The 265,080-nt window shown below is 38.9% G+C and overlaps 1 protein-coding gene, 1 non-coding gene and 2 pseudogenes across 3 annotated transcripts; 1 reads left to right on the top strand and 3 right to left on the bottom strand.

Moving 5' to 3' along the window:
* Positions 1 to 21,582: 21,582 nt before the first annotated feature.
* On the bottom strand, positions 21,583 to 189,888 carry P3H2 (prolyl 3-hydroxylase 2). Of its 2 annotated transcripts, none has more exons than XM_005545415.3 (15): positions 189,252 to 189,888; positions 60,741 to 60,893; positions 59,237 to 59,426; positions 54,221 to 54,352; positions 52,838 to 52,980; positions 52,392 to 52,481; positions 50,479 to 50,519; positions 49,142 to 49,236; positions 40,260 to 40,387; positions 39,616 to 39,711; positions 38,932 to 39,082; positions 37,622 to 37,739; positions 36,533 to 36,608; positions 29,028 to 29,168; positions 21,583 to 22,744 (listed from the first exon to the last, which is right to left on the bottom strand). In XM_005545415.3, the coding sequence occupies exons 1-15, from the start codon at positions 189,720 to 189,722 to the stop codon at positions 22,652 to 22,654; spliced, it is 2,118 nt and encodes a 705-aa protein (XP_005545472.3). In that variant the 5' UTR covers positions 189,723 to 189,888; the 3' UTR covers positions 21,583 to 22,651. The 2 variants fall into 2 exon arrangements, with proteins under 2 accessions (XP_005545472.3, XP_045243116.2); XM_045387181.2 differs by lacking the exon at positions 189,252 to 189,888 and adding an exon at positions 79,583 to 79,599.
* On the bottom strand, positions 34,769 to 35,744 carry LOC102136661 (S-methyl-5'-thioadenosine phosphorylase-like; annotated as a pseudogene).
* A 37,771-nt stretch (positions 189,889 to 227,659) lies between the features above and the next one.
* On the bottom strand, positions 227,660 to 227,766 carry LOC123571994 (U6 spliceosomal RNA). Its single transcript, XR_006696348.1, has one exon. It is a non-coding gene; the product is annotated as a U6 spliceosomal RNA (small nuclear RNA).
* A 1,247-nt stretch (positions 227,767 to 229,013) lies between these two features.
* Positions 229,014 to 236,735, top strand: LOC102136936 (nicotinamide/nicotinic acid mononucleotide adenylyltransferase 1-like; annotated as a pseudogene).
* Positions 236,736 to 265,080: the final 28,345 nt, after the last annotated feature.

The raw sequence follows: 265,080 nt of genomic DNA, 5'->3' as shown, positions 1-265,080 counted from the left end.
TCTCAAGTTGCTTTTGTACTCACAAGGGAAAAATTTAATGGTACTGAGAGAGAGAAGTTGCTAGAACTCAAATGAGAAACACAGATAAAATGTTACTAGCATTCTATTGAAAAGTGGAATGGTTACAGTGGATCGGGGAGAGCCAAGGAATGTCATCCATACATTACAGCCCCATTTTATTTTGTTTTCTGTTCTTTTATGGAAATTCAGAAGAAATGCAGTGCAAACAGGAAGGGACAGATGAGTCAGTCTCCAGTGAGCAGGTGCGTGTGCATGTGTCCTGGATCCTCAGGCACTACATTGAATCTATATGCACTGGACATGTGGCTGGGGCTACTAACACATAAAGTTGGAGAGTTAGATGAATGCCTACAAACTTTAAGTTGCATGGCTCTATAGCATGCAGAGGGAACCTAATGAAGATTTTTAAAGAGAAGGATGATGTTATTTGAGTGATGTTTCCAGAAGGATGGATGTGGTAGTGTCATGAGAACTAAAGAAAGGAATTGCAGGCAAAGGCATATTTATGTTAATTTAAAATAGTAAAATAGTGTGTGTGTGGATCTGTTCTAGTCTAAGGACAGAAGCTGAAGTTTGTCCCCATGGACTATGCATCAAAGTCTGTGCTCCTGAAGAAAGGCACCAAAATACTAGAGAAGAATGCCCTGCGAAGGCATTGCTGGTCTTTCCATGTCTACCTTGACATTTATAAATCTCCTGAGGAGATTCTACTTTCTCTATGGAATGATATTACATAATCATTAGTCTGACTTCAAGGCCCACACAATCTATCTATTGCATCATATATGACACAAGATCCGGGCTCAGAACAATGTGTTAAGATGATGACTCTACCAGTGTGCTCACATTTGCCTCCAGGGAAAAGAAGGGCACTCTTGTCTCCAAAATATCTAACTCCTTTTCGTCTCTGCCATCGTGGCTGCACCTTATTTGCTTGTCATGTTAAGCTGAAAAAATAAGAGCAAAGCAAAGGGAATGAGGCGAAGATATCACAGCTTTGTTTGGAGTGGTTAGTCTCAAGAGGGGAGAGAAATGGTGAAAATTACTGGGGCCAAAGCAACACTGACAAGGTAGGGAGAGACACATAACTGTCTCCCAAAGAGGCCAAACAGGAACACACCCAAGGCTAGGGGAAGTTGGGAAATAAGAAAAATAAAAACAAAAGATAAAACATGAGGAATAACAACCTTAAAAGATACAAATACACACAGATGGCTATTGGGCGGTTCCCAGCCATCCTAGTGAAAAAGTGTATCAAATAATTAAGTTGGCAGATGGAGTGGAAGAACCGCCCAGAGCCAGCTTGGGCAGGGCCTCTGACTGCTTCTAAGAAAAGCATCCTGGGGCCTTGGGAGAAAAGACGCGGGCGCCTTTTATTTTGTTCTGTTTTTTGTTGTTTTGTTGTTTTGCTCTGTTTTTTGTTTTGTTTTGTTGTTTTGTTTTGTGTTGTTCTGTTAAGGAGGCCTTAGATTGTTCAACTCCTACTTTTTTCCCATTCTCCCTCTCGTAATGTGCTGTACTACTTTGGAAATAACAATTTTACTGTGAACAGAGATAAAATTTTTATTACAATTTTCGAGAATGACATGGCTGAGATCTATGGAATGTTTAGAGCACGAAACGAGTTTCAAACACTTGGATTGTTTACTCTATCTTTTCCGTTCCTATTTACTTACTACATACATGTATCCCCTTAGCTGTAATGCTTTTCACTGCCTGGCAAACTCCTTTTCATTTTTCTACATTTAACAATTGATTTAATTCTCATGTGAACCGTCACTTTCCCTCTCAAGCTAAGCTACACCTGGCTTTGTCATTCCATGTTATTTCATTCCATGTGTATGCCTTCATTCACAGCAATTACAAGGTGTTTAATATTTTAAGGTTTATCTTTCCCTCTAAGTAGACCTGAGGGCCAGGGCTATCTGATTCATCTTTGTTTTCCCCATGCAAATAATGCAATCCTTGGTACATGAGGAGTGAACAATATATTTAGGGACAGACAATAGGTACTAATAAAATAAACAAAAGGGCAAATGAGTTGGTTGACCTCTTCCCTTCTCTTCTTGACACTATGGGTGTAATTAGTGCTTTCTAGGGCACTGTGAGGACCTGCCTCTCCCATGCCCTATCCCTGTGACTGGGCCCATGGGAATTTGCCTGGCTTTTGCCGTATAGGTCACCCTCTCTTTTGGTTACAGAATTATCAGGCCTGGGTGTTGGAAGTCAGATACACCACTGAGTCACAGTGCCTCAAGGCACTGTGGTTCCACTCCATGTGTGAAAGGTCTCTCTGCAGCATTCTTATAAGATGAGTTTTCTAATTAGCTTTCCCTTATAAGGTGCCAGAGGGGACGGTTGGTCAGCATTAGAGCCTACAGATGGGAAAACAGTGGCCAAGAGACTTTGCCTAAGGCTACTGGGTGGGCTGAAGCCTTCCAGTTAGCATCTGGTGAGAATTTAATGACTCAGTGCTCTATTCCCCACCCAAGGTTCTTTCACCCGCCAGTTCCTTTCATTTGCTGGGCCTTGACCTCCAGAGCATGAAATTGAGTGTGATGTGATTCTACAACTGTGCTACTGGCTACGTCTTGCTTTGGTGACAGGAAAGCATGGGCTGAGGTAACTTGTCTTTCAATGGCTAGAAGAGGGCAGACTGCATCTCTGAGTACACTTGAACCTAACACCTTCGTTTAGGGTTGCTCTCCAGAAAAAGCATGAGACAAAGCCTAAGAGTTTGCAGAGTCGTCAAGAGATTGAATAATAACTGAGTAGCAATAATACTCAGATAGGTTATGTCTTTTGACTAGTTAAAGGACTTTTGTATACCACTGCGTGCAGCCTTATGAAATAAAGTGTGTAGACACACACACACACACACACACACACACACACACACACACACACACAGATATCTAGGATAAAATTAGTAAATGGTTCAGTGTTGAAGATTGGAAAATATGGGAGGACAAACAAAAAATTGACATGTAATGCCATCATCTAAATATAACTAGTGTTCATATTTTTGTGTTTCTCTTTTCTATTTTTATTAAATTACATAGTTCCTAATATAGTAAAAAACTGATAACTAAAAGTTTTATTTATGGAGGAGGATCTGAGATAGCAAGATGGCTGGAACAGTAGTTCAGGAATGGAGAGAAAGAATCAGTAGTTCTGATGACTTAATGTGTAATCTTGAGTAGATCTTAAAATTTCTCTTAGTCCATAATTTTTGCCCCTACAGAAGGGTAGGAAATTTGAAGCCAATGTCAATACAAGCTCAATGCCCTAAGTTGAAGGTTAAACCTTAATTACCAAGAATTAATGTGATGAGAAGTTAGTCTACATCATGCAGTAGACAAAGACACCAAAACACACCCTTTAACTTCAGTGCCACTGCCAAGATTTCTATATATCAAGGGACTGTCTTACAAATTAATTCTTTTTTTTTTTTTTAGATGAAGTTTCACTCTTGTTGTTAGACTGTAGTGCAATGGCACAATCTCGGCTCACCACAACCTCTGTCTCCCGGGTTCAAGTGATTCTGCTGCCCCAGCCTCCCAAGTAGCTGGGATTATAGGCATGTGCCACCACCCCTGGCTAATTTTCTATTTTTAGTAGAGATGGGGTTTCTCCATGTTTGTCACTCTGGTCTCGAACTCCCAACCTCAGGTGATTCACCCACCTCGGCCTCCCAAAGTGCTAGGATTACAGGTGTGAGCCACTGCACCCAGCCGCAGGAATTAATTATTTACCTGATCCACACCCTTTTTTTTTTATGCCTGTATTTTCAGGTTGTCAAGGTCTAAGAAAGGAAAGCAATGAGATAGATTAAATGACTGTAAGATGAGCAACTCTTCTATCACTTAAATCCAAAAACCTAGGCAACAAGGGAATCATCACATGAACCATCCTACACTAGTAGTTAGCTGTAGTATGAAAGGTAGTTGGTCGGGCATGGTGGCTCACACCTTTAATCCCAGCATTTTGGGAGGCCAAGGCATGTGGATCACCTGAGGTCAGGAGTTCAAGACAAGCCTGGTCAACATCGTGAAACCCTGTCTGTGCTAAAACTACAAAGTTAGCCGGGCATGGGGGTACGTGCCTGTAATTCCAGCTACTTGGGAGGCAGAGACAAGAGAACTGCTTGAACCCAGAAGGCGGAGGTTGCAGTGAGCCAAGATCATGCGTCTGCACTCCAGCCTGTGCGACAGAGTGAGACTCCGTCTCAAAAAAAAAGAAAAAAAAAAGAGATGGTTTTCTGCATTCAAATTATCTCCCATTTAATGATTTGAACACACCTGTTCTGTAGGCCCCATACCCTCTCCTCTGATGCCATCATCGCAACAAGAGAACTCTACCTAGAACAGGCAAAGACTGGAGGAGATGAAAACATGTCCACCCGGGGGCGAAGGAATGGCTTCAGCTTTAGGCCATACCTCTCCAGACCGGGAAAGCTAGTTGGGGAAGAACAAGAATAAAGGACATCTGGGTTTTCATGTTTGCCTTGCTAGCCTGTGGTTTCTTGAGATTTTCTTTCATAAATTGCCCGCTATTTAGGAGAGAATTTTGATTCTGTGGGTTCAGAGAGACCAGGTAGGCTGTGGAAGAAAAAGACGAGGGCTAGCGGCATTCACTTACTCCTGGACTCTGAGCTCTGGGCTCTCTCTGGGAGAGAGAGGATCCTTCTATATATTTCTTAGCATGTGAGCCAGTCTAAGGTAGAAAAGAAGAAGCTCTCAGGGCAAATGTTCTATCCAGGACATTGGCTGCAGCATTCTTTGTCTTGTATCATATTGTGGATTGGCAGCAAAAGGCATAGAACAATTCAGGGATATAATTTGCAGAAATATCCAAACATTGTTGTCTGAACAAAACTCTGTTGAGTAAATGGTGATGGTGCTGATGGGATGATCGTAATTATTGCTATTGGTGTGTTCTGTATGCTGCTTTACATGCATTATTCTTTCTACCACCCAGTAAAAATAGGTATTATTTCTTCCATTGCACAGAGGAGGAAGATAATGCTCAGAACACAAAAAAACCCACCCCAAATCCCACAGCTAGTTATTAACCAGGACAGAATTGAGGTTTCCATAGCCTGTGAAATGTCTTTCACTATTTGCTGTTCCTAGTTTTGTGTTAGAGTCTTGGGTTTGGTCTATTACAGAGAATGCAGGATGCAAATTCTGGAGACTCCTGCACCTAACATGTCTGGGCTACTGATCGGAGAGACCCTCACAGGTAGATCTAACTTAACTGGGTACAGCTACATGGCATTTTGTAGCAAAGGCTATGAGCCTGAAGGCTGGGGATGGGGAGTGGTTCAGCCTTCATGAATTGCAAATAATGTTTCAAGGTATCTTCTTAGGGAAGAAAGAGAGTTGGGGTCTCAGGATGGTGGGGAGAAGTAGCTGCAATGGGGCCCAGTGTAGAAATAGGAGGCCTACAGCTATTCTCTGCCTGTGTTAGGGCAGATCACAGCTCACTTATTTTCCTTCAGCTTCAAACATTTTTTTTTTTTTTAAGAAAAGAGAGAGATTAGCTTTAAACAAAAGTGGCACCAATATCCTGCCATCCTGATTAAAAGCAGGATGAACATAAAATGATTTCTCTATCCCTCATGGGCTACAAAGCCAACACCTCCCAGGGAAATGGCCTTCTCCCAGAGGCAGGCCAGCTCTTCACCTTTGAAGCCGCCTCTAAACCTGTTTGCTTTTGGAGCTCCAATAAGATTTGTGCTTGCTGCCACAGGCTGGCCCAGATAGGCTGCTCATGCTGAGACTGTGGCTGGCTTCCCGGGTGAAGAACAATGACAGTTAATTACATCAACCCAATTAGCAGCAGCACCCACTTTTTGCAAGCAAGGCCCACCTGTAGTCTTACCTATGTCTGGCAAAGAGCCCCCGGGCCTTAGTGAGGAAGCTGGTGAATTGGGAGGCTAGATGTTTAGCAGTGGCCTCCTGTCAGAACCCTCTTTTCTTGGAGATAAGTGAGGGAACTGGAAAAAGACCAACGCCTTACACCATAGTCTGCTAAACAGCCTGCAGATCATAATGGTTTTCAGATTATTCTGCTGGGTAGGAACAGAGTCTTCCCTCAGCACTTAGTGGATGATCAGAGGTGGAACTTTATCAGATTTTGCCTTTGGTAATGAGACCGTGTTTGCCGTGCCTCTAATAGAACACTGAGAACAAAGCCCTCTCTATGAAAGGTGGGAGGTAGACAGGAGAATGTGACAGCTGTTTTCCTTGGCTCCACACTCATGTTTTCCAACCTTTACAGGGAATCAGAAGTGCTGGGTTCAAAGGCTAACTCTAATCACCTATTAGCTGCTTACCTTGGGCAAGTTACTTAAACTTTCTGAGCCTTGCTTTTTTATTTGCTAAAAATGTGTCTAGACAAACCGAAGGGGGCGGAGAGCAAACCAGTGATTGCCTGGGAATGAGTTGGGAGGGAACGATACGAAGGGCAGCAGAGTGGGCAGGAGGAGAAACGTTCTGTGTCGTGATTGCAGTGCTGGTCTCACAGCTCCAGGCATTTTTCAAAACCCAAAGAAGTGAACCTGAAAAGAATGAATTGTACTGTATACACATTTTCAAAGCAAATAAATTGTAAAGAGTGATTAAAATACGGGTGAGGATAATAATAAAAGATTTGAAAACACCTAGGACAATAAATGGCTCACATGTGTACTAAATACATATCCATTGCTTTCTTTTCTGAGTCTGTTTCCTCATTCATAAAATGAAAATTAAATATTACTTATAATCATAAAACATGTTATCTTTGTCATAAGTACGGTACGATTATAAGATTTTGAATGTAAACACTTTATTGGTAGTCAAGATGTAGCAATTCATTCATTCATTCATTCATGTTTTTTGAATGCCCTTATTGGGTTAGGCCCTGTGGTGGGCCCTGCTGTTAAAATTTTAACAGAACCAATCCCTCCCATCCAAATGTAGCTCATAGTCTAGGGAAAGAGAGAGTGATGAAAACATGATTGTAATAAATGCTACATGTGTGAAGTTCCAACAGCTATAGATGTGTATCTAAGAGGCTTGCAATGCAGACTTCGAGGATGAGAGAAAACTGCTTGAAAAAAAAATATTATCTAAAAAGAGACATGGAAGGCAAGTAGAAGACAGGCCCCAAAAAAGCACAGAAAGAGGAAGGGTTTGCAGGCAGACAAGACTACATAGAGAAAGATCTAGAAGGGAGGAAGAACAAGGCTCATTCAGGAACAAAGCATCTTTCAGTCTGGCTGGGGCTGGGGATGGTGGTTCATCCTGAAAATTCAAACCTTAGACAGGGTGTTGGACGAAGTGACCACTAGAGAGATTTCCACTCCCATGGGCACGTAATTTCATAATGACTCGTGGCTCCCTCCTTGTATTCATTTGTAGGCATCGGGGGGTGTCAGCCCTTTGCTTTTCCTCCGGTATTTGGATTAGAACTTAGGAGAAAGTCTCTCTTTTGAGCAGTTTGACCTTCTAGGTTCCCTGTGTCTGCTTTTGCGTAATCACCCAGGTTCCAGCCTGCGGTCTTCACCACCAGATAGAAGGTGACGGGAGTCATGGAAAGGATTCAAATCCTCTAAGGCTACTAGATGATGTCAACCCAATTACCAGAGACAGCACTATCTGAACAACAATGCCCCTCAGGTATCTGCACCTGTGTGGATCTGGGTGGAATTCTTTAATGTGACATTTGACTGGCAGAAGATCTGCTCCTCCCTGCCTCTTTTGTCCCCTTCTGAAAAGGAAGCAGCATCAGCAGTAGGGCAAAACTTCAGACAATTCATAAATAGCCACTTTCCCCAGCCCCTGCCCCTGAGCCACAGCAACCTCTGCCTCTAGCCTCCTCAGTTCCTCCTTTACAACCTTGAGACCTCCTCACAATCCAGGTTGTGGGCCTGGCCCCCGCCCCATGCTTTATTTGTTCTGGTTGTTGAGAATGTAGTGCTTATTATATATTTCAAATATCACCTCTTTGGAGGACAGAGGACAACTGACTGGATGACTGCCACTGGAAAATCATTTTTTTTTCTGGGTTTCTCACACTCAGTGAAAATAAAAAAGGATTATCATATAGGTAAAATGTAGAGTTACCAGCTTTATTATTTTCTAAGGTCTCTTCCACTCTTAACAGTCTATGATTCTGTAAATTGTGAATAAATTCAGATTCCCATATCAGAGGTCTGAATACTGAGTGTTCAACCAAAGAAAGGAGTAAATAATCTGCATCCGGATATGAGTAGGAACTTCTGCAAATCTTAGATTAATAGAACTTTAGAGCTGGGAGTGAAATCGAGTTCACCCAGCAAGCCTTTTCAGATGTTCCACAGAGCTCTAGGGAGACCATGGGGAAAGATGAGAAGGGGTTAGCGGAGAGAGCTCCAAATTGCTGACTTTTGCTTCAGCCCAAGAAGCTCAGAATTTTCCTGCTTTCTGCAGTGGTAGTCTGCCTACGATTTTATTTGACGAAATATTTCTGTGTCTGGCAAACAAATCCTAAAATCCTTATATCCTGACTTGACAACTTGCTCTCAGTAGAGTCTTGAATATTTACCTCTCAACTTCTCTGAGCCTCAGTTTTCTTGTCTATAAATGGAACTAATCATTCTGACTCTCAAGGTTTTAGAGCAGCACAAAGCGTCCAAGAAAACGACTAGCATGAAGTAGGAGTTTGATATCTGTTAGCTGGATCTTAGTCCCATTTATGATTACTTCCTTAAGGTGGAAACCAGGTTCCCAGAGCTGCTCTGTGAAGATTGAGGAGCTTGGTAAACACATAGAGATACACATGAGCACACACACACACACACACCAGGAACTGCCAAGAGGATATTTTCACCGGGACAATTACATCTGCAACACTTGTCATGGTTGCATTACCAAACAAGGTGACAACAGCAAAATCCTATTCGACCACAGCGGCAGAAGCAGATTGCTCTGATCATCACTGCAACGCCATGGGTTTGGTTACTGCAGAATAACTCTCTGACCTTACTGGGCACCGTTTCCATACAGTAGCTCTACAGGGGAAGTTGAATAACCGGTCTTGTTCCTCGCACTCTGGGTGTGGCAGCCGTAGTGCTTACAGTGTCTGTTTCAAATTTACTAATCCAGTCCCTTCCACCCACCCCATGTACCCCAAAATGGTGGCCAACGTGTTGCCCTCACCGGAGACAGCGTTGCAGTAGGCAGAAGGTTGTGCGCATGGTGAAACTACTTTCCGTTTCTGGAGACGTGATACTTTTCTAAGTGCAACAGCCTAGAAGTTAGATGTGTCTTCTCTTAGGCCTTCTGTTCTCATATGACTAATTGGAGAATCCACCCACTCTGGGGGCCATTAGGCGGGTACCAGGCAAGATTTCCAGGCAGTGTGCTCGTCACAAATTGTATCAGTGCAGGGCTTTGTAATCAGATGGGGACTGACTCTCTCTTCCAGGCTGCCAGGGCAACATATCCCTGGGCTGAGGTTGAATCCTAGCCCTGTATCAATTGACTGTGTCAGCTTGCCCCAGTCACCTGCCTTTTATGTGTTTCCTCACGTATGGAATTCTCATGTATCTTGTATATATTTTTTTCTCAGTTGGAATTTGCACAGTGCTTCTCTTTCCCTTGTTATTGTTTCTTGCTTTTGGACCCTGTTTAGCAACAAATTTGGATTCTAGTTTATACTTATCATTGGCTCCTAGATTTGGAGAGTACCATTACTTATTCTCAAAGAGTATGGAGACTCATGCCTTCATTTTTTAGTTGGAGAAAATAAGAATTTGAGTTAGAGAGTGATTTTCTCAATCTCCCTAATCCTGAGTGATTAAGCTAAAATTTGTGACTTTCAGTCAATTGTCCTTTCCAATGTGTTTGTTCACTCTTTCATTTAATTGTGTGTACATTAATTAATGACTCATTTAATTAATACTTATACATTTCTTCTCTATGTCATGTAATATTTTAAACTGGGGAAATATAGCAATGAATGGAGTTCTTGTCTTAGAAACTTTATTCTGGGCAGAAGGAGGCAGTCAATAAATCAAATAAGTTAGGTTACACATAAGTAGGAAGTTATGATATTAAGGGTTATGAAAAAATAAGCAGAAGGCTGAGGTGGGCGGATCAACTGAGGTTGGGAGTTTGAGACCAGACTGACTAACATGGAGAAACCCCATCTCTACTAAAAATACAAAATTAGCAGGGCATGGTGGTGCATGCCTGTAATCCCAGCTACTCAGGAGGCTGAGGCAGGAGAATCGCTTGAACCTAGGAGGTGGAGGTTGTGGTAAGCCAAGATTGCATCATTGCACTCCAGCCTCGGCAACAAGAGAGAAACTCCATCTCAAAAAAATAATAATAAAATAAAATAAAGAAAGAAAAGAAAAAAAGTAAGCAGAGAGAGTGGGTGAGAATGCTGACTGCAGGAGTTCAGTTGTAGAGAGAGGTCATGGCGGACCTCCCCAAGAAGGTGATCTTTGATCTCAACTTGATAGACATGGGGAATGAGCCATGTAGACACCTGGGGGAAGAATGGCTCAAGCATAAACAACAGTAAATGCAAAGCCCTGAGGCTGGAGCATGCTAGGCAACAGGCATGTTCTCGGAAGAGTAAGGAGGCCAGTGCCACCGCAGCCAACTAAGCAAGGGGAGAGTATATAGGAGATAAGAACAGAGAGGTAGTGGCCTCAGGTCTTGTTGGCTGTTCTAATGACTTAGCCAATGAGATGGAAAACCAATGAAAGATGTTTGAGCAGAGGAATGACATAAGCTAATTTATGTTTAAAAGGATCCCTCTGGCTTTTTGGTTGAGAATACACCAAAAGAGGACAAGAGTGGAAGCAAAAAGAAAAGTTAGGAGGATACTGCAGTAATTCAGCAGATAGATAGATGATGGTGGCTTAGACCAAGATGGTGACAGTGGTGATGGCACAAAGTCCACTACCATGGACAGCAGAAGAGATGACCATAAACTCAATAATTAGGGGTGTGAGAAGGGTAAGGAAGGGCGGGTCTGGACTACTCTGCAGAGAGACTGAACTTAGCCTAGGAGTCCATGGCATCAGAGAAGGCTTCCTAGAGGAAGAAATATTCTAGACCTAAGCCACAACATGATGTGGAGTGACCAACTGTCCAAGTTTGGTTTTAAGACCCCCTCAGTCCCAGGGAAAGCAGAATGGGTAGCCACCCACTGTCGGAGTTTCCTGGTGAAACCAGAGTAGTGGTGGGAGAACAGTGTTTTCCGCAGGGAGAACTGAATGTAAACATCTGAGAGACGAGAAAGGGCCATGCTACAGGGTACAGAGTAAGGAGGAAAGCGGCAGCACGCAGGATGGAGGAGGTAGGCAAGGGCACCAGTGTACAGCGAGGAAGCCAGAAGATCGCTGGGATTTGTTTCTACATCATTGGAAGGGTTTTAAGCAAGGAGTGTTAGCATGAACAACTCAGTGGTACACGTCACCTCAGTTAATTTACGTGTAGAAGAGCTATTAAAAGGAATTTACAAGTTTTCAGGTAAAGAAAAAGATGATAAGCAAGAACTCAACAAACAGAGTAGGAAATACATTTATATGAAAACATTCCAGCTAAGTGTTCAGTTGCTACTTGGAAGTCCTGTGTAATAAGGCCAAATTCCCTATGAAACTACTTGATGTTTTCCCTTGTTTCCCTACTTGCATTACTGACGTCATTATTTTCTTAGGCTCAACATCTCAGACACATACATGATTTTTATCTTTTCTTCTTGGTGACTCTGACAGCCTCCAAGTTCTGATTTGTTTTTCCTTCAGAATGTCTCTGCTTAGTCCTTTACTGGCAAGTTCCACGGCTGCCGGCCTGCCTCAGGCTTCCTCATATGTGCCTTGGCAGTGGTGGGCTAAGGTAGGCGCTCAGTAGGATTGGCTACCCCTGGGTGCAGGCAATGACGAGGTGTTGTCTTTAGAGGTCTAAAACCAATATAAAATCAATTTGAAATTAGTCTGCCTTGTATTATTTCTATGTGCCAGCAACTACAGACAATGACAAAGATAAAATCTCCTTCCCACTGGGGCAGACTACTCCCAAATTCCCTCCCACCCAAGCCTTGATTAGTGTAACACTTGCTTTATTGGTATCCCTGACAATTAACCTTTTTTCCTCCAATCCTTCTCATGCTGACTTTGCTAATCCAACAACTACAAACTATAACCACCTGTGTTGAGCTCCCCGAAACTTCAGAATCCTCCCTGAAGTTTACAGGATCAAGCCCCAATAACTCAGTTTAGCTTTCAATCAAGCCCTCGGTAACCTGTAGGTAGCCTAACAGCTGTGACTTTTCCTTTTTATTCCGCATCCCACCTCTTTTCCAGGGGAGTCTGTGTTACAAAATTTATGGTTTCCTGCTGCACTAGCAGGGAGGAAAACCAGTTTTGGATCCCAGCAGTGACTGTGTGAACTTAAGCAAGTCACTTTCCCTCTAAGAGCCTTGATTTTCTCACTAGTAAAATTAGGATAATAATACCTATAGAGCTGAAGTCACAGGATTACAGTAAGGGCAAAATGACATCATGGTTGTGAAAGCCGCTACCCATGTGAGCCACAGGGACTATTATAAGCAGTAGAGGTAACACTTGTCAGAGTAGTGGTGGCTGTCAACAATTAGTGTTGATGTTCGTGGCAAGGCATGACTTACTGATTTTTTTAATGCTGTCTATTTTATCTTTTATATATTTTATCTTTACCACTCCATATCATACTCGTCATTTAAAAAACAGCTCTAGACTAACTTCTTCCCAAATACTTCCTGGGTCACACTAGCCTACTCAACTGAACTGTGCTGTCCTCAAAAACCTCCAAAACATATATCCTTTGCATTCAGGCATGTACCACATGTACCATTTTAGATCATGTTCCCACCTGGACTCTAAATGCAACATGTCATGTTTGTTTGGCGTTTCTCTAAATGCTGAGAACATAGTAGATGTTAAATCAAGACTTGCTAAAATGAACGAATTAATGAATGCGTAGAGGCATCTCTCTCTTTTTTATTTTTAACCCCTCATGGCAAAATATGCTAATAGTGCCCTCTGCTGCTGACTAACAATTCTGTGTTTTTTTACACGGTTGAAAAGCAAGTGACAGAAAGCTCAGTAAAAGGAAAAAGGTAAAGATTGTGTCTTTCAAGGTGCTTGGCACAAACAAAGCAGCTGTAATGTCACAGTGCAGACAGAAAGCTGGGATGTCAGAAGGACCAAATGAGGTGGCCGCAGAAAAGACAAGCCTCTCTTTTCTGAACCCGGACAACCAGCCTCACTTTTGTAATTTTGTAACAAGTTTCTCTTCTCCTGTGCCCCTGCGCTAGCAATAAGTGTGTTATTCATGATCAGAGACTATTTCTAAATGTAACTGTATGAAAATTAACTTTGAAGGTTCTGAGGTTGATCAAGGGATAATGCGTTGAAAAAAAAGTCATGAGAGCAGATAAAATATTGCCAGATAATTCACAGTCCTATTCATTTTCCTTCATTTTAGGTGTTCTGATACGGTCACAGGGCATTGTCTTTAAATAATTACCTGCTATGTGTTTGGCTCTTTCCTTTCATAATCTCAATTAATCTTTCTTCCTTTTCTTTTTTCTTTCTTTCTTTCTTTCTCTTGTTTCTCTTTAGCTTTCTTTCTTTGTTTCTCTTTCTTTCTCTCTCTCCCTTCCTTCCTTCCTTCCTTCCTTCCTTCCCTCCCTCTTTCCTTCCCCCTCCCCTGCCCTCCCCTCCTCTTCCCTTCCTTTCCTTTCACAATGATATCTCCATATGTTGCCAAGCCTGGTCTCAAACTCCTGGCCTCAAGTGATCCTCCAGCCTTGGCCTCCTAAAGTCCTCAGATTACAGGCATGAGTCATCAAGCCTGGCCAATTAAATCTCTAGATAATTTATGAAATAGGTATTACCAGCCTTTTCTTTACAGATGAAGACACTGAAAATACGTGCATTAAAGGCCAGTAAAAGGCGGCCGGGCGTGGTGGCTCAGGCCTGTAATCCCAGCACTTTGGGAGACCGAGGCGGGTGGATCACAAGGTCAGGAGATTGAGACCATCCTGGCTAACTCGGTGAAACCCCGTTTCTACTAAAAATACCAAAAAAAATTAGCCAGGCATGGTGGCGGGTGCCTGTAGTCCCAGCTACTTGGGAGGCTGAGGCAGGAGAATAGCATGAACCCAGGAGGCAGAGCTTGCAGTGATCCGAGATCACGCCACTGCACTCCAGCCTGGGCAACAGAGCGAGACTCCATCAAAATAAATAAATAAATAAATAAATAAATAAATGGCTAGTAAAAGGCAGAAAGGGCTGCAAGTCCATGTAACACAAAGTCTGCGCTCTTCTCTGCAATTCCGTTCCCAGGTGGTCTTCTGCTCTAGGAGACAGAGGACCTGGTTTTGAGTCCATATTTCTACTACTAACATTTCAGTAAAGTTGAGTAACGCACATCCCTCTCTGAGCCTCCATTTCTCCAACTCTAAAATAAAGAGCATACGCTCAGGTGCTTTCTAAGGTCCCTTCCAACTTGGAGTCAGTTATTTGCAGTGTCCTTCATTTGCAAAGCTATAAATACAAAGCACAGTTGTGGCTATGATTCTTCCTTGGGGTCCCTACCACGGACTTGATCTTCCCTGTTTAGCCTGCTCTGATGAGTTAAACGCTGACCTCAGATGAATAATGAAAAGCCCTCTGTGCTGAGTTTGATGTCATTCAAATATCATTCTATTTAATTTGTAAATCCTTCTACATACAAACGACGTGTTTTGACCACAGAGTTCAAGGCATGATAGTATATTCTATGCTGATTCTGAAGGCAGGGCAGTTTTAAGTTTTGGCATGCCAATTTGTCACATTTGACATTTTTGACAATCAGCCTTTAGCTGGTAAGTGGCTTGGTGGGCAATGTGTCCCTGGTTGATAGGCACACCCAATAGCTCACAGAATCCAGGGACAGCCATCTCCGCAGGGTGCCTAGCCTTTGAAGCGGCTCACTCATTCTTCAAAGCAAACTTCCTGGTACAGGGAGCAACATCTTCTGTACTTTTATTACCCTTAGAGACAAAAAAAACACATCACTCAGAAGCCAAACATCTGCAAGGAAAAATCTGTACCCTGTGCTTAGCCCTGCGGCCTGGAAGTTCAGTGAAGGCTGAAAGTGCTCCCTGTGAAGAAACCAGGGCGTGTTTAGACAGAGCTTTAATCATGTCTGACCAACTCAGAGCAGTGGTGGCAGCCATCTTGCTGAAGATGTCGCCTCCTTCTGGATTTCCGCTGGAGTGAGGAGGAGTGGGTGAGATCTAGTGTCAGATAAGCTCAAATAATTCCTCCTGCTTCCTAGTTATTCAACACATCAAAACTGCAAAATATCCTTAGAGAGTTCAGCAACTTTTTTTTACTTGAGGAACTGACATCTACTGACTTTGACTTCTGTCAAATTATTTATCTATTCTGGTGTTTTTTATCCCCTATATAAGAATAATAATCACATCTATTGGGATGTCACGAAAAACTTAGTGAACCCGATGCTAAATGATGAAGTGGACGACTTTCCCAGAAATCTTTACTCTGTCTAGACAAGGGAGCTTCAGCAATACTGCCCATGCCTGTTCTTTACTTAATACTAAGTAGCTAAAGTTAGAATAAAGTGCAGATTAAGACCACTGAGAATCCAGCTGTCCTAAAAGATGTTAACACCTTTATCTTGGATGCTGAAGGGGTGAAAACCTCCAAATAGTCTTTATTTAATTAACCAATGTTAACTTCAAAGAAATATAATTCTGGTTCATATTACCTTGTGAAAAAAAAAAAAGTCCTGAAATTCTGAACTTGAAATATAATAAAAATTCTAGCATCGATTCAGTAAATGCTGCTAAACACTGGACTATCATGATAGACCAGAATATCACTCCAGCGACCAGAAGCCTTGAAGTCAGCGTCTGAGCCTCAGGGACTCTATAATTTATTCTAAATCTAAGTAGTCTGGTTGCCTAAGACCTTCAAAGGCATTTGCAAAGTTTAACACACCAAAAAACAGGTACAGAGAACAAAATAAGGGTGATTGGATACTTGTTGCTTTATGTCTATTTGACCCTTTGGTTTTAAATGAGGTAAATTGCCCCAATTAACACCTGTTGGAGATGATTTTCTTTCAATGATTCCTTCTGTTCCTCGTTTGACACTGGAAAAGATGTCATTAGTAAAGCATTACATGGCTTTCTGGTTTTATTGAAAGACTGACTGAGTTCACCAATTGCTAGGCTTTTCAGACAACGTACCCGTGTGCTGCAATATTGTCATTATTCCCATTTCTGATATGAAAGTGTAATAATTTGAGTGAAGTAGATTGGCTCCAGGTCATGTAAGGTGGAAAGTGTCATGGACTCATGGGCAGAGGAATATGCTGCTGGTAGAGCCCACTGACTTTAGTCTGAATGATGAATTCAGATGAATTCACTTCGTCTAGTTCTGATAGTAGCTACTCCTCTGCTTTTCAGAAGGAGGCTCAGTCATTCAGGGCTTCACACTACCCACTTGAATAATACCTCCCTTGCAAGGGAATACAATAAAACTTACTCTTTAACTGGTACTGATTAAGATTTTCACAGCATTCATTAAACTGCTTTCCCAAGGCTATCTCATTCCACTCCACCCCAAAACACCAACTTTCTGAACTCTCATTTTCTCTGAAGGCTCAATCCTTTAGAACCCAAGAAATCATTCAATTCAAATGCAACACTTTTCAGCTGAGGACTGATGCAATGAGAGGTCAAGTGGCTCATTCCCACTTATTGGTGGCAGATCAGGCATGCCAGATCCAGCTTACATGTCACCTTTTCTCCAACTTTTCCCTACCACCAACCACTCCTTTCCCACTTGCATGACCTTTCCTCCTACCCCTTTCACAATCCTCTGCCGTAACATTCACCTTACTTTAAGTTGATCATTTGTTTACATCTATTTTTTTTCTACTTCGAGGTCCTTAAAAGAAGGGATAAAATTTTATTCATCTTTAAATGCCTCCCTATGCCTCCAACCGCATGGCCACTCAAAAACTCTCTGCGAAATGAATTCATACATGACCAGGGCTTTACGACATCACCTTCTCTGTGCCTGTTTGTTTTTTCCCATTTACACAATGAAGATGGCATTGATGCATCTCTCAAGATAATTAGGTAGTTACATATGATTGCTACATGCTTCAAGACCATAAAAAAGCTTTATAAAGTCAACCACGATTACAACCTTTGAAACAATGGAATATACGATTAACAAGTGGAAAGAGATGAGGCATACCTGGTTATACTTATTGTCCATTCCCTATTTCTACCTCCACCCACCACCACGTAGTAACTCAGAGGTAAAGACATAAACTTGGAATAAGAGAGGAGGGTTTACCTCGGGTCTGGATAAGATTATTAGGACCAATGTCATCACACTGCCATCATGCAGAAAGGCACCTAAGTCTGATGAGAGAGGCCCAGGGCAAGACTCCCATATATACAGGTAACACCCAATTCACTGTTGAAATGAGGCTCAAATCAAGAAGGCACTTGGCCTTATCTATTCAAAATTGATTTACCCTTCAAAAGCAGAAGATATCAGATGATTAGAAGAGGGACTGTTAAGGTAGAAAGACTGTCGAACTCTAGGCTACCCTGGCTCTCCTCTGTGGCCATTCTACCAAAAAAATAAAGAGAGGGTAGAGCATGTCTTCTTCACCTTTTGTTCTCCCTTCTCCTAAATGTACCATATAAAATGACTAGAAAACATGTATCATATGTTGACTAAATGAAGCATTCATTTAGATTTTCCTCCCCAGCAATGTGTCAGGAAAAAAAAAAAAAATGATAGGAACATCTTGTTTGGTTATTTTTATTGCAGGGCCTTAACAAGATTTTTGAAGCCAGAGGTGACTCATTAACCCAACTTTTCACAGCTGATGCCATCCATTGTAGAGCAAAACAGAATCAATAGTCAGATTGTTCCCAACTTGGCTGTGCCCGGCCGCAGAGGTCAGCAGTGGGCACGGAAAACTCTGTGAATTATAAGGAGGAGGAGGTAAAGGGGAAGCTCTGACAGAATGAGTGTGTAGCTCCAACCCAGCAGTGAACTCAACGAGTGGTTGAGCTCAACCAGTAATCATTTTGATGTGTTTGAAGAAATCAACCAGGTTCAAAAAAAAAAAAAACCGCCTATATGTCTCCTGTTGGAAACATCAAATTATCTGGGAGTAGAGGATTTGTGGGTGGGCAATTGGAACTATGTGAGACATCATTTCACATCACAGGTCTCTTGGCAGGAGGCAGAGAGGGCTTGGAACACGGACTTGTGGTCTGGAGCTTTTGCCAGTGGCTCCTGTTTCCCTAAAGAGCTCTGGATGTGGGAACAGGTCCACATTTTCCCACTTCTCAGCCATACCACTGTCAGTCAGCTCGGAATGTTTAATGCTTTGGCATAAAGAATGGGTGAGGTGGCCCCCATTACCTCCTTTCTTGACGTCAGTGAGGAGTCATTCCCTGTGGCTGCCTCTCTTATGTGAAATAATTCAGCATTTGTACTTCAATTAAAATTCACAGGTATATATTATTAAATAGCACTGACTCATTCCATGGCTTCTCCTCAGCTGAGGAAGTGCCAAAAATGTTATGATGTTGATGATGAAGAGTGCATTAAAAGTCTTAAGAGTGCATTAAAACTGAGATTTCCTTGTCAAACAATGTACACTCCGGGCTGTGAAGAAAGGCCTTCACACATTCACAGTATCACTCTGCCCTGTGTCAGGTTTTTCTAAAGAAGCAATTTAAGTTCAAGATTACTTTTGCCTTTGAGAGAGAGAAAAATGATACTGGACTAGAATCTTCTTCCCTTTTGTGAGGTCATAAAAGCAGCTCAAGGCTCAGGGTATGTCTTTTAAAACAGGGCTGAATCGAATTGAATAATCCAACTTAGATTGAATATATCACAGAGGAGAGAAGAGGAAGTACGCCAACACGCGTCCCTCAGCAGGAAAATAAAAGAGGAGAAAACGTTTTCTTGATTTTGTAAAATCAGACTTTTTATTCACATTTATTATTTTATATTTAGTATGCCTGGAAGCATGGCTGGGGAGCAACAACCCTGGTGAAGCCCAAAAGACTGTGCTTCTAGCTCAGACCTGGACACTCTGAGCCGAGTGACCCCAGGTAATCACCCCACTCCACTGCTCTCCATGTCTTCATCTGCAAAATGGACATCACAATCCACGCCCAGAATACCTCCTGGGGTTCCCAGTGTGTGAACACGCTCTGTGTTATAAGCATTCAAAACAATAATATAGGTGAAAATAAAAGCTTTGTGAGCTTCAGGCTTTTCACACAAGGGAAGGATCATCACCAAGACCAATGGTAATTCCTCAGATAACGCAGATGAGATGTACTATTCATGCACATTGGACTAGTTAGCCTAGGCTGACTCAAGCACATTCAGCATTTTGTGAGGATTAGAAAAGACACCCTTTCTGGAAGGATATAGCCCTGCAGCTCCATAGATTGGTAAGAAGTACCATCTCTGGGCAAATAGAATAAGACATCCCTCCCACCAGCTGGACAAAGCCCTGTGCCAGGGTTCCAGCCCCCGTGTACACTCCTGCAGGCATTCTTGCATAACCGAGTTCAATAGTCCTGGCTTTAGCTCTGGCTCTGTTGCTCAAATTCTATACCCATGGGATCATCTTTACCACCTCTAAGCCTCACTTTCTTCCCAAAAAGAAAGATGAAATTGAATTGGGATTTCTATGCCTTCCTTCAGCTGTAAAAGCAACAAGAGTCCTAATGGGCTTTTCCATCCTTCTGCACAAGCGATTATGTACCATACGAACTGCAATTTCTAAGCTTGACTTTTTTTTTAAGGCGTCTGATGACACTCCCTAAATATTTGAATGAAATTATGTGTGGTTTGATGTGGAGCAGATTAAGGAGTAAATGCTTTAGTATATACATGATGTTTCAGGTGTAAAGCAACATGGTTAACCGGCAAAACAAGAATAGCTACCCTGTGTTGGCAGCAAACGGCACAAGATGTGGCTCGAACACAACGACATCTATTCAGCCTTCACCCACGTTCTGTGGGACTGAATGTAAGCATCAGTGTAGTCCCTGCCCCTCCCCTGGTGCCCACTGCACCCAGGAAGGGGGATCTTTAAGATGCCAAACAAGACCATTTCTATGTTGATGCCTCTTGCTGCCAGAAAACAGAAATCAGATCCTCACCCAGATCGTCCAATCAGCAAATCTGAGTGCCAACAAGCTCTCCACAGTGGCGGGACAAAGAGCAATCTACCTTTGCAAAGCTCAAGAACTTGTAGGCCTAAATTTCAGTTTAAGGTTTTAAAAATCAGGTTCACACATAAAAAACCCATTCACGGCCGGGCGCGGTAGCTCACACCCGTAATCCCAGCACTTTGGGAGGCTGAGGCGAGTGGATCACCTGAGGTTGGGAGTTCAATACCAGCCTGGCCAACAGAGTGAAACCCCCATCTCTACTAAAAATACAAAAATTAGCTGGGCATGGTGGTGTGCACCTGTAATCCCAGCTACTCAGGAGGCGGAGGCAGGAGAATCGCTTGAACCTGGGAGGTGGTGGAGTCTGCAGTGAGCCGAGATCGCACCTCTGCTTGCTTTCCAGCCTGGGCGACAGCGAGACTCCGTCTCAAAAAAAAGGAAAAAAAAAAAAACCATTCACGACTCTCTAAATGTTAGCAGAAATAAATTTGGTTGTACTTGTGACTATTTCTAAAATTGGTTTTGGTTTCTTTTTTTTTTTTTTTGCTTTTTGCTTTTTGCTTTGTTTGTATTTTCAGTAGGAGGGAGGGCCTAGTTACAATCAATTATGTCATTTTCAGAGAAGGGAACTAAAGTCTGGAAAGGGAAAGAGAGTAACTCCATGTCATGCAGCAGGGCAGATTTGATAGGGCTGGAAGTATAATCCAATGCTCTTTCCACTTCCCCATGATTAAAATACAACCAGAAGGTTCAGTAAAAAACAGATGGCTCATACATCACTAACTCAAATTTTCAATTTCAATGGATGAATGTTATTAACCATTCACCAAGATTGTAAATGGCAGAAAGTAAATCTTCCCTCCAGCACCGCCAAGGCAGGTGATCTCCCAGAGGCGAATGACAAAGGCTCCCCCAGGTTAGAAGAACCCCAGCCCCCCATGAACTATGCCTTGGTAGTGTCTTCCTTAGAAGTGGGACCCGGAACCAAGCATGCTCTGGATCAATACCCAGGTTGGTGGCCCTCTCTGTTCTTCAAGAACGGTGTCCCCACCTTTCCTGAGGCCACTGCACCAGCTACACTAGTCATGTCCCAATGTTGCCCCTAGGTGGTCCCAAAAGCTCCTATGTAATTACAGAACCATTCTGTGATGATAAACCAAACATTTGGAAGAACAAAAATAAATGCTAGATATTAAAATGAGGCTCCCTTTATTAAACAAGGCACAAGCACAAATCTGTGTGCTGGATAGCAGCAATGAGGAGGGGCCCCAAAATATAAGCAGATGACGGTTAAAATCAATCAGAAATTTATTTTTCTTATGTAAGTACAAAAAACCTCTTTTCATCAGTGGACCCCACTCGTAGGCAACCTGGCCATGGTGCCCGGATGCAGGCAGTATTCAAGATTTTCTTCCAAAGTCATCAGGGTGAAAAGTCATTCTACTACAAAATCTACATGACCTTTTAAAGTGTACAACTTATAGGACAGTCCTTTTTGGAGTACTGTGGAGGGTGAATCGAAGCTTCCAGTGTAAGTTTATTGTCTGGTGAAAACACCAGAGCCAAAAATTCCACCAAGGCCCTGGAAAGCCTGGAGGCCCCTCTGTCTCATACAGTAATCATCCATGAGATCTCCCGGAGCCTGGGTGAGCATTACGCCCATGATACCTGAGGCAGCGCGGACTCTGCCAGGGGGTCCTCAGACCCAAAGTGGAGCTCACTTTGGAAAGTCAGAGCTCATGGCCGTTAGCACCTAAGAGGACGTGGCCGAAAGGCACACACCAAGAAAGGGTTTCAGAGACCAGGCACATGTTAATTTTAAAACTGGAGCACACATGAGAGTTATAGTTTCACCACCAACAAGCTTATTCTCTCTGAGCTTTTGGATTTGCAACAAATTAATTGTGTGTGTGTGTGTGTGTGTGTGTGTGTAAGGAGGTGAACTGGGCTTTGATAGATACATGAAATGATGAAAAACCAGGAAAGAGAGCTGGGCGTGGTGGCACGTGCCTGTGGTCCCAGCTCCTTGGGAGGCTTGAAGGATCGCTTGAGCCTAAGAGTTTGAGGCTCCAGTGTGCTATGATCACATCACTGCCCTCTATCCTAGATAACATGGTATAGACCATGTCTTTGAGAAGAGAGAGAGGAGAGAGAGAGAGAGAGAGAGTGAGAGAGAGAGAGAACCCAAAACAAGAAAGATAGATTAAGCAAGGCAACACAAGCATCCTTAGGAACAGAAGGGAGATCTGATGACTGACATTAACCTGTTAATTTATACCATGGCTCTGTACAAAAATAAAAAGATTCTCATAAGATTAACAATTTAAATAAATATTTGATAGAACATTCTTTCTCATTTTTATAGCTCATCTTTAGGGTTGATATTCAGTTCATGCTTCCCTTGCTGTTCTTGATCCAGGATTGCAATCACTTCATCAGCCTGTATTCGCTCCTGCAAAAAAGACAATTTACACATTTCTGTTACAAGCATAATAATCAGTCTCATCAGCAGACGCTTCCCAAACACTTCCTGGCATCCATCTGTACATGGGTTGATGCTAAATCCAGTTAAGCATTGAACACCTCCTCTTCATCCCCAGACGGATGCCTTCTCCTAACATTCCTAGGTCCTAAGCAATTACTTTCTAAGATTTCTCTCCTGCAAGAACTATTGTATGTTCAATTGCTTCCTACCCTTTCTACTTCATGGCCCCATAGCCATCTCCAACTCAGTTCAGTGGTCAAGCTGAATTTACCATTTTCTCCCCCAAGAACCTGCTCTGTTCTTCACATAGGCTCTCTCTCAGTAAAGACCAGCATTACTCACCTATTTGCCTTAAAAGCCTGACCATGGTTTCTTGCATCTGATAAGTTACCTGAGCTGAGTTCTACTACTGTGTTCTGTCTGCTGTCTCTGCCCCTTTCTCCTCAATGCACTATTGTTGCCGTAGTTTAGGTCAGGGTTTCTCAATTTTGGCCTGATGGACACTTTTAGACCAGATAATTATTTGTTGAGGGGTGGGAGGGTGGTGCTGCCCTGTGTGCTGCAGGAGGCTCAGTGATACCCTGTCCTCTCTACCTACTACAGGTAGTCAGTAATAACCTCCCCCAGCAACCCCCAGATATTGCCAAATGTCCACTAGAGGTCACAATTGCTCCTTTTTTCTTCTTTTTTTTCTTTGAGATGGAATTTTGCTCTTGTTGCCCAGGCTGGAGTGCAGTGACACGATCTTGGCTCACTGCAACCTCTGCCTCCTGGGTTCAAGCGATTACCCTGCCTCAGCCTCCCAAGTAGCTGGGATTACAGGCGCCCACCACCATGCCCGGCTGATTTTTTATATTTTTAGGAGAGATGGGTTTTCACCATGTTGGTCAGGCTGGTCTCAAACTCCCGACCTCAGGTGATCCACCCTCCTCGACCTCCCAAAGTGCTGGGATTACAGGAGTCAGCCACCGCGCCCGGCCAATCGCTCCCTCTTGAGAACCACTGTTGTAAGCCCTCATCATCTCTTAATTACTGCCGCAGCCTCCAAATTGCTCTCCCTGTTTCACTACTCACCCTCACATGCTTCTAATGAATCCTACTGGCTTAAATCTGATTATATCTCTTTTCCTGCCCACAGTTCTTCAATGGGTCTCTATTGCTTGCAGTTCCAGGTCTACTTTTCTTGGTGTGCTTAAAAGAAGTCGCCTTATGCCTGTCTCTTATTCATACCTTGCTCTCTTCTTTAGCTTTATTTTGTCTTCTTTCTCCTCACCTTATATTCCAACTTCTTAACTTACCTCAAGCTCCCTGAATGTGATACTTTCAAAAGAATTCCCTAATCTGATTCATGAATTAAGTGTTTCTCTGGATGTTCCCATTATATTCTACACTTCCTTTTATTCCTCACATTAATCCATCAGCAGGTCCAGTTGGTCTACCTCCAAATTGTATCTCAAACCTTCCATCTCTTTTTACTTTCTTTATTACTACTCCGGTCTAAGCCCATATATTAGCTAAAGTAATCTTCTGTATCCTGTAACTCTCGAGGACTGGAGGAGATGTGTGTGTGTGCTGGGGTTGGGGGACTACAATGACTTTCCACTACTTAGAATAAAGTTCACATTTCCTAATACGTCTGTGGAATCTGGCTCCTGCCTCCTCCATGTCCTCTATTCATGCCACTCTCCCTCTTGTCTGCCATATTCCAGATGCTCTGACTTTCTTCGTTTCTTGGCGACTCCAAACATCTTATTGTCTCTGTGCCTTTGCAGCTTGTCCTCTGCCTGGGATACTCTCCTCCAGACATTTATCTTAGTGGACGTCTCCTGTCTTAGGTTTTGGTTCACATGCCACTTGTTTGGCGAGGGCTCACAATTTGCTGCTCCGACCCTTTCACTCCAAAATTAGTTGTCTTGTTCCATTTTCCACACATCATTGGTCACTATCTGAAAATCTCTCGATTATTTATTTATTTATTTATTTATTTATTTATTTATTTATTTTACTTTTTGGGGATCTGTTTCCTTCCACTAGAATGTAGGCTCGAGAAGAGCAGGGCATCTTATCTTCTTGGTCACTGCTGTATTTTCAGTGCTCGGAAAAGCCACTGACGTTTGGCAAGATTTCTATTTTCTTTGACGAGTAATTGTATAAATGGATGAAGCCTTTCTCTGTCTAAAATGCCTCTCCCTAAAGAAATTGATCTTTTAAAGCTTTTGTTCAAATGTCATCTCCTCAAAGAAGTCTTTTTGGATTGCTTTTTTTATATCTCTCAAACCATGCATTTGCTGCTAAGGATTCTTACCAAACCTTGCCTTGTGATTTAATTAGTTGGGTCCTTGTATTATTTCTCCAATTTGACTTCAAGCTCCTTGAAAATAGGATTTATAGGCCGGACGCGGTGGCTCAGCTTGTAATCCCAGCACTTTGGGAGGCTGAGGTGGGCGGATCACGAGGTCAAGAGATCGAGACCATCCTGGCTAACACGGTGAAACCCCATGTCTACTAAAAATACAGAAAAGTAGCCAGGCGTGGTGGCAGTGCCTGTAGTCCCAGCCACTGGGGAGGCTGAGGCAGGAGAATGGTGTGAACCCGGGAGGCGAAGCTTGCAGTGAGCCGAGATCGCGCCACTGCACTCCAGCCTGGGCGACAGAGCAAGATTCCGCCTCAGAAAAAAAAAAAAAAAAAAGAAAATAGGAATGATATCCTACTAGTGTGCATTCCCTATAGGCAGTCTTTAACACAGTGCCTGGGCACAGTAAGTTAAATAAATAACTATTTTATGAGTTGAAAACAAAAACCCTTTCATGCAAGAGCTTGTAATAAAAAACATTGACAAAAAGGCAACTAAAAGGACCAAATATACTAAATAACAGAAAACTAAATTGCTGCCATATCTAAGTAAAAAGCCTGAGTACTACTTTACAAATATAAGGAAAACAATCTTTTTTTCTTTTCTTTTTTTGAGACAGAGTCTCACTCTGTTGCCCAGGTTGGAGTGCAGTGGTGCGATCTTGGCTCACAGCAACCTCCACCTCCTGGGTTCAAGCGATTCTCCTGCCTCAGCCTCCCCAGTAGCTGGGATTACAGGCATGTGCCACCACGCCTGGCTAATTTTTGTAATTTTAGTAGAGAGGACGGGGTTTCGCCATGTTGGCCAGGCTGGTTTCGAACCCCTGACCTCAGGTGATCTGCCCGCCTCAGCCTCCCCCAAGTGCTAGGATTACAGGAGTGAGCCACCGTGCCCGGCCGAGGAAAATAATCCTGATGCTTAACAAATGGACACACACATAAAGCTTTCACATCTGTTGACCACAAAAAATTATTGTAATCCTGTCTCTCATTAAGGGAAAGAAATTCAAGAGCTGGAACCAATATATATGAAGCTTCGAACATCCTTGCATCCTTAAAAGGATGTTGCTAAATACTCCTTGAGAACTGAGAGGCTTTAAAGTAATTCATACTAAGCATGAGAATCGGCCAGCTCTAATGACTTCTTCATAGGTAGGCATTTTTTTTTTTTTTTCTCTCAGAGATTCAATCTAAAAAAAGACGTCTAGGCCAGGAACTCCCAAACTCTGCTGCTGCACGTTCGAATCACCTGGGGAGCTTTTAAAACTCCTGAAACACGGATGTTAGTTCGTGAAGCTCAATAGATGCTTTCCACGTGTAGCAAACAATCCTTCACAGCCTGGGATAATTTAGCTGCGGAAAAAGGTCTGCTCATTTCCCACCGTGGCCACTAGATGCCGCTACGGCCTGAAGACTGGAGAGGTTTTCTAGTATTTTTCCACCAGAGGAAGGGACATTGGCACTGATGTTTCCTGATCACAAAGGAGCAAAGAGAACTTACTTTGGGTTAGCTTATTTTGAGAGAACAATACCTTGGAAGAGAGAGTTTGGATAGTGAATGATGAAATAGATTAAATGTCTGCTGAATTGAATACTAAAATAGTGAGGTAATTTTTCAATAATTTTATCTTCACTGTCTACCCATTTACGTAGGTTCCTTAGTTTAAAAAAAAAAAAAAAAAAGATGCTTTGATGGAATGCTGGCATTTTGGAGATGGAAAATACCAGGATATAAAGTAATGATAGGGGAAGGCAATTGTTTGCTGCCCCTTGAGATTTTCAGGACTCTGTGCTCTGGTCCTTTTGTTAGGGCCATTCTTTCTTTCTTTTTTTTTTCTTTTTTTTTTTTTGAGACGGAGTCTCGCTCTTGTCATCCAGGCTGGAGTGCAGTGGAGTGATCTCGGTTCACTGCAACCGCAGCCTCCACCTCCTGGGTTCAAGCAATTCTCCTGCCTCAGCCTCCCAAGTAGCTGGGATTACAACCGTGCGCCACCCAGTCCGGCGAATTTTTGTATTTTTTGTAGAGACGAGGTTTCACCATGTGGCCAGGCTGGTCTCCAACTCCTGACCTCAGGTGATCCACCCACCTTGGCCTCCAAAAGTGCTGGCATTACAGGCGTGAGCCGCCGCGCCCAGCCAGGGCCATTTTTTCTGTGCCTGGTTATCCTCTTCGCTTCTAGGTCTGAGTTTCTAGAAGTCTTCCTTGATTCCCTGCTACAAAGCGTATACTGCTGTCTTCTTACAGCCTATTCACTAGCTGATCTGTCCAAGCTCCTCGTAGTCCAGGACCTTGTTCTGTTCACCCCTCTACCCCTACAGCCTACCTAGCAGAGTTTCCCAGGCAGATAATAATAGCTCTTCCGTACAATCAAAGGTCATAATAGGTCTTTTGTAAAATATATGAAAGAATGGCTTAGGGAATGTGGGCAAACACTTTGTGAGCTAGATTTGATGGTGAAAAGTATATGAGAAAAAGGCATTGTTTTTAAATAGTTTCTGGTGACATTGGATTCAATTCAGAAAACTAAGAAGGAAAACTGGATAGAACGCCAGTTTTAAGAATAGAATTTCATAGCTTCATCAATACTTGGGGCTGGAGAAGATTTGGAGGTCATCCATTTAAGCCTCTGCTACGATGTTTTAGATTCCATTTCAGCGTTCCATGCCAAGCAGTTGCCGGGGCTTTGATTGGAGCCATCCAATCAGTGCTTCCAAAGCAGACAATTCTGCCAAACTGTGGTGACTATTTGAAAGTGATTCCTTGGATTTAGCCCAAATTTTCCCTCCAGGGCTTCTATCCATTGGTCTTAATTCTTGCCTCTGCAGCTCCACAAGTAACGACTATGACATCTGCCCATGGGCTTCCAAAACGATGAGATCATGGTCTCCTCCTAGCTAAGTGTCCTCAGCTACTTTGCAATAATAATATTTAAATATTTAATGTAATAATAGTGATAAGTAATAATAATCTTTTAGGTTTCCTTGCCCTCTTTCAAATACATTTCATCAATGATTCAATACTATTTCTTATGATTTGCGAGAAAACAAATCAGTCTTCTGGGTGCCCAATAAAAAGCGATTCCTCCCTGATGCCACAGGGTTTTTGTTTTTGTTTTGAGACAGAGTCTTGCCCTGTTGCCCAGGCTGAAGTGCAGTGGTGTGATCTCGGCTCACTGCAATTTACGCCTCCCAGGTTCAAGTGATTCTCCTGCCTCAGCTTCCCGAGTAACTGGAACTACAGGCACCTGCCACCACATCCAGCTAATTTTGTATTTTTAGTAGAGATGGGGTTTCAGCATGTTGATCAGGCTGGTCTCCAACTCCTGACCTCAGTGATCCACCTGCCTTGGCCTCCCAAAGTTCTGGGATTACAGGAGTGAGTCATGGCTGCCAGCCTTACAATTTGTTAATAAGCTGAAGACAGATTAGTGACTATCAAATATCATTGACATAGCTATTTCTACAAACACCTTCACTTATTAAAACATATCTGATTAAGAACTGGCCGGGCGCGGTGGCTCAAGCCTGTAATCCCAGCACTTTGGGAGGCCGAGGTGGGTGGATCATGAGGTCAGGAGATCGAGACCATCCTGGCTAACACGGTGAAACCCCGTCTCTACTAAAAACACAAAAAATCAGCCAGGCATGGTGGCGGGCACCTGTAGTCCCAGCTACTGGGGAGGCTAAGGCAGGAGAATGGCGTGAACCCGGGAGGCGGAGGTTGCAGTGAACCGAGACTGCACCACTGCACTCCAGCCTGGGTGACAGAGCAAGACTCTGTCTCAAAAAAAAAAAAAAGAACTACCTTTACCCTCTTCTCTTCCTCAGATGGAGCAATTTAAAGGACTTTGCAGATGAAGCAAGCCTAATTGGCTTTCTGGGTAGGTGAGAAACTCACCAATTCTCTATAAAGTGGGTCCAAGGTGAACCACAGAGCCACAGCACACCTCTTTCCCTTGGTGACTGCCTTCACCCCATGAGGGTTCTCTCCTCCAGATGAGAAGCTGATCATGCGCCCACATTTTGGTTTTATAGAAGCCTGAGAAAGAAAGCAAAAATTAGACCTTCAACTGCTGTATCATAAACATTTCCACAACTCCTGCCTCTCTGGTCTATGAGATTATTTGAGTTAAGGACTGAAGCGAAGAATAAAGGAATCCTGCCATTGAAGATGATGTAAATTATCTCAGTTTTCTCACCTGTAAAACAAAGGTAAGCTCAAAATAATATATACCTCAGAAAATTAAAAAAAAATTTCAAGTAAAATGTGTAGCAAAGTCCACATACATAGTAATCATTCAATACATGCTATATGATAGCCTGCAAATTCAAAGAAAGCAAAGTTTTTCTCTCATAATTCATTTCTGTAGCTTTTGCACTAGCAAAGCATCTGGATACAAGGTAGGTGTCCACTCCATACTTGTGGAATTAACAAACAAACAAACAGAACATCTGCAGTGCTGCCAAAGTTCTGTTATCGATCTAGGTAGGGGTTACATGAGTATATCTGCTTTCTAATTTTTTAATTGTACATTCATGGTTTATGTGCTTTTCATAATATAAACATTTTTAAAAGTCAAAAGTCATAATTCTGTATGATATTTCCTTTACACTATTGTTTCCCAGTGATCTTTTAGGCACTGTTTGAACATCTCCAGAGGTGAGAACCCGACACCCCTTGGTGTGGCCTATTCGCCATCGCCTTTAAGTGTTTTAAGATTGACACAGTCCTTCACAGCTTATACACTGCTCAGGTGGAGCTGTCTACAGCGTTTAGGTAGAAGAGCGTAGTGAGAGAAAAAGAAATACTGCTGGGGTCACTGAGCCAGGGTAGAACATCAAACAAGCTGCCTCTTCAAGTTGAGTGAGCTTAAGCAACTGTATATTACAGGCCTTGCTTCTGTGTTTAAAGAAGTGTCTCAGGTGAGTCGGGTCCATTTTGTCTTTCTTGGGAAATACAGAAAGTTTATTCATTCCTCTGTATAGCTCAGAAAAATCAAGTAAAACCAAAAAGGCGGCGCTAGCCATTTTACTAGGTGAGAACATGGACTGGTTCTAACTGGCCATTTTCTGAATTGACTTGAGTTGACACATGCCCATAAATCTTTGGTTTCCTTCTGCATAAAATCAGCTGGCCGGTTTCTCACTGCTAGCTTCAGGAAGAACATTAGAAACATTGCCTAAAGTCCTTGATCGCTACATAACATAGGTACTCCCGGACTGCGTGACTCCATATGGAAGGTCAGAGGTAGGTGGAGGAGTCAGAAAGCCAGAGGGACAGGTGGGCGCATATGTGTTTATGTGTGCACGTATGTGTGTTTGTGTCTGAGTCTGCATGTGTGTGTCTATGTGACTTGTGTGTGAGTGTTAAAGGGAAGAGCAGAAAAAAAGCAGTTTCTCGTTACTCTCATATTCACAATAACTGAAGATTTGTCTTTGCTGGAATTGCTTTTCCTAAACAGCTTTATCAAGGCAACTTTTCTGATGTAAATCTAAAGAGTTCACAAGTTAGTGGTATCCTCAGTATCAATCTGATTCTGTTTTTCTGGAGAAGGAATTTGTACATTTCCACAAGAAACAGCAAAATAAGCGAAATGTAAAACATATGAAGTAAGATAGAAAAGCCACCTGAGTAAGTGGCCTTGGGATGTTTGAATTTCAGGTTTTCTGGGCTGCCCACTCCCTAGTGCTGGTCAGGACTCCCTCAAACACGCGTTTGCCAATGCTTCTATGTGATTACTAAGTCTTGGTAACATCTTTTAAGGTTAAAGAAAGGGTGTGGGGACAAATTAGTATTTTCTCTCTTCTGGAATTGAAAGTACTTTTAAACATGAATAACTTTGGGAAAGTTTAGGAAAAGAAGCTGTGAACTGCATGAGGCAGCTGGAATTGATTACAGATGTAGATTCACAAGGATCTCTAAGACCCATCTCATCACACAGCATACATCAACTGTTACATGTCAGGTATTTGGAGGAATAAACAAGTTTTAGTGAACCTGCTTCCATGTATGACATTGTTTCTACAGCAAAAATATGTTACGAAGTTTAAATGATTATAAACATACTTTTGTAACACAGTCCCGTTTATACTGAATTTAATTTTTCATGAAACAAATGGAACTCATTAAATTTTATCTTCTTTGAACCTGCACAGAGAAACCAACATCCTTGAATTCCCAGGTCTCATAAACAAATGCTGCTATTGAAAAGAACCCATGTATCTTCCAAGTATACTAAGCATAATTTAAAATAATCCTTTTGCTTTCCGTCTAACTGATGATTGATTTAGAAAAGCATTTGTGCTGTAATAGTCTTTAATAAAAGTAAAATTTCAGCCACCTTTCAGATAATTATACAACTTCCAGATGTTTCCAAAGTAAAGGACTCAAAAGACTTTGCTTCCTTGTGTGGCCTCAAGTTATGCCATTTCTCTGCTCCATTTGTCCCTCCACAGTTAAAGGGAAACTAAAACAGAAAAATACCCATTTCTTGTTGTTGTTGTTGTTGTTGTTGTTGTTACTGGTACTAGAATAAACTTCCTATGGGGAACGAATAAGAACTGGCTTGCATAAGAATTTTAGTTATCTACATTATTCCCTAAAATGGCATTGTATGCATTAATATGATGTATAACTCATTTGAGGAAATAAATGTTCTCAAACAGGAACTTTTGGATTAAAATTTTTTTAAATCAGTTTTACCTATTTTAGGGGAGGCTAGATTCAGGGTTTTAAAAAATAGCTATAGATTTTAGTTAAAATTGTAGCACTCTAAAAGGAGAATATTATCTGCTTCCACATCTTTAAAAAGCAGAATTCCAGTTAACTTGACATTCAACAGTTAATGAAACAGGCATCCCCTGCTTTAAGCATTAAGCATTTCCAAATATGGCCACTAGATGGAGGAGAAGCGAAGAAATCTTTTCAACCACCTGTCTGACTTTCTTTGAAACTGCGAAATGCCAGGAGTTTTGTACCTCAGTTTCAGTGTTAGCAGAGACTAGAAATAAAATGCTTCCTACACACAAGCTTTCCCAGAAGTGAAAAAAAAACTTCTGGATTTTAAACTCCAACACAGATTGTCAGTCCTGATTTAATTTATCAGATTATGGAGCATTAAATTACTCCCATATTAACATTTAAGCTTTTTACGCAAAAAGTGAGGCATCATGACTTTTTAAGATACATTACTGTATGAAGTTACATGAAATATTTTTTCTTAGTTATTACAATGTTTCTAGACAATTTTAACCAGAATCCTTATAGGAATCACCTTTAAACCCAGTAATACATACTTTTTGATATTATCTGCTTATACCACAGTACTGTCATGAATGACATATGTGTGTCATGAATGATACATGTTTCACTAATGAGAAAAGCATGTAAGCTAAGAGGGACAAGCATAAAATTCAAGAAAAGTTTAGAAATAGCTTCTATAATGCCAAAATTTTGAAGTTTATGACATATATGTCCTAACTACTTAGATTTTGTATGGTGGTAAAAGATACCTGGTTATTTATAATCTGCTTACTTCCTCAATTGGACATTTTTTTTAATTATACTTTTAAGTTCTGGGGTACCTGTGCAGAATGTGCGGGTTTGTTACATAGGTATACAGGTGCCATGGTGGTTTGCTGCACCCATCAACCCATCATCTACATTAGGTATTTCTCCTAATGCTATCCCCCTGACAGGCCCTGGTGTGTGATGTTCCCCTCCGTGTGCCCACATGGTCTCATTGTTCGACTCCCACTTATGGGTGAGAACATGTGGTGTTTGGTTTTCTGTTCCTGTGTTTGTTTGCTGAGAATGATGGTTTCCAGCTTCATCCATGTCCCTGAAAAGGACATGGACTCTGTTGCAGGAAGTCAGAGACCCCGAAAGGAGGGACCGGCGTCAAAATCGAGAGAATGAACAAGCCTTCATCGCCATGGTACATTTAAATAAAAAGAAAGGGAGAGATGTTGCGGGAAGTCAGGGACCCCAAACGGGGAGGGACCAGCTGAAGCCGTGGCAGAAGAACAAAAATTGTGAAGATTTCATGGACATTTATTAGTTCCCCAAATTAATACTTTTATAATTTCTTATGCCTATCTTTACTGTAATCTCAGAACATAAACTGTGAAGATTTCATGGACACTTATCACTTCCCCAGTCGATACCCTTGTGTTTTCCTATGCCTGTCTTTACTTTAATCTCTTAATCCTGTCATCTTCTTCATAAACTGAGGAGGATGAATGTAGCCTCAGGACTGTGTAATTGTGTCAACTGCACAAATTGTTTGTAGAGCATGTGTGTTTGAACAATATGAAATCTGGGCATCTTAAAAAAAAGAACAGGATAACAGTGATGTTCAGGAAACAAGAGAGGTAACTTTGAACTGGCCGACGGTGAGCCGGATGGAACAGAGCTATATTCCTCCTCTTTCAAAAGCAAATAGGAGAAATATCACTGAATTCCTTTTCTCAGCAAGGAACATCCCTGAGAAAGAGAATGCGCCCTGAGGGTAGGCCTATAAATGGCCCCTTTAGAAGGCGTGCCGTCTTTTATGGTCGAAGCCAAAGGAATGAAATAAGCCCCGGTCTCCGGTAGCATTCCCAGGCTTATTAGGACGAGGAAAATTCCCGCCTAATAAATTGTGGTCAGACAGGTTGTCTGCTCTCAAACCCTGTTTTCTGATACGATGTTATCAATGACAATGCGTGCCCGAAACTTCATTAGAAATTTTAATTTCACCTCATCCGGTGGTCCTGTGATCTCGCCCTGCCTCCATTTGCTTTGTGATATTTTATTACCTTGTGAAGTATGTGATCTCTGTGACCCACACCCTATTCGTGCACTCCCTCCCCTTTTGAAAATCACTTAGAAAAACTTGCTGGTTTTACGGCTTGGGGAACATCATGGATCCTGCCGACATATGATGTCTCCCCCGGATACCCAGCTTTAAATTTCTCTCTCTTGTGCTCTTTCCCTTTATTTCTCAACCCAGCCAAGACACTTAGGAAATAGTAAAGAACCCACGTTAAACATCGGGAGTGGGTTCTCCTGATAGAACTCATCCTTTTTTATGGCTGCATAGTATTCCATGGTGTACATGTGCCACATTTTCTTTATCCAGTCTATCATTGATGAGCATTTGGGTTGGTTCCAAGTCTTTGCTATTGTGAACAGTGCTGCAATAAACATCCATGTGCATGTGTCTTTATAGTAGAATGATTTATAACCCTTTGGGTATATACCCAGTAATGGGATTGCTGGGTCAAATGGTATTTCTGGTTCTAGATCCTTGAGGAATCGCCACACTGTCTTCCACAACGTCCACAATGGTTGAACTAATTTACACTTCCACCAACAGTGGAAAAGAATTCCTATTTCTCCACATCCTCTCCAGCATCTGTTGTTTCCTGCCTTTTAATGATCACAATTCTAAACTGGCATGAGATGGTATCTCATTGTGGTTTTGATTTGCATTTCTCTAATGACCAGCGATGATGAGCTTTTTTTCATATGTTTGTTTGTTGGCCACATAAATGTCTTCTTTTGAGAAGTGTCTGTTCATATCCTTCTCCCACTCTTTGATGGGGTTGTTTGCTTTCTTCTTGTAAATTTGTTAAAGTTCTTTGTAGATTCTGGATATTAGCCCTTTGTCAGATGGATAGATTGCAAAAATTTTAAAACAGAAAACTGGGCTATATTCTTCAGGCTCTAGAGGGTTTTTGACCATTCCATGGACCCTACTGAGGTATGGTAGTGAGCAGTAAACTTTTGGCTTTACTAGCATTTTCTTTCAGGGTCTTTAAGTCCTGGTCCACCAGAACTACTTCCTTGTACTCCTTCCACCAGTCATAATCTGTCACCATGGCAATATTCGCATACCAAATTCCAGCCTCCCTAGCAAGGGCTGCCTCTGGAACTGTAGGCATGTTGATAGCATCCACCCCCAGGTGCAGAACACGAAGCTTTCTGCCCAAGAGCTAAAACAAAGTCCCTCAGTTGTGACCATTGTCCCCTTTGAATGGCACCAGAGTCCTAGCTTCTTAGCCATCTCTATAAGAACCTCTCTCATTTGGGGGCAAAATGGCTTGGCTATTGGAATATGGCACAGTCCTCTGGCACAAGAATGACTTCCATCATAGAAGGACTGAGGTCTCAAAGAGGTCCTGTCAATGAACTGATCAATTATGACAATATCGCCAGGTTGAATCTCCTCCCTCAAGAAGCCACAAGCTGTGGTCCCTATGACATGAGTACAGCCCTCTTCCTTCAAAGCCCAGATGTTCGCCTGGTAGCTGACCTTGGAAGGCATGATGGTGTGCTGCCTCCCATGCCTTGCAAGGAGGACACAATCAACACTTTTTTATCTTCCCCAAAATTAAGGCATCAGATAGCTTGCCAAATGAAGTATCCACATATTTTTCAGTTCTTCCTTCTAAAATTTCTGGATCATCCAGACCTGTTCCACCAATTATTACAATCTTCATGGCGGTGGTGGTGGTGCTTGAGGCCATGTCTGCACGGGAAAGGAAGCTGCAGTGGGTGAGCACTCGGCACTAAGGGAACGAAGTGGGCCAGAGAGCGGCAGCTGTTGAAAATATGTTTTTCTACCATTGTGTATGCTCTTTGGCTTACAGACCAAAGGATGCTAACTATATGGTCTTTAAGTAGGCTTCTTTCCAAAGGCATGGGTTTGCTTAGGAAGATGGTGGTTAAATTGAACTTTTGATTTACTCTTTATTTACATATTTTTTTGTGTGTGTGTGTGTACACCAATTTTCAGGTATAGGTTTATTACATACAGTCACAATCATATATCTATGCATATATATATGCATGTGTGTGTGTGTGTGTGTGTGTGTATGGCCATGTCTGCATGGGAAAGGAAGCTAAAGTGGGCATATATATACACACATACACCTATAGGTATATATACACACGCATACATACACACATATATGATAATTTTTGTAACTAGATATTTGAAGGCCAATGTTCAGTCCAAGTATGTAGAACACCGGGTTACTTGAAAGACACCTTGTAGAATCATTTGACTTATTCTAGACTTGGGTGACTTAGGAACCGATGTTCTTATGTTTCCATCAGATTACTTGACAAATAATTAGAAGATCTAGGTTTTGGTTCCAAGTCTAACACTAACTGGCTATACAATCATGATAAAATGCTTAATATCTCAATTCTTTAACTTACTCATCTTTACAATGTACTAGATTTTTATGGCTACTTCTAACAGTTTATGATCTATACATTTGCTGAGACTCTCTTAACCTCTTGAAATCTTGAGCTCAGAAGTATTTGAAATCCAATGGTCTGTAAGTCCTTAGAAAAATGGCAATACTGAGCTAAAAAATACTAAATAAGTATGCAAGAATAGGTTTACTTACAGTCACAGTCTTAGCATCCATCTCGGTGAATATGAATTCTCCTCCTTCAAAGTCATCATTCATGTATAGGAGAGCACTAGAAGAATGAAGAGAAAACCATTTATCTTATTATATGCTTATGATAACATGGTCATAGAATACTGAAGACTGGTGATGTACTGTCCAGCCTCCATTAGTAAGTTTCCTTTGAACTAGACATTGATATAATTGGCCCTCCAAACTCTTAAAGAGAAGATCAGATAGAATTTGGGTTATACCTCTGAAGAGGTTACTTATTCCACCTTTATTAAAATTGTAATCATATTTCAAAGCTTGTCTCATATTTCACTTCCTCCACAGAAAACCTAACTAGTTTTAATTTAATCTAGCCCTCTGAACCTGCCCACCTATTTACAACTCTTCCTCCCTTATATAACTCTAAAGGGTGTTTTTTTTGTTTGTTTGTTTTGTTGTTGTTGTTGTTGTTGTTGTTTTTCTCCTTCACTTGCTGGAGAGTTCCTTGTGGCCCAGCCACGCCTTGCAGATAGCGGGCACTTAATAAATGTTTTGGAATAGAGTACAGTGTAGTAACGATGAACACATGGTGATTATAACTCCTGATTCCTTACACACTGAAATATCTCTCAGTAGGTTAGGACATTCTTTTCTCCTGAGTTTCTAGTGTCTTATTTATAAAATGCAGACATTGTTCTTCTTGGGTGTGAATAGATACGTGATGTGATAAAGTCCTTATGCAGGCCAAGACTCCATGCCCTTGTATTCTGACTGAAATACACATACCACAAGGAATATGTTCCAGGGAGAACAGGAATTTAAAAACAAACAAACAAACAAACATAAAATTTACTTTTCATATTAAAACAAAATGGACATTTTGTGAAATGGGATGCAAAATGTGCACAATTTTTAAGATAAAAGTCAGATGATAATGCCACTTATTGGTTATGGCAGCTGCTTCAGAAGATTATTTGAGAATTTCTGCCTCGGAGAAATGAACACGACATCAAGCAAAACAGAGCACCTTTCCAGTTTTCATTGTTTGAAAACTGTTAGGTAAAAGCTTTGTTTTGAAGCAGGTTCTAGCTATACCTATAGTCTCGAAATGTGTAAGCAGGAGGCTCTTTCCAGCATTCATTGGCCTCTGGATCCAACAAACAGTTGTCAGCGTGGATGGGATGACTGAGGTCATTTCTTCTATCCTGCTGACCTGCCAGAAAAGGGAATAGGGAAGAACAAGAAATGAAGTACAGCAACTTCCACCAAAGTGACTGACAATCTCTCTTCTCCCAGTGCTGATGATCTTTGCAAATGGGGGGAGGCGGACAACAGGAAAGAACAGATAAAAGAACAGTGGACCAGTAGTTGAGTCTCTGGTTTGGTTCTGGTGTGAGGTGGATGTGAAACCTTGAGCATGTCACACCTGTCTTTTCAGCTATAAAAGTTATTTCTGATATAAACATACATGAACAAATGCCATGCATTTCATGGGTTGTACTTCATGTAGGGCAGCAAAACAATGGGGAGCAAGTGAAAAATTAAAAAAAAAAAAAAAAAAAAGATTTAATTCAGCTATAACTTCCCAAGTGTAAAAGTCTACTCCTGTGACATCATTCTCCTCCTGCCGCCCAATTCAGGGGGGCATAAGACATAGAGGAGAAATAATGATGAGCAGGGACTGAGGAGGTCTCTGTCTTTTTAAGATTATTTCTTTTTTTTTTTTTTTTTTTTTTTTGAGGCGGAGTCTCGCTCTGTCGCCCAGGCTGGAGTGCAGTGGCGCGATCTCGGCTCACTGCAAGCTCCGCCTCCCGGGTTCCCGCCATTCTCCTGCCTCAGCCTCCCGAGTAGCTGGGACTACAGGCGCCGCCACCACGCCCGGCTAATTTTTTTGTATTTTTAGTGGAGACGGGGTTTCACTGTGTTAGCCAGGATGGTCTCGATCTCCTGACCTCGTGATCCGCCCGTCTCGGCCTCCCAAAGTGCTGGGATTACAGGCTTGAGCCACCGCGCCCGGCCAAGATTATTTCTTTCAATCATCCCTTCATCTTCTATGCTTCCACTTAATGCTGGTAGACATCATGGTGACTGTGATTTCCATGTTCCTGATTCCTCAAAATGGCAAACCTACAGCAGAAGAGCATTTTTTTTTTTTCAAGACTTCAGCAATTGAGGAAAATCGATTTGGAAGGGAAAATGTTCAGAATGAGGGTATTCTGGAACTTCAGAAAACCAAAATGAAGAAAAAGAGAGAAGCAGAATGAGAGTTCATAAGCTACTTTTGTTTTAGAAATCTAGAATTCATCTAAAATATTAATCTACCATGCTGTAGAGCTTTGTTTCACCTTGTTTCATTTCCCAATGTATTATGGGTAAAAGGGAACCATTTCAGACTGGAATCTCACCAGACAGGGCTGTTCGGCAGACCATGTGTGTATAGGAAAAATACAGAGTTGAGTTCAGCATAAAATAAGATTCTACAATCCTTCGAGCCTTTTCGCTGATGTCATAAAACAGACGAGCACTCTTCAGTGGGACTCGACCTTCATAACCAGACTAAAAAAACAAAGAATATGAGAAACAAATGGGTTCATTGGAGGATGTAAGAAAAACAGGCACTACATTGCATTGAGCCAACACAGAATTATCATGTCTGCATTGACTAATGGGAAGACTACTACATGTTTGTGGATTTCGGTTAGGACATTGTGCCATTGGAATAAACTTCCCAATAGCAGATGGAAAGCTAAAAGCTACTTGGTTCCTCTTCTCTTCTAATATGTTCTACTATCCTCTCTAACAACCCTTCCTGCAGTAGAGAATAATTACTTGTTTGAATATGTTTTCACTATTAGATCGTGATCTTACAAAGAAGGCTTGTATATTTTTTGTCAGGAAATCTAAAGTTTGATAAGTTGATGGCTGAATGGAGGAATGATTAAATACAATGAAGGTTCCATTTCACACTTGCTTTCTTCACTGTTCTGATAGGTACATATTTGAAACTTTTTTCTTTCCTATATCTGCCATTTACAGAAGCCTTAGGCTGACACTAAGGAATTCAAACCCAAAAGAAGTTAAGACTTTACTTTGAGTGCTTTCAGGACAGTTGCACCTTCAAACTTTTCATTGGGTGTATGGGGTGAAGTTTTTCCTCTGTATCCATCACCAACAAGCATGATTCCCTGGAAGCAAATACAAGAAGATACTTCATCAATGATAACTATGAATTCATTGGGTCATTTTCTGCTTTGGTTGCCAGAAAGCTGAGAACTCTAGTCAACGCTAAGAACCATCTCCATTTTATTCCGAGATGCTGGTAACTATTTCTTTTAATTAAAAGAGACATCTTTATTTAATCTTCATTCTACATTTTTATTATCAAATACTATCACCTTTTATGGAAATAAAAAGAATGTAAATTACTGATATATTGGCTAATTCTTAATTAAAATAAAAGGATTTATCCAGCAACTTTATATGATGGGCAAGGACCTTGCTAGATGGCTGTTGGCCTAGGAAATATGCCAGTAGCTATTCCAGATCCCACCTGGGAGAACTAAAATAATCCCAACCCGAAGGCTATAAAAGTTCCTCAAAATTTATGTCTTTCTCCGAAAGAAAGCAATATCTCAGGGCTTTTTCCTCGGCTCCAGATGAGACCAGGACCAAAGCAGTTCCAGCTTCTTGGCAGACCAGTGCAGTGAGCTCCCCTCCTTCTCCCGGTCCTCACAGTGGCCACACTGTGGAGCTCCCGGCACTGTTCTTCCGACAGGACATTATCCAGGAGAACCCGCTGAGTCCCATTCAGCTGCTCTGAGTTGTAGACGAATGTGATGTTTTCATAGAGCAGAGGACCACCTAAAGGAACAGAGCACATTGTCTTCCCTGTTACCTCTGTCCCCAGAAAGGAAGCACAGAATACCAAATAGCTTTCAATGTGCAATTCGAGTGAGTTCGTTTCCTCATGAATATTTAGAAATGCAAAGACAAATTGTGAATTAGGGAGCTTGATAAACACAATATAGATTCAGGAGAGAGGCAGATGTCTGACTATCAGGTTTCCTCATAATGTCATAATAATATTACATGTGTACATTATTTGGGGAGAGAGAGAACTATTTTTGCGTTTGTTTCTAATGCTGATCCCAAAAAGTCAACTGGGCATCTCATGGGACTCTCTTCTGAGAAAGCCCACCCTTGTTCACAGTCCCTCATTCATACCTCTGTCACAACACCATAGATTGCATGTTTGGGTCCCCAGGTATAACATGCACACCTCAGTTTCACTGGTGTCTAGAGCAACACCTTCACCAGGTAATTCAGGTAGTCACACCCAAGTCAGGAGTCACTTGACGACTCCTCAGTCTTCTTCCCACCACATAACTGACCCTAGGTTGTCTTGCTTTTGGAGTGTTTTTCTCTGTTCTCTAGGCAAAATCTTCACGTTTCTATTTCCGCACAGGAGGGTTTCCTTTAGGCACCTACTGTCTTCCCAGAGAGAGACCACAAGTTTATAACATTAGCTCCAGATAGGCTCTTCAGAGGGTGATGCTTTTGGATCACATTTTAGGTTGTGAAATTACAAAATCCAGACCTGACAAAGTCCTTCTCTCATAGAGTAGGACTGAAGGACAAAGCCTGTGATAGAGAGGAAATCTCCTGATGTAGCATAGTGCAGACATTTTGAACCAGAAAATCGAACAGAAAAGAAAACACTGCTTCTAACCATTTAGCATACTCCCAAGGGGCCTGATGCGTGCTTGTCCATAGCAACAGCTCAAGATAAGGACAGCAGGGGTAGGGAAGGCACAACTCCCTGCCACCCCAGGTCTAGCAAAGGTCACCAACACGTTGGCCTAAAACACTTCTGTTGGAGGAAGAAGAGACAATTGAAATTGATGTCTACATTATCTCTATAAAATAGATTAGTCAGCCTAGGGAAGAGCACTAGCTAAATGTTTATTAGTCTAGCTAGGATAAAAGACTCACTACAGCCCATGATTAATGGAATATTAAAAGAATGAGGCAGTGTTTCTCAATCTGGAGTAACGTTCATTTCTCTGTTAAAGCAAAAGTTCCCTAAGGAGCTCCAGTGCTGACAAATTATTTTTACTCTAATTTTACTTCTATATATGCAATCATAAAACTATGTACGCATTATTTATTTTAGTAGTTTCATACAGTACCCAAACCAACTTACAAGACTAAATAAAAGCAAGACCATAAAATGAACTAAATTCCAATCAACAAATGAAATGGTGAATGTTATTTCTCTGAAAATAAAAAGCTACTTTCCACATGAATATTCTACTCACTGATCTGGTCTGGGTTCTTTTGAGCCAGGATTCCTTATAGTACTGTTTGTGTGTAATTACTATTCTACCACTACGTTTCTCTAGTTAAACTACTACACAATTTTAATGTACCATGATTAATTTTGGCCTTTGTATCAGTCCATTTTCTTGCTGCTGATAAAGACACACCCGAGAGTGGGTAATTATAAAGCAAAAGAGGTTTAATGGACTCACAGTTCCACATCTGGGGAGACCTCACAATCATGGCGGAAGGCAAAGAAGGAGAAAGTCATGTCTCACATGGTGGCAGGCAAGAGAGCTTGTGCAGGGAAACTCCCATTTATAAAACTATCAGATCTAGTGAGACTTATTCACTACCAGGAGAACAAACCACCCCCATGATTCAATTATCCCCACCTGGCCCTGCACTTGACCTGTGGGGATTATTACAATTCAAGGTGAGATTTGGGTGGGGACACAGCAAAACCATATCAGCTTTCACCTGAGCCTAATACATTATTTATAAGTTCATCGTATTTCATTTATTTCTAGTCTTTAATCACTGAAGTGTTATTAATTGGTATCAATATGACCATAACTGTGCCCACTGAACTATGGAATCCCATGATACCACCTGGCTAGAAGTTGATCCCTTATGTAACCCCTAATTGCTTCTCTTAATTTTTGAAAATTGTCATCAAAATTTATAAATATGGAATTTTTGGAACCCAAGAATATATCCATAAGCCCCCTGTTTCAGTATCACATCTTTTAGTTGAATAGAAAAATATGCTTTGCTACAATTCACTATTTCTCAAATTTTGTTTCATTGAAAGTTCTGGGAAAGTACTGGGTTAAATAAAATATAAGAGGATGTCTCAGAACTTTTAATATGTGAACAGCCTTATTAATGCTCTAAACAGTGATATAATATGCAGCAGTTTTTAGCCTTAATTGAATACAACGCTCTCCCTCCCTGACTCCCCCAACTTCCTTCCTGTAGCAGAGACTTTACGATGGACTGCAATGATCATTGCCTGCCGACATTCATACAGCTGTGCAATTTGCTTCCCACAAGTGCAAGTAGAACCTGGAACTTACTTCTAAGCAGCAGAATATGACAAAAGTGATTAGGTGTCATTTCTGTGACTACGTTACATAAGATTGCAACTTCTATCTTGCTAATAGACTCAGTCTCTTGCCTTCTCCACTGGCAGGCTGTGAAGCGAGTGGTCATACTGGAGAGGATCACATGTCAAGAAATAGAGGGCATCCTCCAGCCAACAACCAACTAGAAACTAACAGGCCATAGTCCAACAACTTTTTAGGAACTGCATTCTGTTATCTAACTTGGAAGAAGATCCTCCCCAGTCAAGCCTCAGAAGAGACCTCAGCCCTGGTCAACAGCTTGACTGAAAGCGGTGAGAGAGCCTGCAGCCAAGGACACAGTTACATTCTCTGCAGACTCTTACCCCACAGAAACTATGAGATAATAAATGGATATTTTCATAAGCTGCTATATTTTTGTTATTTTTTTCACAACAATAAAATAGTAGTCTTTAAAAAATTTATTTGACAAGGTCTCACTGTCACTCAGGCTGGAGTGCAGTGGCACCATCATCATGGCTCACTGCAGCCTTGACCTCCTGTCCTCAAGTGATCCTCCCACCTCAGACTCCCAAGTAGCTGGAACTGCAGGCACATGCCACCATGCCTAGTTTTTTGTGTTTTTTTGTTTGTTTGTTTTTGTTTTGTTTTGTTTTCAGGGTCTTGTTATGTTGCCCAAGCTGGTCTCCAACTCCTGGACTCAAGCCATCCTCCCTCCTCAGCCTCCCAAAGTGCTGGGATTAGAGGCATGAGCCACCACGCCCAGCCAAGTAGTCTTTTAAAAATCCCCCCAAAACATCTTAGCATGGAAGGCAATTTGGAAAAGGCTGCTCTAATCTATGTAGCTGATTAAGATTTGTAGTCAAATTGAGATAGGCCTTCCCTCGAATATTTGGAAAAGTGAACTGTATATTCCATTCCAATTTAGAAATATAAAAAGAAATGTTCCTTCAACAAGAAAGATGAGATACTTGTAGATTCACTGAAAAGCATTTGCTAATATAAAACTAAAATATAAATGAAAGACAGATGAGAGATCTAGTGAATTAAGTTGGTTTATACTTTGCCAAGTTTTTCTCTTTTTCTACATTGAAGGTGTATTATTTTAAACATAATTAGCTTATTTTCAAAATATGATTTTGAAAGTTAGCAAAACTAAAATATTTAGGAAAATGTCTATCAGTCTTAAGCTCCATTATAAGTATATATTATCATTACTATCATTATTGTTGAATTAACAAGCTACACTTGGAATACTGTAATAAGTTCTGACTGAGACACCTTAATAAGCATAGAGCCTTAAGAGAAGGCTACTGGGAAATAGACAATTCTCCTAGCATTTCATAAGTAACATGCAAAGATCAAGTGAAGGAAGAATTTCCACATGGAGTCTTAAATATCTGAATTTTGGGTTCCAGGAGAATCTGCATTAGAAATCTGCCTTTCATGTAGCTAACGTAATCATTAATATTAGTAAGTATAGAATTTTACACAGATATTTCCCACACGTACATTTAACAAAAATGACCCCCTACCCATCCAGTAACCAAAAGGAAAAAAAAAGATAAATGAAACCCTATCATTCAACAGACAAGTCAACCAGCCTACATACGACTAGTAGCACACCAGACAGAGGAAAACATGAAAATAAAAATTAAAATGTAGTCCAGTAAATTGTGGTTTCTGGGGCCTGATTTGATGGCTTCAGCCAATTCTTAACCACAGTCCAAGAAGATTGAGTCAAACAACTTAATTCTTCTCTCATTCATAAAGTATGTGCCTGGCTCTGACTCTCTGGTTGCAACAAAAAGGGATCATCTAAGAAAGTACTCCCTTGTACTCCCTGTCTGGCTCATGGCAAGAAGAATCACATTATCAGAAATTCGATAGTGTCATACAAAGCATGATGGGGTAGGCAGGCTAACAAGCCCTTATATGAATTCAGCCTTTCACAGTTTAAGAAAAAAAAAAAAAAAAAGGCCAGACATGGTGGTTCACACCTGTAATCCTAGCACTTTGAGAGGCTGAGGCGGGCAGATTGCCTGAGCTCAGGAGTTCGAGACCAGCCTGTGCAACACAGTGAAACCCTATCTCTACTAAAATACAAAAAAAATTTGCCAGGCATGGTGGTACGTGCCTATAATCCCAGCTACTCAGGAGGCTGAGGCAGGAGAATCACTTTGACCCGGGATGCGGAGGTTGCAGTGAGCCAAGATCACCCCCACTGCACTCCAGCTTGGGCAACAGAGCGAGGCTCTGACTCTTAAAAAAATAAATAAATAAATAAATGAACTTTTTATGTTCACCATCTTAAAACAGTTACTATCCTTCTTTCATAGATAAAAATCATGGGGCCCGGAGAAATAGAGTCACTAGATCTTCATCACCATGGAGCATATCAGACTAAGATAATCCCAGAAACTAAGCTTCCCGATTCCAGGTTTATTCAACATTGTTTCTAGTATCCCTCTACTGACTTTGGAATCATATCCATCACAACCTTTAAAAATCTGGTGGGTGGGCTGAGCATGGTGGCTCAGGTCTGTAATCCCAGCATTTTGAAAGCCCGAGCCAGGTGGATCAGCTGAGGTCGGGAGTTCGAGACCAGCCTGATCAAGATGGTGAAACCCCGTCTCTACTTAAAAAATAAAAATAAAAAAATTAGCCGGGCATGGTGGCATGCACCTGTAATCCCAGCTACTCGGGAGGCTGAGGCAGGAGAATCACTTGAACCCAGGAGGCAGAGGTTGCAGTGAGCTGAGATCACGTCACTGTACTCCAGTCTGAGTGACAGAGTGAGACTCTGTCTCAGAAACATAAAATAAAATAAAATAAAATAAAATAAAATAAAATAAATCTGGTGAGTGAAAGGAGAATGGACAAGTGACAGCAATGTTTTTTAGTGACTTACCATATCACGCATGTTTCATGGACTGAAGCCACTGTGGGATGTAAATAGCCCTGAGTCACCCCATCGTAATGCTTAGGAGCTGTCCAGTAGGAATAATACTAAATACTAAACACTATTAGGCATCCAGAGTAGATGACGATCTCTTTGGGGAAGATGAGAAAAGCTGAAGTATACTTTATTCTGCAACACATGCCTCCCTGACATCCCATTTTAGTGAAATTAAGATATGAGGCCGGGCGCGGTGGCTCAAGCCTGTAATCCCAGCACTTTGGGAGGCCGAGACGGGCGGATCACAAGGTCAGCAGATCGAGACCATCCTGGCTAACATGGTGAAACCCCGTCTCTACTAAAAATATAAAAAAAACTAGCCGGGCGAGGTGGCGGGTGCCTGTAGTCCCAGCTACTCGGGAGGCTGAGGCAGGAGAATGGCACAAACCCGGGAGGCGGAGCTTGCAGTGAGCTGAGATCCGGCCACTGCACTCCAGCCTGGGCGACACAGCGAGACTCCGTCTCAAAAAAAAAAAAAAAAAAAAGATATGAAAATGTTGCTGAGCGCAGTGGCTCATGCCTGTAATCCCAGCACTTCGGGAGGCTGAGGCGGGAGGATCATGAGGTCATGAGTTCGAGACCAGCCTGGCCAATATGGTGAAACCTTGTCTCTACTAAAAACACAAAAATTAGTCTGGTGTGGTGGCCCACGCTTGTAGTCCCAGCTACTCAGGAGGCTGAGGCAGAAGAATTGCTTCAACCCTGGAGGCAGACATTGCACTGAGCCAAGATCATGCCACTGTACTCCAGCCTGGGGGACAGAGCAAGACTCCATCTCAAAAAAAAAAAAGATATGAAAGTGTTTTCTGGTTGGAAACTTTGTCTCTATCTGCAATTGTTCTTAATTTAGATCCTAATTAGGTATCCGATGACTGGACAACAGGCTTTTTAGTGGTGATATAATAAGAAATATGCTGGTCTTTATCACTTGTTTCTGGCACAGAACTCCTAAATCCCTTGGAATTTCCCAAGGGATAAGAGTGTCCATTTTTACTCATAATGAGATCCTTTTAATCACACTTAAGCTTATGCCGATGAGGTGAATTAGGGTAGGGACCCTGAAAAGACTCAGAATGGGGCTGGTCACCAGAAAGACCAAGTGATTAGGAAAGTGAAACCTTTAGCCCCACCCACAGGCCTCTGGGAAAGGAGTTTGGGGCCTGCAGATCAAGCTCTATAAAAACTCTTGAACGACAAGATTTGATGAGCTTCTAGGTTGCTGAGCACGCGGAGATGCTGGGAGGGTGGTTTGCCCACGGAGGGCATGGAAGCTCCTCCTCCCATCCCCCCATACCTTGCCCTATGTACCTCTTCATCTAGCTGTTCATCTGCATCCTTTGTGATAAACCAGTAAACACAGGAGTTCCCCTGAGTTCTGTGAGATGCTCTAGCAAATTAACCTAACCCAAAGTCAGGATCACGGGAACACTGGTTTGTAGCTGGTCAACAAGAGGTTGGTCAGAAGTACAGGTAACAACTTATACTTGCAATAGGCATCTGAAATGGGAGTAGTCTTGTGGGCTAAGCCCTTAACCTGTGGGATCTGACACTATTTCCAGAGAGTGTCAGAACTGAATTGGATTATCTCACACTGAGTTGCTATCCACTGGAGAATTACTGGTGCGTGTGGGTGAAACCTCACACATACCTGGCCACAGAAGTATTTTGTATTGAATATGAGAGTGTGGTAGGCAAAAAAGTTTGTTTTTCCTTCAGACCAGTAGTTTCCCAGAAAACATTCCATCCTACAATCCATTAGCCACTTCGATCTAGACAATTCTGTAGAAGTGGTAGATTTGGGTAGCCCAATTAATCATGATCCTTCTCCATCACATGTAGTCTTCTGTCCTGCTCTTCTATTAACCTTCCAGCCAGTTGCTGGACACCAGATTCCCTGGTAGCCAGGGGGGAAAAAAATGCTTTGAAATCTGGCAACTGTCCTGGAGTTTCCCAAACATTTACAGCAATGTGTTGGCTTATTGGCATGAACTTCCTGGGTGATTTCTCAGCCTAAAAGGCAACATGAACTCTGGCTGACCATGAACTCTCTGGCATTTGTAAAACAGCCTGGGCTTTGTGGCTGCAAACTGAGGTCCAGGTCAGATTAAATGAGCATATTATCCTGTTTACTGCTTCAAACTGACTTGGAAGCTAAGGAAGGAAAGGGATGGGAAATGTGAGAGTTGTAGGGAGCCAAAAGTTTTCAAATCAGAGGAATGTGCTGACAAGGTCTCCTGGGGAAAGAAGTACTGTACTTCTTCCCAATGCAGCATTTTGAAAGCCTCTTGTTGTCTTGCAATTATTTAATCAATAGGTGATACATTTTTGTTACTACACAATTCTGTTTCATGCAGGAGGTAAAGAAGAGAAAATGGGGTTTTGGGTCAAAGGTCTGGGTTCAAGTGCCTGTTCTGAGCTTCTGAGACTTTCGAGAAGTCACTAACTCTTCCTACATGAGATGCTGTTTAATATTAAAACAGTGTGCAAATAAATAAATTGTGTGCAAATTTGCTGGGAAATCATAAAACGTATAGAAATAATAATTGTTAAGAATTACTACTGCTGTTAGCATTACTATTGCTAATAGTTTTTATTAATCTAACAATGCTTGGCTCTACTTAAAAACTGTTTTCGGCAACATTCCACCTGTGTCCCCACTAATTTTCATCTTACATAAGTAGGCACATAATGTTCCCTTGCTTCATCTCTGTGCCTTTGCTCAGTTTCTTTTAACCACTAGACTGGTTCCCTCTACATCCATGCATCCTACTACATTCTGCTTTCTCTGAAGGCCCTGCTCAGATCTACGTGTTTCAAGCATCTAAGGTTAACTAATCTAATATCCCATGTGGCTGGTCTCCTCTCCAAGTTCCTCTGATATACAGTCTGTCCCACACTACCTAGCTCTTACTGACTGTGTAACAGAAGTAAGCCATAGGAAATTGCTAAGCCTCCGGTATTCTGAGAATGGTGATGACCATGCAAGATTCCTTGGGAAACAGACCAGGGAGTGAATTTGGAGGCTTTTTTTCTTTCTTTCTTTCTTTTGGAAACCTACGATAATAATACACAAATCTAAGACATTCTTTTTCTTTTTGTAATCTTGCTTTCAGACTACTAGGGAGTGTAGTAGTTTAGTCCTATTCTTTATTTTCTAGAGAAAGTGGGTTCTTCCTTGATCTGGAAAAGAACTGGTCAAGCCCCATCTTCCCCTTCCCCTCCTTTATAGAGTAAAAGCCCACAGCTACTTACCTTCTCTTAGGTCTCGATCTATCTTGGGTGATAACTTTTTTCCCATTGACAATCCGTGAACTTCTGCTCCCTCTACATTGACCCCTGAAGGGACCCTGCGCATTCAAAAAATTTAAAATGGCAATTTGTCATTGAAAAACGATGCTCAAAGGCAAAGAATACTTTACCCAGGTAGTCTATGACTCTATATTGTGTATTTTGTTGTACACAAGTTCACCCATCTTTTAAAGTCAAAATAATGTCACTGCCTCTATGAAGTTCTCTATTTCCTCAGTGAGTTTGCCTTATTTCACTCCTCTAAATCTTCTTAGCAACCTTTATTACAATTAATTGTATTCATAATGTAACCCTTTTCAGATTAGTCGCTAATCTCAAGTAGGAAAAATTTATCATGCGCATCTTTATAATGCTCAGAGTGTCCAATGGGGCCTGGAACATGGAGTGCATCATTGAACAATTGTTGGATTGAAATCAATTATGTCATAATGTAGTAGTTCTTGACTATTGTGAGAAAGAAGACTCAGGTTTGTCATTTGCAAATGCACAAATGATAGCAGGCTGTCCTTTATATATGTAAAAATCAAACAAATCCAAATGTGTATATACATTCTTGGATCTCTTGAGGTTATCTTATGCCACCGAAGGATTGAGTTTTTGAAGCCTAGTGAAAGACCTCAAGATTCTAAGAAGCAGATCTGGATCTGTCCTTCCTTTGTGATGAGACTCTAAGCAGGTTGCTTGCTTTGTCAGGACCTCAGTTTCCCAATTTGAAAATCAATAAGCTGGACCATGTGATCTCAAGCAGGTGTTTCTAACCTTCTGAGTTTCAGTTCTTTAAAAGATGTAAATTGACTTTTGTCACCTTAAATAATGAGCTTTCTTGATTTCTGATTCAGTTAGTGACACCTAATATTTTAGCTTGCAGTGTAACTTTCTGAACTTCATTATTTCAAGTAAATACGGTAAGGGAATTCACCATCAAAAAACCCATTTCATAGTTTTTTCTGTTAATAAATCAAAAACAATATCCAATCTTCTCAGATTTGGAATCATGGAATGTTAGCACATAGAGATTGCCAGATTTAACTCTTTTTTTTCTGGAAGGAAGAAAAAAAAAAAAAAACATGAGACCCAGAAAGCAGAGGATATATTACCTAAGGTTACAAAAATGTGGCAGGAAGAGCTGGGACCCGGCTGCAGAACTCCTAACTCACAGCTTACAATTATTTTACTATATCCCCTTGCCTATTTCATAGAGCTACATTTCTCTATGATAGGTTATGATACTAAGTATTTCTCTTCATAAAAAAAACAGTTTGTATTCTGAATGGACTTACCGATTCTCATCCTGTCGTCCTCCATACCTGATCCAATAATTCTGTTTTGAATCAATTAAAAAAAAATGCAGGAATTTTGTCACTAAAACATCACTTACAGAATTAAGGTAAAATAAAATATGCACAAAACATTCAAAAGATCTATAATTTAGGAATTTTGTATATTGTGTAAAGATACAATATATTTATATTTTATAGATTAATGCAAAAGAAGGCTAAAGTTAGTGGAGATTTGGCAAGGACAAAATGAAATACAAATCAATGTTTTAAATAGTATGGAATTAGCCTGGATATCCATCCTTTTGTCCAAGAAAGTGACTTGGAATTTGGTGGCAGAAAAACATTTCAAAGAGTATTCAGTTCAACTTCTTTATGTTTTCTGAATAAAACAAACAAACAAAATCCAGCCTGAATAATCATCTGCATATATCATGAAATTAGTAAACAACATATTCTAAGGTCTCTTGGATAACACAATTTTTAAAGAATAATAAGTAAGACCAGATATAAATATTAATATATTAGAAGGTGTTGTATTGGAAATAGTACATTAAAATTAACCCATTTTAAAAAGTGTGCCTATAAAAACATGACATAAGAAATGAAAAAAGGTTGTAAATGGACATATTATAAATAATTTTATAAATGTATTAACTTGTATATCATTTGAAGAACTTACATAGTAATCAATGGATAAATGAACAAACCCATGGCCAAATAATTAAAAGAAGAGGAAAAATAGTTAATACGTGAAAAGGTTTATTCTTGCTGGTCATCAAAAAATTATAAGTTAAAATGATGTATTATTTCATATATAATATATAAATAATAAAAGTGATTTTAAAATGTTATTTCTTACTGCTGATAAATTTGTGGTAAAATGGTACTTTTGTGCATTACTAGGATTCAAACGCCTGTTCAATCTGTTGTGAGGTATGAGACTTTAGAGGAGTCACTAAATCTTCCCACATGAGATAGTGTTAGTATTAAAATAGCGTGAAAATAAATAATTCCAAGAGAATTATTTATTCTCTTAGTAATCATATATGAGTATATATATAATTGTAAATTAATAATAAATAATTTCTAAGAGAATTCTCTTAGAAAAGCAATTTAGTTTCAAGAAATTTAAAACCTTATATCCTTTGATGACAGAATAATTCCACTCTTAGGAATTTATTTTAAGGACATAGTTCAATAGAGAAAAATGCTTAATGCATTTCGTATAATTCAAAAATCAGAAATAATTCAAATGTTCAGCAGAAGAGTTCATTTATTTATTGTACATCAATTCTACCTATCTAAAATTCTAAATTCTACCTACTTTTTAGATACTAAAATGTATCTAAAAATACCTTTTAAAGTTATACAAATGTAGAAATTTCTTATGATATCTTCTTAAATAAAAATCAGAATACAGATCTCTTTATACCATAGCATATGTTTCTGCAAAAGATAAGTCTTCATATAGACGATGATTAGAAGACAACATGAAAAAATGGGGTGAAGTCAGCGTGATGGGTGGTAGGATTGTGACTGACAGTATTTTGAATTCTCTTTAATGTTTAGGTAATATACAAGCATTAAAAGAAAAACTAAAACACCACATCTGGAATTTAGGAAAATGAAACATTCCCGGGGCAAATGAGTTATACACAAAACACTTTTACCCAGTAGATTTGCTTTTGACTTTGGACCTCATTAACATGGAATGACAGATGTGGAAATCCATTAGTCTTTTAAAGTTCATCAGATATATTGAGTAAATATCTCCCACCCCTATTTTTACCTCAAGGAGGGCATTAAAATCTTAGCTTTTTGAAGTAAATGGCAAAAATGGAGGCAGGTAATAAAAACATAAAAAGAATTCCACTGAGTCATTATTTTAATAAACATTTCTTCTTTCCTCTTACCGGTTCAGTGTATGAAAACCCCAGACCTTCTGCAGCTGATTTGATCAGCTCAGATTCTAGCTTATGACGTTTCACAAACATTGTTAAATCCTAGAGAAAAATAAGTAAAGAAAGACAGGTAACATATAAATAAAGACAGGTAACATATCTGTTAAATAACAGGTAACAGATATGATAAATGTTCAGGTGGCAATATTTTCATTAGATAGTCACAAGTGAGCTAACAAATATTCAGAGTTGCAAGACATGGCCCCATCTCAACATACTTTCACTCGCTAGCATGTGTGAATAAAAATGTGCCTCCGGCGTAAATAAAATTGGAAAGAACTGAGTTCTAGAACCTTTGCTAAATTGTTAGGTATCTTTAAGACCAGGATTATATTTTTGTCACCTCTTCCCAGAACACATGCAGAATCAAGAATTTCTTTTCAAAACATTGGTCTCACCTCTCTGGCCTCAATGGATGCTGGGTCAATGCTATCATCCAGCAGACTCTCATAGTAATCCACATTGTCTAGGACATCCTCGTCATCTGGGTGGCACAGAAGATAGGCTTTGGCACATTCCAGGGCTTTCACATACTCACCAACTGAAAGACAAAGGAGTTGCAGCATTAGAGTCAGCTTAGGTCTGTCCAAAGGATTTTAAAGGGAGGCCATCAACATGTCTACAGAAGTCAACGTTAAACATGGATAAGAGGGAAGATAAATTGAGGCTCAGCAGAAGAAGCAGAAACAGTCACAGATAAAAGGAAAGACATTATTTCAGGTATTCAAAAGTTATTACCTTTGGTCTGCTTTGGTGCTAGTTGTTTTGCACAAATTATCGAGTTTTTATCTGAAGATGTTTGCTGATAACTTTTATTCTTTAACACAGATAAACAGAATTGTATGAGTTAATTCTGGTTTTTGTACTGAATTTGGGTTAAGTAAACATCCAGAAGATGACCTTTGCAACAGTAATGTACCATTTTGTACATAATGTATGAGTAATATAAGTGCTTTTAAAATGTTATTTTTCACGGCTGCAGTTTGTGATAAACTGGTACTTTAATGTAAAGTCCTTCATAGAGTCCCAGATGTTCTGCAGGAAGCCCCTCAATTCCCTCACTATACAATTAGAGCAAATCCAACAGTAGCAAACTACTAAAAGGAACTAACAAGGATGTTTCCAATATAAACTTTTCATTACAGAAATATTTAGCTATTACAAGGGAAATTGTAAATGTATGCTTTGTTTTGAAAAAGGTCACAACATTGGATTTCTTTTAATGGAAATTTACAATATATGTATGTGTGTGTATATATATATACACGTATGTATTTATATGTATGTATGTATTTATACACACATACACGCGCGTGCACACACACATATATATACTCTGAGATGACCCTGATTTTTAAAAAGATTAATAAAAATTAAGCAACTCTCTCAACTTTGATTCACTGTTTATGACTTCAGCACATGATTCATTGTGTGCCATCAACACCAGGATAATAAATAATGTTTTGTTTTGGGGAAGGAAGAGGATTTTGCAAAGTTCTTTTTAAATTGAGTTAAGAAATATTAAGTCTAAAAAATCATGCAAAATGTCAATCTAGTATAATTTTCAGTAAATTATCACAGCATTACATTTTGTACTTTGCCCATTGGTGATTTCCCCTTCTGCTCTTCTTGTCCTGCAGCTCAGAAGAGAAGAAATGCATACATTCCTATTGCTTTGATAATAAACTGAAGAAGTCTGGACGCTAAATTACAAAAATGTGATGTCTGTAGTGACGAACCAAAACCCCCCAAGAAGTCTTCACGGATGGTCCACGCTTTACCTCGATAGTAGGCAAACTGTAGGTAATCATAGTGCAGAGGAAGAAAATTCTCAATGGGTGAGAGGCGGCCAGGGCGGGTGGCAAGTTCCCTCACACATTCATGCTGACAAACAAGCACCTGCATGTAGTGATCTGGAAGACAAGAGCCAATACATGTGTTCCTCCAGGCTGCTGAGTCCCCAGACGTCAACGTCACAGTCACAGTGACACAAGGCATTCCTCACCTCACCACACTCGGAGAGCAAAATTACTCTAATCCTCACTTCCGGACTGCAAAACCTTTTTACAAAGAAAGTAGTTGACTTGCCAAGGTCTCCTGATCAGTGATCACTAGAACGACAGCAGATTCCAAATCCTCTAGCTCACAGTCTGTTCTCTGTACCTCACTCTTCCCTTCCCATGCACACTCTTTATACCCCACAGTCCACTTTCCCCCACCTACACCCAGCTGAATGTCAGTTTTCATATTTAACAACTTTGGGGCCCCTCTTTGGATATCTTAGATGGTTCGAAGGGCCCTGGAAGTGGAAATGGAAGTTCAGATGCTAGTAAATGTTAAGGAACGGTTCGGAAAAAGAAACAACCATGGATGTGGGAAATCCAGGCTGAGAAGTGAAGCAAAAATGCTCTTTTTCTTTGTTAACATTTTCAAGCCAATTTGTCCTAAAGGAGAAATAAAAACTCTTTGTTTTTTTAGGCCTATTGGTCAGAAACCTATTCTACACAGTTATAAATTAGTCTATCGCCTAGACATTGTATATTCGAATATTAGGGATATTGTATATTGTTTACCAGAGACTGGTAAACTAGGGAGAAGGATGAAAGGAATTTAAATGAGCATTTTATTTCCTATTTCTCTTCACTCCCCTTTCTATCGCTCCCATTCTTCTTGCTGGACGGTGAAGTGTTGGGGTTTGCATGCCCCCTTTGGCCCTGGACTCTATCTTATCAAAGCCTGAGATGAGGAAACACAAGTGGTGAATGTCCCAGAGAAGAAAATGCCTCCTACGTTTCATCTTGACTGATTTTTACAATGAAGATGGATGTATTTTCCAGAAAGAATAGTTCCTTCATGCCTGTGCTGAGTGTGTTCTTTTAAGGATGATGATAAAATCATTTGATCTCATAGCTGTGCAATTTAATTTACCACAACTGCCTTTTTTTCAAAAGGTTCCCTGTTTAGTCTGAGTTTGGCTTGGATCTTGATGATTTTGCAGAGGGACCCCAAAACACAACAGGAAGGAAATGTGCATTTTCTGGTGTGGGGCAATATGCCAGTTGTGCATAACTTGGCCAACTGAATGATTTATAGCACAGCTAATAGAATCCCTAAAGCCCACTGGTTATTAACCCCAGTCCAGGGGATGTGAAGGAAGAATGAGTTCTATTTATTTGATTAGCATGTTAGAAATAAATAACCAGCTGTTTTATTTCTTAAGAAAACAAAAACAAACAACCTTCAACTGTTTTCTCCTCCTCAACTTACCATTTGCATTTCTATTTACTTTCTAATACACATTCCTTTTAATTCCAAGTGACAAGCAAAAGGTAAAGGTGAAAGATACCCACCAAGAACTCAAAATCTGAATGGGAATATTTTTTCAAAGCGGATATAAATAGCAGCAAAACAGGAGTGACAGAAACATATCCTTTAGGGTTTCACAGCAGGGCTGGTAATAAATAACCGCATTCAGGAGCCATTTGTATTTTTCCCCAACTGTTAATGTCAAACTCTAAAATTCAAATATTCTGATTTTCTAATACATTTGCTATTTAAAAAGCCAGTTTCATTCCTAATTTAGGACAATTTTGAACCAGACAAGAATTTATATAGTGAGAACTGTCATATTACTTTTATTAGGTATATCCCTTGCCTTCTTTATATCTTAAATGACACTGTGCAATTAATATGTTTTTAATAAGTTTGAGTCTTAAAAATTAAAGAACCTGAGTTATGAGATCTCTATTCTTTTCCAGTTACCAACATGCTGTGGTGACCTTGAGCAAATCACTAAATGCTCATCTGTGGGAAATCGTCGGTCAATCTTCCTAAACCAGATCTAGGACATTGGCCAAAACTGTTCAGTGGCCATTGGTAGAAGCAGCTGTAGAGGCCAATGTGGGAGTAAACGCAGGATGCATATCCCACCACAACCACAACATAGTTAACTATAATAAAGGAAGAATCTGCCGTTTCCAAATACAAGATCAAGTGTAGAGAAATAGCAATTAAAAGGTGAACCACACATAAAACTGACATTCCAAAAATTTAGGCAACTGGATCTTGCAGAGATCCAAAAGAAAACAAAACTTTTGGGAAAATATCCTCAATAATTGAGATCGTTGTATTGAATTTAGGTGAACTGAGTTGATTTTGAGTAACTGGGTGTGACACAAATTGGTCATTTGACATATTAATTTTCAGTCTACTTCCTAGTCTAATTTTTGATAGCTATAACCTAATTGTCTCTATAAGAAACCTTAACAGTAATTCTTAACAATAATTCTAAACCTACATTCTCATAAACATGGAGTATTTAACCATTTTAATCCCTGCTATGCGATTGATGGCTATGTCATCTCCTTCCTTCCTTCATTCATTAATCAACCCATTCATTTAACCAGTATTTACTAAGTACCTACTACAGTCACTCTTCTTAGGCACTGAAGATTGAGCACTAAACAGGACAAGCCTTTAGCCAAGAGATAGAGGAAAACAACACTTTGAAGATCTGTAAGTGGAAATAAGCATAGCATATTTAAGGAATCAAAAAGCAAGAGGGAGTGTGAGAGGGAGAGAGAATGAATGAAAACATACACACGTGCCCAATCATGAAAGTTCTTATTAAAGAATTGGATTTTAGTAGAGATGGGGTTTCACCATGTTGGCCAGGCTGGTCTCAAACTCCTGACCTCAGGTGATCCACCTGCCTCGGAATCCCAAAGTGCTAGGATTACAGGCGTGAGCCACTGCTTCCAGATGAGTAGTGCTTTTTAGGAAGATTGGAAGCATTGGAAGTTGGGGAGAGTAAACTGATTGTATTCACTGGCATTTTAGTACATAAATGAAGTTGAACATTGCTTTTCATATATGGAAAACTCAGAAAAAAATGTGTCTTCAAAAATATTTGTGAAAAATTTATTAATAAATTATCCTTTGCCTGCTTTTCAATTCCGTAGACCTTAAAAGTATAGATTCTAGATTCAGAAAAGTCCAAATATGAGTTCCAGCTTCACTCTAATCACATCACTTAATCTTTTTCAGATAAAAATTCCTCATTTACAAAAGGGAGAGGAGAGTAAGTAATAATAGTATCTATAAGAGTTGCTTAAAGCATTAAATAGATAAAAATACGTTAAGTGCTTTGTACGTCACAATTGCTACATACGTGTTTGTTATTATTATTATTATTGTTTGTTTTTTCTTTCTTTGAGATGGAGTCTCGCTCTGTCGCCCAGGCTGGAGTGCAGTGGCGCGATCTCAGCTCACTACAAGCTCTGCCTCCCAGGTTCACGCCATTCTCCTGCCTCAGTCTCCCGAGTAGCTGGGACTACAGGAGCCCACCACCACACCTGGCTAATTTTTTTTTTTATGTATATTTTTAGTAGAAACAGGGTTTCACTGTGTTAGCCAGGATGGTCTCGATCTCCTGACCTCATGATCCGCCCGCCTCAGCCTCCCAGAGTGCTGGGATTACAGGTGTGAGCCACCTCACCCGGCCCGCATTGGTTATTATTACTACTGATAATTAAGAAGTAAATTACTATGAACAATAATAATTTACAGGCTCTCTTTGAATATGAAAGATATTAACACTTTGCCTACAAAATATTTTGCAATACTTTCTATTTGTGTTTGTAGATCAGCTTGGTTTATTGTATAAATCTGTACTTATAAATCTTAGGTAAAGTTTTTAACTTGTTTTTTATTTTTCTTGTCTTTTGTCATGTTTAGAAGAGCTTTTCTGCTGGGCATGCTGGCTCACGCCTATAATCCCAGTACTTTGGGAGGCCGAGGTGGGCGGATCACCTGAGGTCAGGAGTTCGAGACCAGCCTGGCCAACATGGAGAAACTCCATCTCCACAAAAAATACAAAATTAGTCAGGTGTAGTGGTGCATGCCTGTAATCCCAGCTACTCCGGAGGCTGAGGCAGAAGAATTGCTTGAATCCAGCAGGCGGAGATTGCGGTGAGCCGAGATCGCACCTTTGTACTCTAGCCTGGACAACAAGAGCGAAACTCCGTCTCAGAAAAAGAAAAGAAGAGCGTTTCTTCTCCTAATATTATACAAATATTTTCCCTCATTTTCTTCTAACAGTTCTATATTTTACACTTATATTGTTATTACAAATATAACTTATTTTTGTGTAAGGTATACAGGAGAGAACCCACTTTCCCCTCATAAGTGGTTAACTAGCCAATCTCCCAAATTATTCTATAATGTGCATTACCTACTATTTTAAATGCTGCTTTGTAATATATTAAATTCTTATTAAATAACAAAACATTTTAAGTAGTTGAAGACTATACCAAAGTGTTCGCTACTACATTGTTTATAATAATGAACAATTTCAACCTCTTAAATACTCATCAGTAAAGGACTAGTCAATTAAATTCCGATGTGTTTATATAACAGAGCATTACCCAGCCATTAAATACAATAAAACGACTCTATGTACTTACATGAGAAGAAGTCCACAATATATTGTTAAGCATAAAATAAAACAACAAAAGTTGAAAAACAATATATATAGTATTGTCCTATTTTATAAGAAATGAAATAATAACTATAAATAAATACACAAATATTTTACATAAGGACCTGAAAAAGCTTGGGAAGACAGTCACCAAAATTTTAACTACATAAATTTCTCTACAGGAGATAGGCTGGGATAGACACATGAGAGTGTTTTATTTTTACAATATATTCTTCTATTTTGCTGGAATAGTTTTTTATAAATCGCAAGTAGTATTTTTATAATCAAGAAACAAACAAAATGAAAAACTAAGCTTTACCTGCAATAGCTTCATACAGACCAGTCTTATACCCTAAATACTCATATTCTTCAAATCTCTGAGGCCCCTCACATAGGGTTCGGCATTCTATATCTTCAACGAAATATTCTCTTAGGGCTTGTTCGAAGTGCCTGATAGCCAACTCAAAGTCATCAGCCTCATAATGTTTAACTCCTGCATTGTAACTCTCCTGCAATGAAACAGACAAAACAAAACAAAACAAAAAACAAAACAAACAAACAACCTCTTAGTTTCAAAGAGAATAGTTTATGCTGACTGAGGATCATTTCGGTAGGTGGGGTACTGACTGCTTGTGCTGAGGAGGGATGAAGAAGGGTCGCACTGGGAGATAAAGAACAGCATTCCTGGCTTCAAATACTTACAAGTGAGGGGGGTCTTACTGAGCAAATAGGCTGCTATGTGATCAGTCAATTTTGGTTTTTTCCCTTAGCACATGCAAGACTGTATTTTTGAAATCATTTGCCTATAGATAGGGCCATGTAACAAGTGCAGGACAACAGATGTCGGTGGAAGTGACATCCACTTTTAGGCCTTGCCTGTGTTTTTTTAAAAAAATATTTCCTAAAGTCTTCCCTTATCCTTTTCTGCAGTAATTTTGGAGGCTACATGTTGAGAATGGTGATGTCAAAAATTTTTTAAAAAGGCCAGGCGCGGTGGCTCACGCCTGTAATCCCAGCACTTTGGGAGGCTGAGGCAGGCAGATCACGAGGTCAGGAGATCGAGACCATCCTGGCTAACACAGTGAAACCCCGTCTCTACTAAAGAATACAAAAAATTAGCCGGGCGTAGTGGTGAGCGCCTATAGTCCCAGCTATTCGGGAGGCTGAGGCAGGAGAATGGTGTGAACCCAGGAGGTGGAGGTTGCAGTGAGCCGAGATTGTGCCACTGCACCCCCGCCTGGGTGACAGACCAAGACTCCGTCTCAAAAACAAAAACAAAAATTAAAAAAAAAAAAAAAGGGCTTTCAACATGTGATTTCAAGTAATGTTTAGTGTATACAAAGAATTACACCACTTTTTAAAACCTCAGTTTGAAATGTATAGGTACAATGGGCAAACCACTGGACTGGGAGCTGGAAAATCACAGTATAATCCTGAACAATTTACACTGGCCTCACCTCCTAGGTATAAAATAAAAGTATTGGAAAAGTTCAGAGAAGATTATAGATAATTATATGATGTTCTAGTTTTTATCATATTTTATCAAATTTCTAAGTTAATTTTTATTTTCTCTTAATTTTAAAATTTTTAATTTTTTAGTTTTTTTATTTCAACTTTTAAAATTTTAATTAAAATTTTAAAATATCATCTCAATTTTTTCAGGCCTGATCATTATATTCTGAGAACTCTGAAAGTCTAAAAATGTTACTAAAATTTGAGAATAAATTTTATGAGATATGCATTCATAGAAATTTGCTTCGACTCAAATGAAACTTAGGAGCACTTAGCTCCCTGTGGTGAGGGCAGGGGTCCACAGAGTTTACCAAGTGCGGTTTGGCTTCTCTGTCTACCAGTTGCAATGCTTCAACACCAGCTGTTGCTCTGTAATTCTCAATGTTCTGCTGCATTTCCATGTGCTCAGGGTTTGCCACGAAAAATGTGTGAGCTGCTTCCACTGCTTTTTCGAGCTGGTTAAGCTAAAGAGAAAACAAAAAAAGACCAAATGAAGGCAAATATTTCTAAATCACACTCAGAGAAATACAAAGATCAATCCAAAATCTCACAGTTTAAGAACGAAACTAGGAGCCTAAGATTTTTTTTTTTTTATCAGACAGGCAATAAAAGTAAAATAGACAAATGAGATTACATCAAAGTAAAAAACTTCTGCACAGCAAAGAAAGCAATCAACAGGTGAAGATACAACCTACAAAATGCAAGAAAATACTTGTAAACTATATATCCATATCCAAAAGGGGTTAATACCTAGGATATATAAGATATATAAAAAGCTCAAAAAACTCAATAGCAGGAAAAAAAAGGTTAAAAAATGGGTAAAAGATCTGAAATGACATGTCTCAGAAGAAGATATACAATTGGCCGACAGGTGTGTGAAAAAATGCTCCACGTCACTAATCACCAGGGAAATGCAAGTCAAACCCACAATGAAATACAACTTCATTACACTTAGAATGGTTATTAACAAAAAGATAAAAGATAACAAGCGTTGACAAGGAAGTGAAGAAACGGGCACCCTTATACATTGTTGGTAGAAATGTAAATTAGTAAGACCATTATGGAAAACAGTATGGAGTTTCCTCAAAAAATTAAAAATAGAACTACCATATGATCCAGCAATCTCACTGCTGGGTATATATTTCCAAAGGAAATGAAGTCAGTATGTTGAAGCTATATCTGTACTCCCATGTTTACTGTAGCACTATTCACAATAGCCAGGACATGAAATCAACCTAAGTGCCCATCAGCAGATGAATGGATAAAGAAGATGTGGTACATATACACAATGAAATATTATTCAGCCATAAAAAATAATGAAACCCCATCATTTGCAACAACATGGATCAACCTGGAGGATATTATGTTAAGTGAAATAAGCCAGACACAGAAGGACAAATACCACATGATCTCACTCTTACATGGAATCAGAAACAGTTGATCTCATAGAAGTAGAGAGTAGAATGGTGACTGCCAGAGAGAAACATAGGAAGAGGTTGGTCAAAGAGTACAAAGTTACAGTGAAACAAGAAGAAAAATTTCTGGTGTTCTATTGCACAGTAGGATAACAAGAGTTAACAATTTTGTATTATATATTTCAGAATAGCCAGAAGAAAGCATTTTTAATGATGTCACCAAAATAAATGGTAAATGTTTTAGGCAACAGTTTTGTTGATTACCCAGATTTAATCATCATATAATGAATACACATATGGAAACAACACCTGTACACATAATTATGTATACTTATGTGTCAATTAAAATAAGACAAAACTTTCTAAAAAATCAAAAGGATAAATTATTCCAACGCATAAAGATGCTAAGAACAGCACATGATGCTCTACCACACAGCTTTGAGATATTTTATTCCAAACTTACAACTTTGATTCTCATTAATATCTGATTCTCATTAATAAAAAATAATTTTGAACAACCACTACACAGACACTGCCAACTGTCTCCTAAACCACTTAATACAGTGATCTCCATGTAACAAGCAATGATCCATTTTTTTAAATGGAATTAATTTACCCATTTTAACACATTTTTAAAAATTATTTTTAAGACAGAGTCTCTCTCTGTTGCCAGGCTGGAGTGCAATGGCGCGATCTCGGCTCACTGCAATCTCTGCCTCCAGGGTTCAAGCGATTCTCCTGCCTCAGCCTCCTGAGTAGCTGGGACTACAGGCGCACACCACCGTGCCCAGCTAATTTTTGTATTTTTAGTAGAGACGAGGTTTCACCGTGTTGGCCAGGATGGTCTCTTATCTCCTGACCTCGTGATCCACCCACTTCACATGTTTACATATGCTTTAGCCATGGAGAATTTCAATAGACAGATACATTTACCTCACATCAGAAAAATAAAAATTCACATTAGTTATCTTTTTCATGGTGGAATCTAAACTATGTTCAATCCATTTTAAAGTGTGAAGAAATGAAAACTAATTGTTATTGAGCAATATAAAATTACAGAATGGCATGTAAGATTCAGCTGCATCTGCTTTTGACAATTTTGCCCTCAATTATTAAAAAATAGAAGTAGTAGACTCACAAGTGCCCAGTCCCTGCAGTCTTGTGAAATATAAAGACTCTTAACACAAAAACATAAACTGCCCTGTTTTAAGACCTGACATCCTTACCTTCATCCCATAATAGTAAAGCCTTCCCTTTTTAAATGTGATTTGCATATTCTTAGCTACTGACTTTCCTTCCATTAAATCTTGCCTGAAATGAGCTCTTCCCGCCACTTTTACTTTTGTCCTCAATTCTGTGCACCCAGAATTAATTTGACTGTCAAAATCACTAATTTCGGACTTCATCTTTCTCAACTTGAATTTTCTCAATCTCTTACATATCAATACAGATAAATATGAATTGCATGCATCTACATAGTAATAACTATATAGGTATAAAGAATGGGTTCAAAAATGTGGCCATTTAGTGGCCAAGTGAACCTGGAAAAAGTTGTTTAAACATTGGTGCTTTAATTTTCCCTAAAGAAAAAATGCTCAAAAGAACTACATACCGTCACTTACTATGGAGAATTTTGGAAGGATTCAATTGTGAAATATGTACGAATGTGTTCAGCAGTCACTAGAGCACTAGAAAAAAATAAATAATAGCATACAATATATAAATGATCTGTTTCAAGGATGTGAATATGTTCCTATTAACAAAGAGTAGAGTTTATAGCTCCCATGAACACATCATTTAAGAGGATAGAGTAGGTGCTTTTGGTGAAAACTTTCTCTGGGTAACAGCCAATCTACAAGTTATGAGTAAAACAGGTTAGATTCTACAGCACTAGACGTTAAAGTTAATGGAACACAAATAAATATTTATGTTCTTAATTTTCCTACTTTTATGCTTTGACTCAGGATATTCCACTGACTTAGAGAACCTTTGTCCCTCTGTCTTTTCTTACTGAAATACGTCATGTCCTATAAGGCCAAGCTTAAATCCTACCTTCTCTAAGAGACCCTTTCCCATCCCTGTAGCCACAGTTAGGCACCACATGCAATCTCAACCCTGTTCCTCTATTGGTGCTTACCATTCTGTACTGTATATATTTGTCAGTATATTTGCTTCTCCCATTAGAGCTTTCTGTGGATATGGATCATATGGTATATTAATCTTTTTATTTTCTACCTACTTTACATGTAGAGTATATCTACGATATGTCTTAGAAAAGAGAAAAAACTGGTAAGAAGTAAATCTTGTATACATAAGTTAAAAGGTATATTACATGTGAGTATGCTTCATAAATTATGAGGCAGTGGTCCCCAACATTTTTGGCACCAGGGTCCAGTTTCATGGAAGACAATTTTTCCATGGATGGGGTGCGGGGATAGTTTCAAGATTAAACTGTTCCACCTAAGATCATCACGCAAGATTCTCACAAGGAGCACACAACCTAGATCCCTCACATGCACACTTCACAATAGGGCTGGCGCCTCTGTGAGAACCTAAGACCTCCACTGTTCTGACAGGAAGCAGAGCTCGGGTGGTAAGGTTCGTGTTCTGCTGTGCAGCCCCGTTCCTAATAGGACTGGCACTGATCCAGGGCACAGGGGTTGGGGACCTCTGCTATGAGATACTAAAAGTTTGTACATTTAATAAAAACCTCTGTGAAATCATCACTCATATTGACAGCTTCCAATGTGGTTATCACAATGAATGTGATTCAGTAGCTCTTGAAAACAGTCAATGTCAACAAACTGGGTCCTTTTCTCAAATTTGACGTTTTGCTTATTTGGTGCTTTCCTCCTTTATAATCCAGAATTGAAGATACTACAATCTATAAAAAAGATTCCATGACTGAAGGCTGAACCATAAAACTTCATGAACTGGCCCTGGCTTTTAAACTATTGTGAATCAGTTTAGGAAACTAGAATTTGCTGCCAGGGTCTATAAAATAAACCACTGTTTTAACTGGAAGCTTGATATCTCTGTCTTCCATTTTATAAATTAAATACACACATCCAAAGTGGTAAGAAAAATCCACATAAACATGTGCATGCTACATATAATGTCATATGATTGGATGGAGGTTATTACAAGGCTTTGTCAGTGCTAGGTTTCAGCTAAGGAAGGACCTACCCACTCCTCCAATGAAACAAACCAACAGCACACTACATTTAAAGGCTTCAGACTGGACTTCCTTTAAGACCTAATTAAAACAAACCACAGGAGCGAGTAACTCTGATATGGGGGTAACTCTATGCATTAGAAAAATAAATTGTGACATAAAGAACAATGGAGGAAAGGGGAATAATCTGACATGAAGATGGTATTGACTTTTAGAGGAGGCCACTGAGATGTCAGAAATACTGGTAAAAATGCCTGCAAGAAGGCTCGGGCCATTTCCTCTCAAGCTGTGAAGAACGAAGGCAAGCATTTTCTCTTGCCAGCCCAGAAGCATGACTACGCGGTAGTCACGCTGCGTGGAAAAAGAAATGAACATTGACTAAATCAACAGCCTGCTGACATTCAGAAGTTATACTGCTCTTGAACCTGTGTGTAAATGAGGCTCCTCTGACACAGAAAGAGTTTTCCATAGCTAGTAATAAAGGAGGGATTGCTAAAGCACGCATTGACTATGCAAAAATCACCAGTAGCCATCCATTGACCAGAAAAGAGGTTTCAGACACTCCACCCCACGACATTCAAGAACTCTGGGATTTGGCTCTGATTTTCCTAGCATCACTTCTTCCTCTCTGCCATTATACCAACTCTTTCCAGAGAAACTGAACTTCTGTAAGTTTTATAACTTACCACCTGTCTATTCAAGAACACACACATAGGTCCAATTCTCCAGTCATGCCCCAATTCATTAGTTCACCCATTTACTTATTCAGCAAATATTTATTTTGCACCAACTCCGTATCAGACACTAAAGAGAATACCTACATGGTCAAGACAGACAAAGGCCCTGCTTTCTATAAGAAATGTTGACATTCTCATAGAAGGGGATACATCCCAAGTCAATACATAAGTAACGAAAGTAACTTCAGATTGTATTAAGTGCTATGAAGAAACAATGAACAAAGTTGTGAGCACTGGCTGGGACTGGGCTGGAAGGAGAACACCTTTAGATTCATTCATCAAAGAAGATCTCTCTGCAATGTAATTTCTGAGCTGAGACCTCAAAGTTGAGGAGCCAGGCATGAACTGAAGCGGAGGAAAGGCATTCCAGGCCCAAGAAATGTGAAAGGTGAAAGGTGCCTGAAGTGGAAAAAGCCTTGGTGTGCTTTCAAAGCAGAGCAGAGATGAAGGAGGGAAATGTTAGAAGTTAGAGAAGGACAGATCATTTGTGCAGGCTATGGTAGAGTTGAAATGTCATTCTAAGTGCACAAGGAAACAGTATTTTAAGGAGGGCTATAATCAGCTCTGATACACATTTGAAAACGATAATTCAAACTTCTTTGTGGAAAATAGATCTTCCTCGCGGGCAGAAGAGCACTGCAGTAATCAGGTCAGAGATGATGCTTTTACTTTGCAAAATAATGCAGCATAGCATAAGTCAGTTGTCTGTTTTACTTTCCTTCCGTTCCCTGCATCCATTCCTTTCTCTTGGTCTCCATTTTGCCCATCCTTGCTATAATAATGTTTCTTAATTCAGAAGGCAAACACATAACACAAAAGGAAACACTTCTAAAATTCCCAAACATTTTGCATGGAAAATGTACAAGTTCCCTATTTTCTGAATTACGATATGTAGCTCAAATAGTTTGAATATGAAATTAAGAACAGCTTGTCAGGCATGTGCAACAAAGAAAAGGAGGTAATAATTCTAAAGCACATTAAAACTTCTAAAATAGAATATTTGGCAGCACTTTTTACTCTTTTGAAGGTTTTTTGTACAATCAGAGTAAAACATCAAGCCTAAAATAAGTAATTTCCATTATTCTCAAACATCAACATTTTCAATAAATGAATGAATTCTTTTTCTACTTTTGTTACCCTAACTTTGGGAATTTATCCATTACATTTTAATGAAGTGTTATAGTTTTTGCCTTGGCTTTTTAACTTAGATTTCACAATATAGTAACTTTAGAGATTTTTAACTCCCAAGTGACAAGCATGTAAGCTGACACTGAAGACATCCTGTTTCTAAGCCACAGTATAAGTTTTAAGCTCTGGCTAGCAGCATAAGCACAACAGCTAGAGAGAAAGGAAGTCATCAAATTACAGCACGTATATCATACTAAACAAGAAAATTCATCATTTGATGAACCTGTAAGATGAGTGTGTGTATATACTCGTATGCATATATATGTCACAAGGCACGTTTGTAGACATTTTCATTACTTGCTAAAGTCTCCAAATTTACTCGAATTTTTGCCAACTTGGGTTCATTTTTCTTCACAGAACCAAATAAATAAATACATTTCTTACAACATGAACAATATATTAAAAGAATATTCTTAAAATTTACAAAACATTAAATTTTGAAAGAAAATTTGGAAGCAGTTTGTTTAACCTACTGAATTAAACTAAATCCTGTAAATTACAGTCTTTAAATGTAAAGAACGGGCTGTTGAATGAGAATTCAATCTTATTTTAGGAAATTCCTAAACAGTTCTAAATAACAGTCAGATTTTTGCAGTAAAATAATAGCCATATAGCAAATAACTTTGCATTTTATTTCACAATTACTGAGGATGTTAATACATTAATATAACTTGTAAAAAGATCCATATTTGAAATTCTTTTCATAATTCAGTTATAAGAAATAATCGTTTGTTTCTCTTGGCGAATTTATAAAATTAATTTTTACATCCATTGACAGCTACCTAATATATTGTGTTTCCCCTTTTGCCTTGACTACTGGGAAGCTCAGGACTACATTCACTGTCATTTACAGTAACTATATTATGTTGGGTTTCTAATGTGTCAAACTAAAGTTGGCATATTTCACTTTTTTATTTGAGTGTTTTCGTTTCCATTTCAAAAATCTAACTATACAAATAGTTGCCTTAGCAAGGAAACTCAGGGACATAGAAAAGATACAACCTATTTAAAATATATACTCCCATGGTAAGGGAAATTTTTATACAGTATATTCCTTTTCTACCTCTCAAGGCAGAACATTTGAAACTTTCTAGCTTTGAAGACATGTTAATTCATGAGTTAGGTGGCTATGCTAATGTAGAAAATGAACTTATCTTTGCATTTATGGAATGTTACTGTAAAATATAGTCATAAGTAAATACTTATAGTTTTCAAAATGCAATTTGATAAGGATTAAATGGAAAATGACATTTCTAAAGAGTACCGTTTCCTCCGTGGAGTATATTGGAAAGGAAGAATCTGCTTTCTTAAAGTGCTTTCTTTTGCCAAACTGCTTCTGCTCTTTACCTCAATTACTTATGGTCCCAATTCTGATTAATAGATTCCTGCTCTTTCTAAACACTCTAGTGAAGTTTTAATCTGATGTTTACATTTTTTTTTTTTTTTTTTTTTTTTTGAGACGGAGTCTCACTCTGTTGCCCAGGCTGGAGTGCAGTGGCCAGATCTCAGCTCACTGCAAGCTCCGCTTCCCGGGTTCACGCCATTCTCCTGCCTCAGCCTCCCGAGTAGCTGGGACTACAGGCGCCCGCCGCCTCGCCCGGCTAGTTTTTTGTATTTTTTAGTAGAGACAGGGTTTCACCGTGTTGGCCAGGATGGTCTCGATCTCCTGACCTCGTGATCCACCCGTCTCGGCCTCCCAAAGTGCTGGGATTACAGGCTTGAGCCACCGCGCCCGGCCTGATGTTTACATTTTAATGTTAAGCACTGATGGTGAATAGCCACAGCCAAATGAGGATACTCTTAGGAGCTCAGTGAAACAACAGATTCCATCAGCTTTCTAGAAAATTTCTTATCTAAATAGAAACCATCTTTCTGGGTAAGGAAAACATTAAAGTGAAGAAACAGAACTTTTAAACATACTATTTCTGAGTAGAGATTATTTAAAATGAAATGCCCTTTATGTTAAAAACAAACAAACAAGCAAACAAAAAACCAACTATCAAGTACTAGCCAAAAATAAGAGTGTGCTTTTAATTGGACAGAGTCGCACAACTCATCTGTGTATTGTCTAACTTCCTACCAAGGCAACAGCCAACACTTGAATGGCTGCTGGGTAAGAAGGAGAGCACATTATCTTAGTGATGGAATGTAGACAAGTCATCTCTGCCTCGGGTCGAAGTTACTGTGCATGGATTATTGGTACGTTGCTGTTGTTTTTGGTTCTAAATGCTAGGACACGGTAAGACTGAATAACTGGGCAGGGATCTTAACCTCTGCAGTGTTTGTCCAACACTCTCCCTTGAGGTGTCAGATGATGACTAATGGTTACCGAAAAGCAGTGTGGGCCAAGACCTTGCTGACATTTGCTTCCTGCTACTGTTTTTGGAATCAGCTTTAATCCTTTTCAAAGTTTATTCTGAAGGTAGTCATCATTAATTTCATACTCTAGTTTTGCCAGCATCCCATGACTATTGTAGTAGTCATTACCTTAACATCCAAAGAATCTAGTTCATGTCAGATTTTGAAAAATAAATAAATAGAAATCCAATGTCTCTCTATGTGAGCGCAGAACTCTACTCCTCTTACACATGACCCAGCCAGTGTCTCTCTATGTGTGAACACAGAACTCTACTCCTCCTACACACGACCCTGCCAGTGTCTCTCTATGTGTGAACACAGAACTCTACTCCTCTTACACACGACCCTGCCAGTGTCTCTATGTGTGAACACAGAACTCTACTCCTCTTACACACGACCCTGCCAGTGTCTCTATGTGTGAACACAGAACTCTACTCCTCTTACACACGACCCTGCCAGTGTCTCTCTATGTGTGAACACAGAACTCTACTCCTCTTACACACGACCCAGCCAGTGTCTCTCTATGTGTGAACACAGAACTCTACTCCTCTTACACACGACCCTGCCAGTGTCTCTATGTGTGAACACAGAACTCTACTCCTCTTACACACGACCCTGCCAGTGTCTCTATGTGTGAACACAGAACTCTACTCCTCTTACACACGACCCTGCCAGTGTCTCTCTATGTGTGAACACAGAACTCTACTCCTCTTACACACGACCCAGCCAGTGTCTCTCTATGTGTGAACACAGAACTCTATTCCTCTTACACACGACTCTGCCAGTGTCTATGTGGACACAGAACTCTACTCCTCTTACACACGACTCTGCCAGTGTCTATGTGGACACAGAACTCTACTCCTCTTACACACGACCCTGCCAGTGTCTCTCTATGTGTGAACACAGAACTCTACTCCTCTTACACACGACCCTGCCAGTGTCTATGTGGACACAGAACTCTACTCCTCTTACACACGACCCTGCCAGTGTCTATGCGGACACAGAACTCTACTCCTCTTACACACGACCCTGCCAGTGTCTCTCTATGTGTGAACACAGAACTCTATTCCTCTTACACACGACCCTGCCAGTGTCTATGTGAACACAGAACTCTACTCCTCTTACACACGACCCAGCCAGTGTCTCTCTACGTGTGAACACAGAACTCTACTCCTCTTACACACGACCCAGCCAGTGTCTCTCTATGTGTGAACACAGAACTCTACTCCTCTTACACACGACCCTGCCAGTGTCTATGTGTGAACACAGAACTCTACTCCTCTTACACACGACCCTGCCAGTGTCTCTCTATGTGTGAACACAGAACTCTACTCTTCTTACACACGACCCTGCCAGTGTCTCTCTATGTGTGAACACAGAACTCTACTCCTCTAACACACGACCCTGCCAGTGTCTCTCTACGTGTGAACACAGAACTCTACTCCTCTAACACACGACCCTGCCAGTGTCTCTCTACGTGTGAACACAGAACTCTACTCCTCTTACACACGACCCTGCCAGTGTCTCTCTACGTGTGAACACAGAACTCTACTCCTCTTACACACGACCCTGCCAGTGACTCTCTATGTGTGAACACAGAACTCTACTCCTCTTACACACGACCCTGCCAGTGTCTCTATGTGTGAACACAGAACTCTACTCCTCTTACACACGACCCTGCCAGTGTCTATGTGTGAACACAGAACTCTACTCCTCTTACACACGACCCTGCCAGTGTCTCTCTATGTGTGGACACAGAACTCTACTCCTCTTACACACGACCCTGCCAGTGTCTCTCTATGTGTGAACACAGAACTCTACTCCTCTTACTCACGACCCTGCCAGTGTCTATGTGTGAACACAGAACTCTACTCCTCTTACACACGACCCTGCCAGTGTCTATGCGGACACAGAACTCTACTCCTCTTACACACGACCCTGCCAGTGTCTCTCTATGTGTGAACACAGAACTCTATTCCTCTTACACACGACCCTGCCAGTGTCTATGTGAACACAGAACTCTACTCCTCTTACACACGACCCAGCCAGTGTCTCTCTACGTGTGAACACAGAACTCTACTCCTCTTACACACGACCCAGCCAGTGTCTCTCTATGTGTGAACACAGAACTCTACTCCTCTTACACACGACCCTGCCAGTGTCTATGTGTGAACACAGAACTCTACTCCTCTTACACACGACCCTGCCAGTGTCTCTCTATGTGTGAACACAGAACTCTACTCTTCTTACACACGACCCTGCCAGTGTCTCTCTATGTGTGAACACAGAACTCTACTCCTCTAACACACGACCCTGCCAGTGTCTCTCTACGTGTGAACACAGAACTCTACTCCTCTAACACACGACCCTGCCAGTGTCTCTCTACGTGTGAACACAGAACTCTACTCCTCTTACACACGACCCTGCCAGTGTCTCTCTACGTGTGAACACAGAACTCTACTCCTCTTACACACGACCCTGCCAGTGACTCTCTATGTGTGAACACAGAACTCTACTCCTCTTACACACGACCCTGCCAGTGTCTCTATGTGTGAACACAGAACTCTACTCCTCTTACACACGACCCTGCCAGTGTCTATGTGTGAACACAGAACTCTACTCCTCTTACACACGACCCTGCCAGTGTCTCTCTATGTGTGGACACAGAACTCTACTCCTCTTACACACGACCCTGCCAGTGTCTCTCTATGTGTGAACACAGAACTCTACTCCTCTTACTCACGACCCTGCCAGTGTCTATGTGTGAACACAGAACTCTACTCCTCTTACACACGACACTGCCAGTGTCTCTCTATGTGTGAACACAGAACTCTACTCCTCTTACACACGACCCTGCCAGTGTCTCTCTATGTGTGAACACAGAACTCTACTCCTCTTACACACGACCCTGCCAGTGTCTCTCTATGTGTGAACACAGAACTCTACTCCTCTTACACACGACCCTGCCAGTGTCTCTCTATGTGGACACAGAACTCTACTCCTCTTACACACGACCCTGCCAGTGTCTCTCTATGTGTGAACACAGAACTCTACTCCTCTTACACACGACCCTGCCAGTGTCTCTCTATGTGTGAACACAGAACTCTACTCCTCTTACACACGACCCTGCCAGTGTCTCTCTATGTGTGAACACAGAACTCTACTCCTCTTACACACGACCCTGCCAGTGTCTCTCTATGTGAACACAGAACTCTACTCTTCTTACACACGACCCTGCCAGTGTCTCTCTATGTGTGAACACAGAACTCTACTCCTCTTACACACGACCCTGCCAGTGTCTCTCTATGTGAACACAGAACTCTACTCCTCTTACACACGACCCTGCCAGTGTCTCTCTATGTGTGAACACAGAACTCTACTCCTCTTACACACGACCCTGCCAGTGTCTCTCTATGTGAACACAGAACTCTACTCCTCTTACACACGACCCTGCCAGTGTCTATGTGTGAACACAGAACTCTACTCCTCTTACACACGACCCTGCCAGTGTCTCTCTATGTGGGAACACAGAACTCTATTCCTCTTACACACGACCCTGCCAGTGTCTATGTGGACACAGAACTCTACTCCTCTTACACACGACCCTGCCAGTGTCTCTCTATGTGAACACAGAACTCTACTCCTCTTACACACGACCCTGCCAGTGTCTCTCTATGTGTGAACACAGAACTCTACTCCTCTTACACAGGACCCCTGTACTGCTGAGCACAATCTAACTTGTGAGGTTGCCGATAATTAAAATTGCATTTGTCATACAGTTTGTATGTTTTATACAGTTCGCAAAGCATTTACAATATTAGTAATAAAAATAAGAGAAATAAAACTGGCCATTTATTGAGTGTCTGCCCAAGAGAACCGTTTCCAAAAGCTAGAGGAGCCGTTACCTCCACTTCAGGACCAGTGCAGAAAGTGGCTGATAATTATTGACAAGTGTATATTACGATACAAACAATAATTTATAGCATCAAGTCAAAACTTGTCCAGGGACAGAGTTCGCCTTAAAGAACTTTAGGGTACAAAAACAAATTTTGTTGTGATAACACCTGACTCATATTTTTCCTGGTTTTCATTATAATAAAGGGAGAAAAATATTGTCTTTCCTTAGTGACTCAATTAAAAAAAAAAAAAGTTTTAGCGGGCCATCAAGTTACTAGAGCCAAAAGCCAGCTTCCTAATTGTTCACTATCAGTTATGTCTCTGCAACCATTAACAGCCAGATCACATTTTTTCCTCAAACTATATGTCACAATCTTTTGAATTTGTCAATTACGATAGCAAAATGGCAATTAACTATGGGTTTCTGTTTCTAAGATACCTTCTTGAAAATCAGCAGTGAAATAGCTTAATGCAGGCCGGGGAATGATTTTTCTGGTCTTGAGAATATGAAAAAAAATTTCAAAAGTTTGTGGGTTTGTCTGCAACATGGTTTTGTGAAACGGCAAAGCATCAGACATAAAATGCTTGTCATAAGCAACTGTGAATCAAAGTATGGGTTTATTTAGTGCTTCTCCTGTAAGTCCACATGTTTCCTGAGTAGATTGCATGGGGGGCATATAGATCAGGGAGAAGAAGTAATCATTTGGGCCCTGGCCTGTTGAAAATTGTAACTAGGGTAACACTGAAAATAGCTTGGCAATTTTGATGATTTAAGGAGGGTTTTCGGGTTTAGTGAATGTACAGATAAATTCTGTCATTACAATTTCCAACACGCTTGGTCTCCCTTCCATTTTGTGTTTATGAAACAAACTTAACATTCCACTCAAATCACTTTACTGTGAGCAATGCAAGAAAAGCAAACAAGCAAATCAAAAGCCTTTCCACTTGTACCTTTTTGGTATAAACATGCCACGTTCTTCTGTGAAATCTAAACTCTTGCTTATAGGAGTGGGAAGATTTACTTCAAAAATTATTTCCAAACACTCATTTCAGCTTATGCAAAGGAATGCATCGTGGCTGCAAGCCAAGGGGAATTTTATTCCACAGACCCCTCCTGGAGGAATCTTTAAGAAGAGACTAAGGTCTCTGCAGGTATGTAACCCACCAAGCTCACTAATGGGTACTCCTAACCTGACAGGCCACATGCTCTTACTAAAGAGGTGGTTTTGATGATAGAGTTCTTTCATTTCAATGTTTCATAAATTCCTCTGGCATCACACCTGCACTTTTATAAGTATCCAGCCACAGCAATAACCTTCAGGCTGTACAGTATATGAAATATCCTTGCCATATATACGGGTTAAACATAAACTCAAACATTTTCTTTGTACCTCAGCCAAGAGACTATATTACAAAGAAAGTTCTAGTCCATGTAAATTCTAGAGAAAGCTGAAATTTGGGAGAGATCTACTTACTGACTAAACATATCTGGTTGCATCAGTTCTGTTATTTTTGTGGCTCTTGCATTGATCTTATAAATATTAACTGCAATTAACTATAGAAGACTAGGGCTGGATAGACTATCTACATCATATAGTCCCACCGCTTCATTTTACAGGTGGATAAAGAACCTGCCTATAATATTAGCAGGAAAAGTATAATTAGAAGCTACCTCTTTGATTAAAATAAACATTCACAAATATACACTTGGGATTTTAGTCACCACGATTTCCAAGTAGAGGTGAATTTTGCATGTCTTGTTTATGGAACAGGTTTGCTGGTCACTTCAGGCATAGAAAGAACTGTGATAGATGACAAGTGTCTGAGGATACAAAATAAATGCGACAGGATCCTAATCTTTTATTAAATATAGCCCAGTTAGGACAAGAAGACATACACGGACTATTAATATCAAGATCTGGGAATTGGCCGGGCGTGGTGGCTTATGCCTGTAATCCCAGCACTTTGGGAGGCCAACGCGGGTGGATCATGAGGTCAGGAGTTCAAGACCAGCCTGGCCAACATGGTGAAACCCCATCTCTACTAAAAATACAAAAATTAGCCAGGTGTGGGGGCGCATGCCTGTAATCCCAGCTACTTGTGAGGCTGAGGCAGGACAATCGCGTGAACCCGGGAGGCAGAGGTTACAGTGAGCCGAGACCATGCCACTGCACTCCAGCCTGGCAACAGAGTGAGACTCCGTCTCAAAAAAAAAAAAAAAAAAAAAAAAAAAAAAAAAAAAAAGAACTGGGAATTTACAAGCTTTTAGGGCAGAATGGGTGGGTGGCAGGCAACACAATGCTGTCAAAATTGGGAGACATGTGAAATACAGTAATCTGGAAGGTTCATGAAAGGCCTCACTGAGAAAGTAGGACTGAGGGTCTTAACAAACAGAAAACATGTGGATGTCCCAGCTGCAGAATAGCATCACAATGGTACAGTAGAAATGTCTCAGATGTATTTATAAGATAGTGTTTTGGATAACCTGGCTCATGTGGAAGGTTTCGATTCCAGAGTAATGGGAAACAAGGTAGAACAGGACTGGATTATGGGGATCTTTGATTCTAAGCTGAGTTGTTTTGATTTTTATTCCTGGAAAAGGGGAAACAGATAGATATATCTATGTATTATCTATATGTGAATGTTTGTGAATGTAGTCATGAAAATATATCTCTCTCATTCCAAAAAGGACTGTGAAAAATAAAAGCTAACATATGTGAAGTAAAACTTCACTTACTGGCAGGAAGAACTTCCTCATTGGCAGGGAGAAGAGTGTAAGACTGGAGGCCTACGATAAACCTGATTATATCATTTTAGTTGTGGAAACATTAGCCTAGTTGTTGTAGGACAAACTGAGAGTAAAGGGATACTGAAGAAGAGGCAACATTTTGGGGAAACCATTGTATTTCTCTTTCTCACATAACAGAGAAGAAGTAAGTTGGTCAAACGGAAATGCAAAGTTAAAGGCATACTTAAAATTTCAAAACTAGTTAACTTGGAATATGGTGGTAATAGCAATGGAAACAGTATTCTTTAGGTGGCTGCAAATTTTGGTTGTGGGTTGGAGAAATTTTTCTTTTCACTTTGAGCTAGTTTGTGTTTGATATAATGAAAAGGCGTCCAAATAAGTACATCTTCTTAGCAGTCAAGAACCTTGACAAGAGATCTGATATCAAGCAAAGTCTTCACTTGAGAAAAGCTTGAGGTCTTTTCCCAGAGAGAAAGCCAGAGAAGAGTTTCCTAAATGAAGGAGCAATCCGTTATTATAAATAAGTTAGAGCAACCAAGAAGGACAGAAAAAAAAAAAAAAAGTTTATTTTGATGTTTAGTCAGCCCTTATCTTGCCAAGAAATGTATTGCCCTAGATGTTCATAAGACTTATAAAAATGCTTTTATAATTAACAAAGTGTAAGAGGAACTGTAGTAAGAGTTAAACATATTTCTTTAGGATACAGCGTTCAGATTTTTTTTTTTTAATGTACTACTGTAACAGTTAATCTCTGTAAATGGGACATTGTATTTCACACTTTTCAATGTATTTCACATTTTTCAAACTCTTTCAACCAAAACCCTTCCAGTCGGTTTCAGAGTGGCTCAAAAAACCAATCAGCCGTCTGCTATTTGTTGACACATATATATATATATATGTGTGTGTATATATATAGTAAACTTCAGTAACGTTGATGAAAGAATGACTTTATTATAAAACAATGACCCAAGTGATCCCAGAATCCCGAATGCAGATATTGAAATAGCTCTTCACCTGCTGTGACATCTGCTTCCCTAATATACTTACATGAATAAGATAAGTATAGCGTGAAAAGTGGTCTTCTCAGGGTCACGTGGGTTCTGACAGATGAGCTGAAACCTGGTCTTCTAATTCCAAAGTTAATAATGTTTTTAGTGTAGCCCACTGTGCCTGAGACTAAGTGGACAATCTTCCTTCTTCAGCAGGAAAATTAAGAGTCTACCATTTTTAATAAGTGCATATAAAAAAGTCAGACCCAAAATGCACCTCTCCAAAAGTCGGTGGCAGACATCACTTCCTCCATGCCACCCAGAATAACGCAAATCAAAGTTGCAAAGCGACTGCTCATAAGTATAGAAGAGTACTATAGGATTGGGTTTAAATGAAGAGACTGGCTTGAATTGAACCACAGCCTAGAAAAATCATATCAAATAGACTGTGAAATTATATTCGGTGGTTAAAAAAACTGAGGGTTTCTGATTTCGATTTTGTGTATATGTGGGTTTACACTGGCTCCCTTCCCCCTTGAAATGTTATAGTGTGGCAGAGTGTAGCAGCTGCATGTTTGGTCTGTGCTAAGGAAAGACTCCTGCTGTGCACTTCCACACATGGAGTCCTGCTGTGTCTGCAGAGAGGACGACAAGCTTTCTATTCCTAGAGGTTCTGAAGCTCAGGCTGCTGTACTTCATCTTCCCATTCCACCCGAGCAACATTTAATGAGGGGCCTGTGCTGGGCATTGGGTAGGCGGAAACCGTGGGGAGAAATCCGAGATAATTCCTGCGTTTCAGTCGTGAATCTGGGGGATGGGGTGGGAAATCAGGCATATACCTATAATTCGGGGTTAAGCAAGGGCCCTTAAGGGAAGTAAAAAGAAATTCTGTACGTATTCAAAGTAGGAGAAAGAACTTCTGAATAGATGGATCTGGAAAGTCTTCATGGGGATCTTACTACAGATATGGCATCTGTAACAGACCCTGATGGACAGATGAGATTTCAACAGGCAGAGGTGCTGGGAAGGGCATTTCACCACGAGTAAGACACAGAGGAAAAGCGTCATCTATAGTTGAGAGTTAGTTTATTGGGAGTACTGGTTTTGGGAGTGGGGTTTGAAAGAGCAGAGAATACTAACATGGTAGTCTGATGCCAAAGTGGGGAGGGGTTTGAAAGTTAAGCACGTATTCGGTTTTATTTTGGGGAGCACATGAAAATTGTAAAGCAATTGAGTGATTTGTAGCTCTTAAAATTTCCTTCCAGAAACATCTCCATCTGAGAGAGGAGAAAGTCTAGGTTGCTAGTTTGTTCCAGTAGCATAGGATGGTCTATGAGAGAGCTGGATCAGATCAATCTTACTGAGCAATACGTGCCAGTATACTGTACTCCTTCCAACCGGATCTCCACCTGGCCCTGAATGCTGAGTGTTATGGAATCAACCTGCATACTCACACTCTAACAATTCAGTTGGTAGGGCATCCCAATAAGGTACTACACTTCCACATTTCACATTTCTGGAAGACTCACTTTCTGTTCATTTAAAACGTTTCCTATTTTGAAGACTCCATAGCAAGCCCAATTTTAAGCCAGAGAGAAATTTTAGCCAAGTCATGAAAATGAATATAGCCTTCCATCTGAGAGTTGCCATTTCTACTCTTTCTACCCAGAAAAACATGTGGTTTTATTATGAAATAATATAAGCAGTTTTTGTTCTTTTTTATTTGGAAACACTCCCATGAGGCACTAGAGGAAATCTCATTTGCCTCTACTTGGAGACAGTGAGGCAGAGAGATTCTGTTCCACTTTCACTAATCTTTGCTCCTTGCCCCATGTGAGCAAAGGAAGCACTGTGGGAAAGGCTTGAAACTTACTAAATGTGTGTGTCTAGGAGCTGAGGATGCGGAGACCCTATAAAAATAAAAGGAAGATGACTAGGAGCCTAAGTCCCACCCTTCCAACTTCCAGCTTTAACGTAAAAAGAAGCTAATAGCAAATGCCTGGATGCAGTTTGCATATTCTCAAAGAGAAGATGGTGAGAATATGTGTATATGCCTAAAATGCCTGGACGCAATTTGCATATTCCCAAAGAGAAGATGGTGAGTGTATGCGTGTACGCCTAAAATGCACAAGAGTATTCTACCATTTAATTTAAAAAGAATGTTAATATAAATAATCAAGTCATCATCATGTGTAGACTGGGCAGATATTAATATCCCAATTTTGCAAATGAGAAGAATGAAGTTCAGAGAGGTCAAGTAATAATAGTTGCTACTATTATTAAACAGGTAATACGCCAGAGACCTGAAATAAATGTATTACATATTACCATGTGTTTTGCACTAAATGGTGTCTCCCAAAATTCTTACGTACTAACAACCAGTATTTTAGAATATGACTGTATTTGGAGATGAAACCTCTAAAGAAGAAACTGAGTTAAAATGAGGCCATAAGGCTGGGCCCTAATCCAATCTGTCTGGTGGTTTTTTGGTTTGTTGGTTGTTTGTTTGTTTTTGAGAAGAGGAGATTAGGACACAGAGAGAGACACCAGGGGAACGAGTACACACAGAGGAAACACTGCATAAACACATAGTAAGAGGGCAGCAATCTGCAAGCCACGGAGAGAGGCTGCAGGAAAAAACAAACCTGACTCCTTGACTTTGGGCTTCTGGCCTCCAGAACAGTCGAAGATCAATGTCTGCTGTTTAACTTACCCAGTCTGTAGTTTTGTGATGGCTGTCCTGGCAAACTAATATACGCTGAAAATAATGAGTTTAGCATCAATAACTTCATTTACAACTAAGAAATTTAAAAATAATAAGTAATGTAATGTGACTTTAAACTCATTTCTGTCTTTTTTTTTTTTTTTGAGACCGAGTCTCGCTCTGCCGCCCAGGCTGGAGTGCAGTGGCCGGATCTCGGCTCACTGCAAGCTCCGCCTCCCGGGTTCAGGCCATTCTCCTGCCTCAGCCTCCCAAATAGCTGGGACTATAGGCGCCCGCCACCAAGCCCGGCTAGTTTTTTGTATTTTTTTAGTAGAGACGGGGTTTCACCGTGTTAGCCAGGATGGTCTCGATCTCCTGACCTCGTGATCCACCCACCTCGGCCTCCCAAAGTGCTGGGATTACAGGCTTGAGCCACCGCACCCGGCCTCATTTCTGTCTTACACCAGAAATCAGACCGCTAAGCTCTATGACATCCTCCCAGCATGATCAATGACAATGCTAGCAACTAAAGTATCCTAACTTTTAATGCAGTGTTCTTTCTACAAAAGTATCAGAAAGTGACCTTGTTAGACTCATTATGACATTAAAACAGAATGGGAAACAAAGTTAAGAAAAAAATATAGTTCCTTGGGAGGCCGAAGCAGGAGGATCACGAGGTCAAGAGATCGAGACCATCCTGGCCAACATGGTGAAACCCCGTCTCTACTAAAAATACAAAAAATTAGCCGGGCATGGTGGCATGAGCCAGTAGTCCCAGCTACTCAGGAGGCTGAGAGGAGAATTGCTTGAACCTGGGAGGCGGAGGTTGCAGTGAGCCGAGATTGCACCACTGCACTCCAGCCTAGCGACAGAGCGAGACTCCGTCTCAAAAAAAAAAAAAAAAAAAAAAAAAAAAAAAAAAAAAAGAGTTCCATCAAAAATGAAAATGTCTGATTTTTCTTTATACTTTCTCGGAATAAGACTAAAAAATTCAAGGTAAATTATTTTTGTAGTCATTCTGGAGTGATACAGTCGTTTTTATTTATGGTCCTTAAACCTTCCATTTTAGTTTATCCTAAAAAATAACTTTGATCAAGACCCTCTTCCTTTAGGCATCTCCATTTATTTTATTTTAAGTAAACAGTTTTCCTAATGCAGAAAGCTTCCCAAAGGGAAGATACTTTTCTGATATTATTTTGATTAGCTGGTAAAGTTACTGAAAAGTGCTGGAAACCCCAAATACCACAGCATCCAACACAAAGAGCTGCCTGGAGAATGTCATCTTAATTTTGTGAAGCAGATTTTTTAAGACTCCAGATAAACGATGGTCTGATTAAATTAAAAGCAAAATTTCTAACAGGCATAGATTAACTTACAACACAATCATATGGTAGAATATTATATGCCCACTGAGAATAATTAGAATGCAAACATGCTCATGATATTCTCTCGAATGAAAAAAGCAGATTGTATGACAGTCTGTATAATGATTCTACTCATGTAATATGAATTCATTAGAAAAATTTTATACACCAAATGTTAATAGTCATAGTATCCACGTGGAGAAATGAGACTTAATAATTGACTACTTTTAATTTTTTTCTTGTTCTCTAATTTTAAAAACAAGCATATGTATGGTATATGAAGAAACAGGAATGGAAGTAGAATGAGAAAGTAAGCAAAAGTAGAGCTTAACCATGATTTCCTAAATAAATAAATATTTCAAGCATGAAAGGGCTTCATCTTGAAATTGGGTCAAATTAGGCCACCAGTCAATTTAATTTATATAAGACAAGTGAAATTCTGAAAAGGTGTGTGCTTGTGTGTAGGTAGAGGTGTATGGGGGGGCGGGGGAAGGGAGGGGACATATTTAAATGTACAAAGGAAAACAGCTGTAGGAAATTTTCTTGTGAACTCCTGCTCTCCTTAATCTATTTACCACACTGCAGCCAGAGTGATCTTTCTAAAATGCAAATCTGATCTTATCCCTCTCTGATTTAAAACTTCCAAAGCCTCCCCACTGGTCTAAGGATAAAGTTCAAATTCCTAAACATGACTCACAAGCTCTTGCCTGACTGCTCGTGGTTTACCTGCCCAGACTTAAATCTCATTACTCTCTGCTGTTTTCTAAAATATGGTCCTGATGAATTTTGTCTCAGTTCCACTCAGCCTCCCCTCTGGGTTTGTAGTGTCCCTCTTCTTGGAAAATTCTCCTTCCAAATCTTTGACTGATTATTTCTCACTCATCTGTAGTGGCTAGCTTAAACATCATTTCCTCTGCTATGTCTTCCGTGAACAACTAAATCCCACAAGATCCCATCCACCTCTGGGCTTCCCCTCATGGTACCTCTTTCGTAGTATTGTAATCATCCACTGTTATGTCTGTATTCCCCCCAGTGGCTCTCTGGGGGCAGAGTTCTGAAGACACTGTTTACCAGTGTATAGAAGATTAAGAGATTTTGTAAGTCAAAATAAAAACTCATTTGTATGAAAAACAGAACTAGTTTCTCTCTTTAAACTTGAAAGTCTGCTTAGCTCATAACAAGCTGTGTCTCTGTGTGTCTCTGATTGATTGTTGTATTCCCAGTGACTAACTCTGCTTGGCACACTTTGGGCTCTCAGTAAGGGCTGTAAGAAAAGCTGTCCACATGGTTGTTCACTCATCAAACACTGATTGAGAGCCCTGGATGGGCTACTGTGGGCTAGTTACCAACTATGCATGATAGGCACACAGGGCATGGGTGTGCTCTTCAATATATATCAATAGTAATATAATAAGAGATTATAGCATTGGGAGGGCTATAGCAGTAAATGAACATGACAATTACCAGGTAGTGAGTCAAGTGCAAAGGAGAATGATGTGAGAACACATAGAAAGGACACCTAACTCAATTTATTTTACCACCAAGTTTTTTAAATTATGGCAGCTGGTTACAAACTGTAGCAGTCTCCTGATAGCTGTTTTTCAAAAGCAGTTTAGTTAAACTGGAACTAGTAAGTTACTCTTAAGAATTCGTTAAAAGTAGAAATAAACAAATGACACTTGAAGATCTGTTAACAAACTTTGATAAACTGAAAGGCATTTACTAAAAAAGGTGTAGAATTCAGTCAGCTACTGGATGATGGATCCTTCTGTGGAAGGACAAGTGGGTCTGTCTTCCTGCCACATAGGACAGGGCAAGGGTGAGACATGTAAGAAGAGAAAAATAGACAAATAAAAATCTGTAAATTCCAAAGAGAAAACAGATTTTCCTTGTAAATATTTTCCCTTAGGACTTTTAACATCCTTTAGGGAAATGGCGATTTTAACAACCCTGGCTTTGCCTGCTGCTCAGTTTTCAAATATCTTTTCCAGGTCCAGAGAGTAAGCGGAATGGTCCTGGCTGCCAAATGCTAATAGCCTTGAAAATCCTCCACGAGAGAAGAAAACCAATTAAGATGTAATTAAATCATCACTTCATCATTTCCGCATATGAAATATTACACTGAGATCAAGAATTTGGTGTGAGTAGAGGATTGGTAAATCTTAACTTTGATCTTATTTTTTTTAAATAGGAAAAAAGTAGGTGTTATGTTTTCTTGGTATTTTTCCTGAAGAAAATTACTGTCTGGGCATTTGCTGTCTACTAGGGAGAAAAAGAAAAACTTTTGGTGGCAAAATATGGACAATAAATAGTTGATTTATGAGAAGTATTTATTGCTTACAGGTGAGGAATTAGGGAATGATTCATGAAGAATGTAACATTTGTGCTGATCGTGGAGGAAAAGATGAGGTTTGAATATGAGAAGCAGGGCTCGGCCCAGGCTTGTTAAACTAAAAGATTGAATGAAGGAATGAATAACTATTTCAAGTCTTTGTAAAGTTACGGGATTTCTTGTCATCAAAGTTTCTGTCTCCTGTTTTTATGCAAATAATGTCACCCCTTCTGAGAGAAAAGTAGACAGGTGATCCACAGGTATGGCTATGTGAGAAGCATATCATTCAGGAGAGAGAAGTAAAGCTCCACATAAAAGAGCAGACGCTTAGGATCAACCTTGACAGATGGATAGGGTTTGGCAGCTTCAGGTGAAAAGATTATCTTCTAGGTAAACAATCGTAACTGACGAAAGCAGGCTGCTCAAAAAGTGCAGGCTATGTACTGGGAAAGAAGCTCAGTTGGCTGCATCTGAGACTGATGACTGGGGAGAAATGGGACATTAGGAAAGAGGAGAGATTTCATTCACATCGTGGTTGTATTTGAGTGAACACAGACACCAATCTTGAGCCCACATCTTCTGTGGCTTGAGTCATAATGAAAAGCTGTCTTCTTTGCCGCTCTTCGTGGCCTCGTGGCTTCTCTAATTCCTTAGCCTTAGCATGGAAGCCTCTTTATCATTCTGCTCTGTGTGATTCTTTCCATACTCCCTGGCTGGTGTCTTCAGAGTCACAGAAACTTCCTTACTAGACGTGAGGAAGGAGGGAGGCTTGGTAAAAGGGGATGTGTAAGACCGGAAGTCAGCAGAGAGGAATCCTAATTTTGGCTCTGCTGGCAACCTGCCGAGTGACCTTAAGCAAACCATTCAATATCTCTGAATCTGTTACTTCATCTGTAAAATGAAGGGTTGGGCCAGATGATTTTATTTTATTTTATTTTAATGTTTAGAGACAGTCTCACTTTGCCACCGAAGGTGGAGTGCAGTGGCTGATCATAGCTCACTGCAACCTGCAACTCCTGGGCTCAAGTGATCTCAGCTGAGACTCCTGAGTAGCTGGGACTACAGGTGTGCACCATCATGCTTGGCTAATTTTTAAAAATTATTTGCTGACACGAAACCTCACTATGTTGCCTAATTTCCTGAGATTACAGGCATGAGCCACTGTATCCAGCCCAGGACACATGATTTTTAAGACGACTTCCAGTTTCCTATGTTTATCTATTTAGTTTCTATAAATTCTAAGAATTAAAGGCTTAAATAGTAAAATCTGCTTAATCCACTTTAGAAACTAAATTGCGAAAAATGTAAAGCATGCTTCAGTGTGTAACAAGCCTTACTCAGAGCCCCTTTGGCTCTGTTTACTCACTGCAGAATAACTGATTCCAACCCAGGGTTTTCCCTTCATGCCAACACGAGAGTTCTATGGTAGAAATAGCACTGACCCAGGAGTCTGGCATGAACATTTTTGTCTCCCTCAATCATCTTCTTTCGACCAACCTTGAACTACTCCTCAAGATAAAATGCCTCCCCAAGAGTGGGTCCAGCATTTCTGATTTTCCCAAGCTGATATTGGTAGGATATGATTTATCTCAGCATCATTGCACTCAGCCTGGAACTGTTGTACAGAGGGCAGAGATTACTTCAATCTTTTGGTTATTCCCTGACCAAGCTAAGGCTGAACCAGTGCCCTTGGAGAGCTGCTTGAGACAAGATCATAATTGCTACACTCTGCCTGGACTGAAGCTCTGCCCAAGGATAGGACTGGAGGTAAGTGGTCCACTGGAAGTACGCAGTTACGGGACATTTGGGTGGAGAAATGTGTGTGCGTGTGCGTGTGCGTGTGTCTGCGTTGGAGGGTGGGGGTGCTTGCATTCTACTTCTTGACTATTTCCCATAAAGTTCAGGCATGAGGGTAGACCTCTATTAAATGTCCTTACTCTTTAGCTTGCTGTTTTGCCTCTTTATTATCTGCGGTATCCTGGAAGGAGAAAAAATCCACAACATGTATCATTGATGGGATTTTCTATTCTTGTTTTGGTATGTGATAAATCCTAATTTGTTTTACCTTAATTGCCTCATGTGTATAATGGGAATATTAATACCAAATCCTAATTTTTATTTTATTTTATTTTTATTTATTTATTTATTTTTGAGATGGAGTTTCACTCTTGTTGCCCAGGCTGGAGTGCAATGGCATGATCTTGGCTCACTGCAACCTCTGCCTCCCGGGTTCAAGCGATTCTTCTGCCTCAACCTGCCAAGTAGCGGGATTACAGGCACCCACCACCACGCCCGGCTAATTTTTTGTAATTTTATTAGAGATAGGGTTTCACCATGTTGGCCAGGCTGGTCTTGAACTACTGACCTTAGGTGATCCACACGCCTTGGCCTCCCAAAGTGCTGGGATTACAGGCATGAGCCACCGCACCCGGTCTGCTTATTTAATTTTTTAATCTGTCATGTGATTTGTGAAATGAATGCCAACTGTGATCTAAACTGGTTAGAAAAAATAATAATAATGCCAAGTTTGCAAATTAAAACTCCAACATATGTTTAATGTAGTCTCATTGCTTTTTTCCATTGAATCTGAGACTGAAAAGTTCTTAAGACTCATCTGGCCAAACCCCACTCTCTCTTCTGGTACGTGGATCTTCTGCAAAGTTCTGTCAATTGTCCCGTGACCCACTTCTTGCATGCATTCAACAACAGGAGATTCACTACCTTCCAAAACAGCCCATTCCAGCTTTGGGCAGCTTTGGCCATTCCAAAGTCCTATACTTTGTCTTCTTAGAATATCTACCAAATTTCCCTTTATCTATTGGTCACAGCCATTCCAGATAGATCTAAGGTAGCCATTCAAGTGTGAGTACACTGAATCAATGTGGTTAATTCAATAGAAAATGTTGTTCTTCTAAGAATGTTTTTATCATGAGTTGCCAATATCTTAACGTACCTTCAGATAGGTACATGCATATCTCTATTATGGGAGCTGCTGCATCTTCTCTGTGTTTCCTTGCATTTGTTCCTTAGTCCCTTTCCAGCTGTCCTGTCAGTTAGGAGAGGTCTCTCTATATCCTGAAGATTTTTGTCCAGAGAACCAGAGATACATGATACATACAGCAATGTCATTTCTTTTGTTCTTCATAAATTAGCCATTACTGGGGCCGTGAAATTCTATCTAGTAATATAAATTTAAGCCACCTCAGCTGCTCTCTCAGGGGAAAAAAATAATACTGTTGCTTTCCCAGTTACAAAAGTTTGGGAATCATCCCAAAACATTTTTCAGAAAGAGGTATTATCTCCAGAGGCTAACGAGCATACACACGGATGCAAATGAACTGTTGACTATATGGAACCAGTAACAGCATGGTAAATATATTTGACTCCTGACAATAACAAAAACAAGTCTTGAAGACAGCTTGTATAATGGGAAATGGATTTTAACAGAAATTCTCCTCTGGATTTCTCTTTAGCACATTCACCACCGGCAGTACAGTTATGTGTTTGCCATTGAGCCACACCCCTAAGCCACAATGTATTATGCAAGTGCTGAGTTGCTGAGTATGGCTGATGCTGCAGCCCTTGTTAGTTAGTCTTGGAGAAGGAGGAAACACTTTGTTTGTGGATTCACAAGAAAATCTCTATAATCTATTTCCTGAAAGGTTTTTCTCTTTGACTTGAATGATCCTGACTTTCTGATTAAAGCCAAATTACTCAGGACATTGGAATGGTGAAAACTGGCCCCAAGAGGGCAGAAAAGTGCTTCAGTGGCAGAGAGAACTTGCTAATGCCATAGACACATATGTCTCTGTATATACACAGAAATACTAGCCCAACTACAACAGATCTGAGCACGTCAATGGATAAAGGTGTTTAAATTACCCTTTTCACGAAATGTCAGGTGGCTGAAGTCACAGTGACTGATTCTGTAGTTCCTTATGAATTCATCCTCTTATTATGAAAGGTTTCACAAGCAGTTGATCAAGAATTATATGAAACTTTGTAAGGAAGTATTGTTCTACTTGGCAAAGATCGTTTCTATTTTAACATCGATTTTAATTTATTTCACCCATCATTGTGGTCTACCTTGATGAACTAATCACTCACATTTGCCACTAATTCAATCTCCCTTGCATCTAGATGCCCATTTCTACAAAATCATAATAATAACAAAATTGTGGTTATCATGTATTGTGCCACCTTGCTAAGCACTTAAAATGCATGTATTGTATTTAATCCTTTTAACATCATTATAAAGCAGGCGTTAATATCCCATTTTTACAAATGAGAAAATCAAGGCTTAGGTAAGTAGGCCAGGTGTAGTAGTTCCTTCTTGTAATCCCAATACTGTGGGAGGCTGAGGCGGGAGGATCGCTTGAGGCCAGCAGTTTGAGACCAGCTTGGGCAACATAGCAAGACCACTGGCTCTATAAAAGATTTAAAAATTAGCTGGGCATGGTGGCAAGCACCTGTAATCTTAGCTACTTGGGAGGCTGAGGATAGAAGATTCCTTGAGTCCAGGAATTTGAGGTTGCAATGAGCTATGATTGTGCCACTGTACTTCAGCCTGGGCAACACAGCAAGACCCTGACTCAAAAAAGGAAAAAAAAAAAAAAAGATAAGTGCCTTTCTAACTCCACTACTTAATGCTGCAGTTTAAGTTAGATAGAGGCATAAAAGGGAATGAACCTAAGTGGTTGTTGATATATTTATGCACACATCACTTAAGACTGTTGTACTCCTTTCGTTCTTTGTTTTTTTTGTTTTGTTTTGTTTTGTTTTGTTTAGATGGAGTCTCGCTCTGTTGCCTAGGCTGGAGGGCAGTGGCATGGTTTCGGCTCAATGCAAACTCTGCCTCCCAAGTTCATGCCATTCTCCTGCCTTGGCCTCCTGGGTAGCTGGGACTACCAGTGCTTGCCACCACACCCGACTAATTTTTTGTATTTTTAGGAGAGACGGATTTTCACCATGTTAGCCAGGATAGTCTCAATCTCCTGACCTTGTGATCTGCCTGCCTCAGCCTCCCAAAGTGCTGGGATTACAGGCGTGAGCCACTGCGCCCGGCTCTTGTACTCCTTTCTAAATTATTCACTATTTTAGGTCAGAACAAATATTTCTATCTTTCCTTAGAATACAGCCATCGGCAAACTTCATACACAGTAATGGCCCAGGCTATTATGGAGGTACATACAGAAATCTTAGTGTCACTTGGCAGACACAGGAAGAAACTACTGGATCCTATACCACTCATCCTTCTCCAAAACACGTATGAACATGCTTTGACCAAAGCCTCCCTTGAGAAAGCCAGGAAATCTGCCATTCATTTCAATAGCTGGGAAGATTCAGTGCAGTCACTTTTTTGACTTGGCATTTAAGGAAGGGCTAGTCAGACAAACAGAAGCGAGGGAAGCCAAAGAAGACTGGCCCTCCCCACGTCTGGGAACAACACTCCTCTCAGGCAATGGAGGTTAATGATGCTGATGTTATTTTTAACCACATTTCCCCTGGAGTGCATGCCACTTCTTATGCCAAAAAAGAAGTTCTTTCTTTCCATTCCAAAACTCCACTATGAAAATTTCATATTCAGAACACCTGAGAGAGCTTAAACTTAGTTTTCAGAACCGAAAAATTGTCAAAATATTCAATAGCACGTGTTCAGTGACATGTATTTATTGTTACATGAGACTGTCCCTTTATCCCTATATCCACAGAGTTCTGGATGCTCATTCTCATTTCTATTACCATTAATTTTGCACATTTTAATAGTAAGAAGACAGATGACCTGGGTCTGCCTTTCATTTTTGAAACTTCAGCAAGCCACTCCATTGGTCGCCTCCTTTCAAAAGCCTCATTCATCATAATAGCAATGATGATCCTAGCTTGAGTTGCCTCAAGAAGTTGCTGTGAGGAAGAAAAGGAAAAAATCCAACTGACATTACCTAGAAATTAAAAAAAATATATATATATATATATATATACTCACAAACCCACAATCGATGCTTCCGTATTTATTTCTATTTAAGTATGTCTTGTCTCCATCCTGATGACAAGAACTTGCCATATGTTTCATGTTATCTCAAGTGCTTAAGAAGAGTAGGCATTCAGTGGATATCAATGATAATGATGAGAATGAAATTTAACATACCTTGCCACATGAATACAATTCTGCCAGTAGTCATGATCATTGCCAGCAGGCGGGGGCACAAGCCTGAAGACTTTAATTAGAAAGGTTCATAGTTGGTCTACTGCCGAAATATGGTGAAAAGCTATCAAATTAGTTCAAGGTTTCTTCCATTATCTGTGGTGGCTGCCACCTTCAGAAAGGCTACGCATTCAACAGCAGGTTTCTGGCGAAACAGAGACTGTGTTTCAGGAAACCTACATCAGGTATCTGAACAGCACTGGATATGAAATCAGGAATGAGTCTTAGCACACAAATGTGTGATCTTGCTAATGTAAAAGTCAAAGGATTTAGAAAAAAAGTAAAATGAATTAGAAATTTTCTTTTGCAAAAGAGTGGAAGAATTATCTCAATAGCCAAGATTGCCTTCTCTTTTCCATCTTAATCCAAACATGTTTTTCTTCTTTTTTAAAAACTAAAGCAACTTACTGGATTCCCAAATGTAGTATTAATATCAGTGGTAGCTTCAAAGAAACCACGATGAGTTCTTTAGGGGCTTTCCCTCCTAGCATCTTTTTCATGGTCAATACGCCCGACCTCCAGGTCTCATCTTAAAAGTCAGAGCTTTCCCCTTTCGTGAAAGCCTCCTATGTCTCATCAGTGCCAGACACACAGCAAAGTTAAATAGGGTCACAGTTTAGTGTGGGTCTCTAGGGTGAAGCCCATCCAGGGTGTGGCGATTTTTCCTATGCATGCTCTGGCTGGGCGGCTGCTACACACACGTTGATTACTTTAAGCCTGCTGAAGTGCTTGAAGCCTAACTGGCCTTTTAGAAAGGCTTCCTAAGGAGTCCTTTTCCAAGGAGGAGTGGACTCTGTCAAAAATGTCAAACAAAAGAAAGCAATGTCTACAAAATCCCTGTTAAAATATTGGGGTAAAAGCTGGATGGCTATGGAACTGCAAGGAACTTTTAAGCATACTTTAGTCTAAATCCTTCAGTTTTACAAAAAGAGAAACTGAGACTCAAAAAGGCAAAATACTGTTTTCAAAGTCACTGGAAAAATCTCAGACCACAGGACCCTAAGTAACCATCTTGCCTTACGCCAGGCTACAGTCCCCCAGATGTTTATTCTAAATAATGCCCAACTACAGCCGTCTGGAAACCAATATTGACACAATAGCCACCATGAACTGTTTCCAATAATCAGAAATTCGGTTTGAAAAATTAATATAATGACAAAGAGTACTTGAGAGGTTCCAGAGATTTCACACCCTTTATGCAGATGTTTTACTCTGGTGGAGAAATAAGCACAATCAGGAAGAACAAATGTGGTTCCCTTTCTTACGCATCAATGTGGCTCATTAAAACAATAATTTGCCTTTGTCTCTGTTTATTTTTTGCCATCTCCTTAAGACTGAAAAAGTAAAATTCAATTATTAAACTATTTCAGTTTGTTTTTAAAGTCTTCCTTTTTTCAATTTTTTGTTCTGTAACAAATAGATTTTCAATAATGTTATAATGCGTAAATTCTAGCCAAATATATTTTTTCTTTTATAATTTCCTTTTTTAAAAAAGTAACTTTCTCTTCTCTCCAAATATTTCATCCCTAAATTATGTAAACTATTTCTCATTCGGTTTTAAAAAATAAAATCCATACTTCTGGCTTAAATTGCACACATTTGTAATATTCATACCAACAGATGCCTATCCAGCTAGTTGTACATCTGCCTACCCACCCATTCATTCATCCATCCTTCCATCCATCTTCTCAGTTATTCATTTTTTCAATAAATCTTTAATGAGTGTCTTTCATGTGCCAGGCACAGTGCTAGGTACTGGTGACCTAAGTGTGTAAAAACTAAGCATCTCTGACCTTGAGGATCTACTCCAGTGGTACTAAATTTGTAAATCCTGGATTTTGTTAGACAACTACATACAGTATTATGTGATAGTGTGTTCCTGTAATGTAACTCACATTACAGGACAGTTCTGTTTTTTTTTTTTTTTCTTTTGAGATGGAGTCTGGCTCTGTTGCCCAGGCTGGAGTGCAGTGGCACAACCTTGGCTCACCGCAAGTTCCGCCTCCCAGGTTCACGCCATTCTCCTGCCTCAGTCTCCCGAGTAGCTGGGACTACAGGCACCCGCCACCACGCCCAGCTAATTTTTTGTATTTTTAATAGAGACGGGGTTTCACCGTGTTAGCCAGGATGGTCTCGATCTCCTGACCTCATGATCCACCTGCCTCGGCCTCCCAAAGTGCTGGGATTACAGGCTTGAGACACTACGGCCCAGCAGGACAGTTCTTAAAAGCTGTCAATGATACTTTATTGCCTATTCATTCAACAAATATGTAATGAATATATATCATGTGCCAATCGCTATTTTAGGGATACATTGATAAAAATAATGTTCTTCTAGGAAAGTGTAATGACATTAGCCTCTAAAGGATATTGAGAGTATCTTGGTTACTAATTACTATCTAACCAGACTTCTCCCAATAACTGAGAAACAAATTTTACCATAGATTTACTTTTCTCATAATAAACATTAAATAGCATCTCACAAATAATATTCCATATAATAAACAGTAAATTCTTAAAATTTACATATATAACATTTGTGACTTTAGCTCTCTGGAAATCACCAAAGGCTTTTAAGAAGTAGTAGATTTGTAGTTTAAGTAAGGTACAAATGAGCCCCTCAGGGGTTGGGTGCACATTCGAGAAAATAGATCCAGCCAGGGGACCAAAATGTTCAGCTCAAAGTGGCTTTACTTTTCTAAACTCATGGTAACTAATGCAGTAACTCTCACGATTCCGTAAGACCATTGTTTCTTTATGAAATATAAATAATGAAGTGAAAGTCTCCTTCAGGTATTTTATACAGAATAAACTTGTATATACTCTTTTCTTTAACATATTATCTTCAAAGAAACATTATTTGTTAGTTAAATGCACATACACAAATTTCTCTGTTTGCAAAGTTGTCAATTTAGAGGGTTTCTAAATAGATCAAAACCCCAACTGCCTTTAGAGGCCAGGCAGATAATATCAATAACCAAGTGGGTACTTTATAAAACCATTAGGCAGTGGTTATCAAATTTGTTATGCCTCAGAATCACCTAAGGGTCATAATAAAACAGATTGCTGGTCCCCTCCTCCAAAGTTTCTGATTAAGTAAGTCCAATATGGAGCAAAAAAAAAAAAAAAAAAAATTATATATATATATAGTTCTAACAAGTTCCCAGGTGAAGCTGGTGCTGCTGATCCAAGGACTACACTAGAAGTCTGCTATAAGAAATGGTGAAACTCATGACAAATTAAACAGCCTTACTCAATTGCCGTTTTGGGAATGGAGGTCAAGTACTGTCAGGTGATTCGATTGTTATAGAGATGATGAGTGTATGACTCTATTTTCATATTGCTCTAAAGAACTGCCCAAGACTGGGTAATTTAGAAAAGAAAGAGGTTGAATTGACTCAGAGTTTACATGGCTGCAGAAGCCTCAGGAAACTTACAGTCATGGAGGATGGCAAAGGAGAAGCAATGAACCTTCTTTACGAGGCGGCAGGAAGGAGAACTGCCGAGTGAAGGGGGAAGAGCCCCTTATAAAACCACGAGGTCTTGTGAGAACTCACTCACTATCAGGAGAACAGCATGGGGAAAACTATCCCCATGACTCAATTATCTCCACCTGGTCGCTCCCTTGACACGTGGGGATTATGGAGATTAGAATTCAAGAGGAGTTTTGGGTGGGGACACAAAGGCTAACCATGTCAATGAGAATCTATTTATCTATGTAAAATTTGTTGGCACTATTTAAAAGTATTGTGCAAGTCTACACTTGGAAGCCCAAAATATTAAGTCCATAGTTTGGATTTGCTATGAAGGCCAAATATTTGTATATTTTGTTCAACTGTATTTAATTATGTTAGGTTTAATGTACTAATGTTTTTATATAGTATTACAAAGGCAACATGATGTCCAGAAAGCTCTGTTATCAATATCACTTATTTTTATGCATCCACTACACATTGCTGGTGAGATATAAAGTGAATTACTTAACTGTTACGGTCCCATTTCATCATCTATAAAATATAAACATATGTGCTTTAGAGGATAGACTATAATATTAAATATAACAAGGAAATGGTGCATGGTACCCCTGCAGTTTTTTTAATGCAGGGGCCCTGCTTGGTATGAAATAAGTTAAGTGTATAAATAATTGTTCCTGAATTTTAAAATATCTATCATAGTACACATGGTGCACATAGTACACAGCCAATATATAAATGTTAGCAAATAGTGTAACACGTAAATCTTACTCTTTAAGACAGATGGATTGGCCAGGCACAGTGGCTCACACCTGTAACCCCAGCACTTTGGGAGATCGAGGCAGGTGGTTCCCGAGGTCAGGAGTTCGAGACCAGTGTGTCCAACACGGTGAAACCCTGTCTTTACTATTAGTAAAAATACAAAAATTAGCCGGGGCGTGGTGGTGCATGCCTGTAATTCCAGCTACTCATGTGGTTGAGACTGGAGAATCGCTTGAACTAGGGAGGCAAAGGTTGCAGTGAGCCAAGATATTGCTACTGGGCAACGGAGTGACTCTGTGTCTCAATAAAAAAGAAAAAAGAAAAATGAAAGAAAAAAATTTTTAATAGATGGATTCCAACAGTCTGAATTTCCTTTCCTTTTTCATATGCATTGATGGAGCTCTTGGTAAATGTGTCTGATGCCTTCTTTCTGCATTGGGTATCTCTACAGGTTGTCATACCTGCCATGATGTGAACTTGTAATGCTAGCAGAAGAAAACTCTAGTGTCCCAAATATAAAAGAAAGACTGAGAAGATAAAAAGAGGATTTCAAGCAAATAATGTGAGAGAAAACACACTGAATTACATTTTTCTTAAAGACAACGTTAATATTGGAGTCATTTCAATTTACCTACAAGTGGTCATAAGTGGAAAACTTTCTCCACCCTAACACTACCATAAATGTGGTAAGTACTTTTGTCCTTGATACCCAGAGGAAAATCCAGTCCAAAAACAGACTGACTTACCAAAAGACAAAAAAAAAACCTTTTAAAAAGACTCTTAAAGGAACTATAAAGTTGGCACTCTGTCAAGTCCTTGATATATGCTGTCATATTTAGCTCTTAAAATAGATCTATAAATATGTAAAGCCTACAAAATGCAGGCTTCCTGCTTAATGATTCATTTCCTCATCTGAATTTTTTAACCGCAGTCACTAGTAGAACTTTTTTTTTTTCTCTTTGCCTCTAACATAATGTTTCTCCAGGAATAATTTCCCTCAGAGACCATACCTTTTCATCCTTTGTAAGCCAAAAGTCCATAAAATTATTATCTTTTATTTTTCTCTTTCGCAGGCTAAAAAACCAAACTGCTTTATCCCTCAATTACTTTTGTAATTCTTAATATTTTAATCATTAATAAGTAGCATGGTGAGTTAGTCAAGACTGTATACTCGAAAACTAAACTGGCTGGATTTTAATTTTAACTTAGTAATTTACTAGCTTTGTTTTCTTGGATCACTAATTAACCTCTCTGTGCCTCATTTTCCCCAAGTCAAAAGACGACATAATAATAGTATTCACCTGTGAGAGTTATGATGAGGATGATGTAAATTGGTATTTGTTAAGAACTTAGAATTCTCCTTTGCATATAAGTGTTTGATAAAACAATTATCATTATGTCTCATTTATATCTTCTTCTCTTTATATTGCAGCCCCCAAATAGATAAAAGTCAAATAGAAGTATGAATGAAAGAAAATAAAATGAATTCAAGAGATATTTTTGGAAACTGATTCATTTACAAATGAACTAACACATAATAAACCTCAGTTGGGAATCTTAGCAGATTCAATGCTTCCAACAAGAATCAAAATTATCTGTAAATCAAGAGTGGAATCCTGACCATGTATGTAAAAAAATTTTTTTTGAAAAGCTAATTTTAGAAATGTACTACTGAATTTACAGTACACTTTTGAAGACCAAAATAATAGGTATTTGTCTTTAGTAAGGGAAAGTACCTTTTAGAGTTGCTAACTTTATTTTGATTTGATTTTTTGTTTTTATTAACCATTATTTCTCAGGCTCCTGAAAACATTTTTCTTTCATCTGGGGAGGCTCTGTTAGTCTGTTTATAAAACTTGCAGCATTTCATTTTTTTAAATGAAATTTAACAGAATTTTGTCTCAGTTTTTACATGATAGGTGTGAACTTGAATAAATTCATCCCTTTCTTTTAGCCTGTTTACTTAAAAGTCAAATTGTGGGGAATTCCTGTAATCTCTTTCTCATAGTATTGTTGTGTCAGAGACGTTTGAACCACAGCAACTCCATCTTGAGTAATGGCTAGGTAAAATGAGCCTGAGGCGTACTGGGCTGCATTCCCAGATGGTTAGGCATTCTAAGTCACAGGATGAGACAAAATCAGCACAAGATACAGGTCATAAAGATCTTGCTGATAAAACAGCTTGCAGTAAAAAAGTCAGCTAAAACCCACCAAAACCAAGATGGCACTGAGAGTGACCTCTGGTCGTCCTCACTGCTACACTCCCACCAGCGCCAGGACAGTTTACATATGCCGTGACAACGTCAGGAAGTTACCCTATATGGTCTAAAAAGGGGAGGCATGAATAATCCACCTCTCGTTTAGCATATCATCAAGAAATAACCATAAAATGGACAACCAGCAGCCCTTTGGCTACTCTGTCCATGGAGTAACCATTCTTTTATTTCTTTACTTTCCTAATAAACTTGCTTTCACTTTGCTCCATGCACTCACCCTGAATTCTTTCTTGCAGGAGATCCGAGAACCCTCTCTTGGGGTCTGGATTCAGACCCCTTTCTGGTAACATAAAGATTAAACTAAAATAAGAAGTGCTTCATACACTGAACATATCATACAGGTATTAGTTGTTCTAATATCCAGGTCTGGTTTCTTAATCCGTGAAATGTGTAGTATTTATCAAAACTCAATGAATATTTGCTGGGTGTATGAAGCTATAAAATGAAAAGGGATAAGCTAGGAGAAAATATTTACATTTTATTTAAAACATAGCTGCCATCTATAATACAAGCCAAGCACCGTTTTAGGTGATTTCACTCATTTAATACACATAACAATTTAAAACATTCACTCATTTAATACACCTAACAATTTTATAAGGTAGGTACTACTATCATTCTCATTTACATATGACAAAACTGAGGCACTGAGAAGTACAACTAACATCACCAAACAAATGCGTTGGAAATAACAGAAAATGTAATGCAAACACAGGCAGTTTGGCTCTGAGGCCTGTAATTTTAAACTATGATACCTAACTAAATCTCCACCACTTAGCTCGTGAGAGAGAAAGCACCCAACAGATAATACTATACTATGAAGCAAAGACGATGTAAACACATCTTGTGGCATTTTACCTCTGTGTTCTATCCATAAGGGCAAGAAAAGGGTTTCACAGCCAGCTAATTCCACCACTGTGGAAAATACAGTAACCCATTCTTAACCCATGTGAGGGACAGTGGTTGGGTCCCTGAAAAGTACTGGAATAAAATAATTAACTCTGAGGAATTATGACCTTATAAAAGAAACATGAAGTTATAGAGAAAGAGGGATTCATTGAACTATAAAAGTGCTGGTACATATTTGTTGTATTTTCACTAAAATTAAGTACATATTTAGATACAGGTTGGTGCAAAAGTAATTGTGGTTTTTACCATTTTTTTTTAAGCAATGGTAAAAAGCGCAATTACTTTTGCACCAACCTATAGCTACTGTTAACATTTAGTGTTTAGTGACTCTTAAGTGGGTAATGCATTCATAAAATATTATTTTCTATCATCATTCACTGCTCAGGATTTCCCTCTGCTGCTCTTCCCACCCAGTGCTGGTGCATGTATTTTGTGCATAAGAGGTCCTTTGTGTTGGGTCTGGGCATTTGCCTCCTCTCTGGCTTCACAGAATACATTGTAAGACCGGGCACTTGAACCCGGAAGATGGAGATTGCAGTGAGCGCGCCACTGCACTTCAGCCTGGGTGACAGAGCAAGACTCCACCTCAAAAAAAAAAAAAGTCAGGCTTCCACTGCCTCCTCTGCTCATATGGTGTCTTCAGCCCTCTGCTCTCTATTCCTCGGCCTTTTAAGGTGCTTTTCTATTCCTGTCAATAAGTTCCCTCTATTTCCACACATTTCCAGAAGAATGATTGATAACTCTCACAATTTCCATGATATGGAAGCAAAATTTCACAGTTCTATGCCCAATAAGAGACACATCATAATGTTACTCCCACTTTTAAAGGAAAAAATTACTGTGTTTAGCAAGAGAAATAGCAAAGCCGTTCTCAACGGGGGAATACTTTTTAGGCTGGCCTCTCATCCAGCATAGTGAAGAGAAAACACACATTATTGATATTCCCCTCAAGCCCTACTCTTGCACTCAGGTTTAGAGGCTTAGTGAATGTGGGGACCGGGAGAAACAGAGAAACGTGTTTCAAGAGGTATCCCAGCCAAACTCTGGAGACCTGACATCCTCTATCTTTTTTATTGACACACAATCAGAGGGGAACTTGTCAAATAGTTCCATGCTTGAGAGGCTCTCTCAGTAGCCACAGATCAGAAGCCACAACTTAGACCAATGATCTTTTTGACCACAAGTGCCATGGTTTAATCTTCATAGTGCCTTGCATAGGATTTGTCATTCATTGAATGCTGTCAGAATTAATTAAAATTCTGTGCTTCTTAGAATGGAGACATTCTATGTTATACAATGATTTTATTATTTTAATAATTATTTGAATTTTCTCTGAGTCTCCTCAGAAAGTTCACTCCTTAAAAGCCCCAAACATACCTCTGCTGACTGATATGAGAGAAGAAAAGGATGGTATGTTTGTACTCGGGCTACACAGTCTATGGAGAGGAGTGTGAGGGAAGCCAGGAAGAAATTTCCAGGAAACTGAGGTAGAGGTAGAAACCCTGAACTTACTACTAACTCAAAAAGTCATTTACATGACTTAAAAAAATGTTTCTCTGGTTCTTGCCAAATCCTAGGGTTCCGGCCTGAGTTTCTTAAGACAATATTTGAATATCTCTTAAGAGTTCGAGTGGGGGTGGTTAGTATTTATTAAGTGTTCATTGTGAGTTTGGAGCTCTCAATATCTGAATAGAAGCTGATTATCCAAGCAGCTGAGAACCATTGATTCAATCCACCATGAAGTGTTTATACCAAAGGTGAGATTCTTATTTAATCTCAGTCTCATGCTGGTAATTACAAAGAAGATTTTAAGAAATCAGAGAAATCTGGGGAGTTTTAAAAGTCACCATACTGTTACCCATATCTATTCTTAAATATCATCAACTTGACAATTTCATTTGGTGAGAACTGTTCACATTCACATGCCAAGTTTCGGGCTGTCACAACTCATAATCCTCTAGAAATGTCAATAGGCAATTGGTGACTTTCCTTTTTTTTTTTTTTTTTTTTGCTTTTTTAGTTAAAGTATCTGACCAATGCATTTAATATAATTTCTGACTCAAAAAAAATCATGCTTAATAATTAAATATTAGAGGAATATTTATCCACATTGTTATTTAACCCTGTTCTAGAAATTCTGACCAATAAACAAGATGTCAAAAAATTATGGAAAAGTAGAAGACAAAATGTATCATTATTTGAAGAAACAAAGATAATTTGCTAGCCAGGCACGGCGGCTCACACCTGTAAGCCCAGCATTTTGGGAGACCAAGGTGGGTGGATCACTTGAGGTCAGGAGTTTGAGACCAGCCTGGCCAACATGATGAATCCCCATCTCTACTAAAAATACAAAAAATTAGAAGGGCCTGGTGGCGGGCGCCTGTAATCCGAGCTACTTGGGAGACTGAGGCAAGAGAATTACTTGAATCCGGGAGGCAGAGGTTGCAGTGAGCTGAGATCCTGCCACTGCACTCCAGCCTTGGCAACAAGTGTTAAACTCTGTCTCAACAACAAAAAAAAAAGATAATTTGCTGAACTATTAAACTTAGTAAGAGTTCAGTTAAATAGCTGTATAAAAATATATAATTACATAAAATGTTTAGCTTCTCTATATTCCTTTAAAACCAAATTTAAATATATGAGAAAATATAATACCTATATATTCCATATACAAAACCTGAACACATGATCTTTATAAGCAGCGTGTGATAGCTACATGAAAAAATATAAAATTTCACTGAGATATGAAAAATTAAAATGTTAGAAAAACAATGAGATTTTGGCTGGGGTGCTGGCAAATGCCTATAATTCCAGCAGTCTGGGAGGCTGAGGCTGGCAGATGGCGTGAGCCGAGGAGTTCAAGATGAGTCTGGGAAACACGGTGAAACCTCTTGTCTACAAAAAATGCAAAAATTAGCTAGGCGTGGTGGCATGCACCTATAGCCCCAGCTAATCTGGAGGCTGAGGTGGGAGAATCACCTGAGTCCAGGGAGGTCAAGGCTACAGTGAGCTGTAATTGTGCCACTTCACTCCAGCCTGGGCAACAGAGTGAGACCCTGTCTCAAATAAATAAGCAATTAATTCAATAAATAATAAAAACAATGACATTGTATTGGAAGTTGGCAAAATGATTTATCATGTTTGAATGGAAAGATGAAAAGGCAAAACGGAAGAGGTAAAATTTTGAAAATTAAAAGTAATGAAAGTAAACATGCTATAAAAAAGTTACAATAACTAAAATAACCTGTTAGTGAAAGAAAATTGGAGAAAACAATCAGTGGAACAAATGAGCCCCCAAAGAGATCTTAGACTATAAAGGAACCTAATAAAGGAAAACTGAGATTATGTCAATTAATGAGAATATTACATAAAATCAATAAATGATGTTAGAAAAATTGGTTGATCATTTGGAAAACATCAGTTTGATCTTAGCCTCATATCCCGCTAAAAATAAACTACAGATGTGTTAAGAGTATGTACTATAATTCATAGTGAATGCTTTTTCAAGTTGTATATTTTTTTAAAAAGCTGGAATAAAATACATGTGAATATTTCTAACACTTAGGTAAGGATGTATTTCCTATGCTGAGAAGTGATGAAAGACAGCACAATAAAATAAACTACAAATGAATTAAAATACTAAATTCTCTAAAATAAACATAAAACAACAAGACTAAAAGATATGCAGATATTTCTAATTTATAGATGAAAGGATTTCTCATGTTTAAAAGTGATGGAAGAAACAACCAAAAAATGTCATTCAACATGCATATACATGAAATGAAGAAAAATAAAACCAAAATAAACCCTTGTGTACATAAAATTACATTATCATGTTAGAAAAAATATTTTTAAAGAAGTGTAAGCCAGGAGCTGTGTCCCATGCCTGTAATCCCAGCACTTTTGGAGGTCAAGATAGGCTAATCACCTGAGGTCAGGAGTTTGAGACCATTCTGGCCAACATGGTGAAACCCTGTCTCTACTAAAAATACAAAAACCAGCCAGGCATGGTGGCAGGCGCCTGTAATCCCAGCTACTTAGGAGGCTGAGGCAGGAGAATCACTGGAACCTGGGAGGCGAAGGCTATGGTGAGCCAAGATCACACCACTGCACTCCAGCCTCTGTGACAAAGTGAGACTCCATGTCAAAAAACAACAACAAAAAAAATGTAATTTCTGTTAATATCTTAATATACAAAGATCTTTTCTAACCTTTTTTTTTTTTTTGAGATGGAGTTTCGCTCTTGTTGCCCAGGCTGGAGTGCAATGGCATGATCTCGGCTCACAGCAACCTCCGAATCCTGGGTTCAAGCTATTCTCCTGCCTCAGCCTCTGGAGTAGCTGGGATTACAGGCATGCGCCACCACGCCCGATAATTTTGTATTTTTTAGTAGAGATGGTGTTTCTCCATGTTGGTCAGGCTGGTCTCGAACTCTGGACCTCAGGTGATCTGCCCGCCTCAGCCTCCCAAAGTGCTGGGAGTACAGGTGTGAGCCACCATGCCCGGCCTGATCTTTTCTAACTTTTAAAGAAAATCACCAAAAGTCTAATAGATACAATCAGATAAATTTGCAAAGAAAAAAATGCAGAATGGTAACAAAAATTTAAAATTTAAGCTAAGATTTGGGACATACATATTTCAAATGACTCAGCTAGAAATAATTGATCAGAACTCAATGTACCAAAGTCATGTAAGACAAGTATAGAACAAGAAAGTGGCACAGAGTAGAGGAGACGAAAAAGACAACAATTAAGGGCAATGTGGGACCCAAGATGGGCTTTATCATTTTTTAGTTTATTCCAAAACATTCAACAAGTGCCTACTAAGTGCTAGACCTACTGCTCTACCTCATAATGCAAGAATGATTGAGACAAGATCCCTGTCTTATGGGAATAACAAGGCATTTAGCTGGCATGAGCTGAAACTCCAGAAAAGCATGTCCAGTGTGATGAAAGGTGTGCTTCCTTCCACATCCTATTCTGAAGTGGATTTTTAAAAATTATTTGTTATCTCTACAATTCTAGAAATGTTTATGGTAGCAGTGCCTGGTCTACATTGTTTATTTTCAACAAAAATTTTTTTTTCAAAGCACTATATTTCTATAGGTGTGTTGTCAAAATGCTGATTAATTCATTCACGTATAAAATTTACTATATGAATTGCCTTAGGAGCCTGAATATTTTCTAAATTCCATGTCCTAAATCAACATGTGAAGATTTCAGTTCCACAATTTCTGTGATTTAGTCTCAAGAAATTCAGAGTAAAAATTCAGCGTTAAAGTTTTGGTAACATCACAAAAAGGAGGAAGAGAAGGATGAGAAAGAGGAAAAGGATAGGAAGGAGAGGAGAAGAGGAAATGTAGGCAAGCAGGTTGGCTCACAACACATGAAGGTAAACTTTGGACACAGACTCAAAACACATGAGAACATTTATGGGTACATTTAGAGCTTTGGATTTGTAAGATTAGAATTTGAAGCTTTATTATTTTCTCTTAGAAACTTTGTCTACAATAACATTAAATTATCACCCTACAACGGAGTCACCAAGATGTAGTGTTCAAGTTTTGGCTTTTTTTGTAGGTGTGATTTAACTCAGCGGTCTCCAACCTTTTTGGTGCCAGGGTTTCATGGAAGACAATTTTTCCACGCACTATGGTGGGGATTGTGAGGGGGTGGAGTAGGGGGATGGTTTGGGAATGATTCAAGTGGATTACATTTATTGTGCACTTTATTTCTATTATTATAATATATAATAAAATAATTATACAACTCACCATAATGTAGAATCAGTGGGAGCCCTGAGCTTGTTTTCTGAAACTGGACGGTCCTATCTGGGGGTGATGGGAGACAGTGACAGATCCTCAGGCATTAGATCTCATAACGAGCGCGGAACCTAGATCCCCCGCATGCAAAGTTCTCAACAGGGCTTGTGCTCCTATAAGAATCTAATGCCACTGCTGATCTGACAGGAGGCGGAGCTCAGGCAGTAAGGCAGGCGATGGAGAGCAGCTGTAAACACAGTCGCTTGCTCACCTGCCGCTCACCTCCTGTTGTGTGGCCCAGTTCCTAATGGGCCACGGACTTGTACTGCTCCGTGGCCTGGAGGGTTTTGGACTCCTGATTTAACTGAATTAGTAATATTGTGGTGTTTTCTCTTTTCAAAATAACCAGAATATACACCTTTATTAGAATTAATTTTGGAAATTTAGAAAAATATAGAGAGAAATCTGTGAAAGAAAATATGTAGAACCAACTGGGTACTTTTCTCATACTCCTTGAGAGAAAATTATCTATCATTTTTAAATATTTTTGTCATTTATGACTGCAAAAAGAAAACTTATGATTTTTTTCTTTCACTAACCTCATGTTTAGTACATGTCTATTGCTTTATGGGCTCAGGATCCATTCTGTATTGTTTGGCCGTAGCATTTCAGTCTTCATTTGCAAACCATAGCACTTTCATTCCATTTGGATGTGGCTGGTTCTGTCAACTTGGCTGTAAAAGTCCCAAAAGTAGTGACTATTCTTATCAAGTGATCTGTACCTGGTTTTGCTGCCTTTTAATCACCATGATTTAAGCTATTTTCAAGAGACTGCTGAAGACCTCCTATCCTAAAATCCCATGTTGTTGTTTATTTTTCCAACCAAAAGTGAATGATATTCACATCCTATTGCCCAGGGTGAAGACAATCTCCTCTTTTCAACAATTTTGTTATTTGGTCACCAAATATTTAATAAACATAAATTTGCATACAATGGTTTTTTTGGCAACTGGGGAAGCTTATCTTTTCTGCCTTTAGATATTTACGTTCCTAACGTGGGTTTTGCTACAATTTCAAGCTCACATTACAGAATACTTTCATAAACAATATTCAGACAGAACACAGTGTTATAAAAAAAGATTTAAAGTAGTTATTGGGGCAAGATAAGACTCAACATGATGTAAAGATACCTAAAAATTTGCATAGACCCCTTTTATAAATAATCCTGTCCAAAGGACTAGATAAAGGGATAGTTGAAATAATCACATATCAATAATTATTCCTCATAAACTCAGTCAAAAGTCAGATTTAGTAATGAGAGAGACACCTAAAAAACATGACAGCTAGACTTGCACTTTTGGTGGTAGTACTTTCTCTAGGCATATTAGGCATAATCTTTAAGCGGCAGAATTTGACAACAATTTGTCTCAGAATTTGGACATTGAGTTTCACAATAAACACAAGAATTCAGAAATTTCTGCAGTATTGCACAGTTTCAGATATGTAAAAACATAGGAAAATAATCACATACTTTCCATGTGATTTCGGTCACCCATATAAAATATTTGAAAACAGAAAGAAGCCAGAAATAAAATGTTTCATACTATTTGATCCCATTAATAGACTCTCGCAACAGGCAAAACTTGAGGAAGAAAGAAAACATGGTTGTCACAGATTGGGCAGGAGGGAGGGGTTGATTATAAAAGGACTGCATGAGGGAATTTTGGGTGGTGACGTAACTGCTCTGTATCTTAGTTTCTGTGTGGTGGTCAACATTACTCTGAATTTGTTGATAGGAATAGATCTATACATCAAAAATGGGAATTTTGCTGTATGTTTATTTAAATTACATTAAATAATTTCAAATATTTAAAAATATCTTATTTTTTTTTTTCTTTTTTTTGCGACAGCCTCTCACTCTTGCCCAGGCTGGAGTGCAGTGGTGCGATCTCGGCTCACTGCAACCTCTGCCTCCCGGGTTCAAGTGATTCTCCTGCCTCAGCCTCCTGAGTCGCTGAGATTACAGGCATGCGCCACTATGCCCGGCTAATTTTTGTATTATTATTAGAGACAGGGTTTCACCGTATTGGTCTGGCTGATCTCACACTCTTGACTTCAAGTGATCCGCTTGCCTCGGCATCCCAAAGTGCTGAGATTACTCGCGTGAGCCATCGCGCCTGCTCCCAAATGGCTTTTTTTTTTCTTTTTTCTTTTTTTTTTAATTGCTTCCTTGGCAACTAGGAATAGTTCATAAAACAGAAGCTTTTATATCAGAAGACCAGTGTTTAAATGTTGGCTCTCACATTATTTGCTGCATAACTTTACAAAAATATTTTGACTTCTCTGGTTCATTCTATTTAATATAAGTATTAGAGGATACCTGACACCCAACCTGCCTCAATATATTTGATGATTGAGTTATTCTATATAAAACCCTATTAAAATGTTATGTGAATGTAAGGCTTATTAAAGAGATATTTAAAATTTTTAAATTCTTAAATATTAAACAGTCTTAAATTCCTAATTTTTTTTTTTCTTCTTGTAAACCCTTGAGTAAATTTCTCAGGGCATCTCTTTTAATCTACCGGCTATGATGTATATAGCAATTTTCTGTCACCCATTAATAATCTTATGCGTTTTATTTTTTACTTTTGCTCTTTTATTGATACTATTATGTCCTTTGCCTTAATTTACACTAAAGGACAGCAGGATGGGGGTATTGCACTACTGATAACTCAAAATAATCCCCATTTAAACAAAAGGCAAAAGGCTAAATATCTTCTGTTGGGCTTTAGGCTACTTGGGGGATTTAAAGCAAACCCAGATCTTATACTGGAATGTCTTATTAGAGTTTTTCCTTCAACATGTGCTTCTAATTAGCAGTAATATTTGGAGTGGGGGCACGGGACAAAGGGTAGATACAGGTTATGTTCTCAATTGTTAAGTTACTTAGTGTAAATTCTACACAGTAAGCTGCAGGGAAGAGTCCCTGGAAACTATCTGTTGGTTGGATGAATATTTCCTGCCGGTTACTGTGTTCAATTACAAGCACTGTCTCCACTTCTACACCATTTGGTTTCCCATTTTTCCATATTCAGAATGAATTTTGTTCTTCTGAAAGTCCCAGTTGCCACCAACATCTCCGTCCCACTTCTGTTGTTTTCTAAAATGAAGTCACAATTTGTGTCTCTCTTTTGTATAACCACGTGACCCTTCCTTTTCTCCCAAACTTTCTCATTTTTCTGTTAGTCTCTAATTTCCAATTTGAGCATTTTGCTGTTAACTAATGATGCATTCCACATTATTTCTTGTGTCTCCAAAGGAACAGTAAATCATGCATATGGACTACATACATGTTTGAATAAATACAACAGTATTGAAAACCCATCAAAAGGGAGACCAAGGGAGTGATCAAATTATTTTGCACCTTAGAATTTTGTGCAAATGACTATGCCTTAATAATTAATAACATCTAAACTGGTATATCACTTTATAGTCAACAAGTTTCATCCCACAGATATGATAATTTCATGCTTAACATAATCTTGTGAGATTATTCTTTAAACTCTTCATTTTAAAACAATTAACATTCAGTCTTAAAGGAATTATGACTTGCTTAAGATTGCATGATGGCAAGACAGAAATTAAAACTCATAATCTAATGTCAAATCACATTCATTTCCACTTTTCCATTTCTTCCTCAATCTCACTCACTGAGTCTACCTTTGACTTCAATTATAAGGAAACAGAATTAGTTCCCCAAAGTTCCCTCTGTAGAATCTGACAAAGACCAGGGACATCCTCTGCTCTGCCATTGAGCGATGATCCCTCCTCCCTCCTCCACTGTGATGTAAACCAGGCAGCAGCCATGGTACATTAGATACTTACAATGATTTATTTAACAACAAAGGCCTCCAAAGGCATGGAAAAACTGAATCATCATTCTTTGAGAAACTATGTTGGCAACGTTGGAAAGATAAAATATATGTATATATATTTACTTGGTAATAGAATAAAATTTTCAACTAACAACAACAACAAAGTATCATGGATTGGCAGATGCAGAAGCCCAAACAATAGTAATAATCTTTGTGTCTGCAAATATTTTGTAGTTTATTCTGGCCAATCATGTAGCTCATCTCATTTGACACTTAGGAGTGAAGGGATTATCTGCCCATTTCATACATAAAAACAACATTGTGGTTGGATAACTTGAGATCATACAGCTGGAAAGGAGAGCATTGAGGTGCATAATTTATGCCTTTTCAACTTAACTCTAGAATTCTGACACTGCCTTCCCTAAAAGAAGAAGCAAATTATAAGTAGAAATCTATATTAATGATTTTTTTTTTTTTTTGAGATGGAGTCTTGCTCTGTCGCCCAGGCTGGAGTGCAGTGGTGCATTCTCAGCTCACTGCAAGCTCCGCCTCCCAGGTTCACACCATTCTCCTGCCTCAGCCTCCCAAGTAGCTGGGGCTACAGGTGCCCACCACCATGCCCGGCTAATTTTTTTGTATTTTTTTTTAGTAGAGACGGGGTTTCACCATGTTCACCAGGATGGTCTCCATCTCCTGACCTCATGATCTGCCTGCCTTGGCCTCTCAAAGTGCTGGGATTACAGGCGTGAGCCACAGCACCCAGCCAGTGATTCTTAACATTACTGGATCATTACTTTCAGAATCTAGTATAAGTTCTAGATTTTGCCCCAGAAAGATGCTTGATGTCAACACCTCAATCTGTCACATCTATTCACCTGATTAGCATGATTCTATTTTCTTTATACAATTACTGATCAGCATGACTTTAAAGATCATTTAAAATTACTGACACCTATTAGTAATTTGAGATATGAATGTTAATGCTTATATGGTAAGACATTTTAATAAAGTCAACTTATAAGCAATTTAACTATGGATATTGTGTCTAAAATATTTTTTGCATCTCCTTTATGTCACATATTGCAGACACTCAATATTTGTTAAGTAAAATAATAGTTTCTTTAAAATGAGACAACAGAATATTTCTATAGCAATGGAAGCATCACACATGGGTTCAAATAATAATATTGATAAGCCATTACCAACATTTATTTTTGTAACAAAGCCACTCTCCTGCCTAAGTTGAAAATTCTCCACTGATCTCAAAGATCTCCAAGATCTAATGACAAGCTAATTCACACAGGCAATGAAAACTATCTTTTTAGAAAATCAGCAAAAATAAAACTGAATTAGAAGTTGGTATTGAGATAGAACTAAATCCAAAAGAAAATTAGATAAAATTACTTTTGATTTCCACTCATACTGTTTCACAAAATGCTCATCTACTTTGCCTAACACACTGCAAGTCAGATCTGTCGTGAGCCTAGCCGAGATTGAGCCACTGCACTCCAGCCTGGGGCACAGAGCAAGAATACCTTAAAAAAAAAAAAAAAAAAAAAAAAAAATCTGTCACAAACAAGGAAACCTGATTGGCTGCAAGCTTCCTGGGGACTCTGAGTGAGTAACATGATGAGATAAACAGAACTTTTGGCACTAGAAGTGCTGTGGCCTCTCAGCCTCCCGAGTATATAGTCTTCCTCCAAACACCAGATACACCCCCGCATTATCTCAATCACCCCAGGTGTCCTCCTAGATTAAAAACCTAGATATCAACAAGAACTAACAGCAGGATGAAAAAGAGAAAAGTGAAACCCAACCAGGAGTAGAAAAAAGTCACATAAAATAAAAGCTGATGACTTTTCAGTTCCCTTTCTGCCTAACGCTCCAGGGATGAAATAAGGATAAAAACTGGCCTTATAGCTAAAAGCAAGTTGGTCCTCTAGGATGCATTAATCACTGAAGCCAGAGATGGAAATGACTGCAGAGGCCATTTATTTCATCCTCAAGACAAGCCAGAAATATACCTTATAGTTTCCTTCCTAAAGTACATACAATATTTATCATACACTGAATGAAACCATACGCCACAGTAATTCACATTTATGGACAAGGCAGAGGTTAAAAGTTTTAAAGAATAAACTGGAGTTAGTAAGCTTCATGAAATCCTACTCTTTAATTCTGTGTTTAAGAACTGAGGACTGTGGCCGGGTGCGGTGGTTCATGCCTGTAATCCCAGCACTTTGGGAGGCCAAGGTGGGTGAATCACCTGAGGTCGGGAGTTCAAGACCAGCCTGACCAACATGGAGAAACCCTGTCTCTACTAAAAATACGAAATTAGCCAGGTGAGGTGGTGTATGCCTGTCATCCCAGCTACTTGGGAAGTTGAGGCAGGAGAATCGCTTGAACCCGGGAGGCAGAGGTTGCGGTGAGCCGAGATCACACCATTGCACTCCAGCCTGGACAACAAAAGCGAAACTCCATCTCAAAAAAAAAAAAAAAAAAAAGAATAGAGCCCTATAAGGAAGAAAATTTTAGGAAGCATATGATTGCTGAGTTCTCCACTAATAGTAACATCCCACAGAATCCCCCAGACATAACTACCAGCCATAGTTAAATGGCAACTCAAGTTTAAATGAAAGCACATACTCAATTTTAATAAGAATAAGTCTGTACCTTGGTACAATGCTTTGCTTCTCAGTTTGCAAAATTTAATGCATCTAATTCTGATATAATAGCTTCATGAAATATAGCAGGTGTTATCTTCATAGATGAGGAAACAGGCCCCAAAGATACAAAATTACTGGCTAAGAGTCTTATATATTGTTAATGACAAAACAATTGAACCTTTTATTTAAAAACATGTGTTAAGCACATAGCATGGAGTACCCACTACACTGGGAACCAGGGATATAAAGGTAGGCAAAACAAAGTCTTTGCCTTCCAGGCATTCAATATCTACCAAGGAGCATAAAAGAAATGCCCATAAACTCTAAAGTAATATGGACTACGGTAAATCCCTCCAAAGGCTTCCAGAATGCATGAGGACTCACAGGAAGGAGGAATCAATATGAGATTATTTGGGCTGATGTTCTACTGATCATGAGGTCAGTAAGGGGAGAAAATTAGATTTATTGATTCTTGTTTCCCCAGTGAGCCTAGAACACTCTGTAGGTGTTCAGAGTATTGATGGAAAGGAATGAATAACGAATGCATTAAGCTCTCTGTTCCCTGTATTTACTTTCTACGATATTCATTCCTAAAATGATCACTTTATACTCTAAGAATAAAGAACGAACAAAAACTCACAGGACTATGGAGAAGTGAGAACAGCGACTATAGTTGCATTAGATATTTCTTAAATAGATATTTAGCCTTTTAATCCTTTTTATGTAATAATTCAAGATGTGTATGTCCTTAGTAATTGGTATCACGCACACACACAAAAACCAGTCTTACACTTTAATGATATCCAGGCGACCATCAGTTACAGAGCAACTGCACATTTGGCTGCATAGATTCCAGGGGAGATTCACAAAATCTGGGATGGAGATATTTGTAAAGCACTACCAGATATTTAAACAGTTTTTATTGGGTCTATAAACCATTGTGTTACTCATCTGGTCCATAAACCTGGTGTGTACACAGGATTACCTGAGGCTTGTAAGGGAGAATGCCAACTAATGGTTACTGAATCCACCACCTGCAGAATAACTTTGGAAAAGCAGCTTGTTCCATTAGAGGCAAGACACGAGAGCACCATCTTTTCATAAAAACATGGAATCTGATCTGACTGGTTATCTAAGGGCACCAGATAGATGACTAAAAATGTTCATATTCATCACCTAATGAAGACAATGCTTTTATGTTCACCATCACAAACACAGACAGTAGTGTTTTTCCAGGAATGGTGATAATATTTGTCTTAAGTCATTTACATCTTCTGATTTCTTGGTTTCACACAAAGTATCCCTGACTTAAGAGAAACTGCATTATTGCCTGTGGAAAGTTATTGGAATAGCAGATACACTGGATACATTTCCGTTATGAACTCTATGCAAAAAATGAGCTGATTAGCATGCAATCCATTCAACAAATATTTAATTTATGATTATGATATATCAGCTACTACAAAGCTAGTACACATAGTACCAGTTAATTTCCATATGATGATGTGTGTGTGACCTTCAAGAAGGCACTAAAGGTCTGGTATGGTGGTGCACACCTGTAAACACAGCACTTTGGGAAGCTGAGGCAGGCAGATCACTTGAATTCAGGACTTAAAGATCAGCCTGGGCAACATGGCAAAACCACGGCCTTATTTTATATATATATATATATATATATATATATATATATATATATATATATAATGTATTAGCTAGGCATGGTGGTGCACACCTGTAGTCCCAGCTACTTGGGAGACTGAGGTAGGAGGATCATTTGAGCCTAGGAGTTTGAGCCTGCAGTGAGCCAAGATCGTGCCATTGCACTGTAACCTGGGCAACAACAAAGCGATACCCTGTCTTAAAAAAAAAAAAAAGCACTAAAATTTGTGTTTACGTAAGTTCTTCATTTTTTATTTTCATAGGCTGTTTCTTTTTAGCATATTAAGAGTAAGTTTTTGAAAGGAGGGTGGCAGTGAAGAGAAGAAAACTTTACTGCCTACTCAGCAAAATGCTTAAATTCTTAGTCCAATAAGGGGAATCCTGAGAGGTTCACAGCTGGCTCTGCTTACTGCAATTACAGAATGCAAACCAGTACTTCAGTCAGAGCCTGCTCAAAACTTTCCATGCCTGACCTGCAAATGCTTAAGGAGAATAATAGCTACTTTGCAACCTGAAAGGCCTCAAAGACCTAGGTCAATAGCACAGCTGGTCTAGTCACTGTTGCCCTCTATTAGCATGTTAAAACCTGAATGAGTTAATTTTTCCCTATTACTTTTACATGGCTTTTTATGTTCTCAAGTACCAGGAAAGAGATACTCTGCTTTTTAAATTTTTAATTTTTCACACAAAGACAATTTTTAATTTTTAAGTGAAAAACTATGCTGCGAACAGAACTTAAAAATTCATGGTCATGGGAAGTTCAACTTTAAAAAATTTTTTACTATATAAAAAAGCATATGAAGTAAGTAAAAAGAAAGTAATCACTTACCCAGTTTGTTTATTTTTCTTACCTAGTTTGTTTTCAGTTTAGAGCAGCATATGCGTGGAAAACACATTCCCCACGGGGCAATTCTTTATTCTTAATGATTAAAGTCAGTAAGTGCCTAAACCAATGGCTTTTGGTAATTAGCGGCTTTCAACTCTAAAACTGGCTTCTATTGTCTGAATGCAATGGGGGAGGAGTGGAGGGAGGGGTAGAAGAAAATTATTTATTTTGGTTAAGACCTATTCTGACTAGGATCTTCTGATGTGTAACTAACCTAATAATCATGAAGAGGAAGTTGAGATTCTGAACTGTATTAGAGGCTGAGGATTATTGCCATATTTGATGTTTTATGTTTAACTTATCCAGTCCACAAAGTCTGTGGCAAGTAACCATGAAATTGACAGCAGAAAGTGTATGGTATTAGGAATCTGAGGACATGGTTCCAAAAATTTTTACTTGTTTACTCTGTGTGTCCTTGGTGTCAGGATATCCTAAGAACTTCATTGTCTTGTAAGATTGTGTGTGTGTGTGTGTGTGTGTGTGTGTATGTATGTATGTATGTAGAATCTGGCCATCTATCTCACAGGCATATTGTGGATTATATCAAAGTATGTCAGAATATACTGCGAACTCTAAAGCTATATAGCAATATAAGATGTTAGTATATTTGTAATAAAAGATTTTCAAAATTAATGTAGAATCTTCCTTCAGAACAACCTTACGAATAAATGTACAGTATGTTCTACTTTGCATCATTTCCAGTCCCTACAGTAAACCTTTTGGCCTGAATTCAAAGGAATGGTTCCTATTTTACATTGGCATAGTTACTATTCCCTTTTAGGGGTAAGTGGGATTCCAGCATGCTGACTGTTCTTAGAAACAAGAGGCAGAAAAGGCAGTGAAAATTTATCCCTGGAGTTCCACATTTTGGAGAAAACTGTTGAGGCCTTAACACTTTTTTTTCACTCATAAAATAATACTTTGGTAGAAAGCCAGACTAGAAATGAAGACTAGTCAATTTTATTGCTGAAAATGAAGGCAGATTGTTTTCATTTAAAATGTAATCACTAGAAATGGCCATTAATTTTTCTTCCTACACTGATCTGCAGTGGTAGAACAGAGTACTGTACATACCCTATTAGCAAAGGGTTGTGAGAGAGTAAGTATAGGAAAGTGTTTGAAAATGTAAGAAATGATACAATTTCAAAATCACTTTTATATTATAATTATCACAAATAGAAGTGTGTGTGTGTGTGTTCATCCCTCACCTTCCATAGTTACCTCTATCCAGCCCTTATACTGTTGTTGATATCAACCAAGCGTTTATACATCATAATTAGAAACAATAATGAGAGTAGGAATTATGAACCTTGAGCCAACATGTTCCACAAGTTCACAGCTGTGTCTCCCAGAGTCAGATGGAGGATTCCCAGGGCAGCAGACTCTGACAATGTACCTCAGGAGCATTTTTCTAGCAAATCTGCCTTAAAATCATGCTTTTGTTACTGAAATAGGAGTTTTATAGTGTTATTTGGATTAATTTAAGGGAGATGTCAAAACAAAACATCAGAATTGTATTGCTTTCCTGAACTTCCAAGGTAGTCATAAACACTTTACAAAGAAGTATAAACCGAAAGAGAGATTGTTGTATTTTACTTCATTTTTAGTTACCCTATTGCACACCTCTTAAAATAGATGTGGGGTCAAACAAGTGTTTCCTTAAAATAAAAACAAAACAAGAGCACAAATAAGAGAATGAATAGGTGTTCAACTCCATTCCCAGGATATTCTGAAAATCATTAGCTAACACTTGAGCACTTGTTAGGAGCAGATGTTATTTCCCACATGCCCACTGGCTTCTCACCACCCTGCATAACCCTCACACATGACACATTCGTTTTAGATGAGCCAGATGCCAAATGGGAGACATTTTACAGTACAGAGAAATCAGAATGGTGGAGTAATACAGAAACTTTAGCCAAGGCACGTTCTCTGGGCTCTCAATCCTTTGCAGCTGCCACACCTCTCGCTAGAATGCAGCGCACACAGAAAGCAGTTCTGACGCCTGCCTCCCTTGCGGTCCCCGGTAAGAATTCTCGACATTGATATATGTTGTTCCACTCAGGACTGGAGCATGAGAATCCTCACCAGGGACACTTGATTAATTCTGCCAAAGCATAGATTTATCAATAGAGTATACACTAACAACTTCCAAAAACAATAGTGTAAGGTAACTTACAAGACTAATGTACGTAGCCAGAAAATATAATGGTACAAGCTAGGACAAAAACTATCACATATGAAGGAGTGACTGATTGTACTTGGAAAGCGAATTGGGATGCCTCTATTTATTCCATGAGTATGAGGTAAACCCCGACTAAATGTCAGGTAAGGCTACTGTCACTATAATTTAGCGGAGGGAAAAAAGAGTCTCTGTTCTCAACAACGTGAATAAAGTGAAGACATGCAGTAACTAAACAAACCTGTGAAATCACTAAGATTAATATAGGTACAACTTTTCACTAAAAATTGAAATTGGATGGGAGGATGCAGTAATTTGGGAGGAGGAGACTCCTTTAGCTAAGGTAGCCAGAAAGGCCTCTGAGTAAGTATTTAATAACAATTGAGCTAAGAACGCAATAAAATGCCCAGGAGAGAAAATACATTGAGGAAGATCTTTAAGGCAAAGAGAAAAGCAAGTGCAAAGGCTCTTTGAGGAAGACCTTTGGCATCTTTGAGGAAAAGAAAAACATGCTAGATTTTATGGGACCTAATAAAATTAGGGAAGGCTTAACAAGCAGGCAAGGCCCAGACCATCTAAGCCATTGCAGGCCAATGTGAAAAGCTTGGATTTATTTTGAAATGATGAGAAAATTAATGCAATTGTGTGGCACACTTAGATACAAGCTTCGTGGCAGCTAAGATCTCTAAACATTCTTTTCCCTCAGCAAGAATAAATAGGGCTCTTGCGGTAAGAAGAGACATCTGAAAAAAATTCAAATTTTCTTCTTCCCATTAATCTGCATTCCTGTTTGCTGCCTTTTACTCATTTTTCCTTCCCCCCAACCAAATCCTTCATATATCCTAGTTCTAAGTATGACAGAAAGAAAGATAGACATAGAGAGGCAGAACAAGAACCAGCTACAGAGCTGTGATGTGTCAACTTAACGAGACTACAGTCCCCAAACACCAATATAAGTGTTTCTGTGGAGGTATTTTTGTAAGTATGAGTAAAGTCCATAATGAGTTGACTTTAAGTAAGACAGAGTCTTTTAGATAATCTCGGTGGGCCTGATCCAATCAGTTGAAAGGCCTTAAGAATAGAATTGCAATGCCTTAGGAAGATAACTTCTTCTTTCCTGAAAAAAAGAGAAATGCCTCCTGTTGACAGAAGCCTTAACTCACGGTTAAGAGTTCAAACCTAGGCTGGGCGAGGTGGCTCACGCCTGTAATCCCAGGACTTTGGGAGGCCGAGGCGGGCAGATCACGAGGTCAGGAGATCGAGACCATCCTGGCTAACAGGGTGAAATCCCGTCTCTAAAAAAAATATATATAAAAAAATTAGCCGGGCGTGGTGGCGGGCGCCTGTAGTCCCAGCTACTCGGGAGACTGAGACAGGAGAATGGCGTGAAGCTGGCAGGCAGAGTTTGCAGTGAGCTGAGATCGCGCCACTGCACTCCAGCCTGGGTGACAGAGCGAGACCCCGTCTCAAAACAAAACAAAACAAAAAAAAGAGTTCAAACCTCCCCTTCCTGGTGCCTGCCCTAAGGATTTCAGACTTGCCAAGCCAGCCTCCACAATCGTGTATGCCGTTTCCTTGCAGTACATCTCTTATGATCTATCTGGTTCTATTTTTTCTGGTTGACTCCTGACTTACACAAGATATCACACTTATTTTGAATAAATGTCCTAAAGATAACTTATGTCAAACACCAAAGCGGTAAAGATCAACATAATCCCTTTATTTCTGAGACCCATACAATATGGTTTCAAATATGTGGAAGACGAAAGGAAGAACAGTCTACTCAGCTATAATGCTGCCAGATTGCATTGTTCTGGCCAAACGAAGTAATGGTAGACGACGATGAAGAGAGGAGCGGAGTTAGAGAGTCCGCATCCATTTTGGATGTGTGGGCCACTGTAGCCATAGATGCTATTGCCAGAATAGCGGGTCACAGCGGCCAGTAACATTGTAAATAAACATTTCAACACCATAATCTCACAGGTAAGAGTTTACCTTTAAGAAGCAATCAGATATTAATTCAAAAGTTGATGTAAATGGATTTTTCTCAATCAAATTTGTAATTGAACCACAGAGAATTAAACTAAGTAAAAGCCCAATATTAATGTGAATTAAAGAAATTTATGGTAATTTATGTTTAATTTAATTATTTAATTTAATTTAATTTACCCTATTAAGCCATTCTAATTGGTATTGTAGAAGACCTCAAAAGCTTAGGTAACCAAAACAAAAATTGACAAATAGAATTATATTAAGCTGAAAAGCTTCTGTACAGCAAAGGAAACAATCAACAAAGCGAACAGATAACATACAGAATGGGAGAAATATATGCAAACTATTTATCCAATGAGGAATCAATAACAAGAATATATAAGAAACCCAATAGCAAAAACAAACAAAAAACAAACAAAAAAACAAAAACAAACAAAAAAACAAATAATCTGATCTAAAAATGGACAAAAGATCGGAATAGACATTTCTCAAAAAAAGACTTACAAATGACCAACAAGTAAATGAAAAGGTGCTCATCATCACTAATCATCAGAGAAATGCAAATCAAAACCACAGTGAGATACCATCTCGCCCCAGTTAAAATGGCTATAATCCAAAAGACTTAATATAGCAAATGCTGACCTGACAATGATGTTGGTAGATATAAATTAGTGCTGCCACTATGGAAATCAATATGGAAACAGTATGGAGAGTCCTCAAAAAACTAAAAGTAGAATTGCCATAAGATCTAGCAACCCCACTGCTGAGTATATACCCAAGGGAAAGGAAATTAGTGTATTAAAGAGGTATCTGTACTCTCATGTTTATTGTAGGAGTATTCACAATAGCTAAGATATGAAATCCACCTAAGTGTCCATCAATGAATATGAAAGTGCAGATATCTAAGCATGAGAGTTCCTGCAAATGACAGGGTTCTGTTCTTTTCTATGGCTGAATAGTATTCTTGTGTGTATATATACACCACGTTTTCTGTGAAGAAACATTTGCAGCAACATGGATAGAACTAGAGGACACTGTGTTAAGGTAAATAAGCCTGGCACAGAAAGACAAATATTGCGTGTTCTCATTCATATACAGGTGCTAAAAAATTGATCTCATAGAGGTAGTGAATACCAGAGGCTGGAAAGGGTAGTGGGAGAGGTGAGAATGAAGAGGCGTTGGTTAATGGGTATAAAAATACAGTTAGATAGAAGGGATACGTTCCAGTATTGAATAGCACAGTAGGGAGACTACAGTTAACAATAATTTATAATCTATTGCAAAATAGCTAGAAGGTAAGATTTGGAAAGCTCTCAACACAAAGAAATGCTTTTACCCTTGTTTTATCCTTTTTTTTTTTTTTTTTTAATGTATACAGGTCTTTCTTCTGATTTCTCGCATTTGAGAGAAGCGGTTGTCACAATGACTTCCGAAGGTACTTCAGAGATGCCTCAAGGACCGTTGAATACAGAAGAGGAACAGTTTCCCCAACACAGCTATCTTCCTGTATTGTTATTTTCTCTCCTCTCTTTTTAAAAAAATTACAATCACTCAAGAGATTTCATTTTAAAAATAGCTTCTGCTAACTTAAACATGGTTTGAGCTGGTGTGGTGGCTGACACCTGTAATCTCAGCACTTTGGGAGGCTGAGGTGGGCAGATCACTTGAGGTCAGGAGTTCAAGACCAGCCTGGCCAACATGGTGAAACCCTGTCTCTACTAAAAATACAAAAGTTATCTAGGCGTGGTGGCAGATGCCTATAATCCCAGCTACTCGGAAGGCTGAGGCAGGAGAATCGCTTGAACCTGGGAGGCGGAGGTTGCAGAGAGCCGAGATCACACCACCGCACTCCAGCCTGGGCAACACAGTGAAACTGCCAAAAAAAGTTCTGAAAATAACTGTAACTACAGTAGATTTTGCTTTATTTTACTAGATGATTTTTGTACCTGGCAGGCTATTGATGGACTAGGACATTAATAACCAAGTATATTAAAAAACAAACAAATGAAAACAAAGTTAAAATGTAAACTTGATATCATTGACTATAAAAATTCTCCTGGAGAAGATGATCATAACTGAAACCTTTTAACTTTTGGGTGGACTATAGCGACCACAACAGAAGATCAGCTACATATCCTAGAAGCAGTGTTTCTTCCAGGTCAGGATCATATCATTCACAAGTGAAAAAATAGAAACTAAAAATAAATAGAAGTTCTATAACGGAGACAGGAAAGGCACTCTCCTTGCTGTCTCCTGTCTACATGTCCTTTTAGCCTTAACACCTTCCAAAAGAAGGAGAAAAACAGCTTTGCAGGTGTGCAAATGTGTGTAGTTAGCATTTTAAGAACAAAAACGGGCTGCCTCTCACAGCTGTGTTGGGATTTGCTTCAGATTCTGCCTTCAAATTACAGAAGACGTGAGTAAGGGCACGTCCGTGACTCAGTCCTCAACCCTTGCCAAAGTAGTAGTTTTCTAGATATAAAACTACAGGGAAAGAAAAATAGAAAGTCAGAAAAGAGAAGAGGAAGAAAAACTGCACATTCATAAATCTTGTACAAAACTGAATCTCGAAGGTGTGATAAAAAGATCAGGATCCGGGCGTGTTTAGGAAAGAGAAACGCACATACGTGAGGCACTACCTAACATTTCAATAGACACATTTTTTTTCAGTCATATTAATTAAGCTCTGTGCACGGTGCTTGCACATAAATAAAACCAGATGCCTAAATTGCAGCTCAGTCATTACGCTGTATTTGCTCACATCCCCCCTTGTACTCCTGTATCACTTTCAAGAAATTGGCTTTTTGCCTAAATGGCAGGGAAGGGAAAGGGAAAAAAAGAAGAAAAAGAAGTTCTGGAGCTTTAGCCTTATTCTCAGGTTGATGAGTGGTTGTTGATATGTAACAAATACATTTTGCTTTCATGACATCTCTATGGAAAGTAAAGAATTATAGTTTTCTTGAGGCAGTTGAGATTCTTAAAGGAGTATTTATTCATCATGCTATTAATTTATTGGCCCTCATAAAAACTCTTTCAAAATTGTCACCTATATATATATAAGCCTTAAAACCCACCCTCGGCTACACAGACACACACAAACACAAACACACAGGTGTATGTGTGTGGATTTATAAAATTAAGTGTCAATACATATGGAGAAAATAGTTTCATGGAATCAAAGTCATCTGGTTCACCTCCTTTAAGTGCATTTCCCAATGTGTGTTCTGAAGCGTCCTTGTTACATGACATGTGAAAAACTGAGGGACTTAAACAAATTGGGAAATGCTGGGTTACACGAAGTTAAACAGCTTTCCTTATTGTGGAACTTTCAGAGTCTCTAATATGCTGATGCACATTGTAAATATTCAAGAGGTCAACATACTATATAATATCTCAAAGCTAGTTGACCCTGAAACTTGCAAAATATCTTATGAGGACATGCAGTGAAAAATGCTAATATAAGTCAATCCAAAGTGTTCATCCAGTCTCTGGTTAAACTTTTCCCATGCGAACAAAACTGCTACTTTCCGAAAGAGTTCATTCTGTCCTACAAAAGACCTAAGTCAAAATGGGATTTCTTTCTTATGCTGAACCATAATCTATTTCTCTATAACTTCCACTATTGCTCTTGATTTTGCACTTTGGAAGAACAAAAACAAGAGTAACGCAATTCCTTTTTCCTGAAATAGCTTTTTAGATATTTGAAAGCGACAATCATATTCACAAACTCTTCCATTTTGCAGGAAAACACATCTCTAGTTCTTACATGAATGCGTCAAATTAATCCTCTCTACTTGTCAATGTCTTATTTAAGATATGGGGCTTCAAAATGATTACAGAAATTCAGATCTCTAGACGTATCTATGCTTCTATAGATGCAGACTTAGATGTCAGGTTTTGTTTTTTTCTGGAAGGCATGTCTTCTCGTTGATTTCAATTAATTTACTAAAACTTTTGAGTACTCATAAATATTGTGGCTAAGTCAATTCTCTACAGTTCTATATCTGTATGATCATTTGTTTGTGTATATATCAGTTTTTTGAGGAATATCAGGAAAACACAAGTCCATTAGATTTCATTTGCCCTTCATGACAGAGACTGTGCTTTATAATAAAATTGGTCATCTTTTCTCAGTTACCTTCTCTTACAAAGTTATCATATCTCAGCTTCATGCAAATTCGATTACATTAGGAGAATGAAGAGTATTAGCCTGAAACTTACTACCTATACTAGTGACCTCCTTCCACCTTAATACCAATTCATTACTTGATACCAGGTAAATTATTTCACAAACCTACACAATACCAATAATAATACATTATCTAGATGGTCATGAATATCATAATATAAAAGACACTGTCAAATGCCTTCTGAAATTAGTATATTAATCTGTAGCAATTTCCTAATCTGTGAACTCAAGCAGCCCAGTCATAGCTATAGGTAGTGCAGGTCTTGTTAGTTCCCCTGTGGCATCAATAACTGTATCATCATGTCATTTGATATGTTAGAATCAATAATGTGGAAACAGGACAATGCTAATGCCATTTGGTGTGGGTACAGGTTAGGATTTGAAGGAAGTAGGCTATTAATAGCTAGCAGGTTACTTTCGATGAGAAACGACTGAAGAGGCAACTAAAGAAAAAGTTACTATTGTCAGGATGATGAACCACAAATACAAAATAACACTTGTTTTTTTTTTCTCTATAAAAAAATAGAAATAGGAAAAAATGACATAGAATTTTGTGGCATTAAGATAATGCCATTTAATCTTTGGTCAAACAATGCAATTTAATATGGAAAGGGTAAAAATTTGCTCAACTTTTCATACTAGAGGAAAGCATATAGAGATAAATCCTGGGCATTTAGTAGCTGTAATAAGAAGGTCTTGCTTAAAGAAGAGCCAATTTTTACAAGTTACAGCTTATTTTCTTTTAAAAATTAAAAGGAACAAAGGAAACCTGCCATTTGGCAAATTCAAGGATCTTGTAACTGATCTTCAAAATTCTCAACAATTTAATTGGAACACAAAAAATAACAGAAACCTGCAATACTTGGTTGTCATTTTTAAGAACAAACATTACTTTCAAATCACTTTTCCTCTCCAAGATCTAATCTGCCAGGTTTCAGCCCACAGTGAATTCTTGCAGCTGGGTTAGGATCCCCCAAGAAAGGGCGTTCAAAACAAAAATGCTGAGGCAGGCATTTCAGCCAAGGGAGGCATTTCAGCTGTGGAGGAGGATGGAAAATTTCTAAGCACAAGGACTTCCCCTCTCAGGCCTGGGAATGCCATTTGAAAGGCTCCTTCACCCATCTGTTCTATTCACACTTGCTGAGGAGTCAGACCTTCTAAAAACTACATACTACAAAATAGTCCTTGAAGAAACACAATATCTTTCCTGGTAACAAATATCCTCAAAAACAAAGAAAAAAATTGAGAAATAGAATAAACAAATCATTTTTTTTTTATTGTACTTTAAATTCTGGGATACATGTGCAGAAAGTGCAGGATTGTTACATAGGTATGCCATGTGCCATGGTGGTTTGCTACACCTATCAACCTGTCATCCAGGTTCTAAGTCCCGCATGCATTAGGTATTCGTCCTAATGCTCTCCCTTCCTCTTGCCCCCCACCCCCTGACAGACCCCGGTGTGTGATGTTCCTCTCCCTATGTCCATGCGTTCTAATTTTTCAGCTCCCACTTATGAGTGAGAACATGCGGTGTTTGGTTTTCTGTTCCTGTGTTAGTTTGCTGAGAATGATGGCTTCCAGTTTCATCCATGTCCCTGCAAAGACTAAAATACAGAGTAATAGTTTCAGCTCACATTGATTGAGATCTTTCTCTATGCTTAGCACTGTTCTCCATGAAGTAAGTCATATTATATCCCCAATTTATACAAATGTAAATCAAGGATAGAAAGGTTATTACCTTATCTAAGAACATACTACTGTGTGTGTTTATGTGTATATAAGTATATATACTTGTATGTATAAGTATATATGTGTGTATATATACATATATATATATAAATATGTATATAAGTGTATATATATAAATGTGTGTGTATATATATGCATGTGTGTATACACACATAATCTATCTATCTATCTATCTATCTATCTCTCTCTCTCTCTCTCTCTCTCTTTAGTGAGGATTAATTGATGACCAGTAAACTGTACATGTAAAAGAATATAATTTGATGAATTTCAGCATATGCACTCCCCCATGAACGCACACAACAATCAAGATGATGAATATATCCACCTCCCTAAAAGTTTCCGTGTGCCACTTTCGAATTCATCTTTCTTCCTTAGTCCATATGGAGGCAACCATTGATCTGCTTTCTATCCTATAAGTTAGTTTAAATTTTTATAAAACTTTATATGAAAAGAAAAATACAGCATATCTTTTTATCTGGCTTCTTTCACTCAGAAGAACTATTTTAGGATTCAGTCATGTTGTGGCACATATCAATAGCTGACTCCTTTGAATGGCTGAGTAATATTCCATTCTAGGACAATACTACAATTTGTTTTGTTATATATTTGTTGAGGGCCATCTGTTTCCAATTTTCAGCTATTACAGATAAATTTGCTAAAAATATTCAGATACAAGTCTTTAATTTCTCTAATGATGTTGAGCATTTTTAATGCATTTATTTGTTATCCACATATCATATTTGGTGAAGTGTCTATTCAAATATTTTTGGTTGTAAAATTGGATATTCCTATTGAATTTTAAGAATTCTTTATATATTCTAGACATATGTCTTTTGTTAGGTATGTATTTTGCAAATGTTTTCTCTCAGTCTATGACTGCCTTTTTATTTTTATTTTTTAAATAAAGTGTTTTCTTTCTTTTTTTTTTTTTTTTGAGACGGAGTTCCACTCTTGTCACCCAGGCTGGAGTGCAGTGGTGTAATCTCGGCTCACTGTAACCTCTGTCTCCTGGGTTCAAGAGATTCTCCTGCCTCAGCCTCCCGAGTAGCTGGGATTACAGGTGCCCGCCACCACATCTAGCTAATTTTTGTATTTTTAGTAGAGACAGAATTTCACCATGTTGGCCAGGCTGGTCTCAAAGTCCTAACCTCAGGTGATCCACCCGCCTCGGCCTCCCAAAGTGCTGGGATTACAGGAATGAGCCACTGGACCTAGCCAAAAGTGTCTTTTGAAGAACAACCACTTTTAATTTTTATGGAGCCCAATTTGTTGATCTATTTCTCCTATAGTTTATGTATTTTATTTTCTAATCAAGACATATTTTTCAAATCCAAAGTTACTAAGATTTCCCTGTTTTCTTAAACAAATTTCAAAATTGTAGCTTCTGTACATAGGTCTACAATCTATGGAGGTTTTTTTTTATATCAATGTTTCCATCACCATTTACTGAAAAAAAAATTCCTTCTCCATTGCACTTCCTTAGTACATTAGTAGAAAATCAGTTGGCCATATATGCAGGGGCTTTATCTGGACTGTATTCTAATGTTCTTAGCCACTATGCTGCATTATACTCCAAGGTCACTAGTATAGGTTTCTATTTGGGATAATGAGGTTACTGAAATAATGCCTAATCAAAGCCCTCCACCCCCACCTGTAGTTTATTTTCTAAATGTTTTATTTATCATCATTAATCAATTTAGGAAATGAAAGATTCTGCCTTATATAACTATGGTATTCAAAGGAAGTTCATAGTCTGAGAAAATTGAATCTTGGATAATTTGCAGGGAAACTAGCCTGGTCTCTGAGGATCTGGTGAAGCCATCAGCCACGACGCAGACCGATCTGAGAGCCGACGTCAGTAGTGACATCCAGCCTTTGAATGTCCAAAGACATTCATATCTTTGGAATGTGGTGGAGAAAAAACAAAAAGATCATAGAATCTCAACATTGGGAGAGATACTACTGGGCCTGTAGTTTAGCTATTTGATACTAGGATCTTTTTGTTTTGTTTTGCTTTTTATCATGTAAAATACCTTTGCTCAGTCATGAAGCTTTGATTGGACCTCTACAGAGAGGTCAATGTCACTCCCTCCACTACTCCAGGCAGCTCATTTATCTATGGAGAGTCCTAACTGCTTTAAAGATTGTTCTCACGTATAATTTCTAAGACCCTGAATCTTTCACCCATTCATCCACATCTTGTATCCCCTCATGGCTTCCAGCTACCTGGGCATCAGGCATATGAAAAGACTCAGGCACTGCCCCCGTCTCCTCACCTCACTTCGTTCAGTATTATGAGTAGAAACAAAGGGACCTAAGCTTACTACCCGCCTCTTCTTCACATTACAGAATTAGATGCCCCCCACCATCTTGTCCTCCATCTGTAACAGCCCTTCTCTTTCAATATCCCTCTTAAATGCCCCCAAACAGACCCCAAACAGACACAATTCTCCGAGGATCTATCCATGAGAAGTACATTGTGAAAGTCAAATTCCATGTTCATTAGGCCTCCCAATTCCTTTTCCTTCCTTCAGCAGTTGAAGTGGGTGCACCTTTCTTGTTCTCTAAGGCACAGGCCTCTCTTGAACAGGAGACTCCCCCATCTTCCCCAATAGAAACAGGAAAGCGTAACATGGGCATCAGATATTAAGGAGACCACTGATCTCTGTGTCCACAGACAACTTTTAATAGCGCATTTTACAATCGGGAATAATTACAAGGTGCACATAATATAGGGTCTCACATTCAGCAGTCTCCTCAATTCTTAGCCAAGTTTGTTTTCGTTTGGATAAAAACTTCTAAAAATTTCCCACATCAATTTTCTTCTGCCAAAGAGTGACATTATATTTAATTTATAAAACTTCAGTTTGAAAAATTGAAGTTCACATCAGTGCATTCTCAATTTTACCCCTTTACTTAAAAAAGAATCACCATAACAAAAATGTTTTAAATTCATTATAACAAGTGTCTTTAGATACTAAACAAAACGTGAAAAAAAAAAATGGGAATGAAACTCTATACAGAGTGCTATTTTTTTTTTCATTTCTCTCATTTCACTGAATACCAAAAAGTCCAGTACTTAGAAATGTAATTACATTTCAAGAGTCAGGCAATGGCCACAGTTACATTTTATAAAATGATCATATTCTCTTGAAGGAAGTCAAAGATTGTTATGTGGGCCTTGAGGCAAGTACAAACAAAATAGATTCAGCATTCCAAAAAAGAATACAGAATACTATATCATCCTCAATTTTACTCTCCCGGCTCTTCTGATTTATATTTTTAGTGGATAATAAAAGTAAGCTTTCTATAGCAACTCCATGGAATGCAGCTCTAAAAAGAGTCTCTTTTTCCTTCTTGGGATGTCCTATGCTTTGTAATTGGGATTTACTTGTGTGTTTACTTGTACTATGGAATGTTTGTGTCCACCCAAAATTCATACGTTGAAGCCCTAACTTCAGTGTGGCTATATTTGGAGATAGGGGATACTAAGGGAGTACTTCAGGTTAAATGAGGTCATTGGGGTGGGGTCTTTTCGGATGGGGCTGTGACATGATAGGATTAGTAGTATCCTTATAGGAAGAGACACCAGAAAGCTCTCTCTCTCTCTCTGCCTCTCACACGGAAAGTCCATGTGAGGAATGCAGTGAGAAGATGGTCATCTTCAAGCCAGGAAGACAGCCTCACCAGAAACTAAACCAACTGGAACCTTGATCCCGGACTTTTAACTTCTAGAACTGTGAAAAAATAAATGTCTGTTGTTGAAGTCATCCAGACTGTGGTATTTGACCTGGCAGCCCAAGCTAATACAGCTTGTTAAGTGGCTGTCCTCCTGATAGAGACCATAGGCAGTTCCTTATGGTCATGAGGGCAGTTATTGCCTTCATTTGGTTCACCGCTATATTCTCGAGTACTCAACACAGGGTCCACATAGCAAGGGCTCACTAAACATTTATGGAAAAAATATGTAGTTTTAAATTAGATTGTTCTCAAATGAATTCTGGAAAACCTTTAAATACTTTCATTGCATTCAGAATGTTTGATATGTCGACTCTTTCTGAAAAGCCAAATCTACAGTTCAAGAAGTCGTGATGATAATCTGGATTAATCCATTCATCACCAGTCAAACTACGATTAAGCTTCTGGGGGCCAATAGAAATGATAGAGACTTTGGTATGAGCCTGGATAGCTCAGTCAGCAATGATGGAGACTTTTTCTCAGCTGCAGTTCACTGGGATGCCTTAAACATGCCTGTAGTCCATTTCTATAAATCCAAGGAGCTGCCCTGGAAAAGCACATGCAGCTGCTCTGAGCCTCTCCACTTCCTCTGCCTAGGGAAAGTCCTCAAATCCACACTCTGCCCAGACTCCGCTGTGTTTTACAAAGGATACGCTTCCCAAGCCTCAACTGTTCAAGCAGACCCTCCCCCTTCGCCAAAGACCAAAACGTGCTTTTGGAAAATGTGACCTCATTCCAGGGTAACTTGGGTTCATTTATAGCAGAGAGGACTGACGAAACGGCTGCCAACCTTTCAGACATGAGAGGAGGGGAAGTGGGGAACTGGAGCAGAAGGAGAATGACTTGAAAAGGGGATGTCTGTACTACCCACAAATCAACTTGAAAAATTTAGTAGGCCTAACTCTAAGTATCTTCTCACCCTGCTTCTTTTTACATAATGATGGATAGTTTAGAGTCTTGCTACTTAAAGTGTGATCCTTAGACCAGAAACAAAGGGAACTCGTTAGAAATGTGAATCTCAAACTAGATCAGACCTACTGAATTAAAACTGCATGTTAACAAAATCCCCCAGCTGATCTGTATGGGCAGGAAAGTCTGAGCAGCACAGTTTTCAGTGTTAGGAGTAAGAACCATGGAAGGCTAAGTCCCAGGGATACATCTGAACCTCACTAGTTCTGATTCATTAATCACATCTGGAGTGAATTTCTCTGCTCCTTCTCATAACTTTCTTCTAAGGTCTACCTTCCACCAGTGTTATTCCTTTCCCTGGTTCCCTGGAAACAGAATCCCACATTACTCCTCCATCTGAAGCAAGCTATCCTTTGAGAGTTTCATATAGGTTTCTATTTGGGTAATGGTGTGGACGCTGAGGGGAAAGAAAAAAGCCATCACACTGTATCTCACAGGATCATCCTGCAGAAGGAACGGTGGGACAAACAGAGATGATGTGGTGTGGCCTTTGTTTTAGACAGCTTTACATTCATCTACATTTCAATAAAAACCCAAACTCTGGCTACTAAGAGCATTTTTCCATCAAAACATGGGAGTGAAAGGAAAGATGAAGGAATCGGTAAGGTATTCAGCAGTAGGAATCTATTTTCAGAGTGTAAGGAAGATAGGTGAGGTTCCTTCTTGAGTTTCTCTTCCTTCTTCCCTCTCTTCCTCAGTCACTCCCCAAACTAAGGCATAGCTGACCTTCAACTTGAAGTACCCATTAATGAGAAAAAGAATCTGGGTCTATTTGTGAAAGATGGGAATATTAGAAATGGAGGAATAGCTGGGGCAAATAAAAAACAGGATTGAAAGGGCCTCCCCAACACCAAAAATAAATAAATAAATCCCAATATCACCTCAGTCATTCCTGACTTAATATAATTTAGGAGAATATACATGAATATATATTCCTTAACACATATCCCTAAGGGGCCAGCAAAATGCCTTGTACGCAGATTTTAGTCCGTATCTGTTAATTGGCTTGAAGTCCTAGTTTTTTTTTCAATAAGATGGGGATAAGCTACTCTCTCTTGTGTAAGTAGCATTTATCAAGTTTCCTATAGATCAATTTATTCGCCTCACAGTGAAGATACCAGTTATTGATGATACCTATCCCTGCCCCCAAGGAATAAAAGTATTCATTCCTGTCCCAAAACAAGGCGAAAACTACGGAAGCCATAGGAACTACAATGGGTTAAACTCTTGAAGTTTCAAATGTGGGTCAAAGTTGGAAAATGGAATGGGGAGTAAATGGTCCCAGGAATGCTAGAAACAACTTGGTAACAGAGTGGGAGTGAGTAGATGTCCAGGAATGGAAAGGGTAAAATGTTACATCAACTTAAAAGGGTAAAAAGACTTAATTGCCTTGACAGCTTCAACATTACTGGAGGCTGTGGGTAGAAGGGCGACCTGCTTTGCTGATGCAGACAGCAAGTTACAGAGAGGATGTAAAACGGTCAGCAAAATTCAACCTTCACTTGAGCTACTGCTGTTATTTTAACCCTGCGCACAAGGTCGCAGTGTTCTGTCCCTGATAATCAAAGGATGCTGGGAAAAGACTCCAGAAGGCACACACACAAAGGAAACTCACTAAACAAAGGCCAGATTTAGTTCAGGGAGAAAACAACTGATTTTTGCTGAAGAGACTTTATAGCGAAACACAATGGCTTCCTTCTTTCCCTGCTATCCTTTTAGCTTAGTGGCTTGGGGAAGGAGGGCATTCTTATTAGCTATCAACATTGTACATTCAGTTGTTAAAGCTCTGTTTGATAATCCCCTTTCTCGATCATTTTCTGATACCCAGGACTTCCTTTGCACAAAGGCTGGGCTACACAGAGGATGCAGACTCAAGACAGGCAGTCCCTGCTTCATGGCAGTTGGTGAGGCTGCAGCAGCTTCCTACCTTACACTTCTATAGCCCTGTGGGCATTCCCCTACTTCCCCCAACCTGTGCCATGATAGTATAATTATCTGTCTTCATATCTGTCTCCCCTACTGATGGGGAGTTCCTTGAGGAGCAGCTCTGTGTTTTAACGACTGATGCAGACAGGAGGCGGTCAGTACGTGTTCGGTAACTGTATTCCAGGAAGATAGTCTCATGAGTAAGAGACTCCCAGCACAGCTGCACCAAGAAGTATCAAAAGCACAGAATTGTCATACAACACTGGAGAATGGAAAATTGGAAAGGTCACTTGTTTTAGTCATGAGGATCCTTTTCCTTCCTGCATCTCCAGCCATAGTGTCATAGTGAAAGGAGCAAAAACTAAGGGAATGAGAAAGCTCTGAACTACCAGAATTGGAAAAAGTGACATTTTCCTATTTGTCATTATTCTTACTTCACTGCTTTCCTCCACTGCCAGCATCATTCACCTTCACTGCCTCTGCCACCCACCCCTCCAACACTTGCCACCAGTTGCCACTAATACCAGCCTCCTCATCCTGTGGCATCTTTAGGATATGAAAGAAACACTGAATGCTGGCTAGGGGACAAAACCAAACATATTCTTGATCTTTTTTTAGTGTCCTGCAAGGGCCCTAACCACTCTCCACAGTGTCTTCTTGTTCACAAGTCTGACTAACTTCTTGGTTTTTACGCTTTGGAAATGAAGATTCCTGCTCATCGTCTGAGATTTTGCAAAGTCACATGGTACCATATGAATGAAGTACGTTACACTGGGACACTCTAATGAGTATAGTTCAGTTTTAGAAGAGAAGACAGGAAATTTTCCCAGGTATCTGCCTTTTGCCAACATCAAGAATTTTCTTCTAAAAATGGCTTTATCTAAGACACTTAATGTAAGAATTTAGAACATTTTGATGAAAACATTTTTCTTAAGACTAATCCAATGCCTGAAAAATACCCAGGTTTTAGAACAAATAGCTGACAGTGTTAGTCCTGAAGCAGATGAAGCGCCCAATTTGTTGAAATTCACTGCTTTGGAGTAGTCACAGAAAAATACAATATTTGCCACTACTAATGAAGTATTTGGCTAAATCCTAATGCACAGCATCTATTTTAAACCTAGGTTAGAGATCTGTAAGGAAGCTTACAATGCATTCAGCTTCCAAGTCTGCCAATTTTCTGGAGGTTACAAGTGAACACAAAATCTGTTCAAGTTCACATATTAATTTTCTGGGAATCAGAAGAATCATGAATGCCAAGCCCGACTTAAGAGGAAAATTTCCTGGATATTTTAAATAGTCAGTGACTCCTGGAAGTGGTTTCCCTTCAATTCCTCTAATTCCAATTTTGTATTTTTCAATAGTTATCAGTGCTTTCAATCAAGCACTCTGTTTTTATGTAATTGGATGATGCACTGTATCTTGGCCACAATGGCCTAATTTAGCCTATGATCTCTACTTACTCAAATGAAGTATATATATCTCCAAGGGAAGAACAAAGATTTCACATCAAACTATAATTTGGTGCTATTTTGTTCCACTGTCTCGTAATGGATAAAGATGCTTAAAAGAACTTCTAAGAATAAAAAATTGATTGTAAATCAAAATCCAGGTACTAACATGCTAAAAATATAGGGAAGGGGAGTATAGAAATGGCAGGAACCACTACATGGTTTGTTTTATTTTGATGACCTTTATGGAACACTGAGAGCCTGCTTTATTTATTTTATTTTTTTTTATTTGTACAAATTTACGGGGTACATGTACACTTTTGTTACGTGTAGATTGCTTAGTGGTGAAGTCAGGGTTTCTAGGCTATTCCACCACCCAGATAATGTACACTACACTCATTTACTAATTTCTCATCTTGCTTCATTCTTCACTAAAGGACTCTAGGACATTCCATTGTTTCTGACTATAGAGGAATATACAAGGTAAAATTGAACTGGAATTAAAAACGAAACTAAAACACCTTCTTCCTCCACTCTTCATCCTCCTTACTTGCTCCACAATTGCCTGAGAATAGCTCCTTCACTTTATTTCCTCTGGACCTTAGGAGAGCATTTAAATACTGTTCTGTGTTTGGGAATTAACTCCATTGGAATCCCAAAGGAGGTAAAACTGACATCCATAAAAACACACATTCCATTGAAAGGTTGATGCCAGGAGCTGTGGGTGGATTTTATTTAGTGCAATATGGTTCTGTTTTTAATGCAAACCCTCATATGAAGGTGAAAGTGATCAAAATGACTCAAGGAAGGTTCCAGAATTACAAAGACTGGCAGCTAGATGACAGGAAAGTAGGTTCAACCACAGACTTCAGAGTTAAAAACAGGTTATCCAGTTTGTGTTTATCAATACCTCCTACTATACTACAAAATCTAAATAGTATTACACCTTTTAGAGTTCATTTCTGCCATGTCCCGAAGATGATTTCTTCCTCTTCATTCACCTGCCACTTTCCTGCTAAGGACACTCATATCCCTTAGTCTTGCCTCCTTCTAACTCAGGGAAATTGGTGCCAGATACCATGTACTATCCTAAGAAGTCTTTAAGGGCTTCTTATTGCCTTCAAATAAAAGAGGTCATGATGAAATGGAAAGAACAGATGCTAGGATCCACACAAGCATGAATTCAAATCCTAGTGGATTACCAAATGACTTTGAGAAAGTTCCTCGGTCTGTCTAGGCTTTTGTTTTTTTCTTGGTAGAACACAAAACACAACTACTATTTGTGGTTGTGAGAATTACATGAGAAAAGTATATAAAATGCCTGGCATATATTAGCTACTTAATACATGGTAGTTGGATTTTCTTTCTCCTCAAGGTCCTCCGTGATACGCTAACTTACTTTTCCAACCTCAGCTTACCTCTACCCTTCAACAGGCAAAATCAAAGAGATTAAACTCTTTCCTCTAAGATTCTCCCATAGCCTTCTTAACCCTTCATCACAGCCGTTTTATATCAAGTGTTTTCATATGCTATCCATCCTTCAAAATTAAACTGCAATACTATCTCTTTGCTCCGAAACCCTTCCTTATTTACTTCAACCCTAACCTTTCCCCCTGTATCCATGGATCCTTATAATTACCTGTCTTTTGGCACCTCCTGATTCTGTGCCCTGTATCATAAACTAAAGTATATGACAAATCCTCTCCTAATACAATCCTTGATGCAAGCATCATTTATTTTATGCTCTAGTCTCAAAGTTCCTTGCACAGAATATCCCCATGGAACAAATTCAAATTGAATAAATAAACAATTTTTCACTCTTAAGAACTAGCTCTAATCACTAAAACTGTGGCCCATACATTACCCACTGCTCTATCACTAAACGTAGAATATCCACACTTGTAAGTCGTGGACTTCATCGGTGTCCTGTGAATACTTACTGATTAATAATAAACCTGGCACTATTATTAGGTATAAGCATTTTGAGACAAACTCAGACTTCCTTTGTTGGAATCCCAGCTTTCCTTCTAACTAGTGACATAACCTTGGGCAAGTTACTCAATCTCTCTGGCTTGGTTTTCTCTTCTGTAAAATGGAGTTAATAATAGTATCTTGCATCAGTGAGCTAACTTTATTCCCCACCTATACAATCTCACATTTACAAACCCCATCCCCTAACCATCACCAAGGACTTGAACAGGAAGCAAGACCCTGGCAGAATGAACTGGTGGGAAAAGAATATACCAGAATACCAGAATGGGATAACACCAGACTTGGGAGCAGGAGTGTGGAGCAGGCAGTAGTTGAGGGCCATAAGCAAATTCTATTGAATAATTTTGTTTATGATTAGCTCTGAGCTTTCATCATTAAGACTTTTAATCAATCAGAGAAGTTACATAAAGCTATTCTTCTATTAAGTCAGTGTATTTGGGTCCAAACCACATTCCCCAACAAATGGCTCCTGAGACATTTTAGTTTAAATTTAGGAGTTCTACTTTTTAACCAATGGCTTCATAATCTATGAAAATGGTGCCAGGGGGTGAGTGCAACTACTGGTAAATGATAAGCTGCTTCTAGTTAGTTAGTGCTGGAGAGTCTGCAGACAGCAAGGGCTGTGGATTATTAAAATGTGATCAGTAATCTGACATGAAGTGACAGTATTAATCATTTCCATGCCTGAGCACAGCATCCTGCCTGTCAGCATTCCGCAGGCAGAAGCAAATGTTCTTGGGAAAAAGGCATTTTGCTAAACTTTTGCTCTGGTCAATACATTTGGCTACTGCATTACAGACAGTACTCATGGTTCTCTTTAAATAGGACAGCCACATCAGACACTGCTTGGTACAAAAGTTATTTTTAAAACTCATATCTGCAGTTGCTTTCAGACTTCCATTTTTTAAGTTTCCAAGCTTCCCTTTGCATGATTAATGTGTTATGAAATACCAGGTGTGTGCTTTGTTAGAGATTCAAGTAACAGTGCTTCAATACAATTTCCACCCTTAATGTTCTGTGACATATAAATGTGTCAAAGTCTCCTCACACCCACTGTGGTGGCGGTTGTAACTATAATGTTTATTTTTGGAGTGAGTGAGGCCTGTATGGTGACCATTAGAGACCTCCGAGCTGCCTCTGGGATGTAAGCTGCTACCTCAGGATATGCAGAAAAGCATTGGGAGGAGATGGGCAGAGGCTTTAGAGAGAGCAGTCAATTTCTTACTTTCTGCAAGAAGTGAATTTGGAGAGGCTCCTTGCTCTTTTCACCATGAGTTAGATTTGAGAATATTTATACTTCACTATATATCTATTTAAGCATTTAAATTTAAACAAGCATTTTAAAAAACCATTTTAGAATAAGCTTTTTTTTTTTTTTTTTTTTTTTTTTTTTTTTTTTTTTGAGGCAGGGTCTCGCTGTTACCCAGGCTGGAGTATAATAGTAGAGCAATCATAGCTCACCGTAGTCTTGACTTCCCAGGCTGAAGTGATCCTCCTGCCTCAGCCTCGCAAGTAACTGTGACCACCACACCTAACTTTTTTTTTTTTTTTTTAGTAGAGAAGAGGCCTTGCTATGTTGCCCAGGGTGAACTCCTGTTGCTCAGGTCTTGAAATCCTGAGCTCAAGTGATTCTCCAACCTCGGCCTCCCAAAGTGCTGGGATTATAGACATGAGTCACTGAACCCGGCCAGAACAAATATTCTTAATAACTCAATTCTTGGCTACACTTCGGTAATTTTGTTTCTGATCCTTCCTAGGGAGTGAGTCAACAAATAGGGCTGTGCTGGAAGGGCTAGGCTGATAGCTGCTCAGTAAATCTCATCAGGGCATGAATCTGCTGAATCTGAAGTTGACAGGTTTAAGCAAGGGGATATTTTGTAACTTAAGATATATTTAAATAACATCTGATGTACATTTCCAGTCTTTTGCATTCACATATATATGTACCTATGTAGCCTATTTTTATTGAGACAATGGTATGCCAGATGCTCTGTGAGGCACCAGGAACAAGTGGAGAGCAAAAGCTGGTATACTTCCAGGCTTCACTGAAGTAACAGTCTAAATGTATATATTTATAATAACAAAGATGTCTATATTTGAAAAATATAAAATTTGCGTCATTCCATGTAGTTTTGAAAATCCCTCCTAAATTAATACGTGATCTTAAGCATTTTCGTGGCAGCAGGAAGTAACAGGACATATCAGAGGCTATAAGATACGCCTTGTTTTATGTCAGCAAGTCTTCTGATAAAATCAAAATGTAAAGCAGGTTCATTAAGCACAAACAGTAGACTGCAGGGGCTGTTCAGCTAATTCCTTCTTCTAGGAAAAGCCTGTTGTTGTGTAAAGAGTTTGGGCTCTTGCTTTCTGGTAGGCTGGCTCTCCGTAACTGGAGGACTCCCTGCCTAAAAACTGCTTATGCCAGAAGGCATTGATGTCCAAGGTCTCCAGGAGAGCACTGTCTCCATTGAAAAACTGAGTCTCCCCAAGGCAATGACAGCATTTCAGAGTCTGTCTAGTTGTTCACTAAACTGGCTTCCCTGTCATCCTGGGCAAAAAGTGAGACAATATTGTCCAGTCCTTTTGCATTAATGTGGCCAGAAGACTGAGTTATACATGAGAATATGGATGCAGGTGATACATGCCATTCCCAGGCTTGGCCCATAAAAACCTTCCATGGAATCCATTACCCTCCCTCTCTTCCCCTGTCTATCAACTGGCTGACCAGTGTCAACACCCAGGAGGATTTTGAAACCATTTATTGAATATGTCAGAGGAAGAGTACTCCTCCCCATCACCCAACACCTCTTGAACTTTATATGCGAAATAACTTTTATTGTTTTAAGCAACTGAGATTTAGGAGTTTCTCTTTTACAAGTCAGTGTTCTGTTCATCAGCAATGACATAGAGATTTTTTTTTCAGTACCTGCTCCTATAGAATTACTTTCTAACTGAAGACTCTCTCTAGCCAAATTCTTAGTCAATATAGGATTCAAAAAAATATTGTTTGACTTATTTTGTCATTTCCTTAATTATATGAAATGTCCTACATGTATTTGGTCATCATATCTGCCTCTGTTACCAAGATATAAGTAAGCCATTCTGGGCTACTGCAATAGCCTCCTATTTGATCTTTCATCAATCTCCCCTCCAATAATCTATAATTTATAAAAGTTTATGAAACACTTTTTGATGTAAACATTTAAGGCTATGAACTTTCCCCTTAGTACCACCTTTTATGTATCCCAGAGATTTTCATAGGCTGTGTCACTATTCTCGTTCAGGTGGAAGAATTTTTAATTTCCATCTTGATTTCATTGTTGGCCCAATGATCATTCGGGAGTGTGTTATTTAATTTCCATGTATTTGCATGATTTTGAAGGTTCCTTTTGGAATTGATTTCCAGTTTTATTCCACTGTGGTCTGAGAGAGTACTTGATATAATTTTAATGTGGAACCAATCCAAATGCCCATCAATCAATGAGTAGATAAAGAAATTGTGAGACATATATATATACACACACACATATATACATACATATATATATCTCACAGTTTATTCACACAGTTTATATCACACACATATATATATGATGGAATACTACTCAGCCATCAAAAGGAATGAATTCATGGCATTCACACCAACCTGTACGGGACTGGAGACTATTATTCTAAAAGAAGTAACTCAGGAATGGAAAGCAAAACATTGCATGTTCTCACTCATAAGTGGGAGCTAAGCTATGAGGATGCAAAGGCATAAGGACGACACAATAAACTTTAGGGACTCAGGGGGAAAGGATAGGAAAGGGGTTAAGGGATAAAAGACTACAAATTGGGTTCAGTGTACACTGCTCAGGTGATGGTTGCACCAAAATCTCAGAAATCACCACTAAAGAAATTACGCATGTAACCAAACACCACCCGTTCCCCAAATCCTATGGAAATAAAAAAAAAATAAAAAAGAATGCAATATCAAAACAGTTTATGAAAAAAATCTGATAATGAAATCCCTCTACTTAAAATAATTTGGGACTTACTATCTATAGTCCAAATTTCTTAATATGTCATCGTCAATAATCAGACTCCAACCCAGAGCTCCAGCCCTGTCTATTCATGGCTCCCTGAAAAAGTCAGAGAACCCCTCATCTGTGCTTTTGCTCATGTTGTTCCTCCTGCCCAGAATGTCTTCTCCTTCCACCTTTCCAGTTCCAGCTCAAATGTCACTTCCTGGGTGAAGCCTTCTTTGACAGTTACTAGATGAACAAGAATTCTCTCCACTATATTCAAACATAGTTTATTCTTTTTTATTTTATTTTATTTTATTTTTGTAGAGATGGGGTCTTGTTTTGTTGCCCAGCCTGGTCTCAAACTCTTGGGCTCAAGTAATCCTCCTGCCTTGGCCTCCCAAAGTGCTGGGATTATCGGTGTGAGCCACCACACTCAGCCCTTTTCTTACATTTACCTATTATTTGTGTATTTTTGTAGATGTCTCTACTATCAGATTCACAGCTTTTTGCAGACATGATTTGAGTCTCATTCATCTTTCAGGCTCAAAGTATTCAAGAAATATTTACTAAATAAAAAGTGAAGAAAGAGAAAGGGGAAGGAGGAAGTGGGAGGAATACGAATTATCGAGCAGTCTTCCTGTACCTAGGAACTTGAGCTCCATGTTTCTTCCACAGAAGCAAAGAGACAAATCCTTGCATGACCTGCATACCCCTTTTCCTAATTATTTCCCTCAGACACCCAAAACAAAAAAAAAAAAAACAAGAATTAGTCACTCAAAAACTCCCTATGACAAATTCTCAGATAAATGCTACCATTCTATGTTATCTCAATTTCTCTAGAGTTTTTCTTTTGAATAACGAGTGATTCTGTGTCACTCTCCGGTACATTAATTTAAAATGAGTCTCCTCTTCACCTCCCCTCCAGCCATAAAATTCCACATATGGTGCTGGCACATTTACCTACTAAGCATATACTTCTGATTCTTCTTCTCCTCTTAAGGGTTTGTTAAAAAGTTTTAAAATTATTTATGAAATCTTTCTTGGGGGGGATATTTTCTTTATTCTTAAGTATACAAAAATTATTTCTCTATATCTGGAATCCAATAAAAAGAAAAAATATTGCATTTCATTATTTACATAATAAATCCAAGTACAAGTTGTATGCATCAGCATCTCAATATTTATGCTGAAAAATGAATTTGAAAAGAAGACCTAAGAAAAAAATGTACATAGTTATAGCCATTTAAATATAAAAATTAGGCTTCATCCACAAATAGCATGAGTTAGATGTTTCATATAACAATAAAATATACAATATTTTTGATTGAATTTTAAGTCAAATTTATGCTTAAAATGTTTATTTAATTTTTTTCAAATCAAGAAAGTTTAAGATGAATGGGATAGCACAATCTCATGTGTGAGTTACATTGTTTATAAAAATTTTCTAAGATAAATCTTATAAATCACTTACAATTTTCTCAAAACATTTAAAGAGAATACATTGTTACCAAACATTTGAAAGGGTCTTCAAAAGAAAATCAATCTGGTTGAATTTCAACAATAATTATAACGAAAAACAATAGCTAAGTAACAAGTACTAAAAGAAGGTTGGGAAATCTACCTTGTCCCATCCTCTGAAATATTACTAGATTCCTGATACCTTAACCTCGACAGCCACTCTATAAGTGGCCAAGCGGTCTGGTCACATGAGGGTGGACTCAGCCCCCTGGACGCATACATATGTTGATGGGAAGTTACCCCACACCTTTTGTCTCCCACAAAAGTTACTGAGTCTTAAAACTGCTAGATTTGGTAAATTAGGCTTACTCTAAATCTTCAGTGATATCAAAACTGAACAGTTACTAAGGAGCTGGCAGGAATACATAGAGTAAGTCTATGTAGGAGATTTGTTTTCTTTGAAAAACTACTGCTTGCCCAGTTCATTCCTGGATGAAGATGGACGAGTAGATAGAGCTGTTTCATAAAAGCTGAAGTTGCGATTTCCTGAGTGAGAAGGCTTATCACTTAAAAGAGTCACCAATTGTTCTCAGTAAAATGACAGCTATTTGCTGATCTACATAACGTGTTTTCTTCTTTGGCAATAATTTTCAGCCTCCCTACATATAGATGCTTTTGCACCCAAGAAATTCAGACCAATATATAATTTATAAGACTTTTACCAAAAAAATTGCAAATACGAAAAAGAGAACAATCACATTTAATATCCTATTACAACTAACTAAACTTTTGCTATCGATACCATCCCATGTTTGGTAGTATACTGAAAAACCATGGAAAAAAATGTTTTATATGAGTGAGGTCAGTATTTTCATAGGTGGCACCTTAGTTCATTCTAACAAAAATTCTGGTATATTAATCCAAGATAGCTTCACCTATCTGTGCCTTTCACATGGTAAAGTTCAATAAATACTCAGGTAATTAAGGATTAAATATCTAGAGGCTCAGCTCCAGACCCTACAGTGTCTTCTGAATAAACTATACCACGAAGAAAAAGTCTATGATGACACAGTCTTGGTTTCTCTACTGGGACATTGCTAAGACTTGGGTTTCCAATAAAAGGATATTGCTGCCTTCAATATGAGGCCTAGTTAACTTTCCAACCCCACTAAGTAAGCATCTTTTGACATTTCACTGATTTCAGGACTAGAAAAAAATTGAAGGTTCACAATCCCTAGAAATCTCCTAGTCTCAGAGTAAATCTTATATATTTGATGGGATGTTTTAAACTTCTCCCATAAATGAATCTCCTCTCCAGCCAAACAGAACTTCTCTGTAAAATTTATAGCATGTTTACCTTTTCTTCTTTTCCCAGTCCTCCTCATCTTTATCTGTGTGTTAAAATTCTACCCATATCTTTAGCAACCAAAATGTTGAAGCACACCAACTTTCAGAGGACCAGCAGAAGAATCAACAAACAAATAGAGAGAAAATGTCCAGTTAAATAGAAGGAAATCTAGCGAAGATGGGAAGAAATGTCCAGAGAAGAAAGGTTTCAAGATGCAAGGTCATGAAAGTGAAATAGTGCTAACAGGCCAAGAAAGCTGATGGCCAGTAACTGACCATTGGCTCTAGCAAGGGGTAGACAACTGGAAATATTTATGAGTGACATTTCAGAGCAGTGGTGTAGATGGAAATCCAATTAGCATGGATTGTGGAGAAAACTGGGAGAAAGTCAGCCAGCAGGTAAAGCCAGCAAGAGTAGGCAATTTTTTTTTTCCTCTTATTTTTAAGTTGTGGTAACAGAGAAGTGAGATGAAAGGTGGTTTACTTGTTTTAAGATAGGTGAATTAAGGTTGTGCTGATGTCAATCACATGGTGGTTATGGAGAAACTGATGACACAGGAAAACAGAAAAAAAGGATAATTCCAAGCATGAAGTCCTTATAAAGGATAGAGGAAATAGGTCAGATTCAGAGATTTAGTCAAAAATGTTTAACTTGTGTTGATATCACATAGAGATTTATTATTATTGTTATTGTTATTATTATTACTATTGAGAGAGGAAGAGAAGCATATTTTGGCTAAGTGCATTGGCAGAATTGGTGGTAAGAGGATAGGATTATCCTCATCTGATCTATCTTGTTTTCTTAGAAGTCATAGCACATAGGAAGATATAGAAGGGGTTCTAGTAAGCATCGGGTTCAACTTTCTTGCCTTGCATTTGGGGTAACTGAATCACAGGAATATCAAGTGAATTCCTGAAGTCATAAAAATGTGAAAGTGTCCTTCATGAGGGTATCTAGGGTCATCTAGCCATGAAGCTTCCTCTCATCTCTTCCAGCATTATAATCATAGTGCTGTAATCAAGAGCTCACTGTCCAAGGAGGGAGTGATCACAGTTACATCAAAGAGGAAACAACTTACAAAACAAAAAACTTGACTATCTATATGTAGCCAATTCCCCTTCTCACATTAAAATTCTTATTACTAAAAATCCATATTAACAGCCAGTATTCTCAAAAAAGCTATCTTTAAACAACACATTGTCTGCCTGAAATGGGAATTTCCATTACCTCAAACTTGCCTTAAATTCCAGCCCCTTGCTACAGCTTCAGTTTTCACGCTTATGCATTGCTCACACTTCATTAACTCCTGTGAATTGAGAAAAAATGTTGTTCTTTTAGCTGACCCGACCAGAACATCATAATCATATTACATGTGGGCTGCACACAGTCTTTTTAAATGACTTAAAGCAGAATAAATTAGATGAGGGAAAACAATTTATTAGAACAAATTTAATGAGTAAAATAATTTTGGTTTTTTTCTGGATTATAAAACATTTTCCACTAGTTTCTAAGATATCCATCAAATCTGAAGTATCTAATTTTCTCAATAAATACCATCATGTTACAGGATGACATCTTTGCATTGAACTAAGCAAATCCCTGTGACACTGACTTTAGCTATTATGGTTTGCTTCAGGCACTCTAATAGTATCCAAATATTTACTAGGTAAATGTTGAAATAAATACCCTTCAAAGGGCCTACATTAATTTTGAAATGTCTTATTATAAGCCACAATAAATAGACTTTTCAATGCCAGTCCTTAAAAAGACTCTGTCACCTAGAATAAATATCGAATTAAAACTTAAAATATATTTAAGTTCTTTCCTGGCATACCAGTTGAATCTACTCATAGTTCTAGGAACATGTAAATCCAATCAGCTTCCATATCAGTCCTGAATAACATTAATCACTAAGCAAATATTAGTTAATAGCTACTATAAATTGTATTAGAAAAGTTAAAAATAAGGCAATTAATTGTATTCCAAATTATTCCAATGAAGAACTTAAAAGCACGATTGTGCTGTTTTACTCCTTTCCATTTGAGGAAAGATCATAGTAACAACTTATTGTGCTATTCATGGGTTTTTCCCAGGCACATACATATTGAAATCAAAAAGAAAAAGTTGCAAATGTTAAACAGTCATTTGAGAGTGATGAAAAAGAACATTTTTTTTTTTTTAGTATCTAGGATTCACATCAAATTAGCTCTGGTAAGTCTGTTGATCTCAGCTATCATTATAGGTGATCAGCAATTGAAAGGACAACAATGAACTGGGAACAGTACCTGTATACCTATAGCAATAAGAAAAATACATCAATAAAATGGACAAAAGACATAAGCAATGAATAAGAAACATTTAAATTTTTTATATTGATAATAAAAAATGCATATTAAAATAAGATGAAGATTTTTTTGTTTTGTTTTGTTTTGAGACAGAGTTTCACTCTTGTCACTAAGGTTGGAGTGCAGTGGTGCCATCTCGGCTCACTGCAAGCTCCGCCTCCCGGCTTCTCCTTTCTCAGCTTTCTGAGTAGCTGGGATTACAGGCATGCGCCACCACGACGGGCTAATTTTTTGAATTTTAGTAGAGACGGGGTTTCACCATGTTGGCCAGACTGGTCTTGAACTCCTGACCTTAGGTGATCCGCCTACCTCAGCCTCCCAAAGTACTGGAATTACAGGCATGAGCCACCATGCCCAGCCAAGATGAAGTTTTAATCCATCAAATTTTAAGTCTCTTTTATTTAAAGTATAATTTAGAGCATTGGCAGTGGCTCTAGGAATCAGAGAATCTCGCCCACTGCTGTTTAGAGTATTAAGTGGTACCAACTTTCTAAAGAATGATTTGGCAATATATATCAAATATATTAAAGTGTGTTTGCTATTTAATCCAGCAATTCTACTTCTAAGAATGTACTTAAAAGTGATAAAATAAATCTAATAATCAGATACAACAGTGACCATCAAGCAATATTTATTAGTGCAAAACTGCATACAAATAACTAAAAATCAGTATTTATTAAGTAGATGCCAATATGTTCATATAACAGTTATACCACAGCTATTCAAAAATGTTTTAAGTATCATTTTACATTTTTTAATTAATAAAAGTTACTAAACAACATGCACAATATAATTCAAATATTGTTTAAATTTATATGTACATGTGGTATACGTGCATTTCTAATGTTATACTGGAAAATGTTATCGATGATTAGTTCTGGATGATGATGTTGAACATTGATTTCTGAGATTTATTATCTATACTTTGCTTCTCTATAGTTTGCAAATTATCTACCATGAACATAAATTATCCCAGAAAAAGTAAATATTCTTAAACCACTATTGTAACAGTCTCATATCAGAGTACCATATCTCCTGTACCATTTTAACTGCATTCATATAACTTTAAAAATCACAAAACAAAGCCACATGGTGTATATACAGGTAATAGAAACAGCAGTTTGTGATCAATGTGGTGAAAATATTTATTATCAGAATTTGGCACTAAAGAACAGATACATCTAATTTGGAATTTTAAATAGTCTTCATTAAACGGCTGCTCACCTTGTGATTTATAATCAATGTACTTTTCTGTGTGTGTGTGTATGTTATACTTCAATTAAAAAGATTACAAGTAACTCCAGCCTGTTATTTCTTAGATTCATAGCAAAGCTAGCGGGAAACACAAGAGGTCATTTACTCCAATCTCTCATCCCATTTCTTCAGTTCTACAGATAAGAAGTGCTGCAATGCCTTGAGTATCATTCCATTGCTTCACAGTCCTGATAAAAGCCCTCTTCCTCAAAAAGAACGGTAAACAATCTGCTCGTTTTCAACTTCCAGGCGATTCTGAGCTCATCAGTTACAGGCATGCTTGAGCGCAGACGGTAAGAGAGTCATTAACCACCACGGCCTAGAGTATATCCTGTCATTTGGCCTGGGAACTGTGGCTGCCACAGCAGCTCTGGTGGGCATGACTGAAGGACGCCGACAGCAATGTGCCCAGAAACTGCAGCGTGATCAAGGAACATAGGACGAGTATAAATGGTAGGGCCAGAATTTCTAACGCTCAGTTATGGCAAACTGAGTTTCATTTCAAAGCCAGTGGTATATATACACTCAATAAATGTATGCTTTTAAAGGAAGAGATGCTTGCAATAAAGGAAATGGTTCAACTGCAACCAAAGACTTTTGCTCTTTTTATGCCAAAGCCATACCTCAAATGAGCTACAAATAAGGCTGTTTGGAGAATTACGTCTGTAGCTGTATGAACTTTGCCTGAATTTTTAAAGTGATAAACAAAACTTAACAAGTAATGCTTTTGGGGATAGTTCACTTTTTTGAGGAAGGATTAGTTATTGAAGCACATCATGCAGGGAATCATTTGTCATTAGATTAAGAAATACTCTTGCATCAGTAAAAGACAGGACAATTAAACTATAAGTTAGGACACTTGGATTTTACCTTTGAGCCTTCATGTACAAGCTATATGACTCTAAATTAGTTGATCTTGTAGTGTTTCAGTTTCTGAATTAGTAAAGTGTGATTGGATAACTTAATCTTGAGACCCCATTTACTCCAATAATTGTGAATTTAAATCTAAAATACTATGATTCTTGGCCAGGTGCAGTGGCTCATGCCTGTAATCCCAGCACTTTGGGAGGGCGAGGTGGGTGGATCACTGAGGTCAGGAGTTCGAGACCAGCTTGGCCAACATGACGAAACCTGGTCTCTATTAAAAATACAAAAAAGTAGCCAGGTACAGTAGCACGCACCTGTAATCCAAGCTACTCCAGAGGCTGAGGCAAGAGAATCATTTGAACCCAGGAGGTGGAGGTTGCAGTGAGCCAAGATTGTACCACTGTACTCCAGCCTGAGTGACAGAGCGAGACTCTGTCTCAAAATAAATAAAATAAAATAAAATAAAAAGCATCACTGTAAAAAAAAAAGATATCGCCAAATTTATCATAACACAATGTAATTCCTATATTTATTACAGACCCAGTCCCATCTCATTATAACCAGAGGGAAAAAGTAAAAAGAGAGGGAGTTTGCATGTACAACTGAATGTAAATCTAACATCTTCTTAACCAATCTGTCTTTCGATTTTCAACAATTTGCTTTATGTCTTTTCTCTCACTTCCTTATGCATCCTCTAAGTTCTCTTTAATAGATTATAAAAATAAAATTAAGAAAGATCTGAAAGCACCAGAGAAGAAAATATACACAGATAATCAATGAAATACATGGTTAATGTGTACAGTGCAGTCTATGATCACTTCTTTTTGAAACTTCGTTTCTTAGTCAGAGAGGATTTGCTCTCTAACTTTGCACTGCGCTGCTCTCAATTCGCCCTGAAGAACATCTCACCAACAGCACCTCCTCAGCTATCATTCACCCACTCCACTCTCACTTTTTAGCATGTAATGAGAGTGACGCTATGACCAATACAGAGGTAAAACTGACAGAGATGGTGTTCTCAAGCAGTTCACAGCCTAGTAGTGAAGAAAAGGCTGGGATATGAAACAAATAACTGTCATGCAAAGCAGAAAAGTGCAGCCGGGCACAGTGGCTCACGCCGGTAATCCCAGCACTTTGGGAGGCCAAGGCAGGTGGATCCCCTGAGATCAGGAATTCGAGACCAGCCTGCTCAATATGGTGAAACCTAGTCTCTACTAAAAATACAAAAAAATTAGTCAAGTGTGGTGGGCACATGTAACCCCAGCTACTTGGGAGGCTGACGTAGGAGAACCACTTGAACCCAGCAGGTGGAGGTTGAAGTGAGCCAAGATTGCACCATTGCACTCCAGCCTGGGCAACAAGAGGGAAACTCCATCTCAAAAAAAAATGAAAAGGAAAAAAAGAAGAAAGAAAAAAGAAAGAAAGAGAGAAAGAAAGAAAGAGAGAAAGAGAAAGAAAGAAAGAGACAGAGAGAGAAAGAAAGAAAGAAAAAGAAAGAAAGAAAGAAAGAAAGAAAGAAAGAAAGAAAGAAAGAAAGAAAGAAAGAAAGAAAAAGAAAGAAAGAAAGAAAAAGAAAGAAAGAAAGAAAAAGAAAGAAAGAAAGAAAGAAAGAAAGAAAGAAAGAAAGAAAGAAAGAAAGAAAGAAAGGAAAGAAAGAAAGAGAGAGAGAAAGAAAGAGGAGAAAGAAAGAAAGAGGAGGGGAGGAGAGGGGAGGAATAAGTGCACCAAGAGAGATAGGTACACATAAAATCTCATGGGATTTCTGAGAAGGGAAAGCTTCCTGGTAAACTGCAGGGATTGGGGAAAGCTTCCCGAAATATATGGCATTGGAGAAGTGCCTTGAGAAAAAAGGTAGGATTTGGACATGTGGAGATTAAGAGGGAGAAACATCAAGAAAGAGAGAAGTGGAAGAGACATTTGGTATGTACTTAGGGTACCCAAAAAGGATTAGTAGCAGATCAGGCTGAAAGATAGGTCGGGTCAGATCCTGAAAGCCTTGAATCTCAGTTGAAGACTGTCACACTCTGTGTCCTACAGAGGACTCATTACAGATTGTATTTTAGAGAAATAACACGATTGAATTTTTACTTTGGAAACGTGTAAACTTCCCAACACTAAAACATTTTTTTCTGCAGATGTATCAACTACCTTTCAGAAAAATCCTCTAGGGAAATTTGAGCATACCTTTGTCTTGTATTCCTCATGATAACACAAATGGTCACTCTGCAAGGTATTAGACCTGAATTGGGCAGATTTCATTTCATCTATTCAGTTCATATATTTTGGAGAAATTTGGGTTTGTTTCTCCCTGGGCTGAACCTTCAATGTCAGCAGTGGTGATTTCCAGCCATATTAATATATGAGAAAAAAAGAAACTCCACCAAACACACATGCACACACACACACACACACACACACACACACACACACAGAAACAATTAAAGACAAGTGTCCTTAATTTTGAGATATTTATGTGCTTTGGCAGAAGCACACTCTAGATTTTGAGGGCCAAGTGCTCCCTGCTTCCTGGAACCTTGACAAGAAAGAGAATGTGTTTGACCATAAACTATCAAAAGCCAGTACATTCCCTGAAGTTCTTTGCTGGCTCTAGGAAATGGAACACTGGGCAGTTCTTCAGTACAGTGCAGCACTACCTTAATCAGGGAAAGATGGGAAAGATGAGGCAGCTATTACCACAGCCGCAGCAGTGAGAATGCCTGCTCACTCATCCACATATCCACCTCTCTGCGTCTACCTTGTGATCCCAGCATCCATGTGCTTTAGAATTAATATAGGCACATCTGGGTTGTTGACATTTGCCTGTGGCCCCACAACCAAATAAAGCTGAATATTTTATGAGGTGTTATAACCCACAATTCTAGCCTCATTCATCTGAGAAAAAGGAGACTCCTAGAGAAAGATGACATGTCCAAGCCCACATGGTTGCTTGGTGGAAACAAGGATTAGTAATGAGTTCTTCCAAGTCCAGGTAAGGACATACCACAGCCTTCTCTTATAAACACTGCAAAAAGTCTAGACTCTAACTCAGTAATGATGATTCATTTTATCAATAATTTTGACTACCTCAAAGTAACTCTGATGACATGCAAGTTAAGACACCTCCAGCTTAGTCTTTTGGAGGAAAGGGTTTTTCATTCTGAACGCTGATTCACACACACAGTACCATCTGCCTCAGGGTGTTACTAAAAACTTTTAAGCATCACATATATACTGCTGAGTCTTTCATTAGGCATGAAAGAAAAAAAAATTAAGGGAAAAACCAAAAAGAGGTAGAAAAACTTTCCTGTTTTTAGCTTCAGTTGATTCTGACTTAATCCTACTGGCATGCATGATTCAATAGTTTATGTCAAACACAAATTCCAGCCCAGTGCCCTCCATCCGACATGTTCTCATTCCTGAGCCTGACAGCAGACCTGGTCTCCTAGCAACACTGAACATTTTCTCTGCCTAGTCATCTGTAGCAATTGGTTCTTTTCCATGGCTGTGCTCTCATCTTCAGTCCAGAACAACCAAAAACCTTCCCTGTAATCAAAGGGGTCTGACGTCTAAAGTCAGACCTGGAAAATCAGTGGAAATTGAATTTATTTTCTTCTTTCCTAGGTCTCCACCTCCCTTTCTCTCTCTTCTTCTTTCTCTTTTTTACACACAAACATTTGTATGTACATGGACACACACACAAACCAGCAAAAGAATGGCCTGAAATCTGTCCTGGAGATGGGAATACTATCTAGTACAACAAGCATAGAATTGTTCTTATCTATTGAAGAAATCAGACACGTCCCAGTGCCTCTTTGGTTGCCTCATCATGTAAAAGGGAGATGATAAATACTCAACTCAAAGTATTATTGTGAGACTCAGAAGATACAGTGAACGATGAAAGGCTTGGTAACAATAATGGCTATACCGATTAATACAGTTATTACACTATAAGCAGAGGAAATGTTTTTAGACATATATTTAGGAAGAGATACAACTACGCAAGCCTGTCAAAAAGTCACTACTCACTTAAGAACAAAGCTCTTATCAAGATATAAATGGAATTTATTCTCTTTTATCATCCAAATTTCAACTTGTACCAGAGCCTTCCTGGGACCCACAGAGAGTAGTGATTGTAACTGATGAGGCGTGTATAAGACCAGAGGAAGCAACATATCATTAAATTGAATAATTGTTGCATGACCCAAAACTGCTCCAATTGGCCCAAGGCAAATAAATCAAGGGCCCTTCCTATAGCTCTCAACATAGTTCAAGAGATGAAAGTGTTGATGGGTAGCAACTCTCAATCCTCTCCATCCCCTTTCTCAAGGGCTAATAGAGTAGAACTAAAATTTGGAAGTAGATAAGGTGAGGGAGTGAGACTTATTCAGCACTCAAAGTCCCTGGACTGTAAGCTCCACGAATCCAAAAATTATGTCTGTTTGTTTGTATTATTTTTTACTTCTTGTATCTTCAGTGCTCAGGACAGTGCCTAGCATTTGATAACCACTTGATAAACATTTGTTGGAAGAGGGATAAATGCAGTAGTCAGGGCTATGAAATTGATCATTTTAGCAGTTTTTACTGCATTTATGATGAATTTGATTAAAACTTGTAGGATTACTATTAAACAAGAAAATATATGTCAATCATTTAGCACTTAATTGGATTTCAATAAATGAAATCTGTTGTTTTATCTTCTACTATTATCAATTTCAACCATCACTCATTACCACTGACTAAAGGCAACTGATTAGAGGGAATTGTGTATGAGGAACTTTCTAATCAAGCAAAGGAGACCAACAAGCAATAATAGCCCCATGAGATGAGGGAGACATACTATGACCCAATGGCATATATATTCACAAACTGGAAAAGGATACAGAAATGTAGTGTCATTATCTTCACTCATAATTTCATAGATAAGAAAAAATAGGCTCAGTTCCCTGAGCTCTAATTGTACACCTGAACTTTTTATTTGTTTTTTATTTATTCTTTATAGGATCATCATTCTCTTCCTTCCCATTAAGACTTTGTTCTACCAGGGAAGTAGCAAAGAAATCCATGTGTATGTCCTAATGTTCTTAGTTAAGGGTGGAAGAATGGTCAGACAGCTCACTTGAACCCTTGACTGGGAAGTGCAGGAGGCTGAAAGGATTGTTTACATGAGACTGTAGGCTCAGTGGTTGACAGGATAGGCTCTGGAGTCCACATGCTCCAATCCTAGCTCAGTCACTTGCTGGCTATGTGACCTCTGACATCAACACTCTATGACTTAATAATCCATATTTGAGCTGAGTGTGGTGGTTCCCACCTGTAATTCCAGCACTTTGGGAAGCTGAGGCAGGCAAATCACCTAAGGTCAGGAGTTCAAGACTAGCCTGGCCCACATGGTGAAACCTTGTCTCTACTAAAAATATAAAAATTAGCTGGGTATAGTGGTGCATTCCTGTAATCCCAGCTACTCAGGAGGATGAGGCAGGAGAATCACTTAAACCCAGGAGGTGGAGGTGGCAGTGAGCCGAGATCATGCCACTGCACTCCAGCCTGGGTGACAAAGCAAGACTCTGTCTCAATAAATAAATAAATAATCTATATTTGTAAAGCTGGGGGAATAATGGTACCTACCACAAAGAACTATTATGAGAATTGAGTTCGTATATGTAAGCACAGATGATTGATACATCAATTTAAATTTTATTAGTAGTAGGCTATGATTTGGCAGAATCATTTTAGATATATGCCAAAAGTTTGTGAAACCTTATTTTCTTAATACCTGATATTTATGAGTTGAAAGTCCACTAATGTCCGAAAACACAGAGACACTGCCCAGTGTGCATCACCCTTTCCACCTTCCCAACGGAGTACCTACCAACACCACACCTGGGGCTAGCAACTGTTATACAGGAATGCATTAGCCATTGAACCTCCCCCTTCTTCATTCACTGATTTCAAGCTGTATATTATAGAGGTGAGAGCCTTTGCTTCAAAGCAGATAGAACTGACTTTAAATACTGGCTATCATTTGCTAACTGTGACCTAAGCAGTTAACCTGTCAGGGCCCAGTTTTCTCATCCATAAAAGGGGGCAGGAGAGTATTAATGGCAATTTCAGAGATTTGTGATACATCATTTAAATAACATAATATATGAAAAGTCCTTAGGACAGTGCTTGGACAATAAAACTACTCAATGAATCATTGCTGTTATAATAGAGTAGGAAAAGGCAAGTTACATATTTCTCTTATAGTAGAGGCATAAAAGATAGTATGACAATTCAAAGGCATAAATGGGTAAGGAAAGTAGCTGTACAATCTTGAAAATCAGTTCAGAGGTGGCATAAGGGCCTGACAGGTAAAAGGAAGAGCACAGACAAAAATCACAAATACATGGGTGAGCATGATGCATTCAGGCAATCCCAATATTTGACTGGAGTTGGATAACAAGATGCGGGCATAGCAGAGGGCACTGAGGCTACAGAGTAAGCCAGGCTTTATTGTGTGAAGGACTTTGGGTGCCAGGGTAAGAGTTTTGGCCACACAATATCTGATCTTGTTGGCAGAGCTGGGAGAGAATTAAATTTGAGCATTTTTTCTTTTTCTTTTTCTTTTTTTTTTTTTTCTTTTTTTGAGACGGAATTTTGCTCTTGTTGGCCAGGCTAGAGTGCAATGTCGCGACCTTGGCTCACCACAACCTCTGCCTCCCAGGTACAAGTGATACTCCTGCCTCAGCCTCCCGAGTAGCTGGGATTACAGGCATGTGCCACCACACTGCGTTTATTTTTTGTATTTTTAGTAGAGACGGGGTTTCTCCATGTTGGTCAGGCTAGTCTTGAACTCCTGACCTCAGGTGATCCTCCTGCCTTGGCCTCCCAAAGTGCTGGGATTACAGGCATGAGCCACTGTGCCCGGCTGAGATTTGAGTATTTTTTTCTAAACCCAACTGTAGATGGTGTCTGTAAATTTGAGAGGTAAATCATAAAAACATAACAAACAAAAGAAAAAAATATGGCAACATCTGTAGTGGAAAAATAAAAGAGAATGAAATAAAAATAATGATTTTCCCATCTGTTGAATTCACAGAAACCCTCCAGAACCTCATAATTAAATAAAAAGAAATATGCTGATATTTCTTTCTGTCACAGACAATAATTTACTTCAAAAGAAGTTCAGAGTTTAGATTACCATGTTTATGTGAACAGCTCTGGCTGATAGTCACACTTAGAATACCGAATGCTTACAGATACTCTGAGCAAACCCTTGGCTCTTCTCTTTGTTAGTGTCTCCATCTGCATAATAGAAAAAGCAGAAATATTCTTGTCCTTTACATAGAACTAAAGAAATTATCAAATAAAATGATGAATATGTATCAATCTGTAAACTAAAGATTGTACGTGTTCTGTGATATTTATTATTATTGTTAGTTTGTGTATGCAAGGTACTTGGACACATAGAAATCTAGAAATAAAATGGAGATTATAGTATTAGGCACTTAAATAGCTAGAAGTCTTTAAGACTTTCTTATCTGAATTATTTTTCTTACTTTGGTGTGTGTGTATGTGTGTGTGTGTGTGTGTGTATATATATATATATATATATTTTTTTTTTTTTTTTTGAGACAGAGTCTCGCTCAGTCGGCCACGCTAGAGTGCAGTGGAGTCATCTCGACTCACTGCAAGCTCCACCTCCCGGGTTCACGCCATTCTCCTGCCTCAGCCTCCCGGGTAGCTGAGACTACAGGCGCCCGCCACCACGCCAGGCTAATTTTTTTGGTTTTTTTTGGTAGAGATAGAGTTTCACCGTGTTAGCCAGGATGGTCTCAATCTCCTGACCTCGTGATCCACCCACCTTGGCCTCCCAAAGTGCTGGGATTACAGGGGTGAGCCACCGTGCCCGGCCCCTTACTTTGGTATATAATTAAGGGCAAAAACAAGATAGCTTCATGTTACCATCAACCCCAAAGTAAGTGGATTATTTTAAAAAAAAAAGGCTTTCTAAATGGAATTGTATGTATGTAGTGCATCTTTACAATAACAAAATGAAAGGAAATAACAATTTGGTTATTTACAATAGCAAAATAAATGGAAAGAAAAAAGAATGATTTGGAAAAGAGAGAAAGGGCCTTCAAATTTTTTCAAGAAAATGAGTCTGATTTCTAAAAGTTGACTACCATGTAGTGTCACCACTTTCTCCTCTTCAGGCCTGAGAGACAAAGTGACTAGTGACAAGTGACTATCGTTCTAATCTAGAGGAGAGGCACTATGATACAGATGCCAACATTGTTTCTATGCCAGCCCTACATATTATTGTTTTGCATTGCATTAACTTCCTCAAAACCTATGAATGATGAATTTAACCACTTCTGTTTTAGAATATGAACTAAGTTATAACATGAAATGCAGACAAGTTGAAGAGTCAATCATAGGGCTGGGGCTGTAGGATTATACCCAGACACTCATTCTAGCAAAATTATAATTTATGAAGTAGAAAAGTGTGCTGAACAGCTAAGGCTTTCTGAGACATCAAACTTAAGGTATTCAGCTGTGCATGCTAAACATGGTTAAAACATTGGCCTTAGGTTGTGGCGGGGCACAGTGGGTCACGCCTGTAATCCCACCATTTTAGAAGGCCAAAGTGGGCAGATCACTTGAGGTCAGGAGTTTGTAACCAGTCTGGCTAACAGGGTGAAACTGCATCTCTACTAAAAATATAAAAATTAGCTAGGTGTGGTGGCAAGTGTCTGTAATCCCAGCTACTCAGGAGGCTGAGGCAAGAGAATCACTGGAACCCGGTAGACAGAGGTTGCAGTGAGCTGAGATCACACCACTGCACTCCAGTCTGAGTAACAGAACAAGAGTCTGTCTCAAAAACAAAATAAAAAAAAAAACAACAACAAAACAACAAACATTGACCTTAGCTTGAGATGAACCTGGATGCAAGTCCTGAGTTTGCCTTCTAATTGTGTGAAAACACACAAGGTAGTCTTGGTTTCCTCATCTGTAAAAAAAGACTAATAATAATGCCCACCCAAAGATTCTTGTTTTAAATTGATATATCATAGTTGTACATATTTTGGAGGTACATGTGATATTTTGATATATGCATAAGGTAGAACAATCAAGTCAGGGTAATTGGGATAGCCTCCAACTCAAACATTTATCTGTTTTGTGATAAGAACACTACCATTCCTGTCTTCTAGCTACATTGAAATATACAATAAATTATTACTAACTATAGTCTCCCTACTATACTATTGAATACTGAAATTTATTCCCTCTATTGAACTGTATTTTCAACCTTAGGATTCTTAACAGGAATAAATGAATTTGTGAAGGTGATGAGCTTAGCAGAATGCTTTGCATAGAGTATTGAGAGCCAATGTTGTAGACAACAAAGGTGGGTTTTTTAAAATGTTTTTTTCTTGTTGTTTAATCAAGTGGTAAGAATATAATTACCTTGCGTTTACCATTAATATGAATAATAAAAGAATGAAAAATCACTTTAGAGGGATTGTACACATATATTTATAAACAAAAAATAAAATTGTATCATACTCATGATTTGATAAAGGAACATAATACTCCAAGATTAGGTGAATAAATATGTACACATAATCAGGACCCCATCATGGAGCTTATCTGCATTCACCTAAGGTCATCAAATTCTCACAACCAAGCAGCTCATAACGGTATCCAGGTCTTTCTCTTATGATAAAATTAATTTTCTAATGTCTTGAAAACACAATTATGAAAATAACTTGCCTTTTTTGCCTCTGTAGCCTAACTTACCAAGAAGACATGTGTTCCAAAAAATGCAAAACATCTTATTTTACAGGAAAGACGTGGAGAAGGGATGGGATGCTCACAGTGAATTTCTAACAAAGAGGAAACACCACAGCCATCAGAAGTGTTAGGGAAGAAGTTATGCCTTGTCCACATCAAAGAAGGAAAATCCACACCGTTTCTATTTTGGATAAGGAAAAGACTCAACTCCTGGTGTGTTCTTTTTGGCTAAAAACTACAGCCTATATAAGTCTCCTAAAGACTGGAAAAAAATCTGCATGTATAAAAAGGATCAAACCATTTTCAAAGGATTTTTAACTGGTAATCTTTTAACTGGGGAGAAATGAGGGGGTAGAAATTACATCTGTCATCAAAGGATCCACCCTTCTGAAAATGTGTAATTGTGGTGTATCCCGCCCCATCACAGGCATAAAAGCGGCTCTAAATAAAAGTTCTTTCTAAAATTAACCGAGTATAAGAATTCCCTAGTCACCCATAGATATTTAATCCATTCTCAAATCATGTATGGCCCCTCAGAGACATTTCAGATCAACATCAAACCTTTTTTCTCTCCCTTTTGCCAACTGGACCTGAGAGCCACTCTCGGCTACGTAAGACAACAGAGCACTCCCTTGTGGCTCCCACGGGGGCTGTAGCTGTGTTCTGATAGAGACATGTTTGTTTAAAGTGAAGGAACAATAACAAGCTTGGTTAGATTTTTAAATGGGGACATGGACGTTTTCATTATAATAACATTCTTTTAGGTTAAGAGTCGACTTAATGTACTCCATTCTCATTATGTTTTTTTAAAAAGTCATCAAATCAAAAGGTATTTCTTGTAGCAATTTGGATTCTCAGTAAGAAGATGACTTAAATGGTGGCATATTCCCTCAGTGACTTAGCCAAGGTCAAGCAGCTATTAAAAAGCCGAGAAAGGATCTGAATCTACACATGAAGTTAGGACTCAAATGAACTCATTATGTAGATTGCATATAGAGCGAGGATTTCCTGAATAATTTCTCACCCTTCACTTCCTTTACAGCGTGCCAAAACCTCTTCAACGTGTTTGCAGCTAACAACCTTCAGAGTAGGAAGACGACATAAATAAGTGATCTCTGCGCTAAAGAAGAAAATAAGGATGGCAATTAATCTGATGATTTCACCAACTTTTGCTATCATTTTAAGTAGCACACTAATAGCATTATTTTGTATCTTATTTTCTTTAGAAAGTTGTATTAGTTTTCTCCATCCCTTGGCCAGAAGAACTACCTGTTCTCTTAGCTTACGTTACTTTCAAGACCTAAAAGCACATTTAAAAGGTAGGTGTGGAGATTGTAGAGGCTCTGATGCTGCTGACTTAATAATAAATTAATAGTCATCGGTGCTGAATCTAAAATTGTTACTCTGACAAGTGGTTTTGCATTTTTAAAATCTTATCAATATTAAATGAAGAATAAAATATTATTGTATAAAAATGAACCAACTCTGTGAAATGCCTTTATTCCATATCTTTATTTCTCCTGTAATGAAGCAATATGAAACCATGCAAAGTATACAAGTTTAGGGTTAACACAGACCTTGGTACGACTTTTCTGAATTGAGGGTTTTTTTAGCCACAGTCTCTACAACCTGTGGAACAGACTTAATACCTCTGTCAGTAGGTGTTTTCTGGTGTAAGATAGTAAATACAAGGTGCATAGCACTGTACCTAAGGGTGATTCCTTTTAGTCAGCTTTTGCTGAGAGCTAAGAGAAACAAACAACAACAAAAAAAAAAAAAAAAAAAAGAAAGAAAGAAAGAAAAGAAAAAAGAAAGAAAACTAACTATAAAGCTTTCAGATAAAAATTTAAGATGGTGTTCATCCCAAAACAGAATTACAGAGTATGTAGTGCCTGGGCCTAAGGTTCTTTTTGGGTAGTAGACATCGAATTATTCGTGTGTTGCTTCTGGTAAAACTCTCATTCCACAGAAGTAACAACCAAAGCACAGAGAAAAATCGTGACTTTTGCTTGGGGGCATGATAAATCAGAGAGAAGAAGGAGCTAGAACCCAGTGTTTTTTGTTGCACAACATTACCTCTAATGACGCAGTCATTGGTGATGTCTGCTATTTTATTGAATTTTTAGTGTAAGTGTGACGTTAACTAAGAAGGTCAAAATTATGACATTTCTGTTTATTGATACAGACATACTCAAAGGTAGCTTACCGCTGATTAATCGTCTCTGGACATATGTGATAAAATATATAAACTTCTGAATGGAGAACAGAAATGTTCCCAAAGCAGGAAAAGGATTGATTTCCCAATTGCTTGACATGTGCTTGCACAAATTATCTAAACATTTACAGCTCCATGCAGTCTGATCGATTAATATGCTCCTTCCTTGTAAATAAATAACTCTTTAAAATTGTTGTTCTTACTGGAACTGACTACACAATTTTCCCTTTTGTAGCTTATTTTTCATTGCTCAGTAAGAACTACTTCTAACCCTTTGTTTGAGACAGATTACAAAACCTAGAGAAAGAAAATACTAATATTTATGTATCAAAGTGACTTTTGAATTATTGGCATATTTAATATATTTATTAATTCTCCCTCTATTCATTAATATAGATAAAAAATAATTAATAATAAGATTACATTAAATAATCTTATTAATTAAATTAATTAGATTAATAAAGTAACATTAATACAGATTTTAAAATCATGGCATTATTTTACTTTGTTGATAATATTCTCTTTACCTTACTTGGATCTCAAACCTAAAACTCTATCCTTGTATATATCCCTAGTAATTTTACAAAATTAATAATATGTAATGGTCTAATTCTTGAATTTTCAGAGTAACACTTTTCACTGGACAGGTAAAGACAGATGGGAATATTCCATTGGGTGCAGCAAAATTTACCAAAAAGATTTAAATAAAGATTATTCTTCATTACCAAAACTGCCCTCACTAAATTCTCCCCCAAACCCATCACTTTGCTCGATGGTACCATTAGCTACCCCATGACCCAAGCAACAAATGTTGAGGTCATCTGGAACTACTCATCCCCCAAATTCAAATGAAATCTGTTTGATTCTAATCTTCCTAATACATCTTGGACTCATTATCTTTTTTTATTCCCCAAAGCCACTATCCTATTTTAGAACCTCATTGTCTCTCACTTGGAGTCTCTTAGGGGCTATCACTGAATACCCTCTAACTGCATAACAAAGAAGATTGACAGCTCAGAGTGAAACCTCTCTAGAAAGAAACAGATACTTACAAAAGACAGTACCACAGCATGAGGTGTCTGCTTCTCTGAGTGTTTCCTGGGGCAGTTGCTGACCTCCAGATGCCCAGCTCATCTCTCTAATTCCCAACCTTCAGCAGTTCTCCTGGATTCCTTACCCAGCATATAGCTGAATAAGAATCAGAACTCCTGCTTGCACAGAAGAAGCTTCAGAGTTGATTAGATCGTGCGTAGGCCTGAGGTTCTGTGGTAAGGTTTCAGTATACACATTTCTCAATTTCACAAATGGTTCGGACTAGGGAAATCACGAATCCAAATTCTCCCTTAAAGGTCAAGCGGGACACACCATACCTCAGTTAGTGTTAGCCCAGGGACTCAACCAGACCAGCATCCAGGGGACTCCATGAAGACCTGAAAGAAACATACTCTCTGCTACCAAGAAGTCAAACAAAGCCTCTCAAATATCCAGGCATTGTGTTGGAAAGGGGCATTGAGACCAGAGAAGAAATCTGAAAGACCAGGCATTCTCCCCAAAAGACTGAGCCATTTAAAACAAACAAAACCAGAAGGGGACTGATTGGCAATTTAAAATTATTCTCCATATCCCAGCCTAAGTAAGATGGGAACTTGAGAAGCAGACTCTATCTGCTATGGAGCATAAGCTTTAACTTATTTACACATAAGAGTAGGAGTAATTAAATCTGTAATCCCTTTATGAAAATCCATGCTATTTCCTCCACTTTGAAAATCCAGCAAACTCCTGTTCATCTCCCTAGACTAAATTAAGTTAGCCTTACAAATACTACCAGGTAGAACAAATTCTTACTCTGCATATTTTATAACACATCGAATTTAACTCTATAAAAATATTCTTCAAACTCTATCACTGCTGTTTATACACCTGTATCATCTGCTTTAATAAAATACCATCAAGAAAAGGCAATGTCATCCATTTATTTGGCTCTTCCTTATAAATTAGATATCTAAATGCATTATAGAAAGTCAGTATTTGAATACAATCAGTATTTCTAAATTCAGATCTACAAAATCCCATAATGATCCCAATTTTGTGGGTTTTTGTTAGTTTTGTTTCTGGTAATGATTCTTGGGTAGGAGAGGAGTGGGAAAAAGTAAGCAAAAGTGGAAGAAAGAAGATTTCAAGACAATTGTTCTGGCTTACTGTAAGTTAAAAGCAGACCTGATCATCTATGCTTTCAGAGCTAATTGATCTCAAAGATGCCTTATTATATATCACACATTAACAAATATTGGAAATAAAGGCACTGGTCCAAGTGTTCAACAAGTTCCTGAGAGTGATTACTTTCCGCCCTCTCAACACGAGTTCTATTGTGCAAGTTTTCTTAACAAAACTTAATGTGCTAGTTTTCAATTTGGCTTTACTCAAGGTAAGCGTAATAGAGACCAAACATATAATTTCATATGAAACACATGGAAATAATCTTTATTTCAGTAGACTAAAGTCTCATTGATGATAATCATAAAATTTCAAGCCATTTTTAAAGGCGTTCTTTCTTAGGTTCTTAAAATGAACACATCATTTAAACAAACTAAATCCCTAAAATATTATTTCCTCAGAATATTAATATGTCTAATACATCTGGATAAGCATGCTATGGAGTAATTCCTTTGGCAATATTAGGTGAAAAACCTTAACTGGACACATTCTTAGATGTCTAGGGAGAGAAGGCAGGTTATTCATTAAGCTCAATGATTCTGTATTTCTTTGTTAATTTGGAAAGTGGTAAATGCAAGCAAGGTAAGCCTGTGCTCCTTTTTACAATACTGATGTGTAAAGAAAACACATAGATCTCTCTTGTATTTAGGTGCTCACCAAAATTAGTGATAATTGGGAAGGGAAGGATAAAATTTGACTCTGCTATCATACCCTGCTCTTGAATGGTACTTGATAAATGAATTATTAGTGTCAAAATTAACAGAACATTAACAGAGACCAGAACAGAAGGAGGGCAAATGGGTATAGGTTTTTCGTCCCAGAATAATAGTTATGGGCTTGTGAGAGTGTTAAAGGTTGAAAAGAATGACCCTTGTACTTGATTTTCTCATTTTTTTAAAAAAACTAAGAAACTTAATGAGATTACTTCTTATTAAAATGAAAATTTTTATATAGCATTTTTATATATACTACAGCCATGAAAACAGTTCCTATAATACTTGCAGATGTTCATAGATGAACAAACTCCCTCTACCTTTGGAATATGCCGTGTTTGACCCCTACCTATCACACACTTCCACTCTCCCACACTTACACCACCCTAAGTACTTAAAGTGTATGAAAACTAGAGGGAACAAGAAACAGACCCAGTTTTGTTAGAAGTCTTCACCATGGCCCCTGCGGTGTCCCCAGGCAGATACTGGGAGCTCCACACTGACACCACATTCTCTAGAACTTTATCTTATCTCCTAGGGCCAGCATTCGTGCCAAATGACTAAGGAAGTTTCCAAATGAGTGAATCAGATGTTGAAAATTCATTGTTAATGAGAACACTTGGACACAGGATGGGGAACATCACACACCGGGGCCTGTCATGGGGTGGGGGAGTGGGGAGGGATAGCATTAGGAGATATACCTAATGTAAATGATGAGTTCATGGGTGCAGCACACCAACATGGCACATGTATACATACGTAACAAACCTGCAAGGTGGGCACATGTACCCTAGAACTTAAAGTATAATAAAAAAAAAAAAAAAGAAAGTAAATTCATTGTTAAATCAGATGTTGAAATTTCACCAAAAATTCCAAAGTAGTTATCTGAAACAAGGGCAACAGAGGATGGGCACACACGTCCAGAGGCTGGTTCATTAAAAAATGCCTTAATGTCTCCTTCCTTGTGACCTTCTGTTCCTGCCCTCCCAACGGGAGGACTGGATGGATGTTCTGTCCTGACTCTAGAGGGTGGTCACACATACTTACCTTATGCCTCTTTCTCCACCTCCCCTCTTTCTGTATTTTGTCAGTAAAGGGATGTAGCATTTATAGGAATAAGTCATGGGCGCCTGAGACATGGGAGGGTAAGTATGTCAGAAACTTGGAAACAAGTGCTGGTTGTCATGTGGGACTTTCCAAACCCATGGAGTCATAATAATATGGGCAGGACAAGATGGGAGTTCAATTTGTGGGGCCTGTTTAAAAAGACCTGGATACCACAAAGCTACCATCCTGGTGCAGTTGGGGTTTTTGATCCCATATTTAGCTAGTAACGCCTGACACCACATCACATTTTAGTCACCGAGTGAAGAAATGATGAATGGGGACGTTTGTTGGGGAGGTTTTCTGGGTCTGGCGGAGTCTCAGTGGTTAGTGAGGTAAAGAGCTTGTGGTTTGGTGTCTGTGTCATAAAGTAGAAAGACTGAAGTCAATGAATCTTCTCTGTAGGTAGATTTATCTAGGGGTTTGCGTGTCAGCCTTCAGAACTGCTCCTTCCTCTGTGCCCCTAAAGAGCCTTTCCATTTCTCATTATGCATCACGTCAAACATGCTTCTTCACTAAATAAACATGGCTACATCCCCAAATAGATTGGAAATTTCTTTAGGAGATATCACTCGTTTTTATTTTTTTCCATTTCTTCTTTTCCTTCTGGAGTATTCCGGATCAAAGGCACTAAAAAATATGCTGAGTAAAATGCTTACTAAAAACAAAATACTAATCCGCACAGAAAGGCAAATAAACGTCTTATGGACATATTTTTCACAGTTCTCACTGAGCATATTTTACACTCAAAAAACATTTACCACCTAATACCTTAGAAAACAAACTGTAAACCTAGTAGAATTCTTTACCACGCACTTAAACACTTCCAAGTCTTTATACACATGATTCCTTTTTCTTGGAGAGCCCCACCCCATTTCCTCTGTGTGGAATGTTTTACTCCTTTGCAAGGCATAACGTCAATGTCAATTTCTCACAGAAGTTTTCCTTCATTCACTCGGTTACCTACTCCCTCATCAGAACTATCATAGGCTTCTCACGTACTATTTTTTTTTTTTTATTCTGCCTGCTGTCTCTCAAAACTATGAACAAATAAGGTATGTCTGTGTTCTTTCTACCTGCCAACACAGGTATTCAGTCTTATTTGGAATATAATGTTTGTTCTATAAATAAAATAAATATCAAAGCTAGGTTTTTATTGTGCAAATGAAGAGGAATGTCAGCCACAAAAAAATCAAAAGGCAAGTAATCCAAAAATTATGTGTTGGCTTTTAGTATTGATTTGGATTTGTGGAGACAATTTTAGCTTCTGGATTGTGTTTGCCAAGGTAAAGCATTAAGCTCAAATTTGCGAAATGCTTTCTGGTCTGATATAAAGCATTCAGATTGATGGAAGTGGTTCTAAGAGTCCTGATTGCCATATGGAAACACGAAGTGGACACATTTGTTACCTTAACATTAACTTATTTTAATGAATACACACTCTCAACTTCACACTTCTGCATAATTCATAGTTAATGAAATAATATAATAGGATGTCCCAGACTATTTCCCAGTACTACTAAGAAAAGAAAGGAAGTGTTACTACAATATCAATTTAGCATAGGTGACAATTTAGGTTATAAAATGATACATCTTAATGTCTATAAATGGTTATTTGTTTATATATATTATACTGGAAAGTTTTCTTTAAAAATACCAATCAAAATAAGTTTCAAAGTAAAGATGGCACAAGCCAGATCCTTAACAAATAGACTACCAGATAATTCTGAAAAGAATGATGACAAATGAGACTTTTTAAAGAGTACACAGCCTGGCAGAGGAAAACAGTATGCTGACAGTACAAAAGCAAAGAGATGTTGGAAATGCCATATTTGTTTCTTTTGTTTTGTTTTGATATTCTCTGTGAAGTAGGAAAGGTTACATACACAGAGGCTGAGATATTAAAGAAAACACTATAGATCCGGGCACAGTGGCTCACGTCTGTAATCCCAGCACTCTGGGAGGCTGAGGCGGGCGGATCACCTGAGGTCGGGAATTCCAGACTAGCCTGACCAACGTGGAGAAACCCTGTCTCTACTAAAAATGCAAAATTAGCCGGGGAGTGATGGTGCACGCCTGTAATCCCAGCTACTCGGGAGGCTGAGGCAGGAGAATCGCTTGAACCTGGGAGATGGAGGTTGCAGTGAGCCAAGACCACACCATTGCATTCCAGCCTGAGCAACAAGAGCGAAACTCCGTCTCAAAACAAACAAACAAACAAACAAAAATCCAGTTGGTCTTAGCAACTCTATATTTCTATCAAAGGAGAAATATTTCAGCTGAAATAATATACAAGGACCATGTACTCAGGGCAAGTAGTTTATACTAAAATAACCCCAATGCCATGAGTCACTTCCTCACCAACTCTGTCAATCTTTGGCAATCTTTGGTTTGCTAAAAAGCAAAGCCCTCCAAGAAGACAGTTGCTTAGCAAAATAGCTGGTGCTTAAGGCAAGGAACAAAGTCTAGAAAATACTCTCATTAAGAGGTGCATCTCGCTTACATGGGTATCTTTAAAAATAAGGAAAAGTGCAAGGGACTTATGGCATTTTTCCAAAGGCAGAGTGCTGTTCTAGTTATCCAGCATTAGAGACCTTACAGCTGCCTTATTAAGAGGATTATTCTTTCAGGAAGCCAGGATCTGAACTCTTTTCAGTCGCACTGGTATGTGCCCTTTTATTTTGAAAGCTCATTCATTTCAAGCAGTAAATTTTTCTATGTTATTTAAGGCAATTAGGCAAAAATAATGAGACTTTTAAAAGGACAAAGCGGAAAAGAAGTGGCAAAGGAAAATAATATCCTTCCTTCCCATTCTACATCCGCTCCTGTAGTTCTTGTTTTTGCTCATAGAATCACAATCCATCAATCACCCAGGCTTTAAATATCCGAGTCAATTCTGATCCCCTTCCTTTACTTTCTAATCTCCCCCAAAAATGATACAAACAGCTATTAATTTCACCTGCTTAGTGTCTCATACATGTGACCTCTCTTCTCCTATCCCAATTCACCACCCTAAATTCCTCGCTTTATTAGAGCTTTCCTTAGTAGTGTGGGAGACAAAATCATGAAAAGAATGAAGGGATACAGTTTGAGAAGTAGAAATAATTCTGACATCAATTCTAAGAAAAAATATTAAGCAACGATAATAGAAAATTGATAAACAACCCTAAAACCTTAGCTGTGATCATGCAGTACCAATACATAGTAGACGGCAGAGACATAGCTCTGTGTCATTTGTCTGCAGTGCTCAGTAAACAGTGGTTGAGTGCTGTAAAGCTCCACAAGACAGACAGTTGAGGAAAAGAATGATCATCAATCCTGATTGCAATACAAATGGCCCTACGCTTCTATACAAGTGAATAGCTAAAGAGGTTGACCATGAGTTGGAGGTTGGTCTGGAGAGAAAGGGAAAGAGGAGTGAAGGCCATAGAGGAAAGTTCTTCTGGACAGCTAGTAAGGGTGAAATCAAACAAAGAAATATGAGAAAATTAAAGGAAAATTATTAAGGCAGTGTCCTCATAGTTGTTGAATTCACAGGCATTGGTAGCTGGAGAGTGGACAAAAAGGAAGGATCGTAATGAACCACAAGCCAGAAACTGAAGTCATCAAAGGCATCCAGGATGAAGAAGAGAGAGAGTAAATGGTACTGCTGAAAATGTAACTGAGTGGAAGAAACAAAGTGATTGCTACTATTTATAGTGTTTGTTTGCTTTGTTTTGGGTTTGGTTTAACATTGTTGTCAAAACGATTTGCAGTAGATACACTGAAAATAATTAATATGCTGGTGGCTTTTTTAGTAAGTTTTATAAAAATTCACCATATTAATCATTAATGAAAATTTCATTAAAATTGAAGATTATATGCTATAAGTTTAAATGGTTCACTGAAAAATTCTCATGAAGTCATTCAGTTTTCATTTTATATGATAAAAATTTCACATCCTTTTCCCACTATCAAGTTGGCTCCCAAGAATAAAAAGGTGGTGCCATGTAGTATAAACTAAAATAATTTTGATTAATTCTAAGAATTCCACAAACGCTGATACAGAGCAATAGCTGAAAATCTGATATACTGTAAAACCAGAATGGAGAATGTGTTTCTCTGGAAAAATTAACATCTGCTCTATTGACTGGAACTATGGAGCTATATAAATTGCAATGACACTAATCAGTAATCCAATACTGATACTATTTCTTCCACCCAGGAAAGCAAAATCTTGGACCACATCCTGGTGACAACATCCAAGTGACAAGCAGGAAATTCCAAGCTTAAAGTTATAGTTTCTATTTAGCTTTGTTTAGTATTGCAAGTAGCCTCGGGATTCTTGCAGAAGGCATTACTTTGAAAAGTTATTTTCCATTTCTCTTACATGTCTGATGTCCTTGAATTCTATGACCTTGGTTGCTGATGGCAACCAGAACCATTCTAGACAGACTTGTTCTGATTTATGAAACAGTGAACCAAATTTAGCAGCCAAGTAAAACAGTCCACTGATTCACATTTTCCCTACAGGTTCCACAGAACCCAGGCACAGCTCCATAACCATTGGGACAATGGTGGCCTTGGAAAGGCTGACTCAAGCTCATAGCCTTGATGTAACAATCTGGTTGTGCTTAAGTACAATATACCAACAACAGCGGGTTACTGGGTCTCTCTGATATTCTGCCCAACCCAAAACAGGAACTGATAAAGCTGAGATAATAAAAAGACATATATAGTACTTTGCAATTTGCAAAACACTTAACACAGCCAACACAAAGAAACATCCTTCTGTTCATCCTACAAAGGGAGAGGACTGCTTGTCTTCACTAGAAGACAAAAGAAACAAGACTCAGAGGTGTAAATGACTGGTCCAAAGTTAGACAGCTAGAAAAGGAATGACTAGAACAATTATTCAGATTTTTTGACTGATCATCCACAATTTTATGTCATTGTATCAAGACAATTCTGCCATAGCCAAGCCAAATATAATCAATATCACAAGTTTGAAAACTTAGTAAAAGAATAGAGCCAGTATTTCCCAAAGCAAGATCCATTAGTTTTAACAGAAACGTTAACATGTGCTTTATGCTTATGTTTCGACAGGCATATCTAAGCATTTTATATGCATTAGCTTATTTAATTATTAAAACATTTTTAGAAGTTGCTCATTGTACAGACATGAAAACTGAGACTTATTATTATGTTCATTTTACAGGTGACAAACCTGAGTCTTACAGACATTAAATATCTAACCCAAATTTACACACCTATATACAGGAACTTGAAGTTGACCCATGTCTTAAAGATAAATTGTCTCAAAAAAAAAATATATATATATATATATAAAGATTATCATCTCAAAATGGTAAGCAATGAACCTATATCTACACTAAAAAGAATTATACAACATTCAACATTTTGCTTACAATTCTGCAATGTAAGCGAACAAAAAAAATCTCACCCAGAAGTTTATGAGGAGAATTTAATTTCAAATTTCTGTTGGGTTCCACAGTGAGCAACAATAAGAGAGAGCTAAGTCCATGAAGATATGTCAATTGAGAGGGAAACTAAAAAACAAAAACAAGTTGTAATTCTAACTCACTATGACTCAAGCGAAAGGCAAGTAAATATAGCATAAAAGACAACAACAACAACAAAATCCTGTCTCATTGTAAACCATCTCTTTTGATGCCCTATCTTGGATTCTGAAAATCATGTAGTCCTTTAACTGATTAGGGAATGAAACACAGCACTGCACATCAGTGTGCACACAGAGCACAAACAGAATGTTTACAAACAACGCAAACATACGCCAAGAACCCGACAAATAGACCTAGGCCCATACAACTGCCATTTCCTTTAAGTACAATAATGAACGACTGGAAATATTATTCAGTGATACGGTGTGGATTTGTGTCCCTGCCCAAATCTCATGTTGAACTGGAGATGGGGCCTGGTGGGCGGTGATCAGATCATGGAGGCTGATTCCCCCCTTGCTGTTCTCATGACAGTGAGTGAATTCTCACAAGATCTGGTGGTTTGAACTCCCCGCTTCACTCTTTCTCTCTCCTGCTTTGCCATGGTAACACGTGCTTGCTTCCCATTTGCCTTTCACTATGACTGTATGTTTCCTGAGGCCTCCTACCCATGCTTCCTGTGGAATTGTGTCAATTACACTTCCTTTCTTCATCAATGACCCAGTCTCAGGTAGTCCATATATGGCAGTGTGAAAATGAACTAATACATTCAGGATGCTTAAGAAACAAAGAGAAGGGTGTAGCTTTCACTTCAGATGGAAAAAAGTTTTTGGGTAATCCCACATTCAGTCATGTGACTGTGTTAGCAACTGGCTGGATATAGTATTCTCACACCCACCTTCTTCCATGCCTATCACAGATCAATGAGCAGAGACACCCAACAAGGCCAAAAGGTTTCCATATATTAAAGAGTGGGGTGAATTGCTAAATTATAATCTCTTCAGCTTAGAAATACCACCTATCAGAAAAGATAAAGACAGCATCATGAAAAGACAACTTTTTATGAAAAGATAAAAGCAGCATCATGAGAGATGAGAGCCTTGAAAGAAATTTATTAGTTTATAGTTTTGTGTCTACAAAGAACTTCAAATCTGAACAGACAGCAACTGTGACATTTTGGCAAGAGCACTGGCCTTGGAGTCAGGAAACTTCTCTACTGAGCCATAGTCCTGTCACACTCTCGGCGTCTGACTGGACAAGTCCCTAAACCTCCGATTTCTCATAGGGCTCTCGTGAGGAAGGGAAGATGTGTGTGATGAAGTTTCAGAGCATGAATTTCAGAGCATGATGCAAACATGAGAGGTGATTATCTTCCTTCTCACTGTAATTGTCACCATTCAAAAGCAAGGAGAATCAATGTAAAACTGAGTGCTGGAACCTACCATGCAAGCACTGACTCTCACAGATGTGCTGCATTACTTAAAGTAAAACAAACAATCAAAAAAACTGCTATGATTTTCCCAATACTGATTCTTCCCATATATTTGAAAATCAGAAATAATGTTGCTGGTGTCTCCTGTATAGTTCAATAAAGAAGTCAATAAGAGACTGACTTATACCTACAAACAAACAAACTATGGACTAAAAAATAAAACAAAACAAAACTTATGATTATACCTGCTATGACATGAAAAACCATGAGGCCCCCACATACTGTGCTCTGGGGCCAATTCAGACCTCCCCCACAGGTACATATTCCCCTTCTTTCTTTCTGCCTCAGGTATCATATCTACAAAGTCTTACTTGAAAATCTAATTTTTATTGTTGTTGGATTACCCACAACAGTAAAATTGTTTTATTGTTGTTGGATTGCTACAAAATCTTTGGGAGTGGATATTATCATAAGAATTCAAAACAAGAAGCTGCAAATATTCTAACCTTTGGCCTTATCAAACCATTCCTACTGGAAGTGTTGTTTTAAGCAGCAGCTTCCATCCCCCACTCACACCCCCCCAGGCTAAAGGCATGCATGAGTCTGGAATGTATTAAAGGAGGTCAGAAGCCTTAAACATTTCAAGGCCCCCCAAAAACCCTTACATATGCTCTCTGTGTCTGCACTATCCATGTCTGATTTATGCAAGCGCAATAGCATTTGAAAAAATACTTTAGGTCACATTAAGCTTTGTGGCTAGTATGGGTATTGTCATTGTTAAAGTAAAAATAAGCAATTAGTGTGGTGAAAAATAAAAAATATGTTTTATTAATAAGGTAAAAGTAATTTTTAAAAAATGAAACAATTTTAAGCTATGCAAATTCTCATATAAATGAGAAATAACTTTACAATCATGTAAAATGTATACATTACATTTGTATACATTACATTTGTATAAAACTTGAACATTTCAAAATACTTTCCTTAGTCCTTACTGCAAACTTGTTCCATAATCAATATTAGTAGCCCCCATTTTACAGAAAGGGAAACTAAGTTTCCAAAAAATTTACGACTTTTGCAGAGATCTGTGGAATCGCTATTATTGTTTTATAATCAGATTGTGTACAATTTAGGTTAAATGACAATAGGTTAATCTCATGCTACAAAATTGAAAATTAAGAGATGAGGTCTGAAAGTGACAACAGTCATAATTTTCCTTAGTTGATACAAATGAGACAGGATAATAGATGATAGCCCATTAGAAAAATGATAATGATAACACCAATAACAATTATTATTTACTGGTGCTTACTATAAGCTGTTAGTATTCTAAGTGCCTAACTTGTATTCACTAATGAAATTCTCGCAGTGCCACTGTCATTTACCCCTCCTTTCCGGATGAGAAAACAGAGGCAAAAGAGACTTCGAGTAACTTGTCCCTAATCAAAAAACAGGTTTTCATTTATTTCTCTAGATCAGTGTTTCTCAAAATATATTGATCATTCATAATTTATTACATGGACCACCAACAGTTTCAAACTTAAAAATGATTTGGTTTAGGTGTATTCCACAGAATTAATATGCAAGTTTAATTATGATTTTCTTAGCAATCCCATTATATTCTTAATAATTATGACATTCTTAAGGTCATACAAGCTCTTCACTGGATTCTCTCAGGCATTTTCTGTCATGTACCACTTAGTTGTCAAGGTTTATTTAATCTTGCTTACTTAATATTGATACAATGTTGTTTACTTTTATAAAATTTGCAGTTTTAATGCCATTGCCATATTTTGCTGTAGCTCTGTTCTTTTTTTAAGAAAAAGTGTTCTTTCATGATTTACTGAAGCCTAATAGTAGATATAAAAATGATAACAAATACTAGATCTAAAAGTCATTTAACTAATAAAAACATTTTGTAAAGTTTCACTTCTTACAGCAAAAATATTTACATTAAATATTATTGCCAGGAAGCTTGTAAAAAATGCCTCAACATGAACAACAAATTATGAGTGGAAAGAAGAATACACTTCTGGCAAAATTTCATCTTCAAATGACGTTGTAGAATATCACATAATATAATATAATATAATATAATACACACAATGGGGAAAGACAATTACTACCACATGTTTAGATACAACAGATATTGCTTTATAGTTGGACAAAGCATGAGAGAATTACATTTGGACAACCGGTATACATGCCAGGTATATACGGGGAATAACTTCTTTTTTCTTTATCACTAAAGCTTTATATTTTTATAAAGGTTTTATCAGCAAAAACTTCTTGTTTCTTTATCACATAGCAAGAAAGATTCTGTTGCTCTGGTTTAATTCACAATATTGTGTAAATCAAAACATAGATGTGTTGAACCAAGGTTCGTTCCAATAAAGAATGATACAGAACTGACCGTTTTTGTGCAGCAAAAAAGCACATTTCTAATAAGAAGTCTTACCTGAATGACAATCCATAAACTGCTTTACTCGTAGAAAAAAAGTTGGTATTAACAATACGTATCTTCATCTTTTTTAGCATTATGGAAAATAAGGAAAATTGTGAAGAAAGTTGAACATTAACCATTGGTTTATATCATTTCAGAGCAGAGTCTGCAGAACTGTGTGGCAGGTACAATACTTTAACACTAAAGTTAAGAGGAAGAGGTACTGAGGCTAATTGTAGAATTGAGTGATGAAACTAGAATATTTCTTCAGGACTCTGACACTGCTATGAAAGATCACTTTTGGCTGGGCGCAGTGGCTCATGCCTGTAATCCCAGCACTCTGGGAGGCCGAGGTGGGTGGATAACCTGAGGTCAGGAGTTCGAGACTGGCCAGCCCAACATGGCGAACCTCCATCTCTACTAAAAATACAAAAATTAGCCAGGTGTGGTGGTGGGCACTTGTAATCTCAGTTACTTGGGAGGCTGAAGCAGGAGAATTGCTTGAACCGGGTAGGCAGAGGTTGCAGTGAGCCGAGATCATGCCATGGCACTCCAGCCTGGGTGACGAAAGCAAAACCCCGTCCCCGCTCCCCCCACCAACACACACACACAAAATCACTTCCATGGTTGCGTAGGGCTTGCCAAGGTCACTTTTCTCTACAATATATTCAATATTTTGTATTTCCTAAGCTTATTATCTTAATGTTTAAATGTCACAGTTTTTGGTATTGAGGATAAGATACAAGGATTTATTGAGATCAAAACGAGAAATGAACAACTGCTGATTGTTTCACAGTTTAGTAGCATGTAATAAATTTTTTTATCAGAGGAAATATTCTGCCAAATATTAAGATATATTGAAGCTGGCAGAGACTTCCAAGATTATACATTACAATCACCTCAGTTTATTAAAGAAGACACTGAGGCCAAGAAAAGGTTAACTATTATAAAGCCCTACAGAGTTAGCGACATAATTAAAACTAGAGCCACACTTTCTATATTCCTTCCTCTAATACAGTTTCCGAGATGTTCCACCCAATTTCATGCTATTATTCTCAAATCGACCTATGAAGTTGGTATCATCATGAAAGATCTGTCTTTACAAAACTCTGATCGAGGGCAGAAAAAGGTATTTTTGAAGTGTGTAAGTACAGGCATACCTCTTTTGATTGTGCTTCATTTTACCGCACTTTCCAGATACTGTTTTCCACAAATTGAAGGCTTGTGGCAACCTTGCATCAGGCCTCTGGATAACTTGTTGCAGCTTCCACATTAACACTTGCTGCTTCATCTCGCACTTTCATGTTATGACGACGGCTTCTTTTTTTAGACCTCATGAACCAACTTCTGCTTGCTTCAGACTTTTTTTCTGCAGCTTCCTCAGCTCTCTCAGCCTTCCCTGAATTGAAGAGAGTTCGACTCTTGCCCTGAATTAGGCTTTGGTTTTAAGGAATGTTGTGGCTGATTGGATTTTCTATCCAGACCACTAAAGCTTTCTCCATATCAGCAATAAGGCCGTTTCACTTTCTTATCATTCCTGTGTCCACCGTAGCAGCATTTTTCATTTCCTTCAATCGCTTTGAAGGCGAGCCTTTCGGCGCCACTTTTCCACCAGCATGCGCTCACCCCATGTCTCCATGTTACGTTGTGGTCATTCTCACAATATTTTAAGCTTTTTCAGAGTTATCATTACTGTTATGATGATCTGTGATAACTGATCTTTGATGTTACTATTGTAATTGGTTCAGGCCCCACAAACCATGCCTATATAAGATGGCAAACTTAATAGAAAAATGTTGTGTGTGTTCTGACGGCTTTATCAACTCACCATTCACCTGTCTCTCTCCCTCTCCTCAGGCCTCCCTATTCCCTGAGACACAACAATACTGAAATTAGGCCAATGAATAATCCCACAATGGCTCTAAGGGTTCTAGTTAAGTGAAGAGTCACATGTCTCTCACTTTAAATTAAAAACTAAAAATGATTAAGTTTACTGAGGAAGACAGGTCAAAAGCCAACATAGAATAAAAGCTAGGTTTCTTGCATCAGTTCACCAAATTGTGAATGCAAAAAAAAAAAAAAAGCGATTGAAAGAAATGAAAAATGCGGCTACGGTGGACACAGGAACAATAAGAAAGTGAAACGGCCTTATTGCTGATATGGAGAAAGCTTTAGTGGTCTGGATAGAAAATCCAATCAGCCACAACATTCCTTAAAACCAAAGCCTAATTCAGGGCAAGAGTCGAACTCTCTTCAATTCAGGGAAGGCTGAGAGAGCTGAGGAAGCTGCAGGAAAAAAGTCTGAAGCAAGCAGAAGTTGGGTCACGAGGTCTAAAAAAAGAAGCCGTCGTCATAACACGAAAGTGCAAGATGAAGCAGCAAGTGTTAATGTGGAAGCTGCAACAAGTTATCCAGAAGATCTAGCTAAAATAATTAATAAAAGTGGCTGCACTAAACAACAAATTTTCATTGTAGATAAAACATCTTCTTGGAAGAAGATGTCACATAGGACTTTCTTAGCTAGAGAAAAATAAGTTAAATACTGATGTTAAAGCTTCAAAGGATAGACTGGCTCTCCTGTTAGAGCTAATCCAGCTGGTGACTTTAACTTGAACCAATGTTCATTTACCATCCCCCAAATCCCAGGGCCCTTAAGAATTATGCTAAATCTACTATGCTTGTGCTCTATAAATAGAATAACGAAGACTAGATGACAGCATATCTGTTTACAGTATGGTTTACTGAGTATTTTAAACCCACTGTTATCTGCTCAGAATAAAAGATTCCTTTCAAAATATTACGGCTAATTGACAATGCTCCTAGTCACCCAAGAGCTCTGATGGAGACGAACAAAGAGATTAATGTCGTTTTCATGCTTACCAACATAACATCCATTCAGCAGCCTGCAATAGAGGAGTAACTTTGATTTTCAAGTCTTATTATTTAAGAAATACACTTTGTAAGGTTATGACTGCAGTAGACAGTGATTCCTCTGGTGGATCTGGGCAAAGTAAACTGAAAACTTTCTGGAAAGGATTTACCATTCTAGATGTCATTAATAGCATTCGTGATTCATAAGGAGAAGGTCAAAATACCAACATTAACAGAAGTTTGGAAGAAGTTAATTCCAACTCTCATGGATGATTTCGAGGAATTCAAGATTTCAGTGGAGAAAGTAATGGAAGTGTGGTAGAAATAGCAAGAGAACTAAAATAAGAAGTGGAGCCTGAAGATGTTAGTTAATTACTGAAATCTTATAGTAAAACTCGAACAGATAAAAAGTTGCTTCTTAAGGATGAGCAAAAAAAGTGGTTTATTGATGTGGAAACTACCCCTGGTGAAGATGCAGTGAACACTGCTGAAATGACAACAAAAGATTTAGAATATTACATAAAGTTAGTTGATAAAGCAGTGGCAGGGTTTGAAAGAATTGACCACTTTGGAAAGAAGTTTACTGTGAGTAAAACACTATCAAACAGCATAGTATGCTACAGAGAAAGTGCTCATAAAAGGAAGAGTTAATTAATGGGACAAACTTTGTTTTTTTGTTTTCGTTTTTGTTTTAAATGCCATAGTCACTCCAGCTTACAGTAACCACCAACCTGATCAGTCACCAGCCACCAACACGGAGATAAGACTGTCCACCAGCAAAAAGACTGTATCTTGCTGAAGGCTCAGATAATTTTTAGCAATAAAGTATTTTTTAAAATTAAGGTATGTACATTGTTTTTTAGACATAATATTATTGCATACTTAATAGACTAAATTATAATGTCAACACAAATTTTATGTGCACTGGGAAACCAAAAAATAAAAATTGTGAGGCTTGCTTTATTGCAATGGTCTGGAACCAAACCTGCAATATTTCTGAGGTGTGCTAGTTTTCGAAATAGCTATGTGTAAAAGCATATGGGCAAACCTATGTCCTAGGAGAACTGACAATTCAAATTCAACAAGAATGAGTTTCCATCACGTCCAAGACTCAGATAGTACTATCAGCCATATGTAAATGTTTAGGTCAAAGATTCACACATAATGATCTGGAATTTAGGAGGTATTGATCATAAGACTATCACACTTAATCTGAAACAACGGGTTACAGGAAAAAAATCATCACTTAGAAACTTTTTTTCCTATTCCAAACTCTGAGTAAATTGATTTTCCATAAATAACACATTAGGGAAACCTTTGCTAACTATCCTATTGGGAAAGTGGACCAGGACAATCGAATCTGTATTTATTTACGAAGAGTTAAATCACAGTGTCCTAGAGGAGCCTCATCTACGGACACATAAACAAGGGAAAGGGCAGGCTGCTGGCAAGGCTGAAAGAGCTCTGGGACTTCTCCGTACTTCTAAGGCAGAGGTAGGAAAGAACCCTTAACAACTTGACATGAACTATAGCACAATCCAGTTCACCTACTCACGGTTGATTTAGTGGTGGTGACAAAGTTGACTTAGAGATTTTTACTCAACATTAGAAAGGTTTTTCAGTAGCCTTTTATTCTTTTTATAGATGAAGTCTTACTCTGTCACCAAGGTTGGGGTGCAGTGGTGCAATCTCGGCTCACTGCAACGTCCGCCTCCCAGGTTCAACTGATTCTCGTGCCTCAGCCTCCCAGCTAGCTGGGATTACAGGTGCCCACCACGACGTCTGGCTAATTTTTGCATTTTTAGTAGAGACAGGGTTTCACTGTGCTGGCCAGGCTGGTCTTGAACTCGTGACCTCAAGTGATCCGCCAGCCTCAGCTTCCCAAAGTGCTGGGATTGCAGGGGTGAGCCACTGTGCCCCGCCTCCAGTAGCTTTTTGTGGTAAAGTATTGGTAACAAAACTCTGCTAGAGATCTGAAATCATATCCATTCCAAATTATATTCATCATCATCATCATTCAAAGATTGTTTAGAAACCATGCTCTCTCTAGTCAAAGGATTAGGCATAGCAGAACAGAAATATTTATAATAATATCTATTCTACTCCAGCCAAACAGCATGGGGCAAAAACCATGGCTCAATTCACCTTTATGTCAGCTGGTCCAAGAGACAGCATGGACTTCCACCCATTCCCCTCCACTCCAGTGGTGGTACCAGGGCACTCCTCCTCTCCCAACTAGAGAGTGAGGGAAGAACTTCAAAGAGGAGGGAGCTGGATAAAGGGATTCTTTAAATATTATCTTAAAACATTTAATATTTTAATACCCTTTAAATTTCTTTAACAGTATAAAAGTTTGAGAAATGAACTACAGTGTAGTACATCACCAGGTTTAAAGATTGGCCTCTGGACAGCAAATCAGAATAGGATTGCAAAGCCTCTATAAATGAACTTGCTTTTACTTAGTATATCACGATATATTTGCTCAGAGAAGCATATCTACTTTCAATTCCTAAGCATGGATGTCCCGATCAGTTGCAATAAATTTAACTTAAAACCCCCAGCGGTACTGTGTAACCACAACTAAATCCATCTCAGATGTCATCTCATGGAGACATGAGTCAAAAATCAGAGGACTGATGTCAATCACGCATGTGGATATTATTGCTGCTAAATATTGCATGCACGCGTGTTCTGGCATGTGCGTTTTAGGGCCTTGGTACTGTTTTTTCCTCTTTTCTTTTTTGCATTATGTAATTATTTATAGGGAGTAGGCTGGTAACCATGGCCTAAAATACATTAACTTGAATTCAAAAGCAAGATAGAAAACTGTACGACTTTTTCAATGAAAAAGACTTCAATGATCCCTTCTGTGGGTACAAGACAAAGTTTCACTTCACAAAATCATGGAGTCTTACAGACTTTGGATTGGAAAATATTTTCAATCTCACTATTTTCAACATCACTCTGGTGCTTGCACCTTAAATACAACCTCTACATTAGGTGTTTGTTTGACTCATGTTTGAACACCTTCTAGGACTTCCTATTAGATCTCAGAATAGCTTTTAGTGTTAGGAAACTCTTTCATATTTGAGCCAAGATCTTGTTTTCCGTAATTTCTGTTACTTGGTCCTAACACTTCCATTCTTCAGTGCCATAAAGATCAGGAATAATCACCTCAAATGATAATCTTTTTTGAACCTCCAAAAGGAGATTTTTTTTCTTGTTGCTTGTCTTTTCTTCATTAGCTTACTCATCCTCTATATCAGCTGTTTCTCATATATGGTTTGAGTCTTTTATCTATCTTCTTTGTCTTTCTTGAACATGGCCTAATTTATTCTGTCCTCTTAAAGTACCATTGTGTAACTCCTTTTCAAGCTTTACTTTAAAGTGATTCACTGCCCCAAGTTGAGGACCAGCATTAGATACACTGGAAGTCATTCCTTTCCTGTAACCTTTTAAACTATTTTATGTCCATTGCATTTTATATTCCATTATTTTATAATGTCATCAATGTTCTGTTTCCACAGGTAGACTGTTGGCTTGCTGTACCAGTCCACTAAAGCATTTTAGCATCTCACGCTGGCAGATGCAGAAGAGCTCTTATTAAGCAACTGGCCCAATGCTGCCCTAGTCCAAATGCAAACCCCAAGGACTAGAGAAAGCTATTTATGACACAACTGGGTGAAGAGCCTAAATTGCTTGATTTCTAGACTAGTAACCCTCTACTTCTTTTTGTGAGCTGCTCTCCCATTTACCTGACTGCTAAACAAAAAGCAGTTTCATTTCGGTGTCTATGATGAAGAAATGTTTGTTTATTCTCAAACTTAAGTCATCTCCCATGGGTACAAGAAATCAGGGTAGGAAGGAGGCTTAAAGAGGTTTAAAATTCCCAAGATGTGTCTGTGGGAAGAGATTTTATCTATTAATATGAAACAGAGAAGATGTGGAATGTGTTTGAACAGAGTCCATTTAAAAAAAAAAATACAAAGAAGAGGACACAATCTCAAGGAAACTGAAATCAGAGAATGGGAGAATTTAGTGGGGAAGAAAGAAAAGAACATTTCTTAACATAGCAAACACACAGCCTCGAATTTCCATTAAGAGGACGATTTTTGTTTTATCTTGATGGTGAAGAGGCTGGTAAGTCTGTGCTACAATGCACAGAGTGTTGAACGTGAAGCCAGTTACTGAGACTGAATGGGTCAAGTGCCCGTTTTACGTGTCCCTTAGTGTTGTGTACCTGTTATAGATGTAATCAGTTTCTCCACATATCATGATATATTTGCCTCAATATTCTTTTGCCCTTCATCTTCTCTTAGAAATTCACCACCTGCCTAGAAGCTATGAGGCAAGGAACAACCTTTTTTTTTTTTTTTTTTTTAAACTTCTCACAAGTACCTTGTAAAATAGGTGTGATTATCGCCATTTTCCTGATAGAAAATTCTGATTCATGTAGACAAGTTTCATACAGTCTCAGACAACTGATATAAGTCAGAACTTTTTTTGACTATGTATCTGTTTGATGTCAAAACTCAAGCTATGGGAAGTGGATGACAACTCAGGATTTGTGATCAGAAAAATCTGGATTCAGATTCTGATTCTGTTGCTAGCAGTATAATCTCAGACACATTATTTAATCTTTCGGGCTTCAGTATCCCTATTGAAAAGTGAAGAATATACTAGAGTTTGTATCTTACGATTGTTGAAAGAATTTGATGAGAAAATTTACAGAAAGCTTTTAGCATAATGCCAGGTACATAGTAATAGTCAATAATATCCGTTATCACTAATAACTATAGTCATAAAAAATAACTGCCTTCAAAACTAAGATCAAGTGTTTGATTTCAGTGACTTTTTAAGTCTGTTAAAGGAAATATCATTTTGCCATTTCAGGTTTCTTTATAATCTGTTTGTAAACAAAGTGCATCAAGAAGATAATATAATATGGTCTTCAAAGGCTAACAATTTTTTCTATATGAATATTTAGTCTGATTCTTTCTGTACATACACAAACCATTTTTCGTTATTAGTTTGATGACTTTATTGAAATATATTTAGATGATAGATGATAGATAGATAGATAGATAGATAGATAGATAGATAGATAGATAGACAGACATTTATACCTATTGAGGTAAAAAATAATTCGCCAAGTTATTTTGATAAAGTAGGAAGATTCTTTGACCTGTGTTTCAGCTGTGTGAAGCAATAGAAGATTTTCTTCTTGTTGTGCTTTCATAGCATTTTTGTTTGAATAATCCAGTCTATGAGTAGAGATTTTAATTTCTCCATTTTCTCACTCCTAATTTTATGTATCCTATCCCTCATAAATGACTTTCACAGATATTTCCTCCTTTTGTCCTTTCATCAACCCTATGAGTTGGGTAATTTTTATTATTTATCTTTTCACCGAGATAGAAATTGAGACACAAAGAGGGTGAACAATCTGGAGAACTGTAAAAGGGAAGGTGGAGCTTCACCTAGAATTTCAAAGGAACCTGAAATGGCAAAATGACATTTCCCTTATCAAACTTAAAAAATCTTTAAAGCTACAATTCACTTACATTTAGCTTTGAGGTAATAGATTTTATAACTATTAGTAAAATTCCCTAAAAGGCATTGTTTCATACCTTACTATACATACATTTCTTTCAAGCCTCAGAATAGTACAGATTCTTTTACAAGCTATGATTAGTCAAATTTATTCTTAAAACTGCCTGCACTTGATTAAATTAATTCTCCAAATTTTTCACTGTCTCTGTCTCCAATAGTATTTTTTGTTTTTTATCCCGTTTTCTATCTAAGTATTAAAAATTACCAGTATTTTATTTTTACTTATTTATTTTTTTTGGAGACGGGGTTGGTCTTGAACTCCTTTACTCAATCAATCTTCCCGCTTCTACCTCCCAAAGTGTTGGGATTACAGGCATGAGGCATTGAGCCCAGCCTAAAAATTACCAGTATTTATTTTTTAAATGGCAGGTTTCGCACACTATAATTTTCTTTTTCTTTTTTGAGACAGGGTCTTGCTCTGTTACCCTGGCTAGAGTGCAGTGGTGCAATCATGGCTCACTGCAGCCTCAAACTCCTGGGCTCAAGTGATCCTCCCACCTCAGCCTCCCAAAGCACTGAGATTACTGGTGTGAGTCACTATGCCCAGCCTGTAAATCTTTAATTTTTCTTTCCCATATTTAATTTCACTGTTTTGATACAAAACATCTCTGAATTGACACTACATAATCACATAGGAGTGCTTCTGTTTATTACGTTAATCAATATTATAGCTATATACACATTTGTTTTTTTCAGTGGACTGTGACTTACTTGGAGATAGGAGGAGTGTCTTACTCATCTTCATATCTCCAGGGCCTTAAAAAAGAAGGTTACATCTAAAAGGCCTCAGTACTTTTTTTAACTGCTGATAGAGAAAAGAGTTCAACTTAATGAAAACTAATAGCTAGCATTCTTTATTTGGGATCTTTCTCTTTCGTTTGTTTTTGTTTTTTTAGAGGAGAATTATATCATTTGGTAAACATTCAGTGTTGTGCATGTGGAATCTCTAGCCGGAGGAATTATTTCCTTCTTTTTTTTTTTTTGAGACAGAGTCTCACTCTGTCACCCAGGCTGGAGTGCAGTGGTGTGATCTCGGCTCACTGCAAGCTCTGCCTCCTGGGTTCACACCATTCTCCTGCCTCAGTCTCCCATGTAGCTGGGACTACAGGCGTCCGCCACCACGGCCAGCTAATTTTTTTTTTTTTTGTATTTTTAGTAGAGACGGGGTTTCACCATGTTAGCCAGGAGGGTCTCGATCTCCTGACCTCGTGATCCGCCCGTCTCGGCCTCCCAAAGTGCTGGGATTACAGGCCTGAGCCACAGCGCCCGGCCTACTTCCTTCTCTTTCCTGAAGAAGCTGATTAACTCTGCTGTTCTGCACTTCAGCAAGGCAGAAGTGTCTCAACAGAATATGGCCTTACAGCAATAGAGAGTGGAAGAAAGACAAACATCTGTTCCCCAACTATTAATTTTACAACAGAGGCAGATATTAGAGTGGGAAACATCCTAGTTTTCTTTAGTGAGACTCTTTTCATGCCTGAAACCTTTGGACTTCAATCTGATTGCTCTTGGCGTTCCTTTGCTTCATTTTGTTCATTATCTCTTCATCCTTCTTCCTCTCTTTCTGTATCACTCTTTGGCTCCCTCCTTCCCTCCCTCTCTCTTTTTCTCTCTAATATTTTTTTCTTTCACCTGACCTCCTCTTATTTCCCCCACTTCGCAGTCTTCTGTGAGTTGGCATTTTTGTTTTGTGACAAGTTGCTTCCTAAGAATATATGTGACACAGAGCTAACCCAAAGAAAACTTACAGGTTGCAGTGGATTATTTATAAATAATTGGGTTTGGGAACTTTACAAGTTGAATAAGAAATATAGTCATTCTGGAGTTTGAAAGTCAAAACTAAGATGTGTTAGTTTGTACTGTTAAAGCAACCTGTCTCATCATGTTAGGACAATAAGTAGAGAAAGCTATCTGATCTTTTCTATAAGCGGAGCTACTGCAGCTACGGAGAACTAGATACGGGATATGAGCCCAGCGCTTTGCATCTTGAAGACAGAAGTTCTATTTCCAATAGATTTCTCCTCTAAAAGTTATCTAGCTGCAGCCAAACTTTTGAAATAAACATTATAATTCATCAGTGGGCAAACTGTCATCTAGTATCATCCAGTATAAATTGTCCTTATCTAACTCTCTAACCTTGATGCCCAGTCTTTTGTTTTTTTTTTTTTTTTTTTTTTTTTTTTTTTTTTTTTTTTGAGGCAGGGTCTCGCTCTATTGCCTAGGCTGGAATGCAGTGGCATGATCTCGGCTCACTGCAGCCTCTGCCTCCCAGGTTCAAGCAAGAGTAGCTGGGATTACAGGCATACCACCACACTTGGCTAATTTTTGTATTTTTAGTAGAGTCGGGGTTTCACCATGTTGGCCAGGTCGGTCCCGGTCTCCTGACTTCAGGTGATCCACCCTCCTCAGCCTCCCAAAGTGCTGGGATTACAGGCATGAACCACCACACCTGGGCCAGTCATCTTAAATATGGCTAAATGTTAAAATCAGTGTTTTTCTATCTAGGGTGATTTTGACCTCCAAGTGCATTTTGCAATATATGGAGACATTTTTTGTTATCACAGCTTGGAGAGGGGTGGAATGTGTTACTACTGATATAACATGTAAAGGCCAAGAATGTTGCTGGCCATCCTAAAATGCACAGGACAGCTTGACACAACAAAGAATTATTCATCGCAGAATATCAATCAGCCCAGGTTGAGAAACCCAGACTGAAATGCTTATTGACCTGAAAACCTGTAAACCCCACTGTTTAACTGAGCCCTTGGTATTCCTATAGAAACAATGATTGATTGACTGTGAAAGTCTCTGTCCCTGGTGGCATTTATAAATAGCATGTATTAGAATCAAATGCTGATGTTGATCCTGGATTTCAAATAAAAATATTATTTTAAAGTAGCATATGCTTCAGTGGAGAAATAATTTGTATGGTCTACTGGATTAGTCTTTGATACCATAATTTGAGCTCATTTTTTAAAAAATAGCCAAATCTGGTTTTAAGGTAATTCTCTGTGCCTGGGGTCTTAATTGTGTGTCAGTTTCTCTATGCAAATCTATTGATTTTGGCAGACTTACAAATTTGGCATTCAGGCAAGAAGAATATGTCAAAATTGGCTCAAATTTCCTGTGCTTCCAGATTTGTTAACAGTTTCTTTGTTTTGTATTCATTTATTTTATTACACATTTTGCTTTTATACATTCCTTTCCAGGGTCCCAGTACAATTAAACTGCAATTCCCAGAAGTTTTCTGCTATGTGCACAAAAACGGAATCTAATATTTGTAGATAATGAATTCCAGCAGGATCATTCTGATAGCTCTGCACTTCTAGAAATTCTGACGTTTTGGATCTCCCCCTTTCTGGCTCCTATCCCTCTACTTCCCTTCCAAAGAAGATCCTTTGCCTCATTCATTTTCATTAAGCTAACTGGGAGACAGCATTGACTCACGTTCTTGTTTCTGAGTTTTTCCCAGAAGTAGGCAGAACAGAGTGCAAGAAATAACACTGCATAAGAAGATTGTGGCTTTTATTTCAGGGTCTCTTTCATGTAGCAAATAATGCAAGTGGCACGCTGTGTGTTTCGTTTTAACTTCGTTAAGCTTGTGTTTTCACAGTGGATCTTACAAATAGTGGTCAATGGCAATTTCACAGAAATGGAAGTCAGCATTCTTGGATTCTAATCCTGGTCCTTCTCTTACGGTGCTGTAAAATTTGGGCCACTCAGTTCTCTTTTGGCCTTTATTTTCCATCTGTAAAATGGATGCCTGGAATACTAATGTTCCATTAATGTGGCAGGGTGCAGCTGCAGAAAGATAGGGTGGTAAAGGGTGGAGAGAAAGAATGCCTTTAAAAAAAATCCATCAGAGGGGCTCTATTTTAATATACTTTATATAGAAATGACACTGTAGCTTTCATCTGTGTATCCAAAACCCCAATCTAGAAACTCGCATTGGCCCCTCTAGAATAAAAGATTTTAAACATCACTTCCTCCATGAAACCAGTTTCTGGTCTTCCTATTACTCACTTAAATATGACTCTTTCTTTCTTATGAACTTTCAAAGACAGAGAAAATTTTGTAAAGAATCCCATGCATCTAATTTACCTGATGCACGAATTCTTGCCATAAACAATATTCTTGACAGCCCCAATGTCAGAATCACAGACCTGAAGGAACCTAAATAATTAAGCTGGTCCAGCCACTTCAATTCACAGGAATTCATAGAAGATGCTCAGAGAGAGAAAAGTGAAACTTGTTGAAATCGTTAATGTACCTAGGGTTAAGTCACTTGATCATTAATGGAATAATGGGGAGTGCAATAAAAATAATCCTATAACTTGTATTATGGTTGACAATTCTCCCCATGGGTCTCATGTTATAATTATGGGCCACTTGAAATCCTCTATATTAGAAGTGAGCTCAATAATGGGAGGAACCCTATTCTAGTGTGGATCTTACAACTAGTGGTCAATGGCAATGTCACAGGGGTTGGAGGGTGTCTGGGTTCCTGGATTCTAATCCTGGATCTTCCATTTGATTGCATTTACTTTGATCAACTCAATTCTCTTTTGAGCTTTATTTTCCCATCCATAAAATGAAATGGTTGGAGTACTTTTGTTTCATGACTATGGCAGGGGGGCAGTGGCAGAAAGATAGAGAGTTGGTGGGGAACATCTTCCTCCAACCCATACCCAGGTCTTGCACAACACACATGAGGGTAAGTGACATAAAAACAGTATCAAAAAGTAGATACCTATGACTGTTTATCAGATTAAATAAGAGGCTCAATGACTTTTATTTTATTACAGCTGGAAACCTGAGCTTAGGTCTACCAACATTTTCTCTTTCCCCATTTTCTCCTCTGCTGTCTTCTTTTCAGATGTGCTTTCATTGTGCAGACCACTAAGAGGACAATGCAGGGGGAGGGCCAAGGAAAAACCGGGAAATAACTAGAGGTAACAATATAGTACAGTAGAATAGAAAAGAGTGTGGTCAAGAGAAGTAGCTTCGTTCAACAACAGTCTGCAGTCCTCTTCAGTACTAAAACCAGCAAAACAGACACACAACACTAGGAATGCCACTCAGAGGGCTGACACCAAATTATTTTTTTTTAAAGATATGTGTAGGCCATTTGGCAAATGATGACAAGGTCTGGCGGAAAATACTCGGCTAGAAAATCAGACAGCAGGAAAGGAGGGATGAAGAAAAATACAGAAAAAGAATTATAGAAGAAAGATGAATGGAAAAAAAAAAAAGACAGGAGAAATTATTTTTCCTAACGAGAAATGCAACGTTTTCCACCGGACAACTGTGACTCTTGGCTGAATAACTTATGTATCATGTGAATGAAAGTGCAGGGTGGAGGGGGCAGTCCAGGAACACGTGACTTACGTCCACTTTGTCTCTGAAGGCAATGGGTTTACTGCAGGTCTCAAGTGCACCACTGAGTCACCAGACCACCCCTCAAGGAGGTAGCCATGACTGTTACATAGAGGCTGGAAAGAGCAGGAGACTGGAAGTCAGAAACCTACATTCTGGACCAAGCTCCATTTGCTGGCCCTTCTTGATTTGTTGTGGAATCTACGAGGCCAGTGTCATCATCTGTTAAGTGACAGGGATAGATTTTTTCATGATCCTTGAGGGCCTTTCAAGCTATAGCATTTTTATAATTTTAATAACTACCACTTCCACCCTTGTTAGATTACGTTTCTTGAACAAAATCGATATCCTTCCGTCCCTCACTTCTACGTCACTGCCCCAAAGCGGTTATTTGACTTGAAGATGTTCCTTTGGAGTCTTTTCCAGCTCTAAAATCTGTGACTCTAAGAAATCCACAGTTTACTTAATTCCTTAGCAATACAAAAGAACAGTCATTATGTCAAATCCAGTAAGTTTTCATTTTAGGTGAACCTATCCATCTTTCAAAATGTATCAAGTCTCACCTATGAGGAAGTTGACATTTTATCAAGCATTTCCAAGAGAATTTCACAGTTACCCCTTTGGAGTTTATAAAAGAGCAGATGATATTAGTAACAGAATCCATTTGACTCTAAGAGACGAGGTCTATGAAGAAAGGGAGAGAGCAGTTTATTAATTTCCTTTGTTAAAGGCTAGGAAGGAATCCTGATTAACCAAGCTGATTAACCATGGGAAAATATTTGCAAGCAGTTGCTGCCCTCATTTAATTAATTACTTTTTTTTTTTTTTTTTTTGAGATGGAGTCTCACTCTGTCGCCCAGGCCGGAGTGCAGTGGCGCAGTCTCGGCTCACTGCAAGCTCCGCCTCCTGGGTTCACGCCATTCTCCTGCCTCAGTCTCCCGAGTAGCTGGGACTACAGGCGCCCGCCACCACGCCCGGCTAATTTTTTGTATTTTTAGTAGAGACAGAGTTTCACCGTGTTAGCCAGGATGGTCTCGATCTCCTGACCTCAAGATCCGCCCGCCTCGGCCTCCCAATGTACTGGGATTACAGGCGTGAGTCACCGCGCCCGGCCTCATCTAATTAAATTTTAAGCCTCTGTGGAACCTATCACTTGTAAGGGCAATGGATGACTGGTAAGGAGCTGACCAGGCTTTCAAATATGGGACAATCCCTATGAGGAACAATTGTGATTCTAATTCCTTAGCGCACAGGACCTAAAAACTAGCCAGACCAACAATCTCTCAGGTTTTCTTCCTAAGGAGTGAGACATAAAGATAGTGACCTGTACATTTTGACGATTTAAGCACAAAAAAAGTGTTCAGTTGTTAAAGAGAGGGGAGAAACGCTTCATCTTTTGAGGAAATAACCATTAGAGAAATTTCATAACAGCTATTTCAAGAAGCTATGGAATCAACCTTCTATTTGAAATAATTTGCAGATAAAATATACATATTCTACAAATAGGTAAAAAAAATTTAAATACGAGATTCAGGAAAGCATTTTTATTCTAAACTAATAAGATCTATATGGTGCACTTGTCTGGGTTTTCAATTTCTTTTTAAGGCATTCGTTCTAGAAAGAGATAGCAATTGATGAAACAGAGTAAGAGTCAGGAAGTTCCTAGAGTTTACTTTTTTTTCCCCTAGGAACCACTAATCAAATAGATTATGGTCCAGATAAAGGAAGTTTCAAGAGGACTCTAGAACCAAAACAGAATTGCCTAATGTAATTGTGTCTTTATTTTTCCCCTTTCTTTGAATCCTAATCAAATAGATTATGATCAAGATACAGGAGGTTTCAAGAGAGGACTCTAGGACCAAAACAGAATTGCCCAATGTAATTGTGTCTGTATTTTTCCCCTTCCTTTCAATCCTAAGAAGAAAAACGAAGGTCAAATGGAACAAAGCAACAATCCAGAAACAAAAGAAGCAGGGGTAAGCTTGCTTTGAGTAGAAAAATGAATAAATAAACAGCACTAGGTTTTTTTTTTTTTCTTTTCTTTTCTTTCTTTCATTTTTTTTTTTTTCCTTAAATGGCTGGGAAAAGTGGGAGGAAAAAAAAAAAAACAAAAAAAACAGACCCTGTCAAACCATTCCTGATTATAAAGGACACAGATAAGAAAGAAAAATATCCCTCATGTTTGTTTAAATTCCAGAGTTGTATATGAAACAAGTACAATATGTCAAGGGTATTTTGAAGTACAGTTTTAAGTAATAAGAACTAAAGAAGAAAAAGGGCTGTGGGAAAGGGGGTGAAAGTTTGCAACATTAGCCAGAACTTGTAAGTAGAAAATAGTGAGAAGTCAGGTAGTCAACAGTCCTGTGACGTTCTCTCCCAACTGACCAGCCAGGAAGCCAAACTACTAAAGTGAGAAATCCTCCTGCCACTGTGCAGAAATCTTCCTCAACAACATTTCATATGCATGGAACCAAGTTATTATTCATTCAACAAACGTACACTGAACGTTTACTGCTACCATCCCCCGCTTTAGGTATTTGGAGGGAAGATGGTTGCCGATGATCCAGCTCGGACCTATTGAGCCTTTATCTCTAATTTTAAATCACATTTTAATGCCCCTGATGATTAATAATAATTACTCATTTAGTATTCATCCAAATCTGGGAACCTCTGCTTTAGGAGATGCAAGAATTACTAAGACAATTCTTGATTTCGAGAAGCTCACATAAGTAATAGCAAAATTATCAGTTTTTCCAAAATGAGGTTAAAAATGAAAAATGACAGAAGAGGAACAAATTTGTTGCTGTGGGAATTCAGAAAAGGGAGAAATGATGTACTTTTGGGAGTTGTAGATGGAGTGAAGGAAGAACTCACAGAAATAGGTGCGTTCCTTAGGATGTTATGATTTGAACATGTAGAAAAGGAGGAGGAAAGGTCTATTATTTTAACTAATAATAAGAACAAACATGTCTCCAATGGTTACTGAGAATCAGGACCCATTCTGGGTGCTTTATATCACTCATCTCTTACACTTAACCTAAAACAGGAAGGTAGGTCCCATTATTTCCCTATTTTGCAGATGGGAGAACTAAAGCTGAAAAATCTGATGTAATTTGCTGACAGTCACACAGATAGAGATTGGGAACACTAAAAATTAATCCCATATCTATCCTATTCTAAAGCCTCTACACCTCCCAAGAAAGACTAAACAAGGCCAAGAGATGCAGAAGTGTCAGGCATAAGACAAAGCACTCATTGTTACCTTTGGCTGGAGGGTGGCAGAGTTGGGGAAGATAGGGCTGGGAAGGTTGAGAGGGAGCCAGGCTGTGGATGCTATGTTAAACTGTTTGAGCTTTATATGATAGCAAGAGGAAGGTCACTGAAGGTTTCTAAGCAGAGAATGCAATGATAAAAGCTATATCTTACATCTTAGGTTATGAATCATGGGTTATATCTAACAATCTTAAATGATAAAAATCAAAAGTTTGAAGAGTCTCACCCCGCCTTTAAACAAAAAGTATGGCTAGGAGCCAGGTGAAACTACTGCCTCATAGCTGTCTAGGCAAATTCCCAACATGCCAGGCCTTGAGAAAATTCAACAGAGCAAGGCTTATGAAAGATACAGTGAGTATCTGTTACCCTGCAAGACAAGGACATACTCATCCCTGGAGCTGTCCAAATCTGGCATAAGGATAGCCCTGGGGTATGCAGCATTCTCTGGGCCCTGATGTGAACCCACAGGCCAGTGGGCACAGGAAAGCTATGGGAATCAGTTTTGGAAGAATCCAGACTCCTGACTCCCAGCCCTGTGCTCATTTCAACAAATCATTTGGTATGCCACTAAATATATGACACTGAGCAAACCTCTTTACCTTTCTGTTCAACATTTAGAACAGAAATGAACCTTTCCTCATCTGTGAACCAAGAAATTGAACTCTGGGTCTCAGATTTCATGATTCTTCATCCTTCTTCCCCTCCAACATACCAGCAAGAATAACCTGCTTTCATGAGAGGCCCACTCAGCAGGATTTGGGGGAGAAGCAACATCTCCTGAGAGCTTCTATAGTTGGAAAATCTCTTAGCTGAGAATAATTGTACTTTCTTAGCTTTATGAAGCATTCCAGTCCTCCCTCACTGAATTTGATCTGGTCCCGGGTTATCCTTTAAAGTGCAAACTGATCACTGATGTCAAAAGCAATTCAGCAATACAGGGCACTATGACCATATCCAGTCACATGCAGGGAGTTCCTCATCCTAACGTCGGGGAATTAATGCCCTAGAATCCAGACCTGTCAGAGCTCAAGGATATTCTTTTATTATTTGAGAGAGTTTTTTTTTTTTTTTCAGTCTCAAAAGATGGTGTGTGCGCATATTCATAAGTGAAATTCCAAGGAAGTTAAGAAAAGGCTAAAATTGTGGAGTTCTTGGGGGCTGGGGGAGGGGGGTGCAGGGGGGGAGAAAAACCGTGATGCATTTTTAGATGTTCACAAACTCCAACTTTCAAAAATGAATTTCCAAAGGGATAAAAATGTTTTCTTCCTAAGAGATTATCAATTATGTAGATCCAAGAAACTGCCAGAGAAGTAAGGGAGAAGATGCAAGACTTGTTCTGCTCTCAGAAATATTGCTGGTAGAACTGAAATGAACATATGAAGCCACACACCTTTGAAAGAACGTCTTAAACTTCATTAATTCATTGGACAACATCCAGTAATTCACTTACAGAGTGTGACTTGTTCCTGTAATCAATTCACCACAAAAATCTGAGGTATGTTAAACCTATGGCTTCACCTTCTTTGACCTCCAACCAGGGAACGGGAGGGGAAATGACTGACAAATGCTAACATTAGCAGTGAAGCAAGCAGAATTCCAGGACCAGGGAAACCCACATATTGAGAGTTACCTCATGGTTATTTATTTTTATAGGACTGACCATGAATATGTATTCTTTCTCCACATACGAGAAAGGAAAATATGTCCAAAATTTGTGACAGAATTAACAGCAGGACTGCTAACCTCACATGGGAGACTCCCGGGAGGAGCAAGCTACAGGGACCACCCATGTTCTTCTCTGGGAACTAGCTTATGATAACGTCACTGTCAGACACTCAAGGACCCCTCTCTGCCTGGTGTTGACTGATTTCTGTGAGACCACCAGAAACTGTGTAAATCACTTAGAAGAAATCAGAGTTATGCTGCATATATGTCTCAGCAATCAGGAGGTACAAGCAAGTAGAAGACAAGTCCTGGAAAGGATTCAGGCTTTCTCCTCATTTCTTGCCCAAGATACTAGTCCAGTAACTCCAACACCTTAGCCACAATACACAGGAGGTTAAGATTTATACTGAGTTGAAATTTCATGCACTCCACCAACAGTTGCCAATCTGAGAGACCCCTACCACATATGAGGGCAGAGATTTTGTGGGATGAGCTGCAAAAGGCATTTGGATATTTGAACATGGTATGTACTTTCATCTCCTTAGATATGCAGCCTGGTCCGGCTGTGCTCACGCCTGTAATCCCAGCACTATGGGAGGCCGAGATAGGTGGATCACCTGAGGTCAGGAGTTCGAGACCAGTCTGACCAACATGGGGAAACCCCGTCTCTACTAAAAATACACACACACACACACAAATTAGCCGGGCATGGTGGTGCACACCTGTAATCCCAGCTACTCAGGAGGCTGAGGCAGGAGAATTGCTTGAGCCTGGGAGGCGGAGGTTGCAGTGAGCCAAGATTGCACCACTGCACTCCAGCCTGGGTGACAAGAGCAAAACTCCATCAAAAACAGAAAAGCAAAGCAAAGCAAAGCAGCCTGGTCCATTGGCTAGCATGACCAACCAACCCCAAAGCTTCCACTTTTCCAATAGTTGTAGAAGAGACTTTGATATATTAACATAGAAAACCAGAAAGAGGGGTTAAGAGTGTCAATTTGAAGCAAAATTGGGTGAGTGGCAGTGCAGGCTGAAGAACTCATTCAAATTCCCTCTGCTGAAGCATCCAGAGAGATCTTCAAAGTTACGTATGTGAAAAATATGTCAGTATGCACACTATACCTCCTGTCACTAACTTTAGGTAAGATAGGTATATAAAAATAAAACTAGAAGGAGAGGACTGATGCCCAGTAACCCAGTCCAACGCCTACCACCAGAAAACGGAAGCCCTCTATCAAAGGAGAAAAAGTCAACACTTAGGATGGATACTTTGACTGAGACTGCCTCAAACAGCTTGGCCTCCTCCAAGCATACCTTCTCTTTAACCTTTGATCTTTACTTTTTTGTAGGTGAAGGGGAGAAGAGGGAGAAATTTGTTTTGGAACAGGTCTTTCAACTTCACTATTTTGAAGATTCTTTTAAACTTCAGAGAAAAGGTGCAGACTACAGTATAGGAAGGATGAGAGAGGAGACAGAAGAGAAATGGGAAGGGAGCAGGGAGAAGATAACTTGTACTAGATTCAGCTTTGTCAACGCCTCCTGAATTCGTGCTGAATGCGTACTTTAACCCTCACCTTATCAGGACAGTCCTCTTTTTGAGAGAGAAGTTGACGCTGAGAAAGAGAGAAAAAGACTTGTCCAAGTTAATCAATTGTTGCGTACAGAGACAGGGCCACCAGATATCTGGATTGACAAACTGAGACACATATTTAAGGACACCCAATTTGAAAGATGGAACAGAGATGACGGGGGCAGCAGGGAGGGCTCAAGAGAGCATGTGAGAGCCGCAGGGTCTTTGGAGTGGAGGAGCGCTCTGTGGGTACCTTGATGTAGGCCCGCTGCAGGTAGTTGTAGGGCACTCTGCGCTGGAAGTCGCTGCGCACATCCTCGCTGACGCGGTGGCGGGATGCGGGGCCCCCGAGGCGCTGGGTCTCACAGCTGCGGTAACAGCGCGCCCGCCCCAACAAGGAGCGGAAAAGGGGCAGCTCGGCTCCGGGGCCCTCGCCGAGGGGCGCGAGCGGGTGGCGCGCCGCGCAGTGACGGGCACAGCGCGTGCGGATTTCCCGCAGGCGCCGGTGGCTGCGCAGCGCCGCTTCCAAGTCGCGCACCGCTTGCCGGTAGTCTCCGCTGTAGTAGGCGGCCGCGCCGCTGGCGTAGAGAAGGTCGAAAGGCTGCAGAGGCCCGGGCTCCAGCTCCAGCTCCCGGCGTGGGCTGTCCGGGGGGCCGGCCCACAGTGGCGGCGGCAGTAGCAGCGGCAGCAGCAGCAGCAGCGGCGCCCAGATGCGCTCCCGCATCCTCCGCCTCCGAGAGGCGCGGGACTGGTACGCTCAAGAGGGCTTCGGGGCACCTCCCGTCCGGGTCCCCTCTCCCACCTTCGCTCGGGGAAGCGCGCCGACCCCGCCGCGATCTGGCTACCCCGCGAGCCCCAGGTGACCGCCGGCGCTCCGCGTACGGAGAGGCGGAGGCCGTGCCTGGCCAGCCGCTCTTAAAGGGACGCCCACAGCTCACACGCTCCTCCTGCTGCCTGAGCCTCCGAGAGCCGCTCTCCCAGGCTCCCTGCGGCAGCGGCGGGGCTGCCGGGGGCGGCACACTCCAGCGCCAGCCAGAGAGCTAGCGCCGCTTGAGGCCAGCCGGGGCGAGGCGCTTTACACGAGGGTTCCCTTCTAGTTGCACACTGGATAGTATTAGCCTTCTTTTTGGGAAATAAAGAAAATCCAGCTTAGCAAGTTAGGGCCTTCATCGTATTAGGGAATCTGTGTATGGCCTCGCAGTTTGCAGAGTGCTTCACCTTCTAACGAAGCCTGGAACGCCATTTCAGACTGAATAAAACCATAGATGCGATGGATACCTATGCAACAACCCCGCACATTCTGCACATGTATCCTGGAACTTAAAGTTAAAAATAAATAAAATAAATAAATAAATAAATAAATAAAAGTCACAGAGGCCCTGTAGGCCCAGATGCGGAGGTTTGAGAAGTGATTTGCCCAAATGCATACAGCTGAGAAGCGGCAAAGGACCGACCCAACCCAGGCCCTTTAGAATCAAAGCTTACCGCTCCTTCTCTTGGGGAAGGCTCTCCCTTACCTTTTCATCCCACTTTGTGTGGATGTGTGTCCGGGCATTGGATCAGGGCGCTGAACAATATATAGCCTGCGTTTCCTGGGCAGCCGTGGTGTTACAGGGCCCAGAGAACCTTTGGAGGCAGGAGGAGCTGTACTCACATTCTGGCTCCGTCCGTTTACCAGCTGTGTGACCTTGGCGACTGAGGGCCTCAGTTTCCTCATCTGTTAAACAGCCAGACGCCTAACCGTGAAATGCTATTCAGAAATAAATTCTTGCTGTGGACCAGGTGCAGTGGCTTACCCCTGTAATCCCAATACTTTGGGAGGCCAAGGCGGGTGGATCACCTGAGGTCAGGAGTTCAAGACCAGCCTGGCCACCATGGCGAAACCCTCTCTCTATTAAAAATACAAAAATTAGTCGGGCGTGGTGGCGCATCCCTGCAGTCCCAGCTACTCAAGAGGCTGAGGCAGGAGAATCGCTTGAACCCAGGAGGTGGAGGTTGCAGTGAGCCGAGATTGTGCAGCCTGGGTGACAGAGTGAGACTCCGTCAGAAAAAAAAAAAAAAAAAAAAAAAAAAAAGGAGAAGAGGGGAGGAGAGGGGACAGGACTGGAGAGGAGAGGGAAATTCTTATTGTAAGAGTTGAACAAAGAGGCAATTTAGTATATCCCTTACCTCAAGGAATTAAGCAATGGGCATCAATCTAGGAATGGAAAAGCTGACAGAAATGGTTGCCAGATTCCAAATGACTAGCTGGAGGCTTCCTGTTCCTCCCCTTCTCCTCTATCACAAATACGTTTTTAGCCAAGGTGTTCCCCTCTTTCGTGTTCCTTCACACTCTCACAAGAGTATGTGTTGGACCCTGGATCCCAGCCTGCCACCTGGAGGCATTTCTGCGGTCTTCTCGTACCTGTGAGAATCTCAGCAGTCTTTCAGTGCCTGCAATCGTGAGCAGAGAGACAGGCAACGGGAAAAAGACCCACGAAAGTATCTAGTTGCTGTGATTTTTCCGAAGAAGACTTTTGTGTGGAATCACCACTATGCTGAGGGGCTTGCCAGAGAGTCATGCTCATTCCTTCATTCATTTTGTTAGGTTTGACCACTCAGGCCATGAACAGCCTGGCTATGTAATTCCAAGAGACACTGATAATCATGCTCTTTTTTTTCCCCACCAAATGTTACTAATTCGGCTCATATCGCTGATGAAAAAGCTCCAGTTTGGAGCTGAATATATATTGAATGCCTTGGATGGTCAGTGTTCCAGAATTAGCACATCAGTCATCTGCCCAGACTTTTTCTCTAGAGATTGTCTCTGTCTTCAGATAAAGATTTTGGAGTCTAGTCCAGGGTTATCCTTGTGGAAGGTTTTGAAGCACATCAGGCTAGGAACTCCTGCTGTGGGACTGAGGGCAAAGTGTCAGGATTCCTTGCTACATTCTATTTGTACATTTGGTGACATTTCTACATCGCTTAATATATTTCAAAATTAACATTTTTTGACGCCTACTCTTAAAGTAAATATTCTAGGTGAAAGAGAAGATGAATAAGTCAGGAGTCTTATCTCTGGGAAGCTCACAGTACTGTATAGGAAACAAATTTGATATATATGATGTATAGAGCTTTAATACAAGGTAGAATGTGGTACATGTTAGATTAGATTGAAAGTGTTGGCCGGGCGCGGTGGCTCACGCTTGTAATCCCAGCACTTTGGGATGCCAAGGCAGGCAGATCACCTGAGCTCAGGAGTTGGAGACCAGCTTGGCCAACATGGTGAAACCCCATCTCTACTAAAAATACAAACATCAGCTGGGCGTGGTAGTGGACACCTTTAATCCCAGCTACTCAGGAGGCTGAGGCAGGAGAATCACTTGAACCCGGCAGGCAGAGGTTGCAGTGAGCCGAGATTGCGCCATTGTACTCCAACCTGGGTGACAGAGTGGGACTCTGTCTCAAAAAAAAAAAGAAAGAAAGAAAGAAAGAAAGAGGCCGGGCGCGGTGGCTCAAGCCTGTAATCCCAGTACTTTGGGAGGCCGAGGCGGGTGGATCACGAAGTCAGGAGATCAAGACCATCCTGGCTAACATGGTGAAACCCCGTCTCTACTAAAAATACAAAAAACTAGCCGGGCGTGGTGGCGGCGCCTGTAGTCCCAGCTACTCGGGAGGCTGAGGCAGGAGAATGGCGTAAACCCGGGAGGCGGAGCTTGCAGTGAGCCGAGATCGCGCCACTGCACTCCAGCCTGGGCGACAGAGCGAGACTCCGTCTCAAAAAAAAAAAAAAAAAAAAAAAAAAAAAAAAAAGAAAGAAAGAAAAGAAAAGAAAGCGCTCTGGGAATACAGAGGTTGCAAAAATAGCTTGTGGCTGGAAGGATCTAAAAAGACTTAGGGAAAGAATCGGCATTAGCACACAGTCAATAGCCTATAGACTGCAACCATGTCCTACTGATTCCCAAATTGGCCAGGTTCTTTCAAGCCTTCTTCATGTACTACTACCTTATTTCTTAAATCTTTTTTTTTTTTTTTTTTTTTTTTGAGACGGAGTCTCACTCTGTCGCCCAGGCTGGAGTGCAGTGGCCGGATCTCAGCTCACTGCAAGCTCCGCCTCCCGGGCTTACGCCATTCTCCTGCCTCAGCTGGGACTACAGGCACCCGCCACCTCGCCCAGCTAGTTTTTTTTTTTTTTTTTTTTTTTTTTTTGGTAGAGACGGGGTTTCACCGTGTTAGCCAAGATGGTCTCGATCTCCTGACCTCGTGATCCGCCCTTCTCAGCCTCCCAAAGTGCTGGGATTACAGGCTTGAGCCACCGCGCCCGGCCTTATTTCTTAAATCTTACTACAAGTAGTAAGTAATATACCTTGCCTACAATCTCTGCCTGACTTGAGAGAAACTATTCATTGACAACTCAAATTTGCTTGAACATTAGAATCACCTAAGAAGTTAAAGTATTGTTGTCTGGCTCCTGCTCTGAAAGATTCTGATTTAGTGGTCTGGGATACGACCTGAGCGCTGGGAGTTTTAGAAATTTCCCAGGTGATTATAATATGAAGCCAAAGTTGAGAACCACAGGTCTACAGCTAATGCCACAGCCCAAAGAATCAGTCTATGAGTTGGGGCTCCAGGTGCTGTGTAGAATTCATGAGTAGGTAGGGTTTTGGGAATAGGCAGGGTTTTGTGTAATCCCCCAGATATTCCCTTCCAAGAGAGCCAATCTGATCTGCTTTTTTTTTTTTTCTTTCTTTGTTTTTTTTTTTGAGACGGAGTCTAGTGCAGTGGCGTGATCTCGGCTCACTGCAAGCTCCGCCTCCCGGGTTCACACCATTCTCCCGCCTCAGCCTCCCGAGTAGCTGGGACTACAGGTGCCCACCACTGCGCCCGGCTAATTATTGTATTTTTAGTAGAGACGGGGTTTCACCGTGTTAGCCAGGATGGTCTCCATCTCTTGACCTCGTGATCCGCCCGCCTCGGCCTCCCAAAGTGCTGGGATTACAGGCGTGAGCCGCCGCGCCCGGCCTGATCTGCTTTTTAAGGCTGGATCAGGACAAAAAGTTCACAATCTTATGGTAATAAGAGCCATGCAGTGCAAAGAAGCTGATTCCAGGTCACGCTCTCCCAGTGGTACTTACTCTATGTCGGAACACACAGTCGTCCACGAGTCTCTTATACTCCTTAACTTCTTGTAGAGTATGCCAAGAATGTACTTTTTCTTTCCTAATGAACTGACTTCCATCTCAGAGTTCCCGATTCAGGAAACCTGGGGTGGAGCTTTCAGATTTGCATTTCTAACTTGTTCCTTGATGATGTGCTGGCCATACTTTATTCTCTGATTTCTAATGAACAATGGTTCTGAAACTTTGTTGTGTTGTTAAAAAGCTAGTAAAATCATGGAGATTCTGGATTTTTGAACTAGAATCTAGTCTGGGCCTTTATGTTTTTACCAGTTTCTCAGGGGATGCAGATACTAACAAAAGTTTAAGAATCACCGCTTCAATTAGAGCAGCGATTCTCAACTGAGAGTGATTGTACTCCCCAGAAGATATTTGACAATATCTGGAGGCATTTTTGGTTGTCGGATCTGGGGCGCGGTGGGTCCGAACATTCATATTGTTGGTGTCTAGTGGGTAGAACCAGGGATGGTGCTGACCATCCTGCAATACACAAGACAGCTAACTAGAAGAAATCATTATTCAGTCTAATTTATCAGCGGTGCCAAGCCTGAGGCATATAGCATAGTTTGAGCATTGCAAGGCTTGTCTAATTCCCTTAATTCAAAAAGGAGGATACTTAGACCCACAGGTAGGCAGTAGCGGGAGTACAATGCTTCATTTGATATAGCAAAATATAAAACATATATGCTAGATGTCATGGGGCAGTGGGTGATAGTATTTTTGTAAATTCTTTTTTAAAAAGCAAAAGAAAAAAGCACATGACAGTAAGAAAGAAAGAAATATGATTTGAGAAAAGATGACATTGGAATATAAAATGTTGACATTTCTACTAAGATAGGTATGAACTGCGAGACTGAAATTTTGCTTTTGTTCCTATTCTTTACAAAAATTAAAGAATAACCAGAGCACAAGAGAATCCATCCAAAAACATTAACAGAGATTCTGGGTGACAGAGCCCTTTTTATTATATTTGGAAAGAGTCTTGACAGAGCTTGAATTTCCTTTTGACTTCTGTTTACAAGTCAACAGCATAATTGCACTGTCTTGCTTTAGAGAACCATTAGCAAGTAGGAATTCAGAAGAGATTTTTAAGGGCCTCTTATTTTCTCCAAGTCAGCTTAGTTTTAAAAAACCAACTTTTCTCCATTCTGCTAAATATTTTTGGAACAATAAAAGTGTACTCGGACTTCAGCAGTAGACTAAAGACTTTCCAAAAGCAATATTTTGATCACATGTAACCAGGGCTCTCGCTTGCCCCAAACATCTTTGATTCCTTTGAAATGAAAGGAATAATTATCACTGTGCAACAGCCCACCGCCTTGTTCAGCTGCTGTTGATGCTGGTGACAAGAGAGTTGTTTTGGAGACATTTTTTTCTTACGCAAATAGAATCATCTGAAGACTTTTTTTCCTCCAAAAAGTTAGCGTGACAGGCAAGCCACCAACAATCCGTCAACATAAGAGAGTGAGAGAGAAAGCCATCCCTGGAGAAAGAGAGGTTTTTTTTTTTAGAAAAATTAATATTTAACTTACATTTAAAATCAAACAGGAGCTGCCGCATTCCAGGACTGGCTGTTCCTTTCCAGTGTCTTTAATAGCTCCATCCTTGTGCTTACCTTAATTCTCAGATGAGCTTTAAAATTCCAAATCAAACAAAACATGCAAACCCTCTGTCCTCACACTCATGTTATGGAGACATTCTAACTTCATTCCTTGGAAGACTCACATTTAGTTGAACAACAACAACAAAGAAGTGAAACAAATAATGCTGGCCAGGCACGGTGGCTCACACCAGTAATCCCAGCACTTTGGGGGGCCAAGGCGGGTGGATCACCTGAAGTCAGGAGTTCGAGACCAGCCTGGCCAACATGGTGAAACCCCATCTCTACTAAAAATACAAAATTTAGCCAGGCATGGTGGCCCCCACCTGTAATCGCAGCTACTTGGGACTCCAAGGCAAAAGAATCATTTGAACCCAGGAGGCAGAGGTTGCAGTGAGCTGAGATCACGTCACTGCATTCCAGCCTGGGCAAAAAGAGTGAAACTCCAACTCAAAATAAATTAATTAATTAATTAATTAATTAATAATGATGCTAAGTATTCCCCAAATCATTGAAGCTAAAAACACAATTCAGATTGAAATCTAGAGTATTGGGTATAGCATTTTACCAATTATTTTCACAAACATTAAGTTGTGTAACCTTCAAGGGTCCCTTTGAGTAAGACATTTGTACTGTAATGTTACCATTGAAATAATTGAGGCTTGTAAAAGAGAAATGACTTGCCTAATGCAATAGTTTGAAAGTGACAGAGCCAGGACTAAAGCTTATTTAGTGCTTTTCTCACTGCTTCTCAGTGCTTGCTTCCAGGCCTAAAATACCTTCATAGCTTCTGTCAAAATTCTGCCTTGGTTCAACTTATACAGACCACATTTTTGCTTCAACCACCAACTTGGTTTTATAATAATCATTCAGCTAGAGTCCCAGACTCATAAAATTATTTTGCAAAATAAATATAGACAAGGGGGGGGTGTGTGTGTGTTTGTAAAGCCATAGGTATTGGACAGAAGCTGAATAGAACTTTGAACTCAACTTGATAGATGATGTAATGTGTACAGGAACACTCACGACAATATAAATAAATAGGTCTTAATTCATTTCTACACAAGGGATGCCAGAACACTGTTCATGGGTGCAAAGAAAAACCTTATGTATCAGAAATTCTGGAAGAGAAGAATATTCTGTATGCATGGGACGTTCTGTCATCCTGAGATAACCCTTATGCCCTCCCTGTCCCTGAGACCCTCTTCCCATTTCCATCCCTACACTCTCCCTCATGAGGGCTCCCTGATATCACATTTCAGAAGCATCCCTGTTGCAGGCTCCAGGAACCGAGTCTGGCTCTGGTCATTCTGTAGTTCCAGGAGTCTTTGTCCCATGGCAAAGTAGATACCACTATTCTCCTACTGGCCTACTCTACCTTGGAACACTGGTTTAGAAACTGAACCCTTGCATTTCCCTGTTTAGGTATATTAGGGTTGATAATTAATGACTTATCATTTCCCAACTTCAAATTTGGAATCACTTGAGATAATTACCCAAATATTACCTTTATTGCTGAATAAGCAGTTTTGTAAGAACATGGGTTTTAATCTTTAGTAAATGGTTTTTTTATTTCTTCAGCCAACCACACCATCAAATCAAACTTACCTGCCTACTCCCAGACCAAGTGTGAAGTATTACTGTAGAAATTTCTTCATTGAGACATTTAAGAAAAATAAGGGCTTCCTTCAACATTCTACTTATCTCAATAATTATCACCCTATTTCCTCTGAAATGGGTCCCTTGCCTTACTCCTTCTGGCTCTAACTGAAATTGCTCCTAAACCTAAGTCCCTTTCATAGCTTTTAGATATCAGTAATGCCACTAACCTACGTGGACCAGCACCTAGTCTTGCTATCAAACTCCTTGGGTATGAGCTTCGTCTCTCTGGTATGGCATCTTCCTGTCTCCCCTTAAAGCCACCCGAATACTGACTGCTTTGCTACTGGACATCTGCATTTCATCCTGTTGCTTGCTGCCTATGTACCCCTAAGTCTGGTCCACTTAAGTGTTCTGACCGGTTGCTAGGACGTTCCCTCTGGATCTGGGCTGCCCTGCTTCTGACAGGGCCCCTGAGCTGACACAGAGCACTGAGGCGTGTTCTGGCTACAACAGAGCTATTGATGTGCTTATCTCTCTGGCCTCAGCTTCATGGGAAAAGGATGGAGATGCGCACTTCAATTGTGAATCATATCTTGTTCCCATTTTCAGAAAAATGTAGGCTGCTGCAGTTTTTACATTTTGTCAGGGATCTAGATGGAAAGCCAAATATAAAAAGTGCGGGAAGGAATACAAAGATATTAGTTGACTGACAGAAAATTTACATTAAGTTCCCTTCTAGCATTAAACTTTCATTTTTGTTCAGGTTCAACTAATACTAATTGAGGATTCTAAACTGGAAACATTTTTGTGATTTTATTTGATCCCTGGGGTTTAGAGAGAGGGAGAAATTAAGGATATTACATTATACAAACTTTACGAATGAAGACATTTGTAAAGATATTTGTCTTTACTGCCTAATTTATGATTTTTTGTGGATTTCAAAAATATTTTAAGTCCACAGGAAAAAAATAAGTTAGGCAGTAGAGAGCTGAATCTGAATCCAGAGCTGGAGATGTCTTCCTTCTCTTGTTAGGACCTCCAGACAGGAATTCCTTTCAGCACCTGCAAACAGGAGACTTTGTTCTAGTCAATTTCTTCAGACTTCTGGTAGCCTCCGAACTCATCATCTGGTAGGATCACAGGGAAACTAAAAAAGCTAAATGCTAGGAAAGGAAAGCCTCAGCTACTAAGACCATCAGAATTCTACTGCTGGGTATCCACCACTCTAATGATCCTAGACTGCTTTGCCCACCTTTATCACCATTTCCCCACATCTACATTATGAATCATGTAACCTGTGGTACCCTGTAAGCTGGCACCAAGTTTTCCCACCCGGTCTTGCATCCCTGCTTCTCTGAATAGCATCTAGATGTGCTTCCCCCAGGACTGTGGAGCCCCCTCTTGTGTTCTCTTCTTTAGTGCCTGGTAGGTACTAGCAGCCCACTCCAGCCAGACGGAGGACAAGGCCCCTCCAAGTCTCAAGGAAATGCACAATCCTTCCTTACCTCTGGCCTGAGAAATCTCAGCATCTCATTGATTAGCAGCCTTGTCTGTGGCAAATCTAAGGAAATTGCTTTGAAGGTAATAAAATGATGTAATACATAATGTTTTTACTTTAAATATATATAAAGCATCAGTAGCTCATATTTTATGATTTGTAGTCACAAAGATTAACAACTCGTATGATTTACTATCAAGTATAGATTAAAAGCAAATTAGATAAAGAGTCAACTTTATAAATATATACATATATATTTTTTTCCTCCCATATATACCTGGGCAAAAAAAGTTTCAGAGGAAAAAGAACAGATTTGTTTTTTTCTTAACAAAGAAAAGTGTCTTGAATTCACTCTGTAGAAATTTAAAACTACTTGATGTTTTAGTGATCAAAATAAAATTATCAAAGCTAAAATACCAAATAGATATGTCACTAAATTGATTATTTTGTTCCTCATAGAATTTTTAAAAATACATTCAGCCTGGGTGTGGTGGCTCACGCCTATAATCCTAACACTTTGGGAGGCCAAGGCAGGTAGATCCCGAGGTCAGGAGTTTGAGACCAGCCTGGCCAATATGTTGAAACCCCATTTCTCCTAAAAATGCAAAAATCAGTCAGGCGTGGTGGCACACACCTGTAGTCCCAGCTACTCAGGAGGCTGAGGCAGGAGAACCACTTGAACCTGGGAGGCGGAAGTTGCAGTGAGCCGAGATCATGTCACTGCACTCCAGCCTGGGCCACAGAGCAAGACACCATCTCAAACAAACGAACAAACAAAAAATGCATTCAGAGGAAAACATTGGCAGAACTTGCCAATGTGACTTCTGGAGAAATCTTCACTCATCATACCTGAGTATTTTATATTCTGACTTCACTACTCATCTTGGCTACTCTGAAAATAGATCCCATCTTCCTGATTACCTCACCAGCCTGTCTGTGGTTTCTTTAAACAGGCTGCCCCTACACCAGTCCAGTCCTGCTGTGTTTATTTCCAAATTACCTCTCAGTAGCAGTATCTGACCATACGCAGATTGCCCATATGGAAATGTATTTGAAGAGATAAACTAGTGATCATCATTCTCTTAGCCTCTTGGGAAAAAAAGAGATCTATTTGATGTCAACACTGTGTCTATGTTCTAGCAAATAGTATTTTGTTGAATGAACAAAATAAATTTACATTTCAAAAGAGATGTGCACATAAAATTACCCTGGATAGGAAATTAGAGTATCTTGGATCCGGTCTGTTTCTTCTGTTAAGTAGGTCTGATACCTTAGGCAAGTCCCTTTCTGGGCTTCTTTTACTCCCATCAGAAATGGAAAATGTGAAACCAGACCTCTGAGATGCCTCCTAGATCTCCATATTCTTTAATTCTTTCATTTAAAATATATACTTTTTATCACATTCCTGGAGATCCCCAAAGCATTGCTCTCCCTCTTCCTACATCTGTCTCTGGGATAAAGTTAAACTTTGGTTCCCAAGCAAATTTCGAAGCTCCCTCTGGGGTCATTAAAAGTCTCAGTTTACTCAGAGCTTGTTGGTTTTGCCTAGAAATCTCAGCTGGACTCAGCCAGTAGAGCAAGAGACTACTGTTATTGTTTTGAGCCAGCCCATAGCATAGTAACAATTCTAAGCAATACAGAATTGATCCGTATGCCCAGCTCCCTAGGGAACCTCCTTACTTCAGTCTGTCCAGCATGCGTGTTCGCCTTCTGTCTTTGGACCTTTATCCATAGGAAAGAAGAAATATGAAAATAATCCAGGACTGAGGGAAAATAATAACTAGAAGTGCAGCTACTCTATTCTACCACTTCACATGATAAATAGTGAAGCTAAGACCCAGGTGCAATGATGAAGTTCACCTAAAATAATAGCAAATGATTGGTTAAACCAATATCTTAACTCCTCTCTTCTATTGGATTGAACCCCTTGCCACTCTGTTCCTTGGAGAAATTCAGAATGTAAGTAGTAAACTAACTGAGCCAGTTTAATTCTGAAGGAGGGAGACATTTTATATTTTAAAATAAACTTATTTAACTCTAAACCAGTTTCAAACTTTTAATCAATACTTTTGAGGTACTATAAAAATAAACATATGTGTGCTTAAAACCTTTTTAGGCTCAGAGGACTAGGACTAGCTTTAGATGACTCCTTACTTTCAATGATGCAAGTTGTATAAACAAAATCTCCATTTTTGTTCCCACTTCAGTCCTAATATACCCATGAGAAAACATGAGTCACTAACTTGACATTCTACTTCTGGAAGACTGCCAGCCCTCAGGTTCTATCACATAAAATCAAATTATAGGTTGATTTGTTAAAATAAATATCAAATAAATTACAGTTAATTTCCTTCAAAGTAAACACCTTGGTGTTACATATGCTGATCTCGTTGATGATATCAATGCTTTGGGAAGGACTTGTAGAGAAATTTCTTATGTTTTTTTTTAACCAAAACTGATTGTTTTTCGTTTTTACCAAAGAAGAGTCTTTTTAAATTCATTTTCCAAAATGAACTCCAGGCAGCATTGAGATGTTTCCTGAATTTGAGTAAACTTCAAAAGATAAAGAATTACCCTTATTAAAAATCATAGCAATTGAAGCCAGTCTTCTAAATGTTCAAAGACCTTTCTTTTGATTAATGAATAATCATTTCATATATAATAATAATCAATGATTTTTTAAATATAATATTACTTTAATTTTTGTAGCCCTTGATCATTTTCAAAGCCCTTTCACATGTGTAAAATGATAGTGAGACAGCTGTTGTATCACCACCTGGTCTGGTCTTCTGGGCATTTCCTATATAAAGGCTTTGGGTTGTGTTGCAAAGCAGGAGAAATTCAAAATCTTGCTTGCCCCTTGGGACTGCCATTAGTAAACCGATGACAATCTGCTTACCTATACCCTGGGACTCTATACTTCAAAATAATGTAGTCCTCAAATTTCCATCATTATTGAAAACTTTAGCTAGTAGGAAAACAATTTTATTAAAGCAATACATTTATCTTTCTAGAGACATTCTCTGCACTCCCAGAGTTTTCCCACATTTTGAGAAATAAACTTAATAATATGAATCTCAAATGTTAGGATATATGAAAGAGATGCTATTTAATATCTTCTTTTTTCTCTGTTTTTTTCCTTACTTCATTCCTGTTATATTCACTAGAAAACAATTGCCGAACTCTGCATCTGAAAGACTGCCAGACCTCAGATTCTGTTACACAAAATTTGAAATTCTCCAAGGATCTGCTTCTCGATTATTGCAAGATAACAGAAAAGAACAGTAGTTTACCCTTGTATTACACTTGCTACCTCATGTTCATTGGCAAAAGTTATGACCCTTCTCTTGGAAGATTATGCTGTAATTGACTAAGACTTTCTGATAAGGACAGTAGAATTCAGAGATAAAATTTTTATTTATTCCCTTTTTTTTCAGTGACGTTCCTTGTCAGAGAGCCTCTGATCTGACATTTTAGGAACAGAACAATGTAGCCGGATTATGTATTTATTCAAAATCTCTATTTTTTCCCCATGATTAGAGGTTAAAACTCAGATTTTCCTGACAATGAAACAGACTATAACCTCAGGATATGCTTTATCCCAAATCTCACAATGAATCTAGAACTAAATCAGCAAATGAGGCTCAGTGACTAGCTTTCCAATAGTGGTTAGGCAAATCACACGGTCTCCTACTATCATACTTGTCCAAACTTCCTATTACCTTCCCTTTGCCCTACAACCACACACTGACGTACTATTCCAAAAGCAAGTTGAAGAGCTCATCATGAGCATGGAAATTATACAGAGATAATCTTGAATGCTTAAGCTCATTGGATGCTCCAGACTGAGAGAATCTTTTAAGTTCATCTAGTCTGGATTCCTGATTCAGGTGAAGACTCTGCAGCCTAGATTAGAAAGTGATTTACATACAATGTTATAGTGATTGGTGGCCTCAACGAGATGAGTTACGATTTGGGGAGACTGTTGGGAAGACATGATAGTGTTTTGAAATATGAGGACATGAGATTTGGGATGGGCCAGGGGTAGAATGATATGGTTTGACTGTGTCCCCACCCAAATCTCATTTTGAATTATAATTCCCATAATCCCCACATGTCATGGGAGGGACCCGGTAGTAACTGAATCATTGAGGCAGTTTCCTCATGCTGTTCTGGTGACGGTGAGTGAGTTCTGACAAGATCTGATGGTTTTATAAGCATCTGGCATTTCCCCTGCTGGCACTCATTCTCTCTTCTGCTGCCCTGTGAAGAGGTGCCTTCTGCCATGATTGTAAGTTTCGTGAGGCCTCCACAGCCATGCAGAACTATGAGTCTATTAAACCTCTTTTCTTTATTAAAAAAGAAAAGAAAAAGAAAAAGAAAAAAATCATGTTTTTGTAGATAAAGCTCATTTTTTTTAAGAATGACCTTATCAAGATTGAGATTTAAAACTCTTCCTTGCTGATTTAATGAAAACCATAGTTAAACTGCATGTGGAGTCCTTAGATGCTCTTTAGAGTCTCTGAGGCTTTTTGGAACCCCTGCTCCCACTTTGGCCAGAGCTCTTTGATTTTATTTGCATATAATGTATTAGAAAAATAATAAGATACTGCTACTTCACACTTTGGAAAATCTTAGCTTCAGAAAAGCCACGCATACTGCCAACACACCCCATAAACTCCAGGCAGGATCTGTGAAGAAGACATTTTTGAGGACAAAGAAAACAAACAAGATTTATCAAGGGCTCAGAGTTGAAAACATCAATGTTGTTCAACTGCACAAGAGTTTAGAAGTTGCTTTTGCTTTTACTTTCCATTGCATTTCTGGTGTGTTTTTCTCCATTTCCATGGAGAAGAATATTATCAGTTACTTCTAGGTTATAGGTCAAGATGACCAAGAAAGCAAATCAGGCAACTATGATCCAGCAGCAGAGTAGGAAGATGGATCTAAATACAATGGGGATTCAATGAAGGGTCAGGGATAAACTCTGAACAGTAATGTTAAATCCAAGAGGCAAGTTGAAGAAACTTGGAAAAATGAAGGCAGAACCACTGGTCAATCAAACACATTAATCTTGGAACACTAGAGAAATAAGAAGGTGTCTTTATTTTGTGCCCTTCCCCTTAATCTCATCTATTCTTTTACAGTCTTTTCCATATCATTAAATCTCTCAACATACACCGAGTTGCTCAAACAACAACAAAAACCCTTAAAATTATTGTTGAGATCTATTTTTCCTCATACTCAATAGCTAATCCCTCAGCCTTGTCCACCGAAAATTTTTAAAATATCTCACTAAACCAATTTCTTTCTTTCTAATGTAGGCCACTACTCCACAACAAACAACCAATATCTCTCACTTGGTAAACTGCAATAGCTTCTTACCAGTCTCCCAGCTTCTATTCTTGTCCCCTGAAAATTTTTCTCCATACAACAAACAAAAAACTCTATTATTAAAAACGTCTTGGAGCTAATAAATAATTATAGTAGTTTGCAGGATCCAAAGTTACTACACAAAAGTCAGCTGCTTTTCTATGTACTAGCAATGAACAAGTGGACTTGAAACTTAAAATAAAATGCCATTTACATTAGCAGTCCCTAAAATGAAATACTTAGGTATCAATGTAACAAAATATGTAAAAAATCTATATGAGAAAAACTACAAAACTCTGTTGAAAGAAATCAAAGAAGAACTAAATAGGTAGAATGATGGTCGATGTTCATGGATAAGAAGACTCAATAGTGTCAAAATGTCAGTTCTTCCCATTTTGATCTACAAATTTAAAACAATCCTAATAAAACTTCCAGCAAGTTGCTTTGTGAATATTGACAAACTGATTTAAAAGTTTATATAAATAGATGAAAGACCCAGGATAGCCAACAAAATATTAAAGGAGAAGAACAAAGTTGGGGGACAACCACTAGTCAATGTCAATACTTACTATACAGGTACAGTAATCAAGACTGTGTGGTATTGGTAAAAGAATAGACAAATAAATACATGGAACAGAATAGAGAGCCCAGAAATAGACCTATATAGATATATTCAATTCATCTTTGACAGTGGAGCAAAGGCAGTACAATGGAGAAAAGATTCTTTTCAACAAATGGTGCTGGAACAACTGTATAGTCATATGCAAAACATAATAACAAATCTAGACACAGACTTTACAGCCTTCTAAAAAGTTAACTCAAAACGGATTACAGACCTAAATGTAAAATGCAGAACTATTAAACTTTAAGAAGATAACGTAACAGAAAATCCAAATGACCTTCAGTTTAGTGATAACTTTTTCAATACAACACCAACAGTACAATTCACGAGGGAAAAGAATTAATAAACATAACTTTATTAAGATTTAACTTTTCTGCTCTGTGAAAGGCACTTTCAAGATAATAAAAAAAGAAGCTACACCGGGAGAAAATACTTTTGAAAGACATATCTTGTGAAGAATTGTTATCCAAAATATGCTAAAAAAATCCTTATTGGCCGGGCACATTGGTTCATGTCTATCATGCCAGCACTGTGGGAGGCCAAGGCGGGAAGATCACCTGAGGTCAGGAGTTTGAGACCAGCCTGGCTAACATGGTGAAACCCTGTATCTACTAAAAATACAAAAATTAACTGGGCATGGTGGGGCGTGCACCTGTAATCCCAGCTACTCAGGAGGCCAAGGCAGGAGAATCACTTGAACCTGGGGGGTGGAAGTTGCAGTGAGCTGAGATGATGCCACTGCACTACAGCCTGGGTGACGGGGCAAGGTCCTTCTGAAAAAAAAAAAAAAGAAAAAAAAAAAAAACTTAAACTAAACAAACTTAAAATTCAGCAACAAGAAAAAACAAAATAACAGTGATTAAAAAGTGGTCCAGGCCGGGCATGATGGCTCACGCCTGTAATCCCAGCACTTTGGGAGGCCAAGGCGCGTGAATTACCTGAGGTCAGGAGTTTGAGACCAGCCTGGCCAACATGGTGAAACCCCATCTCAACTAAAAATACAAAAATTAGCCAGATGTGGTGGTGCATGCCTGTATTCCCAGCTACTCAAGAGGCAGGAGAATCTCTTGAACCCGGGAGGCAGAGGTTGCAGTGAGCTGAGACTGCACCATTACACTCCAGCCTGGGCAACAAGAGAGAAACTCTGTCTCAAAACAAAAAAAAAGTCCAAAGACCTTGACAGACATCTCACCAAAGAAGTTATACAGATAGAAAATAAGTACAAGCATAAGGAAAGATACTCCATGTCATATGTCATCAAGGAAATTCCAAATTTGAATAACGAGATACCACTACACACCCATTAGAATGGCGAAAACCCAGAACACTGACAATACTAAATATTGTCAAAGAAGTGGAGCAACAGGAACACTCATTCATTGCCAGTAGCAGTGCAAAATTGTACAGCTGCTTTGGACAACATTTGGCAATTTATGACAGAACGAAACATAGGCTTATCATGTGAGTCAACAGTTTTGTGTTTCCTGATATCAACACAAAAAAGTTGAAATATTATTGTCCACACAGAAATGTGTATACAAATGTTGATAGCAGTTTTATTTATAATTGCCAAAGTTAAGCAGGGTGTTCTTCAGTAGGTGAATAGGTAATAAACTGTGGTATGTCCAAACAATGGAACATTATTTGGTGCAAAAATAAAAAAGTTATAAAGTCACAAAAAATAGAAGCTTAAATGTATCTCATTAATTGAAAGAAACCAATCAGAAAACGATACATACAGTATGATTCCAACTATGTGAAATTCTGGAAAAAATAAAACTATGGAAACAGTACAACCAGTAGTTGCCAAAGGTTAGCAAGAACACAGGGTTTTTAAGGCAGTGAAATTACTCTATGATACTATAATGGTGAACAGATGTCATTATGTATTTGTCTGAACATAGTCTATACAGTATCAATAGCAAACTTAAATGTAAACTATGGACTTTGGATGATAACACTGTGTCAACGTAGGTCCATCAATTGTAACAAATGTGGCACTTCCTTAGGAGATGTTGATAATGGGGGAGGCTATGCGTGTGTGTGGGCAGGGAGTATTTGAGAAATCTTCATATCCTCCTCTCAATTTTGTTGTGAATCTGAAACTAACCTAAAAATAAAATGAAATATAAAAATATAGTATCTTAGAACAGAAAAGATATAGAAAGCCTACAGTTTTACAGGATTAATATGGCAAAACATTCAAAATAGTTAACTTATTTGAAAAATGTTGTTTTAAATAATAGTTGTTAGATATTGCTGAAATATAATGTGATTAAAACAAAAAGACACTATGAAAATAATTAGATAGTATTATGTACATATTTTTATATTAAAGGCAGTCAGAATTAAAAATATCTTTGGTAGAATTTGCCATGAACTTATCAAAAACTTCAGCATCAATTAACTGATCACTTTCTTACTTAAAAATATAGTTTCTAGAGAAGAGTCAATTGAAGTCAATAATTTCAAGTTAATTAATTATAAAAAAAAGTTTGGAAGAATGTTACCAGTAATTTTATAAAGTTAAAAATATAAATCCCTTGTGATGATGTTTGCACAACCCTGGAAATTTATTTTAAAATATTAAATTGTACACTTAAAACGGGTGAACTTTATGGTATATAAATTACACCTCAATAAATCTGTTAAACATTAAAAATAAAAGAAACCACATTGAAAATCAGCATATATTCTAGGAAACAAAATTAGAAATATAATAGTAGAAGTAAAATAAGAAGACATTAAAATTTGTGAAAATGTATCAAAATAACTATTCTATTGTGTTTCTTCATATTTAATAAACAATTTAAATAATTATATTTTAATATATATGAATATATGTTATGTTGTTTTTAAGAAAGAGGTTAATTTTAAAAAATAATATTTGAATTAACTGTCATCGTTCATTTATGAGGAAACCATTTACTGTGATCAATAAATAGAAATTTAAAAAATTTAAATACAAATATGATTATGTCATTGTCCAGCTTAATATTCTTCAATGATTTTTCACTGCAATTGAGCTAAAATATGAAATCTTCCATTTTTCTACAAAATCATGCATGATCTACCCAAGGTTAAACTCATCCTACTTACTAGTCTATTTCTATTGGACAACTCTCCTTTTTTTTAACTTGCCCAAATATTTCCCATCTCAGATCCTTTCTATAGTCTCATTTTTTAGAAATTTCCCCTATCAATATTGTCAATTGACTAATTAATTGAAAAAAATGATGAATAAATACGGAACTAAAGAGAAAAGTAACAAATACTCAGCTGATATACAGCCTAAAAAACGCAGGAAAAGCTTCCTTTTTAACCTCCATGCCTGATGCAACTTCTATCAATTTGCTTTCATTATCCCCTGGGAGAACAGTAGAAAAAACTGAAGTCCATTTATTTGATATCTCCTCACATATTTGAAAATAAGACTTTATCATTAGTAAGATTCTTAATAATTGAATTAATTTACTATATATCCCTTATGTGTCTGTTATGTGCAAGGGACTTACTTAATTCAGTGGAGAATGCATCAGATACCACACCCTTTACTCAAAGAAGACAATCGAGGGGACATAGAAACAAAAACAATTCAAAGAGAAAGGTGGCTTGTGTTATAAGAGACTTCAAAAGAACATATTATACTAATTCTAGCTAGTGGCCAGAAAATTCGTGGAAGAGTTAATATTTGAGTTCACTATGTAGGACAGGTGAGATTTCAACAGAATGAAGTTAGGAGAGAAACAACAGCATTCCAGAGAAAGAAAAAGAGCATGATATGATGCGCACATTTAGAAATACAGGACACAGTTGAGAAACAGAAAGGAGCCCAGTTTTCCTGCAACATATGTTATGAAAAGCAGTAAGACATAGACTGAAAGGAGAGATGAAAGCAATTTTTCAAAGCCAATGATTCCCAAGCTTTAGGTTCTATTTATTTACAGAGAATGGCAATCTGTTAAAGCTCTTTTGCACATGGTAGTAGCACATTCACAAGACTGGGACATATACATTAATTATATTAAGTAGGTACTCTGGACCCCTGGACCAGGAGCTTTTCAGTAAGATGGTTACTGCAATTGTCTTAGAAAATAGTACTATAAACCCAAAGTAGGATGTGGTATAGGTAATGGAGATAGTAAAGTTAGACCTCAGTTGTGATAAATGAGACATGTTCTATATTCTGTGAGGTTTCTCTGGTATAACTGAGCCTCGATTGCCTATAGTATTAACACGTTCCATAATACAATGTTCGCCAGCTTCCTTCCATTCTCTCTCTCATTTCACCACTTTCCTTACAGTTCTTCCTGGGATCGTCTTTCAACTCTGCTGCTTGCACTCATATACTTGATTCAGGGATATGAGTGCAAGTAGCACTTGATTCTGAAAACGATACCACCACCACCAACAAAAACTAACCTCAGTCAAATAACATTAATAGTAACAAATACAAAAATAAGAACAACTTGAGGGTGGAGGTTGGAAGGAGAGGATTAGCAATGATTTTTGACATTTCAGCAGAGTTGTAATTTTTATTATCTATACTTAGCTGAATCAAATCAACATAAAATATAAAGTATAATTTGAATTCATAAGATACGCAAATATGTATAAATGATGATGAATTGTAAAGATTTTACATATGTAAATATTGTACACCTCTGTTTTCACATTTTTAATTAAACATTATTTTTCTATCAAACTGATCATAAATCAAAGCAGATGAAGGCTGTGGTTCACACACATACCAATATAGCCCCAAACTGAATTCCAAAGGTCCTCTGAAATAGCTCCACTTGTCATAGGGAAAGCTGAAGTATAAATTGCTCCCTTTTATCAAACATATACCAAATACAATCTCAATAGAATCTAAGTTCAATATAAAATCTGTAGTTATAAAGGGATAGGTAAAAATGAAAGTCACTGCTTCATCTGTAAGTGGGGAAATAACTTCTGAACATAAAAGCAAATGAATAAATTACAAAATAAGACACTTAAATACTTAGCTACATAGATAAATTTCAAATCTTAAAATTAAATATAAGTAATGAACTTTGAAAGTATGAAAACACATACAGTATTATTATTAATATAAAGAATTCTGACAAATTAATAAGATAATTTGAAGATAAATGCTTCAACTATGAAAGAAAAAAGGCATAATAGGGATTCTGAATGAAAAAAATATAAATAAGTGTTAAACGTTAAAATGTTTAAATATTCCTATTTTAGCTTATCAAATTGGCAAAATCTAAAAATAATCCTGGCTGAAAATTCTATGAATCACCATTCTCATCTACTCTGAGAAGGAGTGTAAATTTATATGGATTCACAATCCCTCATCCACACTTCCAAAGTTCAAAGGTTTTTTCATAGCTCATTTGCCACTAAACACTGACTTGAATTCATATGATGCTGCTCATAGTTTTTATTGCTTCTACTTTATGAGACTATCAATATATTTTGCTAAGGAAAGCACTTCCCTAGACTCCAAATAGGATGCTACTTAATAGATGTTAAAGGCAACACATTACCTTTCTAAAATCCAAAAGTTGGAGATCCTCAGGACCTTAATCTAAGGAAAAATAGTAGCATATAGAAATACTCATAAATAATGAGGTTGCTGAGTGTTATACATAATAGTAAAAAACCGAAAATAATCCATTCATCAACAAGAGAGTGTAAGACAAACAATGGTATCAATGAATGCTACAATATCATAGTAAAAACACACTTTCAAAAAAATTTGATGACATGAGTCAGAACTGAGGTAATAATAAAATACCTATGCATACATGAAACAATAATCCCAACTACATATTTATAGAAAAAAAGCATTTGAAGAAAAAGATTATCTTTGGGAAGTAGAATTATGAGTTGTTTTGATTTTTTAAAACCTTAACCCTTGTGTTCCATAAATATTCCACAAATTACATATTACTCCAAAAAGAAAAAAAAAAACCCTTTCTTACGTTTAAATTTTGAGATGTTTTCACTTATTTGAGCTCAGAATGAGCTCTAGAAAATAGAGCCCAAGTTCAGAAATTTGGACTAATATTTGCATGGTTCAGACTCTCAGACTTGATGAAATTAAAGGCCATATGTTACCCTTTGTATTTAAAAGAAAATATTTCTCTTTTCTTTATAATTTCATCTTTTACTTTAGATTCAGGGGGTGCATGTGCAGGTTTGTTACCTGAGTATATTGCATGATGTTGAGGTTTGGAGTATGATTGATCCCATCACTCATAGTACTTAACAGTTCATTTTTCAACACTTGCTCCCTTACTCCCTGCTCCTTCAAGTTGTCCACTATTGTTGCTATCTTTATGTCCACGAATACTCAATGTTTAGCTCCCACTTATAAATGAAAATATATAGTATTTGACTTTTCATTCCTTCATTAATTCACTTAGGATGATGGCCTCTGGCTGCATCCATGTTGATGCAAATAACATAATTTTGTTCTATTTTTATGGCTGCATTGTATTCCATAGTATATATGTACCACATTTTCTTATTCAATTCACTGTTGACGGGCACCTAGATTGATTCCATGTCTTTGCTATTGTGAATAGTGCTGCAATGAACATACAAGTGCATGTGTCTTTTTGGTAAAATAATTTGTTTCCTTTTGGATATATAGCTAGTAATGGGATTGCTGGATTAAAGGTTAATTCTGAGTTCTTTCAGAAATCTTCAAACTGCTTTCCACAGTAGCTGAGCTAATTTATATTCTCATCAAGAGTATATAAGCATATAAGCATTCCCATTTCCCCACAGCTTTGCGAGCATCTGTTTTTCTTTTTTTTTTTTTTTTTTTGAGACAGAGTCTCACTCTGTTGCCCAGGCTGTAGTGCAGTGGCACAATTTCAGCTCACGGCAAGGCTGCCTCCCTGGTTCACACCATTCTCCTGCCTCAGCCTCCTGAGTAGCTGGGACTACAGGTGCCTGCCACTACGCCTGGCTAATTTTTTTTTTTTTTTTTTTTTTTTGTATTTTTAGTAGAGACAGGGTTTCACTGTGTTAGCCAGGATGGTCTCGATATCCTGACCTTGTGATCCACCACTTCACTCTCCCAAAGTGCTGGGATTACAGGCATGAGTCACCGCACCCAGCCCAGCATCTGTTGTTTTTGACTGTTTAATAATAGTCATTCTGAGTGTGAGATGGTATCTCATTGTGGTTTTGATTTGTAAGAAAATACTTTTCATTTACCAATTGTTGACTCAGGGTATTTGTTATTCTTTGTTATTTATCCAAAAGGAATGTATAAAGAGCTTGAACATAGTTTAAACCGCAAGATTAAAAGTTTTAATATGTTAGAATATTATTATATAATGTTTATGTAACATTTGTTTGCAGTTTGTATACCACTAGAACATCTATTTTCTAATTATTTATGTGTGTGTGTTTCTGGGTTTATAAAAATGGAGTTTAAAAAACACAAACACATACAAAGAATAACACATTTCTGAGTTCTCACACCCAGTATTAGTATCTATTAACATTCTGCCAATTTTTTTTTTTTTTTTTTTTTAAAGGAACACCTTCTACTTAAAATTGAAGTCTTCTGGGCCGGGCGTGGTGGCTCACGCCTGTAATTCCAGCAGACTTGGGAGGCCAAGGCGTGCGGATTAAGAGGTCAGGAGTTCAAGAACAGCCTGGTCAACATAGTGAAACCCCGTCTCTACTAAAAATACACAAATCTACTAAAAATACACAAATTAGCCAGGTGTGGTGGCACGTGCCTATAGTCCCAGCTACTCCAGAGGCTGAGGTGGGAGAATCACTTGAACCAGGAAGTAGAAGTTGCAGTGAGTCGAGACCACACCATTGCACTCCAGCCTGGGTGACAGAGTGAGACTCTGTCTAAAAAACAAACAAAAAAATAAAATTGAAGTTTTCTGTGACTTCCACCTTTCGCATTCACACACATATCTCACATGCAAGTATATGTATATACACACATATATCTTTATGAATAATATATAGTATTCTTTTGTATTGTGTGTGTGAGGGGTATTTAAACTCTATGTAACTTTCATTGTATATATTGTTTTTCCCCTTATTTTTGAATTCAACATTATATTCTAACTTTTATCCATGTTGGGAAGAAATACACACACACACAAGTTTGTTATTTATTGTGTAAACTACAAAATTTTCTTGTTATTTGTTCTTTGAAATAACCCTCCCACACCCACTTTACAAATAGGATATTAAATGAGTCGCCAGGATTTATAAAAGAGACTTAACTAGAATGGTTGTAAACTTAGTTAGGTGTCTGATATTCTTTCTCTCTCTCTCTTTTTTTCTTTTTCTTTTTTTTTTTTTTTTTAGATAGAAAAGCCAAGTTTTCAGAAACATAGAAATTCATCACTGATTATCAATTTTTGTCATCCTGGAGAACATTTGGAGATTTGTATATTTTTGAGGGATGAGTTAGAAATGATGGCTTTAGCGTTTACTAGTATAATTTGTATGTGAAACTTCTGGCATAAATGAAATATAACCGCATATATGTCTCCCACTGCCCTCCAAAGTTTCATCAGTGGAGCGAGTCCCCAGGGGCGTTGGATGACACTCCCGCAAGCCTGTGGCTTAAACTCTTGGGTTACGGTCTTCTGGTGACTTTAAGTGTAAACACAGTCCGAATTTGGAAACTATAATGTGCTGTCCAAGATACCAGACAAAATTCTGGGCCTGATGTACCTGCTAATTGTCTCCCTGGTGGAGTCCGGGTCCACTTTAGACTGGAGGCCTTGAATGAGTCAAGGGTGAGCTGCAAGGGGCAAGGTCTTTTCTCTGTTTGCCCCCTCTCGGCTTGCTGTTTCACAAACTCGCTAGTTGTTTTCAGGTTTTATTCTCTGGAGGAATCTTATTAGGAAAAGGAGAAAAGACAAAAGGATAGGATATTTCATACTTGGTGGGGGGTTTTCTTTTCTATGGACCTGACAGACAAGTAAAGGTGCTACCCCTAAGTGGGCTGGCAGATAAGAGTCAGATCTTTTCTCTTAGTGAAGCTTATTATTATTATTATTATTATTATTATTATTATTATTATTTGAGATGGAGTCTCGCTCTGTCTCCCAGGCTGGAGTGCAGTGGCGCGATCTCGGCTCACTACGGAGCTCCACTTCCCGGGTTCACGCCATTCTCTTGCCTCAGCCTCCCGAGGAGCTGGGACTACAGGCGCCGCCACCCCGCTGGGCTAATTTTTTGTATTTTTAGTGGAGACGGGGTTTCACCGTGTTAACCAGGATGGTCTCGATCTCCTGACCTCATGATCCACCTGCCTTGGCCTCCCAGAGTGCTGGGATGACAGGCGTGAGTCACTGCGCCCGGCCTTAGTGAAGCTTTTGTGACTTCTGTGGAGATTCCTTCCTGGGTCTCTGTCTTAAATCACCTTGAAGCCTCCTTTTCAGGCGGCTGTTTGTAATTCCTTCATCAGCACCTGGCTATCTGCAGTTACATATGCAGCGGTTTTTCACTGAGGTCTCCTTGCCCCTCCAGGCAACACCATCAGACAGGAGCAAGAAGGCTCTCATGTGACCTTTATCTGACATTGGAAAGCCTCAGCTGCCCTACTTAGTGTGAGGTGACAGATTCCAATGCGGAAGCCCTCTTCAGGCTCTATCACCACAGCCAGGCCTGCTTTAGCCTTCAGATTTTCTAGTGACAACTTGATAAAGCTTTCTCAAAACTGAGGCAAGCAAAGTGCTTTATATCTCCCGAATTACCGGAAGCAAATTTCTGAGGTCCTTCCGTTATTTCCTTGAAACCTCTCTGGCTATATTTAAAGTGAGAGGTTGACAGCCTTCCATCATAAATGGGTAGGGTGGAGATTTAGAGCATAACAACCTATTCCCCAAAAGAAGGCTCTGCAGACCCCCTGATCGTACCCTCTTACACACTAGGCATCATTTTATGTATAAAACTGCACTGATGGGAAGGGGTCTGATTTATGCTTGGGTAATTGATGTTATTTTATCAACCCCTCAGTCAAAAATAAGATAGGAAAAATGTCTTTCTTATTTCCTGTATTACCTGACCAAGTGTCACAGGCACAATGTTTTAATGACTCTACAATTTCCCCACGCTTAAAACGAGGATTAAGTGAGGTAGTAGCATACTAATAGTACTTAATTCAGATGGCTGTTGTGAGGATTAAAGGAATTAAAACAGTAGAGGCTGAACACATGTCTGGCTTGTTGCAGAACTCAGTAAGTATTAGTTGTATTGAGTTATCTTTCAAAATTCAACTCAACTCACATTTTCCTAATTAGCTTTTCTTAATTTTTCCTTTCAGTGTTACGCATACTCTCCTCAGTGTTCTCAAAGAATATCAGGTGAGTTCTTTTTTGCTTTTAACATTTATGTATCAAATTCCTACAAATTTGAGTGTGTATGTCTGTCTTCCCTCTTTAACCTCTCAAGCCAGGGACTTTAATCTATGTATTTTTGTTTCTCAAGCATTTATCGTGTTTGAGGAGTGAACAAATGGACAGGTCTGATTAGATGGCTAGACACTCGAGAACAGATAAATCGATTTGCTTAAGAGTGTCCATAAGGTTGAGCCAGAAGAATCACTTAAACCCGGGACGCGCAGGTTGCAGTGAGCCGAGATCACGCCACTGCACTCCAGCCTGAGTGACGGAGACTCCATCTCAAAAAAAAAAAAAAAAAAAAAAAAAGGAGTGTCCATAGATGGTCAACTTTGCTGAGGTAGATGAATGAAAGAGTAAAGCTTGCAGAGCAAACAAATCTCTGAAAGCTTTCAAAAAGCACAGAAATATGCACAGTTTACACATAGCTGTGCCAATGTTTTCCTATTAAAGCCATAAGTATTTGTAACAAAAACAAACTAAGAAAGCATTGGATTCTGCTAGATGTTTAATGATACTGGGCTGTGTTCAGAAAAAAAAGCAAATATCTTTATAATTATTCCATTTGAGTAATTTACTGAAGGAATATTGTTCTAAAAAATGATGGCCAATGGCTTCCTATTGCTAGTAGATAATTCTAGCTGTTCATCATTCTTTAGGCCTCAAAGAGAAAAAATAGATATTTATAACTGATTAAATTAGCTAGATGATGAAACTGTTGAGTATTAACACTGAAAAGTATAATAAAATTAGAAATAATTCTTATTTATATAAAGTTAAATATAGTATTACATTATTTTTTTCTTTTTATTTATGTGTCTTAGTAGTAAATACATTCTTTAAAAATAATATGATATTGATTGGGACTAAAAGGCACCTATACAGAAAGAAAATTGATTTCTTTGGCATTTGAAAACTATTAAGTTATTTTTCAAATGGAAACTTTCAATAGTTATAGAAGATAGCAGATGAAAGTCATTAGTAATCATCAAGAGAAAATAATAGTGAAGTTTTTTGCTTTTTTGTTTTCCCCTTTTAAGCCAAAATCTTCCATTTGTTTAGTTACATAAAATCTGAAGCATTGGGAATTTTTTTTTTGAGCCATGAAAAATAAAATTACCTTAGGCATCATAATTCTCCTTGGATTCCTCTTCAGAGTGTAGTTTTAGCAACAGATGTGGAAATGATGCTGGCCCTTTGGATATGTCATCATTTTCCTGCCTACCTCAGTCCTCGTAAGATAAGCTGCCCTGCAAAAGTTTAGATGGTACAATGGGGAATGAAGACCTAGATTTGACTCATTCTTCTTTCAATGTGCTATTGAACTTTGGGCAAGTTATTCAACCTCAGCTTTAGTTGTAAAATGGCACCTCTGTTTAGCTATTAGTACATTGGAGATGAGTACATTTACTTTCCAGGGTTATTTTGAAGCTCAACAAAGTCAACTTTTATTAAATGCCTTAGAAGTTTCTACATGCCCTATTTTTTCTTGCAAAGAACAGAAACTATTTTAAATAAAGGGATACTATTTTAAACAAAGGATAATACTCTTCATGGTTGGTTGGGAGTGGGCCTACTGTCTTCTGTTCTCAGCTTGGGACATACTAGCATTGTCTAGTCCAGCTTAGAGGGAATTAGCTCTTAATTCACCAGGTAACACCATACTTATTTTGGTCTATGAAAACTTGAAGCGTAGAGAATGTATTTAATTCATTCACAGTTTGGCTAGATGTTTAATTCTGAAGTACATGCAGAACAATGTTCCTCTTTATACAAAAGCAGCTTTTCCTAAGGAATCAGCAGCTGGTCAAGGTATTGAGTCAGTTCTATTGAACACAGCTCTGGGCCCTTGAATGGTCCTTGTCAAGGTCCTCAGACCCTGGTGGTTTATATGACGCAGACCATCAATGGTCCACTTTAAAGAATGGTGTCTATAAGGCATCATTGCTTCCTTTCTGCTTTCTTGACGCATCTTCCTTAGGCTTTCTTCCTCAAAACTGCTGTTCAGTTTCTTGTCCTTCGGGCTTAATGACTAATCGTAAAGAATTTAATGGCCCAATCGCATGGAAATGCATGACTCAGCAACATAAAATACACTTTATGCCCTCATTCAATGTGTGGGGGTTAAATTCATAGGAACACAACTGCTGCACTTTTCTAGCTGGAGAAAAGGGAGAGTGATTTACTTCCTTCTTGATACATGATCAGTTGGCAAGTAGGCTTCTTGGTAAAGCAGCATAAATAAATAAGTATATAAATTCCCCAAACACAAGAGAGTTTCTCTGCCTTATGACACCACCAGCATTTGTCTGGATTTCTGAGTTGGGAAATAAGGTACTATACTCAGGCCTCACAGAGAACAGAGATGAAATACCGGATATGGAAGAGTTTAACTCTCAGAGGCCACACCATTTTTCCCATTGCTTCTCTTTGCATAAGTTTGCTCCATTCCCCTCTCTTTGCACTCCAGCTTCCTCTGCATGTTCATATTGCGCTTAACCCAGTATGACTATGATCCCTTGCTATACATCATGACTTCTTAGGTCCAGCACCTACTGGTGACAGTCTCTGGGTCTCTTAGATCAGAGAGGCAATTGGCTTGGCCCAGATTAGTGGTTCTATCTATTTCCCACTCCCTGAAAATTCCATTAAGATAACTTGTTGGTCACCAAAATAATCTCTTGATAAAGCAAATCAGTTTATTGCTTGCTGTAATAAAGGAGTACAATGTCTTGACCATCTCAATAGCATCTTACAAAGGTGTGATGGATTTCAGGCATGGATTTGAGGATTCGGAGGTCTATTTTAAGGTGAGTCTTTCAATGCTGGAACCAACTTTGGATTGGGCAAGTTAGTGAAAGAAAAGTTTAGGGCTGGTCAACACAAGAAAGTGAGGGTTTCTCAGAGTCTTAAAGAGTAAACAGTCTTTTGATGAGCCTACTAAAGTGATCTATTGTCCTATGAACAGGTAAGGAGAGCTAGAGGAGTATCTATTGTTCAGAGAAATGGTTTCTGGAGGAAGTTCTTAAAACAGACAATAAAGTCAGTTGGAACTTCTTCTTCCTGGGCTAGAGTTTTCTAAAGTTCTGTTAATTTACTCAGTGAGCTGTATGTTTTAGATTGTTTCTTTTCTCAATTCGGAATGCCATCTCTTATTAAAATCGTGTGGCAGAGGGAGGACACATATTGTGATTTACCCCATTTCAGGACATGAAATTTTTGTCTTTAGGGGAGGTGCTTGGCCACTGGTAAATTTTTTTTTTTGAGACGGAGTCTTGCTCTGTTGCCAGGCTGGAGTGCAGTTGCCCGATTTCGGCTCACTGCAACCTCTGCCTCCTGGGTTCAAGCCGTTCTCCTGCCTCAGCCTCCCCAGTAGCTGGGATTACAGGCACGCACCACTATGCCCAGCTAATTTTTGTACTTTTAGTAGAGACGGGGTTTCACCATGTTGTCCAGGCTGGTCTCAAACTCCTGACCTCATGATCTGCCTGCCTCAGCCTCCCAAAGTGCTGGGATTACAGGCGTGAACCACCATGCCCAGCCGACCATTGGTAAATTTTTATAAAGCTTCCCAGGTGACTCTAATATTCAGACAGGGCAGCAACCCAATGGCCTAAATCAACAGTTAAAGCCAGGCCACATAACCCAATGGTTTTTGTGTGTGTGTTTGATCAGTTATCCATCTGTAATGGTGGTGGTAAGGGTCAGGTAAGGCACGTAATATATAAGATCACTCCTTCTAGGGACTGTGGAAGTGGCAGGAAACTGAAAATGTGTCTATCACAGGTATTCATTGTCTCTAGGGAGTGCCTGGTCTGGGATGAATCACAGTATGTGCACTCCACCCACATTTTTAATACAGGTGTTAAAAGGCCAACACCCTTTGGAAATCATAGGGGTTTAAATTGCCAGTACGTGAGTACTCTGTCTAGAGCTTGTGTAGGCTGAATACACCAGGTGCCACTACTGTTGATGACTAGAAGTGGGTGGAGGCAGCAAACGGGATCTTGTTGTTCCTGGGCCATGGTCCAGAGGCTCCAAAGAACAGACAGTGAAAAGATTATGAATCAGCTAATTGGTGTGGCAGTGTCAAATTATGGTCAGGAAAAGGCTGTTGGAAATATCAGGGAAATGCAGACGTGGGAAGAGGCTGGAGGCCTGTTGGTGCAGAGAAGGGACTGGCAGGAATTTAAACTAGTATACTACAGCGTTCTTGGTTGAGGAGGGAAAGCCCAGTAGGAACTGAAAGTGAGGCCCTAGGGAGAACACAAGGAATAATCTAGCCCCATATTATCAGGGAAGAAAAGGATCCAGTCCAGGTACAGCTGTTGGTGGTGCTTCGGTCTCAGGCTACTTGAAAAAAGCAGAACTGTAAGTGTTATATACAATGACCAACCACTACAAGCAGAGAATTCAGGATTAGTAGCATAAAGGGCATGGAGACAACCTCCCAGTGTTTTCCCCAATGACAACGAGCCAAAACAGGAAAATAAAAATTAAGTCAGGAAGGGCGTGGTTGCTCACACTTGTAATCCTAGCTCTTCGGGAGACTCAGGAGGGCAGATTACCTGAGGTCAGAAATGTGAGACCAGCCTGGGCAACATGGTGAAACCCCATCTCTACTAAAAAAAAAAAACAAAACAAAAATTAGCCAGGTGTGGTGGTGGGTGCCTGTAATCCCAACTACTCGGGAGGCTGAAACAGGCGAATCGCTTGAACTCGGGAGGCAGAGGTTGCCGTAAGCCAAGATGGTGCCACTGCACTCCAGCCTGGGCGACAGAGTGAGACTCCATCTCAAAAAAAAAAAAGTTAAGTCAAATGAAAAAGACATACCTAGAGAAACATTGTTCTCAAGGAGGAATCTAAGGGGACCAAATCCATGGATTTAGTACTTATGGGCTAGGAGGAAAATTAGAACGAAAGATGAGAAGCCATAGATCGACCCTTCCAAAAACATTATGCAAATACTAGTGTGTCAAGATCATGGACACACAACGATTTAACATACTGCCAGTTTATAAAATGCCCTTCAAGAGGAATGTATCCTCATTTACTAAATCAGAAAATGACCCAGCAATTTCACTTCTAGGTGTAACTTCTAGATAAATGTTTCCATGTGTACGTGAGAGGACATTTGCAAGTATGCTCATTGAAATGTTGATTGGAAACCAAAAATTTAGAAATAGTTATATTAGTTACAGAATACCTAAATTTATTGTGTTTTATTTCAATAAGATAATACCAGATGTCCATTAAATAAATAACTATAAGAATGGACATTTATAGATAATAAGTGAAAAAGCAAGTCAAAAAAGGATACATTCAGTATGGCAAAATTTATATATACACATACACAAATATATAGAATGGTAGCTGGGTGTCATGGCTGGGTATCAAACCTACATTTCTAGCTATTTTGGAGAACTACTTGAGACCAGGAGTTCAATGCTGTGGTGTGTTATGATCATGCCAGTGAATAAGCCACAGCATACCATGACCTTGACTCTAAAAAGTAATGACAGTAATATAATTCATTTATTTTTACATACATATTTAGAAAAGGAATAAAAATATAGATTGCATATGCACCAAATCAATAAAAACAATTTCCTCTGAAGAGGGAATTGGGATTTGGGATGGTATCACACAAAACTATGTATAATATTTTATTTTTTAAAACATGAAGTACATTTGTTATAATGTTATCATTTATAATTTCAGTATAGTGGGCTTGTAGGTGTTGTTTATATTTTTGCTGGTCTTAAACCAACCAAAAGTAAATATACAAACATGAACAGAAAAAAAATCACATGGTGCTTTTTACGATATTTAATCAATGGTATTAATTCAATGTATCTAATGCTATATAGGGTATTAACGATGTCAAGGATAACATTTAGTGCATGCTTCCAAGGAGCATCCGATATCTAAAGACAGACACACACACACACTCACACACACACACACACACACTAATACACACACACACGCAATTACAAGAGTAAGTATAAACTTTTATGAAAACATGTATGAAGAAGATATTACTTTTTGTTAGAAAAGGGAAGTCAAGAAAATCTACAAAGAAGAAAACCATTTTCGATTGGTCACTCAGAAAGAGTAGGATGTTCAGGAATGGGGGACAGCAGGAATAAAGGCATAGAGGTATAAAACAAGTAGACATTTTAAATAACAACACAATGTATTGTGTGATTGGATTATAAATTGGGTATGGGTTATAAAGGTAAATGACAGAAAATAGACCTGGAAATTGGGGATAGTTAATAAAAGGCCCAGAATGTTGTATTAAGGAGTTTGGGCTACAGATGTACATCTCGGTAAAATAATGCTGTTGCTGATATGGAGGATGATTGAACTGATGTGAGTCTGGAGAAAGGAACACAGGAATCTAGGTAAGAGAAAGCCATCATTCATTACTAGATGATGGTCAATATCTAGTGAGTCACTTCTGCATCACGTACTACAAATATAGTCTCAACATTTCGGAAATGAACTGAAGGTCAGAACTGGAATTATTACCCTGATGATGGCTGGTGGCAACCTCAGAGAGAAGCTAATATGAGCCTCAAAACAATCAGAAAAGTTGAGTACAAAACTGCTCTTTACCCAATAGAGAAAGCTTTCTGTTGACCATCTATTACTCATATAAAGAATAAATATATAATCCACACTCTCCAGGCAAAGAAGGTTTATTTGTGAAGAAAAACCAGCTTTCTTGGATGGTTGTACTGTAAACAAGAGCCCCTTTTCACTACATGCTTAAGAGTCTGTTGAACCTGCCAAAGGGTGGTTCACCTTGGCTGCAGTAATAATGCAGACTGGCTCCTCCACAGGAAAATTAGGGATTTGCAATAAACCACCAAAGACCCTGAAAGCATTTGTGTGAGTGGCCTACATATTTGCTGGAGTGACATTCTGAATGGAGACAGAGTTTTTTCTTTGCTCTCATTCTCACCCCACTCTCCTTACCCTGTGGAGATAACATTGGTCTGAATATCAGAGGCCTTTGAGTTAGTCTTACTTATACCTTTTCATCCCACGAGATTTTTAGAAAATTGCTTCTCCTCTCAGGATTCCAGGGCCCTCATCTGAGAGTAAATTTTTTTTTTTTTTAATTTCTCTCAACTGACTACATCTTGACCTTGGAGCAGAGAATATGATAACTACATTACTCAGTCATTTTATTCAGCATGCTGATTCAGTGGCCTTTCAAATCCTTTCCACTAATTCACGCAAAGGAAGCACAATTCTGAAAAATATGTGTCTGAAAAACACGGCTGTTTACCTTCTAGCATTTCAGGGGAAAGATGATCTAAACATGGCCACTGATTTTTAGAGTGTAGGGAAAGAGCAATAGTTCAAGGCCCAGTTAGATGAAGATGAGTGCAGCTCAGCTGACCCCAGAGGTCTGAGATCTTGAGTCCCAGTGACTCTCCCTGGCTTTTTCTACACTGCTCGGGGCAGAGGCTTCCTGTAGAATTCCTTCAGGGACAAATTAGGTGCTTGGCTACCACCTTGAACTATTTTTATGGTTCTTGTTCTATTTTTAACATCTGGTCCAATCAGATAATCTTCTCTCATTTGATGATGTTGGAGGCTTTACCCATCTTACATCTCAGAGGTTTGTGAGTCAATTCAAAGTAAGGTCTGTGCTTCTCTTTAAAGAAATAATTTGGAAAGCATAATGTAAAGGTCTTTTCAAGATCCACATTGTCACTCTTGCCAAAGGCTTTCATCTCTATGCTTGGGAGATGGAAAGCAATGTGGAAAATGTTGATAAAGGTCTTTTATTAACTGTGAAACCAGGGGTGAATTATTTACTTTACAGGATCTTCAATTTATTTGTAACTAAAATCGGAGACAAAATGCTCACTTATAAAATTGTTACGATCATCACTTGAAGGATAAAATTTGTGTAAGAGCTCTTGAAGTAAAGGAGATGTTCAGTACACAGTAGTTCATGTCACTAGGCTGCTCAGGATAATCAACCAAGAAAAAAGTGCTATTGCATTTTAGTATTAATAGCAAATTAATTTCAAATTTCAAATTTCAAACTTCAAATTTCAAAACTGAATTTTTGTAAGTCATTTTTCTTTCAGTTTTCTTTTGAAGACAAGGAGTAACATTGTTGCGAATAGGTTATAGTAGGTGAGAACGGGGTAGAAGTGGGAGGTGGGATGGAGAGCTTTCTTATTTACTGATCTCCTCATCTAACTACACCATGATGGACTGCTGTCATGCATCACAAACTGATGCTTTGTACCTTTCTCTTTCCATTAATCTCATTTATGAAAAGATAACTTTGTTATCACTCTGTGTTTACACCTGAGTAGCCAAACATGGCTGAAGGAAAACATGGACTCACTTTATGTTTACAACTCACTTTAGATTTATAACCTCAGGGCTTCTAAGCAATTCACCTAGGTCTCATGATTTAATATATTCTCCTCTCTTTAGACACCTATTTAGTATTTTCCCCATATCTGAAAACCTTGCTTACCTGCTCACTGACAGCATAGGACTTTGTTTTACATAAATACTCACTTGAAAAAAATAGAAGTGATTAGAACAGAGTTTCATCATCTTCCCTCCAGCAAACTGTAGCTGAGCTTACAACAGAATTCATATTCTGTGCTGTACTTTCTGTTAAAATGATGAGCTATATCCCTTTTCCGAATTAAGATCAGAATTTTCACTTATGCTCTCAAATCTACTTCTTGGCCGGGTGCGGTGGCTCACGCTTGTATTCCTATAACTTTGGGAGGCCAAGGTGGCTGGATCACTTGAGGTCAGGAGTTTGAGACCAGCCTGGCCAAACATAGTGAAACCTCATCTCTACTACAAATGCAAAAATTAACCAGGCATGGTGGTATGTGCCCGTAGTCCCAACCACTCAGGAGGCTGAGGCAGGAGAATTGCTTGAACCCTGGAGGCGACCTGAGATCATGCTACTGCACTCCAGCCTGGGCGACAGAGTGAGACGAAAGAAAGAAAGACAGAGAGAGAGAGAGAGAGAGAGAGAGAAAGAAAGAAGGGAGGGAGGGAGGGAGGGAGGGAAGGAGGGAAGGAAGAAAGGAAGGAAGGAAGGAGAAAGAAAGAAATAAAGAAAGAAAAAGAAAGAAAGAAAGAGAAAGAGAGAGAAAGAAATCTACTTCTTATTATCTTCTCAAGAACTTTATTCTTACATCATGAATGTTATATTTTCTCTAAAATAATTTATATCAACGTAAATGTGCTGTAATATATTTTACCTTTAACAAACCCTTATGGATATGATGCTTTCTGCTCTTCAGAAAGTAGTCCATACATTCTACCTTCACCTTTTTCCTCCTGTTAACTCCAAACACACTCTAATCAGGAATCCCTTCCACTCTACACTGAATCCATTTACCACAGTTACCAACAAGCCTCATGAACCAAATCCAGTCATCAGTTCCCTGTCTTTATATTATTTAACTCAGAACAGAAGCAGCATTACCAGAGTGCATTATTCCTGCTTTGATAAGCTTCCTTTTTTTTTTTTTTTTTTTGGTTTTCAATGCCTTGTCAGTTAGGCCAAAGATTCTAAGTTCATAAGGGGCATCATTTCATAGTTGTTTTACATGTAAATTTCCAGAGAGTAAGATCTTTCTCAAAAAAAGTATTGACGTGGCTTTTTTTGTGGGTAAGTAGTGATATCGAATCTGTTTTCTGGGAAATAAACAAAATTTAAGATAGTTGAGGCCGGGCATGGTGACTCACTCTTGTAATTTCAGCACTTTGGGAGGCCGAGGCGAGAGGATCACTTGAGGTCAGGAGTTTGAGATCAGCCTGGCCAACAGATTTTAGTGAAACCCTGTCACTACTAAAAATACAAAAATTAGCCAGGCGTGGTTGTGCACACCTGTAATCCCAGCTACTCAGGAGGCTGAGGCACAAGAATTGCTCGAACCCAGGAAGTGGAGGTTACAGTGAGCCGAGATCATGCCACTGCACTCCAGCCTGAGGGACAGTGAGACTCTGTCTCAAAAAAAAAAAAAAAAAAAAAAAATTAAGAGAGCTGTACTGACAAAAATACTACCAGCTTTTTAAAATTTATTTATTTATTTATTTGTTTATTTATTAGAGGGAGTCTTGCTCTGTTGCCCAGACTGGAGTGCAGTGATGCCATCTTGGCTCATTACAACCTCCACCTCCTGGGTTCAAGTGATTCTTTTGCCTCAGCCTCCTGAGTAGCTGGGATTACAGGCATGTGCCACCACACTTGGCTAATTTTTGTATTTTTAGTAGAGACAGGGTTTTGCCGTGTTGGTCAGGCTGGTCCCGAACTCCTGGCCTCAAGTTATCCATCTGCTTCAGCCTCCCAAATTGTTGGGATTACAGGCAAGAGCCACGGCACCTGGCCCATTTAAGTCTTTAATCCATCTTAAGTAGATTTTTGTATATGGTGTAAGAAAGGGGCTTTCTAGTTCTTTAAGATGCATCACTAAGTTATCGGTTGGAAGTTTTTCTACTTTTTTGATGTAGGTGCTTATGACTATGCTTTTACCTCTTAGTATTGCTTTCACTGTCTTCCATAGGTTTTGATATGTTGTATTTCCATTTTCATTTGTTTCGAGAAATATTTAAATTTTCTTCTTAATTTCTTCATTAATCCATTGGTCATTCAGGAACATACTGTTTAATTTCCATGTATTTATAGAGTTTCCAAAATTCCTCTTGTTTTATTCCATTGTAGTCAGAGAAGATACTTGATATTATTTCAGGTTTTTAGAATTTTTAAAGACTCATTTCGTGGCTTAACATATGGTCTTTCCTTTAGAGTGATCTACCTGCTGAGGAGAAGAATGAGTATGCTGCAACTATTGGATGAAATGATCTACAAATATCTATTATATCCCATATTAGTCAGGGTTTGCTAGAGAAACAGAACTAATAGGAAATATATATATATATATATATATATATATATATATATATGAGTTTACTAAGTGTTTTTTTGTTTTGTTTTGTTTTGCTTTGCTTTGTTTTTGATGGAGTCTTGCTCTATTGCCCAGGCTGGAGCGCAGTGGCACAATCTTGGCTCACTGCAACCTCCACTCCCAGGTTCAAGTAATTCTCCTGACTCAGCCTCTCGAGTAGCTGAGATTACAGACATGCATCACCACACCCGGCTAATTTTTGTATTTTTAGTAGAGACAAGGTTTTACCATGTTGGCCAGGCTGCTCTTGAGCTCCCGACCTCAAGTAATCTGCCCACCTCAGCCTCCCAAAGTGCTGGGATTACAGGTGTGAGCCACTGCGCCCAGCCTATTAAATATTAACTTACATGATCACAAGGTCCCACAATAGGTTGTCTGCAAGCTTGAGGAGCAAGGAGGGCCAGTCCAAGTCCCAAAACTGAAGAACTTGGAGTCTGGTATTCAAGGGCAGGAAGCATCCAGCATGGGAGAAAGATGTAGGCTGGGAGGCTAGGCCTGTCTTGTCTTTTCACGTTTTTCTGCCTGTTTTATATTCAGTGGAAGCTGATTAGATGATGTCCACTAGATTAAGGGCAGATCTGCCTTCCTCAGCCCACTGACTCAAAGGTGAATCTCTTTTGGCAACACCCACACAGATAGACCTAGAATTAATACTCTGTATCTTTCAATCCAATCAAGTTGACACTCAGTATTAACCATCACAGGTCCATTTGGTCTATCATTATCTGTTCAATGCTCAAAGTGGGATGTTGACGTCTCCAGCTATTATTGCATTGGGGATATCTCTCATTAGCTCTAATAATATTTGCTTTATATATCTGGATGCTACGGTGGTGAGTGCATATATATTTATAATTGTTATATCCTGTGGCTAAGTTGATCCTTTTGTTATTGTATAATGACCTTCTTTGTTTTTTAATAGTTTTTTGTTTTCACATCTATTTTGTCTAAGTATAGCTACTCCTGCTCTTTCTTGACTTCTATTTTCATGGAATATCTTTTTCCATCTCTTTATTTTCAGTCTATGTGTGTCTTTATAGGTGGAGAGTGTTTCTTGTAGGCCACAGATTATTATTCTTTAAATCCATTTAACCATTCTATGCCTTTTAATTGGAGAGTTTATTCTGTTTATATTCAATGTTACTGATAATTAAGGACCCCTGCCATTTTGTTATTTTTCTTACTGTTTTGTGACCTTTTCTTCCTTTGTTCTTTCCTTCCTGTCTTCCTTTTTAGTGAAGATGATTTTCTCAGTAGGTTTGCTTCAATTTCTTGCTTTTTATTTTCTGTGTGTGTTTGTTTTTTATTTGAGGTTATCATGAGGCTTGCAAATAATATCTTATAACTCATGATATTAAAGTGAAGAAAACCTAGCACTGATTATATAAACAAACAACTAGCAAAGACTCAAAGAGAAAACTAATAAAAACTCTACACTTTAAAAATATGGACTACTTCACATAATTGCATGTTATTCTTTGACAGGGGCCATGGAAATCATCTCTGTATGATTCTACTTTTATTATATGTGCTGCCAAAGTAAACACTTTATTATTTATGTGAATAAATTAAATTCTCCAATCAAAAGACATAGGGTGGCTGAATGGATTAAATAACAATACACAACAATATAATTCCTGCAAGAGACTCACTTTAGCCTCAAGGAAAAACATAGCCTGAAAGTGAAGGGATGGCATAAGATATTCCATGCAAATAGCAACCAAAAGAGAGCAGAAGTGGCTGTACTTACATTAGAGAAAATAGACTTTCAGTCAAGAGATGAAGAAGGTCACTATATAATGATATAGAGGTCAATTCATCAAGAGCATATAACTATTGTAAATATATAAGCATCCAACTTCAGAGCACCTACATACATAAAGCAAATATTAACAGAACTTAAGGGAGAAGGAGATAGCAATACAATAGTAGAAGACTTCAGTACCCCACTGTCAACAATGGATAAGTTATTCACTCAGAAAATCAGCAATGCAACAGCAGCCTTGAATAACACAATAGATCAACTGTCCTAACTGACAAATACAAAACATCACATCCAATAGCAGCAGAGTAAACATTCTTCTCAAGTTTACATGGAACATTCTCCAGGATAGATAATATGTTAGGCCACAAAACAAGTCTTAACAAATTTAGGAAGATTGAAATCATATCAAGTATCTTTTCCAACCGCAATGTTATGAAACTAAAAATCAATAACAGGAGGAACTTTGGAAAATTAAAACATATGTGGAAATTAAACATACTCCTCAATAACCAAATTACTTATTCTGGTTCTGAGAAGAAATCAAAAGACAGTGAAAACAGACACACAACACATCAAAACTTATGGAATGCAGCAAAAAACTTCATTCCCTGTGAGGGAAATTTACAGTGATAAATGCCTATGTCACGAAAAAGAAAGGTAGAAAGAAAAAAGAAAGAAAGGAACAACCTTACTTTATACTCAAGAAACTAGAAAAATAGGGAAAATATAAATCTAAAATTGACAAGAAGAAAGAAGTAAAAATTAGAGCAGAAATAAAGGAAACAGAGATTAGAAAAACAACTTAGTCTCCAGGAACACTCAGGCTGGCGGGCAGTGAGGGTGTTAATTACAATTTGGATATAAAACCATTTTCCTAGCCCACCTTAGAGAAGACTGTTGCCACACTAGTTGAAATGGTTTCAATAGCCTCCCTTGCAAGACACTTCAGATTCAAAGAATTTTCTTTGTAAAAGCAGCAAGGGAGGTGTCACAGTTTTCCATTCAGAGCAACAACTTTAAGTTCTTGCCATGGAAAATTCGGAGAAGACAGAAGTGGTTCTCTTTGCTTGTGGTTCCTTTAATTCTCTCACCAACATGCACCTCAGGTTGTTGGAGCTGGCCAAGGACTACATGAATGGAATAGGAAGATAAAGAGTTGTCAAAGGCATAATCTCTCTTGTTGGCGATGCATACAAGAAGAAAGGACTCATTCCTGCCCATCACCAGGTCATCATGGCAGAACTTGCCACCCAGAATTCCAAATGGGTAGAAGTGGATACAAGGGAAAGTCTTCAGAAGGAGTGGATAGAGACTGTTAAGGTGCTAAGGCACCATCAAGAGAAACTGAAGGCCAGTAACTGTGATCACCAGCGGAACTCACCTGTGCTAGGAAGGCCCGGATGAAAGAGGAAGTGGACTGAACAAAGACAAGATTCTGATCAAAAGGAATCCCCTAGAGCCAAAGATGAAAGGTGCGCCAAAGGTCCATCTGCTGTATGAGGGTAGATTTCTTGGAGTCTTTGGTGTTCCCAGTTTGTGAAGAGTGAAGATATCATCCAAATCATGGCAGATTATGAGCTCATATGTATTACTTGATATATATTACCACGGGAAATTCAGATTAAATTGGAAATGATGCTCAGAAATTCATCTATGAATCTGATGTGTTGTGGAAACACCAGAGCAACATTCATATGGTAAATGAATGAATGACTAAGGACATCTCATTCACAAATCTGGAGAGTCCTCAGAAGGGACCAGAGCATTTGCTAGTTGGCACCAGATCTTGTCCAATAATACACTGAAAAGCACAATTTGTACAGCTCTGAGAGTGAAGACAGGAACGTTGGGATCATCCTGCCCCTTTGCAGAGAAACACTGCAGAAGCTAAGGCATAGGAATTCTACAGCATGATGTTTTGGACTTCCCTTTTGGGGATTTGAAACAATCTGGGTATTGGTAACGGGGGCAAGATATTGTGATCCGTAGCATAAAATAAAGCTTAAAAGTTTAGTAAAAATCAGTGGCAAGTTAAAATCAGGATTTATTTTTATTAGAAGTTGCTAAGATGAATGTTTTCCACATGTTTTTTTTTTTTTAGAATGTACAAATCTCTTTAACTTTAAGCCAAGAGATTAGCAGCACACTAAAACCAGAAGAATTTTCAGTGAAACTAGCTAGAAATAAGAAGTAAAAAAGTACATTGAACTCTACCACATAAAAGACACAGAGTGTGAAAAGTAAGAGTTCATTTAAAATTCTAACTTTGGTTATGAAGGGAATTGACATCTTCTGGCTGCCTATTGCTGGGTAATCAAGAGCCAGGATAGACAAAGGAAGGAACTCTTATAGTGGTGATCTTGTAAAATGCACCAATGATAAATCATCCCCAGTTATGCAAAATAATGACTGTGAATTTGCCTGGCAGAAACATTGCACCAATAGTGAGTTTTCTGTGGCACACATCAGAATGGTCAAATAAACTTTGGTAAGACTTAACTGCCCAGAGCTCCACCTTTGGAGGCAGGGAGTGAGGTCCAAGCCCTTGTATGTTTAGAAAGGTATGTAGATATTTCTGATGCCCACCAGAGATAGAGAGTTGCTGCCTTACAGGTTACACACATTCACTTAGCCTTTTGTGAATCATGTTCTGGCCCTGGCCGTCTGCCACCTCTTTATCTTCAGAAACAACTTCAGAGATAACATCATGCTGCCTTGAAATGAGAAAATCACAGAGAATGAGGGGTCTCATTCAAGGAATTTATAAGTCTGAATGCTCTCAGCCTTTATTGATAGTTTAATCAAAAGATCTGAGTGGGGCACGGTGGCACATGCTCTGTAATCCCATGTACTTGAGATGCTGTGGCCGGAGGGTCGCTTGAGCCCAGGACTTTGAGACCAGCTTGGGAGAAACAGGGAGAGTTCATCTTAAAAAAACTCGGGAGTTTCTGAAGAGCCCTGCTCTTTCTCTGTTCCAGCCCACTGTGAATCTGCCATTTGTGAATTTAAGCAGAAAAGGGATCTGTTTTCTTATACTTTTCCTTTTCTTGCCCTTTTGTATGAAGTTTAACTAAAAGTAGTACTCTCAAATCATTAGTCACAGCTGTATGATAAAAACTGGGTAAAATTTCATGGAAGTTCTACCAATTGGGAAAATGAAAGACTAGAAATAGCTTTTTGTAAAATAGTTTCAGGGTTTGTGAAAATAGTTCTGCGATAGAAACAGGACTAAAATTAAATTTCTAATGAAAATAGAACAATTTGCTTTTTTGTAATTTCTATTTCTTACCTATACCACCCCAGATTAAGGGTTTGAATTGCAGAAGAAAAACATAGAATTGTGCAATTGCATAGTCAGACCTGAATCTACAGTTTAAAAAAGGAAAATGTTAAATAAGGTTAAGCAAATGTTTATGCTATAGCTCCCAGCTTATTCCCACTAAAGCCATCGGGCCAACTCCCAAAGACAGGGAAGGCGAAAAGCCCCACACCTAGCAGGTTTCATTATCCATCTGCTGAGTGAATGAAAGATTGGAATCTCAAATCCTAGAGATGCGAGTCATTTTTCTACTCCTTAGCCTTTTGGAGTTTAAGAGTTGAAGCAGCACTGAAAAATAACAATTGAGCAAGATGAAGCTATTATAACGGAGCTTTAGTTTCTTCTGGGCAACTTCTAGTTCATCTGAAACTTCTCTCATGCTGTCATGCCTTCCTAGTTAGAAGTGCCCAGGCCCTGCTCACCTGTGACAGCATTGACCTCAGAACCTCACTGGATGAGGCATGTGCAGGAGGCCTGGTAATGGGGAAATGGAGCAACAACGTTATACAAAGGACAAACTGCTTGGCTTTTTCTCCCAGTTCTGAGGATGCTGCTGATGCTGCCACATAATAGTATAATTTTGGGTGTCCTCCTGAACAGAACTTCCCCTTTGAATAATGGAAATAAGAACAATGGACTTCATAGGAGAATAAATATTGATAACTGTTGTGACTTTCTTTAGGAAGAAGAAAATATGTCATTGTTTATTCCCTACTTCATCATCCACGTAATTTGCTTTTGCAATGTGAATTTAGAGGAAATATGTGATGCTGGTATTGTGTTTTGTTTGTTTTTTTGATGCTGGGGGTTTTATTTGTTGTATACTTTACTCTGTATATTGTGTAATTTGAATGCAACAAACAAAGATGCAGGAAAAGTCCTTTATTGGCATCTTCAAAAACAATTTAAAAATCAACAAAACTGAGTTGGTTTCTTTTGAAATAAACAAAATTACCAAACCTTTAGCTAGACTAACCAAGAAAGAAGAGAGAAGCCTTGAATAAATGAAACTGAAAATGAAAGAGATGTTACAACTGATACCTCAGAAATACAAAGGATCATAAGTGACTATTGTGAACAATTATACTCCTAGTTTCTAGAATGCAAAGTAGCAGCGATGTCTTTATTAACTAGGACTAAATGTTCAATTACCCCATATGGTAATATACTTGTAAAAAGGATCATTGTGTGTTAATTGTTCTTGGCCAGAATATCAGGTGATGGAGAATAGTAATATCATCTTAAGAGAGTTGACGGCAGTAAGAAAAAGATATTAACAAATGTTATTAAGATAACATTATAATTTTTTATTTTACTACCATTTATAGTTTCAATGGCTGTCATTTTAAAATGTTTTTATAGCTACAGCTGAGGCAGCATATGTATTTTGTAAAGCAGAATACCATGCTTAGAAGTTAATAATGCAAACTTAGTCACTTACTAGCTCAGTGACATCTGATGACTCAATTAACCTCATTGTGCCTTGGTTTTCTTATGCATAAAGGGGAAAATAATAATAGTGCCTTTATCTTATGGAGATAAAGTAATGTTTTATGGAGTTAATACCAATACAAATCTTAGAAGTGTGCCTGGCGTATAGTAAATGTTACATCTACATTAGTTCTAATTATTTGTAGAGAGAACATTAGTATTCTGGTCTTAGCTCCGCTGCTCTCTGATTATCTGTAATTCTGGGCAATATATTCTGATCTCTGAGCAGCCTCCATTTTCTTCTGTAATAGGTGCATAATATTTCTTTATAATGTTTTAATGAGAAAATGGATACAAAACTATATATAAAAAACTCCACATGATTTAAAAATTTATTTATTGCATAGTATAAAAAGAATATGTGATCTCCGGTTCCATCCATGTTGTTTCATATGACTGGATCTCATTCTTTTTTATGGCTAAATAGCACTCCACTGTGTATATATAATACATTTTCTTCATCCAGTCATTTGTTGATAGACACATAGGTTGCTTCCAAATCTTGACTATTATAAACAGTGCTGCAACAAACATAAGAGTGCAGATATCTCTTTGATATACTGATACTGATTTCCTTTCTTTTGAGGATATATGTACCCAGTGGTGGGATTGCTGCATTGTATTTATGCTAAGTGAAATAAGCCAGGCACAGAAAGGCAAACACTTCATGTTCTCACTTATTTGTAGGAGCTAAAAATCAAAACAATTGAACTCGACATAGAGAGTGGAAGGATGATTATCAGAGGTTGGGAAGGGTAATGGGAGTTGGGGGGAGGTGGGAATGGTTAATGAATAAATAAAATAGAAAAACCGAATAAGACCTAGTATTTGATAGCACTACAGGGTGACTATAGTCAGTAATCACTTAATTGTATACTTTTAAGAGCATAATTGGATTGTTTTTAACTCAAAGGATAAATGCTTGAGGGGGTGGCTACCCCATTCTCCATGCTGTGCTTATTTCACATTTCTTACCTGTAACAAAACATCTCAGATACCCCATAAATATATGTACATCTACTGTGTACCTAGAAAAACTAAAAAAAAATAAATAAAAAGAATGTGTGAAAATTATGGAGAAGAACAACAAAAAGAACGCTCTAACATATAGAGAACAGACCAAAGATGATATAGTCTTGATTGATAGTTTGAGATAGTTTTTAATTCCATTCCACCAACCATTTTTTACTTCCTTCCTTCTTTCTTTCCTCTCTTCCTTCTGCCCTCCCTCCCTTCTTTCTCTCCTTCCTCTTTTCTTCCTCAGTAGATATTCAATAATTTATCACACATTTGCTGAGAAACTATATTCTAACAGGCCCAGTGCTAGCTACAAAAGCATTCTCCACATGTGGGAGAGTTCAGGCAGATAGTAAAGAACCAGTCACACTGAACATCCATGGACGAGTGGGTAACACAGATAATTTAATCTTCAGATTTGAAGTTTCACAAATTAGTGGCCTCAGGATAATTTGTGTGGCTTTTAAAAAATACAAATTTCTAGACCCCACTTCTTGATTCTACCAACGGGAATTCTGAAAATAAGGGAAGGGAAATTGCAGAGAGAAATGGTCTATACTTTCTAACGTTTCACCAAAGAATTCTGATGCAGCAGGTCCACAGACCTTGGCCAGTTTGAAAATTTATTGAAATATCTTATAGTTCATTCCAATGTAAGTATATGATTAATCATTTTTAAAAGATAATTTTATATAAACCAAAAAATATTGTCATTATTGCTTTCTTAATTTCAGCATGTGGGTATTGTGATATAGGTTCCTTTCATGATTTTCCAAATACAATGTCATCACTTAAAATGTAGCAATACTAATCACAATAGTAGAAAAAGAAACACATTCCAGCACTTTCTATACCTAGATCCAGAATTTTTGTCCAGTGATATCAATCACCTTGTTCCACAAATCTAAATTAGAGATAAATCCTCTTTTTTTGCTTAGGTGGTTTTGTTTCATTTTTATTCCACATCTGTATTAGTCCAAACTGTTGATAACAAAGGAAAGAGGTGAAGAAGTATAACTTGATTAGCCTAAATCCATTCCCACTATGAAAAAGAGCATGGAGCCAGCCTGTGAGCAATGGTGAGTAACATCATCGTTACTAACAAATGTGGGCCATTTTTAGGTATTCTAATCTTGGGCTTCAAAGTCTAAAACATTAAAAAATAAAAGAATAAAACTTTTTTTGTTTAAAGCAATGCTGGTTTTCTAATGGCTCAAAGGTCAATCATCAGCTTAAGTCTAGTAAAAATGAGGATTACATGTTATCTCTTTTAGAACCAGAAAACAAGATAATATTGGAATGCAGATTGTTAGAAATGAGGCATTTTTGATGTGTCTGATTATTCTCTCATTCAACATATGTCTAACCTGTGTGATTCTTCTGTTAAATAATATCTAGGCCAACTAGAAATCTACACAATATTCCTAGGAGTGATTATTTTCTACGGGTTTCAGAGCAAGTACCAAAAATGTATAAATATCTAACATTTATTTTTCATTTCTTGAATGCTAAAGCATGTGAGCATCTTGGTCTATTATATTTAGTCAAGAATATCTTTCCACTGTTTCTGCATTAAACATTAATGAGTAGATTCCTTCGGAAATTTGGCATTTTGTCCTGCACTAGAATTAGAAAAAGTTTTCTCCTCAAATAACTGGAAACAGCATGTGTTCTGTTTATTGCTTCACTTCAAAGCCAGCCTTATAATTCCTTTCTGATTTTGTCTGGACAAGTTCAAATTAGCTACTACATGACTAGCCCAGACAGCCTTTCATAATCAAAATTGGTTGGCAAATGGTAAGACCTTTGGCTAAAACTGTGTTTTCCTGTGCTGTTATTAATTGTCTAGCTTAGAGGAAATGGAGAGTTGTACAACTGCTCGTTTTCTAATGAAGTTTCTTAAAATCATAAAATGGTATAGTAGAACAACAAAAAAAGGCGCTCTGAGGATAAATTTCATCCTGTGTTTCTGTGGAAATAACTAGATTTTGGTTGTATTTTTCCCCAATCTGTGAGACATCAATGCTTTTGAAAAAAAAATGAGTTATTAGATTAAAAGATACTAAAAATTAAGCTCCATGTTTTATTAAATTCAACAGAAATAAAATTACTCTGTCAGAATGCTGTGAAAGGTTTTTAAACATTTGCTCTCACTTTCTGTACTCATTTAATCTCATATTAGTAACAAAAATTTTCAAAACTGGCATCATTCTGCAGGTCATATGTTGCATAATAGTAACACAGTTGGTTTCCCTCATTTAATATATGGTGTCTCTGAGACTCCTGGAGGAGTCTCAAAATCACAGAGACAATTGCTGGCAGAAATAGGGCTTGATTTTATGATCTTCAATGCATAGGCCAAAGTACTTTGTAGTAGAGTGAGCTGCTTCAACTACTAATTCTTAATGAAGATGTAAGGAGAGCCTAGAAGACTCAAATTCAGGCACCTGTGCAAGTCACTGCCAGAGTTCAAATTGATTTTCAGTCTTGTATAAATTCCAAAACATGTAGGTGTTGAGTTCCTGGACACTTCCCTCAGAAACTTTTGACAGATAAAAAAGTACTTTGAGCATTTTTACTATCAATTTTATACTTTTATTTTAAAATTAGAAGCATTACTTTGTAAAATAATTAATTTGGATGACTGTATAATCATTTCAAATTTTGACTTTGCCTGGAAATTCAAAGGATAGCAAGTTCATGTGATTTATGCATTTCTTTTTCTTCTTTCTTTCTCTTTTTTCTTTTCTTTTCTTTTCTCTTCTCTTTTCTTTCCTTCCTTCCTTCCTTCCTTCCTTCCTTCCTTCCTTCCTTTTCTCTCTCTCTCTCCCTTCCTTTCCCTTCCCTTCCTTCTTTTCTCTCTTTCTTCTTCTTTTTTTGATGGAGTCTCACTCTGTCACCCAGGCTACAGTGCAGTGGCATGATCTCAGCTCACTGCAACCTCTGCCTCATGGGTTCAAGAGATTCTCCTGCCTCAGCCTCTCAAGTAGTGCATGCCACCATGCCCTGCTCATTTTTGTATTTTTCGTAGAGACAGGGTTTGCTGTGTTGGTCACGCTGGTCTCAAACTCTTGACCTCAGGTGATCCACCTGCTTTGGACTCTTAAAGTGCTAGGATTATAGGCAAAGGACTGTGCCCAGGACTTTCTTTTAAAGAAAATTTCTGGATACAGACTGATATTCAAACTGACAGCACTGGTTTTGTCTTTTAAATTAAATCTTCCTTGGGAAATAGACTATCTAACTGACACTGTTAATTTTTATAAATGTCATTAACTATCAGAAGATTTTTGAAAAATGAAACAGCTCCACAGATAAGTCTGCATGCTGAAAATGTCTGAACTCTTAGATTACCCAGTCAAGCTCTAGTTCTTATCTTGATCTGCATGTTACTGATTGTCAAATTAGAAGAATTAAGTTAATTATATTGTCTACCTTCTAGCATATACTCATAAAAGCATGTATAAGTATTTAGTTTCTAACTTACCAATACATTCATATATTAATGTTCTAAATGTTAGTTTCTGAGTAGTATATTTCTAACTTACTTTGTAATTTTCCAAAGGAAAAAAATTCTATAAATGGTTTCAAAGTACCCAAATTATTAAAGACATATTTTATATATCAGATACCTCAATTATAATACATAGAGCATGATAGAAACTTACCATCATGCTTAGCAGTGTGTGAATGTTTACAACATGCACATAATTCCAGGAAAGCAAAGATAAGCCTGACTCATTCTTAATTGAACCAGGGATTACTTCATCCCAATGGGCAATGCCTTTCTGTTAAAGTAGAATGAATTCTCTTTCAGTTCTATAACAATAGCAAATCTTGTCACTTTGAAGGCTGTAGAGGGCAAATAGATGGATATCTTAGTTAGGCACACTACGCTTCAGACCAATTAGTTGTAGTCATTTAATAATTATTCAAAGACCTGTTCATCCCAAAGTAGAGATGGAGGTCTAGCTATGTGGCCCAGGATGCCAAGCATCTTCGAGTGGGAATAAGGAAATCTCCAAAAGTCTCCAGAATTGTTATGCATGCCAAAGTTTGAGAAGCACATTCCTAAACCATTACCAGGAACTAACTTATAGATTGTGGGAAGATGCTGACTCATGTTTCATTTAATAAAAATGTGGTTATTTAGCCAGTGCCAAAACACCAAGGCTGGGAATTCCATTAGTTGGTAGAATCTTAAGACATAGCCAAGATAAAGCCTGAGTATTGGCAAAGGTGGGACAAAAGCCAAGAATTTTTTAAAGTCGCTTTGCTTATGATGGCTCCAGCTGTAGGGTTCTGCTCCACTCCCAATGAAAAGTAGCAAAAATCAACACTTGCTAAGTTCACACAACATAATGAAACTCCCCTGTAGCATAGTATTGATGTGTGTTAGGCAAGAGCTAGGGAGGTGTTGATATGCTAAGCCTCACAGAAAGGACAATTTTATTTTATAGGAACCTTTATAATATCAATCTTTTATTCACTAATTAGATCATTTATTATTTCCACTAATATTTATTGAGAGCCAGTGATGTGTAATCTGTGTGCAAACTATTGTGGAGTTACAAAAATAAGTAAAAGGCACAGTCTTCATAGTTAAATCATTGACAGTATAATGGAGGTAACATACAATGAATATGCAATTTTAAAACAATGCCATTTGTGTTAACTAGGAGTAAATAGCAGCTGTCAAACCACCCGGCACATGAACACTAACCCAGTTTAGAAGGCTCAGAGAGGCTTCCTGGAAAAATTAGTAGGTTAGTTGAGGCCAGTAGCATCAGTAGGAATTATTTAGGCGATGGGTGCAAGGAGAAGGAATGAAGTGGGGAATGGGGCAAAAGGATGTTGCAAGTAAAAGATATTACATTAATATAAGCCAGAAAACAGGGTGGGAACCGCGGCAAGGTGCCTTCATGGGTCTGTAGGTTGTTCATGCTGGACAAAACAGAGAGTACAAAATGGAGTGAGGAGAAATGAGGGTGGTGAGATACAGGACCAAATTGTGAAAGTCTCCCAAACCACAATAAAGTCTTCTAAACCGTATTTGTCCTGGAGAAGGAGTGAAGGAGATTAGAGTGGGTGGGTGGCAATCAGCCAGAAAGAACTGAAAGGTTTTAAAGCAGTGAAATAGCTACAGTCTATTTCTGCTGTAGAAGTAGTGTGGCTACAATGTGTGTAACATTGGAATGGGAGAAGACTGGAGGCAAGGAGGCCACATAGAAGAATGGTGACTTGAATTAAGTTGCAATGGAGAAGGAAGAGAGGTGGACTCAAGAGGGTAAGTACTAAGAAGCAACAGCTTGATGGTATACTGGATGTGGAATATAAGGTGGTGCCTAGGTTCAGCCTTGGGGAAAACAGTGGGTATGGGTTCACTGACGTAGGGAATTCAAGAGTTGTAGTGCAGTGGGGATCCAGGGTTGAAGCGGACAGAAGTTTCGAGACAGTGATGACTAAGTGACCTGCTTTAATTCCAAAGTGAGAGCATATTTGAAAGCTGTAAGCCTGTTGCTCTTCAAAAGCACACTGTGGGCCTGGTGCGTTGGCTCATGCCTATAATCTTAGCACTTTGGGAGGCCGAGGCAGGCAGAGCACTTGAGGTCAGGAGTTGGAAACCAGCCTGGCCAACATGGTGAAACCCCGTCTCTACTGAAAATACAAAAAAAATAGCTGGACGTGGTGGCAGGTGCCTGTAATCCCAGCTACTCGGGAGGCTGAGGCAAGAGAATCGCTTGAACCTGGAAGGCGGAGGTTGCAGTGAGCCGAGATTGCGCCAGCGCACTACAGCCTGAGCAACAAAGAGAGACTCTGTCCCAAAAGACAACAACAACAACAACAAAACAAAAACACACACACGCACTGTGAAACTACCAGTTCTCCTCTGAATTTCCATGCTATTTCTGAATGAATATGCTTCATTGCACAGAGCAAGGGCGTGCTGGGCACGCTGGATCAAAGGTGAGGCTTAGCAATAACATCGCTTTTTGTCCCACTATCCCGTTCAGTGAGCCAAGGAAAAGATTGAAGACCAAAGACTCTGCTCTTGTGTTGCTCTATAACCTGCATTTTAATTTTTTAGTTTGTGAAGTGGGAGAAATATTAACTTATTTTTCACAGCTGACCTAAAAACTTTTTAATTAAATATAAAACATCCTAAAAGTTGAATTTGATTATAAATGCCTAACAGCAAACTTGCACAACTTAATTTTTTAAAAAAATCCTAATCTGCAAAACTTAATCATTGTGGAACTGTTTTGAAGCCACAAGCCCTGAATTTTACTGACTTTTGTTTGTTTGTTTATATTTTTTGATATAGGGTCTTGCCCTGTCACCCAGGCTGGAGTGCAGTGGTGCAGTCACAACTCACTACAGCCCTGAGTTCCTAGGCTCAAGCATTCCTCCTACCTCAGCTTCCCGAGTAGCTGGGTCTATAGGCACATGACATGCCATCTAGCTAATTTAAAAAAAAAAAATTGTAGAGGTGGAGTCTCACTGTGTTGCCCAGGTTTGTCTCAAATTCCTGGGCTCAAGCAATCCTCCTATCTCAGCTTCTCAGAGTGCTGGGATTACAGCCGCGAGCCACTGTACCCACCAAAATTTACACAATTTTGTAAACTGTGTGTTTGCCATGCCATCTCAAGCTCAGGGAGAATATAATATTCCATCTACATATTTAAAAACAGGTAATGTGTTAACCTAAGAAAACCTTGCTTTGGGATTAGAAATGCAGAATACTTTTCATACATTGCTGCTGCATATCTAAGCTTTTGGCCACTGGTTCTACATACTCCTCTGTTTAATGACCTATTTTCCTACTTTGATTTGAAGATGATGTTTTGAAGGAAAAAAAAAATCCCATGATTTGTTTCAGAGAATTGAGACTTGAATATTGGCTTTATTATTGCCTAGATGGGTGACTATTGGGTGGGTTTCTTTGTTGTTTATACCTCAACTATTTCATCTGGGCCTGTAAAAGTATTCCCTTCAGACACTCTTGATTCATAATCACTTTCTCAAGATCATCACTGGCATTCAACTTGGTCCTGTGCTACATTAGTGCAATCTCCTCAAGCCCACATTTTTGTCCTGGTAACATCTCTCTTTTTCTTGACTGCTTTTTCCTCTATCTGCTCATGCACACACAAGCTGTTTGGTTGGATAATTGAAACTAAAAATTATAAATTCTGGAAAATCCTAAGATACTTCTAAATGGAACCTATTTTTTTTCCTCTTTCTGTACCCTACATCTGCTAAATAGCTTTCTGGAGCCCAACTTCAAAGTAAGCATCTTGGAAATAGCAGAAATATTTAAATTGCCTCTGAATTAGTTGTGAAAACAATAAGACATAAGATATAGGTATTTATAAAGGCTTCATTGATACTGCCAGTTCCTATAGAGTTCCCCAAATATATTGGCTCTTGCTCCAGTATAAAGAAATGAATAGTAGTAATTTACAATGAGATGAATTGACTATTACATTTATTAAATTCAGCAGGAATTTCTCCCTCTGGATTTAAGACCCACTTACCACGCAGCTCAAACTCTGTCATTAGTTCCATCTTCTATTAAACCCCAAGGCCCTGTGAGATAATATGGATTATGTGCTTCATTTGAATATGCCTTTGCATTCTCATTTCATGTCTATTCTCATGTTGATCCTTTGACTTGGCAGAATAATAGCCTGATTATTAACAAGAGTCTACATTTGCACAGGCATCTCCATGGCCTTTACAATAGCTGATTCCCATTTTGCAAAAGAAAAAAGTGAAAACTCAGGACAGAAATGCCACATTACTAGAAAGTTACAGATCTGAGATTAGAAACTAGGTTTCACAGCTTCACCATGGTCATATTGCCTCTCCTGGTATGACTGAAACACAAGGAAAGGTACTTTTAATAAATGCAGCCACATATTATGTTGTTTAATAAATTATATAGGAACAAATATACACATATTCTGACCCAATATGTCAACAGTGCTGAGGTTGAGATTTATTGGTCTACACTGAGGGTACAGCAAACTTTTGAACTGGCATTCTAAGCACTGGTCTTTGAAATTACTAGCAGTACTATATAATTTGCTGATGGAAGAAAGGACTGACTCCTCCACAAAGTGCTTTAATTGCTTCAAATTTTAGTAGAATTGTGACAAATTTGCTCGTGAGATTTGAGGTTGAATTTTTTAGAATGAATTATATAGATTCTCAACTTTACTCTAGAACAGCAGTCTCAAAGACATTCAGGCACCCTTAGAGGATCCTGAAACACTTTTAGGCAGTATTAAAAACTAAAACATTTTTGTAATAATATTAGAATGCTGTTTCACTTTTATTTTCTTATGAGATTAGAACAAAGTTTTCCAGAGTCGACATGATTTGCAATATTGCAGCAAATTAAATTCAGAAGCCTATATGAGCATCCAGCTGCTTTCTATTAAGCCAGACATAAAAGAGATTTGCAAAGATGTATAACAACGTCACTCTTCTCACAATATTTTATTTTATAAAAATATAATTATATTACTAAAAAAATACATAAAACTAGCCAGGCGAGGTGGCGGGTGCCTGTAGTCCCAGCTACTCGAGAAGCTGAGGCAGGAGAATGGCATAAACCCGGGAGGCGGAGCTTGCAGTGAGCTGAGATCCGGCCACTGCACTCCAGCCTGGGCGACAGAGGGATACTGCGTCTCAAAAAAAAAAAAAAAAAAAAAAAATTATATATATATATATATACACACACACACACACACACACACACACACATATATATATATACACAATTATTTTTTGGCCAGGCACAGTGGCTCATGCCTGTAATCGCAGCATTCTGGGAGGCCAAGGCAGGTGGATCACATGAGGTCAGAAGTTAAAAATCAGCTTGACCAACATGGTGAAACCCTGTCTCTACTGAAAATACAAAAAATTAGCCGGTCACAGTGTGTGCCTGTAATTCTAGTCATTCAGGAGGCTGAGGCAGGAGAATCGCTTGAATCCGGGAGGGAGAGGTTGCAATAAGCTGAGATCGCACCACTGCACTCCAGCCTGGGCAACAGAATGAGACGTGACCTCAAAAAAAAAAAAAGTTATTGTTTATAAAAATGTGATTTATGTTAACATATAATGGGTTTATTCAATAAATAAATAAAATAAATACATACATACATACTTTGGAAAGTCCCCAGTTTTCATTTCTAATATAGGAAATAGCAATAGATGTAACCCACAATAACAGAAGCACTTTGGAATCCTGAATATTTTCAAGAGTTTAAGGAGGTCAAGAGACCAAAATGTTTGAGAATAGTTATTACAGTGCAGTGCTTCTTAAACTTTAGTATGTGTATTAAATTTCTGCATATGTATAATACGTCAAACCACATGCTGATTCTCTAGGTGTGATGGTTCATTTTATGTCAACTTGACTAGCACACTGGGGTGCCCAGATATTTGATCAACCATTATTTTGGGTGTGTCCATGAGGGTGCTTTTACCATTTGAATAATTGAACTGAATAAAGCATGTTGCCCTCTAACATGAATGGGGCACATTCAATCAGTTGAAGACCTCAATAGAACAAAAAGGCTGAACCTTTCACGAGTAGAAGTGAATTTCCTCCTGCCTGACTGTCTTGAGCTGGCATATCAATTGATGTATTCCTTTGAACTAAAACTGAATGAAGCATCTTGGGTCTTGAGCCTGTAGGCCCTCACACTGAAACTATACCATTGGCTCTCTTGGGTCTCCAGCCTGCTGACAGCATGTTTTGGGACTTGTCAGACTACATAATTTTGTGAGCCAATTCTTCGGAGAACCCTGATTAATCCAGTACTTCTGGGGTGGTACCTGAGATTCTGCTTTCTATCTACCTCCCACATGATCTTGGTCCATGGACCACACTTCTAGGAGCAGAGGTCAGAGCATCAACGTAACCTGGGAGTTTATTACAAATACAGAACCTTAGACCCTGAGTTCAGACCCACTGAATCAGAATCTTCATTTTAACAAGATTCTTAGCTGGCCCATTTGTACACAAAAATTTAAGAAGCACTGTTCTAGAGTGGTGGTAATCAGTCCTGAGTATGGAGTAGAATCGCCTGAATAGCATTAAAAAACAAACAAATGCTGTCTAGACTCCACTCCAATTAAATCAGAATCTCAGAGAATACAGCCTGGATGGGTTGTAAAAGCTGCACAGATGACATTAATGTGCAGTCATGAATGAAAACTGTAGGTCAAAAATAAAGACTGAAGGCCAACAATGACCGTCTTTGAGGCTCTTAATGAAAGAAAATTAATTATCTAGATGCTAGGATGTAAGTCAAAGATCTCAAATAAATATAGTATTTCTGGAAATTGAATCAACAGTTAACCAGGCAGCCAAACCCTTGACTGAAACACCAAAGGAAATATAGCACTGCTGTGTATAAGAAAAAGACTGTACAATTTATTTTTTATATTTATTTATTTATTTATTTTTTGAGACAGCATTTCGCTCTTGTTGCCCAGGCTAGAGTGCAATGGCGCAATATCAGCTCACTGCAACCTCCGCCTCCTGGGTCCAAGCGATTCTCCTGCCTCAGCCTCCTGAGTAGCTGGAATTATAGGCACATGCCACCACACCCAGCTAATTTTTTTGTATTTTTAGTAGAGACGGGGTTTCTCCATGTTGGTCAGGCTGGTCTCGAACTCCCGACCTCAGCTGATCCACCCGCCTTGGCCTCGGAAAGTGCTGAGATTACAGGCGTGAGTCGCTGCACTTGGCCGTACAATTTATGTGTCTGATATCGTCTTCCTGGCATGAGGACTTAGCTTTGAGTGTTAACTGAAAATTCTAAGTCTAGGGTTCTTAAGTTGTTCTGTGCTGTACTATACAAGCAAACCTACAGAGATGGAAGTGTTCTTAGAGATTATCTAGTCCAAGCACTTCATTTATAGGTAGAGAAACTGGTGCTCAGAGAGGGCGATTCACTCACAATAGCAGGCAGCATAATGTAGTAGCAGCAACAGATCTGAGTTAACTAACTCACAGCCCTTGTATTTCCCCTGGAGTCAACCCTTTGTTCCAACAACAAGTTACACACTTTCATCAGTACTGCCTGCAGCCTTTAAGTACAGTGATCACAATGCCTCCTTGAAATTCTGCTCATTGTTCATTGACTATTATATATACTATGCATTTATTTATTTATAATTGTTTTCCTAGTCATTCATTCAACAGCTGTTTATGGAGCCTCCACCACACGGCACCAGGAAACTAGTACACATGATTGAAAGTACTTATTTCATCACATTACCATTATTTGTAGAATTGTTTAATAGATTTCAGGTCTTCTGATTTCCACTGCAGTGTTCATTTAACTGCACGTCCTGCTGTCCTGCTTGGCACAGGAAGATGGCTGAAAAAATTGAACTGTTCACCCAACTGGGCAAGTAGGACGAGGACCTAGATTTCGGGACCCATTACATTGTCCTCTCTACAAACGAACTATGACTTTAAGAGCAAACATTGATGCTGGAAATAATTAGTAACTGAAAGCTCCTCCCAGCTTTTCCTCTTTTCTCTGAAAATAGAAGTATTTAAAAAGAGAGAGAGGGAATATGAGAGGAAAAGGAAAGAAAAGAAAAGGCACACTGTTTGCTGTACTGTATGTTGGAAAGCTTTGGAAAAATTTATAATGTGCTCTGTACTCAGAGACAAAATTTTCCAAGAGGACATTTATACAATTTCTTCCAAGAGTCTGCATCCTGTTATACTCTGGAAGAAGTGACCTCATGGTGTTTGTATTTGTCTCTCTCACAAAACCTCTTTTATAGTATTAATGCATGTGCAGATCTTAGGATATGTAATCCATGAGGCCCTGACTTGGGCAGGTCATTCTGAGAACATGCTGCTACTTTCATAATGGCATCATCTTGTTTTATAGTGGCAGAGGGGATGGGCGGAGGAGAGCCGGCTAGGAGAAAGTTCTATGCCAAGTCATTTGGAAAATATAAGCTACAAGCAATTGAGGGAACCTAATAAAACTTGAAGGATATTAAAACGCGATACATGTTACTAGTCTCAGAAGAATTAACAGTAATCACTATAACCCCTTACAGCATATTAGAATTACAGTAGCTCCCTCTTACCTGGGGTTTTGCTTTCCATGCTTTCAGTTACCCACAGTCCAGAAATAATAATAAAAAAAAATTCTAGAAATAAACAATGCATAAGTTTAAAATTGCAAGCTGTTCTGAGTAGCATGACAAAAATCTCACAGCATCCCACCCAGGGCGTGAGTCATCCTTTTGTCAAGGGTATCCGTGCTGTGTATGCTAGGCACTCACTAGTCACTTCACCCTTTTGGTTATCAGATTGCTATAGTGTCAGGTGCTTGTATTCAAATGACCCCAATTTTACTTAATAATGGTTCCAAAGCACAAGAGTAGTGATGCTGGCATATTGTCATAATTGTTCCATTTTATTACTGTTGTGTTTACCTAGTTTATAAAGTAAATTTTATCGTAGGTTTGTATGTATAGGAAGAAAACAATATACAAAGGGCTTGGTGCTGAGGTTTCAGGCACCGACTGGGGGTCTTGGAACATATTCACTGTGGATAAGGGGGGCTACTATCTACAGTGATTGTATGCATCCTACCTCATTTGTACATCAAGTTTCCAGTTTATAGAGTGGTCATCCCTAGAGGATCTTGATTGTTTCTTCCAACATCCATGTGAGCTATTCAGGACCAGCATTATCCCAAATTTATAAGTGAGAAAATGGAGGCTCTGAAAGAAATACAAATAGTAATTAAATTTTACATAGTATAGGGCATTAAAAGCTCTTATATATATGAATTCCTTTGATTTCTACTGAAAATCCCTGTAGTAAACAAAATGATTATAAATCCAATTTTGCATATAAGCAAGTCAGTAGACAGAGATTAAATGACAATGCAGATTTCACAGCAAACAAGTGGCAGAGAAAGAAGTTAGATCCAGATTATCTGACTCCTCAAACAGTGCTCTTTTCATTACATAAAACCGCCTGTTTATAGAGTGCAGGCTTTGGAGTCAGCCAGATTTTGATATAAAACTTGGTTCTTACACAGGTGGACTGTAGGTGAAGCCTGGGAAACCACTTAGCCTCACTACTACACCTTTCTAATTGGTAAAATAGGAAAAGTAATTCCTACCTCAAGGAGTGAGCTAATGTTTGTATAATACAATGTTTAGCATAGTGCTTGACATACTCGAAAGGGCACAATGACTGTTATTGTAATACATTTTATCTCTGTTCCCCATTAGTACACAAGCCCATTAGAAAATGACATTTGTTTTTTCTAGGTGAAGCTGTAGACTTCTATTGGAACAGTGCAGAAAGATCTGCATTAATCTCTGGAATAGACGCAAATATTTGAAGTGCCATCACTTTCATCTTCCTTCTTTCATGTCTCCTAGAACCCAGGCAATGCACGCCCTCTCCTTTCCAGCCTCCAGAGCCAGCTGTAGCAGTCAGTGACTGGAATGAAGTGAAAGTACACTCAAAGGGAAAACAAACTGGGGCTCTGTCAAAACATATGGTTGAAATTCCAGAGCCCAGGACCCCACACGAAGAGGCTCCTCCCTGTCCTGCATCTGGGGCATCTCAGTTAGCCTCAGCTGTCTCTACTGTACCTCTACTCTAAGAAGTCAACCACTCAATTCTTAAAGCAGTTTTAAGACCAAAACCAGCACTTGTAGATAAGGAATAATTAAAGTTTGCAACTATCAGCCTAGGTCACTTAGTTGTTAAACACATGGCTAATTCTCCTAGGAGACAGAAATGACTAGGTAGATACTACTATTAGAGATAATACTTCTCGAGCCTTTCCCCATCTTCCATATTGAGGCAGGGTGGTGTTTGTTACCTGGCTCCTGCTGGGCTTTGCAGCCTCAGGCTCTAACGTTACCTCATATACACCTTACAGCCCACTTATCCTAAAATACTTTGAGTCCTTGAAACGCACCTTGCTGTCATATTTTAGTACTTTTGCACAGTTGTTCTTTTTTTTTTTTTTTTTAAGACAAAGTCTCGCTCTTGTCACCCAGGCTGGAGGGCAGTGGCGTGATCTTGGCTCTCTGCAACCTCCACCTCCTGAGCTCAAGCAATCCTTCTGCCTCAGCCTCCCTAGTAGCTGGGATTACAGGTGCCTGCCACCACGCCCAGCTAATATTTTATATTTTTAGTTGAGACAGGGTTTCGCCATTTTGGCCAGGCTGGTCTCAAACTCCTGACCTCAAGTGATCCTCCCGCCTCGGCCTCCCAAAGTGCTGGGATGACAGGTGTGAGCCACTGTGCCCAGCCCACTTTGTTCTTTTTACCAAGAATTCTCCTTTATTACTTGAACTATGTTTGCAAGGTGAGTTCCTGTTCTTCTTAAAGATGTAGGCCAGGCAACTCTTCTTTTCAGAAATGACTCCTGCTTGCTCCTATTCCTGAGGAGTTGTCTGAGGTAACATTGGTACACTGGTAATTTTGTCCTTTGTCACACCTCCTCTTCTATGGCCTTTAAATGCTGTATTTATATTTGATATTCACACATCTATTTCTTCCACAAGTCTCTGATCTCACTAAGGGTAATTTTTTCTTTTAAAGTATAAACCCCCAGTGCCAGGCACGTCGTAAGGATTTAATGTTTCTTTAAGGCAGTAAAGAGTTTAGGAGTTTTTGAATTTTAAATATTTTTATGCCGGGCGCGGTGGCTCAAGCCTGTAATCTCATCACTTTGGGAGGCTGAGACAGGCGGATCACGAGGTCAGGAGATCAAGACCATCCTGGCTAACACGGTGAAACCCCGTCTCTACTAAAAATACAAAAAACTAGCCGGGTGAGGTGGCGGCGCCTGTAGCCCCAGCTACTCGGGAGGCTGAGGCAGGAGAATGGCCGGAACCCGGGGCGCGGAGCTTGCAGTGAGCTGAGATCCGGCCACTGCACTGCAGCCTGGGCGGCAGAGCGAGACTCTGTCTCAAAAAAAAAAAAAAAAAAAAAAAAAGTAAAATAAAAAATAAATAAATAAATAAATATTTTTATATGCTGGTCACCTTTGGCTGCCTTGGACCTCCAGTACTACTGTGATTTTTTGTCATCATTCATAGGTAAAGAAAATGCTAAATTTTAGTTAAATATTAGCATAAAGTAATACTTCTTTTTTTCCTGATCCAGGTTAGTGGAATAGAATTCTTTCCTCATGTCTCTGAAAGTTTGGGATTTTAAAATCAAACTGATTGAGATTCAAGTATCAACATCCTTCTACACTGCATTAATATAAGCTTTCCGAAATTCTGTTTCAGATTGTTGTAATACCTACCTGTGTGAGTTGGCACGAGAACAGACAATATCTGTAATAATATCTAGCCGAAGGTCACTGCTAAATAAATATAACATATTGTTAGTTTATTCAGACTTTATGGACAATGCAAGATGCAATGCAACCCAACGCCCTGAATTTGAATCCCAGCATTGCTTCTTATTATGAGACCTAAGCCACTTTAAATCTCAGTTAACGCATCTGGAATACGAGGGTGATAATATTAATACCTACTCTTCAGCCTTTTTGTAACAAGTACACAGTCAGAAATGGGCTAGCATGACCTGGAAAACAGGAAATACTCAATAAACAATTAATTGAATGAATGAGTGACTTACATCTCTAAATAAAATCAATTCTACTTCGACTCTCGCAAATTTCGGTTCCAGTTGAAACTAAAAATTATCCAAAACATGACATGTATTTTATCTACTCATTCAAAATCAATGAAAGATAAATAATATATTGATTATTTTAAAACAAAAAGTTAGCATCTGAAGACAATGTTAATTCTTAAGTTAATAAACTCCTTCTGCAATATTTTTACAAACATCTTTTTACCAGATGCCATACTTTTTCTGAAATAATCTGAAGAAGTTGGTTAAATAAGCAGAGCATATTTCAAATGAGAGATCAATGCAATTACAAGAAAAAAATCTTTTAAATGAACAGATGTAATTACTTGTTTCTTAGTAAATTCTATTTTTATGTATCAAAAAATGCAAGTTTCAACATATTAGCTGAGGATGCATAGTTTAAAAATAAACTTAAACAAAAATAAATAAAAAGTTTGGGGAAAAAAACACCTAAAGAAATGCTAAGTGCTTAATGAATGCGAGGACTAAATATTTATTAAACAGAGGTCCCAGTGATACACAACATAGTGGGACCAGCTAGATTTCACCATCTGATTGTTCAGGAGAGAGACCTAATTGCTCAAGCATACCCCAAATCTGCCCTTCAATTAAGTGCTGACTATTGGATTTCTTTCTCGCTTGCCTGTTAGTGCCCCCAGAGTCTGAAAGGCCAGCGTGGATGAAATGTGTTGCACATGTGTGGCACAAGTCTGGCCACCCCAGAGAGCTCTTCCTCAGTCTCTAGCTGATGTTTAACAGGAGAAGAAAACATTAACAGATGCTGTGTCTTAGCTTTGCCTGCTGTCTTACTGTCTTCTCTAATGGGTCTCTGTTGGCCAATGATCATCTAACTTTAACTTTGGAAAGCTTCCTGGTAGCGTCAAAGGAGGGAGAGCAGGAGAGACAAAAAGAGAGAGAAAGGGAGGGAGAGAGGGGGATTAGAAATAGGAAAGAGAGCGGAGATAAAGAAAGGGAGAAAGAAGGGGAAAGAGAGCGAGATAGAAAACTATGTGGTGTCATGCTGAGAATTAAGACAATTGGAATGTAGTTCAATTGCAGCCTCTAATTTGCTGTGAAAAATTGAGCAAGTTACTATTCTCTATGCCTCGGTTTTCTGATCTATAAAATGAAAGTCCAGGGAATTAGGCAGCTTCAGATCCTATCTAGGGCTAACGTAGTGGTGTGCAATGCTTAAAAGGCAGTCTTTAATTACAATCTATCCTGCACAGTTACGACCTTCCCAAAACAATAAAACCTCTCGTAGTAAGTCTAGTCTAGGCATTTAGAAAGATGTTTTATTATAGCATCAATAATACGCAGAAGGAAATTAATAACAAGTTTGCTATCTGCCATAGATTTTCCTACAGTTCTGCTTTTACATGATGACAGACCTAGAAAGTAGCCTATTTCCGTTTAAGGAAAGGTAAAATTAAGTTCACAGGTAAATAACTTGACTAGGGTCAGAATATTAATTAGCAAAGTGAGGATTTGATTCTTTCAATTCATTTGTTCCTTCCCTCAATAAATGTTGCTGAACACCATGTCAGGTAGTGCTCTAGGAGAACAGACAGAGCAGGGAACAAAGTATTTCAAAGATCATATTTCTTTTTCTACTACACTGAAGATATGTTCCTGCCAGAATTTCTTGAGAATGTCAAGAAATCAGATAATTTAAATTTTCTAAAACACATCAAATATTTGGGAAAAGAGACCTCCAATTCTCTATTATGGTAGCTTTGTGACATTTAGGCTCTAATTTTATATTTCAAATGTGAATTTCATCATGAGAAAAAGTGGATTTTATTAATCTCTTCTCTATACAAGCAAAGCATACATACACTTTTCTCTCCTTTTTTTAAGGGAGCAAAACTAATACCTTACAATTTTTACTATGAAATGATGGAGCATAAATATAATTTTTGGAAAAAAATTAATTATTTCATGTAAAAAGGCAAACAGAAGGCCAATATTATTAACAGATTAGTAAAATTATTAAAATGAGCAATTAGAGAACATTAAGATAGACAGTTTACCACATCTACATCCTATTATTCTGTGCACTATACGTTAAGCCAAGTACAATGGAGGTTAAAAAGCTCAGAAGAATCCAGATCGTACCAAAAGACTTGGCAAGTTCCCTTTACTTGTTTCAAGATTGCTACTACTATTGAAAACAATAATTACTGTTTATTGTATTCTTAGTATTTGCCTGACACTGTGTTAAGTGTTCGAAAGTATTGTAGCATTCATCTTGATAACTCTGTCATGTAGACATGATCATAAATTCATTTTATAAATGACAAAGTCTGAGAATTAGAGATGCTGAGTTACCTGCATAAAGGCAGAGAAAAAAATGTGGTAAGGCAGATATTCGAAGACAGATTCTTCTGAGTCCAAAGTGAATCTCCCAGCATCTAATGTAATACTTATTTTGAGATTTCAATTCTAAGTAATTAACAGAAAGATTATATTGTTAATATAACATACCTTACATACCTTATTCTGCTTTTTATTGTGCTTTGCTTTATTGTGTTTTGCAGATATTGCTTTTTTTTTTTTTTTAAATAAATTGAAGGTTTGTGGCAACCTTGCATCGAGCAAGTCTACTGGTACCATTTTTTTGAAAGCATTCACTTCATTTTTCTGTGTCACATTTTGGTTATTATTGCAATTTTTCAAACTTTTTAATTGTTATTATATCTGTTAGGGTGACCAATCCTCCATTACATTAGGCAAGATAGTATGAGAGATTCTAGAATATTTCTTTCTTCTTCTTCAAACTTTTTTGAGTGTGACCTGCAGTATGAAACACATTTTTATCGCAACCTAGTATACATATAGATGCACATATTTAGCTGAAACAATATCTCACAGAAGTAATATTTGCCTTTACTATATTGTTAAACTCTGACATTTTACTACCATATAGTATTTTTTTTTATATCGCTGAATGCAATGAACTAAATTGGTTTCACAACTCAGTAATAGGCCATAAGTTACTATTTCAAAAGTATTGGCTGAAAAAACATTAAGAGAGCGAAATGCTGATAATCTATGTGCCCTAGATGAAGAGAAGGACTCAGGTAAAGTACAGGCCATGTTAGATGATTGTTAAAAATATGAGGTTTGGGCCAGACGTGGTGGCTCACACTTGTAATTCCAGCACTTTGGGAGGCCGAGGTGGGTGGATCACCTGAGATCAGGGGTTCCAGACCAGCCTGGCCAACATGGTGAAACCCCGTCTCTATTAAAAATACAAAAATTAGACATGCGTGGTGGGGCACACCTGTAATCCCAGCTACTTGGGAGGCTGAGGCAGGAGAATCACTTGAACCTGGGAGGCAGAGGGTGCAGTGAGCCACAACTGTGCCACTGCACTCCAGCTCCAGCCTGGGCAACAAGGGCAACAGCAGTCTGAATATATGTATATCCTCAGGAATAGGAGCAAGCAGGAGTCATTTCTTTTGTTTTCTTTTTCTTTTCCTTTTTTTTTTTGAGACGGAGTCTCCCTCTGTTGCCCAGGCTGGAGTGCAGTGGTGCGATCTGGGCTCACTGCAAGCTCCGCCTCCTGGGTTCACGCCATTCTCCTGCCTCAGCCTCCCCAGCAGCTGGGAGTACAGGCTTGTATTTTTAGTAGAGATGGGGTTGCACCATGTTACCCCCAGGATGGTATCGATCTCCTGACCTCGTGATCCACCCGCCTCGGCCTCCAAAAGTGCTGGAATTACAGGCATGAGCCACCGCGCCTGGCCAGTCATTTCTTAAAAGAAGAGTTGCCTGGCCTACATCTTTAAGAAGAACAGAAACTCACCTTGCAAACATAGTTCAAGTATATGTGTATATATATACACACACACATCTCTATATGTATATATACATGTCAAACCTCATATATATGTATATATATGTGTGTGTGTATGTATGTGTGTGTACATATATATATATATGAGGTTTGACATAAAAAGGAATGAGATGATGTCCTCTGAAGGGACATGGATGGAGCTGGAAGTCATTATACTCAGCAAACTAACCCCGGAACGGAAAACCAAACACTGCATGTTCTCATTTATAAGTGGGAGCTGAATGATGAGAGCACAAGGATACAGTGAGGGGAACGACACACAGTGGGGCCTGTCTGGGGTCGGGGTGGGGGTGGTGGAAGGGAGAGCATCAGGAAAAACAGCTATTGCAGGCTTGGCTTAATACCTAAGTGATAGTGTAACACTCACTGCGAAGGTCCGCGGCTTCACTCCTGAAGTCAGCGAGACCACGAACCCACCAGAAGGAAGAAACTCCGGACACGACGGAACGTCAGAAGGAACAAACTCTGCACACACCATCTTTAAGAACTGCTAACACTCACCGCGAGGGTCCGCGCCTTCATTCTTGGGAGTCAGCGAGACCAAGAACCCACGGAAGGAAGGTGAGTTTACAAACCTTTAGCTAGACACAGAGCGCTCATTGGTGCATTTACAATCCTTTAGCTGGACGGAAAAGTTCTCCAAGTCCCCGCCCTTCCCAGAAGCCTAGCCCGCTTCACCTCTCACTGGCACTGGCTGCGGGACTTTGCGGCTCCTAACCCTGGCACTCCAGCAGCCCACAGGGAGCTGGTCTCAGACAACCAAGAGGAAAAGAGGGGAAGCGAGAAAGAGGGAGACCCACTGGAAGGAGCCAATTCCGGACACAATAGGTTGATAAGTGCAGGAAACCACCATGGCACACGTTTACCTATGTAACAAACCTGCACATCCTGCACATGTAACTATAAATAAATAAATAAATAAGGCTTTAGAATGAAATTGAGTTTAGGGCCATGAATACAGTTTGGCGGTTAAGGGCACAGAGGCGATGTTTGACATCAGAGTAGATAAATTATTTGAAGAGAGAAAAACAAAAAGAATAAAGCAGAAGATGAAAAATTAAACTCTACTGAGTACCCACAGTTCTGCAGTGGAGTACAGAAGAGGAATTAGAGAAGGTACACTGTATATATAGTGTTTGTATATGTATATGAATGAAGGATTTAGTAAAGTATCATTTATGATCATCGTTTTTGGAGTCAGAAATATTTTCTTTCTTTTATAGTGAAGTTTTTGTTTTAAGATTAATACTATTGGCCGGGCGTGGTGGCTCACACCTGTAATCCCAGCACTTTGGGAGGCCGAGGCGGGCAGATCACAAGATCAGGAGATCGAGACCATCCTGGCTAACACGGTGAAACCCCGTCTCTACTAAAAATACAAAAAATTAGCCAGGCGTGGTGGTGGGTGCCTGTAGTCCCAGCTACTTGGGAGGCTGAGGCAGGAGAATGGCATGGACCCGGGAGGCAGAGCTTGTAGTGAGCCGAGATCGCGCCGCTGCACTCCAGCCTGGGCTACAGAGCTAGACTCCGTCTCAAAAAACAAAAAAAAAGAAACCTCCTCCACAGAAACACTCATATTGGTGTTTGGGAACTGTAGTCTAATTAAATTGACACATCACAGCTCTGTTGCTGGTTCTTGTTATGCCTCTTTCTCTATGTCTCTATTATTGTCAGTATGCTGGTTCATTGTGGAGTATAAAATTATTCTTCTCTACGAGCAAGTCGTGATCAGTTTCTTGTCTAAAAATGTTCCTATAAGTCCAGGAAAGATGGCTTATTCTGCCATCTTGTGGCTTGTTTTATTATGTTATCACTGTTCTTTGAGAAGTAATGGGTTAAAAGAAAACCAAACCAAAATTTACCCGAAGGTATATTTTAATTATAGTACATACTAAGTATATTTTGGAGGCAATAGAGCTAGAAAAATAAAAATATGAGGTGTATCCGTCTCTTAAGGTTGATATTGGGCACCCATTCAGAATATTCCTTCTCATAAAGTTCTAGGAAAAAGAATAATAAATTAAGTAGGAATAAGCCTAACATGAAATGAACAAGATATTTATGAGGAAAATTATAGAACCTTACTAACGAACATAGAATAATGAAGGGATATATTGTAATTGTTAAAAGAAGATTTATTATTATAATATGCATACACCTTCCAAAGTAAGCTACAAGTCCAAAAATATCACAGGCAAAACCCCCAAATAATGTTGTTTGTGTATTTGAATATTATAACTTCGTAGTAGAGTTCAAATGAAAGAGAATATGTGAAACGATAACAAAAGAAAAATGAAAAAGAAAGAGGAGAAGAAAAAGGACTTGCTTAAGATATAAAATGCACCATAACATAACAGTCATTAAAAGATACAAAATATGCAAAAGCAAACAAGTAGGCCAATTGAATAGCATTACAAGTCCAGGAAGAAACTCATGAAAAGTATTGACACTCAGCTGATGATTTCAGTGACATTTTAAGTTGGCGGGGGAAAAAGAGAGCAAGTATTTCATGAATGATGTTTTAAAAATTTACCATGCATTAGGAAAAAAATAGAGTTATTTTCAACTTTAAGCTATATACCGATATGAATTTCTTACATTTTGAGAGGTAGATGTGGAAAAAAGTCTATGTAAATATGATATGGCCTGGCTGTGTTCCCACCCAAATCTCATCTTGAATTATAGCTCCCATAGTTCCCATGTGTTGTGGGAGGGACCTGGTGGAAGGTAATTGAATCATGGGGGCAGTTCCCCCATACTGTTCTCATGGTAGTGAATAAGTCCCATGAGATCTGATGGTTTTATAAGGGGAAACCCCTTTTGCTTGGCTTTCATTCTCTCCTTGAGTGCTACCATGTAAAATGTACCTTTCGCCTTCTGCCGTGAGTGTGAGGCCTCCTCAGCCAAGTGGAACTGTGAGTCCATTAAACCTCTCTTTTTCTTTGTAAACTGCCCAGTCTTGGCTATGTCTTTATCAGCAGCATGAGAACAGACTAATACATTAAATCGGTACTGGTGGACTGGGGTGCTGCTGTAAAGATACCCAAATATGTGGAAGTGGCTTTGGAACTGGGTAACAAGCAGGGGTTGGAACAGTTTGGAGGGCTCAGAAGAAGACAGGAAAATGTGGGAAAGTTTGGAACTTCCTGGAAACATGTTGAATGGCTTTGACCAAAATACTGATAATGATATGGGCAATGAAATTCAGGCTGAGGTTGTCTCAGATGGAGATGAGGAATTTGTTGGGAACTGGAGTAAAGGTGACTTGCTATGTTTCAGCAAGGAGACTAGTGGCATTTTGCCACTGCCCTAGAGATTTGCAGAACTTTGAAATTGAATAATATGATTTAGGGTATCTGGCAGAAGAAATTTCTAAGCATCAAAGCCTTCAAGATGTGACTTGGGTGCTTTTAAAAGCATTCAGTTTTAAAAGGGAAACAGAGCATAAAAGTTTGGATAATTTGCAGCCTGATAATGTGACAGAAAAGAAAATCCCAGCCAGGTGCAGTGGCTCACGCCTGTAATCCCAGTACTTTGGGAGGCCGAGGTGGGCAGATCATGAGGTCAGGAGATCGAGACCATTGTGGCTAACACAGTGAAACCCCATCTCTACTAAAAATATAAAAAATTAGTCGGGCGTGGTGGCAGGTGCCTGTAGTCCCAGCTATTTGGGAGGCTGAGGCAGGAGAATGGTGGGAACCCGAGAGGCGGAGCTTGCAGTGAGCCGAGATCGTGCCACTGCACTCCAGCCTGGGTGACAGAGCGAGACTCCGCTTCAAAAAAAAAAAGAAAAGAAAAGAAAAGAAAAACCCATTTTCTGAGGAGAAATTCAAGCCAGCTGCAGAAATTTGCATAAGTAATCAGGAGACAAATGTTAATCTCTAAGACAATGGGGAAAATATCTCTGGGGCATGCCAGAGACCTTTTCAAGCAGCCACTTCCATCACATGTCCAGAGGCCTAAGAGGAAAAAATGATTTCCTGAGCCTGGTCCAGGACCCTTCTGCTCTGTGCAGCCTAGAGACTTGGCGCCCTGCAGCCTAGCCACTATAGCCATGACTAAAAGGGGCCAAGATACAGCTCGGACCATGGCTTCAGAGGGTGCAAGGCCAAAGCATTGGCAGCTTCCAGGAGGTGTTGGGCCTGTAGGTGCTCAGAAATCAAGAACTGAAATTTGGAACCTTTGCCTGCATTTCACAGAATGTGTGGAAAAGCCTGTATGTCCAGGCAGAAGTTTGCTGCATGGGCAGGGTGCTCATAGAGAACCTCTTCTAGGGTAGTGTGGAAGGGAAAGGTGGGGTTGAAGCTGCCACACAGAATCCCTACTGGGACACTGCCTAGTGGAGCTGTGAGAAGAGGGCCGGAAGAGGGCCACTCTCTGCCAGACCCCAGAATGGTAGATCCACTGACTGCTGGCATCGTGCACCTGGAAAAGCTGCAGACACTCAACACCAGCCCACGAAAGCAGCCGGGAGGGAGACTGTACCTGGCAAAGCCACAGGGGCAGAGCTGCCCCAAGACCGTGAAAACCCATCTCTTGCATCAGCGTGACCTGGGTGTGAGACCTGGAGTCAAAGGAGGTCATTCTGTAGCTTTAAGATTTGACTGCCCTCTGGATTTTGGACTTGCATGGGGTTTTAGCCACTTCATTTTGACCAATTTCTCTTGTTTGGAATGGGTATATTTATCCAATGCCTATATTCCCATTGTATTTAAGAAGCAACTAACTTGCTTTTGATTTTACAGGCTCATGGGTAGAAGGAACTTGACTTGTCTCAGATGAGACTTTGGATGGTGGACATTTGAGTTAAAGCTGAAATGAGTTAAGACTTTGAGGGACTGTTGGGAAGGCATGATTGGTTTTGAAATGTGAGGAGATTTGTGAAGGGTCAGGGGTAGAATGATGTGGTTGACAGTGTCCCCACCCAAATCTCATCTTGAATTATAACTTCCATAATTCCCATGTGTTATAGGAAGGACCTGGTTGGGGGTAATTGAATCATGGGGGCAGTTTCCCCCCTATTGTTCTTGTGGTAGTGAATAAGTCTCATGAGATCTGATGGTTTTGTAAGGGGAAACCCCTTTCACTTGGGTCTCATTCTCTTCTTGTCTGCCACCATGTTAGTTGTGTCTTCTGCCTTCTGCCATGATTGTATGGCGTCCTCAGCCATGTGGCACTGTGAGTCCACTAAACATTTTTTTCTTTATAAATTACCCAGTCTTGAGTATGTCTTTATTAGCAGCATGAGAACAAACTCTAATACAAAGTGTTAAGGAGAAAATGCAGAATAGTTTTTATAACCATATGGTTGGAGAGCCTAAGCAAAACACAGCCCTAGAGCCATAAAGAAAAGGTTTAACACACTTAACTACATACAAATTTTTAATTCTCTGTGATGAAAGACACCATAAACAAAGTTAAACAACAAATGACAGACTGGAAATGACGTTCAGAATATACAAGTTGTTCTACACATCAATAAAAACCAGATCAATAGAAGATGGGCAAATTATTTTGACTGTGATTCACTGAAGAAGTACAAATGGCCCAAAAACTGACAAAAGATATTCAACCTTAATACTGATAAGAAATGCAGATTAAAATTAAAATAAGATATTTATTTGTTTTTAAAGTTTGTAATATTAGGAGTGTATCATACTATGGGAAAATAGGCACCCTCAAATACTCTTGTACAGTAATGAATTGGTGAAGCATTTTTGGAAGGCAGTTTGACAGAAACTATAACATTTTAAAATGCACTTATTTTTGACATAGCAATTCTACTTCTGGAATCAATCCTAAGGAAACATTCACATACGTGCACAAACATGTATGTTCATTGTTTCCATTATTTTTGATAATAGTGAAAAAGTGGAAAATACATTTAAGTAAAATAACTTTCTTCACTTGCTTTCCAAAGCAATATTTTCCTGACTTTCTTCAATGACTCATACTGAGTCTATTTTCTTGGTTCCTGTTCATATTCCCCACCTCCTGTTACAGTTCCCCAAGGCTTAGTTCTCATATCTTTATACTTATTCCTTGGTGGCATCCTTTGGTCTCTTGGTTCTATGACTCAGCGTCCACTGTTCACCACTTGACTCACTCTATGCTGATGACACCCCCGTTGATATTTCTTTCTCAGACTCTTCCTCTAACTTACAAACTCTTACATCTACCTACCTGCTTGACATCTGTTTTTCTATACCTAATATTTATCTCAAACTTTACTTGAAAAACAAACTTATTTTTTCTTTTTTTTTTTATTATACTTTAAATTCTAGGGTACGTGTGCACAATGTGCAGGTTTGTCACATATGTATACATGTGCCATGTTGGTGTGCTACACCCATTAACTCGTCATTTACATTAGGTATATCTCCTAATGCTATCCCTCCCCGCTCCCCCCACCCCACGACAGGCCCCAGTGTGTGATATTGCCCAGCCTGTGTCCAAGTGTTCTCATTAGTCAATTCCCACCTGCGAGTGAGAACATGTGGTGTTTGGTTTTCTGTTCTTGCGATAGTTTGCTCAGAATGATGGCTTCCCTTAACATTTTTCCCTTCATTTCAACTTTGGTGAATCTGACAATTATGTGTCTTGGAGTTGCTCTTCTCGAGGAGTATTTCTGTGGCGTTCTCTGTATTTCCTGAATATGAATGTTGGCCTGCCTCACTAGGTTGGGGAAGTTCTCCTGGATAATATCCTGAAGAGTGTTTTCCAACTTGGTTCCATTCTCCCTGTCACTTTCAGGTACACCAATCAGACGTAGATTTGGTCTTTTCACATAGTCCCATATTTCTTGAAGGCTTTGTTCATTTCTTTTTACTTTTTTCTCCAAACTTCTCTTCTTGCTTTATTTCATTCATTTGATCTTCAATCACTGATACCCTTTCTTCCACTTGATCAAATCAGCTACTGAAGCTTGTGTATGCATTGCATAGTTCTTGTGCCATGGTTTTCAGCTCCTTTGGGTCATTTAAGGACTTCTCTACACTGTTTATTCTAGTTAACCATTCATCTAATCTTTTTTCAAGGTGTTTAGCTTCTTTGTGATGGGTTTGAACATCCTCCTTTAGCTTGGAGAAGTTTGTTATTACCGATCGTCTGAAGGCTTCTTCTCTCAACTCTTCAAAGTCATCCTCCCTCCATCCTTGTTCCATTGCTGGCAAGGAGCTGCATTCCTTTGGAGGAGAAAAGGTGCTCTGATTTTTAGAATTTTCAGATTTTCTGCTCTGGTCTCTCCCCATCTTTGTGGTTTTTATCTACCTTTGGTCTTTGATGATGGTGACGTACAGATGGGGTTTTGGTGTGGATGTCCTTTATGTTTGTTAGTTTTCCTTCTAATAGTCAGGACCCTCAGCTGCAGGTCTGATGGAGTTTGCTGGAGGTCCACTCCAGACCCTGTTTGCCTGGATTCCACCAACAGAGGCTGCAGAACAGCAAATATTGTAGAAAGGCAGATATTGCTGTTTGATCCTTCCTCTGGAAGTTGTCTCAGAGGGGCACCTGGCTGTATGAGGTGTCAGTTGGCCCCTACTGGGAGGTGTCTCCCAGTTAGGCTACTTGGGGGTCAGGGAGCCACTTGAGGAGGTAGTCTGTTCATTCTCAGATCTCAAACTCCATGCTACGAGAACCACTACTCTCTTCAAAGCTGTCAGACAGGAACATTTAAGTCTGCAGAAGTTTCTGCTGCCTTTTGTTCAGCTCTGCTCTGACCCCAGAGGTGGAGTCTAGAGGCAGGCAGGCCTTCTTGAGCTGTAGTGGGCTCCACCCAGTTCAAGCTTCCCAGCTGCTTTGTTTACCTACTCAAGCCTCAGCAATGGTGGACTCCCCTACCCCAACCTCACTGCCACCTTGCAGTCAATCTCAGACTGCTGTGCTAGCACTGAGCAAGGCTCCGTTGGTGTGGGACCCTCACAGCCAGGCACAGGATATAATCTCCTAGTGTGCCATTTGCTAAGGCTGTTGGAAAAGCGCAGCATTAGGGTGGGAATGTCCGGATTTTCCAGGTACCGTCTGTAATGCCTTTGCTTTGCTAGGAAAGGGAATTCCCCCACCTTTTGCGCCTCCCCGGTGAGGTGATGTCCCGCCCTGCTCCATGGCCTGCAGGCACTGTCTGACAAGCCCCAGTGAAATGAACCCAGTACCTCAGCTGGAAATGCAGAAATCACCCGTCTTCTGCATCGCTCACGCTGGGAGCTGCAGACTGGAGCTGTTCCTATTTGGCCATCTTGGAACCTCCCTGAATTTTTGATCCTCTCTTCCAAATCTGTTCTTACCTTAATCTTTTAGATCTTAGTCAATAGAAACTTCATCATTCCAGTGGCCCACGCCAAAATTCCAGATATCATATTTGAAATTTCTTTCTCTCATGTCCTCCAAAATTTGTTGGCAATGTGTAGAGCCCAGTTATTGGCTGTGCTTTCAAGATGTATGAAGAATCCAATCCTCTCTCATCTCCATTCTTACTACTGTGGTCTGAACCACCATCATCACTTACCTGAATGACTGAAACAGCCTCCTAACGGGTTTCCTGATTTCCACCCTTATCCCTCTGTAGTTTGATTTTTGTAGAGCGGGCACGGTCGCCTGCGCTCTTTCAAATTCTCACAACCTGGAGGCATAGCCTAGACATAGGGCCCATGTTCTTCCTCTTTCCTCAGCCTGTATTTTGTCACTCATTATCTCACTTATTTTAAACTTTTACTCAAGTATTACCTTCATATTGAGACTTCCATGACTACTCTATCAAAAATTACAAGATTCATCACCATCTGATATAGTATATATTTTATGCATTTCTTTTTTTTTTTTTTTTTGTATTTTTGTTTGTTTGTTTGTTTTTTAGATAGAATCTCGCTCTGTTTCCAGGCTGGAGTGCAGTGGCACGATCTTGGCTCACTGCAGCCTCCGCCTCCCTACTTAAGCGATTATCCTTCCTCAGCTTCTGGAGTAGCTGGGACTACAGGTATGCACCACCATGCCCAGCTAATGTTTATATTTTTAGTAGAGATGCGGTTTCACCATGTTGGCTAGGATGGTCTTGATCTCCTGACCTTGTGATCCACCCGCCTCGGCCTCCCAAAGTGCTGGGATTACGGGCATGAGCCACTGTGCCCGGCCTGTGCATTTATTTTCTGTCTCCTCTAACTGGATATTCTTTTGGCCAGGTTTTTTTTTTTTTGGTTTGTTTGTTTGATTGGCAGGTTTTTGCTTACTATTGTTTATTAATGTACCTCCCATTCTTAAAACAGTTGTTTGGAACACATTAGGTGCTCAGTAAGTATCTGCTGAATGAAGGAGTAAGTTCGTCACTAGGAGAGTATCATAACACAGTGATCTTTAAAATTTTGTTCACATATTCCTTGTAAGAGTTTTGTGAAAATATGACATTTACTTTATTTTAATTTCAATGCTATATTGTAGAATGTGTCACTTCCGATGTTTTTAATATTTACACATTCTTTAAATATATTTTCATCAAAACCTAGGTGCTGTACATTTACTTACTCAATTTATGGAAATGCCATATAATTTAAACAACAAAGACAGTTCTAACTTTGCATCAGACAAATTTGACTTCATTTTCAATTCAAATAAATATAGGTTTCAGTGGCAACCATCTCACATCTAAATTCCAAATCTAAGCTATTTCTATTGCCTGAATGAAATAAATGTCACCTCCCAATATGTTAAAACTGTATGTGCCTTGCTCTTCTTGGCCCTTTCCCCCAGGAGCTATGCATTCTCCACTGTCCCTTGATTTGCATTTTGAAATCTTTTACACCTCAAGCGATTGCCTCATAGGTCATATTAAGGATTGGTGAGAGGTGTGCTTTTCATCTGCAATGGTGACTGATTGTAAAAGTGAATGGAGAAAAGGAGAGTAGTCAGACCACAGGAGCATTCTCAAGCAAATCAGTTTTAAGGAGAAGTAAATTTGAAGGTTGAAGATCTGGAAACTAATTCCTTGGCAAATTTTCATTCCTATATAATCCTTGAAAGTGTAGGAGCAGCTCTGGATACTCAGGCACTCACAACTCATTCTAAAAATAAACTGGAATTCTATGCAACAAGAATAAATAAAGGGTATATCTGTATGTAATTATGCGACCATTGGTAAGAAACAATTTTAATTGACAAAAGCAAGTGGCATAACAATGCTTCCCATTTATCTTTGAAAAATGTTTTTAATCTACATGCACCCATATGTCAGTTCATAGAAGGGAAGTCAAGGAGACATAAAAAGCCATCGATAGTGGGTATCTCCAAGAATGGGTTGGGGGACATGGAAAGAGAGATTCACAATTTTCTCAGTTACCTTTTTGTATTTTAAGTTATTTTTTAAAATGGCATATATTAGTTAAGAAAAATTAAGATTAAATAAAAATCTACTAAGAAAAAAATGTAGCAGATTCTGATATTGTAGTGTTGATAACAACTTTTAAAATATTTTCTTAGAGCAGTATGTAAACATTACCAATAGCTTTACAAAAGTGAAAATCAGTTGCAAGAAACTCTTACCTCCCTCTTTCCTTTTTACATTGGGTATTTTTCTTTCACTTTTGTTTGATAGTTATTTTATCATGTGCTCTGTTACAGTTCTCTGTGCCTGTATTTGTCTCCCTCACTAGACACATGCTCCTTAAAGGAATACATCTTTTCCAACTTTGCAATGCTTTCACACAATGCCTGGGGCACAGGTGGATTACAATGAATTTTTGATGGAATTAATGAGTGAATAAATCAATGGAAGTGAATGGCTTATCCCTGTTTTCTTGTCTCCTTGATTTAACAAATGAATTTTGTTTTATCTTGCTGCTTAATGTTCTATTCTATAGTTATTGGATAGTACGTTCTAGATATTTTAATACATTTACAGACATTATCTCACTTTTCTTCTGTATTTTGTGGTGAAGAGCCATGAGTAAAAAATAGACTCAGCTTATACATGGGGAAGTAGAAGTCCACATAGACAAAAAACCTATTTCTAAATTCACAGTCATAGATACGATAAGCATTAGATTATAATTATTTACCTAGCAGCATGAAGATCCTTAGATAACTTTAATACTTAGCCAACAGCTGGTCTAATAGGCTTCTAATGTGCTATTTGAAGTTTAAAAGGTGTTTAAAAACAAAAACAAAGACTGAGATTGGGTGCTTTTTCTTTAATAATTAAATATAATTCATTAAATTATGCTTTGGAAGGTATTTAAATAAGCCTTTAGCTAGTTCTTAAAATATTTTAATAACATACCAGAGAGACAGACAGAGTCATCTCAACAGATATGTTTGTCAAAGAAAAAAGCAGGAATGTAATTTTTGTGATATGGGCATATGCTTATATATATATATATTTATCAAAGTGAAAGCAAAGTGGAAATTTACAAAAGCAGAAAATTTTTCTTTGTGTTTGAGTTCTGTAGTGATTTTGTTATTGAACATCATTAATGGCAGCAGTTAATATAATTTCAATGAAGCAAGATAACAAAGCCAAGCAGGAAAATGGTAGGAAATTTCACTGCCATTACCCATGCTCCTTCAGAGATATGGAATTTTGCTGAAGAGAAGCAATAGAGTCATTTCTGAACTATAAATATTACGAAGCATTGTGTGGTGGCCAGGGTCAGGACAAACTCTTAGGTATCTAGGTAGGGTTGTATTTGCCATACTTATTTGTCTTTGTATACAGAAATATCATATTTTC

The sequence above is a fragment of the Macaca fascicularis genome, chromosome 2, assembly GCF_037993035.2.
Source record: "Macaca fascicularis isolate 582-1 chromosome 2, T2T-MFA8v1.1".
NCBI lineage: Eukaryota > Metazoa > Chordata > Mammalia > Primates > Cercopithecidae > Macaca > Macaca fascicularis.
Note: the sequence above shows the minus strand (reverse complement) of the source record. Positions and strands in the feature narration are given on the sequence as shown.

What these genes read in the sequence shown, in the direction of transcription:
- P3H2 (XM_005545415.3), bottom strand. Translation starts at nt 189,722, where the DNA reads ATGCGGGAGCGCATCTGGGCGCCGCTGCTGCTGCTGCTGCCGCTGCTA. An exon ending in ACAGTTTGCCTACTATCGAG is followed by an intron (nt 52,981 to 54,220) that starts GTAAAGCGTGGA and finishes TTTGTCTTTCAG; the next exon opens with TTGGTGAGTATGTGAAAGCC. An exon ending in ACCCACTTTATAGAGAATTG is followed by an intron (nt 22,745 to 29,027) that starts GTGAGTTTCTCA and finishes TCTTTTTTGCAG; the next exon opens with GAGCGAATACAGGCTGATGA.